The sequence below is a fragment of the Bacillus rossius genome, chromosome 2, assembly GCF_032445375.1.
Source record: "Bacillus rossius redtenbacheri isolate Brsri chromosome 2, Brsri_v3, whole genome shotgun sequence".
NCBI classification, from domain to species: domain Eukaryota; kingdom Metazoa; phylum Arthropoda; class Insecta; order Phasmatodea; family Bacillidae; genus Bacillus; species Bacillus rossius.
The window spans coordinates 89,153,149-89,430,591 of record NC_086331.1 but is presented as its reverse complement, the minus strand read 5'-3'; the positions used below and the strand labels follow the sequence as shown (position 1 = coordinate 89,430,591).

The window sequence follows — 277,443 nt, the reverse complement described above, 5'->3', positions numbered from 1 at the left end:
TCCCCCCTAGTGATTTGTGGTGAGGTTTCAGACAAACCCCCCCCCCCCCCCTCAATAAATCACGTGTATTTTTTGGTGCAAATTATTTTTACAAATTTCGGAATATTATCTTTAAATATAGGTATAATCTAATTTAATTCTGGAAAATTAAGCACAGTGATAAAAATGTCCAGACACACATTTAGGTTGCAGGTTTATTCTCACTGGCAAAAAAAAAATAAAGGAAAGGCTTATATGTGATTTACGCATGTATTCGGCGCCAAAATCACAGTCTTACTAGCGACTGGCAAGCCGAGCCGGGTGGTTCATGTTGCGGCGGGCCGGGATATTGTTGCCTGGCTACGGCGAGTCAAGGTCACGCATCGCTTTTCGGTTTAGTAGAAATCGGACGAAAAAAAAAATACATGTGATATCTCTCTACACCCCCCCCCCCTCGCTACTTGTGATATTTCGTGATTTTTCACGACCCCCTCCCCCCCCCCCTTTCGAGCCTCACGTGATTAATGGACGATCCCTTAACTACCTGTTAATGTGTCCTCCCTCTAAATAAAACATTACGATCCCGATCGTTAGATTGCATTTACTTTCGATTACACTACACATCTCCTTATTTTTGTTACAATGATCACACTTTTAACAAACATAGACACTATCTTGAGTGGCTGATATATTACTAAAACTGAAAACATTTAATTCATTAATTCAAAGTTGTGTCCAATACAAAAAAATTCAGCAATACAGTGTTCATATCCAACATACTCCCACCTTTTGATTACATGACAAACCAATCAAAACACAAATCAAAATTCAATCGTTACATCACTACATTTTTCTTTTTTAGTCTTCAAAAATCTAGATTGAAGTTTTACAACCCTGCCACTCCTAGTTAATATAACCTTATTAATAGGGAGAGTCCCAGACTTTTATTTTTCTATGACAAGGTCTGTTGGGCTAGAGACTTCTAAAGGATACAGATGTTGCACAGGTCGCATCATCTCTCCATTCATAGTCTTCAAATGCACCACTCTGACTTCTCCATATTTTCCAGGGAACACCTTTATCACCTTAGCCATGGGCCAGTCTATTCTTTTACCATCACTGCCAGTTAGAACCACGTCACCTTCTTTAATGCCTCTTATGAAATCTCTTTTTCCTGGGCATTGCACAAGTTGACTTAAGTACTCTGCTCGAAACCTCTCTCTTAAGTCACTGCGAAGTCGCTGCAGATATTTAAATCTGCTTGACAAGTTGATCTCATCAAAATTATCAAGATCGGAAACTCCCACCATTTGCTGGTCTTGTATGAACATTGCCGGTGTTAAAGGTAGAAGGTCTTGAGGATCATCTGACAGGTAGGTTAGTGGCCTCGAGTCTATTGTTGCCTCGCAATCACACAGCAGGCTCAGAACTTCCTCATAGTTCAATGATGCTTTATCTAAATTACGCCGTAACAATCTTTTCACAACCTGCACTAAACATTCCCATCAGCCACCCCACCATGATGTGATGGGTTGGAACAAACTTCCACTGAATCTGTAGCACAGCAGCTTCAGTCTCAATTGTCTTCCAATCAAGAGTTTTGAACAAATTTACTGCTCCTGTGAAATTTGTTCCATTATCACTGTAAATAATTTTCGGCCTGCCACGGCGAAAGATAAATCGTCGAAAACTATGAAGAAAGAAATTTGTACAGAGGGAAGAAACAATTTCCAAATGCACAGCTCTGTACACGGCACAAGTGAAGAGAACGATCCAAACTATACTTCCATCTCTGAGGGTCAATGGTCCTGCGAGATATACCCCAATGATTTAAAATGCAGAAGTGTCTTTGACTCTTTCTTCAGGTAAAGGCACAGGAGAAGTACAAATACTCTTTGCTTCATACCTCCTACATTTAACACACTTGGAGAGAACTTTTCGAACAGTGTGTCTCCCTTTTAGAAATCAGAATCGCTCTCGCTGTTTTGACAGGAGGATGTGAGTTCCAGCATGGGAATTCTTGCAGTGCTTCTCAAGAACCAACAATCTGGTTCATTCGTGGTTATTGGGAAGTACTATTGGACATCGAAAATCCTCAGCATCCTTCCGAGAAGTTATTTAGTTCTGACTCTCGAAATTTTTTCATTGTCTTCAAAAGTGCACAATGTTTTCAGATCATTCAATTTGTTGAACCAGAATGATTCATTTTGGACAATTCTCACGAGAAGCTTCTCTGCCATTAAAAGTTCCTTATTTGACAACTCTTCTTTCTGTCGTTTCTCAGGCTTCGCTTGTTCATTATTTCTGAATCTCAAAATCCACGCTATCATTCTTAACACTCGTCTGTAACTAGAGAAGTACCTTAAGTACCATGCCTCTTCCTGACATTCTGCAAAAAAAAGTCACATTCTTGTTATCCTTTTCGTGACCAATGCTTTCTGTATGAGGAGTGAGTTCAGACTTATGCCAATCTTCTTCTCTCTGTTTAAGCCAGTCTGGTCCCTCCCACCATCTTGACTTCAACAGTGTGTCAACCATACATCCCTGCGAAGGAAGATCAGCTGGGTTAAAACACCCCGGAACATGATACCAGTCCTCAGTCCTCAGTTAGAAATTGATCGTATTTCCTTAACCCTGTTGTTGACAAATGTTCTCCATGATTCACCTCTCGTGATCCAATAAAGAGTAGTAGTTGAATCAGTCCAGAAATAAATTGGTACATCCCATAAATCCAAAATTTCCTTTGTTGTTTTTGCAAGCCGAGCCCCAATGCAATACGCCAGGAGTTCCAGTCTTGGAATTGTTGTTTTCTTCAGTGGAGCCACTCTAGACTTTGCCTGAACCAGTTGAACACAAGTTAAATTGTCAATATCTTGCTCATTTCTCATTTACACCACAACAGCATATGAGGATTGACAAGCATTACAAAATATATGAAGACTTCGTTTCACATGACCACTTGGCAGCGCAACGAATCTTGGTATCTTCACATTCGATAGTCATGGTAACTCTTGGCCCATTTGAGAAATTTGAGTTTGACATCTTCTGACACTTCTGCAACCCTGCTCACCCTGCTTTTCCAGCTATCTTGCAACAACAGTTTAGGTGACAGAGTAGCTGGACATGAGAAACCAATGGGATCGAACACCCTTTGTGCCATTGACAAGATAATTCTCCTAGTAATGGGACCTTCAGGCAGTTTTATTTCACTGACACAGCAATAAGGTAAATCCTTTTGTTTGTTCCATGACAAACCAAGTACTGTTGATGGCTCGTTGACCACTTATTTCTGTTGTATCACTGTGTGCTCCCACCCTCTCAATTCAAACATGGCCGTAGACATTAACTGAGAAGCAACATCAATAAAATCCTTTAGTTCATTTTCATTGCTAACTGATGTCACACAATTGTCAACATAGAATGATCTCTTGAATTTCACTGCTGCTGGCCTAAGCTCAGGTGGACAATTTTCCAAGTGATTGTTTATAACTGCACCAAGAATAAATGGGCTACAGTTCACTCCAAAAACTACACAACAATGTCGGAAAATTTTTTTCACCTCATTGACATCATGTCTGCCCACCAGAAAAATCTCAAATAGTCACGGTCACTTGTACAAAGAGAAACTTGCAAGAAAGCCTTTTTGATGTCAGCTATAACTCCAATTTCATTCTCTCGAAACTTCATCAACACAGAAGGTATCAGTTCTAACAAATTTGGTCCCTTAGCTAAGCAGTCATTAAGTGACAGTGATCATTTGATTTTACACGAAGCATCAAACACAGGCCTGACCTTTGTTGTGGAACTGCTCTTGAACACACCTCTGTGAGGCAAATAATGCCCATGTTTTTCAGGATCATCCTTCGAAACTTCCTCGATGACACTTTCCTTCACTTAAGTTTTGAAAACTTCATCATAATCACGAAACCTGCCATCAGATATAAGCTTAGAAGTCATGCGTGTCAACCTTTTCTCTGCAACTTCTATGTTTTCATTAAGGTCATTCCGATCTTGCAACCATGGAAGGGCTACTTCATACCTGCCCTCACAGTTAACGCTCACAGTCTCTTTGAAATGATCCAACACAGCAGCATCTATTTCTTCTTTTGTTTTCACCTCACAAGGATCCTTTATACCTATGGTTTCAAGACTCCACAAATCAGGTAAGTTCGGAAATTAGGCATTTCGACACGATTTGTTTTAAATTTTTATTATAATTTTAAATTATTTTTGGAAATTTTATTTGCTTTATAATTTGGTTACTAAAGGGCGATTTACACTTTGTTAGTCTGGTGTACTCCCCTAAGTTAAACTTTGTGCCAGTAGTCTGAAGCACCCTTCCCAGAGACCTATAGAATCTTTTGCAGATCTAAGACTTTGTTGGCTGCCAGTTTAAAATTTCCCTCGCTTACAGGCACGCCCCAGGCCTGTAACGTTACTTCACTTCATGACTAAAACCGCATACAGCAGCTCTGTACGAGCTGTTACCATTTCTCAGAGACGATCTGACCATAGCCTTTCTGTCACGAATACGTATTAGGTTCTATCCTCGAAAAGCACGTCATGGATGCTTGTTCCCAGCGTCGTTGCGTTTTCTGCCACCCCTTACTCCAGCCCCCCCCCCCCTTTTCAGTTCTAAGAATTCGTCTAAGGCCAATGACCAGTCAGAAACCCCAGCAGACAGCGACCGTCTCCAAGGACGCCTTGCATAAAAAAATGTGTATGCCAAGATGGACCGCACACGATACCTAGCGGCCAACTCGCTAACTGCCCAGCCAACTTACCCTGTAGGCCGCCAGAGTGTAGCACCTGACTGCCCCTTTAACCCTTCGTTTAAGCAGACGCCTTGGGCGAGTCGAATCTTTTTTTATTCCAGACACCCCTCAACAGGTAGCGCTAAAGTTGGCCAGTGCTACCAACTTCGAGATATCAGTCAGAGTTTTTTTTATGACGCCCTCTCGGGGAACTTCGGGACCTTTCGGTCCGGACTTTCAGCCCCCTCCCCACCACAATGATTCAAGATTTACTTTTAATTACGAGACCCGATTCTTCGAGAGACACTTCGCATCGCGACTGCAGACGGACCATTTTGCGATTATCGGTGAGTCGACGAGACACTGCAAGACTTCCATCCGGCCGCAACCGACTATGTAGTCGCCTAAATAAGGGATGCTATCCCTATAATCTTTTCAAGTAGTTTAGTCCGTCTGCGTAGTACAAAGTGTAATAGTTATTTTTCTTTTAAATTATTTCTTTTGAAATTATGAAAACGACCGCGCCCAGCCTCGTAATCGCGGGATCCAGTTCCTGGCTGGCGATGCATCGGTAAACAGAAACCAACTCCCCTGTCTGGTGAGTGACGATCCGCGACTTTCCTCAACCTCCCCTTAACTTTTCCGGGCATTTTCTGCTCCGTATACTGTCTGTGTACAAGTTCTGATCAGTTTTGATTCAGACTTTTCCAGACAGGGTCCGAGAGCCGGACGCCGAATAGGCATTTTCATCTCCCTTCCACAACAGGACACAAGCGCCCTGTCATCATGTTCCCGCGTGATCTCCGGGAAACGAACCTCCGACCTCCGGTGTTTCTGTATCTTTTGGCCCTTTTTTGAACTTTCTTTAAATTACGCCGTCAAACAAAGTTAATAATACAAACATAATCTCTGAACTTTAAGTATATATACTGGGATAGTTTAAACATATTTGTATTTTTTTTATTGGTTTGTGTATTTTTTTAAATGAAAACCTGATATAATTTAACAACGAGTCGACCCACAATTTTTTTTTCTCTCTTTCTGAATATACCTGAGAGCTGTTTAAGAATGTAATTAATATTGTACCTTAATATTTTCTTGTATCTGTTATAAGTTTCCTCAGTATGGAGTAATTATATTTCAGACGGAATCACACCTTGTTTTTGTTCATTTCTAATAAACTGGTGAAACCTAAAGATCCACCCAGCAAAACAAAAATGGTAATCAGACCGTGGTTTGCTGCTACAAAAATAATAGCAGTTAGCATGGTTTGAATCTTGCTACAATAAATAGAGTAGTTACCATGTTAGCATAGTTAGCACTTACTTTCTTATCAGGCATTATCCCCATGATCACCCATCCAAATAGTGTTTCCATTGCAGTGAGTCCACTTTTCAGTTGGCAGTTATTTCCTGTGAACAGTAGTCCCACATAATCTGCACCAATCAACAACTCAATATCACAATGTCCTTCACCAAAGTCACTTAGCCACATTCCCTTATTTCTAATTTCGCTAAGAATAGGCCCATGTTTAATTCTAGGAATTGATCCACAAATGCTTGTCTGATCCAAGACTTGAATATTGCATGACTTATTCCCCTTTAGACTAGCGAGTGTCAACTTATCGCTGCCTTAGAACCAGACTGTTCTAACTCCACTTTGTTTATTTTTCTGTTTTTACGTCTATTGTTCTAACTCCTATTTCTCTACCCACGTGTAGCAGCCGAGTCAAAATATTTTTATCACAAGAGTCAGAAACAGCACATTCGAACTCCATATAAGATAGCCCACACAGAACCATATTGTTCCAACTCCATTACTGTAGTAACTCAAAAAATAACCATTGTGGCAGCACCGATAATACTGTCCTAACGCCAACCTTATTGTTTACTTATTATTAGTGTAATATCTTTGCCATGCAGAGGTGAATTGTTTGTTGTGATTGTTTTGTTGATGGAAAAGTATTATTGACTGAGTATAAAAATGCAAAGTGTTTGAGTACAATTGTAAGAAACATATTTGTATAATGGCTGATACAGACATTTTGAACGACGATGAAATACACCCAGATGAATATTTTTCTAATAGCTTGCAAAACATTGTATGTTCAGGAAGGTAGGTTTATTGAACAACCATAATCAATCATTTGCATGTGTGTGTTACTTCTACTTTGTATCTTTACTTATTTCGGTTAACCTTCCAGAGGAAAATATTCTGTGGTCTGACAAGTAATCAAAAATGAAAGTAATATAGATGATTTAAGAATCTTAAATACATTATTTTTTACATAGTATATCAGAACATTATGTTAAGAAAAACAATGCAACTACTATTTTAACACAATAATACCATAAAGCTTTGTTAAACATTTAAAATGTGTCATAGGATGAATTGGTTTTAATTTTAGGCTTGATGAGAATGAAATTGCCGTGTTTGAATTCGTGGAAGATGAAATTATATACATTGAATATGCTGTTGAAGTAATTACAACTACAGCAACCTGTTAAACCAACTATGGAAACAATGCACAACTGGCAGAAGTGGAGATAGACGAGGAGAACACGGCTGAAGTAACATACTACCTGAAGAGACCCAAAAGGAAGGTAAATAAGAAAATGTGGAAACAAACAGTTCGGAATACATTAAGACAATCTGGTAAAGCATACACAAATATCTGTGGTTAGGAGGTACCTCTAAGTGAAAGAATGATTGGTTTTAAGGGAGATCACACAAAGTGCATAAATAAGTGTGCATGTGGAATAGACAATGAAACCATTCAAGAAATTTTTATAGAATTTTATTCACTTACTGATAATGAAAAATTCCATTTCTATGATAGTAAGGGTTTGCAAGGACTTTTATCTTGGTGTTTTGAATATCAGTCAGCAATGCATTAACTATTTTCATGACAAAAAGAAGCCTGGGTTGACAGGAACCCCTACAGGTGGTGATCAAAGAGGAAAGAAAACTTCAAAACGTATTGGAGAGGCAGACAGACAAGTAATTAGAGATCACATAGACAGCTTCCACAATGTACTTTGAAAGAACCACACATTGAACCATAAAGTAAATTGTTGTATAATGAAATATTCACAAATGAGAATAACATAGGGTTTCATGTACCAAAAACTGACCAATGTGATACGCGTCAAAAGTTAGAAACCCTAAAGGAAAATACTGAAACCATACCAAATGAAAAACAACAGGTGTTTAATAAGCATCAAGAAGAAAAGTTGTTTGCTAGAAAAGAGAAACTTAATGATAAGGCTGAAATTTTCCATCTCATTAACTATACAGTAGTGAGATTCGAATCCAGTACATCGTCTTTCTACTAAACGTAAACTTTGTGTTTATGACTTAACAGGATATGACATAAGAACCAAACAAGGATACCGTATTGCATTTTATGGCATGAAGGTATTGCTGTAAGAGCAGGAAATGACATTGCATCAGCTGTAACAAAAATCTTGGAAGAGATAGTGAAAGAAACACCTACTCTAGAGCATATCATAATTTGTAGTGATTCGTGTGTACCACAAAACAGGAACTCACTTATGGCGCTAGCTCTGAAAAACTTTGTTGATCGAAATGACAATTCAGTTAAGAAAATTGAACAAAAAATTTCAAGAAACAGGACACAGCTGTGAGCAAGAGGTTGATAGTCTCCATAGCGTAATTGAAAGGAGTAGTATAGTTTGGGGGCTCCGGGGACAAGGGTCCAGGGTCCGGAGCCGGGAGCCGACCGACATCTTGGATTGTGATGTCACGGCGGCCATCTTAGATGGCCGTGACCTTCACCTTTGACCTTGACCTTGACCCCGGCAGCCATTTTGGATCCGCCATCTTGGATCCGACATATTGGATACACCATCTTTAAATCGAGCACCCCACTCATTATGATGAAATTTTCGTCATGGTCACCATATTGAATTTTTTCTGTTCCACTGGAGACCACCATCTTGGATTCCATCTACTTTGTTTCTGTGGTTTGTTCCCAGAGAGTGACAGCATCGCTATTTATTTTTTTCTGTTCTTCTGGAGGCCGCCATCTTGGATACCATTTACTTTGTTTCTGCTGTTTCTTCATAGAGAGTGCCCGCATCGCTCTGATTCATCACATAAGGTCGATGTACCATTACCTAACATAGCTATTATGGTCCTTATCGACATATTAAATTAAAATTTTTATACAAAATACATTGGAAGCGCTGTGATTCGAACTATCGCAGCTCTGATCTCTAGGTTGGAAAACATACGCCTTTAACCACGTGGCAATCGTGACATTTACCAAACCAATAATTAAATAAGGTAATATAAAAATAACATGCATATTCGGACTTGTAAATTTTTTTAATTTGAAGTAATAATAGCACCTCCTGTTCGAGACAGAACCACCACCGTGTATTAAGACATAACTGATGCAATTATCGTTAGGGTCACTATCTTGAAAATCTGTAATTTTTATGCAAGAAATTCCAAAAAAATTCCAAAAAATATTTTAAAAATTGCCTATTTCAAAAGTTTAGTTATTTAAAGGATTTCGGTCCTCGGATCGATTTGCGACGAGAGTAGACCAGTAATTTATTAATATATTTAAAAAATTCTCAATAAAAAGTAATAAAAATGTCTTACACCACACCCGACATTTTGAATTATGTCACCACTGTATCATTATCGTTACGACCGCCATCTTGAACATCTTTATTTTATATCCGAATTTAATGAAAACAATTCCAAAATTCATTAAATAAATCTGTAATATATATACTTATTGATTCAAGCGATTGCCGTCCTTGGTTCGAAACCGGTAAGAGCAAAAAAATTAAAAAAAACAACAGATCCTTCCTCCACAGAAACCACCTACAGACTGACCTCACACCACCAATATCAAGGGATATATATAGCGTCAAACTGATATAACACCATGTCCGCCACATTGTATTCGTCCGCTGGAGGCCACAATCTTGTTTTCGTCTGCTGGAGGACACCATCTTGTGTGTGTACTCGTCTTACTATCATTACCATCATGCTAGTTTTATTCTAACCTGCTAGAGTGCAGTAATCATTTATTACTACTGAGGTGCCCACCATCTTGAAATTTGGTCACCATCTTGGATTCGTGTAATTATTTAGCAAGAAATTCAGGAAAAAATCCAAAATTCATAAATAAATCACTCATTATTAACATATTGAATCGATGGATTCCTGTCCTCGGTTCGATTCTTGACCAGTGACAGGTGTAACTAAATATTAAATATATTTAATATTTTAATTCCCATTACCTTTCGTGGAATTTATTAATCATTCACTCTACGAAAAACAATTCAAGACAATATACTTGACCAACGAATAAAATACAGTACCGCTATGCCTTACATGAAAGTCTAATTTTTCGATAATCTGAATAACTTATAAATCGTTCATGTAGAAAGCCGCACATACAGGCCAAATGTCTCCGGATCATGATGCCGGTTCATAATCAATGTAAGACGTATATGCTAGTCATTTCAGGACCGCAGGACCTTCGTCTTTAGCTAATTACAGTCAATTAGACCATCATGAAATTTTTATACATACTAAAGGACCAAGTGACCTTGAAAAATATTTTAGTAACATCAAGAGGTTTTGAACTAGTAAATATTCAGTCACTACATATTTTACTACACACAATCAAAAAAGGCAGCACATTTGGAAGCACAATCAAAAAAGGCCGCACATTTAGAAGCACCATCAACGAAAAGGCAGCACATTTGGAAGCACCATCAACGAAAAGGAAGATCATTTGGAAGCACCATCAACAAAAATGCAGCACATTTGGAAGCACCATCAACAAAAAGGCAGCACATTTTGGAAGCACAATCAAAAAGGCAGCACATTTTGGAAGCACAATCAAAAAGGCAGCACATTTTGGAAGCACAATCAAAAAAGGCAGCACATTTGGAAGCACCATCAACGAAAAGGCAGCTCATTTGGAAGCACCATCAACGAAAAAGGCAGCACATTTTGGAAGCACCATAATCAAAAAGGCAGCACATTTGAAAGCTCAATCATCAAAAATGAATCACATTTTGGACTCACGGTCAATCAAAAGGAAGTACATTCTACAAAACGAAAGCTCAAGAACGAAAAGGAGGTACATTCTCACGTACATTCAACTCGGTAGGATGCAATCGTCAACGTTAAGTTAGGATATAATTCGCCATCAGTCTATGAATCCATCAGGTTTTTTTAGTTTCATAAATCATTGGCTCCAATAGTCATTGGCTCCACCAGTCATTGGCATCACACCTTTCTTTGATATCTGAAAATAACAGAAATAATTTTAATGAAAATAAATATTAAAAAATTTAAAATTAAAAAAAATTATAAAAACACATAAACAGATTCTGCTAGCTTGTGAACTTCTCATTGATGAGCCAAGAGAGAGTTCTAGTACAAGTCAGAATTTTTTGTATTTTTGTAATTTTTTTTTTCATTTTAAATTTTTTATTATTTTTTTTATTTTTTTTCTTCTTATTTTAAAAGGTTGATGGTTTTCTCCGTGTGCTCCCGATTATTCTTGTCAATACGTTTGCTCCTGATTATTCTTGTTAATATGAAGATGGAATTCTCCGTGTGCTCCCGATTATTCTTGTCAATACGTTTGCTCCTGATTATTCTTGTTAATATGATGGTAGTTTTCTCCGTGTGCTCCTGATTGTTCCTGTGGATTCTTCAAGTGCTTCTGTCTATTCTGAGAAACCGCTCTCTGCATGAAGGATTTTTTTACCGAATGAGACATGACATTTTATTTGGAGTTACATTTAATTCGTGAATTTCTGCTACTAAATCAGCACTTGCAATTTTTTTTTACCAGGTGGAATTCAAAAAAATAAACAACTATTACTCAGTCAAATGATATGCTTTGAGAAAAACTGCATTGAACTTGGTGGCTAAGACAGGTAATTTTATTCAGATACTCAGTCAAATAATATACCATGAGACATCTGTGAAGCACTAACATGCAAGACGAACTTCCTTCTCGTTGGTGTCTAGCGAAGCCATCCTTCTTTTGCGATCGTTAGTGAACATCCCGCATCCTACATAAAAGAACTAAATAATATTTACCTGTAAGCAACATGTGGTGTCATCTGTTGACAATAATCGACACTACTTTAAACAGGTTATTTGGCATGAGATAAATTAACTCTCACCACTGAATGGTGCTATTGTAGTCAGAGTCCTGTAGCCTTGCAGTCTCGTAATCTTGCGCTCTGGAAGCTTCGTAGTCCTGTAGCCTCGTAATCACGTAACCTTATGTTCTGGAAGCTCCGTAGTCTTGTAGCCTCGCGATCACGTAACCATGTACACTTGCAATCGCACAGTCTTGTAACCACATGGTTCGTAGTCACGTAGTCATGATTCATTGGAGCCTCGTAGACTTGTAGCTACGTAACCAAGTAGCCTTGTAATCTTATAACATAATGCTGTTTGAGCAGTTGGAGAAAAAGACAAAATTCCGTCGAAGACAGATACGTCAATTGGAGCCTTGTAGACTTGTAGCTACGTAACCAAGTAGCCTTGTAATGTTATAACATAATGCTGGTGGTGCAGTTGGAGCCGAAGAGAAAATTCAGCCAAAGGCGGATGCGGCAATTGGAGCCTTGTAGACTTGTAGCTACGTAACCAAGTAGCCTTGTAATGTTATAACATAATGCTGGTGGAGCAGATGTAGCCAAAGAGAAAATTCAGCCGAAGACAGATGTTGCAATTGGAGCCATGTAGACTTGTAGCTTCGTGGTCAAGTACTCATGTAGACTTGTAGTCCTGTATCCTCACAGTTTCGTAAACTTGAAGACTCGTAGCCTTGTGGCCTCATAGTCTCTTAGACTCGTAGCATTCTAGCCAAATATCATTGGAGCTCTTGAAGCAAAAAGAAGTTGGATCCAATGACTGTTGGAGCCAATGACTTTTGGTGCCAAAAGACTGTTGAAGTCAATGACTGGTGGAGCCAATGACTATTGGAGCCAAAGACTTATGAAACTAAAAAAAACTGATGGATTCATAGACTGATGGCGATATTATATCCTAACTTAACGTTGACGATTGCATCCTACCGAGTTGAATGTACATGAGAATGTACCTCCTTTTCGTTCTTGAGCTTTCGTTTTGTAGAATGTGCTTCCTTTTGACAGGCGGTGCGTCCAAAATGTGATTCATTTTTGATGATTAAGTTTTCAAATGTACTGCCTTCTTGATTATGGTGCTTCCAAAATGTGCTGCCTTTTTCGTTGATGGTGCTTCCAAATGAGCTTCCTTTTCGTTGATGGTGCTTCCAAATTTGCTGCCTTTTTTGATTGTGCTTCCAAAATGTGCTGCCTTTTTGATTGTGCTTCCAAAAAATGCTGGTTTTGTGTTGATGGTGCTTCCAAATGTGCTGCCTTTTTGTTGATGGTGCTTACAAATGAGCTACCTTTTCGTTGATGGTGCTTCCAAATGTGCTGCCTTTTCGTTGATGGCGATTCCAATTGTGCTGCTTTTTCGTTGATGGTGCTTCCGAATTTGCTGCCTTTTCGTTTATGGTGCTTCCAAATGTGCGGCCTTTTTTGATTGTGCTTCCAAATGTGCTGCCTTTTTTGATTGTGTGTAGTAAAATATGTAGTGATCGAATATTTACTAGTTCAAAACCTCTTGGTATTACTAAAATATTTTTCAAGGTCACTTGGTCCTTTAGTATGTATAAAAATTTCATGATGGTCTAATTGACTGTATTTAGCTAAAGACGAAGAAGGTCCTGCGGTCCTGAAATGACTAGCCATACGTCTTACATTGATTATGAACCGGCCTCATGGTCCGGAGACAATTGGCCTGTATGAGTGGCTTTGTACATGAACGATTTATAGGTTATTCAGATTATCGAAAAATTATACTTTCATGTAAGGCATAGCATTACTGTATTTTATTCGTTGGTCAGGTATATTGTCTTGAGTTGTTTTTCGTAGAGTAAATGATTAATAAATTTCACGAAAGGTAATGGAAAATAAAATATTAAATATATTTAATATTTATTTACACCTGTCACTGGTCAAGAATCGAACCGAGGACAGGAATCCATCTATTCAATATGATAATTAATGAGTGATTTATTTATGAATTGTGGATTTTTTCCTGAATTTCTAGCTAAATCATTACACTAATCCAAGATGGTGACCAAATTTAAAGATGGTGGGCACCTTAGTAATAATAAATTATTACTGCACTCTAGCGGGTTAGAATAAAACTAGCATGATGGTAATGATAGTAAGACGAGTACACACACAAGATGGTGTCCTCCAGCAGACCAAAACAAGATGGTGGCCTCCAGTGGATGAAGACAATGTGGCGGACATGGTGTCATATCAGTTTGACGATATATATATATATATATATATATATATATATATATATATATATATATATATATATATACCTTGGTATTGGTGGTGTGAGGTCAGTCTGTAGGGGATTTCTGTGGAGGAAGGATCTGTTGTTTTTTTTATTTTTTGTTCTTATCGGTTTCGAGCCAAGGACGGGAATTGATTGAATCAATAAGTATATAGATTACAGATTTTTTTAATGAATTTTGGAATTTTTTTCATTAAATTCGGATAATAAATAATGATTTTCAAGATGGCGGTCGTAACGATAATGATAAAGTGGTGACATAATTCAAAATGTCGGGTGTGGTGTAAGACATTTTTATTACTTTTTATTGAGAATTTTACTGGTTTACTCTCGTCGCAAATCGAACCGAGGACCGAAATCCTTTAAATAACTAAACATTTGAAGTAGGCAATTTTTAAAAAAAATTTTGGAATTTATTTTTGGAATTTCTAGCATAAAAATTACAGATTTTCAAGATGGTGACCGTAACGATAATTGCAACAGTTACTTCTTAATACACTGTGGTGGTTCTGTCTCGAACATGTGGTGCTATTATTACTTCAAATTAAAAAAAAATTACAAGTTCAAATATGCATGTTATTTTTATATTACCTTATTTAATTCTTGGTCTGGTAAATTTCTCAATGGCCATGTGGTTAAAGGCGTATGTTTTCCAACCTAGAGATCAGAACTGTCCCAGATGTGCCAGACTCTAGTCTTTCATTCAATTTTAACTTTTGCGCGATACTTAAAGGTTAAAGATACACATTTTCGTTTGGGTGCCATTATAATGTGCAAAAAATTAACTGAACATAAACAAAAAAGATACTGCTAAGTGTCAATTTTTTTTTTTTTTTAACTACCCATTAGTTCCCAAGTGGATCAATAACTGCCGTTGTTACCGCCGGCGTGACGGGCTTGTGACTAATAACAATAGCCACCTCGGCGCACCGCGCACCGTTGCCACGTCTCCCAATCTGCCCACCACGCACTGTTGCCAAGTCTCTCGCACCTCACGCTAGCAAATACCCACGTATGACGCGCACCCCACTTTTTCAGATGTCCGAGTTATCCGATGTCCGGGATATCGAAGTCCGAGATATCGAGAGTTCACTGTAGTTTAAAACCTGTAATGTTATGTAGTTTTACCTTCTCTGTTCTAACACCAATGTTCAGTGAACACACAAATTATAGTGTTTCTTGCATGATTCCTAAAGCTTTGCTGTCCAAGCATTTTTTCTTGAAGATCTTACATTTAAGCCAAGATTTTATGGTGTTGCAAAATCAAAAATGTGTGCTTTGTCATTACAAATGGTCTTCATCATAACAAATTAAGACACTTGTAATAATAATATGAACATACAGAGCAGAATAATTGTGTTTATTAACTTTTCATATATTTTTTGTTATCTCCTGACATGCAAATAAATTGAAACCACATGTTTCAATAAAAAAAACTCTTTACATTGTTTTCCTTCCTCAAAACACATTGTAAGCAAGAATTTATCAATAACGCACAAGCATGCAGCTAAGCTACGCTAAAAAAAAAAACTAAAATTATATTAATTTTATTTAGTCTCTACGAGTTTTCAGAGCATATTCACAGCAACATCATGCTCTGATAGTTCCGAAGAGAGAGAGAAACGAACCCTGGATTGCCCGGGGGGGGGGGGGGGGGGGAGGGAGAGGTTTGCATCAGAGATGTCTTTTAGGTGTGTAAGGGCCTACCCAGGATTTGCTTCAGCAGACTTCCAGAAAGAATAAGAGACCTGCCAAATGTCAAGAGAAAATTTCAAGAAGTCACATTTTCTTCATCTGCAAGACAGCATCAGTTTACTTAAATGAATGTGCAACATGTTCAATTTTCTCATTGACAGCATCAGAGAAGTTAATATTGACACTAATGTTGCTGAAAAGAAAACTTTGAGGAGAAACAACCTGGATTATTTTGAATTTTTTTAATTCAATAGAATTTCATTTAATTACATCACATAGTGTTTTAAATAATACACTTAGAGTACATAGTTATGATGAGGATTAAATCACTGATTGTTAATATCGCCTGTCCAAGGAGTTGATAGAATGCTAATGTTATTTTCTTCATATCCCTGCAGCAAAGAAACAAATGACAAATTACTGACTCTTATTGTGTGTTAGATATGGTACTGGTGATAAAACGGTCTACAACTTGTCACATCACAAGTTGGTTTGGTCACGCAACTCAGAATAGTAACTGCAAAACATTATTGAATATTTTATTCTGTTAATATACAATAAAAATGTTTATTGACATTTTAAAGTAACTTTTTTAGCATTGGTTATTTTCCAGTTATTAATTAAAGAAAAAATGGCTGCATTGTTCTTTTAATTCATTCTTGTTACCAACACTCAAAAACATACATTCCCTTGTATAGTCCTAAACAATTGCAGCACTAGTGATTACACATAGTTATTTTTATAACAATTTGCTGTTCTGACCAATTTTCTAAAGATGAGTAAAATTGAATGTCCCTTCAAATCCCCAACTTTAATTGACGTCGTCCGACCGAAGGCCACCCTAAAGCCCGACCTGCAACCGCCAGTATCCGACCCCGCTAACGGAACGCACCCCTAGCCATGGCCCACCCGAATCAGGCGAGCGCCGCGGAGCAAAGGTAGAATCAAAACCCATGCCCTAATCAACCGGACAACACGATTCCAGTACATTATAAATTCAATTTACCTTAATGTCCACATCACTTTTAATTAACAACCCCGTGCAAAAGAAGTGCGATGTAGGAGTGCCCGGGTCACTCACGTGTGGATTTGTATTAATCTTTGTGAGTGCTCCCCTTGCGGCCTTCAGCCTAATTTCAATAACGTAGTGTGTGACTTAATTAAAACCGCCCCAAATTGTCATGTATCAATCGCCACTGGAGCAGTCATCAAGCGACGAACAGTCTCCAATGTGACTCAAATTATTCAAACTTATTTCATGTAAACTTGTTAAATACAATTTCCAAAACGTATATATGTATTAGGTTAATTGTTAATTTTTAATGTGTGAATTTAGAGCCACTTACATTCTGTTATTAATATAATATTTTAAGAATAACCGAACTTTAGAAACCTTGGCGCGAGAGAATGCTCACCCCTCCCCTCGCGCTAGGGCCAGACACCAGTACCGAGCGACTCACGGACCGGGACGGACGTGCGTTCCACGGGGAGCCTTCAACCATCGTCTACACTGAATTCATTCTGGTGAATATAGTCACGTTCCAAAACCTTTTTTAATTAACTCCCCGTGTGCGCCCGGTCCTTTTACGGTGTAGGGCCTATCCCAGCCGATTAAACGTAAAACTCCCCGCACCACGCTTTACGCGGGGCAGTGCAGCATACGGAGCGGGCCAACTCCCGCCACCACAGACATTTCGTTAATTGCCGAGGTGCCCAGGCACCGGCCACATCTAGTTAAAGACTTTTAACTAATTTTTTTAGCGAGCCGTGGTCCACGCAGGTGGGCCCGAGCGTTACCGTTCACAACTTACGGGATTGGCCGACTCCAATCGGACTCTCCCCCTCGACCTCGACTGGCGTGAAGGCTTAATCTTAGTGACGATGCATCAGAGAACCCGGTGTAGACATAGTGTAAATGTAACTGCAAGTGTAATTGCCAACGTTAATTAAACATCCACTCCGCACACTCCGTGCGCGACGTGTATACGACAGTGCAAACCAGAATCGTGTACAATATTTGTGAACCTCCCCAATCCAGTTAGGGATCAGCGTGCTATGCTGTGTAGGGCCAGTAGTGCATCAGTAATTAGGGATCCCTAACACCACGATCACCGCCTCCGTTCCTAGTGGGCCACGCAGGGGCTTTCGTACCCACCGACCCACCTCGTGGTTAACCACCGAGTTAGCCTGGCGCCCTCCCAGACACATTTCACGTAGTAAACCAGCCTTCCCGCTAGGAACTACGCCGGATCTCGAACCCGAGAACCCAGGCGACGGCAAGATGGTGATTCACCTGGCGCCAAAAGATGGTGCCTGCTGTAGAATGTAAATAAGTGGGATTCATTTTGTCATTACTCAGGGAAGGAGCGGGCTCCCACTCGTGTTGGGAGCATCCTGACAGTCAGAAATTAGCATTTGATCAGGACAGTCAGTGACATATTATAGAACATGCTGCAAAGGCTAAATCTGTAAATATTGACTGTAATGATAATGTAACCGACTTGTATTCTTACTGCCGTCGACTTACTCTTATCTGTGTCGACCGTAAATATGGAAATGAAGGGAATATGTACATGAAATGTTGATAATGAAATGAATCGTGAAGGATGAAGGGGAAAGGGAATGGAAGTGAATCTACCGGGATCGTCTGTGTTCCTGATATCGTGACGGCCCTGTCATGAGTATCAGGTTCTGGGGGCGGTTCCACCACTCGTGTTTTTTCCTTAAGCAGTCCTTAAGGTAGGGTGACGAGTCCCTATTTGCAAAACATTTCAAATAAAGAGGTTAAGGGTGAACGTTTCCACAAGAACATGTTGTTTATTTCTGCAGTTTCAACTAACAGTTTATTCAACACATACATCAAGTCTCTAATTTCTGTCTTTATAATTACAATTTAAAACATTCTACTACTAACACATAATTACTGAGCCATAGTCGTGCCTATCAGGGATACTGTTGTTAATAAATAAACGGTGCTGTCGGCCATTTCCTAGAGCTTATTCTTAACCTCTTTCGTCTCGTTATTCATTTGTTACCAACTGTTGCAGACTAATTTCTCCCAAGTTACATGACGGATTTATATTAATTTATTATTCCTAATGTCTACCGCATGATTGTTAAACAGCGTATTCTTAGTTTTTGAAATGAGAGAGAGAGATACCAACTATTACCAGCTACATGGGCATAAGGCCGCTGTGCTGCTGTCTAGTGTTAAACCATCGTCGCATCGTGGCTGATCACTCACCAATCGTCGTCTCGGCAGCGGAGTAGCGAGGTTTCCAACTGACTCTGTGACTCTGACTTCTCGAATAAAATCTCCCGGTATATGAAGCTCGTCCTGACCCTGTTTGCATCTGTTTGGTAATAACATAAACAGTTCCCCTTTGGCGCCGCTTCTGACGTCATTACACACTCCCCCTCCTTCCCTGTGCCTATGCCCGAGTTTCTCTGCGCTGCGCTGTGACCAAGGTCGCGCCAGCTGTGCGCAAGTGGCAACCCCCCTGTTTGTTTCCGCGGCCGTGTTATGCTTTCGTTCGCAAACATTCCCCAACTCTCGCTTCACCTGTCCTTCAATGTTTCCTGCTGCGTTTGTCATTTCCTCATCGTGTCCTGCTGTTTCTGATCGTCTGGCTAGCTATTAAAAAAACAAAAAAGCTTTCGCTGGTATCCTACAGTATTTTCGGCCATTACAATATCCCCTCCACAACAGCGGTGTGTCCTCACGCCGATAGGTTTACTTTACAATTTACATTATTATACAATTATTTTACGAAACATTTTTTTTTCTTTTGGGTAAGGACATGCAGCTATCTTTACGTAAATTTACTTATGGTAACTCTCCTAGGTTCAACTATGGTTCATTTTTACACTTCCATATTCACACCCTTGATCAGTCTTAATGTTTACAGGCTTTCATTTCCTCTTAGAGTTAAACTAAAACAATTTCACTTTATACAATTTCCGGGTAGGCGTCTGTGTCTCGGGGGTTCTGGTTTGGTTACTGCCCCCACATGTGTGTCTTTACTTATGCTGGACCAGCCCTTCCGATTCCAATTAGAACAGCCTCCCTGCTCCCTACGACAGACATACCTGGTTACATATAACTTTCTTACTTTGGTTTAAAAAAGTCGGAGAGAGAGATAGTTTTCCATTTGAACTGACAAACAATTCGCCCCTTATTCTTATCCTCCTGTGCAAATTATTACTAAGTCTGGGATTTTAAGGATGGGTTGGGAAGAATCTTAGCGTTTTTCACTCTTCTCTGTTCACTGTGTAGCTAACAGTTCTTTTAACAGTTCATGAGTGTCTATCCCTTGTGTATTTCACTGATGTCTTGTGCTTTCGGTTGACTCTGTTGCCCGCAGATTCAGCCCTTTCACCATTTCTGGTCTCATACATGCAATTGAGGATGTACTGAGGCAGAGTTGGATCCGGCATTGCCCTCTTCAGTTAAGGAGGTGCTATGACCAGAGGTTGAGGCTACCCATCCCAACATAGTCACCACGATCCTCCCCCAGCAGCGGTGCCAACATGGAGGCATAGGGTTGCCATTTGGTGTGGAGAGGCTATGTAATCGCATCCAACACCCTTTCCGTGGACCTGTTGGGTCATGTCTCGGATACTAGAACTGGCAACAGTTCCGACACCTCAAAAGAGCAATCGCCTTCCTAATCGAATAATGGTAGCCGCAGAGCAGGCAGAGGAGACCTCGGGGTTGCCTGAGTCACCTCACCGACTGCTGGGCCAAGGGGGCTCCATGTAGAGCAGTTTACAGCCCTTTTTTAGGCCCGGTTGCCTGATCTGCAGACCCGACTTCTGGGGTAATACAGCAAGAATCTAGAATTGGGTGTATTACTTTCTGCTCTCCTCTCCTCCCCTCTCATTCTTACTTTCTATCCTTCCTTCGGAGCGGCCTTCGGGATTACGCTCTGGAATCCCTCGCTGGAGCGGCCCTCGGGATTACACTCTAGTATCCCTCTTCCCCTGGAGCAGCCTTTCGAGGATTACGCTCTATGACCCTCCTCCTGGAGCGGCCTTTCGAGGATTACGCTCTAGGACCCTCCTCCTGGAGCAGCCTTTTGAGGATTACGCTCTAGGACCCTCCTCCTGGAGCGGCCTTCCGAGGATTACACTCTAGGACCCTTCCCCTTCCTTGTTCCCCTGCTCAGCAAGAGGGCAGGACGCAGGCATCTCAGACAAGCGCCACCATCCGTGTAACAAGGAGCAGCTGCCAGCATACCAGCGGGCCTTTCACCCCACCTCAAGCCACTCCAGCACTGGACGCTGTTGCCGGGACACGTCAAACTATGCAATTTTTAGGCTTCCCGTCACAAGATGATGATTCCAATTGGTAAACAGGTAAGGTTAGGTTTCTCTCATGTCCTTTAATATTTTAAAGTAGAAAACTAACACAAAACATCTCGTGACCAAATACATGTACATGCATGATTCAGATTATCTTTATAATATGCCAGATATCTTAAATATCACCATAAACAAAAATGTAAATACAAGTTTCGAACATTACATGTTAACCAAATATTGTCCTGTTTAGCTCCCTTTTAATAATGAGTTCTTGGACTTAATCCTGCCACTTAAAATTAGGGACTATAAAAATGTGGGCTGGCAAAGTTTTAAAAATTATTTACCACAAATATTCAGGATGCTGCCAACATTTATATCGAAAATAGCAAAATTTTAGGAACAGTGATAACGGAATTCATTGCAAAAATCCAGGATGGCATTAACCAGTGCAGTAGTATATAATAGTAACTCCTGTGACAGTATTTGGATCGTTGTTAGAGGATGGGGTCAGTTAAACTGCCAGTTGATGTCATGGTTGCCATCTTGAATAATGATGTCAGAGTTTCCCTTTTTATTTCAGTCAACATTTTGACCTAGACCTTGAACTTGAACTTGGCTTTTTACCTAGACATTTGTCATCAGTCACCATCTTGAATTCTTCCATATTTACATGGATTGCACCACTCATGACCATTGTACTTTTCATTATGCTATATCATTCTGCCATATTAAAACTTTATGTCACATCTTCCATGTTATATCTGACCTCACAGACACTTTTTTCGATTGTGACATAATGTCCGCCAACATAATTTCGTCTGTTGGAGGCCACTTTCTTGAATTAAGTCACAGCTACCATCTTATTTTTTGTTCTGCTGGAGACCGCCATCTTGGCTACTGCCATTTTTGTTTCTGCTGTTTGCACCTAGAGTTCACCAGTATAGCATGGTCTCATGTGTGTAAGATTGATGTTTCATTACCTATCAATGTTGGTATGACCATTATCACCACATTAAATTTTTTTTATACAAATACATTGAAGCAAAGGAATTCGAACCATGGTCGTTTGGACCTCTGGGTTGGAAAACATTCACCCTTGACCACACGGCCATCGAGACTTATACCAGACTGAGAATTATATAAGGTATATAAAAATTTACATATATGTATTCGGAATGAATTTTTTTTTTAATTTGTATGAATAATAACATCACATGTTGAGATTGAACTATATGTTTTTTAGTAATTGCTACTAGGAATGCTATATATCGAACACCCTGACTGCTAGATGGCACAGATGCTATATTATTTTCAATACTCGATATACTATAATGAGTAGTCCATTTGCAAACAGTCCTTGCTAAAAAAGTTGTGGGAAATCACGAAAAACTATGGCAGACAAAGAAATGGTTTTAGATGTGCAAATATTTGTTTATAACTTAATAGTAAATAAAGGAAACAGGATATCCATGCCATACAAATCATATTCAATTATAAAAATTGTAAAATTGAAAAAACCATTGGACAAAGCACATTTTGCATCTGTGGTGTGGACTTTACACATTTTGCATATGTGATGTGGATTTAACACATTTTGTATCAGTCTGTATATTAGGTACTGCAACACATTTTTTTTATTAAAATTATACAAGGGATAAGTTGTATAGTTTTAAAATATATTTATTATTAACGAACATAAAATATTAACCAATATTGACTTTGATTGCTAAAAATATGATGTATCACAAAAAATTAAAGGAAAAAAACGTTTGCAACATTTCACAGCAATCTGCTGCATTAACATACACTCATTTCCTGATGTTTGCTCCTCGTGTACTTTTCATTAACATTTTAAACAGTATTATAAACACTAACTTACACTTTGAACTAACAATGAATAAAAAATAAAACAAACAAAATAATATAATTTGTCACATTTTCCAGCGATCTACTGCATCAATTATGCACAATAATTGTCTGATTCTGTTTGTCAGTATGTTTTATAATTTTGCTAAACAGTCTTGTAAAACACTGACACTTAGGACTAACAATGAAGTATTACAAAAATAGTTATAGCCAACGAACCCAGGCTTAAATCTGAATTGCGACATCATCTTCTGGAAGTACATCAAAGTCGGAATCATTTTCAACTTCTGCAGCATCTTCATTAGCATGTAGAACAGTTTTGTAGTACTTTAGCCTTTCAACACTTTCTCATTGTTCGCCATAATGTGTCGTCAGTAACCTGCATACATCATCCAGTTTAGGTCTTCCAATTTGAATACCCTTCGCTATGGTCGTTGGCTCCAGATTTCTTGCACGTTTTCCCCTCTTCACAATGCTCTTCGGTTCTCCAACCTCTATTCTGAAATGCGGCTCTCCCTGGACTACTACACTCCCGTCTTTGGAGCGTGTGAGAATCATCCTTTTAGACTTTTGGAATTGGAAATGCCATGAGCTTGTTGGTTTTAGAACATCCTCTGCTGCTGATTTCCAGTCATAAACAGAGCAAGTATCTCCTAGATGAATAACAGATCCAAATTTACTAATCACAGTTTCATATTCTATAGGGGCAACAATTTCTGGAATCTTCTTCAAAGCACTCTCAATTTTTCCAAACACGCGATCTGGAGGGATGAAGGAATGTCCAACAATGGGAAACACCAAAATTACTGTCTTCAGTGGCAGAGAAGCTTCTTGAACTAACCACTTACATAACATTCCTACCATATTTTTGTTTTTGTTTTGTCCACCGCACCCGTCTGCAAATAGGCGGATGCTGTGAACATCTGCCAGATCAGTATTCTGTAAACGATGATACAAAGCAGATGCATTCTCGTTTGAGCCTTTTCTGAAGCTGTCTTCAGTCCAAAGATAACAAAATGTGTTCTGAATGCTCTGAGAATCATGGGATGAACCCTGACAAATGGTGTAATTATATAAATATAACTGGCGTGCGCAATATGCAGCTTGGTCTTGAACTTTTGGCAAAACCAAATTCTTCTGGCAGTCATAGCTTAATGTAAGAACACCTTCTTCAATAGTCTTCAATAATCCATAGAATGCACACATTTCATGAACTTTCAGTTCTGTTTTCAGATCACCGATTCTCTGATGGTCTGTACAGTTTTTGATAACTTCCTTCAGTCGCAAACAAGTGGAACAGCAATCAGTTGCAGGTGTCGCAAAACTGATGTTGTAGTCAGTAACAAAAGTAGATCTAAAATATTCATATGTCACATGTAAATCTTCTTCATGAACTTCATTATATTGCTGCCACATTGCAGTAATGCTCAAACTGCTAGGGAGATACTGCTTTGCTACAGTTTTTGACCTGGTGTAGTGACTCTGTATGGGTTTAAATGTCTCAATGAAGTTTTTAACCGATTGTTTCCTTTCACCATACTTCCCACAACTAGTGTCACCGCCTCTTTTTTCTTTAGGCAGAATGTCTTCCACCAAAAATTTCTTACATAAGTTCTGAAGTTGTGGTCTTCCGATTTGGAAAACATCTAGGAACATCTGCTTGCATACATGTACGTTTACTGCTCGGCCCTCACTTTTTTTGGCAGATAATATTTTGTTGTCACTGATTAGTCAAAAGAATCACTGCGGGATCTTTTCTGGGCTGGTGTCTCAACTGTTACATATTTCAAAAGAAACGAATTTTGTACTTGCCTGTCGGGTTCCTGTTAGAAGTTCTGGTTCGTTCTCCTTACATCCTGCATTGTTATTTCGCTGCATTTGAATCGTGACTTATTAGGATGTTGACAATTTCTATGCTTCGGGAAACAATTTGTGGAATATCTTTAATAATAACATTCATTAATATTACATTAGCAAACATCAAGATAAATATTATGATTGTAAATTTGTAACGGGCGGCATGGGCGCCCATGCACAAGGCCTTCCCTCCCTCTCTTTCCCTCCATTTACTTTTGCTTGAAACCCCTCCCCTCCCGCTCCCCTCTTTTGGTTTCTTCGGTTGGCGGTTGACGACGCTAGCGCCACCTGGGTAGTTTTTATAAGGGCTTGTTCCACCTTCCTCTTCCTGTTTCGACACTGGGACTCTGGCCGATCCACACTCTTTTGCTCTCGCTGATAGGTACGGTTGATATTGACTTTGAGTGATTTCTGATGGGGCGTGGTGGCCGCCCCCAATTTTTTAATGTAAATGTTTTTTAATTTTCCTTACTAGTTTTTTTTTTTTAATTATTGTCTCGGCTGCCACCTTCTAAATTCTGTTTGGAGTAATTCTTAGAGTTTTTTTTCTCCTTTAGTCAACCATGACTCGCGAGATGTATTTGTGGTTCGCGCACTGCGATACAATTTTCGGGAGGGCTTTGTAATTTACCCGCTAGGATAGGAATGTTAGTCCCAGCGTTGGCAGCGAAGCTTATCACTTTTTATTCTTTGTGTAATTAATGTGCACACATTCTCTGTTTGTTCTTTACCACGTATTTCCTTTTTAGAGTGCAAATTTAAAATGTACGGCGTGTTAACCTCTTTTGTATGTTTGTGCCTTGAGGATCATTTAAGATGGCTCGCTTTGTGTAATAGGGGGCTTTCTGCCGCGTGTGTCCAATGAGACTGAGTGTGATTCTCAAATTTGTAACCATCAATATTTAGTGTGAATTTCTAATGTGTATTGATAAAGGAACATATTTAATGACGAGGAACAGTAACGTGTTAATAAAATAAAAACAACTTTACACATGACTTGATGTAAGTTTTTGGACATAAGCCATTGCTAAGAACTTTTTCTGTTGAAGAAAAACTAAAAAATAAAATAAATAAAAATACACAAGAAAGACAAAAAACACACAAAATTAAGCAAACAATTGCTGTTGTCAACAAGAATATAAACACCACAAAATATTCCGAAACAGAAATATGGTCAACAAAAAAAAAAAAAAAAAGTACTAAGTGAACAAAAAAAAAACACACAAATGATGACAACACAAAAATAATATTTTTTTTTAATATTTTTGTGTTGTCATCATTTGTGTGTTTTTTTTTGTTCACTTAGTACTTTTTTCTTTGTTTTTTCTTTGTTTGTTGACCATATTTCTGTTTCGGAATATTTTGTGGTGTTTATATTCTTGTTGACAACAGCAATTGTTTGCTTAATTTTGTGTGTTTTTTGTCTTTCTTGTGTATTTTTATTTATTTTAATTTTTAGTTTTTCTTCAACAGAAAAAGTTCTTAGTAATGGCGTATGTCCAAAAACTTACATCAAGTCATGCACTCCCATTGCACAAATCTTTTAAAGATAACTTTACACATACTTGAGATCATGATGGAGTATGCTCATGTCAATAACTTGCTCTTGGAAAGTATATTAATGTGAAATTCCCATGTTTGAACATATGTAATGAATTTTGGCAGTTGTTGATCGCCCGGGATAAACTATTTAATAAATTGTTCTGGTAATAGTCATTTTTTGGAAATCCCTCATTTACTTGCTATAGCACTGTTGTTTATCCCTTTTGTTATGGCAATCAGATTAACCATTCTGAGAGCACCCCTCCCAGAAGGGGCCTATACCCTAGTAGCACACTTTGTTGGGCCAATGTTGGGAAATGGTTGGCACTGTTGGCAAACAGTTGGCTGTGTGGTTTGGTGGATATCCAACCACAATTTTCTGTTGGCCCTACCTTTTTATCGTTGGGCTTACGAAGGTTATTTTATAGTTAAATTTAGCTGTTGGCCCTACAATGCTATCGGTTGGGACGCTGATTGTTATTTTCCATTTAAGTTTTGCTACTGGCACAGCAGTGAATTAGCACCGTCGGCCCTACTATGTTGTGCGCCGCTGGCCCGACAGTAGTGTTTTTTTATAGCACCTACCGTGACATAATTTATTACCGCGTGCTTATTCTTTGGTTTATTCATGCAGATTATGATTTTACTTTTGCATTAATAAAAAAAATTTTTTTGATAAATTTTATTAAAATAGAAATCAAGTACAAAATATTTTTTGTCATAAATTTCATTAAAACTGTTAAATAATAACTCATAACAGTTTTCAGTGTATTGCATGTGTATTTGTCTTCCTTATTATTGCTATTTTACTTGTGCAACTGAACAACTTGAATAACATTATTATTTTGGCCATGTTGGTATCATATATTAAATAAGGTTTGGTAATGGTATCCAGTATGATGGTATATGTTTTTATGGTCGGCAGTAGTGTACGAAGTGGAGGAGTATCGTCGAGACAACGAGAGGATCCTGCGGTCAGCTGATTAATGGAAGACTGACTGGATTATCTTGGAAGTCTAGATCTAATGGAAATGGAGTCGAATATAGTTTGATGAAAAGGAAATTATCAGAAGAAGAATTGATTGAAGTACATCGTCATGCGAAAAATCATAGGACAATCACAGTTTCTCAACCTAATACTGAAAATACCAGGTATGTACATGATTCAAGGCAGCTTTACCCAACTAACCATCCTGGCCCATTTATAGTTTTGGTGGAATCACTAGAACATAATATAGGGAACCTGCATCCCATTTCTCTCGGTAGGAAGTTACACCCGAACCACGACATTCTAGAAATTTCTCGCTCCGGGCCGAATAGGTTAAGAATTTCCTTCAGTACCGCTAGTGGGGCTAATCGCTTCGTGTCCTCGGATATCCTTGATCGACTGCGTATCACATACCACATACCTCAAAGTTTAACCCAAAGAGAAGGTTTGATTTATGGCATTCCTCTCGATATCAACTTGGAGGAAATTATTGAGGGCATCGAATCGTCTCAACCAGTACTTCATTTAGAACGTCTAACCAAATTTGTTCCTAACAGTGCCCGTGTGCCTACAAAACTTATAAAGGTGACTTTCGAAGGGCAGGTTTTACCTGAATATATTGCTATTTTCAAAGAACGCTACAAGGTTAAACCTAGAGTGCAGTCGGTGATCCAATGTCACAAATGTCAACGCTTTGGGCATACTGCTAAACTTTGTAGAGCTAAACTACCTACGTGCGGTATCTGCGCAGAGAATCATACTCAGGATGACTGCCAAAATCAAAACAATCCTAAATGTGCCAACTGTAAAGGCTCCCATTCTTCTCAAGATAAAGTACATTGTCGTATCTGGGAACTCGAACGGGAAGTAAAGCGCATAATGGCTTATCTCAACCTACCATACATGGCAGCTAAACACCACGTGCTACAATCGACAGGACAATCTGTACAGAACACAAGCATTTCCCGACCACAGCTGGAGATTCCTACAGTAATGGATTTTCCCCCGCTCCAAACGGTACCTACTCTACCTCCTAATCATCCTCCATCAGACCATACTTATGCACAAACGCTCCTACAGAAACCTCATGCTTCTCACATCAGGCCGGACGGCTATAATGTTTGCTACAAAGCAATCCCTCCAATTACCATGACCGCTGGTACAGAGCAGTTTAATCTACAACGTTATTACTCACAATTCCGCCCTGACACTCCAGATATTACTAAAGGAAATCTTCATAGGGGACCAGTTCCACAGAGTTTGGACAATGCCCAGGCACAATCACCGGATTTACCACCCCGATCTCCAGAGCCCATTGACAATCCACCTACACCCACCTGCCTGCAGCTGCCCACAATTCCTCGGATTAACATGGACAAACTTCACTCTTTGATTGATACTCTAAATATCATGTTTACTGAGGCACGTCAACAATCCTCCTATTCTTTAGATAAGGAAAGTTTAGTGGCCGCTTTTATTCAAGTTTTGGACTAACTTGGCTCTCAATAGGCAATTTTCTCTTCTCCAATGGAACATTCGCTCCTTCAACGCGAACCGTTTTCCGCTATTACACTTCCTTGCGAACAATCCTTGTGATGCAGTCTTACTTACAGAAACTAGGTTTTTACAAGGTCATACATTTCGTATCCCGGGGTTTCAACTTCATTCGTCATATCGGGGCGACAGGGGAACGGCAATCCTGGTAGCACATAAACACATTAGTTCTGGAATACACATAACCTTTCCTCACAATACTACAGGTATAGATGCGACTGCGGTTAAATTAACTTTTCGAAATTATAATTTGCATATTGTCACGGTTTATGTCCATCCTAATACTGCATACGAGACCCATGAGTGGGAAAAATTTTTTAATCAATTTCCCAGTCCATGTATTATATAGGAGGGGACTTTAATGCTCATAACACCATGTGGGGTAATGCTTACAATGACACAGCCGGTGTGCGCCTATTTGATTTCCTCCATTCCACACCGTTCCTGTTACTTAATGATAAACAACCCACGTGGCTCGGCCCAACCACCACCTCACCCACTGCGATTGATTTAACTTTCATCTCCCCGGACCTAGCAGGTCTACTACGATGGAACGTCTGGTCAGATAATTGGGGTAGTGATCACTTCCCTATTCATATTAGTACACAAACATCTTCTAGTGAGGGTGCCCCCATTCTGGAATATTACTCTTTCCTCACCTCAAAGGCCGACTGGAATAAATTTTCACAGATCAGTGAAGAACTCACCATTACTACGCTCAATGAACATATTGATGATGTTGAAGACCTATATACAAGGTTTTGTACTAATATACTTGCAGCGGCAACAGCAGCTATCCCACTTAAGTTGAAAGGTGTACCTACTAAAGCGTGTAAGGCCCCATGGTGGGACAATCAATGTTCAGACATCAACAATCAGAGAAGAATGGCTCTCCGCGAATATCGTCGATCTTCTACTACAGCGAATTTCATTAAACTCAAAAAGGCCCAAGCCTCAGCAAAATTAATTTGGAAACGACGCAAAAAGACCCACTGGCAACAATTCTGTTCTTCCTTGTCACGTACCACCCCACTGCATTCTATGTGGAAAAAATTTACTTCCTTCAAAAATTGTAGTAGTCCATCCCCTTCATTTAATATACCCCTCCCACTGTTACCTGACTTTATGCAAATGATTGCCCCAGATTATGTTCCTAATGTCAATCCATTTACCCAGGCTGTAACAGTACCCACCGGAGGTTGTACTCCAAATCCTCACGTGCTGTTAGATACATTCTCTCTTTCTGAACTCCATAAGTGCCTTTCTTCTTCCAGAGATTCTGCCCCTGGGCCAGATTTAATAACGAATTCCATGATCAAACGTTTACCGTCCAACGCCATCAGTCTTTTGCTGCGTATATTTAATATGGTATATAATGCTGGGTATATTCCTTCTCCGTGGAAGGAGTTTTATGTTCTTCCCATCCACAAACCTGGTAAACCTCCCCTTTTACCTTCCTCTTACCGCCCTATCGCCTTGCGTTCTAATATAGCAAAACTATTTGAGAAATTGATTAAAAACAGATTGGTTTGGTGGTTAGAACATTATTCTCTTGTACGACAGGAACAATATGGTTTTAGATCTGGTATTGGTACAGTGGATGCCATCAGCTATTTATATTCACGTATTCAACAAGCGTTCCAACGAAAAGAGATCCTAGGCGCACTTTTCATAGACATTTCTTCAGCGTTTGACAGTAGTATACGAATGTATGTTCTGGCACTGGCTTCTGGCTGTGGAGCGGGGAGCCGAGCCACATCTCTGACGTCACGTCCATCTCTGACGTCACGGCGGCCATCTTGGACTCAAAAATTCCTCAAAATTCCTCAAAATTGACTCAAATGACTCAAAAATTCCCGTTTTAAGAAAAAATTTCCCGTTTTCGAGGGAAAAATTCCCGATCCGAGGGAAAATTTCCCATTTTATTCCTCAAAAATCCCAGCGGCTGAAAATTCCTAAAACTGGCTTAAGCATCCTTAACTCAAGCCAGCGTTAAGCCATTTATAGGATTATGACGTCACCGTTGCAATTTTCGTTACGCCCACCATCTTGAAAATCCGCAATTTTTATGTTAGAAAATCGGGAAAAATTTTAAAAATCATTAAAAAAATTATTTGATCGAATTAAATAAAAACCTTAAAAACCACTGTTGCAGTTATCGTTACGGTCTCCATCATGGATTGTGACGTCACGGCGGCCATCTTGGATAAACGTAACGGGACTCAGTGTAACGGGACACAACGTAACGGGACACAACGTAACGGGACATAACGTAACAGGACAAGTAGATCATGGAGGCCATCTTGGATCCGCCATTTTGGATGACATCATTTTGTTTTCTAGAAAATTCCGGCGATGTGTTGTCCGCCATATTGGATGATGACGTCACCGTCGCAATTATCGTTATGGTCGCCATCTTGAAATTTAGACGCCATCTTGTAATTTAGACGTCATCTTGTAATTTAGACGCCATCTTGGAAATCCGTAATTTTTATGTTAGAAAATCGGGAAAAATTCCAAAATTCATCAAAAAAAATTAACTTTTTAGAATTCTGATTTATTATATCGATTCCCGTCCTTGGTTCGAAACCGGTGAGGGCAAAAAAAAATATCACATCAGATCCTTCCTCCACAGAAGCCACCTACAGACTGACCTACCACCACCAATAACAAGGTATTTACCATCAGCTGGTATGACGTCATGTCCGCCATCTTGTCTTTGTCTGCTGGAGGCCGCCATCTTGGTTTCGTCTGCTAGAGTGTGCTGACGACATGTTAGTATAATGTTCTGTTCACCATAACTTTGACCTCTTATATTGATATTGTACTTTGTCATTGACCTTGAAATTTGACCTTGACCTTGAAATTTGACCTTGACCTTTAAATTTGACCTTGACCTTGAAATTCGACTTTGTCCTTGTAATTTGTCTTTGTCCTTGTCGTCCATCATGGATCCGTCATTTTATGTTTAGTACATGCTAGCGGTCATTGCCCTTCATCATGTTTTCGTCTGCTGCTGGACACCATCTTGTGTGTACTTGTATTATAGAGTACATTTCCATCATGATAGTTTTATTCTAACCTGTTACAGTGCAGTAATCATTTATTATTACAGAGGTGCCCGCCATCTTGAAATTTGGCCGCCATCTTGAAATCATGTAATTATTTAGCTAGAAATGCGGGGAAAATACCAAAAGTCTCCGAGGAAATCAATTATTAATTTACATATTGAATCGATGGATCCCTGTCCACGGTTCGATTCTTGACCAGTGACAGTTGTAACTAATTATGAAATAAATTTTAGATTCTGTTTTCCATTATCTTTCACGGAGTTTATTAATCATTCACTCTACGAAAAACAACTCAAGTCAATATACCTGACCAACGAATTAATACAGTGCCGATTAGCCTATTATGAAAGTCTAATTTTTCAATAATCTGAAAAACATATAAGCTGTTCATGTACAAAGCCATACATATAGATCAATTGTCTTCAGTCCATGAGACCGAGTCACGTCATTATCAGACGTATAGGCTAGTCATTTCAGGTCCGCATGAACTTCGTCGTTAGCTAATTATATTAAATTAATCCCTCGTGACATTTTTTATACTTACTAAAGGACCAAGTGACCTTGAAAAATATTTTAGTAACACCAAGAGGTTTTTAAACTAGTAAATATTCAATCACTACATATTGTACTACGCACAATAAAAAAAAAAACAGGAAGCACCATCATCGAAAAGGCAGCACCATCAATGAAAAGCCAGCACATTTGGAAGCACCGACAACGAAAAGGAAGCACCATCAACGAAAAGGCAGCACCGCCAACGAAAAGGAAGCACATTTGGAAGCACCGACAACGAAAAGGCAGCACCGGCATCGAAAAGGAAGCACATTTGGAAGCACCGACAACGAAAAGGCAGCACCGGCAACGAAAAGGAAGCACATTTGGAAGCACCGACAACGAAAAGGCAGCACCGGCATCGAAAAGGAAGCACATTTGGAAGCACCGACAACGAAAAGGCAGCACCGGCATCGAAAAGGAAGCACATTTGGAAGCACCGACAACGTAAAGGCAGCACCGGCATCGAAAAGGAAGCACATTTGGAAGCACCGACAACGTAAAGGCAGCACCGGCATCGAAAAGGAAGCACATTTGGAAGCACCGACAACGTAAAGGCAGCACCGGCATCGAAAAGGAAGCACATTTGGAAGCACCGACAACGAAAAGGCAGCACCGGCATCAAAAAGGAAGCACATTTGGAAGCACCGACAACGAAAAGGCAGCACCGGCATCAAAAAGGAAGCACATTTGGAAGCACCGACAACGAAAAGGCAGCACCGGCATCGAAAAGGAAGCACATTTGGAAGCACCGACAACGAAAAGGCAGCACCGACAACGAAAAGGAAGCACATTTGGAAGCACCGACAACGAAAAGGCAGCACCGCCAACGAAAAGGAAGCACATTTGGATGCACCAACAACGAAAAGGCAGCACCGCCAACGAAAAGGCAGCACCGCCATCGAAAAAGCAGCTCATTTGGAAGCACCGACAACTATAAGGCAGCACCGCCAACGAAAAAGCAGCACATTTGGAAGCACCGACAACGAAAAGGCAGCACCATCGACGAAAAGGAAGCACATTTGGAAGCACAAGTTACGAGAACTTAGTCTTAGTTAGAAATCTGAATACAAGAAATAAAAACATTAAATTTTTATAATTCAAATTTTTTATTTCTGTACATTATACAAATACAAGTAAAACAAGCCATTATTGTATGTAGCCAGCTTTCCTCAGTTCTTTGAGTATGAAGGATATTTCTTTGATGCACGAATAGTTTCCTGCACAAAGCGAGCCATGTAGAAGTCTTAGCCGGTCAACCAATATGTTTGGATCTTTCCATGATGTGTAATCAATCTCTTCTACCACAATTTTACTTGCTTGTTTATTATAAATATTATGATCTCTGGTGTATTCCGTTTTAACACCAACCTCAGGGTAACTTTCATTATCGAGATAGTGAACATCACATGCTTGATCAGATTTATTTAATATATCTCGACGTTTCCATCGTTTCGGTCTCAGGACACCGACACAGTCTTCGATCTTGCCTGCTTTAGCTGCTTCATCAGAGTCTATGTCTTTGTCAACAGCCTCAGAGTCGCTGTAGCAATTACCTTAGAAGGCATCATCTTCACCCAGATTACCGTAAGAATTCGATGCCGATGATGTCGAAGTGTCTTCATCGTCTTCATGCTTCCTTTTTAGGAGTCCATCATTTTTACAGAGTAGGAAAGATCTACTTGAATTCGGCTGGAATGTATTCTCACTTTTCACGTTAAGGATTCTTCCATTGTCTTCATTCTTCCATAAATCATCATCCGTCAATTTAAGTTTTTTGTCGAGATTGGAAGAGCCGCGAACATAATCTCTCCCAAGACAAGGAAAATTATTGTCGTAATGCAAATCGCTCTTCCTTAGCCTAGTAGAGCCATCGTTGTCCTCTAGCTTGTACGCAGGCTTGGCGTTACAAGTTCTGTCATGTCTTTTTAAGCTCTCTCTCCGCGTAAACGACTTGCTACATCTAACACAACTTATCATATTACGTAGTGGATTTTTAACACAGTCATTCTTCTCGTGTTGTCTTCCATTCTTTCTCAAGATAAATTCTTTGCTGCAAAACTTACACCTGTGTCCTTTCAATACAGCAACAGTCACCGAATCAGGATTCATATTAGTTACTGAGACTATTGTCAGATGCAAACTGAGTGAATTAAATTAGATACATTACTTAAATAGAATTTTCTAAATATTTCACCAGCAAGAATTAAGTTACCTCATACAAATGAAATTGTTTCATGTGGTTTCGATTATTAGCATGAGATGTTGCCACGTGTTGTGTTGAGTCATAATTTATCTAGTTCTTTTATGTGGTATGCGGGATGCTCACTAACGTTCGCAAAACAAGGATGGCTTCGCTAGACATCAAGGAGAAGGAAGTTTATCTTTCATGTTAATGCTTCTCAGCTGTCTCAAAGCATATTATTTGTCTGAGTAAAGTTATTATTTTTTAAATCCACCTGATAAAAATATTGTATGTTCTGTTTTATTGACAGAATTTCACTGATTAAATGTAACTCTGAATAAAAATTTCATGACTCAGTAAGTAAAAAATTCTTCATGCAGAGATAGATCTCTCACAAATAATCAGGAGCACTCGGTGAAAACCATCAGATGTCTAGCCAGGAATAATCAGAAACACTTGGAGAAAGCCATAAATATAATATCAAGATTAATCAGAAGCACTCGGAGAAATCCATCAGATGTCTAGTTAGGTATAATCAGAAACACACGGAGTAAACCGCCATAATATTGTCAAGAATAATCGGAAGCTCACGGAGAATACCACCATAATATTGTCAAGAATAATCAGGAGCACACGGATAAAACCACCATAATATTAACAATAATAATCAGAAGCACACGGAGAAAACCACCATAATATTGACAAGAATAATCGGAAGCACACGGAGAAAACCACCACAAGTTTTCTTTGATATCATAAAAATACAGAAAAAAAAATTTAATAAATAACATAAAAAAAATTAATAAAAAAATTTAAATGACAAAATAAAATACAAAAATACATAAAATTCTGGCTTGTACTAGAACTATATCTTTGCTTAACAATGAGAAGTTCACAAGCTAGCAGAATCTGTTTATGTATTTTTGTATTTTATTTTGTCATTTAAATTTTTTTATTAATTTTTTTTTATGTTATTTATTAAATTTTTTTTTTCTGTATTTTTATGATATCAAAGAAAACTTGTGGTGGTTTTCTCCGTGTGCTTCCGATTATTCTTGTCAATATTATGGTGGTTTTCTCCGTGTGCTTCTGATTATTATTGTTAATATTATGGTGGTTTTATCCGTGTGCTCCTGATTATTCTTGCCAATATTATGGTGGTATTCTCCGTGAGCTTCCGATTATTCTTGACAATATTATGGCGGTTTACTCCGTGTGTTTCTGATTATACCTAACTAGACATCTGATGGATTTCTCCGAGTGCTTCTGATTAATCTTGATATTATATTGATGGCTTTCTCCAAGTGTTTCTGATTATTCCTGGCTAGACATCTGATGGTTTTCACCGAGTGCTCCTGATTATTTGTGAGAGATCTATCTCTGCATGAAGAATTTTTTACTTACTGAGTCATGAAATTTTTATTCAGAGTTATATTTAATCAGTGAAATTCTGTCAATAAAACAGAACATACAATATTTTTATCAGGTGGATTTAAAAAATAATAACTTTACTCAGACAAATAATATGCTTTGAGACAGCTGAGAAGCATTAACATGAAAGATAAACTTCCTTCTCCTTGATGTCTAGCGAAGCCATCCTTGTTTTGCGAACGTTAGTGAGCATCCCGCATACCACATAAAAGAACTAGATAAATTATGACTCAACACAACACGTGGCAACATCTCATGCTAATAATCGAAACCACATGAAACAATTTCATTTGTATGAGGTAACTTAATTCTTGCTGGTGAAATATTTAGAAAATTCTATTTAAGTAATGTATCTAATTTAATTCACTCAGTTTGCATCTGACAATAGTCTCAGTAACTAATATGAATCCTGATTCGGTGACTGTTGCTGTATTGAAAGGACACAGGTGTAAGTTTTGCAGCAAAGAATTTATCTTGAGAAAGAATGGAAGACAACACGAGAAGAATGACTGTGTTAAAAATCCACTACGTAATATGATAAGTTGTGTTAGATGTAGCAAGTCGTTTACGCGGAGAGAGAGCTTAAAAAGACATGACAGAACTTGTAACGCCAAGCCTGCGTACAAGCTAGAGGACAACGATGGCTCTACTAGGCTAAGGAAGAGCGATTTGCATTACGACAATAATTTTCCTTGTCTTGGGAGAGATTATGTTCGCGGCTCTTCCAATCTCGACAAAAAACTTAAATTGACGGATGATGATTTATGGAAGAATGAAGACAATGGAAGAATCCTTAACGTGAAAAGTGAGAATACATTCCAGCCGAATTCAAGTAGATCTTTCCTACTCTGTAAAAATGATGGACTCCTAAAAAGGAAGCATGAAGACGATGAAGACACTTCGACATCATCGGCATCGAATTCTTACGGTAATCTGGGTGAAGATGATGCCTTCTAAGGTAATTGCTACAGCGACTCTGAGGCTGTTGACAAAGACATAGACTCTGATGAAGCAGCTAAAGCAGGCAAGATCGAAGACTGTGTCGGTGTCCTGAGACCGAAACGATGGAAACGTCGAGATATATTAAATAAATCTGATCAAGCATGTGATGTTCACTATCTCGATAATGAAAGTTACCCTGAGGTTGGTGTTAAAACGGAATACACCAGAGATCATAATATTTATAATAAACAAGCAAGTAAAATTGTGGTAGAAGAGATTGATTACACATCATGGAAAGATCCAAACATATTGGTTGACCGGCTAAGACTTCTACATGGCTCGCTTTGTGCAGGAAACTATTCGTGCATCAAAGAAATATCCTTCATACTCAAAGAACTGAGGAAAGCTGGCTACATACAATAATGGCTTGTTTTACTTGTATTTGTATAATGTACAGAAATAAAAAATTTGAATTATAAAAATTTAATGTTTTTATTTCTTGTATTCAGATTTCTAACTAAGACTAAGTTCTCGTAACTTGTGCTTCCAAATGTGCTTCCTTTTCGTCGATGGTGCTGCCTTTTCGTTGTCGGTGCTTCCAAATGTGCTGCTTTTTCGTTGGCGGTGCTGCCTTATAGTTGTCGGTGCTTCCAAATGAGCTGCTTTTTCGATGGCGGTGCTGCCTTTTCGTTGGCGGTGCTGCCTTTTCGTTGTTGGTGCATCCAAATGTGCTTCCTTTTCGTTGGCGGTGCTGCCTTTTCGTTGTCGGTGCTTCCAAATGTGCTTCCTTTTCGTTGTCGGTGCTGCCTTTTCGTTGTCGGTGCTTCCAAATGTGCTTCCTTTTCGATGCCGGTGCTGCCTTTTCGTTGTCGGTGCTTCCAAATGTGCTTCCTTTTTGATGCCGGTGCTGCCTTTTCGTTGTCGGTGCTTCCAAATGTGCTTCCTTTTTGATGCCGGTGCTGCCTTTTCGTTGTCGGTGCTTCCAAATGTGCTTCCTTTTCGATGCCGGTGCTGCCTTTACGTTGTCGGTGCTTCCAAATGTGCTTCCTTTTCGATGCCGGTGCTGCCTTTTCGTTGTCGGTGCTTCCAAATGTGCTTCCTTTTCGATGCCGGTGCTGCCTTTTCGTTGTCGGTGCTTCCAAATGTGCTTCCTTTTCGTTGCCGGTGCTGCCTTTTCGTTGCCGGTGCTGCCTTTTCGTTGTCGGTGCTTCCAAATGTGCTTCCTTTTCGATGCCGGTGCTGCCTTTTCGTTGTCGGTGCTTCCAAATGTGCTTCCTTTTCGTTGGCGGTGCTGCCTTTTCGTTGATGGTGCTTCCTTTTCGTTGTCGGTGCTTCCAAATGTGCTGGCTTTTCATTGATGGTGCTGCCTTTTCGATGATGGTGCTTCCTGTTTTTTTTTTTTATTGTGCGTAGTACAATATGTAGTGATTGAATATTTACTAGTTTAAAAACCTCTTGGTGTTACTAAAATATTTTTCAAGGTCACTTGGTCCTTTAGTAAGTATAAAAAATGTCACGAGGGATTAATTTAATATAATTAGCTAACGACGAAGTTCATGCGGACCTGAAATGACTAGCCTATACGTCTGATAATGACGTGACTCGGTCTCATGGACTGAAGACAATTGATCTATATGTATGGCTTTGTACATGAACAGCTTATATGTTTTTCAGATTATTGAAAAATTAGACTTTCATAATAGGCTAATCGGCACTGTATTAATTCGTTGGTCAGGTATATTGACTTGAGTTGTTTTTCGTAGAGTGAATGATTAATAAACTCCGTGAAAGGTAATGGAAAACAGAATCTAAAATTTATTTCATAATTAGTTACAACTGTCACTGGTCAAGAATCGAACCGTGGACAGGGATCCATCGATTCAATATGTAAATTAATAATTGATTTCCTCGGAGACTTTTGGTATTTTCCCCGCATTTCTAGCTAAATAATTACATGATTTCAAGATGGCGGCCAAATTTCAAGATGGCGGGCACCTCTGTAATAATAAATGATTACTGCACTGTAACAGGTTAGAATAAAACTATCATGATGGAAATGTACTCTATAATACAAGTACACACAAGATGGTGTCCAGCAGCAGACGAAAACATGATGAAGGGCAATGACCGCTAGCATGTACTAAACATAAAATGACGGATCCATGATGGACGACAAGGACAAAGACAAATTACAAGGACAAAGTCGAATTTCAAGGTCAAGGTCAAATTTAAAGGTCAAGGTCAAATTTCAAGGTCAAGGTCAAATTTCAAGGTCAAGGTCAAATTTCAAGGTCAAGGTCAAAGTTCAAGGTCAAAGTTTAAGGTCAAGGTCAAAGTTCAAGGTCAATGACAAAGTACAATATCAATATAAGAGGTCAAAGTTATGGTGAACAGAACATTATACTAACATGTCGTCAGCACACTCTAGCAGACGAAACCAAGATGGCGGCCTCCAGCAGACAAAGACAAGATGGCGGACATGACGTCATACCAGCTGATGGTAAATACCTTGTTATTGGTGGTGGTAGGTCAGTCTGTAGGTGGCTTCTGTGGAGGAAGGATCTGATGTGATATTTTTTTTTGCCCTCACCGGTTTCGAACCAAGGACGGGAATCGATATAATAAATCAGAATTCTAAAAAGTTAATTTTTTTTGATGAATTTTGGAATTTTTCCCGATTTTCTAACATAAAAATTACGGATTTCCAAGATGGCGTCTAAATTACAAGATGACGTCTAAATTACAAGATGGCGTCTAAATTTCAAGATGGCGACCATAACGATAATTGCGACGGTGACGTCATCATCCAATATGGCGGACAACACATCGCCGGAATTTTCTAGAAAACAAAATGATGTCATCCAAAATGGCGGATCCAAGATGGCCTCCATGATCTACTTGTCCTGTTACGTTATGTCCCGTTACGTTGTGTCCCGTTACGTTGTGTCCCGTTACACTGAGTCCCGTTACGTTTATCCAAGATGGCCGCCGTGACGTCACAATCCATGATGGAGACCGTAACGATAACTGCAACAGTGGTTTTTAAGGTTTTTATTTAATTCGATCAAATAATTTTTTTAATGATTTTTAAAATTTTTCCCGATTTTCTAACATAAAAATTGCGGATTTTCAAGATGGTGGGCGTAACGAAAATTGCAACGGTGACGTCATAATCCTATAAATGGCTTAACGCTGGCTTGAGTTAAGGATGCTTAAGCCAGTTTTAGGAATTTTCAGCCGCTGGGATTTTTGAGGAATAAAATGGGAAATTTTCCCTCGGATCGGGAATTTTTCCCTCGAAAACGGGAAATTTTTTCTTAAAACGGGAATTTTTGAGTCATTTGAGTCAATTTTGAGGAATTTTGAGGAATTTTTGAGTCCAAGATGGCCGCCGTGACGTCAGAGATGGACGTGACGTCAGAGATGTGGCTCGGCTCCCCGCTCCACAGCCAGAAGCCAGTGCCAGAACATACATTCGTATACTACTTTTGACAATGTCCAATTACATATATTGCAACAGAAATTACACTCCTTAGGCATTCCGCTGAAACTGAACAAAATTCTTCATGAATTATTCGGTCAGCGCTTTTATAAACCTCGAATGATTCATAATGGCCCTTATACTCGGCAAGTGTTCCAAGGTTTAGTTCAAGGAAGCTCACTCAGTCCCATTTTATTTCTTCTTTATACGCAGGACTTAATCTTCCATCTTGGACCCTATGTTCGCCTTATCGCATATGCGGATGACATAGTACTATGGTATCAAGGACCCACTTTCCAGGACGTTAGTGCAAAACTGGCTGTCGCCATTACATCTGCCAATGCATGGTTAACAGCTCATGGAATGTCCTTATCGCTATCGAAGACCCATCTGGTCTATTTCACTAAAAAACGGTACAGTTCACCTCTTCCTACTCCATCATTAGAAGGTCACACTTTTCCGGCCATTTCCCAAGTAAAATATTTAGGTGTTATTTTTGATAGAACGCTCAATGGTATTGGCCATATAAACTATGTGATCAATAAATGCTACCACAGGATACAACTGCTTAAAGCTCTAACTGCCAACAGATGGGGAGCAGATATTCATACCCTGAGGACTATCTTTCTCGCTACCGTCCGAACTAATCTAATATACGGTTGTATTCTCCTACAGCATATATCTAAGACTCAAGCTCATCGGTTGGAAAAAAATACAGAACGAAGCCATGAGGATTATTCTAGCTTTCAAATCTACACCAATTATATATCTGCAAGTTGAGTTAGGTATATTGCCTTTAACATTATACCGACCTCTAACTTACTGTAAACATTGGACTCATCTACATCAGACGAAATTAACCAGCCTCAAAAGGTTGATGGATAAAGTATATGAAATTCCCCTGTCTATAAAACGCAGTTCGGTATCCATGTTACCCGCCCAGATACAATCAAACTTTTCCTATGATTATGCATGTCACCATTATACTCCCACTGTCAGAATTTTCGGAGGCAAAGATAACTCGCCTATTGCTCTCCGTCAGATGGTTCTGGAAATGCTTACACAATACCCGGACAGTACCCATCTCTATACCGATGGTTCCAAAACTTCTGCTGGAACGGGAGCAGCTTGGTTTGATAAGACTAATCACAAAACGGGCCTCTACCAATTACCTACTTACATCACCATTTATCTGGCGGAAGCATTCGCGATTTATCAAGCATTGACATATATACTAAACTGTCAGATAAAAGCTCCTCTCATACTCTCAGACACTGCTAGCGTTTTAACCTCGCTACAATCCTTCCGGACTCCTGCGGAGCTTCTTATCCTTGAAATTAAAAAATTATGCTTAGCCATTCGTCAATACACAAACGAACCTGTATTTCTATGGATTCCCAGTCATACTGGCATACACAACAATGAAATAGTCGATAATCTAGCGAAAATGGCAATTACACAGGGTGTCCCTATGTACCCGCGATCTCCGCAGCTCTTACAACCGCTTATCAAGGCCCATTATCATTCTCTCATGATTTCCCAATTGACACAATTATCTGCTGCCCGCTCTACCTTATATCGTGAGTTACATGGTAATACATTTAAGGTTATATCCCACTACCCCCTGTCATCACATCGCAATCGTGCTATAATATCTTTCCGTCTTCGTTCCGATCACAATAGTTCACCGGCACATCTTTACAAGCTGGGTATTATTGATTCGGCGGGTTGTTCCTGCGGAAACCCTTATGCAGATATGCAACATATACTTCTGGAATGTCCAAATTATCTGGACAGACAAAAAATGTATCAGGACTTGCAAAAGCTAGGATTGCCATTCCCCTTGTCGTATCCTTCGATGTTATACCACCATACACATGAGGTATGTCAGATCTTAATTGATTTCAATCTACGCAATCATATTCATGTATAACCCTGAAGTAGTAATAATCCGAGGTGGCCGGTTTCCGTGCCCATCCTCTTCTTCCTTCATCCATGGCCTTCCGCTCCTGTGGTAGATGGGCCTCTACCAAGAAGACTAGCCTCCCTACCCGTATTTTTCCTTACCGTAGGTCACCCACTAACGTCTAAGTTCAGCTGCTTTAAATCATGGCTGCAGGTTCACACCGTAGGCCACTCACCAAAAAAAAAAAAAAAAATTATGGTAGGTCTTTCAGCTTGGTAAAGTTCTATATGGTATATACCAACAGCAAAACCGGAAACAAGATGGCGAATGTACATGGAGACACCATAATACTAGCAATCACTAAAACATCGTACTTTATTGATGAAAAAAAATCTTAAAAATTAAAAAAACAACATGTATCATAAAAAAAATTAACAAACTATTAATTAATTTACTTATTACAATTAAAGTTCATTAAAATTAAAACATTAATATATACAATGCGACACCCCCATTAACTGAAAATTAAAAAAATTCACTGCACACAAACTAAGTAATGTGCACATATACCAGCTACATCAGTCGATTGCTACAAGCTTTCTCTACAAAATGTACTGTCCACTTTTTCTAAATGGGTCGACAGATTTTCTGTATATGCTTTTAACAACAACTGCGTGGAAGAAAAACTGGAGTTGGGCCGCGCGAAACATGCTACGAATTCAACATTTTATAAAAAATTTTTGGGTTCATTTAGACCAATGAAAGCATAAACATAGTTCACACAATGTCTGTCCTTATCAAAACTTTTATTTATTTACTTTTTAGAGCATAGGTCTTTAAAAATACTACATGAATAATCACCCTTGCAACTCAAAAATTATTATATTTTAAAAAATTCGCTGCTCCCAAACTAAGTAATGTGCACATATACCAGCTACATCAGTCGATTGCTACAAGCTTTCTCTACAAAATGTTCTGTCCACTTTTTCAAAATGGGTCGACAGATTTTCTGTATATGCTTTTCGCAACAACACCGTGCATGAAAAACTGGACTTAGGCCGCGCGAAAAATGCTATGAATTCAAAACTTTATAAAATTTTGTTGGTTTCATTTAGACCAATGAAAGAATAAACGTAGTTTACAAAATTTCTGTCCTTATCAAAAGTTATATTTATTTACTTTTTTAGAGCATAGGTCTATAAAAATACTACATTAATAATCACCCTTGCAACTCAATAATTATTATATTGTAAAAAATTCGCTGCTGCCAAACTAAGTAATGTGCAGATATACCAGCTACATCAGTCGATTGCTACAAGCTTTCTCTACAAAATGTACTGTCCACTTTTTCTAAATGGGTCGACAGATTTTCTGTATATGCTTTTAACAACAACTGCGTGGAAGAAAAACTGGAGTTGGGCCGCGCGAAACATGCTACGAATTCAACATTTTATAAAAAATTTTTGGGTTCATTTAGACCAATGAAAGCATAAACATAGTTCACACAATGTCTGTCCTTATCAAAACTTTTATTTATTTACTTTTTAGAGCATAGGTCTTTAAAAATACTACATGAATAATCACCCTTGCAACTCAAAAATTATTATATTTTAAAAAATTCGCTGCTCCCAAACTAAGTAATGTGCACATATACCAGCTACATCAGTCGATTGCTACAAGCTTTCTCTACAAAATGTTCTGTCCACTTTTTCAAAATGGGTCGACAGATTTTCTGTATATGCTTTTAACAACAACTGCGTGGAAGAAAAACTGGAGTTGGGCCGCGCGAAACATGCTACGAATTCAACATTTTATAAAAACTTTTTGGGTTCATTTAGACCAATGAAAGCATAAACATAGTTCACACAATGTCTGTCCTTATCAAAACTTTTATTTATTTACTTTTTAGAGCATAGGTCTTTAAAAATACTACATGAATAATCACCCTTGCAACTCAAAAATTATTATATTTTAAAAAATTCGCTGCTCCCAAACTAAGTAATGTGCACATATACCAGCTACATCAGTCGATTGCTACAAGCTTTCTCTACAAAATGTTCTGTCCACTTTTTCAAAATGGGTCGACAGATTTTCTGTATATTCTTTTCGCAACAACACCGTGCATGAAAAACTGGACTTAGGCCGCGCGAAAAATGCTATGAATTCAAAACTTTATAAAATTTTGTTGGTTTCATTTAGACCAATGAAAGAATAAACGTAGTTTACAAAATTTCTGTCCTTATCAAAAGTTATATTTATTTACTTTTTTAGAGCATAGGTCTATAAAAATACTACATTAATAATCACCCTTGCAACTCAATAATTATTATATTGTAAAAAATTCGCTGCTGCCAAACTAAGTAATGTGCAGATATACCAGCTACATCAGTCGATTGCTACAAGCTTTCTCTACAAAATGTACTGTCCACTTTTTCTAAATGGGTCGACAGATGTTCTGTATATGCTTTTAACAACAACTGCGTGGAAGAAAAACTGGAGTTGGGCCGCGCGAAACATGCTACGAATTCAACATTTTATAAAAAATTTTTGGGTTCATTTAGACCAATGAAAGCATAAACATAGTTCACACAATGTCTGTCCTTATCAAAACTTTTATTTATTTACTTTTTAGAGCATAGGTCTTTAAAAATACTACATGAATAATCACCCTTGCAACTCAAAAATTATTATATTTTAAAAAATTCGCTGCTCCCAAACTAAGTAATGTGCACATATACCAGCTACATCAGTCGATTGCTACAAGCTTTCTCTACAAAATGTTCTGTCCACTTTTTCAAAATGGGTCGACAGATTTTCTGTATATTCTTTTCGCAACAATTCTGTGCATGAAAAACTGGAGTTAGAGGCCCCGCGAAAAATGCTGTTAATAATACTTTTTTTCTTCAATTTTTATTAGTTTCATTTAATTGAAAGAAGATCTAAAACCGTCTTTGACGCTTTATTATTATTTAACTGAATGAATTGTTGCTAACAGCTTTATCATTCAAAAAAAATTTTTTCCTGGCATATATATATATATATATATATATATATATGGCAGTATGAACACCATCAAATCTTTTAAATTTTGATTTTCTATATGTCATGTAAAACTTTTGTCTAGTACAAGTTTTAATAAGTCCTACCATTATTGCGAGGGGATGAAAAAAAAATTGAAATAGAATAAAAATCATAACTTTGACATTATGTGTATCGTACAATCAAATAACTTCTGTGGTATACCTTTTTATAGATAGTCTTAAATATTTGTTTAATAATATTTATTATACAATTAACTATTACTGATAGGGTGGGTAAAAATTGGTGGGGGTAACATTTTGTAACGCTCTTAGTATGCGTACTATCTAATCCACCTAAAATATACATAAAATGTATAAATATTGACAAATTCAAGTTGTTTGAAATATATTTTGGTAAGACTAACTGTTATTGAAAGTGGTTGAAATAAATGATTATGAAATGTGTGAAAATGTCAGATTAATCCTTTTTGTAAAAATTGATTACATTATAGGATGTTATGTAAATTGTGTTTTCTTGAACTTTCTTATACATGCGAAAAGTTTCTAAATGAAAAAAGAAAATAATTATTTACTTCGAAATATACTTTCACATGTAGCCTGTTCCGAAAGGGAGTTTGAAAATGTGTAAACTAGCCATGAGAGTCCTTTTATTAAGTTCAGATCTCCACATAATATAATGCTTCATTCCATGTAGAAAAGGTATTTCATATTTAGTTTTTACGTAAAACTTTAGACTATTTTACTTCAAACTAATGTCTTGTTGTGAAATATTTTTTTTAAAATCATAATTTGTTTCCTGCATCAAGGAAAAACATGCTTATAGACCTGAGCACGGCCTTAGAACTACAGGTCTGGACACTTGTCTATCTTGCCATGCATTCAACTTGACCCCCTTATTGACTGATTTAGTTCATGAAACGGCCGCTGGCGCCACAAGACAGTGGTCCGGTTTTAGCGTGTTGACAATAGGAATTGTTTTATATAAATCAGAAATACTCGTTTGTCAAGAAGGGTAGTTGTTTTATATTTTTGATGTTTATTATTTATATTAAAAAAGTTATGTATGCGCACCAAACTGAACATTGAAGTGTGCAAGTTTTGAGTAATGTTGATTTTTCTGTTTGGGGCGGGATGGTGGAGAGGTTATTGGAGGCAGTTTTTGAAGTAATGTGAACCTTCTAATTTTTTTAACCAAGTTCAAATAATTCATCGTGCTGTACAATGCCAAATCGCGTTTTTGCTCCAGGTTGTAAAACAAATTGCGACCGTTCATTTGACAAGTGTCGTGTTCAGTGCACCCAAACATGAACAACGCCGATTGTTGTGGCAGGCAGCAATTCCGAGGAAGGACTTTATATTAAAAAGTAGTAATTTCGTAGGCGAGAAACATTTCATTGAAGCTGCATTGCTACATAAGTATTTTGTAATTATTTCTTGCTGATTTGTGTACATGTAATATGTTTATATATCTATACATATTTACCATGTAGGGGTATGAAAATTAAATTCTAGTGAGTTTATTTGTCTATAGTTTCTGTAAACGAGTTATTTTATCTATTAGTTCAGTTTTTCCTTCGCAATATTTTGTTTGGTATATTTATCAAACAACTTGAAAAATGTACATGAAAATGTTGTCTCATGATTATCATAAAAATGAACACTTTAAAAATTGATAATCAGTACACTAGCTAAACTTTACTTTTTATTCAAAATAACATAGTAGCTCAAATAACCCTATTATTTGCAACCAAAGTACTCACAGTTATTAAGTGATAAGTCGACTGTTTCCACAGTTGCATAATACCTTCAGGGCTGTCAAAATAGTGGCAAGTAAGCTATACGTATAGGTTTATTATGTTTTTTCGTAGAAAAGTTACTATGTATAAAGAACTCAATAGAGGGATTGTCTATCATCTGCAATCTCCTGGATCAGGTCTGTGGTGCTTAGATACGTAGAAAGATGTTGGGATGACCCTTTGTTCATTATTAAATGAGAATACTCAGCAATTTAATAGTAATGCACTGTTATAGGTTTTTTTTGTTGTGGATGTTTGTTAGAATTAATTGATGTTTTCGCACAGAAAATATGTCATGTGCAAATATACATTTAAGGCTGTTTTAGTTGTATATTTGCAAATTATGAACTGATGCACTAAAATATCAGTTCAAAAGAAGTTTTTTTTATGAAATTAAAAATCTGTTATCAATAATAATAGTTATTAAACTATCCGAATTTTTAAACCTTTAGGAAGTAGGTAGTGATGTAGTTGAATAAAAAAATGTTTTAAAAATTCATAAACCTGAGTAGGGTTCATGGGTATTGAAGGGTTTATTCTTCCTGTAAATAGTTAATCTGCTTTCTCTTTATTTTAAACTGCACACAAACGATTGAGCATAATATTTTTATAATAATTTTTAAAACAGACTGTGTTTTTGTACTTAAGTTCGGCAGGGAAAATTGGTTTAGTTCATTTCAAATTATTGTTCTAAAATCACTTACATGCTATGGAACTCGTCAATATTGTTCTGAAGATTGGTGATGGTGTTCTCAACAAATGATCGAACATTTTTTTACATAAATTTTATTAAACAAACAATATTTTTGTACCGATGTTCAGGGACAGCAGACTGGTGATTGGTTGATGCAATTTTGGGTTGGAAATAATTTGCTATCACTTAAGGAACTTTTCCTTTCATTCTTAAATACCATTGTGCCATCAGGAACAAATAAGAAAGTGACTAATTTCCCAGCATTAATAACAATAATAATTTAAGGGGGAAAATAATGTTGGACACATAAAAATAGTTATTTTGTTATACCAGATACAGTTTTTTTTATAGACAGTTGGTACTGGGACTTAACATGTATTTCCACCTCCCCTTCCATTATCAAAGTTTTATTACAGTTTCGTTTGTATTTTGGCCTGAAGACTATTAAGTTGTTAAGTATTTTCTATAGATCATAAATTATATATTAACAAAGTAAGTGTGCATGTTTTTCATAAAGATATTGTAACAGCTTGAAGAATAAAAAGCTTAGTAACAATGCTGTTCAGTTATATTTTAACCAAGCAAGATGGTAGGTACTGCATTTGTGTTATTGAAAATAATTGAGAGTTCTAGAAATATAAGAGTATATCTCCCAGTCGTAGGACTAAAAAATGTTTTTTTTGTGTGATTTTTGTACTCGTGCATTTATCTTTGTAATTATGTAGTACATCTCCCTAAATAGTCTTAACATAATTTATTTTCTGTAAATATATAATATTTGTAATAAAATTTTCATTTCATAACATGTTTTTAAATAAGTACCTAAACTCATAAGTTTTTTTTATGCTAATAGCAAGTTAGGGCACATGGCAATAGTTTATAAAATTTTGATGTTATGTTCTGCTGATCTTTGTACTCTGCTCAAAATGTTTCACACCATGTAAACATGTCATCATTTTATTTATATTATAATATACTTATGTAAGTATCTTAAGATTATGTAAAATATTATTTTAATTGATAACATGTATTATTTGATGTATGTTTAATTGTAAAACGTGGCTTCTCCAATACCATTGTGTATATTTCACTATACAGGAATAATCTGGATTTGATGCAAATAAACAAAATAGCAAACCAAAACCTAACTGAATTAGCCCTCATTTCCTGCTCCTAAGACTGTTCAAGCACGTGTTTAATCACACACATTATGTCTCGTGCATGATTACAGCTCACTCTCATTGAATGCATAAAAAAATTATTTAGAAGAATACACAACACATATTCATTCCACAAATGATACATTTGACAGACTGTGTAATAGCATGCCATGAAGGATGATATCTACACAATTTTTCAAGAAGTTTACATATATGGATTTTAAAATATTTATTTGTACTTACTTGCTATTAAGTTACGTAATTCCATTAGTTATATTAAAATCCCTACATTGCAAATTAGAGTTACTGGACATTACATACTGAACATTGACTTGTGAGTAATGCAATACGCTGTGTTTTTGTACCAATGTTCAGCGGGGAAAACTTTTTCAGTTCAGTTAAAATTTATTGTTCAAAAGACCAGTTACCGTTACATGCTATAGAACTGGTCTATTTTTCTGAAATTCGGTGGTGGTGTTCCTGATTTGGTGGTAATGCTAAAGTGCATAACTTAGTATAGTATTATGGGCATGGTCATAATTTCAACCTTTCTCATTATTCAAACAATAGTCGCAAATGATTTAGCATTGTTTGTTAATTTGTTATAAATTTGTTTTACAGACAATATTTTGTACCTATGCGTGGTGACTGTGGACTAGTGATGAGTTGATGTAATTATGGTTCAGAAATTATTTTAAAACACTTTAAGTAACTTTTCCTTTCAGCTTTAAATACCACTCTGACATGAACAAATAAGTTAGTAACAATTTTGCCCTGCATTAATTGTAGAGGGGGAAAATAGTGTTAGGTGCATCAGAATATTTTTTTGCTCCAGATATGGTTTTTTATTACCAGTTAGTACTGCAAAATAACTGCACTTCCTAGGTGTATTTCCACCTTTCCCCTTCCATTTTGTAAAATTTTTACAGTTTCCTTTGTAATTTCGGTTAAAGACCATTAAGATGTTTAATATTTTCTGTAGATCATAAATTATATATTAACCAAGTAGTACGTATAAATGCGTGACAAAGGCCACTAGGAAACTAATTACGTATTAAAAATAAGACAGACATACATATACAGATCGGTACTTGTAGAAACTAAACACACGCACACAGTTTGGTTGACATTTTTGTGCGGAAGCGCGGTCGCAATGGTTTTGCTAGCTTAAGCGAGCTTCATCTGTTGAGTACCTAAATGTGTTGTACAAACTGTGTGTTTTTGCTTTCTACAAGTACCAATCTGTGAGTACTTGTGTGTCTGTCTTATTTTTATTATGAAAGTAGTATGTTTGTTTTTCATGAAGATATTGTGACTGCTTGGAAAAAAGAAATCCTAGGTAACAACATACCTAGTTATTGTTGAAACAAGCAAACTGCATCTGTGTTATTGAAACTATACTGAAGTTCCTTTATTATGTCTTGATTTTCAAAAGTGAAAAGGTTATGAAATGGGAGGAAATGTGTTATCTCAATATATGCAAAATACAATCTAAATATAATGAAATGAAGTACGATGTTAAAAGGTTGCAGTGAATGCCAAATCTAAAACAGTAAGGGAAACTGTTAAGTCCAGGAAAATAGCTGGCGGATTGTAAGAACAATTTATTTGTGTCACTCTGCTTCCCAAAGGGTCACACTGAGTCAATGAACAAAATTTTTAAACCTTGCACCCACATGCTTGCACCTACAAATTTTGAAGAAATCTTAATACTTTTTTTAGAGCTGCATTCTTACTTATAAGTGTTTTAAAAACAAACATCAATGTTGATTATTAATATTATTTTTACATTCTTTATCACATTACTTGGTAAGTTTTATAATTCTACTTTTTCTGATCAACCAGGCATTCTAGGTGGTGGTGGTCTGGAGCTAAACCTGGACCTAATTTGGACAAAAAGTACTTTGGGTGGCAGCTTAGATAAAAACGTAATAAATATTTGGTATAAAAATTACAAGTTCAGAAGAAGAGTGCGGGAAAAGTAGGGCGAATGCTTGCCACCGGGCACTTCTGTACCCAATTGCAGCTATGATAATAATAATAATAATAATAATAATAATAATAATAATAATCATCCACAGCCTGGAACACTCCCCGGCATTCATTTGCTGATCATCCAAAGTACTACAAATAAGAGGAATGGAGGAATGAAATGGCCTGTAGCCACTGTTAAACAATTTTTTACTAGGCAAACTTTTCACTGCAATTTTATTTTGCGACATAGTTTAAGCTCTTGTTATAATTAGTTTCACAGAAATTGGTACTTTTACACAAACTGTTACTTTATTTTCGTAGCGGAAATTTTGTATATAGGAGAGTTATTAGACTACTGTGTCTAATTAAACACTACATATATAACTCCCGGAAAAAAAGCATTAAAATATTAGCATTACGAATCACGATTTTCAATAGCGCGTAGTTGACCGACGTTATAAAGTTATGAAAATAATCTTTCAAAACAATAACAAACATAACCTATCAAACATCAACATTAGCCATTTTCTTGAACTGTGCACATAAATTCTTTATAACGTTGGAAAAATGTTTTATAATACCTACATCTCTCATTGAGTTTTTAAAAAACGCTGCCAAGTATGTGTAATTATCATTTAAATGCAATTAACTAAAAAAAGTTCATAAAGCACAATGTTAAAACCGGACCACTGTCTTGTGGCGCCAACGGCAGTTTTATGAACTAAATCCGTCAATAAGGGGGTCAAGAAAATACGCTTGTGTCCAGACCTGGTTTCTAAGACCGTGGACCTGAGACTGGTTTTCTAATTTCCCTAAGAAATATAAGAGAGCAAGGGCGCAACACACTAACAAGTAAGAAAGGGTCAGTAGTCTATTTTACACGCATGTAACATCACCAATCCTACATGTTGAAACTGTAACTTCCTTTACTGGGGTTATTTTCATTATTAAGGTTTCTCGAACACGTATAAAAACTTAATTATTTTATTTTAAAATGTCACTTGGCTTTCACTGAGTGATAGTTAAATAAGCAAAAACGTAACGAATGTTATAAAAAAATCGTAGCCTTTTTTATACGTAACGTTTACATATTTCAAAGTTTTCTCAACACTTTGTTTCGTTAGTATGTTGGAGGTGGAAACGCAAGCCGAAACACAAGAAGTTGAAAGTTGGCATATGCTTTAATTGAGCATTTGCGTCTTGTGGATTTTGCAAACGAGTGTTGGGAAATATTGTAATTTTACGTTGTTCGTCTTGTGTTTCTGGCGTCTTCGAATTTTTACGTAATGTACCCTACAGTTTCGGTCCTAGATTTGGAGAGTCTGATTTGTGTAGAATCGTCCTCAGATAAAAATGGGGTTCGTAGTCTCTCGCCTTAAAAAATCTAAAAACAGTATTTAAACAATGTCTTCAGCCACGCTTAAATATAAATTTTGAAAATGGTTACAATTCGAATAAATTTCGTCCACGTTCATGCTACATTTAGAACTAACCCATGTAGATACCTACCCGCGCTTCTCTACCGAAGTCTACAGGCATAACACTTTCATAATACTCATTATACACACATAAAAACTCGCTATTTTATTTTTATACACTAACCCAAACGTAACACAGAGAAAAATTAAAAAAATTAGGAATAATTCATTTTTAAATTAATTCGAAATTGAAATGTTAATGCCTATTTCACAGATTTTTATTTTATTTTTCCACTTAAAGGAGTTGTGCATGGACTATTTAAAACTGTAGTATTTTTGTTTTGCTTAAGACGCATAATTTTTAAAATATTTCAATTCAATGTTGATAATTCAGGGTTGTTGTGTACCAATGTTTGTTTTAACTATCCATTTTTTTCCTTAAAGAATTGTATTTGATGTGATTGGTACAATTTGCCCAACAAAATAACTTATAATGAAAGTGATAAATCAATTGCCAAATGTTTTCTGTAATCATTAATGTCGCTTGAATTAGACATTATTATTTTGATAAAAACCACCATTAATCCCCCAATGGAAAAATTTCAGAGTTTGTTAATTGCTAGTTTGAAACTTGATCTGTAAAATAACATCAGTTTTGATTTTTCAAGTAATTTGCAACTTCCAAACAATATCTAGTTTTGCAACACTGTTTTTGTTATATGTCAGTTGCCTACAACACTCTTCTCTTAGACGCCGACCTCCGTAGCGTAGTCGGATGCACACCGGCTTACGGTGCGGGGGGTCCTGGGTTCGAGTCCCGGGTAAGGCATGGGTGTGACATTTACATGCTGATATTTGATTTCCCACGAATTGAAATTGATGATTGCACTACAACGAATTGAACCATTGGCCGTTTGGCGTAATGCTGTAGGTCACGTATAATGTAAAAAAAAAAAAAAAAAAAAAAAAAAAAAATTCTCTTAGACTGTACAGTAGTTGTGCCTGTGTTGCACGCACCCCACTGGCACCCCCTGCCTTTATTCCACTGAACTGTTCCCCCTTCCCACTCGTGATGAAGTAAGCTGCTCTCTGACCTTGAAGGTTAGACACACAAAAAAAAACACTTGTGAAGGTTCAAGGGACAGTGTGAGAATCAGCAGGAAGAAGTATAGTCCAGAAAACAAAGACATAAACAGGCACAAACCTGTGAAAAATGTGTCCAAGCTGAATTTTTGCACACAGGAAGAGTCGACTATGCTCAACAACATACTGAAAGTTTACCGCTGTAGACCTTGTGCGTAACACCGAAAACGAGCGATTAAGTCGTAGATAATAGTGACTTACAGCAATCCATTAAAATGTTTTCCATGTATGCAGTTTTTAATATAAGTATATTTTCTATAAACATACCATAACAATATAGAAACGCTAGTTTACACATTAATGTTGACAAATATTCCGAGCCTTAATATTAAAGACAAGTTTTAAATCAATTAATTTATGAAATACATATTTTTATCTCTGGCACCCAGACAAAAATACAATTCACACAAAAAATAAAGACCCCATGCGAAAACATTCTTCAAAAATGTTTTTGCGTATTCTTTTAGCTTTAAGACAGTAAATTTATAAAGATCCTAGGGTGACACGAGCGTCGCAGGGTGTGTCGAACTGCGGTGGTTCTAAGCACTCACGGTCGGGGCGACATTATAAATATATCTAATTCATATGATAGGTTATATCTAAGTGACATCTAACAAATATTATATTCTATTGATTCTCTTGTATGAAACATTTTTGATACAACATAAAATTTAATACTAAATTATTTCTGTCAGGATTTTTTATGTATAAAACTATTCGAGAACTTTGGTTTACTACTATCTGTGGTTAATTAAATTGTTAAAAAAATTGTATTATTAAAATTTGAAAATTAATTAAATAACTAACATTAATTTTTTATGCATCATTTTACTTTCGATCTGAACAATGCCAAATTTTAACTAAGCATATATTCTATATGCTATGTATATATATATATTTTAAGAAATTTAATTCTTCAAAATAAGTTTACGACTGCATCAAAAATGAAACAAATGCTGCATCGTTAAGTTATAAGTCAGGGATTTTTTTTTTACTTTTATAATATTATTGATAAATATTATTTCCAAAGATAAATAAAACAATAGTGTTAATATTTAGCATAAAAGATTTAGTTCTCTTAAGTTGATGTATTTTGTGTGCCTTCATTGGATCTTTAGAGTGGTAAAGAGCCGGGTGATGTTTTTGCATGCTCTTGGCAATCATGGCGCTAACGGCGAGAGGGTGTCTGTACCAGTAATAATTAAGGAAACTAGCCTTTCTCTTTACTGACGTACGGATCTGCTCCTCGCAGTTTGTCCAAACTTTGGGGGGAATCAGATTGAATATTGTCGGTAGCGAATTCGTGTTCTTATTATCTTAGCAGTATGGTGTGTGAAGAAAAAATTGAAGTAAGTTTGCTGTACATTACACTAATCAAACTGTACTCGTTTCCAACGAATGCTGTACGTTAAAAATGATGTTCAAGGCTCGCTGTGAACGTGCACACGAAAATATTATAAATATTGTCCATAGAAATAGCGCTATTGGTCCCAGTAATAAGTGCATTGTTTGTTTATTTATTTATTTAATATATTACAGATTAAAGAGTGAAACACACTACAACACTATTTGACATAAGCAGGGGCGCAACAACTAAATTTCCAAAGGGGGGGCAATATACATTTTTATAAAGAATCATCGATCCCCCTATTGAAGTGGGGGGTCCGGGGGTCCTCCCCCGGGAAAATTTGTATTTCAAGGTGGAAAATTGTGCTATTTAAGCAGTTTTATTATCTAAAAATTGATTACACAGCACTTTCTTTGCCCCTGTTTACCCCCATTTCAAGGTTTCAGAGGGGGGGCAAAATACCCTTGCCCCCCCCCCCCCCCCTGTTGTTGCACCCTTGGACATAAGCAAATCATATCCTGCAACTTTTATTTTATCTAGGTTTGCGATATACACTTCTGATTTATTCTGCCACTGTACAAAAGTTACAGTTTTGTGATCATTCATGATGCATTAAACGCCTTTGGTTGTTAAGAGCGAAAATATTCCCAGCCCGAGTGAGTTCAGCACCGCCGCAGAGAAGTACTAAACACTACGCAGTTCGGGACACTTTACCGGTCAGATTGATTGTACCAAACACTCGTAAAATGTATTAATTTAAAGCTGAAGAAATATGGAACCACTTTTATTAAGGTAATTTTCACCTTGGGTTCTTCTTGTGTTTGTATTACCATAAATTTTAATAAAATGATTTTTCTTAACCTTAATGATTTACATTGTTTGTTAGATGGTAAGATATTAAAACTGTGTACTTTTTATCACTATTACCATGTAGGGCAAAGTAGTATGTTTTGATTCCTCCGGGGACAAGCTTTAAGGCTGTGGAGCCGATGGCCAACCACCATCTTGGATTGTGACGTCACGGCGGCCATATTTGATGACCTTGAACTTGACCTTAACCTTTTACCTGCAAAATTTGCCCAAAATTCGCCAAAATACCCAATAATTTCCATTTTTTTGGAAAAAAAAACCACCAAAAAATTACAAAAAATTTGAAAAATAATGAATTTCTCTTTTCGAGGAAAAAATTCCCGTTTCGAGGGAAAATTTACTGTTTTTAGTTAGTCCTTAAAATTACCAGCGGCTAGAAATGTTTATATAGAGGCTTAAGCATCCATGTCTACAGCCTCCGATAAGCCTCTGACATTATCATGGAATATGACATCACCGTTGCAATTTCCGTTACGTCCGCCATCTTGAAAATCTTTATTTATTATCCGATTTTAGTGCAAAATAATTTAAAATAAATAAAAAAATCAATTAAAATTTTAATAAATTTTTTTTTTAAAAACATACATTTACGACATGGAGCTTGGTGTCCTTGGTGCAAACTTAGTGAGGGCAAAAGAATTATAAAAATGGTGACCGTTCCTTCCCTCATGGTGGCTGCTGGCAGACTGACCCCCACCACTTATGTCAAGGTGTATATATATTTTTAGCCAGTATGACATCATATATGCCATCTTGAAAAACTATAATTTTAATGCTAGAAAATCGGGAAATTTTTTAATAATTAATAAAAAAATTATTAATTAAATTTTAATAAATAATCTTTAAAAACTCTGTTGCACTTTTCGTTACGGTTTCCATCTTGGAAAACCGTAATATTTATGGTAGAAATATGGAAAAAATTAAAATATTATAAAGAAATTTTATTAAGAACATTTTAATAAAATAATATTTTAAAACGCACTTACGCCTTGATGTCCTTGGTTCGAAACTGGTAAGAGCAAAATTAAATTGTTTTTCGATAGAGTATTTTTCCATGGAAGCCACCTGTCAACTGGCCTCCCACCACCAATACCAAGGTATATATCTCATCAGCTGGTATGATGTCACGTCAGCCATATTGTTTTCGTCTGCTGGAGGCCACATATTGTTTTCAGCTACTGGAGTGTGCTGATGCCATGTTAGTGTAATTCTTACCCACTAGAGTACAGAAATCATGTATTATTACCGAGGCACCCACAATATTGAAATTTGGGCACCATTTTGGAATGGTGTAATTATTTAGCTAGAGATCCGGGGGAAAAATCCAAAATTTATCAAAAAATTCACTCATTAAAGTAATGATTGATTCGATCTATTCCTGTCCTTGGTTCAATCCCTGGGCGATACAAAAAAAATAATTTTATGTAAAAAATAATAACTTCAATAAATCATGTTCTAAATCCTAAAAGAGGCTTAAAATCCTCTACTACCAGCCTCCAGTAAGCCATTAGGACCGCCAACTTTTGCAAATTTGTGTTTATTGACCTATAAATTCGGGGGAAAATTGAAAATTCACCGAAAAATAAGTCATTAATTTACATATTGAATATATGCAGTGGCGTAGCCAGGATTTGTGTATAGGGGGTGTTAAGAAGCCTGCCCCCCCCCCCCCCGTATTAAAGCGGGGGGTCCGGGGGTCCTCCCCCGGGAAAATTTGGATTTTAAGGTGTAAAATAGTGGTATTTTTTAAATATTTTAATGGTAAATTTTTATTAATTTTTAATATGAAATTTGTTTGAGTGATGAATAAGAAATTTAATTAAATATTTGGTGCTAAGGGGGGGGGGGGGGGTTTGAACCTCTGAACCCCCCCCCCCCCCTCCCTGGCTACGCCTCTGAATATATGGGTTCCTGTCCTCGGTTTGGTTCTTGACCTGTGACAAGTGTAAATAAATATTAATTAAATTTTATATTCTGGTTTCCATTACCTTTCGCAGAGTTTATTAATCATTCACTCTATGAAAAACAACTCAAGACAATACACCTGACCAACTAAATAAATACGGTGCCACTATGCCTAACATGAAAGTCTAGTTATTCGATACTTAGAATAACCTCTAAACCGTTCATGTACAAAGCCATCCATACATTTTGACCAAGCACCTTCGGACCGCGAGACCGGGTCATAAACAATATCAGACATAATATAGACCAGTCATTTCCGAACCTCACGACCTTCTTCATCGACAGCTAATTATATTCAATTAGACCAACGTAACATGTTTTACGCATACAAAAGGAGCAAGTGACTTTGATAAATATTTTACCAAAACCAAGTGGTTTTGAACTAGTAAATATTCAGTCACTACAGATTTTACTACGCACAATCATCGAAAAGGCAGCACAATAAGAAGCACAATCAAAAAAAGGAAGCTCAATCATTGAAAAGGAAGCACAATCGGAAGCACCATCAAAGAAAAGGAAGCACAACCAACAAAAAGGAAGCACATTTTGGAAGCACCATCAACAAAAAGGAAACACATTTGGAATCACTATCAAAAAGGCAGCACATTTGGAAGCACAATCAACCAAAGGAAGCACATTTAACGAAAAGGACGCACATTTGGAAGCACAATAAAAAGAGGAAGCTGTGTTACGAGAGCTAAGTCCTAGTTAGAAATCAGAATACAAGAAATGAATCATAAAATTTTTACTTTAAATAGTTAATTTATTTCTCGGCATTATACAAATGCAAGTAAAACAAGCCATTATTGTATGTAGCCAGCTTCCCTCAGTTCTTTGATTATGAAGGATATTTCTTTGATGCACGAATAGTTTCCTGCACAAAGCGAGCCATGTAGAATCTTAGCCGGTCAACCAATATGTTTGGATCTTTCCATGATGTGTAATCAATTTCTTTGCTACAATCTTCCTTGCATGTTTATTATAAATACTTTTAATATCACTATCGTCCCAGTGATCATAATAGGCTTTATCAGATTTATTTATTATAACGCGATGTTCCCATCGTTTCGGTTTCAGGACACCGTCACAGTCTTCGATCTTGTCAGATTTAGGTGCTTCATCACAGTCTATGCCTTTGTCAACAGCCTCAGAGTCACTGTAGCTATCACCGTAGAAGGCATCGTCTTCACCCAGATTACCGTAAGAATTCGATATCGATGATGTCGAAGTTTCTTCATCGTCTTAATGCTTCCTTTTTAGGAGTCCATCATTTTTACAAAGGAGGAAAGATCTACTTGAATTCGGCTTGAATGTATTCTTACTTTTCATATTAAGGATTCTTCCATTGTATTCATTCTTCCATAAATCATCAACGTCCTCCAATTTAAGTCCTTTGTCGAGATCGGAAGAGCCACGAACATAATCTCTCCCAAGACAAGGAAAATAATTGTCGTAAAGCTGATCACTCTTCTTTAGAATAGTAGATCCATCGTTGTACTCTAGCTTGTACGCAGGCTTGGCGTTACAAGTTCTGTCATGTCTTTTTAAGCTCTCTCTTCGCGTAAACGACTTGCTACATCGAACACAACTTATCATATTGCGTAATGGATTTTAAACACAGTCATTCTTCTCATGTTATCTTCCATTCTTTCTCAAAATAAATTCTTTGCTGCAAAACATTCATATTAGTTAATGAGACTAATGCCAGATGCAAACTAAGAGTTTTAAATTAGATCCATTACTTAAATATAATTTTTTTAATATTTCATCAGCGAGAGTTAAGTTATCTCATGCAAAAGAAATTGTTGCAAGTAGGTAGTCCCGATTCTTGTCAACAGATGACGCCACAAGTTGCTTGCAGGTAAATATCATTTAGCCTTTTATGTGGGATGCTCACTATCGATCGTAAAAGATGGAAGGCTTCGCTAGACAACAAGGAGAAGGAAGTTCGTCTTGCTTGTTAGTGCTTCTCAGTTGTTGGGAGGTATATTATTTAACTGAGAAATGGATGTTTCATTTTTATTACAAATTACATGATAAGAAATTGGTTGTCTGTAAAGTCGGTTTACGGACGATAGTTCAACGTGACAACATCATAACAAAAAATTGATGAAATAATTGCATACTTTTATGAATAAAATTGAATCATTTTTATTGAATTATCACTATTTTGTATAGGCAGATACAAATAAGGAGTGAAATAAAATCTACAATTCGATTGATAAATTTACTTTTATTTGCACTCATTAATTAAAATATGTGTATTACTTTAACGAACAGATTATTTTAACTATAACTTTTTTACATGTTTGCTATTTAACTTCTTCCAATCTGTGTTATTCTGTTAAGAATAGGACGATGATAGGAAAAGTAGGAAATGAATGGGAGTGTTTCAAGTTTAATGTGCCTCGAAAAAGTCAAATCGATGGTTGTTCCAATCGAGTGGAAGAGAGATAGATGCGGTGCAAGCGTACAATGAGCGTAACGGGACACATCGTAACGGGACAATGTGCGTTACGGGACACTTTTTCGTGCGTGCAGCCGGCGTTCATCAATTTATTAGATGTCACGTCAAAAAAAAAATGTTGTGAGACACACAACACAAGGGTACGATGCTTCAAGGATACATGGCTCCAACTGGCTACATTAGCTCCAGTCAGCGACGAGAGTTATCTCATACAAAAGAACTTGTTACAAGTAGTCTCGATTATTAGCATAAGATGTCGTCACTTGTTGTGTTGTGTCATAATTTATTTATTTTATGTGGGATGCGAGATGCTCACTATCGATCGCAAAAGAATGATGGTTTCTCTAGACACCAAGGACAAGGAAGTTCGTCCTTCGTGATAGTGTTTCTCATCCGTCTTATCACATATTATCGGACTGAGTAATGATTTTTTTAAATTCCACCTGTTAAAAATATTACAAGTGTTGATTTAGTAGCATAAATTCACAATTTAATTGCAACTCTGGATAAAATGGCATGTCTCATTAGGTAAACAATTATTCATACAGAGATCGGTTTTTCAGAAATAACCAGAAGCACTTGGAGAAAACACGGGAATAATCAGGAGCACACGGAGAAAGTAATAATATTGACAAGAATAATCGGGAGCACGCGGAAAAAACCATCATAATATTAACAAGAATAATCGGGAAAACACGGACCAAACCATTACATGTTTTACATAATAACAGCAAATCACAGAAAAAATTTATAATAAAAATGAAAAAATTGAAAAAAAATACAAAAAATTCTGGCTTGTGCTAGAACTTTATCATTGTTCTGCAAATGAGAAGTTCACAAGCAGGCAGTCAGTCTGCCAGCAGCCACCATGAGGGAAGGAACGGTCACCATTTTTATAATTCTTTTGCCCTCACTAAGTTTGCACCAAGGACACCAAGCTCCATGTCGTAAATGTATGTTTTAAAAAAAATTTTATTAAAATTTTATTAATTGAATTTTTTTATTTATTTTAAATTATTTTTCACTAAAATCGGATAGTAATTAAAGATTTTCAAGATGACGGACGTAACGGAAATTGCCACGGTGACGTCATATTCCATGATGACATCAGAGGCTTATTGGAGGCTGTAGACATGGATGCTTAAGCCTCTATATAAACATTTCTAGCCGCTGGTATTTTTAAGGACTAAAAACAGTAAATTTTCCCTCGAAACGGGAAGAGAAATTCATTTTTTTTCCTTCAAATTAGAATGCGATTGTAGCCAGTAAACACATGATAATCTTTCTTCTCTCTTTTCTTAAATCTTTTTTCTTCCTGGATTTGAAAACTATCTGCGGGATTTCTACCCGATATCCGTGAGAAAACTCATCCAACCTGTCACTATTGTTGTTTCATTTAAAACAGTGACTTCTCCGACTTCGCCAGATCAGGTCAAGCACAGTAGAAAAAACTTGTGTGGTGTGCCTTTAAAATGTTATTATGAATGAGTGCTTCATTTGCAGTGGTCCGTTATTTTAGCGATGGATATGTATGTATGTTTGAATTTTTTAGTTTAGATTAAACAAATATGTATTTCTTAGTTTTCAACTAGTAGGTACTTAACAAAAATATGCACCCGAGAAAATCAATTATATAAAAGTGCAATTAGTTTCATTGTTGTGTCGTGAGAGGATCATTTTAAAAAGTACGAAATAATGCTAGAAAAGAATGTAATTTTCTACCAACCAGGTACATATCATAAAATTTTTTGTAAGTGGTAAGAGAATAAGCCTTCCACCAAGATGCTCCGAGTTCGATTTCCGGCGGAATCACTCCCAGCTTTTCGCACGTGATAGTAATCGCGCTAGGGTGATGCCACAAGTAGGCGTGTTTTCTCGGGGTTCTCCTATCCCTCTCAAAAAATATTTATTTTAGTAGCAAAAACTGAATAGTTGTCAAAACTTAAAACTAAGATGAATCAGACTTCGTTAAAAATGGAAACAGTTTGATTTTTGTGCGTCGTTTTGTTATTACATAGTACATAACAATAGGTAAAACATGACTTAAATTCCACACACCCCCCCCCCTAATTATTTTGTAATCACGTAAGGGACATTCCTAATAATATAGTTCTGTAAATAAGTGTTCGCCTGTAACCTATACCTGTTTATCTGTAACCGGCCCCCATAGTGTAATAGTTTAGGCGCTGGTCTGCGGTGTGAGGGGTCCGGGCTTCAAATCCTAGCTTGGACATAGTGTTCTTCACTTAATATCACACTTATCGGCTCTTAAGATGTTGCTATTAAAGGGCCGTAAAACACTCTCAACTAATACACAATACACAGTTAATTTAAAGGAGAAATGTACATCCTGGAATCTGTAATTATTTATTTTGGCTTTCGTTACGTCTAATAAAACCCCACAGTCACATAATTATCTGATTTTCGATTTCCAAGATATTAGGCTAAGGGAAGGCTAGCCACAACTTTTCCTTATGGCTGGGCGTAAACTTGAGGCGCGGTATGTATTATAACATCATACAAACGTTCGATATGACTGTAAATAAATTTGATATTTTAATGCAGTCTGTAGTTACGTGCTGACTGTGTGTCCAATGACTGCGTATGCGCTATTTTTGTGCTAATTCAATTGTATGTCTGCGCCAGCCTGATCTACAAAGCAGATTAAAGATGATTATATGTGCACATTTTCATGGTCATGAGAGGCCATGGCCATTGAAAATCATATATATATTCAATGCCATGGCTACTAGCTGTGTCCGAATTCTATGCGATGAGCCCTTGTTCAAATAACGGAAATTAATGATTAAGCCACTTTGCATGTAACATTAATGCATAACTTGTACGGTAGTATTTTACTTAAGGGCGCCGTCTGCCTCGCGCGCAAACGGTGTTGCAGAGTGTTTGTCGTACTGTTAGTTACAAAATTTAATTCACGTGCGTCCACCTCGTACGAAAAGAAATCACACATCAGGCTATGTCGGACTATGGTGCTTTCAAGCTCCCGCGTTTTTTTTTTTTGCAAACATTCTTCCAAAGGCCTTCAAAATGGCCAAAAATGGCTTTTTTTCAGACTACTATATCTTGAAATGTTATATGTAAAAACCAGCGAAACCACCAGAGTGACATGCGCACCACTTAAAGTCCCATGGCAAAAGCGTGGGACGAAAACGCTGCACGCAAGTTTGGTGCCTTGTGTGTAGAGGCGCCGCCGGGGCACTTGAAGCGTGTGTGTTGACCCTTATCGCTCCCCGACTTATGTGGCTCAAACGAGCATAATCCTCCAGCCAGACGGCGCCCTTAACATTAAAATATAGATTAGAACATATATTGAGAATAAACATTTAGTATTTACTAACACAACATAGTAAAATTCATTTGATCTCTTGAACAAATCTCCTTAATGAGCGTAAATAGAAAAAAAAATTAACTGTCAGTGTTTGTAATCAATTGAATGCCCTACATACTCTCCATTTAATCTTAAACTCCCAACTTTCAGTAGTATTAATTTAAAGATATCAGAAATTTATTCTTGAGTTGAGTGTCGTCTGTGTCATCTAGAATTTTGATTTAATTTTTTTTTATGATTATGTATGTATTTCAAAGCAAAAAAAAAATATTTTAAGAGGTTTGTTAAAGTTCTGTTGTCTGAATTTCTGTGTTTGCATTCACTAAAAAGAAGTGAATTTCAAGGTAGATCTGGACCAAGTTATTGGAAAATTCGAGGGGGGAAAATGTGTAAGTACCCTTTAAACATTGTCTATGGGGAAAAGAAACATATTTTCAAGATTGTTAAAATTATACGGATATAAATATTAACTAGTAAACATATCTCGTTGTTACTGCACAAAATATAAACAAGTCAATGAGTGAATGTATTAAGGCTATTTAACATTCTAAATTCAGCTTCTGATTTAAAATTTTAGCAGGGCCCTCCCTAATGGAATGTCTGGGCACGCCTATGGACTCGTAATCATACTGAAATACTACTACATAAATTGCATTTGAAAAATCATTTCTGTGGATCGTTGCAAGAAAATGTCATTTTGAACTTAACTGCACGTTTTTAGTGTGACGCACAAGGTTTGTGGCGATAAACTTTTGATATGTTAATCAGAAATGTTGATTCTGCCACTGTACAAAATTTCAGATTTGGGATAATCTCGAGACCACAAATTTTGCTGAGGCATGTCAACGAAATTCGCTAGACAGGTGAGTGTCTAACCCCACATACATTTGTCTTCCCACTTACTTTTTTTTCAGTGCAGTTTTTTCATGTGTAATGTTCTTAAACATGTTTTGCCAGCTTTACTAACACTATCTTAGCTACGCCCATGCTTACAGAGGGTGGTTGTGATTATTCTGCAACCATCTAATATGTGTCTTAAGTATCGAATTGTCCAATTCAATCGAAAAAGCAGCAGTGTTTTGAAAACGTGTTAATACAAATAATATGAGTTATACACCACCATCTGTAATAGCAAATGTTATTTTGATGATAATGTTGCCTCGAGTTCGGTAAGTTGAACACAGCGACCATCTCGAAACTATTTTTCTTGCTGAGAGTTGCAAACAAGCATTTATCAGTCTTCTTTTTAATAGACTAGCTTTTGAGCATTTAATATAAATAAGTAAATGTTAAATTAATGTTAAAACTCAATCGTCGCGCGAATAAAATTATTAATCTCATAACTGAGACTGTATTTATAAGTATAAAACTACTATAGCATCATGTTCCTGCTATGAATACATTCTTTGGGTCATTCCATGTTACCAAGTACTTTTTAACACTTCAAAAAACTACAAAACACTAATTTTAACAACGTAATAAATTCTGTTCTGAAAAGTAAAACATATTATACAGTCTTTGTTCTAAAAAAAAATTATCACTGTGACAGCCTTTAACAATAAGACAGTTCATATTGTATTAATAAAATACAAATTTTTTATACTTACATAATATTAAAGACTGTAATTGTTGACATGAATACTAAAAATATATTGTACATTGTGGTACGAAACAGCACAGTTTTTATTACCAAATTTGGGACTACTTAACATTTCAAACAAGCAATATTGAGATCTCGTGGCCTACAGCTGTAATGAAGTTTTGTTGAAAGGATTTTTAAAGATGAACAGTTTCGGCTGAACAAGATGCTACCAAAGCCAACACAATTCTACTTAAAATGCATTATACCTAAATAATAGATAGCCACATAAAAAATGTAATGAAGAGACCCAAAATATATTTTAGAACATAAAAAAATTGCATGTAAAATAACATTAAAAAGAATTAGGTTTTTATGTAAATACGTGAGCGTAAGGCCTTGCTACCAAAAGTTTATGCTATATTAGGCCTAGTACTTAAAGAAAAGAAAATAATTATTCACAGGCAAGTTTTTATAAATTATTATAGAAAAGAACGGTTTTGTTACAAGTGCTATGAGCTATGGCAAAAATTGTTTGTATTTTTTTCATTTGCCGCCATGAACATTCCAGTTAAATATTTTGGCAAATAGTACATTTTAATTAATGTAATTTATGTTTGCTTGTACATTTACATCTGCTTTAATGAATTATGTTATTCACAGAAAGGGTTTTCATTAACGAAAATTTTCGAAACTAGGTTTTATTTGTTTTTTATTAAATAGCTTATAAATTTGCTTCCTGTTATAACATGTACGAGATGATTATTACAGGAAAGGTTTGACAAAGTGAGCATGATCTGTCTCGGTATAACTATGACGACACTTGTCTCGTTTTAAGATTCATGCTTTGCATGCAGTAAACATGTAAATTAATTAAATTTTTGTGCTAAATTTACAGAAAACATTTTTGTGTCTTAGCAAAACTTAATCGACATTTATTTTATTTTGGGAGCATGACTGTTTAGGCACTTATTTAAATTTTTTTCAAATATGTGCGAAGTTGTAAGGAAAGGTTACCGTTTGCTTACGAGAATATACAGATTAAGTTGAATAGTATTCCTAAGTGTTTATACTTTGTATGCGCATACACAGTAAAAATAATCGTGTGCTTTTACAAAAATGCATGTTAAATGTAGTTCTTAAAAATTATTAAACATTTTATATTTTAGAACACACTTTGGTAGAATATTTAAAATTCATGTTGTAAGTATACAAAATTAATATTATGCTAGAAAAAACTTTTGCTATCTCTAAATATGAAAATCCCATTAATGAGTTGAAAATGAACATAATTATGCTTGTTTATTCAAAAAAATATATTTTTGATGTCTAGTTTCCAAAAAAAGTATAACGTATATAGCTAGCTGTATACATTGCAGTTTACCAAATGTACATATATATATATATATATATATATATATATATATGCAATGTAACAAACTGTTTTTTGTGTTATTTTAAAAAAAATGGAAGATACATAATTTCTTTGAAAAATATATCTATATGGCAATTTTCTGAAGCAAAATTCATAATATACACTGTTACAAGCAAACTTATGATTCTCTATCATTCTTTTGTCTAAATCATCTTTGCAGTTAATCAGTTTTCTGCACCGGTATGTTAAAGTTAATCTTGGACTGAGTTAAAAATTGTATCTCTTTCTTCTTCATCGCTCTTCAGATAAATAAATCTTTTCTCAAATGAAAAACACCCAAGGAAGTTAAGATTGCACACTAACATACTTATTATTATTTTTAAAGTAAATTTCTTTACATTTGTTTATCTTTGCTGTAACATAAAAACCAGGGTGACATATTTTTATTGTTTATTTACGTTACCTTTTTTCTTTAGGTACCTGCTCAATCATTTCATACTGATCGAGATTTTGTGAAAATTTGCCGCGAGTTTGTGAGTGAATAGTGATAAAGTGTAGGTACGTACGCGTGGGACTGCCCAACTCAGAGGATCCAATTTTTCCCTTATCTCTTTTTCTTATGACCACGATCCTTTTCGATATATAGGAGTATTATTTCAAAATTTTAATTAATTGTCATTTAGGATTAAAAAATATATGCATTTTTAATGTTGTTCATTTGAATTGCGTACATTGGTGATTTGATGGCCGATATAAGGTGGCTGCCCTGCGCGGTGCTGTGATTCTCATGAATTTTGCAGTGGAATAGTCAATGCGAGGCTAAGGACAACTTGTCAAGTTGTCATGTGCCCTCAGTTCCAGGAAATTTTGCTGGTAGTACTCGTTTTAAAGAGGGTGTGTAACGGTCCTGTGAAGAAGAAGAAAATAGAAGGGGGGGGGGGAAGAAAGGCATTTGGAAAGTACAGTCGCGCCTAGAACATTGTAGCCGCACATATACCAGACACACTGGCAGGTAATTTGACCCAAACGTATCACACGACTGCAATAAAGAAATAAATGAAATATTAAAGTGAAATATGTTACAAATAAAATATCACAACTGTAACAAGCACGGCGACAAAATCAGCAAACTATCTCAGGTTTACTCTAAAGTTTAATACATTTTTAGCCTCGGCATAACTATTCACAATAGAGCATTGTATCTGTTACACACAAAAGTTGAGGTTGGCAGATAAAAATAAACATATATTTGGGCTCGTGTGATTCTAAATAATTCTATTTTCTACTCAGATGTATTTTCAATTAAGTAAAACAAATTTATTTTGGTTTGTTAAAAAGATTTTTTTTGGAAATACACAGATCGTTTGGGCACGTGGTGACTCGCTAAGGTTGGTTCAAGATCGTTAAAGTGGCACCGTACCTATTTTTTTCAATAAATTATAAAACAAATTTAATAAAATGTTGAATTCATAGCATTTATCGCGCGGCCTAACACCAGTTTAAAATGCACGGAGTTGTTGCAAAAGCATATACAGAAAATCTGTCGACCCATATTGAAAAAGTGGACAGTACATTTTGTAGAGAAAGCTTGTAGCAATCGACTGATGTAGCTGGTATATGTGCACATTACTTAGTTTGTCAGCTGCGAATTTTTTAAAATATAATAATTTTTGAGGTGCAAGGGTGATTATTAATGTAGTATTTTTATTGATCTATGCTCTAAACAAGTAAATAAATATAAGTTTTGATAAAGATAGACATTGTGTGAACTACGTTTATACTTTAATTGGTCTAAATGAAACCAACAAAATGTTATAAAATGTTGAATTCCTAGCATTTTTCGCGCAACCCAACTCCAGTTTTTCTTGCACGCAGTTGTTGCTAAAAGCATATACAGAAAATCGGTCGACCCATTTTGAAAAAGTGAACAATACATTTTGTAGAGAAAGCTTGTAGCAATAGACTGATGTTGGTGGTATATGTGCACATTACTTAGTTTGGCAGCTGCGAATTTTTTAAGATATAATAATTTTTAGGTGCAAGGGTGATTATTAATGTAGTGTTTTTAAAGACCTATGCTCTCAAAAATTAAATAAATATAAGTTTTGATAAGGACAGACATTGTGTGATGTGTGTTTATTCTTTCATTGGTCATAATGAAACCAATAAAATTTTATAATTTTTTGAATTCGTAGCATTTTTCGCGCGGTCTAACTTCAGTTTTTCTTGCACGTAGTTGTTGCGAAAAGCATATACAGAAAATCTGTCGACTCATTTTGAAAAAGTGGACAGTACATTTTGTAGAGAAAGCTTGTAGCAATTGATTGATGAAGCCGGTATATGTGCTCATTACTTAGTTTGTCAGCTGCGAATTTTTTAGAATATAATAATTTTTGCGTTGCAAGGGTGATTACCTATTAATGTAGTGTTTTTATAGACCTATGCTCTCAAAAATTAAATAAATATAAGTTTTGATAAGGACAGACATTGTGTGATGTGTTTTTATTCTTTCATTGGTCATAATGAAACCAATAAAATTTTATAATATTTTGAATTCGTAGCATTTTTCGCGTGGTCTAACTTCAGTTTTTCTTGCACGGAGTTGTTGAGAAAAGCATATACAGAAAATCTGTCGACCCATTTTGAAAATGTGGACAGTACATTTTGTAGAGAAAGATTGTAACAATCGACTGATGTAGCTGGTATATGTGCACATTACTTAGTTTGGAAGCTGCGAATTTTTTAAAATATAATAACTTTTAAGTTGCAAGGGTGATAATTAATGTAGTATTTTTAAAGACCTATGCTCTAAAAAAGTAAATAAATATAAGTATTGATAAGGACAGATATTGTGTGAACTATGTTTATGCTTTCATTGGTCTAAATGAAACCAACAAAATTTTATAAAATGTTGAATTCGTAGCATTATTCGCGCAACCCAACTCCAGTTTTTCTTGCACGCAGTTGTTGCTAAAAGCATATACAGAAAATCGGTCGACCCATTTTGAAAAAGTGAACACTACATTTTGTAGAGAAAGCTTGTAGCAATAGACTGATGTTGGTGGTATATGTGCACATTACCTAGTTTGGCAGCTGCGAATTTTTTAAAATATAATAATTTTTGGGTGCAAGGGTGATTATTAATGTAGTGTTTTTATAGACCTATGCTCTCAAAAATTAAATAAATATAAGTTTTGATAAGGACAGACATTGTGTGATGTGTGTTTATTATTTCATTGGTCATAATGAAACCAATAAAATTTTATAATTTTTTGAATTCGTAGCATTTTTCGCGCGGTCTAACTTCAGTTTTTCTTGCACGGAGTTGTTGCGAAAAGCATATACAGAAAATCTGTCGACCCATTTTGAAAAAAAGGACAGTACATTTTGTAGAGAAAGCTTGTTGCAATCGACTGATGTAGCCAGTATATGTGCACATTACTTAGTTTGGAACCTGCGAATTTTTTAAAAATATAATAACTTTTGAGTTTAAAGGGTGATAATTGTTGTAGTATTTTTAAAGACCTATGTTCTAAAAAAGTAAATAAATATAAGTATTAATAAGGACAGATATTGTGTGAACTATGTTTATGCTTTCATTGGTCTAAATGAAACCAACAAAATTTTATAAAATGTTGAATTCGTAGCATTATTCGCGCAACCCAACTCCAGTTTTTCTTGCACGCAGTTGTTGCTAAAAGCATATACAGAAAATCGGTCGACCCATTTTGAAAAAGTGAACACTACATTTTGTAGAGAAAGCTTGTAACAATAGACTGATGTTGGTGGTATATGTGCACATTACCTAGTTTGGCAGCTGCGAAATTTTTAAAATATAATAATTTTTGGGTGCAAGGGTGATTATTAATGTAGTGTTTTTATAGACCTATGCTCTTAAAAATTAAATAAATATAAGTTTTGATAAGGACAGACATTGTGTGATGTGTTTTTATTCTTTCATTGGTCATAATGAAACCAATAAAATTTTATAATATTTTGAATTCGTAGCATTTTTCGCGTGGTCTAACTTCAGTTTTTCTTGCACGGAGTTGTTGAGAAAAGCATATACAGAAAATCTGTCGACCCATTTTGAAAAAGTGGACAGTACATTTTGTAGAGAAAGCTTGTTGCAATCGACTGATGTAGCCAGTATATGTGCACATTACTTAGTTTGGAACCTGCGAATTTTTTAAAAATATAATAACTTTTGAGTTTAAAGGGTGATAATTGTTGTAGTATTTTTAAAGACCTATGTTCTAAAAAAGTAAATAAATATAAGTATTAATAAGGACAGATATTGTGTGAACTATGTTTATGCTTTCATTGGTCTAAATGAAACCAACAAAATTTTATAAAATGTTGAATTCGTAGCATTATTCGCGCAACCCAACTCCAGTTTTTCTTGCACGCAGTTGTTGCTAAAAGCATATACAGAAAATCGGTCGACCCATTTTGAAAAAGTGAACACTACATTTTGTAGAGAAAGCTTGTAGCAATAGACTGATGTTGGTGGTATATGTGCACATTACCTAGTTTGGCAGCTGCGAAATTTTTAAAATATAATAATTTTTGGGTGCAAGGGTGATTATTAATGTAGTGTTTTTATAGACCTATGCTCTTAAAAATTAAATAAATATAAGTTTTGATAAGGACAGACATTGTGTGATGTGTTTTTATTCTTTCATTGGTCATAATGAAACCAATAAAATTTTATAATATTTTGAATTCGTAGCATTTTTCGCGTGGTCTAACTTCAGTTTTTCTTGCACGGAGTTGTTGAGAAAAGCATATACAGAAAATCTGTCGACCCATTTTGAAAATGTGGACAGTACATTTTGTAGAGAAAGATTGTAACAATCGACTGATGTAGCTGGTATATGTGCACATTACTTAGTTTGGAAGCTGCGAATTTTTTAAAATATAATAACTTTTGAGTTGCAAGGGTGATAATTAATGTAGTATTTTTAAAGACCTATGCTCTAAAAAAGTAAATAAATATAAGTATTGATAAGGACAGATATTGTGTGAACTATGTTTATGCTTTAATTGGTCTAAATGAAACCAACATATTTTTATAAAATGTTGAATTCGTAGCATTTTTCGCGCGGCCCAACTCCAGTTTTTCTTGCACGCAGTTGTTGCTAAAAGCATATACAGAAAATCTGTCGACCCATTTTGAAAAAGTGAACACTACATTTTGTAGAGAAAGCTTGTAGCAATCGACTGATGTTGGTGGTATATGTGCACATTACTTAGTTTGGCAGCTGCGAATTTTTAAAAATATAATAACTTTTGAGTTGCAAGGGTGATAATTAATGTAGTATTTTTAAAGACCTATGCTCTCAAAAATTAAATAAATATAAGTTTTGATAAGGACAGACATTGTGTGATGTGTGTTTATTATTTCATTGGTCATAATGAAACCAATAAAATTTTATAATTTTTTGAATTCGTAGCATTTTTCGCGCGGTCTAACTTCAGTTTTTCTTGCACGGAGTTGTTGCGAAAAGCATATACAGAAAATCTGTCGACCCATTTTGAAAAAGTGGACAGTAAATTTTGTAGAGAAAGCTTGTTGCAATCGACTGATGTAGCCAGTATATGTGCACATTACTTAGTTTGGAACCTGCGAATTTTTTAAAAATATAATAACTTTTGAGTTTTAAGGGTGATAATTGTTGTAGTATTTTTAAAGACCTATGTTCTAAAAAAGTAAATAAATATAAGTATTAATAAGGACAGATATTGTGTGAACTATGTTTATGCTTTCATTGGTCTAAATGAAACCAACAAAATTTTATAAAATGTTGAATTCGTAGCATTATTCGCGCAACCCAACTCCAGTTTTTCTTGCACGCAGTTGTTGCTAAAAGCATATACAGAAAATCGGTCGACCCATTTTGAAAAAGTGAACACTACATTTTGTAGAGAAAGCTTGTAGCAATCGACTGATGTTGGTGGTATATGTGCAGATTACTTAGTTTGGCAGCTGCGAATTTTTTAAAATATAATAACTTTTGAGTTGCAAGGGTGATAATTAATGTAGTATTTTTAAAGACCTATGCTCTCAAAAATTAAATAAATATAAGTTTTGATAAGGACAGACATTGTGTGAAGTATGTTTATTGTTTCATTGGTCTAAATGAATCCAATTAATTTTTATAAAATGTTGAATTCATAGCATTTTTCGCGCGGTCTCACTCCATTTTTCATGCACGGAGTTGTTACAAAAAAAAGTGGACAGTACAATGCATTTCAGATTTTTTTTTATAAATTTATCTGTATTTATAAATATCGTAGTGATAAGACTTTATTTTTTTAATGGTAATCAAGATTTTTGCTTTTAAAGTGTTTAGGGCGAATGTTTTTGTTTAGAGGTTATGTCTTGGATATCAATATGGTAGAATACAGTATGTATTTTGTTGCTGTTTCGCATATTAGGGATGCAACATCGCTCTTAAAAACATCGATATCACGAACATCGATGTTCAAACGAAAAAGCATCGATGTCAAAAAACATCGTTCTGACAACCGATACATCGATGTTTTAACCGATGTTTTTAAATATCAGGAAAAACATGCCAACATGATTTAAATTATAGTATGTAGCCAAAAACCATACCTACTACAGGTTCCTGACCACAATATCCACAACCCATTTACAGTCGTGTCTCATGCAGAACAAAAACATGTATTAAAAGCAATTGAAAAAAAAATTAGGGAAAAAGCATGAAGTGTATGTGCAGGTTTTTAATGTAACATTAATTTTCTCGATAGAGCTAGCGAGACCGTATTGGTACCAATCAAAAGCTTGTATGTACAACAAGCAATGAAATTGTCTATAAAGTCTCGCTGCTTTTTCCCTATATTTATCAAAATTGAAAAGAAAATTCTTATGTAAACCAGTTTTTCAAACGTTATTTATTTTTCCCAAATGATCAGGGCCGGCGCGTCCATATAGGCGAACTAGGCAACCGCCTAGGGCGCCAAGTAGCTGGGGGCGGCGCAGCACGACACATAACAGCTGATATAATATGTTTAACGATTATTGAAACTAGATGAAAATTGTAACAGTTTGGAATATTTATATTGATATAAGTAATTATTTAAAGTCCACGGTGACCTGTTTATGATTTGTAATAAGTAAAAAAATAAAAAAAAAACACAAGCCTGCTTACATTTGATTGTTAACAAAATCTTAGGCTTACGTGATGTATTTTGAGGCAAGGAAAAAATTTTTTGGGGTATCTGGCGAGGTGGAGGGGGGGGGGGGGGTGTGGAAATTAAGGTTTTTCGCCTAGGGCGCCAATTTACCTTGCACCGGCCCTGCAAATGATTTTACACATCTTAAAGTACTGGAAAAAAAATTGATACTGAAATCAACCAAATAGTTCAGTATTTACAACATTTTTGATACCTACTTAAAAATGTAGGTTTTTATAGTAAGTATAGACAGTTTAAAAAATTGTATCTTAAAAACTAAATGTCGTATCGTAATGTTTTTTATATATTCATTAAATATTCATGAAATATAGCCAAAATATTAATAAAAACTAGGGTAATTTTAATGATGAACGATGTCGATGTTTTTGGACTTTTTCATCGATGCATCGGCGATGTATCGCTCTTCAAAACATCGATGCTAACATCGATGTTTCATGAACGATACATCGATGTTTTGAAAACATCGATGTATCGTTTGCATCCCTATCGCATATACATATGGAATTTGACCGAGGTCGGCCTTTCATGTTTCTCGCACGTTTTCGTTTATAATATTTAACACGTAGAAATTATATATTTTGGTATTAATATATATTAGGAATTTCTGTTGTCTTTATACATTATAAGGTAAGATTCAATTATAAAATATATTTTTAATGGGGTACAGCACATAAACCTGATTTCGTAAAATGTTTCAGTTTTTCATTTTAAAACCTCTAAAATCAACGGTATGATTTTGCAGTTGTATTATTGATTTGACATGTTATATAGAATAATGTTTGGTATGGTTTAGTTACGGTTTTTAATAAATTTTTATGAAACACCTTCCTGGTGAGGACGGGGAGGGAGTGGATTGGGCTGGGGGAGGAAATGGTGAAGGTCAGGGATGGGTGGGAGCTGAGGAGAAAGCTGATGGAGGGGGGGGGGGGGAGAGGGGAGTGAGTGGGAGTTCTTGCCACCGGGTGAAAGCCCAATTGCAGGTTAATAAGTAATAATAAACCAGGGGAGTTTTACTAGTTAGCCTACCATAACCTGAAGACGTGGCTGAAGTTGAACGAAATCTACCCTATAGATACCGATATATTTTGCATGCCTATCGCAGGGTATGTGTTATTAAATAGCGAGAATTTAAATTATTTTGCTTGAAAATTCTAACCAAGTGTTTAAGACACATTTTTTGCTGGTGGTCACATAAAAACACTCGGCATGCCCTTATTAATTTCAAAATAGAGATTCGTTGTTAAAAAATGTGCTCCACTGTACAATTAGATAAACTATCAAAGAAATAACCACAAGAACCAAATATAATACAACAAAGATGTTATGCAAATGTATGCACATAGCAAATATGTTACTTTGTCTATTCTGATGAGAGTACTCAGTTACTTGTTACAGAGTCATGTATAACGTATCATGCAAAAGCTATTGGGTTAGATAATGTTTTCGTAACATGTTACATGAACAGATGTTTTTCTTACATAGCCTATGTGAATATGCACTTAACATTATGTGAAACCGTCACAATGATATATCTTATTGAATGACAATAAGTCAGTGTGTAGGTAGCCAACACGAACATATTATTAACGTGATACATAAACGGTACTTTCGTATTAACGCCACCGCAGCTGCTAAATCAGAAGTTTCCAATAAAAACAAACATGTTGTGACTGACCTAACCTAACCCTTCGATTTTTTAAATTTCAATTTTTGACTGTTAACGGGGTTTTGATTTAACATTAACCCTTCAATTTTTTTTTTAATTCCTATTTTTGACTGTTAACGGGGTTTTGATTTAACATTAAATTTTAAACGTTCCAAACAGACCTATGTTCCGAGGCAAAGATTAGGTTGGGTTTGGTCAATTACGTACTATATTATGCTTTGCTGTCCTGTTTGCTGATTTATGATGCCATTTTTGAGTACTACCAAAATGCGTACTTGGAATTTGCCAAAAACAGATCAAGATACAATTTTATGTTTTCAGGAGCGAAATATTTTATCAAAAACAGGAAATGTGAACTTAAACAAGAACCAACCTGGCCGCCGTCACATCTACTGTAAGAGTTCGCATTGGTTAAAAAATCGTTAATATTGAAGGAACTAATAGGGAATTCGTATAAGCGTTTTTAAAAATGAATAGAAGAAGGTCTAAAGTATATTAAGAAAATGTATTTAGATTTTAAAGTTTTTGTTTGTTGAGGAAGGCATCCATGTTGGGTGGGAGCTGCTGCGATGGATCTTGATCAACAGTTGCGGTGGCGTTAATATGAAAGTACCCGTAAACGTGAAATCAACGTCATTCCAGCCTTAAGACATGTTCACGTTGCAATTTCTGGTTAGTGAACTACACCACTACACATTTGTTAGGAATGTATGCCAAATCATTAAACCATGCTGAAATATTAGCACTCATCATTACATGCTTTGTTCGGTTGCTACTTCACAGGTGTCAAGCTTAAATAGTATTTGACCCACAAGTAAATTTTTTTTTAACAAATTATTTCATTTGTGATGGACTACATTACATGGAAACCAAATCTTTTTTTTTTGTTTGAAACATATGTAGGTACCGTAGGTATCTTAACAAAAACTTTTATCAGAAAATTTACAATAGCAACATTGGATTAAGTAGTTATATGTTAATGTTAGCGGAAAATTGATTTCATGTAACTTACAGTTTTTGTTTTCATGCAGGCTAAATTATCTTGGTGAAATCAGGCAGTTTTATTTATCCTTCATGTATCAAGTAGTGGAGTTTGACACTGATAGTGGAGGAGGGGTTGGAATTATCCACTCTAAATGGCTAACACCAAGAAAGAAAGAGTGTTTTTGGCCACCTTTTAAACATTCTCAACAGTACAATAAATGTCTCAGTGGCGGACAGCATCCTTGTGAAAAATGGAGAATTTGTGCTTTGAAGAGAAAATTCTACATTACTGGTAATATTTTATATAAATATACTTAAGTTCCTACTTAAAGCTGTCTTCTACTTTGTAATTTTTGCTTTTATATCATGTTTATTATTTTTTGTATTATTAATTATGCTGGGCTTTAGACATAGATATATTCTTGTAAATCGCAAGATTTGAACATGAGTTGTTAAATGAGTACAAAATTGTTTTAAGTTTAACTGTTTAAGTTAAAGTAAAGGCTGAGGTGTTAAACATATCGCATACCATAGGAATTCTCCACAATTTTTTTTAATAAGTGTGTGACATGCACATCACATAGACATGAATAATTCCCATATTTATTAGCTGTGTAAAAGGGTGGGTATGTGCAGTTTACCTATGTAATATTTTTACACATTCACAAGTGTATATACGTACACATACTTCCAGTGGCGTAGCCAGGATTTTAATTAGGAGGTGGTCAACTAGGTACTCATCCTCCAAATTCATTCATGTTCACTTTAAGAGCGAAGGGTCTGGGGGTGCTCCCCCGGAAAAATTTTGATATTTATTTGCTAAATGGTGCTATTTAAGGGCCCCGCCTCGTCAGGGGTGTATGTGTGTTAGTGAGGCGGGATGATAAGCGCGACGCTCGCTGGTGCTTCCAGCGCGGTATAGCCTCTAAGCGCAAGTCTCTGAACTGGCGCGCATTCGTCTAGTCGTCACAGGATAACTGTGAAATTTGAGCTGTGACCGTAACATTATATGGCGGAGAAATGAAGATAAAGGTGTTATGCAAGCCCCTTAAGTGCTTTCAAGAATTTGTACTGATTGTTTTATGCCTAAAAATTACTCTGAAAACACGCGGTTTAGGCATTTTAACGCTTCTAAAAATACAGTTTAAAAACTTAATCCGAAATTAAAAGTACTTTTCGGGCCTCAGCGAACTCTTAAATGCTATTCGTAAATAGGCCCCACTCGGATATCTTGAGTAGTTTTGAAATCGCGTTGTTTTTCCTCAAGCTCTGCACACCGTATGTGTGCCCAGGTAGGCGGGCCCCTTAAGGCCATTTTTTGTAGTTTTGCAGAGGTTTTGAAACTGTTATTGTATAAGCAGGCTCCAGGCGAATAAGTTTTAGGGCAACCTTTTGTGTCTCTGGGGGTGGGGACATGTTACCCGTGCCCCCCTCCCCCCGTGCCTATACCATTGCATACTTCAGTTGTATATTGATGACTTAATCACAATCATGTAGGTATATGTCATTGAAGTGAACTTGAATTCTCCTAAACTGTTAGTAATAGTGAGGGTTATGAAAATCAGAGATAGGCTACTGAATGTAAAAAAAAATTGCACAAAGTTAGTCTTAGCTTGTGTTTAGAAATAATTGTAGAAACCTTTACGGACTTAATTATTCAACATGTAACCAAACTTAACTTTGTAGATAGTGCCCAAAATATTTATATAATAAACATCCGAGTCCAATAATTTCAAAATATATAATTATAAACTTAATTATGTTCCTTCCTTGCAGTATTGTATGTAAGCCTTAAAATTTTTTTTAGTTAGAACAGTAAATTAGTAGACTTATAACTGAACTGCATACCTAATAAGTAAAGGTGTATTCGTAATAAAGACGGCAACCAGTGTATGTATGTATGTATGTATGTATGTATGTATGTGTGTGTGTGTAGGCTATATATATTTAAATTATCTTCAGTGAATGTGTTAAAATTATGTGACAAACAAAACTGTTTTACAAATGAGTGTTTTATTTTCAGATGACATATTAAAGGCCAGAGAAAAATTGAAAGATGCAGAATTTGAATCTGACATTGCAACTGAATATGAGAATGAATCCTCACAGAAAAGGAAGAAAAGGCCAAACAGAAGAATTTTATACAGCAGTGACGAAAGTAGTAGTGATGAATATGACACAAATAACCAGCTAGCCCACAAGAAGTATCCATCTCCACCAGATGTGGAAGTGGCTGAAGTGCCAGTGGCTGAGTGTCAAAGGTCTGTGAACACACCGTCCAACTCAGCAGATTCTGTGTTCACTAGAGACTCTCGTCCTTCTCGCAGAAGTGTTATTAATTCAGGTGAGTGTAGGCCTACCTACTGCAGTTAAGATGTTAGGAAGAATCTGAGCATTTTGTCTCAATAGAGGAGTATAGAAAAATTGTTTTTAATGTACTGTGCTAAAAAAAATTACGGATAATGGCAGGGGTTGATGGTGTGCCTAAACAAGTAAGGGCAGAAAATAGTTTATTGAGAGCAAAATATGTACTTAATCATGTTGATTGCAATGTTTATTATCATGCACAAAGCATTGCTCAATACATTGGAAATCCCAAATATATAAATCACTCAATTTTTTTATTTCTGCGTACCAAATACTGGAACAGTGCAAAGCACCAGTTCCTTTGCCTTATTTTGCAATAGTTATGTTCAGTCAATTTTTTATTTTAGATATTCATAATATGTTTAGTATGTTCTTCTCTAACACCACCTTTGAAGGTATGAAGCCAGAATATGGTACTTTGGGATTAACGCCACCGGAGCCGTTGCTTACAGTAGATGCGGCAGCGGCCATGTTGGTTATTGTTTACGTTCACATTTCTGGTTTTATGGTAAAATATTTCGCTCCTGCAAATATAAAATTGTATCTTGTTCTGTTTTTGGCAAATCCCAAATACACATTTTCGTAGCATTCAAAAATTTCACCATAAATCAGCAAATTAGTGACTGACCAAACCCAACCTAACCGTTTGTATCGGAACACAGATCTGTTTGAAATGTTCAAAAATTTAATGTTAAATCAAAAGCCCGTTAACAGTCAAAAATTGAAATTAACCCGTCATTGGTCGCATTGTAAAATGTTACACCAGTGGTCGCGCATGAGCATTTTGCTCATAGACTTAATTTTACGATTAGAGTCGTGCTTAACCACTTTTAAAAAGCCAAATATTTTACTTATTGCAAATGAAACTACTTTGCTTTTTTAAATAATATTTAATATTATTATCACATAATTTTTAATTTTTTTTTACATAAATCATCATCAGAATAAACTATTTGGCTGTATACTGAAATTCCTTCATCCGGCCTATGAATACATCAACAATAAATGCAATAGTTTTGGAAGCAAAACAGAAAATCACACATTATTTACTACTTCATCATTTTATAGCAAAAAAAAAAATATTAAATCTACTGAGTCTTTTGAGGACACACTAATTTATGTTATACATTTGAGGCTATGACTAATAGAACACACATTATGCAATAGAGAATTTCTATTTCAAAATTAACTGCTTTCATGGAAATTTACTTTTTATAACATAACTAACTCTATTAGGATTTTTCAACATTTTGATCAAAAATTTTATCAATGGCGGCTGCTTGGTTTACAGGTGGTAAACTCTACGGCAACCATGGTGGAACTTCTGTAAATACAAAGCACAGAATATATATCACATTACTGAAAATTCTAGTAAAAAATATAAAAGATTCATAAAACTATGGAAAGACTATATTACATATCTTCCTCTGGAATTCCTAAGAGTTTTTCCAAAATTATAAAATCTTGTCTAACTTCTATGCAAATTCAGCTTTTCAGCATACGTATTCAAAAGTAATTACTTATTTTGATGCGAAAATCAACAATTTTGTAACAAAATGATAATGTTTACTATGATTGATGTTTTATGTAATTTTTTTTTGTATTTTCAATCAAAATATTGATAATTATAACATAACTTACCTGTTCTGGAACATTCAGCGATTTGTTGAAGAGCCAAAGCCACAATGTTCTTCTCCTGATTCATTTCAATAAGTAATACCAAGAATCATTAAATTTAGTCTCACGAGAATATATTCCAAGACTAAACACAGCACTTTGCAAACCGAACTGTCGTCACAATTGTAGCAACGCGACTGGTCGCACTGTGAGCAAACTGCTCATGCGGCGTGCATGCCTGTAAACGATATCTTATATCAAGACCAAGTATTAGTTACATTCTGTCAGCCACCTAGTGACTTAAAAAGGAAGGTTCAAAACTCAGCTAGAAAAAAGGACACCTCCCCACAGCAATAAAAACAATAACAGTAATACATTATTTCTGAGGGTGAGCAAAATGCTCATAGCGCGACTAATGACGAGTTAAAAAAAATCTAAGGGTTATGTTAGGTTAGGTTAGTCACAACATGCTTGTTTACATTGGAAACTTCTGGTTTAGCAGCTCCAGTGGCATTAATTCCAAAGAACCTAGAATATTTTAAGAAATTATAGAATATTAATGGTTTGTTATGTTCCCCCAGAATCGTCTTCCTCAATTCTTTGTTCTGTGGAAAATGAAAATACTGTTAATACTCAAGATGTTACTGTGTCAGAAGATTCCACCAGAGAGCAAGTTGGTTAGTATTAAAACCCATAAAATAATTTATTATTTATCTAAACATGATAAGTACCTACTGTCACTTTAATGAGTTATTGGTAAACCTATTTTTTTTTTTTTTTTAATTTTTGCTACCTATTCTGAAGCAGTTTCATGCTTTATGTAATCAATGTTTCAAATAATTACAGGTTTACAAGTGATTGCTAGACATTTGGCCAAAATTGAGAAGCATTTGGATGTTATTCAGCAATCTGTATCAGAATTATTAAAGCAGACTTTACCAGACACTGTACAGAACATAAATATTTTACCAGAAGAGTTGACTCTTCCATGCGAGACTGAAGAACAACTCAACAAAGTGGAAGAATGGATATCAATCCCAGAAAATAAGATATGTATGGTAAGCTAATCCAATTTTTTTAGTTTGTAGTGATAACCATAATGACTTGCTTATGCTGTAATATAAATATATGTTACGACAAGTGACGTGATGGTGGCCAAAATTACTGTCTTATACCAAAGTTTCGAAAAGTGGATATTATTTTTCTAGGAAGCAGAGTGTATAATATAGTCTTCTTACTTGTAGCAATAGGTTGAGCGTAACTATAGGTTGCTGATTAGTACCCAGCAATTGACAGAGAATTTGACCACTTGAGCTGTAGGGTGGAGTCACAGCATTTTGGGATTGGATTTTATTTGTGATGAATAGTTTTGCGAAGCTTTAACAAAAATTAATATCTGATTCTTCCTGTAGTCATAAAATTAAGTCTTGTAAACAGTATATAAGTTAAATAATCCACATTCATTCTAAAATAACTATTGCTGTTGCTTTGCACTGATTTCACCTTGTCTTACTGTACCTTTGTGTTGCTGTAACTTTCTGGCACAAAGATCACAAGGAATCACAAATTAATTGAGAATAAGACTTCAGCTTTCAGTATATGTACTGCAAATAAAATGTATTGTGGTAGTATTTGTAAGTGTGCTGTTTCATATTGAGTCTAGAATGGCATCTAAAACATATTGTACCGTTTTCCATACATAGGAAACCACACTTGCTACAGTTGGAGGGAGAAAAGCTGATCATGTTGTGCGCCATATACTAGAGAGACTATTCACAAATAGATCGGCATTAAAATACAATTGGACAGGAAAAAATCAGAAGATAGCATTAAAAAATCTGCAGCTGATGAAGATTATACCTGGTGAGTCAAAACGCATAGAATACTATTTTAGGTACTTTCGTATTAACGTCACCGCAGCTGCTAAATCAGAAGTTTCCAATGAAAACAAGCATGTTGTGACTGACCTAACCTAACCCTTCAATTTTTTATTTTCAATTTTTGACTGTTAACGGGGTTTTGATTTAACATTAAATTTTAAACGTTCCAAACAGACCTATGTTCCGAGACAAAGGGTTACGTTGGGTTTGGTCAGTCACTATATTGCTGATTTATAATGCCATTTTTGAATGCTATGAAAATGTGTATTTGGGATTTGCCAAAAACAGAACAAGATACAATTTTATATTTTTTAGGAGCCAAATATTTGACCAAAAAGGTAATGTGAACGTAAATAAAAACCAACATGGCCGCCACCACATCTACTGTAAGAGTTTGCAGTGCTTTAAAAAATGTTAATATTGAAGTGGGTTTTGCCAAAAACAGAACAAAATACAATTTTATAATTTCTGGAGTTAAATATTTAACCAAAAAACCAGAAATATGAACGTAAATAAGAACCAACATGGCCGCCACCGCATCTACTGTAAACGTTTGCAGTAAATGAATGTAAACAAAACCTATCATGGCAGCCACAGAATCTTAATCAAGGGCTGTGGTGGCTGGCGTTAATACGAAAGTACCCTATCTTACTATGTTTAATTCTACAGAATTGTCAGTTTATACTGTAACAAAGGTATATGTTTGGCATTTTAAGTAATGATTTTACTGTAGAACTGTCTTAGAGTGGTTACCTTTTGTTTGTTTAAAAAAAATTCTATTACCATTTCATACATCCAAATTCAACTGAGTGATTCTATTAGTATTGCTTTAAAGTTTTAATACGAAATAACTGGAACAAATTAACAGCTGTATTATCATGAAATGTGTGTGTTAATGAATTATTTTCGTAGAATTCATTTTAGTGAAAACAAGTACGAGTAAGAGTGATAATACAAAACATACACACACATGTGTGTGTATGTGTATATATATTAAGTACATTATAAGTATAGAACATAAAATCACTACATATTCTATCATTTGATTACCAAAACAGAAAATCGAGACAAAGTGTAGCAGGTGAAATACAAAAAGTAAATAATGTAGAGTTGTATATTATGACTCAAAATTTATTTATTAATTTCTTATTGTATGAAATGTAATGAGAAAATATTTTCATTCTGAAATTGGGATCGTTAACATGTGAATGAGAATATTAGCATTGATTTTAGCATGCAAGTTTCCAAAGCCGATGAGGGCGAACAAGCAGGTCAGTAGAGCAGCACCAGGATATAAGGGTGAGGGAAATGTGTAGATTCAGAGAAAACCCACATGCCAACGGCGGCATCATCCAGCATTATTCCCACAATGCAAAAGTTCTGGTTAACCCTGCCAGTAATTGTAATATATATATATACTAGCTGCCCGATCCGGCTTCGCACGGTTGTATTAATTGGGGGGGGGGGGGGGGGGGAATGAGACCAAATCTCTTATTTACAGTTATAATAAATGAAATAAAATGAAAATTAATTAATTTTGACAAAAATTTAATACAATGCTTTGTAATGTACCGAAGAAAAAACGAATAGCACCGATGGTTTCTTGACTCTCGAGCACGCAACGTTGTCATGGAGACGAAGTGCCCACTGTTTCCCGGGCTTAAACACCAATCAACATTGATGATCAGTTTATTATTAATAATAAATTTTTAAGACCATTGATCGAAATATAAACTACCCTACATCGAAATCAGTTGACTTGGTGAAGGGGACCTTTTTAGAAATCAGATGTAGTTAGTAATTGTCTTCTTAATTTGAATAATTTATATCACTTTCAAATCCCGACCGACTTTGTTCTACCAGTGTATAGTTATTTACCTGTATATATCTAAAAATTGGTGGTCTGTATTTAATGAGTGATGAGGACTACACTAACGATGAAATAGTCGTTGCCATGGAGACGAATGAAGCATCAACAATGCTACATCCGTTGCCGTGGTGATTTTCTGCCAACTCATACATACATCACATTAGAAAACTCTAAAATTATAAGATTAAGACCATTAATTGAAATAAAAACTATCCTATCTCTCAAGTTGGAAAATATTACACCTAAATGCCAATTTTCATCGAAATCGGTTAAGTGGTTTAGGAGTCCATTGAGGACAAACATTGTGACACGAGATTTATATATATTAAGATAATGCATGTTCTGTGTTGCCAGTAAATATTTTTAACATTTCTATTATAGACTAACTTATTTCAAAATTATGTGCATTATTTGAGATTAAAATTATTTGTATTTCCGTACTGTAGTTGTTGACAAAATTAATTGTTAGTTTTATTTCATTACATGTACTGATTGAGCATTAAACCTATCATAGTGCAGAATTGTATTTGCAATGTTAGAATAAAAAAGTTTGTTAAATTCTTAATATTTATTTTCATTTTAGCTGCTGTTAGAAGAAATAAATCCACTAGCAACATCTGTGATGATGATGTGAATACCATTTTACGGAACTGGTTCAGTTTCGCAAAGGACAGGGATGGAGGTCGAGCCAGCAGAAGACAGTCGGCTAAATAGAAAAAGACATTAGAAAAATGTCTACTGTGGAAGTTCAAAGAGAACTAATTCGCGAAAAGTGGCAGTTCGTTCAAAAGAAATTTGTCAAGAATTATGTAATGAAATTCAGCACAATTATGTAAATGTTACTGTAAACACACACACTAACAATCATGGTGCTGATTCAAACAATGCAGGTATTTCTACAAATAATAATGATTACATATGCAGCAGTATTAGTAGTATAAGTAGTACTGATGATGATTCTTCAGTTGAAGAAATTGAAAATTCTGAACTTAGTGCTAACATTGTTCCTGTTGAACAAAAATTAGTTGATTGGATGTACAGTTATAACATACCACATAATGCAGTTATAACATACCACATAATGCAGCAACAGCTTTGTTGCACATTTTAAAACCACATATGTCAGGTCTGCTCCTTGATTCACGCTCTTTGCTTCACACTCCAAGGTGCTCAGTAGTGGATACACATACCTCAGGCCTTTTCAAATACTTTGGTGTAGAAAAAAATCTAGTGAAAAGAGCCCTAACTGGATTAAAACCTTGTCACTATCCATTGCTAAGAAACATTTACAGGGACTATAGTTCAGAAAATATGGTGACAATTTCTGTTAATGTTGATGGACTACCATTATTTTCCAGTTCAAATAAATCATTCTGGGTTTTGTTGGGTATACTTGACCAGGCTGTTGACAGGTGTCCTTTTGTAGTTGCAGTATATTATGGTGCATCAAAGCCTTCAGATGCTACAGAATTTCTTCAGCCATTTGTAAATGAATGTGTGTTCCTTGAAAGAAATGGAATAAATATAACAAACAAGCACTATAAGTTTTGTGTCAGTTGTGTAATTGCTGATGCACCAGCAAGGTCATTTGTGAAATCTGTAGTTGGCCATAATTCACTAAATGGATGTGAGAAGTGTGTTCAAAAAGGGAAATACTATGGTAGAACAACATGGCCGTACAAAATTGATTGTTCACTGAGGTCTGATGAGATTTAAATACATGGAATACCCATACCATCAGAAATCAATATCAGTGTTATCTAGTTTGTGATTAGGACTTGTGTCTCAGGTTCCATTGGACTATTTACATTTCATTTGCTTGGGGGTAATGAAACGATTGATATGCATATGGTGTGATACTGGCCTTAGGAAAGGGAAGTTAAGTTCAAAAAGCATTGATACTCTTTCTAACAGAATGCAGATATTGAGAAAGCATACTCCTAAAGAATTTTCTCGCAAACCAAGACCCGTGAAATTGTTTAAATTTTGGAAAGGTACTGAATTCAGATCTTTTTTGTTGTATTTTGGACCAGTTGTTTTAGTTAAAGTTTTGCCCAGGAGTTTATTTGAGCATTTCATGTTACTTCATACGGCTGTTTATGTTTTGGCAAGTGACATCGGTGAACAAAACTCATGGAGAAAGTATGCAAATGATTTGATGCATGTTTTTGTCAAAGAAATACCTGCATTGTATGGAAAGGAAGTACTTGTTTACAATTTTCATAATTTGTTACACCTAGCATGTAGCCAATTTTGGTAAACTTGATCACTTCTCTGCTTTCCCCTTTGAAAACTTCATGAAAAAAATTAAAAACATGGTTCGTGCACCAAACAATCCATTGCAACAAGTAGTGAAGCGATTAGGTGAAGATGCGTCGTGTTGTTTAAAAACAACAAAACAGTCATCTGTTGTCAAAAATGTTGATGGTTCAATAAGGTATGTTGTGTTTGGAGATCGTAATAAATATGTAATAGGCACAAATTATTCAGATAGTTGTTTCATGACTGTGAACGGTGAAGTAATTGTAGTAAATGGAATTAAAAAGGCACTCTCTCCAGGAATTTACAGTCTTGAATGTAGTCGCTTTGAGAGTAAAACTGATTATAATAAGTATCCTTTAAAAAGCAGTACTTTAAAAATTTACTTAGTGGATAATCTTGTAAAATACAGGAAGTTATACACTACACAGTTATATCGTAAGTGTGTTCTTTTACCGGATTTCAATGATAATGCGTGTTTTTTGTGTATACCATATTGTAATATGGATGTATTTTATTGAAGTTGTCCTGTAAGCAAATATAAATGTACTTCATTGACATCCTGGAAGCATTTGTTTTATCACAAACCCCACAGTTCAATCATGTGTTATTTACTGGCTAGGAAGTTAAAATAAATGTATGTTTTTGTTTTTTCTTACTTGATGTTTTGTATAGTTTATATTACTTCAGCTCCAGTGTTTTTAAAAAATTCTTTATTGCAGTTCCAGGGTCAAAATTACTCTGCGATTACAATTATTATTTTATTTTTTAATACCTATGCAGGAAAGTAGGTAATAATAATGTTCCTTACACACTATTACAGCTGAATCTTGTGCAGCAATAATTTAACCATGCATCTTTTTTTTGTTAGCTTGTAAGTTATGTATTGTAATAAAAGTATTTTTTTCAAAAATGTTTGTTGTTATTTGCATACACATAAACTGCTTGTTTAACTAAATTTATTATAAACTATTATTGTGTTGCTTAGGTTAAAAAATGTAAATCATGGTAACTGACATTTGAAAGTAATTTAATTGTTCCAAATTAATCATATCAATCAATTGGTAATAGGATAAGACTGCTATATTTGAGGTTGTGTATATGTTGAGGCTGCCTTAAGTTTTTGAAGCGACAGGCTAATTTCACTTTATATGACAGTGATAGTTTTCTTAACATTTTGAAATTGTGTATATAATATTATAGGCTCTTTTAATTTACTATGCAGTACAGTATTTTAACAAGCATTATCTATTGAATTTTACTTCATTTAAAAATGTTTGGGTGCAGGGAAAGTTAAAGCCTTTTCAATAGGGGTTAGCTCTGAAATAGTTGACTTTGTGATAGAATAACTGTTATATTGGCTCAGAACATTCAGCCTTTATCTCTCTATTCTTGTTAAGAGCTGGACTACCAGCATTATTCCTGTTTTGTCCCCCTATTAATTTTCTAGAATATATATTGCATGAGCATTCAATATGCAGTTCTAACAATTGAGTGCAATTTTATTACAGCACTTCAAGTGTCTAGTGATGCTTTTATTTCTGAAGCCTTTATTTGTTTTTAAAGTACCTAGTGTGTGTGTTGCATAAAGTAATTCATTATGCAAACGAAAAAAATGGTTTTGCCATTCACATGTAGTTTACTGTAAACCTTTTCATATAAACTGAATTGCTGCCTATTAGAACTTCAATTTGAAGGGAATACAATGTGACACGTTTGCCCTGTAGTTGGGAAAGTGGGAATATTTGGATGGGTCATTTGCAAAAAGACATTGGTAAATCGTAGGCATTGCAGATACATTTGGTTGGGCCACACATAGAAAATTGTTGGCATTGCAAATATATTTGGTAGGGCCATCAGAATAAAATTGTTGGCCAGGTGGTGTTAATGCTTGCTAGAAAACCGTTGGCCCTTCATTTGGGATCAGCCAGTTGGACAACAGTAGGCAAGTGTGCCAATTATACCGTTGTCCAACGGTGGACATTTTCAATATGCCAACATTGGCCCAACTGTATGTGCTACTAGGGTAGTATTATAGAATCACTGTTAAAACACGCGTGGGTGCAAATTTGCGTAAATTGGTTTTAAAACAGGATCAAACAAAAATACTAACCTCATTCTTTTAGCTTTGTTTCTTTTCCACGAACTTTCATTCCTCCTTTTTTTCCGTGACCTTCCTGGCTCAGCAGTCGTAACATTAGTTTCAGTAACGGTCAAACTATTTTCCTCATTCATGTTTTCTACTATGTATTATAACTGCAAAAAGATCACAAACTTTATTTCAAGCAACTAAATAATACGATCTCATTGTCTTGACAGCTGATAGGCCTACACTGTTGACAACATTGGCATGGGCACAATATTATTCTCTTCACAGACATTGTAATCACAAAATGTCTTTTCACATAAATAAAAACATTTCCATTACATTGACAGGGCCATAAAGTGTACACTATATTAATATCCATACAACATGAATGTGAAAAGAACAATTCTGGATATAATCAGGACATAATACTTATTGTACTAATATCAAGAAAAATGCTAAAAGTGGCTTAAATTCGTAATATGCCAACCTCCAGTAAGATATTGATTACATATGGGCCACCATATTGAACATATGTAATTATTATGCTAGAAATTGAGGAATTTGTCCAAATATCATCAAAATAATCACCTATTAGTGTAAAGATTGATTTCAGTCCTTGTTTAGTTTCTTTGTCGATGCAAAAATGTTCATTTCTGGTAAAAAATATTATTTAGCTACTGGACTAATATTATTCTTAAGCGACGACAATTTTGTGGTGGATTCTTGTAATGGCTTGTCAATTCTAAGGATTCAGAAATGTTCCAGTTTTTTTCACTACTCATGGTTTATGATCAGGACCTCGATGGCTATTTTAGACGAATCTACATCCGCCATATTCGAATACACAATTTTTGAAAATATGTTATCATTTAGCTAGAAATTCGAGAAAAATTTTAATTCTCTTATTAAAATGATTATTTATTCTGTTGATTGGTGCCCTTAATTTGATCCTTGCTTGATTTAAAAAAAAATATGTAAAATAAAACTTTAAAAAAATATTCTTGAAAAAACATACATTCCTCATCTAACAGCCTCCATGTCAGCGACAAACTGAATGTCACTGGCCACTGATTATATGCCTGGCTGTTGAATATATATTCCTAGTTGCCAATTGAATGTGCCTTGCCACCTACTGGACATACATTCCTGACCACTACATAAATAGACATGCCTGGCCACCAACTGCACGTACCTTGCACCAACTTGATGTGTCTAACCAACAACTGGTCGTGCCTGGTCGTTGACTGGACATGCCTAGCTGGTAACTTGACATGTCTGCCACAAACCAAATATTCCTGGCTGCTGATTACGTGCTTGTTTACCAACTAAATGTGCTTTGCCAACTACTGGGCATGCATTCCTGGACACTGAATAGATGTGCCTGGATACCGAATGGGCATACCTTGCCACCAACATAATGTATCTAGCCAACAACTAGACATAGGTACCTACTGGCTGACTGGACATGCCTAGCTGATAAGTTGACATGTCGACCACAAACTGAATATACCTGGCCACTGATTGGTTGTGTGAGGTTAACCCTTTAACAGGCAAACATTTATTTCAAATTAATCTTAAAACGTTTTGTGGTTACCTGCGTTGACCACACTTGTTTTACTCCGAAAAATTATAAATTTTTTTGTTTGGTTAGGATTTTCGATTATTTTAGTCGATTTCCTTACATGATTTTATATATGATTCTGAAGTTTGAAAATAATTTGACCTCACGTAGTCTTTGGAAAATAGAATTTTGTGGTGGTTAGCACAGGCAACCACAATACCTTATTGTCGGCGACTTGCATTCTTGAATACGAATGTTGTAATAGATTTGTGGTTGGTCCAGGTAACCACATAGTAGTTCATTGGTACCTAGTAAAAATGCTATAATGATCATTGCGTTATGTTTCTTTTTTTTATTTCAATAATGTATACAAAATGTATTTATGTAAAAGTTATATTTTGTAGTGAGATAGATTTTACAAGTTAAATTTCTTTATAATACTAGCAAGGGCTTAAAAAATGTATTATATAACATTTCTTGACATTAGCACGTCAATACACAATTACATGAAGAATCACAACTAAGCAATATAAATTTTTTCTTAACTATTTAAACAATATATAAGCTATATATAAAGAGAAAAAAAAAACACTAAAAAATCAATATAATGATTTTACAAAATATTTGTGCATATAGATTATTAAAAATAACTATATTTGAAACTTATCAATAAACCTTAAAAAATATCATTGTATGATAAATCTTAAAATTGCATGGTATTTAAGTACTTACATCAAGTAGGTACGGCATTGAAAATACAAAGACACATTAAAAAATACAACTCAGTTAAAACTAATAGTTTATATTAAATGTAATTTTTTTTAAATTTAACAAAACAAAATAAAGGAATTTAATTCAATTTTGAAGCTGTGGCTTTGCCCATGTTTTCGTGGAACTGTTGGAAACATGGGACTTTGCACAATGCAACATCACACATTTTACAAACCAAATTACTTTGAACAGGTTTATTCCTAGTGCTACAATTGGCACATCTTGATGTACCTTTAATTGGCAAATGTCCTTCTGTATTAGGAACTGTTACGATTGGACTTAAATTAAACTTTTTTTTTGTGATGACAACATTTTTCTTTTTTGTAACTCTGCTGCAAAATTCTCCTATTAACTGATCTGCAAGCTGACTCCGAAACATCAAATGTGTTACTGTTTTTTTTTGTAGTTTATTCATCTCTAATTTATAGAGTATGTATGAATTGACAACAGCAGCATCAATCAAGTAATAAAAAACTTTAACCCACCAACATCTTGATTTCCACTGAATATTGTAATATGATGTTAACTGATCAAATAAATCAACACCTCCCATATACTTATTATACAATGCCACAGCCACAGGACAAAGTAATTGATATTTCTGACCATGTATGTTTTTCCTCGAAATAGAACAGGTTTCAGATGGATCGTCCATTGAACTTACTATACAAACTGACTTTGTTCCCCTATCTTTCCATTTTACTAATCCCATATCTCTGGTGCTTACATAATCATATTCTCCCAAAGTTAGGTTTTTGTCATTTTTAAATAAGTCTTTGGGGAAAAACTTTTTTGTTTGCAGAATTGTGGAACAATTGAAACATCCCTTCAATAAAAGTTTCTTCACGAGACTGAAACTAGAAAAGAAACGATCAAAGAAAATACAATATCCTAAATTCTCATATCCTCGCACCAATCCTAGAACTACACTCTCGCCCAAAGGTCCCTCTCTAGTTGCTGTTTTGCCTGCATAAAAGTCATACCCTATCATATATCCAGTAACTGAGCAGAAAATTCCCCAAATTTTAAAACCTCGTTTAATTGGTTTGAGAGGCAGATATTGCTTGAATGACGACCTTCCTTTACATGCAATCATGCTCTCATCTATAGATAAAAATCTACTTGGGCTAAAAACCTGTCTGAAAACTGCATTAAAATGATTTAAGATTGGCCGTACTTTAAAAAGTTTGTCAAAATTCAGACTGGAGCGTTCAGGCATTTTGGTATTATCATTGAGATGAAGCATTCTTAAAATAAACAGGAATCTTTTCAAAGTCATTATTTTTGAAATTCTGTCATTTGTAAAATTTGGATTTGACGACTAATACAAACACAGTGATGGCAGTTTGTTGAAACCCATTATTATGAGAATACCTATAAATGCATTCAATTCAGCCATCGATATGTTTAAAACTTGCCCTTTCTGTGAAGCATACAGAGTTGTTTGTTCCACAATCAATTGTGCAATTTGTAAATTAAAGAATAAGAAAAAAATTTGGGACACAATGCTCGTGCTGAAGTCAACTTTTGCCCCAAAATATGCTTTAAAATTACTTTTTTCAAATTTTTACTTAATGTTTTTACATTGTGCATCTGAACCTTTGATCCAAATTGGTTCAAAGGAACTAGTTTCTTCATCCTCTTGCCCTTCACCCGTGACATCTTCTGTACCACCTTCCTCTGCAATGATACGCGGGACAATGTCTGGTGTGTCATGTACATTGTCAGGCGAACCATCAAGTTCATCGTCGATGTTTGGGGTTCCTGTTGGTGTTCCTGGGCTCGTAACTGTTGACGGCAAATTTTCTCTGTCAGAAGTAAAATTATGATAATCGAAGGCTATATAGTTAACATATTATTGCATTCTTTTCACCTTAGATACATTCTTCATGTTACCTTTTTGGGTGCTTTGCTGCTGGGGCTGGACTAAAAGCTGCTCCAACAGGAATAGCATCGCCAGCATCGCCATCATCGCTGTCCCCACCATCTTCTGAGTTAAGAGCCTGATCTTCAGTTAGAAGATCAAATCTTTGGTATATTTCTTCTACTGTCAGGCCTTCCAGCTCTGACACTGGTATCGTAAACGATGCCATTTCCCTTGAATAATTAATGTCACAGGAAATTAACACCTAAATTATATAAATATAATAACATTTCTAACTGCAACAGATGACAAACCATTTTAGAATATCTTTAGTACTAATTATAATGTATTTAAATAATAAAAGTATTTCTGCGAGAATTGATCTCGCCAGTATTTCTCACAATAACATCTTTGCTAAAAAAAAATATGTTGTAAAATACATTAAAAGTTATTTTTAGATATGCTGTGAATATATTATTAACACAAAGCTATGCCAAAGGTATGTTAATAAGCCATACAAAAAACAAAAAGACTGTTAAGAGCCTGGGGGTTAGCCTGCAAGGCCCAATAAAATGAATTTTTATGATTTTTAAAGAACATGTTTTGCATAATTGACTATATCCTTAAAATTACAAACATTTAATAAGTGTACTAACCAATTTTTCCACAATGTATGTATTTTCTGTTCTTGAAAATCTTTAGTTAAAACTAGCAGCTTGTTACACAAAGCAAAAAACAGTGGTGCGAGTAGGGACTTGTGGTCTTCCCAGCTAACCACAAAGTGAAATTTTTGTATTTCCATCAGTGCTAGTACTGTGATAGCTAGAATTTTTTTACCAGAATGGAAAACACAAAACACTTTCTGCTTGAGTATACACTCTATGGCCCTTAACAAGAAAAAAATACTGATTCTAGGTGTGGTCATCTGAGGTACCCACAAAACCTCTGTGGAATTTCATCTCATAAAATGAAGGTATTACCAGTGTCTCCAGATTGGGTTTTTTTTTCCCATATTGGGGAAAATTATTTTTTGGGGGGAAATTTTGGGGAAACTAGATCCTTGGGGAAATTTTTGGGGAAAAATATTTCGGTAACGGGGAAAAATGGGGAAGTATTTAATCTGCCTGCCTAGTATTACTTCTAATGCCATCTCTAATCCTTTATTCAAACAAAACATGTTTAGTTTTTTAAACACTCACTTTATTGAATGCATTTAAAAAGCAGCTAGATACAGATGGCCTTGATTTGAATAAGTTGATAGGTATTGGTGTTCTCGAATGATAGTGTGGAGAGAGCATTCAATGAATATGGTGAAAAACAAATTGAGAAATAGAATGCATACAAGCACAGCAGATCACATAATTAAAGTGCGGTACAGTTTGAGAAACGAAGGCTGTAAAAAATTTGAGCTAAGCACTAAAAGGCTTGCCAAGTTTAAGTCAGAGGATGTATATAATAATCATAACGATGCCGGTGTCATGTTTCTTTTGGCATAAGTATGGTTGTACTGACATTATTGTTTTATTCCAGTATAAATGATATATAGTGTTTACATTAGTAAAATAGTTATGTATAGTAGATTTCACTTAATTTCATTCGTTAATTGTACTATGTAACACAATCTTTTTACTATAATAGGTCAATCTACTGTAATATTTATGACAGAGAAAATGTATATTTTGTGTTGGTATATAGGTACTCAATATTATCAAAAATTAATAAATAAAATTATGCTGCTGTAATTTTACTTTAGTCAGTCATTAAACCACAAATTAGCTCTCTTGTATACAATAAAAAAAAACCATCGTGATCGGTAAATCAATAGAACGAAAAAAACAAAATCATAAAAAATCAAGTGACGCCCGTGCAGCAGGTTTTATTATTTTTTTTTATTTTTCTGGTTAGACAAATTTTTTTTATTTATATATAAAAAAATTAAATTATATACTTTGATTCTTGATACGTACAATAGTTTTACAGCTCTGAACATATAATACCACACCTTTAAGCGGCCAACACTGATAATAAATAATATTTTAAAGGAATAGGTAGATAAGGTAGATTAAAGATTTTTGGGGAAATCTCTATCATTTTGGGGAAATTTTGAAAACTCAATCTGGAGACCCTGGGTATTACCAAAGCAGTGTTATGTGGTTGTTTGAGGCAACCACAAAGCTATAAAGGTTTAATCAGCTATTGCATCGAATTGTCCTGTAAAACACGTGCCAAGGCATGTAAAGGTCTTGCATCGCCTTCTAATAAAATTGCAGAAATCTAGTTTTTTTGGAGAAGTTACATAATAAATCTTTTATTTGTAATTTTGTTTTTTAATGCTTGAAAATGTAAATTTTTTAGAAGTATCGATTAAATTCACTTTTATTTTTTCTGCATTGGGTAAGGTGGGTAATTTCATTGAATACATTTTTTCTAAAATAAACATTTTGCATTAACCAAGTATCGATTCAAGGACAGGAATCGAGCGAATCGATTGGAGGCTGTTAGATGAGGAATGTATGCCTCTGTTAAGTTTTTTCAAGAATATTTTTAGTAAGTTTTATTTTACATATTTTTTTGTATTAAGCAAGGACACAAATCAATAGAATCAATATTAATTTTAATAAGAGAATTAAAAATTTTTCTCGAATTTCTAGCTAAATGATTACAGATTTTCAAAAATTGTTAATTCCAATATGGCGGATGTAGATTCGTCTAAAATAATCATCGAGATCCTAATCATAAAACGCGAGCAGTGAAATCACCCAAAAATGGCCGATTACTTACGACTGACATGCCACCACAAGATACCACCTCATAATCGTAGTCCCTTAAGAATAAAATTAGGCATATCGTCGGTCTAATTAGCAAACCTCGTAACTCCCTAAAGACAAATTTTACAAGAGAAGCAAAAAACTGAATAACTTTTTTGTTTGTACTTAATATGTGTTTAATTCATCACATAAAAGTTAAAACACCCCCTGACGTTTGTCAATAAACTCTGTGTCAGTTTTTAATTATTAAACCTTTTTTTTAATGGAGTTACGAGGTTTTACAATCATAAATTCAAACTAAATATGGAGATACGAGGTTTGATAAGATATAAATCTTCTTATTGGCGTAAACTTAATATTGATATTAGAACAATTTTGAGATGAATAGTTATAGCACCAAATTTATTCGTGTATTATAAAAAAGTATCTCTAACAATACAAGGGTTATTTCCGATATTGAACAGTAAGGACAGTATACAATACACAACAGCAATATTGTATAGTACATAAAATCAACATTGACTATGAATTCGTTTGAAAGAACATCAAGATAAAACTAGCTTTTAAATACTGATAAATGAGGCAATACATATTACTCCAACAAATTGGAAAAAAAAAAAAAAATACCCCTCAGAAAATAAATGCTTCAGTTTTGAAAAGGAAGGCTATCATAAAATAAGTGATAGTCTGACTCCAGAGTTGTTTTCAGGGACTGCAAATGGTCGTATTTAGTTTTCTTTATGTTCAGCCTCTCAGTGTACAGTGCTGGCAAACTATCAAATGGCTTAGCAGTAATGTTCTTTTTGCGAATAGGCAAGTTCTTCCACTCTTCTGTGAAACCCAACTTGTAGGAAATAACCCCATCTGGAGTGTACTTCAAGGCTCTGATGTCGGTAACACATGGATGAGCATGATCAAATTTTTTATAAAAACTGTGAGTCAAATAATGAACTTCATATGGACGTAGATTTCTATGTGCTTCCCTGCAAGTTGCAATGTAGTCAGCTGGAACATTAATCTTCTTGTTTTTCAGCTTATTTTCTATCTTCGAGTGCATGGAGTCTGCCTCCATTTGTGTGTGTCCGACCTCCAGAAAATTTTGCTCTATCGTTACACACTTTGTCACCGATATCTGTAAGAGTGCATTGGCGAGAGTCACATTTCTGTTCTGATAGCAGCAACCATCACTATACAGTATCAATTTGCCGGCATCGTTCCTCAAAGGTAGTTGCGACAAGATGAAGTTGCAAATTATTGTAGCAAACTCATTTGAACCAAGGCCCCTCTCAGTCTCGTTCCACAGATAACAGAAGCCATCTTTGGCTTTCAAATCGAAAACAGTAAAAGAAAACAATGAAAGTGCCAATATCGTAAAGAATGTATGATGTTCTACAAGGGGTACTCATGAGATCCATGCCGAAATCATTCTTGGCTCTTGACATTCTGAAATGAAGAATGGATAGCTAAATCGTATAAAATAGTTTAGACATTACCTCCAAAACATTTGATATTATGGCCTGTATTACAAAAGTTTGAAAATTATAATTTATTGCAATAAGTGTTTTGTATGCATAAATAACCGATGGACAATAGGTAAAGTGTGAGATAATAATAAAATGTACCTGTCCATACGTACAAACAATATCGAAACAACTAGAATATTATTTTAAAAACAATTAATAGACAGTCCAACAATAACACTGTGTTTGTTAACTAACAAAATGGAGTTACGAGGTATGCTAATATGCAGGAAATCGACAGCTGGAGATAAGAGGTTTTCTGAAAATAGGATTGTAGCCCATAGGGATTGTTTATTGTTATGATCTTTGGAATTGTAATATAACACATAACTGAGTATATAGTAGTACCAAAAACCAATTTTTGACAAAAAGTGGAGTTACGAGGTTTGCTAATTAGACCGACGATATAGCACCTTTTTCTATCTACTGACAGAAATTGTTTTGAAATTATTTTTAATGTAATTATTTTTTTGTGATTCACTGATCTTGAGATATGCAATTGTATTCAGAGTTTTTGTTTGATGGCCGCTTTCCTGTTACCGAATCAGTATTTAAAATATATTATTATTATTTGTTATTCAAACAAAAATTTCATTACTCAGTTTATTACTTAGTCTTAAAACATATCAGAAACACTATCATGCAAGGCGATTTCTCTTCCCCTTGATGCCTAGTGAAGATTTTTTTCTCTTGCGATTGTGAGTGAGCATCCTGCATCCCACATGAAAGTGTGACTGCATGTGCAACAATAAAATAAAAGATTTGTTACTCAGTCGATTACTATGCCTTGAAACCACAGATAAACATTATAATTCAAGACGATTTCACTTCTCATTGAGTTCTATCGAAGCCTTCGTTTTCTTGTGATCGTGAGTGAGCATCCTACACCCCACATGAAAGACTTCCTGACTGTACAACACGGCAAGTGGCGACAACTGTTGGTAAGAAGCGGAACTACTTTTTTTTTTTGCATGAGATAAAGATAAATTAACTCCTTCTGCTGCTGTTGTAGCATTTGTAGCATTGTAAACATGTAGCCTCGTAAACTAGTAGCTTTGTAGCCTCGTAGCCTTGTAGCCTCATTGACTTAGCCTCGTTGCTAAATGTCATTGCAGTCAAAAACTGTTGTAGCCAAATGCAGATAGCACCATTGTAGTTAGATGCAGCTGGATTCTATCATAACCTACCTTATTCTGTAGATTGTATACTACTGATGGAATCTTATCCTATTGTATCCTGTCGATCATGCTCTTCTGATGGGATCGTATTCTACCATATCCTGCCGATTGTATCATATTGATAGGAAAGTTTACTAGAGTCAAATGCAGATGGAGCCAAATGCAAATGGAGCAAAATGCAGATTGAGTCATTGTAGCCTATTATATATTTGATCGTATACTACTGATGTAATTGTATACTACTGAGATGAATGTATGTGTAAATGTGCCGTCGTCCGGGTTCTCGTGTTCGAGACCGGGCTTGAGTCCTAGCGGGAAAACTGGCTCTTAATGAAAATGTGTCCGGGAGGGCGCCAGGCTAGCTCTGTGTCTAACCAAAGTTGGGTTCTGTGGGTGCGTTGCCCCTGCATGGCCCTCTAGGACCGTCGGCGATGGTTGCGGTTGGAGGGATCCCTGGCTATTAACACGTCACAGGCCCTGTGCAGCATAACACACTGATTCCTGGCTGGGTTAGGGAGACTCAACACAATAACACACACAAATTCGGATTTTGTACTGTCAGTGACACGTCGCGCACGGAGTGTGCAGAGTGGACGTTTAATCGGTTCGAACAGTTACAATTACTGTTTACACTTACACGATGTACATTCATACTAGAGTCACAGCAGCTCCTTAAAGTTTGACAAAGTTATTACTAGGTTAGATTGCCACTACATATATTACACCGTCAAAATTAGCTAAATCGAAGACACGTTTATTAAAGAGTTAGTACACCATGACACTAAAAGCTTGCCAGAAGCTCTCATCAGACAAAGATTAACTGGTATCGAAGCCTGGAAATATGCGTGAGGCTCATTCTATTACCCTACGAAATTACATTGAATTAACACCGAGTGCTCTGACGCACTGTCACTAATTTAAACCTTCACGCCAGTCGAGGTTAGGGGAAAGGTTGATTGGAGATGGCCAATCCCGAAAATTGCTAATGTGGCGGTACCCGGGTCCACCTGTGTGGACCACTGCCCGCAGTTAAATTAGATGCAAGTTCTATGTGTAGTTGTGCTCGGTGCCTGTGCACTCGACGTTTAACAAAATGTCACTGGTAGCGGGAGTCAGCCCGTGCTGTATGGTGAACTGCCCCGCATAATGTATAGTGCGGGAGTTTATAGTTAAGCGGCTGGTTTAGGCCCTACACCGTAAAAAGGATCGAGGATGCACAGGGAGGTTATGCAACGAAAAAAGATTTGGTTTAAATGACTATAGTTACCAGCAAGAATGTTCAGAGGAGACAAAGGGTGATGACTCCCTGTGGAACGCACGTCCACCCCGGTCCGCGAGTCGCTCAGTACTGGCGTTTGCCCTTGGCGCGAGGGAAGGTCTCAGTGTTCTCTCACGCCAAAGTTTCGAAAGTTCTGTTATTCGGAAATTATTTTAATAACAAGAAACTGAGAGTGGCTCTAAATTCGTACATTAATTATTAATGATTAATCTAATTGGCAGATACTCTCTAACAAATTTACATAAATTAAGTTTAAATAATAATAGTCACACCAGAGACTGTTCGTCACTTGTTGACTGCTCCAGTGGCAAGTTATACACAAAAAACGAGGAGGTAATATTTACATTACACAATACTCTAATTAATTTAGGCTGAAGGCCGCAAGGGAGACACTCACAAATGTATTAACGTAATTTTACATGTGAGTGACCCGGGCACTCCTGGGTCGCACTTTCCTTGGGCGGGGTTTTTAATAAAAAGTGGCATTACTATTAAATTGTGTTTTATTTCTAATGAACTGGGGTCGAAGTGGTTGATTAATTAAGACATGGCCCTTGGTTCTACCGGGTCCTCAGGGGCTCGCCTGACTCGGGTGGGCCATTGCTAGGGGTGCGTTCCATTAGCGGGGTCGGATACTGGCGGTTGCAGGTCGGGCTTTGGGGTGGCCTTCGGCCGAACGACGTCAAATGTATGCCTTTTTCTATAAATGTGTGTAGTCAATTCTGTAGTATCATACCCTACTGATGGGATTGTATCCTACCGTATCATGCGATTGTATCTTACCAAGTTAAATTTTAGACCAAACATGTATCCTTTTCGTTTTTTAACATGCTTCCAAATGTCCTTTTTTGTCGAATGTGCTACCAAATGTGCCTCCTTTTTATCAAAAATACTTCAAATTATGTTTCCTTTTTTGAATTTGTTTCGAAATTTGCTTCCTTTTGTCGAATGTGGTTCCAAAATACTTTTATTTGTTAGTGTACGGCCATTGTGTTACCTTTTTCGTCGAATGCATGTCCTTTTTGACGAATGTGTGTAGTCTGTAGGTATCCTTTATGACGAGTGTGTGTCCAGTGTGTATTCTTTTTGACAATTTTGTGTCCAGTGTGTGTCTTGTATATTGAACATTTGTCCAGTGTGTGTTTTTTACAAAAATGTTTTCAGTGTATGTCCTTTTTGATGACTGTGTGTGTCCAGTGTGTGACCTTTCTGACGATTGTGTGTCCAGTGTGTGTTCCTTTTGACAGATGTGTCCATTGTGTTTCCTTTTTGATGAATGTGTGTGCAGTGAGTATGTCGTTTTTCATGTGATAACGTCTTATAAATCGATGAACGCCGGCTGCTCGCACGAAAAAGCATGACTCATTGTCATGTTCTGCCTGAGCCGAGCATGCAAGCGAGAGCGTGGAATAAGCGATACAGACGCACTATCAGCTTGTGACGCATCTATCTATCTTACACTCCATCGGCTGATGCGTCCGAGCAGAAGAGAGACAGTGGCAGCAAACCACCTACACATGAACAGTTTTGTCAACTGTTTATAAAGTGAAGTGAAAAGTTAATGTGGTTTCCATTGTTTATTACAACAACAATTGCGGCAAAAAAAGGTAATTAATTCATGCATTATAAGAATTTGATTAGCGATATAATGTCATATTTTTGTTCTTTGATTATTATAAAAAAGTAGCATCGGTCGGCGAGTGCAGTAATAATAGGTTATGTTACAATTTTGACTAAAACATTCATATAAACGATCGTATAAAAAGTCAACTGCTTTTATTTAGTATTCAATTAAAAGAATTGTAATTTTCAATTAACTCATCCTCTTTTGCATTATACAAAATAATGATAATTCAGTGATAATAAATTCAATTCAATTCATAAAAGTATGCAAATTTTCATCAATGTTTTCTTATAATGTTATCACATAAAATTATCGTCCGTAAACCGACTTTACAGACAACACCATTTTGAATTTTCTTCTGAATGTGCTTCCTTTTTTCGAATGTACTTCCAAATTTGCTTCTTTTTTGTCAATCATGCTTCATTTTTGTTGAACATTCTTCCCAATGTGCTTCCTTTTTGTGAATGTGCTTCCAGATGTGATTCGTTTGTGTCAATGTACTTGTATATGTGTTTTTTTTAATTGAATTTCCTTCCAAAATATGCTACCTTGTTTTAGAATGTGCTTTCAAATTTGCTTTCTTCTTTAGAAATTGCATCATTAAGTTTACAACACTTGTTGGGGCTCCCTCCGTTCACTTAGGCCATTACTGCTTATTGCCATGATGTCGAACCCTAGGGGAAAGGCGGACGTGTGCAGTGCAGTGCGCCGACTGGCCTGCGCCGCAACGATATATCGATAGATGTGAGAGGGTGCTATCAATGCAGGATGGGCAAAAGCTCCACCGATTTTATGGGTATAACTTCTGTAACAATTTACGGTAACCATTTTAAAACAGTGGCAGGTTTGTTTTGTCGGGTAACATTGTTTATTGTTCAATTACGCCAAACTAGTTAACCTGTCCGGTCATTCGGTTTTGACATGTGGGAACAGTCCGGGTAATTGCGAGTGGCCCGCGGCCTCGGAGTAGGACCCAGCTCTTCGGGAGGGACGCACATGCTGGGACCCATGGAGCCTTTGCCAGCATTAAGCATTAAAATCGTCTCCCATCCACTCACCAGTAGTTTCAAACGACTTAATCAAAGCCAGTCACTTAGTCTAATCCCCAGCACTTCCATCGAATGCATCTTGTGGTTTATGTGTTTCTTTTGTTTATTGCTAGGGTTTATTGCTTTTGTTCATTGTATTAATCCTTTTTTCAACTCAAGTTGAGTCTTTCGTGTTTTCATCATCGCCCTGTGTGGCACGGGGTGAGTGTGTGCGGCTATTCTGTTTCTGGGTCATCCAGACTATGCGAACCCTTGCGAATTTTCCTCGAGCTAAAACTTCCGAATGTGTTGCAGATATCAACGTACGCCAGACGAGCTTCTCTCATGCATAGGACAGGTCAGCTACTTGGGCAGCACCATGTTCGAGGGTGGTTTGTCAAATAAATCCTGCTAGTGTATTCCATAGTTTATTTCCTTATGTTCTGAGCGTTCCCGTAGTTACTAATTACCGGTACTGTGTGTGTGGCATCTGAGATGGCCAGTAAGGGCATAAGAAGTCAACTCTGCTGACTTACCACTGCCTTCAGCCATGTGGCCAATACCCCTTCCCCCTTTTGAGATAGTCTTATGTATCAGTGCACATTACTGATTGGTGCCAGGCACAACCACTAGCATTCAAAACCAATCCGCGAGGCAGTGGAATAGACGCCAAAGTTTTTACCTACATCCCCTGATATTTACGAAATTGAATATATATGAGTTAATGGCACCAGATGTAGGTCCACCAACTGGATGTTATCAACAAAAAAGTGAGCAATGTGCATGCAAAAAATTTAGGCAACAGATAGGACACCGAAATCTGTCCCTAAAAACAAGAGAATAGACATATCTCATTGTGCACTAGGAATAAGGTTAGGGTACAGGTGTAGCATAGTCTACTCACAAACCCTAATTTTTGTTTCTTTTAACCCTTTAGCCCCTGTTGACTTCTGTAGAAGTCGGTCAAAGTCGGGCCATACAGACGGTGATCTGCTGCAGAAGTCCACTGGATGCAGTGCCTTCCCGCCGGTGGACTGCTCTAGAAGTCCTGACGACTCTACCTATTTCCCGTTTCGCTACAGTGAACTGCCGTGGAAGTCCGACCTTGGTGATAACTAGCGGGCTGTCGGGATACTAGTAGTACATTTTTCTGCAGCTAGATGTCATCAGCATTCACTCGGCGACCTGCGGCGCTGCCGAATATTTTTCGCGCCTAGTTCTCGTGTCTGGCTTCCTTCTGTAGTGGTTTTAGACGTATAAACACGTGAATAAGGTGCTAAATTATTTTATTTACATTACTTATAATGAAAATTTATTTTGTGTTATCACAGTGTTGAAACGTGAGTATGAGTACGTTGTGAGCTGACAAATATTATTTGTAATGGAAATTTATTCGTTTTTTTTTTTTACGAATTTTCCCTGATGGTTTTATTGCATTACTTTTGTGGGTTGGACTTTAAAATGAGCAAACGTTTTTACACAACCGAAGAAGCCTTGCAGCTTCTGTTAGACAGTGACTTTGAGGTCAGTAGTGATGAATCGGAAAATGAATCATTACCACGAAAAAATTCTACTCAACAATCGTGGTCAGGTCCATCGACATCTTCAGGCCCATCGGCGTCTTCCGGCCCCTCAACAACACCTGACCCTGTATTGTCTGATGATTCTTCAGAGGGGGAGGAAGGGGATGAAGAAACAATTACATCTCCAGAAGCAAAGCGGAAACTTTTGTGGTCTTGTAGAAATCTCACCCCACAAAAACATAAGTTTTCCTCCGCAGACTCTGGACTGAAAAGCGATGTTGATACAAACAGTTTTTTCAGTTTGTTTTCCTTGTTTGTAACTGAACAAATTGTGGCTCATATTTGTCATGAAATAAACAAATATTTCACACAAAGGGCTGACGATTTGACGGACAGAACAAAGAAAGAGTGGACAGAATTCACCCCAAATGAATTTTTTATTTTTGTTGCTATGTCTCTCATTATGACCAGAGTAAAAAAAGTTGGCTTTATCGGAGTACTGGTCAAAAAATCCGGTTCTGGAAACTCCGATTTTTTCTCAACTTCTTTCACGGGACAGATACTTGTCAATCCTTAGGTTCCTACACTTCAATGACAATACTGTGGAGACCACAGATTATTTATTCAAACTTCGTTCCATTTAGGGTTTTTTCGCAGGGTTTTCAGAGAACATTTGTACCCATTTGAAAATCTTTGTGTTGACGAATCACTCCTGTTCAAAGGACATTTAAAAATAAAACAGTATATCCCAGCAAAGCGAAGTCGTTTCGGAATCAAAATTTTTGTGATTTGTGATGTTCAAACAAATTATATTTTGGACTTTTTCATTTATTGTGGAACTGACACTGATCTTACAAAACACAATCTCGGTGTGTCTGGAGATGTTATTGCAACACTGGTAGAGCCCTACTTACAGAATGGGCACACATTATTTTGTGATAATTGGTATACAAGTCCTACTCTTTTCTGTTGGCTGTACAATCGCGCAACTAATGCTTGCGGTACAGTGCGACACAACCGGAAGGAAATGCCAAAAATGGCAGAAAAATTACAAAAAGGAGAAATGACATTCAGGTCTGTTTCAGGCCTTATGTTAGCTTTGAAATGGTGTGACAAGCGAGATGTTTATATGCTGTCCACTTTTCACTCAGCAGACATGCAAGAGACTGCTAAAATGGACTACAGAACAGGTGCAAAACATCTCAAACCTTCGGTTGTAATTGACTACAACAAGTCAGTGGGAAGTGTTGACCGAAGTGACATGATCATGAAAACAGTTGAAAGCGTCAGGAAATGCACCAAATGGTGCAGAAAGCTTTTCTTCCACATAATAGACATGTCTCTGTTCAATGCATTTTGCCTATACAAAATGTCTTCCGGCAAAGTGCCATATGCAAATTTTCAATTATGCTAGATCCAATAAGTTCTGGAAAAGTTTAAAGTTGAAAGAAGAGCAAGTGGGGGTGGGAGACGTAGTGATCCTCCACAGAGGCTGACTGCTGGACTTCATCTTCCAGGACAGTTGTCAAAGTATGCGACATGTATTGTTTGCAAGAAGAAACATGGGAAAAGAAAGCAAACGAAATTTTTTTGTAAAGCCTGCAAGCAAACACTTTGTGAATTTCCCTGTTTTGCAATGTACCACGAGGTTAAAAACATTTTCCCTGGTGCCGATGCATAAAAAATTAATATTTTGATCAACTATGTTTGAAAAGTTTTTGAATTTTGGGATCCTTTGCAAAGACTGTGTGAATTTGTTTGTTTTGCTATGCATAAGAAGGCGAAAGACATTTGTGTTGTCCATTCAATAATTGTAATGATTTCAATGTTGACTAATAATTCCAGCAAAAAATACTTTGTTTAATTTTGCAGAGCTGTCCTCAAAGGTTGCAATGTAAATATTTTGTGCGCTGTAAATAATATGCTTAAACTATAAATATTTTGTTTATATGTGTTTGTAATAATATCAGAGCTAAAGAAAGCAAGTGGCAATTACGTTTTTATGTAAGCGATGCGAGTACTATGCAAGTGAGAGTATTATGTAAAGCTTTAAAACAAAGTATCTTTGTTATTCTTATGGTTTGCTAATAAAAAAAAATGAAATATGTATTCCCGTCAGCAGATTCATAAATAACATGAACTATATATACGTGTAAAATGTTTTCAAATATAAAAAAAATAACAACTGCTTTGTTCATTCTGCGGAACAGATTCGTAAGTTAAAAATAAAAATATTTTGTTTTTAATTCTACATAAATATTGACTGTTTGTAATCAAAACTAAAACACTGCAAAGAAAGAGTTTATTTCGTTACAAACCAAGGTTTATTTTGACAAGTAGCCAGGTTTATTTCAAGAAGTACCAAGTTATTATTCTGCAAGTACACCTCAGCTAAGAAACCGCAGTAAATATTCAAAGAAAATCTATGCGAATTCTAATAATGTTTGTGCGCTGCTGCCGATTCACTAAATAATAATGTAATAGTAGCATGTACAATATAATCATGTAAAACGTTTTCTTTGGAAAATCAAAAATTACTCGTAAAAATGTTATTTATTTTAAGAAGAGCGTACAAAACTAGCGAGCGCGCTTATCAGGTGGATTCCAGTCGGAAGAGGCCCGTACAGGGGACCCGGCCGGCCGGCCGCATTCCCGGCCACAAGGTCGCGAACTACGCACTCAGCGTCCGTCGCTAAAGGTTTAATAGCGACCTAGAGCTGTGCATTAAAAAAAAAGTTTCTTCTGACTATTTAACCTATACATTCGCAAGAATTGTAGAAATCGGAAACGAAGAAATTGTACACCAGTAAGTGTCTCTTAGAAGCAATCTAGTTTACGCATATTTCAATAAGACATTGAGGATTTCGTCGAACTAACAGCTGATCATTATTTGAAACAAAACAAATGACAAGTACTGTCTTTTTAAAATAGTATGGTCCTAGAATATGGTCTTATTCGTTTTATCTTTGGCAAGATTGTGTACCATTTTGTTATGGCTCTCAGCTGAGTGTATGAGAATTGGTTTTGTTTTGTTGTGTCAATTGTTTTAAAAGTAGTGTTATGAATTGTAGTGTTTACCAATGTGTTAAAATTTCACTGCATCCATTAGTTGTATAAATCTCAGTTACCAAAAGACAATGTTTATCATAATGGATTTCCACTGGGAGAGTATTTTTGAGAACGTCTGTCAAGCGTAAACAGTTCAAACAATGTTCATGTTTTAGGGTCTAAAATGTGTGAATAATATTTTAATGGCGTTCTTAATTGCAAAATATCAGCACCTTGTAGGAAACCACCACATATATTTTATGTGGGATCGTTTTTTTACATGGTGAGTTCACAGAATGTATAACTGGCCTTTAAAACTTCTTCACAGCTGAATTTGATTTAATTATTCTTTTAAGTTGTATTTTTAATATGCATACTTTAATCCTATTTGATTACGTATAAGTTTCTTCAAGCAATGGAAGTCTGATTTTCTTTCTGAGTCTAATATTATTTTTCAAACAGAAGGAGTACAATTTTATTCATAAAACTTATATATAATGCAGATTTGGGTAAATATGTATTGTACGGATTAGCGCCAAAAAAAATCGTACAAATATGAAATAACTTTCATTATATGCTCTTTTACGTCCTCTTTTCAAAACCGCCTGCGGAGATTAAAAATTCCAATTACTTTTGGAGATATCGCCGTTCTTATTTTGCAATACAAGCCGTATGTAATCATTCAACAGACGCCATTTTATATTTTGCCGTGTGTGCGTGAATGCCTAAATAACAGAAATTTTCCATTAGGTCAGGTCAGTTACAGTATAAATACTTTGAAACTGAACGGACATTAAAAATAATAAAAATTAATTTTAATGGTTGTTTTGTTTTAAAGTATTTATAATGTAGCTGACCTGACCTAACAAACCGGGAAAAAGGAGAACAGTAGGAACTCACGTAATTTTCTTTTTACGTGATGTAGTCATTCAACTACGTCGCGGGAAAAAAAAAAAAACATAATAATACTTGTAAACAAGCAACAATGGTGAACGCGGGAAGCCTACGATTCACTCATCCTTCTGGACATACCCGAATACTCACGTTGGCAAGCCTTCTTTCAACAGACGTGCATCTTCGGTTTTTTTTTTTTTGTTTATTGTTAATAAATATGCAACTCATGAAATCTAATGGTCAATTAGGTTATGTTAGCTACATTATAAATACTTCAAAACGTTGTGGATGGTTGATTTGGTTAGGATAGCAACATTAAAAATACTGTGAAATCATGTAAACGGTTTCCTAGCGCTGGATAGCTACATATTAAAATGTTATTTGCTAAGCAACCATAAAATGATTTTACAGTTTTTTTAATGTAGCTATACTTACCTAATATAACCATCCATCTACAATGTTTCAAATTATTTTTAATTACGTCTTGCTAATTTTAAGAAAAGAAGGCTTGCCAACGTGAGTATTCGGGTATGTCCAGAAGGATGTGTGAATCGTAGGCTTCCCGCTAAAAGGCCGCATCAGTGCACAACATGAAAATTAAAAAATTCCATATCTCCTAAAGTATTTGGAATTTATGATCTCCGCCGGGTTTAATGAAAAGAGGAAGTTAAAGAGCACAGAATAAAGGTATTTTCGGATTTTTAAAATTTTTTTTTAAAAAAATTGCCAAAAAATTAATGTTAAAAAATTCGATATCTCTAAAAGTAATTGGAATTTTTTATCTCCGCAGGCGGTTCTGAAAAGAGGACGTAAGATAGCATATAATGAAAGTTATTTCATATTTGTACGATTTTTTTTGGCGTTAATCCGTACAATACATATTTACCCAGATTTGCTTTTTTTTAAGTGGTAAAATTTCCATATCATGTATCAAAATTTGTCCCTTGATCTTGATGGCATGACCCAATGGTACATGATGCTTACATTTTAAATTTACTACATCGAACGATCCTGGATATAACAAAAACTTGTGATATATAATGAATTATGATTATAAGCTGAATACGAAAGACACTATCCACTAGACCTGACATAATTTGTTTGAATATTGCGATGTTCAAGTTTTTGTTTGGCCTGAATATTTTTATGTATTTAATTAAAATAGCAGCATATTGTATCACAGGCTCAATATTTACAGGATCATGCCATCATGATCAAGGGATAAACGTGAATATGTGATACGGAACCATCACAGGTTTGGAATCTACTGTAAGGCTGGGTCTATAAACTACTCAAGGGATGCAAAATTGCAACAATGTAACATGCAATCAATGCAAGTAAATCACGGTCGTTAATAAAGCATGCAAGGTGCAAGACTTCATTAATCCTACATCTTGAAATTGTAAAACTGTAGAAAACAAATTTCTTTCCCAGGCTTCATTTTATAATATATGTGTTTCATGATATAATATGAAATAGTTACTAATTTAATTTAAAGTTTTTATATTATTTCACTACCGTCAACTGGTCTGACTTTGCACCATATTTTACACTTACAATATTCATTTCTAGTGATACTCCACTAAAAAATAGTATAAAATTTTAAAATTTTAATAGATACAGTGTTAAACAGTGTAAAATCACATGCCGATTGCCAACTTTTTCTACGTTAATTTTTTCGAACGTAATAATTTTTTATATTTCATGGTGCAAAGTCATCCTGATTTACCTGACTTTGCACCATACAGTTTTCATCATTGACAAATGCTAGGAAATGGGTTTAGGTGCAAAGTAACCTAGGTATTGAGGAATTCTATAAAGCAATTTTATGAAGCCCTTAACACATCACACATCAATTACACAAGCACAATTTTTAATCAATGACTATTTTAAGATGTGCCCCAAAAATTTTACTTTAACAATGTAAATAAAACAAAAGAAATTCTAAACTATCATAATATATATATATAAGAATTCAAAAATATTATCTCCAAAATTGGCAAATTTAAAGCTTAAATTTAAAGAACACAGTTATAACACACACAAAAAAAGACAAAACATCTGTTCAATTGTCATACATTGCCAAGTTCTGGCACAGAATAAAATCATCTTTTATTAATAGGTGTGGGAATTTGAATCCCACCTAACACCTCTTCCCACTCATATTCAAGTTCATCTACTGAGGTTGGCCACTTCCATGCATTCGTAGTTTTTACCATGGTTGGAACAGTGACAGTTTTATCTAAAACTGATGTAATTCTTCCAGGTAAGAAGGATCCTTCATACACAACAACATGCTCGCCAACAACTTTTTTGATGTTCTTTAGTGTCAGATTGCTATTCCCTCCACTACTGATGAAAGTGTTGAATTCTTCCTCTTCTTTCTCCTCTTGTTCTAGCTGTGCAGCCATTTGTTCTAAAGTTTCATCTTTAGAGCTGTCACTTGCAAAACCTTGAATTTCGTCCTCATTTTTATTGTCGTCAAAAGATTTCCCCTGATGACTCCTTTTGTTTGCAGAATGTTTTGAAGAACTAAAGCACCATCATTTTCTGTCAAAACCACATCACCATCCACACTTTTTCCAGGGACCACTTTAATTTGCTTTCGTTTCCTAGGCTTTAGCAAACCATTCCACTCTTGTCGTTTTCTTTCTAGTGCTTCAATAAAAGAAGCTTGCAAAGAGTGGTTGTCAACTTCAAGGCTGTCAACAAATCATATTACTTTATCTTGTGCAATAGGCACAATTCCGCAGCTTTCGAAACCTGCTTTTAGGTTTTTTCCAACTTGTGGAGTTATAGCATCCCACAGCTTTTTCAGGAGGTATGGAAAATACTGTTTGTCAATTGTTGTGCCCTTTCCACCTGAGTTTGTTTCCTTCCAGCTCAACAAGATTGCACGCCAACAGCCCTTAACTGGTCTAAACATGGCTTTGTCAAGTGGCTGTGTGATATGTGTGGTGTTTGGTGGCAAACATAAGAATAATTTCATTTTCGGCCAACTGTTCCAGTGCAGTAATCGAGAAATGACTTGCAAGGTTATCCCCAATGAGCACTTTTTTTCCAGACAATTTGCGAAGATGAGGAACCACCAAATCCCTAATCCAAGCAGTAAAGGTTGCTCCGTCGAACCACCCAGATGGTGTGTGATTATATTTGGCACCAGTTGGCCCTCCCTGGCACCAGGTAGTCCACAGTTGTGTAGATTTATACACCACATAGGTAGGAAGAAGTTCTCCAGCTACTCTTCCACAAAACATCAATGATACTGAGGACTTTGAAGAGTTGAGAATTCTGCGTGGATATTTAATTCCAAGTCTTGTGATGATCTTTGACTGACCAGGGTCATCTGTGATGTTTGTTTCATCGAAGTTACAGATGTGAGTTTCAGGAATACCCTCCAACTCTTTCTCCAGATTACTGAAGTACTCCTGCACCATTTCTTTTGTCAAGCCTGCTCTCAGTTTTTTAACGTTTGCAGCAACTCTCATTGACATTTCCTTATGCCTTCCCAGAAAACCGTTCACCCAATGGGAACCAGCATAAATGCCTTCCTTAAATCTGCTTACTTTCCTTCCACATTTGTTCAAAAAGCAAGCTATAACAGCCACTAAGTCAGATGAAGTAACAGGAAATCCAAATGTACTCATTTGTTCCAAACAAGTTACAAAAATCTATTTCTTCATTGATGGAGAAAACCGCTTGTCCACCAACCTTTTTCTGATGTTTGTGCTGAAGTTTATAGTTGATAGTTCTTCTGGGAATTCCATACTTCACCTCTGCCTCACGCTGAGTGATGTTCCCTGCTCTAATTTCTTCAATACAGGTATTCAGTGTATCTTCAGTATAATCTATGTGCTTCCTGGTTTTCATTTATATTTTGATGGCATCTTTATTGATCACCTGAAATTTATAGTGAGCCATAGAAAAAAGGCGGGTAACATTTTTTTAAAGCAAATTAACAGAAAAAGAGGGGAATTAATTTTTGCAAACACAGCTGTGTCAGGGCATTAGTTGAGGTGACTTTGCACCACCAAGTTCGATGGTGCAAAGTCAACCCTATTAACACAAACACCAAGTCACTTTCTCAAAATTGTGAAACACAGCTCTCTACACTTAATATTAAGCAAACCTATAACATTCTTATTGAAAGACAGATAAAAAATGGAAAAGTAGGATGGTATGCTTACTCTGGTTCATGTCAAATACTTCTTGAAATTTAACACTTTTTGCTCAACACAATAACACATACAAAACTAATGTTATCCAATTGAGGTTATGAAGCAAACTAAAACTGAGAAAAAGGTAAGGAAGTCCTCAAAATTATGATCCATTGTTGTCAAAGGTAACAGAAAAAAAATAATTATCCCATTTAACTGCAAATATTATACCTCCTTTTGGTCACTATAACAGTTTACATGTTTTGGTGCAAAGCCAACTCAATGGTGGAAAGTCAGGCCATTTTACGGTATGCAAAATTTAACAAATGAAAATAACATGTATATTATAAAAACAGTTCTGACCTATATACATAATGTCTGGGTCTGTAAAAGTTTTTAGAAGACTTTTCTGTAAAATTCTCGTGTCGCTGCTTTTCCGTGCATAAAATATTAAATTTAAAAAATACGTTTTTCAAACACTAAAGACATATTCCTCTATTTACCCTGTAAACAGCATTTCTTAATTCATACTGGTTTCTGAAAAATTATCGTATGTAGGTGACATTAGATAGCCTATGCAATGAATTGGCTGTCGCATGTTGTGCTTTGATTGCATTGCTGATCCTGTGGTTTTCCATACATAAGAACGTGTATATTTTTGATTTGGATATTGCATCACAATGTAACGTAAATAATAAAAAAAAATAATTTATGGGATTTCTTATTGTGCATCCAAACCCAATTGTCAACCCTTGACAGTATTTTTTTTAGCAGTATGGAGTTGCACCGACTTTTAATGTGCAATAGCACATAACCTTACGTATGAAAGGAATTATTACGTTTAAGACATACAATGACAGTTCCTTTTATACATCAGGTTACGTGCTATAGCACAAGACAAATCGGTGCTTTGTGCTTCCATGCTCCTAAAAAAGTCTCTGTCAAGAGTTGATGCTTGGGTTTGGATGCACAGTAGGGAATCATGTAATTTTTTTAAAAAATTAATATTTATGTTCTATTGCAACACAATATCCAAATGCAGAGTATACACGTTCTTATATTTGGAAAACCACAGGATTGGCAATGCAATTAAATCACAAAAGGCGATGGCCGCTTCACTGCATAGGCTAATGGTAATTTCTCAGAAACCAGTATGAATTTATTATTGTTGTTTATAGAGTAAATAGAGGAATGCCTTTAGTGTTTGAAAAAAGTATTTTCCAAATATTATTATTTTATTTACGGAAGTGCCGCGATGTGAGAAAATTACCCACTTTTCTTCAAATATAGAAGGCTTATGTGCAAGAAGTTGAATATTCGCAGATGCTTGTGTTTAATTTTATAATCTTGCCTAGTTTATAAACAGGTATTTAAAAACATTGTTATTGAACTTTTTGCAGTGTGTGCTTGTTGCATTCTTGCATTTCCTGTTCAGTTTATAACCCAGCCTTAAAGTATAGGTTTCATCAATTTAAGCCTCTGCACATAGTTGTGATGTAAAACACTATTGAGACCTGTACCTCTCATCTGGGTAGTACTATTCAGGGTTATGTTTATACTGGATTGGTGATAACCTTTGTTGAATACTTTTGATTTACTTAACCTTCTTGGTTTAATTGATAGTTTATGGTTTTATCAACTTTGTTATTGAATAGGGTAATTTTAAATGAGGGTAGCTTTTTAAAACAAATAATTAAGCTTATATATTTTATTTGAGTACTATTAATATCGCATGAATATCCTGCAAAGGAGGGTTTTTAGATTCTTTTTGATTTAAAATAATTTGAAATAGGAAAGTTACTTAAAGAAATTCGGGAAATAGTAAGGTAAAAAGCATTGAAGTATAGAAAATACTAAAGTAAAATCATCAAACTCTGTAAAAATTTAAATGACAGAGATTTCAATCAATATTAACGTAGTTACACATTTCTATGACTACCAGTCTTTTCACAACTACAATGTTTTCCAGGATTTAGTCTTAATTACAAAAAAAATTAATTTTGTGAGAATTCGTACATTTTGTTAATTTTAGCATTTTAAAGGTCACTGACTTTACTTAACCAGATAGTTTAACTATTTTAACAACATTTTTCCATGTTTTTATGACCTAACACAATATATTTTAATTAAGATCATCTGGATAGTGAAAACCTGCTTTCCCGGAAAGAAAGATAAAAAAGGACCAATTATTGCGAGAATTATAATATTTTTAACAACCATTTACTTCCTTTTTATTTAATGAATCTTTTACAAAAACATACTCTTTATGGAAAATTTAAATAATCAGCATTAATGTAAACTACTGTAAAAATACACAACACTTTAAAAAACTCACCTTAATTAAAGTGTAGACACTGATGTTTGTTGAAATATTTTTTGCATTATTAATTCAATATAATATTAAAATAAATATGGAACATCACACACATTCATTCTATAACTGCTCTGTAAAATTGTTATAGAATGCTCCACTGCCTACCTACCACAACCTTTCTCACAACCATCAAAAGACAAAAAAGAACTTTTAAATACTTACCTATAATAATATAATTTTGATTGTCTACACTTTAATAGTTCTAACTCAAACATTTCACTTTTAAAAAATAAACAAACTAAAAAATCTATATATTTATTACATGATATTAGTCTCAACATATAGGAATATTTAAAATGCCAAACATATCACACATCAAAACATGCAGGCAAGGAAACACATAATGATTTACAAGAACTATTTTATTATTTCAATTCTATGAAAAATTATTTCAGTCCAGTTGGTCCGATTGGCAATATTTTCATTGTTTCCGTGAGACAAATAACATTGCAGTGTATTTTACCTTATTCATCATGATGCCAATGGTATACTAATATAAAAAAACTACTGAATCATCTTTCTCAGGTAAAAAAACTTCTTGCAATTATGCAATGCTCTTTTACAAAATCATCACGTATAATAAATTAATAGTATTTTCAGAATTATATATAATTTATATATATGTGTGTATATGTATATAGTCAAAAAAACATTCTTTGTTCAAGAATTACCTCAAACAGGTAGTCTTAAGACCAAGAATATGATGTAATCAACATCTAATTAACTGTGAATATACAGTTTCCTACAAGAGGTACCTTCACAGTGTGTAGATATACATTTACCAGCTTGTAATGATTCTGTGTTGACAATTAGTTCATTGTTTTAACATCTGGTTGTTTTAGTTAGTGTGTAAGTGTTTGTGGTCTCAAATGCTAAATAGAGGAATGGAGCAGGTGGTGGAGGCGTACACCAGGCAGGGTAGAGGGGAGCCAGAAAATGGTAATATACTAGATGGGGTGCTGGCAAGACCAGTGGAGGCAGTGGTAAGCAAAATGGTGATAGAGGGGTTTGGCTACCATTGGGTCCTAGTGGTGGAAATAGAAATGGGGCGGAGGGCTGAGAAGGAAACTCAGGAGAATGTGGTGAAAGTGTGGGGTAGGGCGGATAAAGTTGGGCTGTGGCATATGATCGCAGAGTGTGGTAGGTGGGCAGGGATTGAGGGACTAGATGATAAAAACTTAACCTTGAGAAGCATTCTGGAGTAGGTGGAGGAGTGTTTTGTTCCTGAAAGAAGGGTAGGAAAAGGGGAGAACCTTACAATGAGAGAGAGTTAAGGTTTATGAAGCATAAGTGCCACAGGCTTCATGTTGAGGCCAGGAAGCTAGCAGGAGAGAGGATAAAAGGAGTGATGAAGAAGCTGTGAGAGAAAATGAGGGAGGCAAGGGATGCATAAATTGGGCAGCAGACTTCCTTAACGGATAGGAATCAGCGGTTGAGAGTGGGAAAGGAAAGATTGGGGAGGGGGAAGTGATGTGATGGGTTCTAATCTAATGGTTTTGTCTTTCTTTGTTTGAGCAGGTATGGTGAGTGTGGCACAGTAATGTGTTTTTTTTTTTAATTTTTTAGTTTTTGATAAGGTTTGAGTTTTTTTTTGTCGAGCTATGCAAGATATTGTGCATAAATGTTAATATTAGTAGGATATAGATGAAAACTGTAGACCATTAAAATTCATGACTACTGTTTTTGGTGGTTAATTAAAAATTCCTGTTGAATTACATTAGATTAAGGTTATTTTTATAGTCATAAAAAGCTTGTCATAATATGTGTATGGTTTCAGGTGCTAGCAAAGCAAGGGGCAGGCACAGCAATGGTCACGCCATCGGAGTATCAATGGTGAGTAACAAGAACACAAGTAATAGTGAAGAACTGCTGTTTTATAGGATGATTAGGATTAGTGTTTTAGATAATACATAACAATACTGATGATGCCATCAAGATGCCAGTGCTTATGTCATTACCATCCCTACAATTGTTACTAATGCAAAGCTGGAAGAATCGGAAGCTTTGAGCTGTGTATATTAAAAATGCAAACTAAAAATTTTTCATATGGAAAATATTTATTTAGCACTATAAACACTAGAATTTATGAGATTCTCCTTCACTCTACAATGTACCATAAAACTTATAAATTCATATTTATTGTTAAGAGTGGTTAGTATGCTATTTTACTTCATGATACATATTACATATATTATACATTTAGGTACTTATTGTTGACTAAAATAATTGGTTTCTAGTTTACTTTTTAATACTCAAAATATGTATTTCATTATTGCATAGTAAACTAAAATTGTTGGCTCTATAATTTACTTTATAATACCAAAAATATTAATTCTGTTTCATATATATATGTAATACAATAGAATGGTTATTATTCTATGTTTTATGTTTTAACAATACAAAATATATAGCGAAAACAAAGTACATATATGAGATTGGTTGGGATTGTAGTGTAGTTTACGATACAAAACATTTCCATATTGTAAAGTACACTAGATTAGTTGGTATTCTGGTGTTGTTTACAGTAAAAACTGTAATAGTTATTTCCCTCTGAACTAATTTTTTGTCATGCTTAATTTTGTCAATCCAAAACTCTTCTTTTTATCTGATGTCTTATAAGTATTAAGGGAAACCTAACCTAACCTAACACCTATTTACAATCTCATTGATCTACTAATGTTTTTGGAAATCTTTTTGCTAATATATATATATATATGTTAAAACTTCTGAAAATTTTAATCAAATCCAAGACATTACACATCTCGCTAAAGAAAACGACACCAATGCTTTAAATATTTTAATTCCTACAATAACTGAGAGTCTATAGTAATATGGGCAGTAAAAAAAACTGGTCAAGCAACGTAACTGGGTATGATGTATCTCTAATTTTATGTGAAAGGGATGTTTTAACATCTTTACTTCATTAATGACTTGTAGTTTCAATGTTAGTCCAAAAAATACTATTCTTCCTTCTTTGTGGAAAAATTAATATTTTATGATACCTGTCTTTAAATAAGGAAATAAAAATTAGTCACTATCGACTAATATGTTTATGTTCAAAAGTTATATATATGTGTATATATACATATCATGAAGTTTTATCTAAAAAAATACATTTCTCTAAAACAACATGGTTTCCAATCTGGAAGATAAAATTTAACAGATCTTTTTATTTATGTGTAGGCTACCAATTTAACATTCAGATATCAAACTGATGCTATTTATTTTGACATTAGTAAAGCCTTTGCTGCTTGCCAACACAAATATTATTTATTAAACAATTATAAATTTTAGGCCTCTTTGAGGTCGGCACAAAATAAAATAGTCAACAAACTACAAAACACATACAAACAATTACACAAATGACAAAGCAGGCAGGCACTACCGGTAGGTAGACACCACAAGCAGGGAAAGCCCCACATGCAGGTAGGGACTACATGCAAGAAAAGCTCAGCTCGCAGGTAGGCACCATACTGCAAGCAGGCACCACCCACAAGCAGGCACTACAACCCTGCTGACATTGTCCCGGGCTGCGCCCTACTGAGCCCGATGTGCCACCACCTCCCCCCTTACATGCTGTGAGCCCCCTCCTTCCACCCTCTACGACCCTGGCGTTGAACCGCCAGACAAAGTGTGTGTATGTGTGTGCGTGTGTCGGCCCGCGCCCACTGATGTGACGTCAGTGCTCCGTTCCCGAAAGTTGCCGAGCGAGGATGAACGGGCAGTGAGTCGTGAGCGCTGCGAGAGGACCTGTCATCGTTTTCGGAGCTTGTGAGTGATACAGGGGGAAACGGGCCTCACCACACACGGGTTACGTCACGGCCCTGAGAACAGAGTAGCCGGGTCCACATGCCCGTTATAATGTGGTGGGGCCCTAAACTTCGACAAACACTTCAACCCCCATTGCGGTAGCACTGCAAGGACTACACCATACAGGACATTTACTACAGGACAAGAACAGATAAAGAACAAGAACAGATAAAACATAAAAAAACCTAATTAACACAATTGCAATATATGCTAGGACTACATGTGAAATTAGAATAAAACCCAAACAATTATAACAGATCAAGGATAATATGTATGTATGAAATAGAGAATAAAGTAAGTTTATATAACTAATAATAATACAAAGTTTTTTTAGTACTAATATGACTATCAAAGTAATACAAAATTTTATCAAATGTTAAAACTAGAAATTAATCTGTAAATAATGTCTTTTAAAAACTGAACAAAGTATATGCTGTAGACGACTATTAAATTAAGGTACTCAAAGACCAGTATTATCAAGGAAGTTTTTGCAGTTGAGTTTCGAATTGTAGCAGTTAGGAACATACCTAAAGGTTTTCTGCGTTCAAACAAGAGAAACTAGATTTGGCAGGGTGTCTACTGACCCTGGAAAACCTGGAAATATCAGGGAATTTTGTAATCAGGGAATAATCAGGGAAAAATCAGGGAATTTTTGTTTGGTAGGTTGTAGTTGGCAATACGGTTTTTGTTTATTGATCAGCTTGCATTGACGTGGCATCATGTGTATCCCCTCCCATTTTTATTTTTGAATGGCAAATAACGAACAGTTCCCACCTCCATTTTCTTTTATTTACCATCAGATTTGGAAGTGGCATCAAATCACGTGATACAAACTGGTTCAAGCTGGTCTGTTATCCTGCTGACGTGACATGCTGCAGCATTGCTTCCCACGTTCGGATTATACCAACAGGTGCATTTAATTTTAAGTATCTATGGATGCCCTCAACGTAAACTGGACATTTTTGTTAGCTTTGAAAATATGTACATACCACAGACACTTTTGGTGAAGATTCGCCATCGTTGCTAGAAATTGGTAGCTGTGGGCTTCATACGGTCCATGGTGCTTTCGAAACCTGGAATTTCTGCTACACAATAGGACGTTGTTAGTTTTTTGAGGCACAGTTACTATTTGTTTAAGCACGTACCTGCAAGGAGGGCAGATTACATTAGAATAACTGGATCAGAGCTTTTTCCCAAGAAATTTTGTGCAATCAGATGGAATACTGCAGTTGCTAAGCGTGCCATGAAAACGTTACCCCACCTAAAGAAATTTGTTAGTGAAGTTTCTATTTCATCTCTCTCTTTCAGTGTAGTGAAAAGTGCTCTTGAGGATAATCTTCTAAAAGTAAAATTGACATTCTTCCACTTTTTGGCATCAGAGCTGGAATTGTTTCTCACAATGTTACAAAGTGAAGCACCCATGGCACCTTTTCTCTATGATTAACTGGTAGACATTTTATTAGCTTTGGCAGTTAAGTTTTTGAAACCGGAAGTACTGAAGAGCTTTAGGGAGAAACGCAATGTATCTCGATTGGATGTAGATAACCAGGAAAATCTATTGACTGCTAACAATATCAAGTTGGGTTATGCAGTACGCCATGCCATCAAGAAAGAGAAAGTACCAGAAAAGTATGTCCTGTTACTGAAAAATGATGTTAGGACTTGTCCAAAGATTATGGTAAAAAAACTTCAGGACAAAAGTCCCCTGAAGTACAATCTTACCAAGGGAATTTCCTGCTTATGTCCATCTGTGGCTTTAAATTCGGGTGTGAGGAAACAGCGTGTGAAGTACAGTTTAGAATGTTGTCTTCAAAACAGGTGATTATCAGGACAAGAAGCTGATAACATTGAGTGATCATATCATTGGTATGTTCCTCGCAAGATTCTGCAGCACTGTTCTCGTCTTTTTCTCGAGAAGACGGGCGCCTTGATCACTTGTGGATGCTCATTCTTAAGGCACATACAGTAGCTTCCAAAACAGGCCTTCTAAAGTTTGTGAGGATGGTGTTGGTACTTTCCCATGGAAATGCATCATTGGAAATAGGATTTTCAATGAATTCTAATCTGCTGACTGAAAACTTGCAGGAAGAAATACTGATCGCACAAAGACAGATGTATGACTTTGTTCAACGTTGTGGAGGTGTAGAGCATGTTGATATCACCAAGTCCATGTTACAGTATGTAAGAAATGATAGTTGTAGGCGTAAGGAAGCCCTGCAAACAAAACAAAAAGAAAAGGAAGCTACAGACAAGAAGAAGGCAGAAAAAAGAAGAGTTGAAGAGGTGATCAAGGCATTGCAGTTGAAGAAGGCTCGAATGTTGGATTTGGCTCGTTCTGAAGTAAGTGCAATAGATGCAAAAGTTGAGTCACTGCGAAATTGATGGGAGCTTCCTTTTACTAATGTTTTTTTACAAAAGGAAGTGTGTGAAATATTTGTAGCAGCATGTTTTATTTGCCATCAATTGAGTCACTTTGGCCACGTTTGGAAGAAGGTAATTTTTTTACTAATTTAAGTAAGTTGAAATACTTTGAAACCCGTCAATGTAATATAATGCAGTTTTTTTCAGTTTCTTGGTATGTCGTAATTGTGTTAAAGAAAACCTGGAAAACCTGGAAAAATCAGGGAATTTAATTTACTAGATCTGGTAGACACCCTGATTTGGGTTTGGAAAATTTTTATAATCATTAGGTAATTTTAAAGAATTTGGTTTGAATGAAGCGGCTGGGAGTTCAAAGCCGTCGGGCGTGTTTGCGTGTGCTCCTCGGTCTCAATGTTTATGCTGTTTATTTTCAACATTAGTACTGTGAATTAATATTCTTTAAATCTCCGTTAATCTGTCAACTTGATTTTTTGGGGTTTTGACTACCCTATAATGATGCTACTACTCCAGAAATAGTGTAAGATGCTCACTTGAACATGTTCCTATTGTGAAAAAGTTGACCTGAAAAGCGAGAATATGGTAGGTACTTACAACATTACTTACGGATTCAAGAGCTGAAACTGCCAGGATTAAGCAAGAGCTGCTCCATATTAAACAAATTCTGAACATCAATAGAGACAATGAAAACTTGTAATGTATAGTGCTGAAAAAACCTTACAACAGTAAGATAGCAGATCATGTGAAATCTCTGGGCGACTCTGGACACTGCAGTCCGTCCATTGACCCACTTCCAAAGCAGCATGAATCATGCAATGTCATGAGTAAGGCTACGGCCACACGAGCGTGTTTTCACGCAGAGATTCTGCGTGAAAACACGCCAGAAATATGAACCGCAGCAAGTAGAATGAGACCGGCCAGACGCAGCGTGAATTCCCGCCGGGGAGAGGACAGAAAGGCGCGTCTTCAAGGTCGCCCGCAAGAAAATGCACCGCGGCCAATTCGTTGGCGTGATTTCACGCAGCGTTTCAGTCGATGCCCGGCCACACGTGCGGGAATTCTCGCCGCGTTCTGTTCTGAAATACTACCCATTGTAGTCGATATGTTACGACTTCCGGAAAATGTTCATGTAGTTTTTCTTTTCATACCCCAAGACCTTAAAACCATGGTCAACTCAAAAACGCGCGCGCGTGTATATGTGTGTGTGTGTGTGTGTGTGTGTATATATATATATATGTATATATGTGTATATATATATATATATATATATATATATATATATATATATATATATATATATATATATATATATTTAGTTATTTCATGAACATATTTCGGCACATTCTTCAGCACTAACACATTCTCTCATTTCTGTGTTACTTTTTGATATATTTAATTTCACCATAGACAAAAGTATTTCAAATGAGTTAACGGACATTCTGAAGTACTCAAAAAACTTGTCTGGATTTTCTTTTAGTTTATTATGAAAGAGCACAAATTTTCCTTTCGTTGATGTTTCACTCAATATGGGATGGACTCAGTATTTTCTTGAATGCTTCCGCCGACGACGACGCCTACGAAACAACAGCACATCACTTAAAATCACAGCAGCGTTCTTGCTTAATGAATTCATAATCAAGCCTGCATAGCATAGATGGGTGCCAGTTCACAATACAACGCTCATGTGGCCGGGTAGCGGATTCATTCTGCGTGAAATCACGCGCTAGGCTTCAGCGTGAAAACACGCACGTGTGGCCATTGGTCGCTCAGGATCTCACGCTGAGTGAAAACACGCTGTAACAGCAGCGTGAAAACACGCACGTGTGGCCGTAGCCTTAAGACAGCATCTAGCAGCATATCAACCAAGAAGGCTTTAATACGGTGCAACATGTGTTTACGTCCTAATCGAATGGGAAATCAGATAATAAACGCAAACATGAATGCAAAAAAAGGCAATGAAAGTGTGCATTAAAAATATGTCTACTCTCAAAACAATCTTTAAACTTACCTTTAAAAATACAAAAGCTCTGTTTGTTACGCGGTTTGAACCAACCGCCCAAGAACAAGAAATTATTGACTACATTAATGAATTCATTTTGACTCAAGTCAAAGTGACTAAACTTCGAACAAAATTCAATTCATATGCCTCTTTCCATGTGTCTGTACTGGAAGAAGACTGTAACAGAATTAACAACATAGTATTCTGGCCGAATGGATGTCTATTAAGACCCGTCTTTGGGAAATGTCACCCAGAGCAAATTGCCAGCAATGCTGGTATAGTAGGGCCGCGACGTCTTGGCGGGTCGACTCCCTAGAGCTCAGCGACCTTGTAATCGACACGTCCCGCCTTGTCTGCTCCGCTGATAGCAACGGCCTGGAAGTCTCCATGCCGTTCCGAAAACATTGGTCGAAAACAATCTCACGTACGGTGCAACACAGCGCAGATCTTAATGATACAGAGATGCGATAATGCTTTACGGTAATTTATTATTTAAAGGTAGTGCACCATTTGCTCGACTGGGCAGCTTAGTTAAACATAGTTAAACATAGCTATACAATTCTTTAAAGTTAAGAACTAAATTTGTAATTGTGGGTTGCTGTAGGAAACACAATTAATTAAGACTTGCATGTAACTCCCTCGCTGATGCTTACTTTTCCATTTGGTTTGGCTGAAATGTGAAGACGATCGACATGACACTTTCACGCACTTCAAGAACCTTAACACGGGTTGGTATTTTTTCCATAACAGCACTCTGAAAGAACCATTTTAGTAATTTCGAGGGGTCCGAAAACCATATTTATAACAAACCATCCTCGCGTATTTTATAGTCTCCTGTTGTTGTGCTTGCTTTATAAACAAGAGAGGCTCCAGGAAGGAAACCCTGCCTAGAACCAACGCTTAAAACTATCAGCCTGTGCGCTGCATTTCCTGTTGCCATTACCTACACCTTCAACGTCACCTTTCTTTTGCCAACATTTCTGAAAGGTTAAATTAGTGTCAACCCAGGATTCATCCATGTCAAATATATTCTTCCCAGTCTCCCTGCACTGTTTCATCTGAGTCAGCTACCGTTATCGCCAAGCAACAACGTCAGATCTTTCGAGAAGAAGCATTCGCTTATTTTGGCTTCTTCTCCACACAAAACCCATTTCTTTGAGTATTTTACGCAGCGATGTCTTTCCCTAACTCCATCCGAATTTTTTCTTTCAAAACTGGCAGTAGTTTCCTTGTCGTTTTTTTACTGCATAAAATTCGTGGCTAGTGTCTCTGATCACTCTTCTATCAAAGTCATCAACTGACAACAAACGTTTCCCAGTTTTTTTTTTTGGCTTGAAATGAATAATTAAACATGAGAGGCTGTTTAACGGTCAAATAAAGGAGTGATATATATATGTAAATATAAACATATAAATTGTAAATAAATAATGTATTAATATAATATACATTAATATATATCATAAAATCATATATATCATAAAATATATAATGCAATATATAAAGTATATAATGTAATATAATATTATGTAATATAATGCAATATAATGTGTAGCAATATCGGCTACACTTGTAGATAAAAAATATTCTAACAAGCGGTGCAGAAAGTTTGGAAAATTGCCAAATGCAAAACAAACAAACCGCGGGTGAAATTACGGGGAATGCGTTGAAAAACTTATAATGTTGTTGTTTGTTTTTTATTTGGCGTCTCTCTGTTGTGTTTTCGGATGCGCGAAACTGATCTTTGGCTTATACCTGTGTATCGCGCAGCTCTTTCGGTTGCATTTGTTAGAGGTACTAGCAGACATATGTTGGCAGCTTCTTCATCACAACACTGGATTACACTACTTCTAATTTCCCTCTCCCCACTATGTATTACTTTATTGTATCTTGAACGTCCTGCGTCGGGCTCCATTGTTCACTTCAGACTGAGAGCGTGGCGCCTGATGTTTTTGCTATGAACCGCATAGCGGCTGATGTGCGCGCGCAGCTGCTTCCCCTCTCATTTACTCTTCCCCGCTTCCCCGCAAAACGACACGCCAAGACGTCGCGGCCCTACTATACCACTGAGGAGCCTGTAAATGCTAGTAGGCCTAAATCTGAACCTCCCATTGCCAGCATGTTTGCATCTACTTCAACCCAAGTGCCTGGAGGAGCACCGTAATCGTCTTATCTTGTAGCTCAACCCTAAGGGGTGAGAAATTTCATATCAAAATGTCGGAGAACTGAGAACAAAATTCATTTTATTTTTCAAAAATCTTGTCAGTTCCCAATATTATATAATCTACCTCACTGAAATATGGTTCACGAAAGCAGTATAAATTCTCATTATTTCATGGACCAATATATTATCTTAAAAAATTACAAATGTGCAGCTGAAAATGAAGAAAAGAGGTGGTAGTGTTTTAACTGCTGTTAATAAAAACATATTTATATCAGTTCAAACAATAAATAATTATGACTTTCCTGGAATTGAAGCTGTCTGGCTAAAATTCAAAACTTCACCTACTAATTTTCTAACACTCTGTAATATCTCGTTACTCACAATGCATACTTTGACTACTTTGAGACCTTACAAGACCAACTCATCACCTGTCTAGAAGACTTAGTGATACTTAATGATTTTAACATTCCTGGTGTTGATTGGATTAACAATCACCCTGCTGACATTTTGCTTACGCACATTAAAACCAAGGCTCAGCACTTAACTCCATTTGACCTCTAGCCTCGGGCTTACCCACTGCATTAATACCCAACTATCTAAAAATCTTTTAGATCTCTGTTTTATCTAATATTTTTCATGCGGATGATGTGCTTATTAATGCTGCTTTAAATGTTAGTATTATAATAGACAGTTTGTTGTACAATAATAATTTATATCCTATGTTTAAAAATTAAAAACTGTAATTTTCTTGGTGTTTTCAATTCTATTAAAAAAGATGATTGTTGAGATTTCTACAAATTATCCAATGTCAATGATCCTGTTGGTCAGTTAAATAATTTTATATGTGAAATAATCAATATCTCCATTCCAACATATACAAAAAGGCCTCTAAAAATCCTCTTTGTTTTTCAAATCAATAAATCCAAGCCCCGAAATCCAAGATATATTTTCATAAAGTATACGAAAGAAATAACATGTTTTATTGTATATAATTTTCTCATTACTGGAAACAAGTGAAAATTTTAATGAAACATGATAAAATTCATTGGACCAGAATGATTAATAACAATGTCAAGAGCACACCTAAATTTTTTTGGCAATATGTCAAAATTATGAAGGACAACATCAACACTCACTTAAAGTTAATGGTGTTATATCCAATGATCCTGTTGTGTTATCAAATATATTTGCCCAGTATTTTTCAAGTATTTATGTGTCATCAAGATGTAATCCACAAGTAGCTGTCACCGACATTCTGAAAGGCTGCTCTTATTATTAGTACCTTTATTATAACATATATTTAATACTACAACATCAAAGTCAATAAAGTTCGTTCAAGTAAGAAATAGCTTGAAATGAGGAAAGTGAGAAAAACAACGAAACGTAAATGCTAAAGAAACATGTTATTAACATTTGATATATTGAATACAACCTTGTAACAGCATTTGTGTTATTTGCAGCAAACGGATAGTTATGATAAATGATGCAAATGTATTCCCTTGCACAACGAAAGTCAAAAATATTTGTTCAGTTCGATTACCAAGAGGTGACATCAACGTTTTGGCGGATAACCGCAGCAAGACTTTTAGGCATGAATGACACTAAACTGCTCAATGTGCCTGTAGAAATTTTGCCCCATCCCTGCCGCAGATAATCCTGTAATTGTTGTATATTGCGGGGACAACGGTGGGTCTCTTCCTCTTAATAATTATACAAATATTCTCTATAGGAGATAGATCCGGATTTGCTGCTGGTCACACTGAAACTGGGACTTGTTTCATACATGGCCATATTTGTGGCCATGCATTATCGTGTTGGAGAAGATATAATTTTCTGCCAAACAATTGCTTCACGTCAAGAACGCGTTTATGGTTGAGAGCCTTGATCGTACCCGTACAAAAATGCAAATTGCCAACTCCATTCACTGCCATGCAACCTCACACCATCACAGAGCTTGGTTTAAGAACCTCGTGCTTGTAACAGGATTAGGTAGGTAATCATTTGCTTCATCTGTCTTTCTAGTAACCTATTGACCAATACTTCCATGTTTTAACCCCTGGTTACAATGACATTGGACTTTCTTAAAAACTTGGTATATGCAGATAATTTTTTAAGTTTGTTTTGGGCAAAGTTACTATGTTGGTATGGTAAATCGGTGTTGAAGTTGACAGCACTTTCTTCTAGATCTGTGGAGACCTTTCTTGTAATATTTTATCATTTATTGTATTTAAATATTCTAATATTTATGGTATGTATTTTAATGTAGCCAAGTACGCAAACGGGATGTGTGAAGTGTGTGTAATTTTTGAGGCCATGTTTTGGAGAGCCAAATTTAAGTGCATGGCGAGGAAAAAGTGTGCAAGCCTTGTTGCGCGAATGAAATCTGCGCGGCCATGTAATTTCGGTGTATGGTGACTTGGAGCACACTCATCAAGTGGCGTGCACGACAGAGGTTTCTTCCAGATCCACAATTGTAGGCCCATGTCCTTGTGTAGGCCCCCTGCCAGAAGCTTTAAACCACAGCTGTGGGACATCCACTGATTTAAATTTTGCAAAAGCTGTGTGTAATTAGCAGAAACTGGCTTCTGTGTTTGAAAGATTGCTACTGTAAAATGCAAATGAATTTAAGGGGTGTTACACACTTTATATGCGCATTTAAAAAGAGATTTCCATTACGTTTGACCAGACATTGAACTTGAATTTTCTGTGGTCTGTAACAAGCTAGCTAATGCACTCTGTCCCCACTGGACTAGAAATTTTTTTTTAATGTTGCAAAAATAATTAAAGGCTTTAAATGTAATTTAAATTTTTTTGCTAGGGATATGGCAATATGTTGTTAGGTGATGTTAACGTAAAACTATTTTATATAGCCACATTTTAGATTGCACTTTTTTATGTAGTGTGTTTAATTATTGGCCCACGCAAAATGCCGACATTTATTTGATGAAGTGAGAAATGTTATACATCTCTCTTAGTAGAATGCATAGCCACAAATTTTAATATATTGACGCGTAGATGCTTCGGAAATAGTCTTTCAAAACTTTGTCTTGCCCATATGACTGGGTCTGCGACTGCCAAGTGCCTATTGTTAATGAATGTTACGACAAAATAACCGTACTTCCCAATCCGTCAATGTTCGCATTCGACTAGGAGCCTTTCCCGAACAGCTATTTCCAGTTTTAGTGAAAATTTTATAATTCACTGTGGATTTTGTCAAGCAGAATGTTCAGCCAATTTGGTGCTCAGAAATACCAGTTTGGTGCTGTTGTATGAGTTGATTGCATACTGCAAGATCCGTAGCTCGTCCCGTTGTCATGCTTCCGCTTAGCACAGACAACGATCGTGAATTGCTTGCCCTTATATACTGTTTGCTTCCTCATCCATCACTGCCTCAGAATTGTGTGAGATACAGGCTGCATAATTCTCATTCTGTCTACTGAACGAGCTTTATTGCAAAGCGTTGGGATTCAGAATGCAACTTTTAGACCAACCTTTCTTTCTTTCTTTCTTTTTTTTTTTTTTTTTCAGTTGTGACACTTGAACATTGTCCACAACTGCATATAAGTATGCATTTTAAAAGTTTCAACAGTCAGGAATGTTTTTAATTACAGAAACCTTAGGGAATGAACTTCATTGACATTAACTTATTTTGAAATCGATAGTTTTTCCTAATAAATGGAAAATACCCATGGTAATACCTATTCACAAAAATGGTACTAAAACGTGTCTTTTTACCATCCAATATCTTTACTTAATGGTTTTTCTAAAATTTTTGAAAAAAAAAATATTCCATATTTTAAATTTCCACCTCAGTAACAGATTAATTGCAATCAACATGGGTTCAGATCAGGGATGTATACATCTACAAATCTAATTACTTTCCTCAATCCTATCTATAATTAAATAATGAACAGGGTACAGGCAGATGCCTGCTGTTTCTACATAGCTAAGGCCTTTGTTACTGTTAATCATACTTTACTACGTGGTAAGTTATTGAATTTTGGTTTAAGTGATAATTATGTTAATTGGTTTTCCAGCTATCTTAAAAATACGTATAAGTTTTTTTATCCATTAACAATCACAACTCCTCTTCATTCAATGTCAGTTCTGGTGTTCTGCATGGGGTACACTATTACCTCTACTCTTCAATATCTTTATCAATGATATTACTCAGGTCCTTAATCACTCTACTGGTGTACTCTTTTCTGATCTTAAAATTTATGGGAAAATTATCACAATTTATGATTGCTTATTAATTGAAAACAATATTAATGAAGTCAATAACTGGTGCAAACTAAATTTGATTATACTTAATAATAGAAAAATTAACATAATATATTTTACCATGAAATATCACCCAGTTAAATATGACTATAAAATAGAAATCACTTCAATCTCTAATACCTCCTTTACAAAAGATCATGGTATCATTTTAGATTACAAATTATTTTAAGCATGTAGATTATTTATACTCTAATTCTGGAAGAACCCTTGGTCTTATCAAATATATCACTTTTAATGCACCTAAATCATATCCTATTATTTAACTCTATTTGGCTTTGATCAGATCTAATTTAGAATACTGCTCAATTATTTGGAATAGCATCTCATCGAGTAGTCTGTTCTTTTAGTTATATATTATAATTTAAATATATACACTTTCGTATATTATTTTCAAAGTAAATTTTTTATTTTTCTCTTAGTTATTCATATATGTTCTATTTTTCTTTCGTTCACTTATATCTTAACTATTTTGGTTATTTTAGTGTTTGTATTGTAGTGTTTTAGTGTTTGTCTGTATTTGCTGTGATCACTGCAAGTATTTTATATGTTGGCTTTCCTGAGTTGGCCAATTGTGGATGTGCCCACCTGCTGTGTACTTTCCCTCCGATTGTGCTTGCCTGTTCTTGGTGCTGACTGGGAGTTTGTCCACATACTTGCAGTGATAACTTATTCTCTTGTCTGTAGGTGTTGTGCCCACCGTAAATTTCCATTTTACTGTTGGTGGGCATGTGACAAATATAAATAAATAATATAAAAATTAAATGTTTTCAAGTTTGTTATTGTAAGTTTTATTGATGTTTTTCCAGATGGCCAAATCATATTGTAATTTAAGTCTTACCAGGGCTAAATAAAGAGAAATAATTGAATAAATGATGAAGTAATGAATTTAATTAAAGCTAATATTCTATGCAATTAGGAAATCAACTGGTCAGTATGATGATGGATTATAGTTTAGTGTCAAGTGTGACATTTATAAATTTAATGAAGGGAGTGATAAAGTGGAGAGTTATTTAACTTATAGTCATATCTGATGGGGTGAAATTTCCTAGTGAACATGATGATATTTGTTTGTTTTTTCTGTATTGAGAGCGATAAGATTGAAGTTACACCAATTTGAAATTCCAGGAATGTCAGATTGGAGTAGCAGGCAATCATGAAGTGAAGTTATTTTTCTGCAGATTTTTAAATTATTTGCAAATAAGTCAGGAGGAGTAATTTATAACCGTAGTGATTTCATTAATAAAAATGGTCCAGTGCGTACATGAGTCCATAAATTTGCAAAAAAAAAATTCTCTGCCTGTCATTACAGACCTAATCCGGGTGGTTTGCAGTAGCTTCTAAAATGTCCTACATGCATATTGATTGAAACATGCAAAATTTTTTCAGACAGTTCTTTCTCGGCTACATGCAAACAAATTGAAACTGAGATTCAAAAGGGACTAAGTGCCAAAAATCATATATTCATACTTATTCCATCAAAATGTACTATGTACCATGCCAAGTGATAATCAAAATGGAACTAATACCAAACCTTTGTATCTGTTGTAATTTCATCAAAATATATTAAGTGCCATGCTTACTGATATTCAAGAGGGAATTTCCTCAGGTTTTAGGCACTTAGAGCCTTTGGAATTTCTATTCACAATTTATGTTTAACATTGTGTGATCTGACCTTTATACAAAAGTAGAAAACAAAATCTTGCCAAGGAAGTCTGTATCATTAATATCAATCTAATTACAAAGTATAATCAGTTAATTTTAATATTAATGAGTTTTTTTAACATTTATGTTTGAGGTCTTTGCATCACACATTCATTTTATTTAAACTTAACTTTAAACACTCATAGCAGAAAAATAAATAACTGGCACCTGTATGTTCAACATTTTTTGAATAGTAATTGGGGACAGTGATGATTGAGTGATCGGATCACTCGCTTCTCACAAAGGCAATCCAAGTTTGATTTTCAGCTGAGTGAAACCTGGAATTTTAGCAAGCGGAAACATGGTGGACGTTGCTTTGAGCTGAATGGTTTTCTTGGGGTACTTTCATTCCTCCCATCTGTCCATTCTGTTGCAGCTCCAATTATATTACTTCACACCTTGTCTTTAACGACCTAGGGTGTCAACAAGACACCAAACTTTTATTCATTCATGTTCAATTTTGTATTTATATATATTATATTTTATTTTTATTATAGTTTTATATTTATATATATTTTAACATTTTGTATGTTCTTTTTTGCAGGGCATATTCCATCATGGATTCTTCCCGTGTCTCCACCTTCCTCATCTCCATTCTGCTAATTGTGTATGGCAGTTTCAGGTGAGGCATTACTTAAGGTGGTACAGCTAATCCTATATTTGTTTCATCAATATTACGATAGCTCTCGGTTCACATGTGTTGGCTCAAGAAAAAATAGCTTCAAAGTTTTGATAGATTCTATAATATAGTGTTTTTTTTTTAAATTACGGTATAAGTCCTACATAACAAGGTTTGATGTACTGTTGATTCAGATGTACAGAAAATAATATTTTAGGCAGTCTTGGCAGCAGTCAGGAGAATCACATAGCAATGCCATCCTGTTGCCAAGTACTCCAGACCTTCCACGGTATCAACCTTGATTATTTACATCCTCAGGAGAATTCAAACCCTCTGTATTATAGTCTTAAGTGTACACAAACAATATTTGACAGATATGCAGTCACTTACACAGATGTTAAAATTTATAGTTAATTATGGTAAGCATCTATTTTTTCCTTGCTAGTCAGAATAATACAAATGTACATAAATATTACCTTTTACATTTCATTTACTTGGTAATATAAACATTTTACAACAAAATATATGTGGGTGCATATTTTTACAGTAACTCTATAATCATGATCACTATTCTGCTGGGCTCACTAACAAGCAGGTTAATTGACTACGGAAAAGAATTTATCTCTGCACTTGTGATGTTATATTTCTTAAGTCTAGGCTTAAAACCATTATGCTGGAAGCTAAGTCTGTCATTCCAGCTCTGAAAGCAGTTGTGTCTAATGGTTGACAAGCTACACTTTAGCATCAACACATTAGTATTACAGATATTCTTTATGAGAGTGCAACTACCAACAACATACATCAACCACAATGCTTAAGGCGATTGGTGCACAGTAAAAATGATCACCCCTCCGAAAACAATAAATTTTAGAGCAGTTGATCACTAAAGTGTCTAGATGCTTCTATAAGTCGCTGTTATTGTGTAAGGAGGTCAGGAGCGTAGTTCCAGTGCCTCAGTGGCGAGATGGCCTTCGTATGTGGATGTGTCGCGCTTGCTCTACGGTCTGCCATCTATGAGGAACTAGCAGAAGCTTGACGATAATATCTCGGTCTCACTCCACACAGCCGATACAGTTTGGTCGTGGGCAAAGGAGAGGAAGGTTTATCAACTTTCTTTTTCACCAGTCCTTCGCTTCCCACTAAAGACTGGAGGAGGAAGGGGGGGAGGCGGCGGGTTGTGGCAGTGGGAAGGTCGGTTTTGGTTGCACACGGCTAGGATTAAATTACCTTTGCGAGTATAGTTCGAGGAGTTGGATCGTTGTTTAGGTGGTCAATTCTACTTGCTACTGTATTATTATACCACATTGTGTAACATTATTAAAACTGTAAGCTTTCCCATGCCTAAATCTACAATAAATACATTATATAAAATTGTAAATACAGAGTAGTGGCCAGCAGCGGTTTTCTGTTCGAGTTCCGGCGCCGCGACCGGGCAAGTCCGTTTGCACTGACAATAGGTTGTGGTATTGAGAGAATATCTTAAAATTAATCTAAAGAGATCATTACTGTGTGGTTTGAGCAGGGATTCACTCCGGAGATACCGGCCCATTTCCAGCCCCGAAATGTTCGGGATATAAATTTCTTAAACCCGGGATTTTCGAGATTGAAAAAAAAAAGATAACATTTGTTTGAAACATATAATCACTCACTTGAAAATAAATAACTTTTACCTAGATAATTTTATAAGCCACTTTCACTTCTCAAAGCAAAAAAATTCCCCTAGCCACACTTACTACTAGATAAATATTAAGTTATATGTATAGCTATAAGATTTATATATTGTAACAATAGTAATGCAGTTTTTATCATTTTTAAAGGTATTCTTTTTTGACTGTATAAAAGAAAAACTTTACATGGCGCATAGTGTAATTTTCTAAAGAAACTTATTTTGTAAAGCATAAACAGTTGAAGATGCATCAGCAGTGTGGAGCCATTTCATGGTCGCTAAAGATGGTAAAAACATAGTCCAGCTATACCGAAAACCTTGGGAGGAATCACTAAAGGATTACACACTCATCTATCATAAAAACATGACACAAAAGAAATTACTCCAATGCTGTCCTTATTTGCTGGTCATAATGGTGATGAACCGCCTTTGAAACAAAAATTTAGTTCATTTTCTAACTCTTTTGTGAAAACTGATTCTCTTGACGATGTTTTAGCCCGAATGATAGCTATAGACGGCCTATGTTTTAGTGGGTTTGGAATTTCAAAAGATTTGAGATCGTTGTTGATATATCAAATGTTTTTTTTGTTATCTGACTGCCGTCGCATAGTTGAATGCACACCAGCTTACGGTACAAGGGGTCGTGGGTTCGAGTCCAAGGTAAGGCATGGGTGTAAAATTTACATACGGTTATTTGATTGCTTATGGAATTATGTAGAGATGGCATATAATGAAAATTGACCTATGGCTGTAGGCTTTGAGCCGTAGGCCACCCCTCATTAAAAAAAAAAGTTTTTGTTACTATGCACCTTGTTGTTATGTAGAAGTCAAATGCTTACTCAAATTTATAGAAATGTTAATTTTTTTATGTGAAATTTGTTGTTTGGCTCATTAATTATATATAATCTGCGGCTGAAAAGGTAGGCCATGTTGGAAAATTGTTACAACAGATTCTATTGATGCCGATGTGATTTAAGGTGTTTATCACATCCAGATACATGTTAAATAGTATAATAACTTTTCCTAAAACACCATTTTACTATTTTATATTCAAGTTAATGAATATTCAGGTTATTTATTTTTGACTTTACACACAGTCTCCTATATTCGGTTGTAATCTATCCTGCTAGTTTGCTCTCATTGGCAAGCACGTTTCCACCTTACCACTAGATGGTTGTTAGTGGGCTTTCTAGGCGTCCCACATGCCTTGAGACTCGGTACAGCAAGGAGCACGTTGTCACACTATAGATCACTCACAATTGCAGTTAAGATGGTTTTTATTCACACAGCTTGTTACGTGTGGAACTCAAGTAGATCTCTAACTGTAAAACTGTAAAAGTGCCAACGGCAACGAAATTGGTTTACGGTGGACCAGGGTACCCCGTGACCTAGACTAGAAGTTAATCTCGTCGGTAGATTTTAAATATCTGGCTACGAACTTTGTTACAGTTTGTTGTATACAAAAATAAAAAGATGTTGCGCCAATTTTAGTTTTGTTTTATTTTTCAAATAGAATGCACAGACAAATCCAATCACTTTCAAAATAGGTTGCTCACTCATTCAACACATATATTCGCCTGTCGAAAAATGTTCTTGCAATGTTACAACTTAAATTATTAATTAAATCATTTTACCACCCGGAACAGGCCTCTAGGATTAATAAATAGGTTTAGAAAGTGAATTATGATGACGGATATTAATAGATCAGTTGCAGCAAAAAGTTGAAGTCCTTCCAGCGTTGAACGGAAACGACTGCCAATGTTCGGTGTGTCATGTCGGCCGGAAGCCTCAGCATTACCATTAGACGACAGTTACTTAATATAAATGAACACGGAACAAACAAAACACTTCAAACTCTTAACAATAATGTGCATATATTCATGGCTGATTAATAATGTTTATAGTAATACTTAATTAAGTACTATTTTGGTGCGAAATGCAACAGCTTGCGGGGTGCTTTATTTAGGTGGCGCATTGTGCTGCTCCGTCCTTACAGACTACCTGAAAACATGATTGCACTCGTGGGACTGGACAATGATACAAGAAATAGCACTTTATTGCTTTATATAAAAATAGGGCTATGCAGCACAGGCTCTATGCGCTTCTCTTGTGGGACGTCCAAACACACGCACACATACACTGGTTTCTGGTGGCGGGAGGTTTGAAATAGAGGGTTCTGGTGGGTGGAGAGAGTGCGGGAGCCTGAAGCGGGGCGAGGCACATTGGGCTTAGGGAGGGCATAGTCATGGTCAACGTCACAGTGAGTTTACAAGAAAAAACTGTAATTAAAAGGTTAAATGTGAATTTTTTTATTAATTTTTCATATTTTAAAACATTTTTCTCTAATGTGTAAACAATTTGTACTTACAAGATCTTTGGAAAAAAACAGGAAATTTTATTACTCAAATTCTATGGCCACCATGAAGAAACTTAGGCTGTGCAGAACTGAGTTGATCATGCATAATTCAGTGTAGATACAGATAAGGAAAAGTCAGGGATTTTAAAATTTCAATGGGAATACACGGGATTCTCAGGGAATTTAGTAAGTGAACATATTTGATATTTAATTTTTAATGGGAAATCGTGATACCTAAAACTAAGGTAATGACATCATAATGCAGAAAAATTGACATTTTGAACTATCTGCAGAAATTTTTTTGATTGGAGACCAACAGAGTGTTGAGTTTGATAGACAAATTCCAAACACAGATATTCATTCAGTTACTGGACATAAATATTTACAATTGTTTTTATGATTTTCTTTTTTTATTGTAGTTTGTTGTTTATGCTTACTTTAATAGTTAACCAATGCCTCTGAAACACTTATGATATGTGGCCTGTTGTTTGTTTATGGCACACAAACTAAGACCTATAGTTTACATAGAGAGACTGTAATTGAGTGTTTTTACTTGAGCTTGCACAAATTGTTTGTAATTTTTTTTTGTAATTTATTAACTTTAAAAATTATTTTAAGGCATATAAAATTGTTGAATTTCTCAGGAAAACATGGTAATTCTATCATCAAAATTATGTAGTCTCCATGAAACTTTGATTTTCAGGCAGTAGGAACATGTAGACTGGGCACAGCGGCCGTAGTCAAACGTTGTTACTAGTGATAATTACACTTTTTTAGCACTTGGGTGATAGTCGTGTGTGTGTTTTAATGGGAGATGGAAATGTGGAGTGTTTGTTTATAGGTGATTAAATTAGCAGTGTTTACCGTAACTCATTTGTCATTTTGAAGAAATGTGTTACTAGTTCTGTACATAATCTTTCATGTGTAAAAGAGGTAATTAAAGCAAATGTTAGTGTTGTATCTCCTAAAGGTAAAATTATAGGGTGGATGAATGAAAGAATATACTTTGATAAGTTATTTTAATTCATGTGTGCTTGTGGAAAGGGCAAGTTGGCAACCTTATTTTTCTTCCTGCGGCATGAAGGTCAAAATTTTCTTTTGAAGCCATGGAAGAGAAGATTTTGTCTGTAGTTGCCATTGCCAGCAAGTCACATGGAAATGGTGAGGGGAAGAATGAATTTGTTTGCAGTAAAACACATGGCATAGTGTGTTCCAGCTTATCTAAACACTTGGATTCAACTTCAGACAATTCATGCCCTGTCTACAGCTGCAAAATTTTTTTTTAAAGTAGCATTTTATATTTTACATTGTACTAGCTGAAAGAAATCACTTAATGATGACTTTCAAGTGTTCAGATTGGCTGGGCTGTTCTATAGTTTGCACCAAATTTTTCTTCATAACACGTTCTATAAAGTTAGATTACGATTACGTATTCACTGGGAACTTACAGAAGTTTACATACCATGATGCTAATGTAACAACTGTTAAATAAATCTAACAAGAGAAATTGAAGTATAGAGATAAAGTATGTATAAAAATAAAAATTAAATTATAAGAGTGTTTATGTGCTGTTTTACATTTTAATCTACTGTTAATTACTGGTTCTCTTTCTAGAATGACACTCAGGACAACTTTTTTAAGTTGAATTTCTACTATATTAATTTTTGTAATAAAAATTATAATTTATGTACCTACATGTTTTTTATTTATTACATTTGTTGATTTTTTTATTTTATTGACATATATCATGGTTGTTTCTCTTTATGCTTACATCCCCAGGTCCCTGAACATGGAGCAGGAGGCACGGGAAAGGGAGAAAGAGAAGGAGCGAGCCCAAAGCTTGTCCGGGTTGTTGGCTACACCAACTTCATCTGAAAATAGTTGGTTACTTTCTTATATTAATGTTAAGGGAAGTCTAGTTGTAGATTGTTTTGTCTTAAATAATATTTGGCTATAATATTAGTATTGCCTTTTACTATCTGAGGATATGTTAATGAAAGACCGAAGAATCTACAATCTAGTCAAATAGCCATTGTGAAAATGGCAGAAACAAGCACACTAACACAAAAACCATATACATTTATGGCAAACATTGATTAGGATAATAAATTATAGTCTTTAAAAGATCAACGAAGAAAAACATAAAATTTCACGTAAAAATAATAAACACGAGAAGACCCTAATCTGAACACAACAACCGTTAATAATCACTTGTGACAGCAATCACAGTGACAATACCTGTAGTAGAATTAGTGCTGGTAAATATAAACTTAATAGCACAACTGGTGTGATGTTTTTAAGGGGCAGCAAAGTTGAGCAACAAGTGGTAGCTTACCTGCCATTAAATGGTTAACCATAAAGCTATCATCACTACTGATACACCTTTGCAGAATTTTCTTGCTGGCCATTTCATCGCAAAGGTTGAGGCATTTCTTAGGCTGTGCTGTCAGCTCTTCCACTGCTTTCTTGAGCTTTTCCTTCAGTGACTTTTTCCAGCATAGTCCCTGTCTGGGCACCATATTGGCTTGGTATTTTTTCACCCATTAAATGTTTAAGCACAAAAAAATAATAATTCAACAAATGTTTATAATTAAACATTTATCAAAAACCAACCAAATCAGAAAATATAAAAACAATCACCACACAATGAAAATCCAGACACAGAGGACACAAAGAAAATAAAAAAAAATGTGAACAAGTCTTTCAGTACTTGCCAGTGATGTGTAAACATCTATCCTCGGTAACGAGCAAACTCATGTGTTCTCATTTTGTTCGTATTGCAAATTATTAATATAAATACACTCATCACTGACTCAGGAACATTGTATGAATTCTGTTTTCATGTGCTTACCGTATAACATTTTCATTGCTCTTTGCTAACCTGTTCCTCCTAGCATCGCTGCCGAGTACATTGCGTAAAGATAATATGCGTGGAGGCGTAGTTTCATATTTTGACGAGGTCGATAGTTTCAGCATTTTTCAGTGATAAAGTAGGGAGCCATGGTTTAGTTTGCTATGTTTTGGCAGCATATATCTGTTTAATATAATTCAAGTTGTTGGCCTCCACTTGCAAATGTGAATCTACCAACCACCGTTGTGTCAATTTGTTACCTCTGCCCATAGTTCCAAACAGAGATAACAACTTGCCCGCTCCCTACTGGGTCCTATGCGTCGTGATGCAAAATCCACAAACTCCCCAAGTAAATACAAATTTAAATGGGTCACATAAAGAAGTTACATCTATACCCTTGTTTACCACTGGAGCAGGCAATAAAATTATATACGTACTTAAATTTGCAGCATTACCAAAAATGAAGAAGTCAAATGCATTTTGTGATAACTCTATAATTAAATAGAAACCTTCAACGCTATACGCAGCTACATTCAATATCGCGTATAAAAAAATTAACAACTTACAAAATTCCACTTTAACAGTTACCAAATTCATGTGCGGTAATTCATAGTTCAAGTCCCCGCACTTTCTTGCAATAATAATTATTACAAAATATTGATAATATTTAAATACACTTCTTTACAGCTTTGCTATAACTAATTACCTATAGTTTTGAGGGCGTACCGGTGTTGAGGTGAGAATATCGGTGGAAATTAATGGGCGCCACCATGTGAGTGGGCACGTGGACCCGGCTGAAAGACTCTAACTCAGGGCGTTACGTGGCCCGTGTGCGGCGAGATATTAGCCCTCCAGATGTTATACGCAGCTCCTGTCCCTAACTAAGCCCGCTCTCAGCGTCTGGCACGCTTCTAATTACCGCAGTGGGCTCTCAGGGCGTCCCACACGCTGCTGACCAGGTTAGGGACCCACGTGGCCCCCCGAACACAAAACACGTAACACAGTTAATTGGCTTTTATTCTACTCACGGTACACGTCCTTACACGATCCTCCACTGATACAACTATAAAACGCCCGAGGCACGAATCAGATTAGGTGAGGAGGCGAACCACGCACGTGGTCGCCTCAAGGCAGAGACTTGTCCGCCCTCGGCCGGCGGGAGAGAGAGACTGAGCTGAGCTCATCGCTTGCAGGTGGCAACATGGCGCCCCTTCGCGCCGAACACAATTACCATTACACTTTGCTGTAGCGTGCCCCGGGTTACTATTATAAAATACATAAATCCTTTTACAATAATTATTAAATTACTTCCATGTCCAGACCGTCTGTAATAATTACTTATAAACATAAAACAGGGTTCAAATGAGTTTCATGCTAGTTCCTCCGTTGCCCGCTAGGGAGCGTCCTTGTTCGTGCTTGGACTTATAAAATAACCAAAGATCATGAAGTTATTAATTAAAAACACATACAGTAGAGCACCCCTCAACCGGAATCATTGGAGGGAGGTCTATTCCGGTTATGGGAAAATTCCGGGTGAGGGGAGTTGCGGTAGGGCCGGCCTCCCGGCCTCCGAGCCGGATGAATGACCTTCATTGTTCATTCTAGCAAGCTGGCAAGCTGGTGTTTCTTATCTCTGTGGGAGGGTGCCTGCGTGAGCGAAGAGGATGTGAAGAAGATTCGGGGGAGGTAGTAGGACTACAGCTGCAGTGTTGTGTTACTTCTGTGTTGACGTGCTAGTGATTCACACTTCCTGGAGAGTGTATAGTCACTGCCACGCACAGTTTACATTTCACATACACAAGAATAACACTTCAAGCATCTCGTTTAAAAACACAGAGATAGAGAAATACAGGTAAATGTAGACTGTTTAACCATATATTAACGTATAAATATGTAAATAATACATATTTGTACAGTAAATTATTGTCTACAAACTGAAAGCATCACACGTTGGAAGTAAATGTTACTGGCTATCACGTGTGTCAGCGTGTGTACTCTCGGGCCGGCCGGAATTTTCCGTTTACTTGACATAGTGAAACAATAAAACTACTTATAGCATAAACATCTTTATAGTAATTCACGTCCGACGCGAAAACCAGCGGTGTATTTACGCAATGCGCGGGAAAGACTGGCTATAATTAGCTCTCTGACAGACGTGCGCGCGCGCGCCTTCAAGACATGTACAGTCAGGCAAAAGCAAAAACGCCTCGTTCCAGTGCGGAAATGTTTTAATTTTTTTTGGAAAATTAGTTCCGGATATCGGGAGTTCCGTTTGTGGGAATTACGGTTGAGGGGTGCTCTACTGTACATGCATAGCCATCGTTACACTGTTTTGGGGCGGAAAGAAAAAGGATTACAATATTAATTAACATATTTAGGGGTGCGGCGCACTGCATCTAAGCGCCCTCTTGCCGGGCTAGAAACACACGCACACAGGCACGCACGAGCGGGAGGTTTGAACAGAGATGGTGGTTGGGCGGTGTCATATTGGGCTCAAAGGGGCCGCAGGTCCGGACGACGTCAGTTTCTACCATAATACTGCAATGGTTAATACATTATAAAATATATCTATACGCCCCAACCTATATAAAAAAATATAAGATAATTACTGAGTTGCCTTATGAGTATTATACATGAAATCATCAACAAAACAAACTTACATAAAATACAATTACATCTGATCTCAAATTTTGTAACACTTATACATTAAATGGGAGCTCCCTATGCGCATTACGTTAAAAAGTTTTTTTATTAAAGTCATATTTAACGCCGTTGTGTGTTATTGTTTCTTTAGGGCCACAGCTTCATTAATTAAAAAAAAGGACACACTGTTTCTGAACGTGTTCGAACGGGTTGCAAAAAAATCACGCGACAGTTTCTCGCCCAGACAGTTTACTCAAATTTTCCCTGCTAGTAGATAAATCATTCTCGCCCGCACACAATCTTGCGCGCTCGCAGTATCGTAGAATTTGTGCTAACATCTTAACGCGCAGGCAGTATCGTAAAAATTATGTCCATTTCTAGCACATATTTAGCGGTTCCTCTTGCAAGCTATAAATACGGAAAATATACGACTCACATTAAATTCTTCTCTTCAGTGCAGACAAGGCCAAACCACCAGGGCTCGAGGCCTGGCCGACATTTTGCCCTCGCGCAGCCCAGCACGAGGCACTGCAGAATGGGTGCAGAATGGGCCCATACCAGGCGCAGTGCCGCCAACAGCCGAGGAAATGCAGACCATGATTCACCAGTAAAGTCCAGCACATTTCTTCCAATACATCTTCGTTCCTTCGATTTTCACATGCGTGCCAAAAAGGTCAAAGCCTGCGGCACTCCCCGCGCACACCTGTCGCCTGTCGCTCCCAGCTCGCAACTCCCAGCTAATCGGCACTGCCCTCAGCGCCAGTTCATCACGCGGCCATCCGCGGAACTACAGCTTTAAGTTCAGAACTCTTCAGTAAAAATAATTACACACTTGTTTTTTGTTCAATACATTTAACGTCCTTTTTAAAGTCTATATTTACATCAAAAAATTATCTTTTCAATCCCAAAAAAAAATATACTTATTAAAATATTCTTTCTCCTATAATCTTTATAGCTCTTGGAGCTTCTCGAATATTAGCGGCCTTCGGCATGCCTCTGACGGCCAATATTGATATGCATAAACTAAACTCAATTAAAAAGGCAAACAACTATAAACGGCTAAAATAAATGAAATAAGTGAGTTAACAAAATAATTTCTAAAAAGTAAATAAATCTATGGGCGTATAGACTATATAAAAATAAGAGCACGAACAAAAATGACTAAAGAAAAAACGGGATAAAAGTGGCACATGCCACAAATTTTCCATAAAACTAATGTTAAGGCATGTTTGAATTGTAGCATGCTAATGTTGTTCCGAACTCTTTAATTGATTACCTTCATATAAACTGCACTAAGGTCATTCCTTGCCAGATCATCCAGCCAAGATACACATTGTTCACCCCACCCTCTCGATTTGGATGAAATTTGGTACATGGTATCTTTAGAGAAATATAAGAACCCATATTTTTCATTTTTGGAATATTGGCTCTAGTTAGAAATTTAAAGCCCTTCAAAGTTTCTTTTTGTTTGGTGGAATTTTTTTAATCCGTAACCAAAGTTGAGTGACACATCTTGGTTCAACTTACATTTGTAATAACAATTATTAATATAGAATCATGAAATTCACCATACTTATTCAGAATTTTATGTAGATTTCAAATATTACTTGTAAAATGTAATTAAATGCTAAGAAGAAGTTCGTCAATTTATGTTAGAAGTGTAAAAAAATGAATTACCAAAAATTGTAAACTTCAGTTCAGAAATCCTATTATAACTTTTTCCTATAAAGCTGTAAAATCTTGAGCTTGGTACCATTAGAAAGAGCACAAAATTTGCTGAATATTAAATTAAAATGAATTTTTACTGAATATTTTGTGTATATTTAATTAAGGGTTTGTTAAATGCATCGTTATTTTAATGGGTGCCTCAGGCACCTTAACACTTACTAGTAAACTTATGATACGAAACTTGGACACAATATTTAACGTAGAATGCTTTAAAACATTGCAGAGCATGAGAAATAAACTGCTAAATATAATAGTTGCTTTTCAAAAACCAAAATTTCTGAATGCAAATCACATACATACTTTCTGCGCCTGCCGCTAGAATTCGCTGCCTTAATCGTAAAGATTGTTTGCCACCATAAAATGCAGATAGGAATCAGCAACACAAAACAAACAGAAATTTTGAACTATTAGAAATGGCTGAGATAAAACCTGGGCTTTGAACCTGATTTTCTATAAGGATTTTATTAAAATACTGCCAATCTTTTTAAAAATTCTCTAAAACCTTAATACTGTAAAGTTTCTGCAAATTTTAGACTTATACTTTTATAACATTACTAAAATATCAACCTAAAACAGTTTTAAACACATATCCTAACACCAAGTATATGTTTCATACTTGCCAACTTTTACGGTTTTTTCGTAAAATGTACGAAAAACGAAAAATTTTACGATTTTACGATTTTAATAAATATTTTACGGATTTATTCCCGGAACTCGCAGAATGGATTATTAAAATATAGATTATATCGATATACCTCATAGTATCGATTAGGTATTGCATTTTACAACTATCGATTAATTGAGCGTATGGCTTTAGCTACACTATCGTTATCCTTGCCAGTTTTACCGCCATATTGTTTGTTAGTAAACCTTTGTGCTTCGTGGTGGATTTTAGTTACGAGTTTTTCTTTCTTTGTGAAATGCGTATTTAGCTAACTTACGGAATGAGTGGCGTTAAAAAAACTCTGTTACTGGCAGTGTTTCCGTAAAGAGTACTCTAAAGAATTTCCTTTTATTTTAAAGTCGGACAAAATATTGGAATATGCTTTCTGCACTGTTTGCAGGTGTGATCTAAATATTTCTCATGGCGGTAGAAGTGACATATTAGTTCATATGAAATAGGATAAACATGCGAGCAATATTCAAATCAAAGAGGACAGCAAGAAAATCAATACGTTTTTCACAAGCAGTGCAAGTGAATATAGCGTCACACGAGCCGAATGTCTGTTCACTTTTTTTTTAATTGAACACAATATTCCGTTAAGTGCAGCTGACCACGCAGGCCCTTTATTTCGGAAGATGTTTCCTAAGTCAGAAGAGGCACAAAAATATGCATGTGGCCGGACGAAAACAACGGCAATCGTTGAAGAAATGGCTAACGGTACTAGGGATGTACTTGTTAAGAATTTGCAAGCGGGTCCATTCTCTCTCGCAACTGATGGTACAAACGATACTGACTCAAAGTTGTACCCGATGGTCGTGATGTATTTTGATAGGGATGTGGAAAATATAGTGTCTTGTGTTCTGTCTCTACCAGACTTGCATAGAGAATCTACTGGCCAAAACATTGGAAATCTAATATTAAATGAACTGGAAAGTTTCAACATTCCTGTGAAAAATATGATTGCGTTTTCAGCTGATAATGCAGCAGTCATGATGGGTCACAAAAATTGTGTTGTTGCTGTCTTAAAAACAAACAAGAAAATATTTTTGTAATGGGTTGTCTTTGCCACCTCATTAATTTAGCTGCCGAGAAGGGGACTGCCTGTCTGCCAATGAAGATTGAAGATGCTTTGATGGACATTTTTTACTATCTTGAAAAAGGTAGTAAATGTAAAGATAATCTTAAAAAATTCCAAGACTTGCATGGATGTGAAACTAGAAAAATTCTGAAGCATGTCTGTACTAAATGGTTGTCCCTAGGAAAAAAGTTTATCCCGGTTAGTTGAGCAATGGTATCCATTGTTAAGCTTTTTCAAATATCAGGTCAATCATCAGAAACCAGCATGTTCAGTGGGTTTAAATCCATTCAAAATACCGAAAGTTTCAGATCAGATAGCTCATACTTCACTAATGTCAAAATCACCTGTATCCACAGAGCCTGTTTTTCCTCTGAAAAGGAAATGGACAGAAAGTGATGACCAAATTATTACAAAGAAGAAATTTATTCCACATAAGGTAAATAAGGTTATGTTGCCTTCAGTTAGTTCTGAGAAACAAAAGTCTGTGGTAAATGTAAGTCGTGAAGAAAAGTTGTTTATGTTTTTATCATCATCTGTGAACAAAGCATTTTGCTTGTTTTTACTTAATGTAATTCCTACATTTGATAAGTTCAACACTATTTTGCAGTCATCGCATCTACAAATTCATGTTTTGGGGGAGTTGCTTTGGGATTTGTTTAAAGATTTGTTGCTCTGATTTGTCAAGCCAGGTTTTTCAAAAGTTCAGCATTATTTGACTTAAAATATCATTTAGCTGATAATCAAAGGCAAGACAGTGATTTGATAGTTGGTACGGCAACATCAGAATTTGTCAACTCATTAAGTGATAAAGATAAGAAACTGTTTTTCTCGTCTGTCAGAAGTTTTTTTGTAGCCTCGTGTGATTATATTGTGAACAAATTTCCCATCAAAAATGAACTTGTTATCAAAGCACAAGTTGCAAATGTAGAGAACATAGAAAATGCCAGCTTTTCTGATGTGAGATTCTCCATTGACATATTTCCCTTCTTGCTACGTGTTCATGAAAATGAAACCAGAGAACAAGCAATGGATGTACTTCACAACCAGTTTACCAGTCTTCAGCTTGAAACAGTAGACTCACTAGTCAACAAAGAAGACACCATAGTACAGAAATGGTTTTGGGCAGTTGAAGTTTGACAGGCTCAGCTCTGTGATGTTTGCTGTTTTGACTTTACCACACAGCAATGCAGTGTGCGAGCGTGTGTGTAGTGTAGTGAAAAAGAACAGATCCCAGTTTAGGTCTTTGTTGTCAACCAGAGTACTGGAGAACATTTTCGTTATAAAAAGTAAACAATTAGGCAAGTGTTTTGAACACACCTTCAGTGAACAATTTCTAAAAAAAGGTATAGAAAGCCACAGTTGCATACCTAAAAAATTAGCTGCAAAAAGTAATTTATTAGTATTAGGCTTTTCTATTGTGAACTTAATTTTCAACAGTTTTTAAAAATATATTTGACATAATAAACTGCAAGAGTTTTTTTTTTAATATGCTTGTTCTTGGTTGAGTACAGTGCTACAAGTTTTTGAACTACTACACAACATGTAAGTAATTAATTTTAATAATGAGTTTTTTTTGTAGATGTGTGTGTTGTACCTTTGTCTCTGTAAAAGTGCAGTACTTTCAGTTTATTTTAATTTTTAAGGAAAACATATTTACTGTTTGAACCACGGCCATTACATTGTATGGTAGGCATTTTTTAAACACTGTTTCTGAAATACACTTCCAGAGATTTCACCTACTATTAAAAGGCTTAAAAAGTATTTTTCTAAATGCTGTAACTTGTAAATTTATTATGATTTTGAGGCACCAATTACTTTGGCCTATTGTTACAACCAAATACGTATACCTACTACGTAAAGTAATATTTAAAATTTCCGCGTGCTGTTTACGCAACAAAATAATTTTTTTTAATGTTTTACTATTTAGAAATGTTAAAAGCTGGCAAGTATGATGTTTGTATATTTGTTTTGCTAGAACGACTGAAATCAGTCTGTAAATACTTCCTACGAACAAACCTTAACATTATGGAGCTGATTCAACATTATTATTACAGTATTTTATTATAATGTTATTAAAAATGGTAAAAAAAAAATTCCAGTGGCAAGATTTGAACCATGTCCCTTGAGGTTACCAAGCACGTGCTCTACCACCCTGCTACTAATCCTCTTGTAAATATAGAAGGATAATATGTATTATAATATTATAATCAATTCAATGCCAGTTTTAGTAGGTATTTCAAAACTTGTGATTACTTTTTACTATGACAATTTTAGTTTACCAAATATATTCCAGGGTAGTTTCTACTATCATGAAGTTGCATTTGGCACATCGATACTTTTGGTATGTCCCCTAATGTTTATGAAAGTGACTATATATGGTTTTATGTTGCTACACGTGGGTCCGCCATCTTTGTGACACATTTCCGTTTATTGACTCTCGTTCCATTTTCGCGAAAAAACTCCTACCATTTGCAATATACCGAGAGATAAAATGTTTACACACCAATAATTTTTAAGATGTTAAGGAAGACAACATAAGATGACTAATGCAAATGTTTCAAGAAGAAGGGGACATATTACAGGCCCCAAACATAACTGTAGTTATAAACTGAAAGTATCCAAATTGCTTGGATGAATAAGTAAAGATTATCCAAATAGGATGTGATTCCAGAGATGTGTAAAAACTTGCACAAGTTGTTTGAAGTGGAAAATAGCCATGGTTCATCTCTGGAATTCAAGGTCCTAAAACCCTTAAAGTATAATGTGTGAAATATTATGAATAGTGCATGTGCTAGAGCTACAAATTTTTCTTTTCTAATGTATAATGATTTATGTAATAAAATTTACGTAAAATTATTAATTACATGAAAAAATATTTTATTTGGTAACCATTTCACTAGTGTAAAAGATAGGGTTAGGCACTTTTGTTATAAAATTGGTTTTACAAAGTATTTTATACAGGAAACAAATCAATAAAAAAATTTTCTCTTTTAATTTTTCAAACTCATCATTGTGAATGTAAAGACACATCTTGTAAGTAGTAATGGTTTATGTTGGAATGAAGACATGCAACACACATTGAAAATCTTTTATTATCCAAAATTATAATTTATTCAGCCATGTGTAATTTATTCAGCTATTAACTATGCATGTTGCTGTGAAACAAAATAATTACCTGCCATTTTTTTCATGGTGTCATAATCCTCCTCTTTCAGGTGCAAGTGACTGTAAAGCAAGCTTGTGATTGTATTAAAGCCATGCTGGTCAGCCTTGAAATATTGGACATCCATTCTGGCTAGACTTATATTTTGCAGGTTCACCAGCCTTTGTTCATTAAAATTGTTAAAGCACCTCTTATATGCTAATTAACCTTAATAGCAGCTATGAGTTCATGTTCTAGTGAGCAATTGATTGTCATTACACCATACCACCACAGTCTGCAAGACATTGACATGGAGTGTACAACAGAGTTTTAGACAGTTGCACAAAATATAAAAAAAATATATAAGGTATATGTTGAATTTTACGAAGAGAAATAATTCTGATTTGTTTAATTGTTTAATTTTTATTATTTGCTATGCATAGCCTGATTCACAGAATATTTGGTACAAATTTTTGTATGTATAATAAACTAAAAAGTGCTATACAAGCATGATTCATATGAATACATCTTGATGTTATGGTTCACACTAAGACTTTATATGACCATTTTTGACTAGTAATTGCTTGGAAATGGTTTTACTGTTGTATGTTTTATGTACTTCTACAAATTCCCTTCACAAGCTGTGGCCCTTCACAAGCTGTGAAGCTCTTACTTCTGCGCTGTTGCTTTCAGGTGTGACCACATTGGACACAATGCAAGCACTTTGTTTGCCACTTGGTGCCTCAATCTCATTGCTTGTCATGTTCTTCTTCTTTGATTCAATGCAGATGTTATTTGCTATCTGCACAGCAAGTAAGTAAACAGCAAATATATTTTACAGTGTTTTATAGGTTTGAAAAATCCAAACCTTATGTTATATTTATGTTTGTAAGTTACTAAATCATAAAAAATTAAGTGCTTTTATTCATTTTACTCAAATATGTGAATTTTTTTAATGGGTGATTCTATGAGATGAAGGGTATTTTTATGCCAATTTCTGGTTAAGGAATGTCTAATTCTCTGATATGGTGCATAATAATAGTTATTTACTGTATTCAAGAAAGTTATTTTATTACACTTCTAGGCAATTCTTGCATAGTTTGCTTGGTTACATAATTTTTGGATACCTTTCTTCTATATGGTAATACATTTTGTATGTAACATTTGACAAGTTTAAAAATAAGGCAATGAAAATGTAAATATTATGAATTTGTTATTGGAAAATGTGTATAAGAAGCCGGGATCTTAGGCTAATGATCGCTCATTTATATTTGAATTAGAACATCTAAAACACCAAAATGAAACTTAAATAAAAATTATTTTATAAAAAAGGTACCTAATTTGCTCTGTGAAAACATGTTTTGATTTGTTGCTATATAGATTTGAGGTAATTAGGTCTAAACTTATAGCAGTTCAGAGGTTTGGCTAGCTTAATGGTCTAACTGTTATGTACATGAATGCACTTGAAATAATTCACTGGGCTCCGAAAATACTTTTCAATTCAACTGGTATCATTAATAATATTTGTATGAAATAAAGTCTCTTGGAAAACTTAACTGATTTTAACTGTTTTTAGTATCTTACCACACTGTTTCAGATTATTCACAAAAACATTACATGACCCATGTGTTATAAAACTTGGAACAGTACATATTATGTTTATTAATAAACAGTGCAATGAAATATATCTAATGTAAATATTCTTTCAGCAAACTCCAGTATTTGGCTGATCATCTAAAAGTTATAATAAAAAAATATATATATTTCTGCAAAATGTAAACAAACTCATATTATTATTAAAATCTTTTGTACCATTATTGATAATTCTTCAAAATTATAGTCAAAAATTATCATATATACACGTATCCATATTGTGTAATAAAAAATCTTAAAAAAACTCTAAATGTTCTTATCACAGAAACACTTTAAAATGCAGGTAATTTAGAGTAATAAAAATTATGATTATGTTAAAATATGAAAATTTAAAACTTTAATTGGAAAATATTTAACAGTACATGTTGATGGCGTTCAAATAAGCCATTAGTGCATGCTTCGAATAACCTAGCCAACCGCTCCAACTAACATATGAACGACCTCCACAAAGAAATTCAAACAAACACCAAAATCTTAAAAAAAAAATTAGAATTAAAAAAAATTATGTACTTAATGGGCTTAAAAACAAAACATAACTAGTGATGGGTCAAACCCTAATTTTCTTGAATCCGAATCTCCAATTTGAATCCTAAAGAGTGTTTCGAATATACCCTTTGAATCCAAATCTAGGTGTCTAGGGTCTAAAACACACAACAGCTTTTTTTTTTAAAAACAAAAAAAATACAAACATGTTTCTTTTTGCATGTTTGTAGGCCAGTGTAGGCCTGCAGCCTTTTGAACCTTGTTAAGTGCCTTTGGTTACTTTTGACACTTACAACACACTGTTCACGATTATTTACCAGAGTAGTCTGCCTGTCAACTCATTTATCTATTGACACCTCACTGGCTGCACCTGTCACTGCACAATAATCTATCACCACTTTTTTACTGACTACCTTTTCACTGTGAGACACAGTAGGAATAACCTTGTGCACCTAATTTCTTTACCCTCATACATACTTTCACGACATATATTTCCATTTTTTTTGTAACCCATCCATCATTTGGATTATTTAGTTTGACTGCAGATTGGACTGCATTTTGTTTACGAACCTCTGAGACTAATAATTGTTAATACATTTATGTTTACTTTACTGCTCATTACCACTTATGGAAAATTCTACTGAATTATTCTGATTTTTAGAATCATCACACTGAAACAGACTAGTTTTGTCATCATAAGTCACAATTTCATTACCAATTAATTACCTGTATGACTGGACTACCTGACAGGTAATTTTCCAAACTAAAAAAAAACAGCCCATAAGTTTCTACCCTGCCTTCTACTTGAACCTCACTATTATTCACTTTGTTTATCTGTGTGATCTTTACATCAGTACATGTTTTGTACTTGACAGGCAGCTCAGATATTATTCCTTGTCCCATCCTTAATATACTGAACTTATGAAGTTCCTGCATGACTCATTTGATCAATGTTATGTGAATTTTGTGCAATTTGGTTTCCTAGAGTCTGCCGTAATTCCTGTGAAACTGTTTTAAATTCCTGTATAAATTCTGTTTACAGTTGCATTATTACTTTTGTTACCTCTGCACTTAGTATATCATTATTGCCTTAGGCCTATTTATGTTTGCCATGTTTACATTCATGTTGTCCACAAAAGAAAATTAACTAAATTTACTGTTAACAGCCCCTTACAAATTTACTTTAATCTCATCTTGACAGTCATCTATAATGAAGAACACTGGTCTTAATTCAATGTTTTTGAAACCAAATTAATTTTAGTTGTTGTTTATCGGCAACGTTATGATTCCAGTGCACAGTGCCAGCAATCTGTGCTGCCAATTACATACCTTTTTGACTATGTCATTGTTAAAATTTTGTTTACCTGGGTCTCGTTGCTGGCAATGTTATTATATCTCACAGCTCCTTGAAGCATATATTCTTGTTGACTCCTGTACACCATATGACAAAACTTCCGCATACAGCTAGGCAGTTAACTCCATGATTTTGCCAAAAATTTCTCAAAGATATTTCTCAATGTGTGTAGAAAACCATCGTTTATGCCCCTAGCGGCGAGAGAGTGCCTGTCCCAGAGATACTAATGGTTAAGTAAACTCTCTGTAGTCACGTATGGGTCTACTACTCACGCAATAACATCTTGTCAGTTTTTTTAAAACTTTGCTGGGAATTCGATCATTTCTGTGTTAGCTCTGTTTCACCATAGTAACGGAACAAGTATGGTCGTAGTGATTTCATGTTCTTATTACCGTAGCAGTGTGGCATGTGAAGAAAAAATTAAACTATGTTTGCTGTACATTACATGAAAAAAGTGCACTCGTTTCAAATAAAATCTGGAATTCATTAAAATTGTACGTCAAAATGTTGTCCCTAGAAATAACGCCATTATTCCCAGTGATAATTGCATTATTTGTGATTTTAATTTATTAATATTACAGAAATTAAAGAGTAATTCGTACTAAAACACCATTTTACCTGAGCAAATTATGTCCAGCAAGTTTAATTTTTATCTAGGTTTAAGGTAATACACTTTTGATATGGAACTAGGAAAAGTTTATTCTGCTGCTGTACAAAAGTTACAGCTTTGTGATAATTTTTGATACATTAAAAATCTTTGTTTCCTATGAGTGAAAACCATCACGGCCCAAGCAATTTCAGCTACCACCGCAGTATAGTACACTCTACATATCTTGGAACGGCCAGATCTCTTGTACCAGGCTCTCAAACATTATACCAATTTAAAGTTTAAGAAATATACAACTATGCATGTTGAAATGATTTTAAAATTGGGTTCTTCATGTTTCTGTAATATGTATTTATTCTTTGTAAATTTGAGAGAAAAAAAACTTTTGTCCTAATAGTATTGAATATTATGCATATTTAGTAAAACATTAATTTTTTTAATTTTATCACCTATAAAGGTTTTTGTAGTTAATTATGGCTTGGTTTACTGAAGGTGTACTATAATAATGTGAGAGCGTACCGGTGTTGAGGTTGGAATATTGGTGGAAACTAATGGGCGCCACCACGTGAGTGGGCACGTGGACCCGGCTGGAAAACTCTAACTCAGGGCGTTACGTGGCCTGTGTGCGGCGAGATATTAGCCCTCCTGACTTTTAACGTAACGCCTGTCCCTAACTAAGCCCGCTCTCAGCGTCGGGCACGCTTCTAATTACCGCAGTGGGCTCTCAGGGCGTCCCACACGCCGCTGACCAGGTTAAGGACCCACGTGCCCCCCCCCCCCCCCCCCTCCCCCCCCCCCCGAACACAAACACACGTGACTCAATTAAGTTGGTTTTTATTACTCACGTTACACGCCCTTACACAATCCTCCCTTGATACTGCTATAAAACGCCCGAGGCACGACTCAAATTAGGTGAGGAGGCGAACCACGCGCGTGGTCGCCTCAAGCCGTTACTTAATACACAGATGATAGAAAACTCTGGAGAGTAAATAATTATTAATTAAGCAGTCTCTCCGACCGAGAGAGGCCCCAAGGATAAAAAGAAAACGATTTGAATAAATTAATTAACAGAACTACTTCTCGGTGAAACAACGGTGATGTCCTCGGGGTGTCTGCAGAGACGTCCGCTCTCGGCCGGCTGTAGAAAGAGACTGGGAAGAGACCCGGGCTTGCGGAAGGCAACATGGCGCCCTTCGCACCAAACACAATTACCGTTACAACTTAGCTATGGCGTGCCCCGGGTTATTATTGAAAAATAACATAAATCCTTTTACAAACATAAGTACATCACATCCATACCCAGACCGTCTGTAATAATTACTTATGTGATAGAAAACAGTTTAAATCCAGTTACGTGCTAGTTCCTCCGCCGCCCGCTAGGGAGCGTCCTTGTTCGTGCTTGCACTTATTAAATAACAAAACATCCTGATTTAGTTAAATTAAAGACACTCACATGCATAGCCGTCGTGACACTATTTTGGGGCGAAAAGAAAAGGATTACAATAATTATTAACACTTATAGGGGTGCGGCGCACTGCAGCTAAGCGCCCTCTTGCTGTAGTTCGTGGCGCGCAGTTTGAATCTCACACGGCTACGTACGTCACGACACAAATGCCGGGTAGGAAAGGTGGTGGGAAAGGGAACGGAGGGTGATCAGGCTCGTGGGGCGAAGCCCCGGCTGACGTCAAATGTTTAAGGAAGTAATATTGTGGAACGTTCAAGATGCTATTATATTTAGGACTTAACTGCATTTTTTTTTATTGTGATGCACAATGTTTATGGAGGCAATCTTTTCACATGTTACTATAAAACATTGATAGTACCACTGTACTAAAATTCAGTTGAGAGTAAATTTTCCAGATATTAAAAAATCTCTTCTTTTTTTTGTGGGAGCGAAAGTCGTCCCAACGCTTGCTGCTGTAGCACTGTTGCAGTATGTACACAACACTTCTATGCTCGGAATGCCCTAGCAACCCCGTCAAAGAAGTTAGCTTCTTGAAAAATATGTCATATCTAAGCTTACGAAACATTTAACAACTTTTGTTAAAGTAATTCTTACTTCGGACCCTTTATTTTTATGTCCTTTATTTAGATAAAAAAACTTATTTAATTAATTTATTGACTTTAATATTAATAATTGGAACATTTTTCAATGTTAATATAAATAATAGTGTTTCTAGATTATTTCATTAAGTTTATGGAGAGTCTACAATAAAGCAGCATAAATGGGAAGTATTCTAGTAGACTGCTGTAAGTCATTGTCATCTAGGACTTAACTGCATTTTTTTCGGTGATATGCACAAGGTCTACAATGGTAAACTTTTGGTATGTTATTAAGCTTAGTTAACTACCACTGTGCAAAAATTCAACTTTGGACAAATTTTTCACTTGTTGTAACCTTTGTTTCCTGGGCTACACAGGCAGCAGTGTTGGCCCAGGTGGAGTCTTTTGGTAGCCATGTACCGTGAGTTCAAGCAACCACAGGATTTTAATGTCAAACTTTTCCCTAATTGGTTTATTTGAGCAATGAACTACTATGTTGTTTGTGCCATTGAAGTAGTTTTCTGTGTTTTTTTATAGTTTTTTTTTGTAAAGATTCATGGCCGCCATTGTGACTCGTGAATTTTCTTGAAAGAGAAATAAAAAGTAGTAAAAATCAGTAAATGTAGTTGAGAGACTTTATTTCATTCAGAATATCATCCATAATCACACTTAATGGAATCAAACAGTATTTTCGGTGGATAGCAAAAATTACTTCACGTGTTCTATGTGTGTAACAGTCAAACCACTTGGAGCTAGTCAGGAGATCTGACTTGTTACATGTTCATTTGTTGCATCGTGTTTAATGTTCCGCAAGTGATGTTGCAATTATTCTCACAGAAATTAAAAATTTATGTAAATGAAAAAGAGTCGTACTTAATATCAATGACCATGCAACTTAAATTTTACCGTACTTCATTGGTGTCATTAGGGCCTACTTCAAAATAGTGTGAATCAAAAAGCATTATGTTAGGGGGCAGGTATAATTTATAGTCATTCTTTTTATCATTTCCATGTGTAGAAACTAGGGATGGGTCGTATACCAAAAAATGCCGGTTCCGATTTCGGTGCCGGTTCCAAACTTTAAACTTCGGTTCCAGTACTCTTGTTTTATGATTTGGTTTCAACTATTGAAGTACTTTTGTGTAACAGCTAAATTAAAACAGTATGGTAGGTAATCTAAAATAATAATTTTACTAATGCTCCTTAAAAACAAACAAGGTGAGCAATGTGTAGGCATTGTTTAAACAGTTTAGATAAGGAATGCTAAATATAACATTTCAGTATTTCACACTAGATTTATTAAAATTTTTATTAAAAACAAATGAGCATCTTCACTCTCTCCGGATCTAAACGATTCCTTTTGGAGTCACAAATAAATCCTGCAATGCTGAAGAGTCTCTCACTGCATACTGTCGCAGGTGGCACACACACAAAAAAATGTACCGCACCTTAATGAAAAAATAGCTATTCCCAAATAATAAAGTTAGTTGGGCCTTCTGCACAAATAAATGTAATCGTAAATTGTCACAATTCGAACAGTAGGTAGCTTTTGAGTTTTGACTTTAAACTGCGTATAAAATAGATAGGTCATTTCCGCTATTTATATTTACTTTTTTTTTATCATAACCTCAAATAGCGACAAAACACGGAAATGTTCGCCGCCACAGATATGTACCAAAACATGCCAATCTCACTACTCACTTTCCGACGTTTCGTTAATTTTCCGCTGTAAGCGCTTCATTTTTACACTAGACTATATAAAATCATAGGTGATGTCTTTGTATGTGATGCACACGACTGTATAGATATCTATGGACATATTTCTCTTGTTTACATCACGATCGCGCACATGAATACGTTTGATGTTAATTTTTAATGTCTGAAAACTGAAAAGGTTATCAAAAATACTGTTTTGTGTTTCTAAAATTTCAAGATGTTAATTAAAAATTATGTCGATGGCAGATAATTCATTTTGCGCAACAATTAATGCTGTAATTTGTAACCTGCAAGAGTGTTCACGACCAAGTAAATTACCGGACTCAAGGTTTCAACAACACTGGTTCCGGTTCCGGGTCATTAACGCTGAGAACCGCTGAAAACTAGAACAGAGAACCGGGACCGACCCATCCCTAGTAGAAACCAATTTAGATTTTAGATCTATTCCTCTATAGGCACATAATTTGTTCTTTTACTAAGACTTTCAAAGAATAATACCAAAATTTAGTTGTAAGAAAATAATGTTTTTAAAACCTAATTAAGATTTAAAATTGTTAGTAAGTTATTAAATCAATTATTTCTTTTTTCCAGTCATTGCAACAGTGGCGCTTGCATTCCTGCTGCTTCCTATGTGCCAATATGTAATTAGGCCATGTTCAGATGGAAACAAGTAGGTACAATAGATGCATCATGTAATCTTGGCCATGTCTTTTCACTAAATATTGACAGAGGTTGTGACCAATAAAACAATATGCAAACATGTACATCTTCCCATCGAAAGGTATTGTATCAGCTGATGAATTGCTACTATATTTACCACTTGAAAAGGGTAATACAGTGAAACCCTCATTAATAAATTTTCCCACAATTTACACAGTTTTCTTTACATATGAATTAATGTTATACATTCTATAAAATTATACTGTCCGGAAAATGTATATCCAGCTTTTTATGTTTTAAAACATAGGAAATCGCCATTTTGGAATGAAAACTGGCTTGTAGTACATCTTAGATGTACAAAACCGCTTACAGATTTTTAAAAATAAAGTAAATTTAAATATTGTGAATGTACATTTTTTTCTGCTACAGCACCAATCAATAGTATGTTTTACTGCTCTTTGTGATGTGCGTAGCTACATGAAAATGATACATTTTTATATTCATGCCTTTGACTATCTATTTTTTTGTTTACAAATAAATTTTACATCTGGTTAAGTGCCACTTTGAAAATATCTAAGTATTGTCATTTTTTAAGTTAAGAAAATAGTTGCTAAACAGAAAATGGAGAAAGAAAAGGTAAAAATTATACTGAGATAACTTTTTCCCAGTTGTTTAGACTTAGCATTTTGGTAATTTTATAGTATATGTGGAGTTTTTATATACTTGCATTGAATATAATTTAAAAAAATAGTAAATATACTATAAATGTTAAAATATTGAATAGTTTATTGTATAAATACATAAAATACTGAATTCAGAACATTAATTTGCAATTCATTTTTTTTAAGTGGTCCCTTTAAAAGTGTAAATGTGATTTTTCACTGTAAATAATTCAAAAGGATGAGCTATGCTATTTCTGTTAATAATAGTGTTTATCATTTACCCCCTACATTTTTGTTCATCTGAGTAATATATAGAGATTAATTATTTGAATCACTGACTTATTATTTGTACATATGTCTGTCTTTTATTTCTTCTTGTATATGTACATTTACTTTATCAAGTTTCCTCATAAAGTTTGGTAATTACAGTCAAACTGTTTATGCAAAGTCCTTTCACACTCCTGGAAAATGAAGTATGCTTTCCTATGTTATTCAGTACCTTTAATACGAAATACGGTTAATATAAAGTACAAAATTGTTTTGATCCCTGAACTTGCTTTTTAAATGTATTAGTTGATGGTTATTAAGAATTTCACTGCTGAAGTTTAAAAACAATCACATTTTTGTCACAATCAAGTAAACAAACATTTCTCCAAAAATGTATGTATGTATCCTACAGTGCAAAATGTTTGAAATACAGGATGAAAAATGTAACTCTAGTGGCAATGTTAGTAACTAAACTAGAAAAGACGCCATTTTGTAAACTGGAAACAAAATGGAAAGTACTCTACCTTATTTATATTAGTTGTCGGAAGTGTTCTTAACAAGAAGTTTAGATAAAACATGGTAAAAAGTTTTGGTATATTCTTTTGTTCATGCACTTGTCCCATAACCTGAATTTTGAGTGTGTGTTGAATTGTAAAATGACTGCAAAACATAAACATAATGACCTTACATCGCAAGTTAAACTTAAAATTATCAAAGAAGTTGACAATGGAGAAAAAACAAAAACTGAAATCACTAGCGAGTTCAATATCACCTTAACCAACTCCAATCAGATATAAACATGATGTCCCGGAACTCAACGTCAAACTGAGAAAAGTTTATAGGCCAACATAATAAAACAGCCAAAATTCAAAAAGTGTATTTTTTTCGAGTAAATGGGCATTCTTTCAAAAGTTTGAACGTCCCCATCCTGCACCAAATTATTAGACACTGTATTTTCTGCTACGCAATAATAAATGACCGTACTATTCATTGTACACTTTTGGGAAAAAATAATTCCTTTCGCAACTTACGCGGCAAAATGTTTTTATTGGGTAACTGATTATTACCACTGTAAAATCTACTTTGTAATTTAGCTAGTTATTTGCTTCAGTTAGCCATATTTTTCCAATACATGCAAAGTTAGCACCGTAATTAATTTACAGTATTACTGGAAAAGTTTACCCAATAATTTGCTGCATAAGTCTTCCTAATAATTTTTCCCTAAAAGAATGGAATGTTTGAATTTATATTGTATGGTTATTTATAATAAGATTATTTCTTATTTTTAACATACAGGGTGCAGGGTGGGGATTTAAAAACTTTTGGAAAAAAAGGTCTGTAAATTTAAAAACTGCGACACTATTTAAATTTAAATTTTTTGATTCACAAGTTAATGCAGGTTAACAATAAAAAGAATGTGAGGGATAAAACATGGTATCAAGAAATATGTTCAGCAAACATGTTGACTTCTGGACATATGATACAGAAAAAGGGAGATTATTTTGCATTGAGGTTATGGATTCCTAACTTTAAGTTCAGCAGTGGTTGGATACAACGGTTCAAGGATCACAACAATGTTGGCAAAACAATATGTGGGGAGTCATCAGCGGTAGATAGTTGAAGATTGGTTACAGTCTGTTCAGCCAATACTAGATCAGTACCATCAAGTTGACATGTTCAACACGGATCAGACAGGTATTTTCTACAACTTGTTACCGCAAGACATTGGCTGTTAAGGGTGAAAAGTGTCATGGAGGGAAACAAAGCAAAGAACATGTAACTGCTTTGTTGTGCTGTAACCAAAGTGGCAAAACTAAACTTCCTCCCCTTGTTGTTGGAAATTCCAAAATCCAAGATGTTTTAAGAAAATCAGGAATCTCCCATGTGACTATGAAGCCAACTCAGCTTCTTGGGTAACCATCTCAATTTTCCAGAAATGGTTAAGTAAACTTGAAAGATGATTGGTTTGTAAAAACAGAAAAATTTTACTGCTGCTAGACAGGTGTGCCGCTCACTCTTCTATAGGACTTAAGCTGTTGCATGTGACATTGATGTAAATCCCAGCCAGCACAACAAGATTCCTGCAACCTTTAGATTGGGTTATTATCCAGAATGTTAAGAAAAAATACAGGACTCGTCTCACTTCTTACTTAATTTGTCAGATCGAGTTAAAAAATTAGTCAGACTTGAAGTGTAATCTTTTAGATGCAATGAAAAATACCATTTCAATACCATTTCATACCATTTCAAATTGCTTCAGGAAAGCTGGTATTGGTTCCATTGAAGTTCAGGCTCAAAAAGAAGAAAGAGAGGATTGCAGTGTGGAAGAATGGGACCTACTTGAGGATCATCTACAATTATGAGTCATTTAGTGAGTTTGTGCGAGTTGATGACAGTGTGACAACAAGTGCAGCACCACTGGATGATGATCTGATGTGTCTCGACAAGGCTCAGTCTTGTGCTGTGCAGGCAAGTGTTGAAGAAACTGGAAGTGAGAAAAATGAAGATGATGATGAAGTGTTTGTGTGTGCATCATTATCAAGTAAGAAGAATGCCAACAGTGTTTTAGCCACATTGGAAAATTTACCCTCAAATATTGATGTTGGCACTGAAACACTTCTGGCTGTTGATAAACTTTGTTTTGCAGTAAACAATGCCTATAAATAAAATAGTGCAATTCATAATTTACACTTTTTTAAACCGAAAGCTTGAAAAGAAAATGTGTTTCTCATTAAGTACTGTGTAACTTTGTGTGCAAGTTTTTTTAAATTTTTTGTTTTTATTATGGGTCCTTCCGTAGGTACGGCATTGAGTTTGATTTCTGTACTGTTTATGAAGTGTTACACATCTATTGAAGTCAGCTTATATTAGCAACAATGTATATAATCTTCTTTATGGTTGTAATTATAGGAATTAGAAGTGAAATCAATTTTTTTGTTGTGATGATTTCCCAATAGGTTGTTAATACAAACCCCGTTATTACGAAGTGCTAAAATTATGGTCCCTTCAGGTTTGTAATAATGAGAATTGACTGTAGTCATTATATTAGGCTAAAAATTTTTAGCAACTGCATGAGAGACCACAGGTAAGGGCCGGTAAGAAATATTTTCTAAAATTATTTGGCCATTTTAAAACTGATGTTCTGTTTTGCCTGCTGAATTTGTGCACATTATTTCAAAATAATTTTTTCATTATATACTATAATATTATGACCATATGAATTGTGTTTTATAGATATTTTGTGTTTTCTGTGATAAATAATTTTTGTTTAGGTAACGTTGTGGCTTTAAATGTTGTTGTTATTTTTCGGTGTATATATCAATCAAATCTCCAGTCCATTCAAAACCGCAGTTTGTATTGATGTGTAACCAAAGCAAGCATTTAGAAATCTCAAAGTAACTGTAGGACATCAAACCTACTAAGTCTGTTTTGACACATTTAGAGGCACATGAAGTGTGATAAGAGTGCATGCTTGCTTCTGCCGGCTATGTTCAGCTGTCTGCTTATTATTTTGTCTCGCTTGGTGCTTCTAGTCATGCACCTGTCATTGTTTTATTATTTGTTTACCATAAAATGTTTATACAGAAAAACACTGTCAAGAAATTTCTCAAGGTAATTAGAAATTCAGACTTACTAACAGGGAAAACTTATCAAAAGTGTAAAATTGTATTTATTAATAGGTCCAGTGCTGAATTTTTTAAACCAGTTATGCAGGAAATTTTCTTAAGTGGGATTTTCTTACAAGGGATTTACTGTATTTTAAAGTATTGTAGTTTTATTTTTGTTTTATAGCAAGTAGTGAAATACTCTTTGAGGTGAGATATGTAGGTTGATTCATGATCATGTTTTTGCTCATTTTTGTGTGTATTCATAAGCACATAAAATCTTTGAAAATCCCAAAATAACATTACATATTAATAATGTAAGATCCTAGCAATTTTATTCTATCCACAAAATTTTATAAAAATAATTATACTCACAATATAATGGCAAAATAAGTTCATTTAAACACTTAACACCTAAACTATATGCCTGTTATTTTTTTTTATCACAGCCATTGTATCTGTATTTTAGTCGTGACTAATTCTGAGCATCGCCAACATTCATAGAGCAAAATATTTTTGGATACTGCGATTTTTAATTTATCTTTATTTGTTTTGCTTTTAAGGTTCAACGTATTGTGTCACTAGTTAAAGTGGGTATGCTTATTGAATGGGCATTATGATGCACTACTGATATTCTATAAAAAAAAAATTTTCTTAAATTATTTGTTGTGCATGTATAATGCTGAAAATAATGAGTGTTTTGGACCAAATCTTAAAAACAAGATAATAAACATATTGTAATTATTTTTGTTTTAATTTTTAAACTACTAAAAGTAGTACATTTTCAATAGCACTGACAGATGAACTAACTTTACCAAATATTATCTTAATAATTTTGCATTCTTGAAATTGAATGTGTTGTAACAGTTTAGTGCTTAAATAAAATAAAGCTGCTGTTTTCCATGAAAAATCTGTATAAAAATATTTCATGTCACAAAGGTTTTTATATGGTCCAGAAAATCAACTGGCTCCTGGCTCATCTATAGTGCTAGCATTGTTAAAGGGCAAAAATAAATGTTTTATTATTTATTGTTTTGAAAAAGAATGTTGAAGGATACTTTGAAGTGACTGTATTAATAATGTGCTGTAACAGTTCTAAGGCTTCTTGATGCAGTGAATTTTGTTTTATATAATCGTAGCCATATTTGAAGTTTTAAGTATGTATAATGCTTGCATTTATTTTGCAGCCTTAGAAAAAAAAGTGAAACATACATTTTTTTTTTTTTCAGTCAGACTAAATGTTAAGTTTGTGTTTAAAAACTTCACCAAACCACAACTGCTTTTCCTGTTCAGAAAAAAAATTCATGTTAAATTTTTACTCCCCTGTAAGGTCCTGGGTAGTAAAAGGTGTTGCAAGAAGCTTTAGTACCCAGAGTGCTGACTAGAAAGAAGTTTGAATACAGCTTCTTTCATGCATGCTTTAATGGTTTATGTTTTCTAAAATATGGAAATTCTTGAAGTGTAGAAAATAAGTATTTTGGTTGTTTGAGGCTACATGGCAAAATTATTTGTGCAGGATCTCTTTCGGTGTATGTGGTCGATTTACTGGTGCAGAGCTCCTTTCAATTTCACTGGCTGTGTGCATTGTGTGCATCTGGGTACTCACAGGTCATTGGTTACTCATGGATGGTAAGACCTTTAAAACTCATAGTTTTTTTTAAGTGTAGGAATAGTAAATACAGCTATTTAAAATGTGCATGTTAGTGTTTATGATGTTCCAAATAATCTTTGTTGTTTCATACATATTTCAGCAAAGGAAGACATTTAAGAGCATCACAATGGTAATGCTGTTTAGTGGTTTTATCACCTTAAAAATCTAATACCTAAGCAGTCTGTTCAACCACAACAGTACTTCCAGAGATTTTGGTGAAAAACAATCATTGAAAATCAAATAATTTTATGAGAGAGAGAGTACATAAATTCAGTTTTCTCCTTACTTGGGATCAATTCATTATAAAAGTATCTATTTCTTGTGTATTGACAGGTACAATCAACTTGAACTTCCAATTAGTTATGCTAAGGAAAGCCCACAGTGGTCTTGTGGTTCGATCACTTGCCTAACAATAAGGTGATTCAGATTTTATTCCTGGCAGTTAAACCCAGATTGGCAAGTAGGAAACTCGGTGGACGTTGGCATGAGTCACTGATTCCCATTTCTCCACTCATACATTCCGCCAATGCCCCTCAACAAGAGGTTAAGTGCCATAGCCAGGGTTTTGTGAAGGAGGGGGTCCAGTATAACCTTTATATTATTTTTATGAAAAAGTTTTCTTTATAATGGGTTTTTTAAATGAAATTGATTATTACACTAAAATATCGGGTAATGGTAGACTTTTAGAATGTCAACATTTAGGCCTACACATGGAAATTTAAGTAATGATTTTGCTTGAAAAAAGGAAATCGAAAGTTTTATATTTAGGTTTTTATTTGATTGTTTACTTTGTTTGTAAGTAAATTGTTGATGATTTTGTTGAAAAATTCAAACACACACACGCGCGCGCATACGCGACACCTGGCTCTCTGATTCCTGTAACGAATGTTTCGATATGGTGACGTGGGCGCCGGCTAGCATCAAAACTTAGAGATTAAAAGGGTCCTCACCATGTAGCTTACTACAGGGGGCCAGGACAACAGCGACCCCTCGAGACGCCATTTGGAAGTAAAAGTGGTGCTATTAGCGAGCTGACCCGTACCGGGTGGCGCCAGTGCGTCCGTTGCGTAGGGGAGACGAGTCAAGACTGCCTCCCGTGCACCGGCGCGAGACGAGCGGGAAGCAGGGGAGGTGGCCCACGAGGTGTACGGGAAACAAAACTGGATCCGGGTCAACTCGCTGATGTAACCGCACTTAGAATACAGGGAATATGACAAATGAGTCAGTAAATTATATTTACACTTGAAGCACTCGGGCCAGGACAAGACGGTGATGGGCAACACCGGGCCTAGGGATCGGGAGGGACAGGACAGATGTCGTCAATATATAAGTTATTAAATACATGGAACACAAATGTCAATTTTGTATCAAATACCTGCTTACAGTAACACATGTGCAAACCGGCATTAAATATAAACTACACTACTTGGAAACACAATTCCTGCTGCATCTGGGTGTGAGGCATGTCTGGCTATTATGGGAGGAAATACATACATTAATTGTAGCCCACTAAGGCTTACAGTAATCCTAAAATAATCTCTCTGTAATCTTATGTAGCTAAGTTGCTATAATTTTTTTTTTCTGTCTTCGCTTGTGTTATTTTTTCTTTTAAATTCTGAAAGGGAGGGGGTCTAGATCCTACGGACCTTCCTGATGGCTACGTCTTCGAGACATTAACTCCAATTAATTCATTATTTTGGTGTTTAGGGCTACTCGGCTGTGGATCCCGACAGTCTCTGATGGAACTGGGCGCCACCACGTGTAAGGGCACGTGGACCCCGGCTAAACCTCTCTCTCAGGGTGTGACGTGACCCGAGCGAGGCGAGTTACCAGCCCTATTTCTGTTGCTTGGAGTATTGACTGACCCTGCCTAGCCCGATCTTAAGGCGCCGGGTACGCCTCACACCTAGCTATAGTAAGGAAGTACCACGTGGTCAGTAAAGAATACTCACAGTACTAGATTTTATACCTTTTATTCCTTCCGTCCGATCTCACATACATGATTACGTTACACTGTTAAAATGCCGAGGCACGGACCAGATTAGATGAAGTTAGCTCACTCTCGTGGCTACACACAAAGTCTCTACGTAGGAAGATTAGTGAAAGTCTCTAAGCGAGAAATACAATTAGTTAAACAGCCCGCCGGTTGAGAGACGCCCCGGGGATAAAATGAAAAGGTTTTTGGAGATTACTTTACATGCCTGAATTACTCGATCAAAGTTTAGCAAGAGATGAAGTCCCCGGGTTGCAGACGCGTGCGCTCCCGACCGGTGGTGATGACGGACTGACTCGAGCGCAGCGTCGCTCGCGCTAATATCGTGCGCCAGCGATTGCGCCACGCCCGGGCAGGGTTACTCAGCGGCCTCGTGCCTCGACGGTGGAAGAACACAGCAGAAAGTTCTTATACACTAAGGTGGCTCTTTCGAGACCTTTCTAGCCTTGTCCAAGTCTGTGCCTGTTCGGGTTCGCCCGGGCAGCGTCCCTAACTCCGAACAACAGCGACACAAGTGACACTGATGACACACCCAGCACTGGGACTAGAGAATAAGAATTATAAAGGAGTGTATATAAAATAAATTCAGAAAAGGGGTGTCGCACTGACTCGAAATGCCTCCTTGCAGTCTGGCACGCAGTTTTAACACACACTTCCACACACGCCCATGTCCGTCGGTGGTGGACAAAAAGGGGGGGGGGGGGGAACGAAAAGAGAGGAAGGGAACGACGTCTGGCCAGGCTCAAGGGGGCGGAGCCCCGGTTGACGTCAATTGCCCCCCTCCGAAACAGCCTGGCATGGCGACGCTTCCCTCCGCTTGCACCGGCTTTGGTCACCCTCATTCCGTGCGCCGTCACCCCCTCCCCTGACTGGCGGGGGGCGTGGCCGGAGATTGTACCGTGGTGCGGGTGTGGGCACTTCCGTCGCGGCGTCCGCCGACTCGCCCGCTTCTCTTTCGTCATCAGTCGGCTCTTCCACCCTCACGCTGAACGTGGAGTCCGCTAGAGAATAGTGGAGGGGCCATAGCGGTTCTTCCGGTGATCCGGGTCTACTCTCTGCCTCATCCGGTTCCCATATGAGTGGTTGCGGCCCAGCTTGGCCTCCTAACCCTCCGCCCATGTCATTGAGGAACCCCCTAAATGGATAGACCTCGCCTTCCGAGTCCTCTAACATCTGTCGCGGCCGGGTCACCGCCGCCACAACAGGTGCCTCCAGCCTTGCCTCTACTTCCGGGAAACCTCTAAACCCGCCCCCTTCAGTGTCCGTCGGGGTTGACGTAATCGGCCATGCGGCTTCTCCGCTCTCCGTCTCTCCTGTTTCCTCTACCCCCTCCGCCCCCTCTCGAAGCGCCGCCACTCACCTCGCCGTCTCTTTCCCCTCCTCCGCCTCCTCTGGCCGCGCCACCCCTCCGCTCGCCGTCTCTTCCCCCTCTTCCGCCTCCTCTGGCCGCGCCTCCCCTCCGTCCTTCGGCCCCTCCGTCCCTTCAGCCCCCTCTGCAGCCAATGGCCGCGCCGCTACCCCGCTCTCCGTCTTCCCCGTCTTATCAGTCTCTTCCGCCTCATGCGCTATTCTGATATCGTCCCTATGGTATTTGGCGGCCCGCTCTGAGGGCAGTTTGATGGTGACCATCGTAGGGCCCGCCCTTATGACAGGTACGGGGCCTATCCATTTGGGCGCTAGCCCGGCACAGTAGTTCCGGTGCCCGGCGGAAAGCGGGTGCAGCCTTGCATACACCATTTGCCCTGGGTTCAGGTCGAGGGGTGGGTGTGGGGTTTCCGGCGTGCGTTGCGTCTGATATGCTGTCTGGTGCCGCCGCGCCACGTCATGCGCCTCTGACAGCCGCTCCAGCCTGCGCTCGTGCGTTTCTACTTCCTGCCCCGCCTCCCGCTGCTGCCTCACGTGATATTCCCCGGGGAGGGGAAGGTTCCGCCCCTGCACCATGTTGGCGGGTGTCTCTCCCGTTGCCGCGTTCACACGCCGCCGGAGGCAGTAAAGTATCTGGGGAATGTGGGTATCCCATTGCGAGTGGTCGTCAGCGAGACGGAGGCGTAGCTGCGCCTTGATCTCTTGGTTTCTCCGTTCTGTCGGGTTGGCGCGGGGGTGGTATACGGGGGTGGTGTGTAAAATCACCCTCCACTTCTTCCCCAGCTGGGTCCACGTCCGACCAGTGAATTGTGTGGCATTGTCGGTTAGAATCACCCTAGGGTAGCCCCACCTAGGAAAAAATTCCGTCTCTAGGACTCGCGCGATGGTGCCGGCGCGGGCATTGGAGAGCGGGTACGCCTCTACCCAGCGGGTAAAGCAGTCGGTGACGACTAGAAGGAACTTTTTCCCCTTGGCTGAGCGCGGGTAGGGCCCCATCAGGTCCAGTGCGACCGTGTGAAACGGCTCCGTCGGCTGCCTCGGTACTTGCTGGGCTGTCCCGTCTGACCGGCGCGTGTTACGGCGCTGACAATGCCGACATCTGCGCACGCTGTCTCTCACAAACTTCGCCACCCCGGGCCAGTGGAACAGTCCTCGGACGTCACGAAGTGTCTGGTCCGCCCCTGGGTGTCCGGCTAGCCGGTTGACATGCATCATATCAAAGATTTCCCTCCGCGTGGGTCCCGGTGCGAACGTCCGCCATGGATCCTCTGTCCCTTTCGGGCGTGCCAGCAGCTGTCCGTCAACCACTCGGTATCCCTCGCAGTTAGCCTCTCCGCATCGTCGTACGAGCTCCTGCGTCTCCGCGTCCGTCAGCTGCACCGCCCGTACGTATGCGTCAAGGTCATCCAGTTCGGCGCCCGGTGGCAGTGTCGGCGTGGTGTCGGGGATAACCGCGCAAACGGCCGCATATGGCGTGGGTGTTTGAGCCTGGTTAGTCTGGCGGGCGCTAGTGGGCGGCAACAGCTCCTCCCAATCTGCATCATCTCGGGCGATGGCAGTGCTGTCCGGGTCGCGTGACAGCTCGTCCGCTAGCTCATTCTGTCTCCCGGGCACATGCTCTACCTCAAAGTCTAGCGACTGCAGCAACATGGCCCACCGCGTCAGCTTGGATCGTCTGCCCTGCATCGTAGCCAACCACTTCAAACACTGGCTGTCCGTGCGCAACGTAAACTTCTGTCCTTCCAAGTGCGGCCGATAGCGTCTAAGGGCCCAGACTACCCCCAGACATTCCCTCTCGTTGACGCTGTATCGTCTCTCCACGTCACCGAACTTTGCGCTGGAGTATTCTATGACTCGTGGCGCCCCTTCTTCATCGAGTTGTAAAAGTATTGCCCCTATCCCTTCCTCACTTGCGTCCGTCTGCACGATCAAGGGCTTGGCCGGGTCGAGGCGCGCTAGTAAGTGACAGTTGGCAAACCTGCGTTTCAGCTCGTCGAAAGCCTTCTGGGTCTCGGCGGTCCACCTGAACGGCCGCTTGGGTGACAGTTGATCCGTCAGGGGGGCGGCTACAATGGAAAACTCCGGGATGAAAGCTCGAAGCCAATTGGCTAGGCCGAGGAATTTTTGAAGCTGTTTGCCTGTGCGCGGGGGCTCTTTGTCTAGGATGACGCGCAGTTGTTCCTCCGTCGGTCTGTTACCCTCCGCGTTGACAACTAACCCCAGAAAGCCCAGCTCGGTAGTTCCTAGATGACATTTCTCTCTGTTGCAAGTTAGGCCGTGGGTGGCTAGTCGTTCTAATACTAGCGCTAAATGGTGTGCGTGTTCCTCCCACGTTTGTGACCATGTGATTATATCATCTAAGTATGCCGCAGCGAACTTGCCGGAGTAGTTATCCAGGACTTTCGTCATCATTCCTTGGAAAGTAGCGGGGGCGTCTTGTAGGCCGAATGGCATCGCACAGAATTGGAATCGGCGTCCGTTTGGTGAGGTGAAAGCTGTTTTAGGCCTGTCTTCCGGTTTTATAGGCACTTGCCAATAGCCCAATTTTAGATCCAGAGATGAAAAGATTTTTGCGTTACCCAGCCCTGCTAGGGTGTCAGCTATGCTCAAGAGGGGTGGTGGTGCGTTTATAGTGATTTTGTTGATGGGTTTAAAGTTAATGCAAAAGCGTAACTTCCCGTCCTTCTTCTCCGCCAAAACTATTTGGAAGTTATAGGGACTCTCGCTGGGCTCGATTATCCCGTCTTGGAGCATTTCTTGGATCTGTTCAAGGATGGCCTGCTTACCTACGTGTCCGTAACTGCCAGGTGGGATGAACATGGGTTCATGAGGATAAGTCGGGATGGCATGTTCAGCTAGGGTGGTACGTGTTAACGGGTCCGCGGCCACGAACACACTGCACTGCTGATCTAGGGTGTTTTGAATGCGGTCACGGACTTCCAGGGGGACCCCGTGGCGGAACTCGTCGAGACTGACCTTGGTTACTTTGGGTGGTATGGGCTGCCCCAGTCCGTAGACGCTCCGTCGTCCCCGGGTGCCGACGTGCACGCACCCGGCCCGGACGTCGATGTAGGCGTGCTGTTCGGAGAGCCATGGGAGCCCCAGGATGACATCCTCCCGCAGCTGCTCCACCACCACGGCTGTCGTTGCTGACAGCTGGTCCCGCACGTACACCTCCAACGTCGTGACGCCCTGGGTGTGACAGGCGTCCCCTGTCGTGGCCAGGTGCAGGCGCCCTTCCCTGGGTTCGAACTTGGCGGGGTCAACCACCCGCGTCGTGACGCAGTTATAGCTGGCGGCGGTGTCAACGAGCGCGTGAACAGCGTGCCCGTTGACGACCACCGGGATTCGCAGCAGGTTGGCTTCCGCCGTGCCCACGTGGCCCAGGAGTGGCCCTGTCGTTGTTGTTGTTGGTGGTGCGGGGGAGGAGAACTGCTTTAGCTCGCCGCCCCCTGTCGCCCGTTTCCCGCCTGCTGACGCGCTGCGAAGTCCGGCCGGTATTTGTTGCGCACCGGGCAGTCTTCGTGCCAATGAAACGTGCCTGCCGGGCACGTGTGGCACTGTGGTGGTGGGCCGGCGCCGATGGCGCGCGTCCGCCACGCTGGTGGAGGTTGGCTGCCCTGGCCGGCCCCGCCGCGTCTTGTGTTGCCGTCAGGGTCGGGCGTGACGTAGGGCACCAGCGCCCTAGCGTCTGCTGTGGTCATGGTCTCGGCCTTAGCGGTAGCTGACGTAGTTATTTTTGTCGGTCTCGCGGCTTTCAAGTCCAGCTCCACGGCGCGGGCGTACTGGATGAACTCTTCCGCCGTCAGTTGCGTCACCGCGCGTAAGTGGGGGCGGATCTCCGGGCGCATCAGCTCAACCACATGTTCCAACATCTCCGTGGGTTCGCTGTCAGGGAACAACCGCTTGTACAGCCGCACCTTCTTCACGACGAAAGCTTCCGCCGTCTCCGTCTGGTGTTGTTCGAGACAGTAAAGTTCAGCGCGCGCCCTCATATCCGCCTTCACGTCTGCGAATCGCGCTTTGAAACGTCTCGTGAAGTCTGGCCACGGCATATCGTACTCATGCACGATCTGCCACCACGTCTTCGCGTCCCCTCTGAGTGCGTTCCCCACGTGGTCCGCCCACTCGTTTTCCGGCACTCCATACCGGTCCAGCCGCCCCCGGCACGTGGTTAAGAACTTCCGCGGGTCGTCACTGGTCCTGCCGGCGAACTCGGGGAGCTCCACGTGGCCTACTAGCGTGAGTCTAGCCCGTGGTTGGTCCGGGATGCGGTCCGTCGGTCCGCTGGTGTCTTGCGCCGTCTGTCTCACGTGTTGGCACCACTGACACGTGTACCACTCGTCTCGTAGTGATGTCACCTCGGGCTTAGTCAGACACTTGGTGTGTTTAAATGCTCGACAGTTCCTACACCATCCTCCCTCCCGCGCCTCCCCGTCACATTCCATACTCGTGCATTTCCTGTATTCCAGTCCGTGATGTTTCGCCCGCACTGTTAGTCCCTGCACACGTGGCCCTTCATACTGTCCCAAGCATACACACGTGTCCGTCCACGTGACCCCTGCTGCCCCGCCCATCTGACGTGGTCGTGCGCAAACGGCACAGTACATGGCATTTAGTTGAAACAGTTCGCTTACCTGGATAGGGTCCGGTCCGGGGTTCTGTCCGTGGTTGTCCGACATGGTGGTGTGTGGTGGTGAGACAGGTGGGCGTCTCTCTTCTCCTCGCTACGCGCGCGACGCGGTTGGCGGTACTCACACACACACTCACCGTCTGGGCAGCTGTTTTCGCCCGGGATGCGATCACGCGGCCGCTCGCTGGGAGTTCCGTGGGCTGTCCGCGCTCTTGACCTGGTCACGTGCCACGTGGCCGGCCGGTCCGTTATCTTCCAGGCTCCCGTGTTTCGGTGCACAACCGCGTAACTCACACGCTCTGGTCTCCGCGGAAGAGGTAACTAACTCGCCCCACGTTGGGCGCCAATTGAGGGCTACTCGGCTGTGGATCCCGACAGTCTCTGATGGAACTGGGCGCCACCACGTGTAAGGGCACGTGGACCCCGGCTAAACCTCTCTCTCAGGGTGTGACGTGACCCGAGCGAGGCGAGTTACCAACCCTATTTCTGTTGCTTGGAGTATTGACTGACCCTGCCTAGCCCGATCTTAAGGCCCCGGGTACGCCTCACACCTAGCTATAGTAAGGAAGTACCACGTGGTCAGTAAAGAATACTCACAGTACTAGATTTTATGCCTTTTATTCCTTCCGTCCGATCTCACATACATGATTACGTTACACTGTTAAAATGCCGAGGCACGGACCAGATTAGATGAAGTTAGCTCACTCTCGTGGCTACACACAAAGTCTCTACGTAGGAAGATTAGTGAAAGTCTCTAAGCGAGAAATACGATTAGTTAAACAGCCCGCCGGTTGAGAGACGCCCCGGGGATAAAATGAAAAGGTTTTTGGAGATTACTTTACATGCCATAATTACTCGATCAAAGTTTAGCAAAAGATGAAGTCCCCGGGTTGCAGACGCGTGCGCTCCCGACCGGTGGTGATGACGGACTGACTCGAGCGCAGCGTCGCTCGCGCTAATATCGTGTGCCAGCGATTGCGCCACGCCCGGGCAGGGTTACTCAGCGGCCTCGTGCCTCGACGGTGGAAGAACACAGCAGAAAGTTCTTATACACTAAGGTGGCTCTTTCGAGACCTTTCTAGCCTTGTCCAAGTCTGTGCCTGTTCGGGTTCGCCCGGGCAGCGTCCCTAACTCCGAACAACAGCGACACAAGTGACACTGATGACACACCCAGCACTGGGACTAGAGAATAAGAATTATAAAGGAGTGTATATAAAATAAATTCAGAAAAGGGGTGTCGCACTGACTCGAAATGCCTCCTTGCAGTCTGGCACGCAGTTTTAACACACACTTCCACACACGCCCATGTCCGTCGGTGGTGGACAAAAAGGGGGGGGGGGGGGAACGAAAAGAGAGGAAGGGAACGACGTCTGGCCAGGCTCAAGGGGGCGGAGCCCCGGTTGACGTCAGTGTTAAAAGAAGAGACAGCCTTTGGTACCCTAAAACTGTAGAATACCAACATGCACATCTAATAAAACATACAATTTTTCTAACATTTATTTTGTTTTGAGTACATTACAAACCATTATATTTTTGTTTAGAATCTAGTCTCAGTGTAGCATTGTTACAACTATAAGGACTAATAGCTATACACAATTTTCTTACATAAACCAACATTCATCCGTAGTCTGTCTAAAATTTGTGTGGTGGCACTGCTGCTACACTTTTCTTGTTTCCTTCAAGAATCTCACAACTCACTATGCTTTTGAAACTGCACCGTTTTCCTTTACTGATCTCATGGAGGACATACATTTTGAAGTGTTAAATTTGATCATTATCCAGTCAAAAAAAAAAAATCTAGGTCATTTCTTTTTTCTACCACAACATTTTAACAAACATAAAACAGAAATAAACTTTTTACTTTGACAGTAACTGGTACTAAGTTTTGGATGAATTTTTATGAATTTTTCTAAAAAGACATATCAAAAACAAAATTAATCATGTACTCTCAAAGTGCTAGTAATAGTAAAGCACATGATACTACAATACCTTTCTTGAAATTAAACTACTCATCTCTTTTGGTAGTGTCAGTTAAAGTTTACACTGACATGTTACTTCAAAATACTTGATGTTTTCTACATTATTGTGAAAGATTTTTGATATTACATGTAAATAAATTAGTGGTAATTATTTAAATCCTCAATTAATGTTCTAGGTTGTTATTACAAAGGATCAAAATTTGAAACTTTTTTGTTTGATAATTTGTTTGATTGAATTCATATTTTTTTTTAGATAGAGGTATGCACTGAGTTATGAAAAACAATGATAAATAAGAGTTTAAATGTTTCTTGCAGGTTTGTTAATGACAGTTTGAGCATCTTGTATTTGTTCATGTGTACGTCTGCCAGCTGCGTGCAGCTGTTCGCTTATTGTTATTTACGCCAAGCACTTGGCCATGAACATGCAATTATTTGTTATTAAGTTACTTGCTAATACATTAATTTTTTTATTTTTAATATTCCTATTTAACAATGGAATACTGTCCTGTTTGACGCGGTATGCTAGAGCATGTTATTGCTCATTTTTAAAGTAATCAGTTCTTACATCTTCACAGACATAACAATTTTTTTTTTGCTGCATTGCAGTTTTTTTTTTTTTTCATTTATTTTTATGCTGATTATTGCCCTTCTGGGATATCATTTTAACTGTTGCAACATTAACCGTGAAAATACTACTGTAGTATAGTTACAAATAAAAGTTTATTTTTTTCAAACGGTTGAATATTGCTTCATTGGGTGCCGATATTAATTAGGTCATGTCACTGTGCTGTTTTGAAGCAATTTTAACTCATTTAATGGCCTTCTAATTTTTGCGTAGGGAACTTACATTCAGGAATTTGCACTACCTTATATTTAAAATGAACAAAAAGCATTCCTTCCATGAGTTGGTGGTTAACGGTATTCCTGATTAGGTATCTTGTTTATGGCTTAAAGTAAAATGTTAGTGATCTTTAAACCTCTTTTCTTTTGGGAAATTGGTTAATTTTAGTAGTGACACTAATAATATGTGAATAGTTACATGTATTTCAATTATCAAAATAATAACACAAAAGAACAGATACAATTAACAACTAACATAAAAATTAATAAGAACATGATTGCAACTGCACAAAAATATTGCTTCTAAAAATATTTTCTTTTTACAAGTTAATGTGATATTATTTGACATTGAAATATTAATATTGTAACCAAGCAGTTATTTTGTTAGAAAGGAGGAGGGAGGGCTGGGAACTTAGTTATTATAATAGCTCAAAACCATCAAAAAATTAATTGACATAATTAAACAACACAGATGAATATGGGGAGGAGAATGTGACTGAACATAGTGAGACAATGGGAGCAAAACATAAAAAAAGATTTTATTCTATCCAGAGAATTAATAATAATAGAAAACTTATACCAGGAAAATCACAACAAGCTTGGCTTGTGAAGAAAATTGAGAAAATTATAATTTTGTTATTTTTAGCATAGTACAATAAATTTAAATATAAATACTAATAAGTCTGAAGGAAATTATTTTTTAAACTCTTCCTTTTGCATGAAATGTCAGACTATGAAAGAACTTCATTATATTATCGAGGAAAGCGGTTAACCATGCAATGTTTTATAACCTAATACTGCATAATAAATAAGTTAAATAATTTTCGGCACTAATGGCTTGCACAACTTATTTTAAATTGGCGTTTACCCGTTTACCTTGTGCCATCATCTCTATCGCTTACAGACTTAATTTTGCAGTCAGGTAAGAAAAATCTTAACAAAAACTTTGTACGCAAAGGTTATTCAAAAGGAGTGACTAACTGACTCACTCTCTCACACACTCCCTCACTCATACTGTCTCACTCACACTCTTACATCCTCTCACTCACACACTTACTCTCTCTTACTCACTCTGTTACACACACTCTCATTCAACTCTCTCACACTCACTCACACTCACTTTCATTCACACTCTCTCACATACTTTCAGTCACACTTCTCACACTCTCACTCATACTCACTCCCTTTCTCACTTGCATTCCCTCACTTGCACACACTTAATTTGTCTCTCTCACTCACTCACGTTTTCTCTGTCTCATGTATTCCCTCTCACAATCTCGCTTACTCTAACTCATTTTCACTTCTTTGTAAACTTATCGTGCTTACTGTAATACACCAGAACTTACAGTCCAGAATTTTTTTTTTTATGTTTGGCCTTCACACACTGCATGGTCAGCAGCCATCCCTTCCTCTGGCACAGTCGGCAGTTGCTGATAGTTGGGAACATCTGAATTCATTCTATGAGCACATGATATCTTGGCATTTAAAGCAAAGAATTTCTGAATTGTTAACTGGACTGATTTTAAAGTTTCTGCCAACAAACTTTGATCCTAAATTGTTTTCTATCAGAACCAAATCCTGCATAAATAACAAGAAAAATACAATAATTGTGAAAATAATTCATTGTGACAATATTCTAACAGTGAGGCATGTTCTTGTTAAATTTATATGCAAGATGTGGGTTAGGGTGTTGTTGGGAGACCTGGCTCGACTATTTCAGGGCTCGACGTCACCAACCTGGCTGACGAGTGTGTTTCCTTCATCTTCATGGACGTGATATCAAAACCTGCCCCGCTCTTAGCGATGGGGACGCTATGAATTTAATTGCTTATACTGATTCCTCCTATCCCATGAGCTTTCAATGGTTTCCATACACCTTGTATCAACTCTCTTGTTAAATCAATAAGACATACTCTGGTTAAGTTCATGCATAATGTTTATTAATTATGCTAAAAAAAAACCGAAACCTATTAAAAACTGTTAAAACTGCCCATCTGCATGCAACCGGTGTAGGTTAGGTGACTCTACCATGCCATGTACTCTCTCTAACGAGCAGAAGGTAGTTGGGGTAGAGGGCAGTGGTTTTACACTTCAAGGGTACACGCTGGTGCTAGTGTCATCCTGGTTACGAAATACTCAAATATTAAAAAATCTTAATGACACTAATTCTACATAAATACAAGCACTAATAGTATTATATTTAATGAAAAACTCTGCATTATAAAACAATACATAACTCAATAATCAAATAAATATGTAATAAATTTATACTAAGTAAATTTTGATGGTGCTATCCAAAATTTATAAATTTATATCAGTTGTATACAGGATATTCACTAATTGCAGTGATAAGAAATGCCAAAAGAAGCAACTTTTTTAAGGCCATATGTTCGGAAACAAAACCCTGCAAAGTTACAAGAACGAACAGTTGCACACAAATTTGAATTTGGCTGGCTTCAGGGGACTACTCCACTGGCTGAGAGGACACGCGATCACAGCACAGTTTGGTACACATCAATATTTGTGGTATGAAACTCCCATTTTCCAGTTGTCGTGGTTAAGCCATACGTAGGTCTTCCTATTCAGTACACGTCTATTGTGAAAGTAGCCTTAGTAAATATGCAATGCTCCTGCTGCATTTTTTCTTCACCTGGCCATACACCATTGACATATCCGCCAATTTTGCAAACGATAAGTCTGCCATACTATTGCTGTTTGTCAAATCTGAAATCACAACACTGTGCTCACTAACAGTCAACATTGCACTAATTGCCCAAAATCAGAATGTGTAAATGTACCACAACCAACCATTCATTGTGCCACTCGCCAAAATGCTGCTGCTAATGAACTTTACTAACTCTAAATGCCTGCACATATTTGTGTGCTACTATTCGCGCCTCTAACTTTGCTGGGTTTATTTTTTTGACAAATGTTCCTCAACAAAAGTTGCATGGTTTAGCATTTCTTGCTATTCATTAAATTTATGCTATGCAATTTGTGAACAAACTTTATAGTATACTTAGAAGCCTATTATGGTTACACAGAATTCCTACGAAGATATAATAAAACAATTGCACACTAAAAAATGCTGCAGATGCCCGTGCACTGCCTGCCCGTGTGGGGTTGCCTGCCTGCTGTTTAAACAGCCACCTGTGCACACATACACACACATATACACACATGCACACACACATACACACATACACACATACACACACAGTGGTCAACACAACAATCTGGAGACACAGTGTATCGGGCTTGAGGAAGGGTGTGGACAATGTCAACGTGAAGGTACGAGCTATTAAGCTACATGTAAAATTTAGCAAAAACTGGGCTGTTTTTCTGTGCTTAGGCCTAATGGGTTGTACAAAACAAAGTTTATCTGTTTACGAGAAAACATTTAGTAAAACAACTGTTTTAATTGCATAAGTGTTACGTAACTTGGTGCATACCTGTAGTAGGTTTATTTTAATTATGCCAACCAAGTAGGTCTCCCATATCTGTTTAATTTAGAATGTTATAAATCACATATCTTCCTATCTGGTAATTGTCAATGGTCTGCTTGACTATGTCTATGGTATACAACATATTTTTTGAGCTATGAAGTCTTTTGCTAGTTGTTTATCATTGGTGGTAAGAAGCTATAGTCTTACTTCGAACAGAGTGATGGTTACTTTTATTTGTTCTTCCAAATATGGCAACAAATGAGGTTCATGCACAGGGAATATGTACGGATGTGGACTAACTACTTAACTCAAATCAGTTACATTTTGTGTAAGTGGTCCTCTTTTTAGCATTATTTGCTGATAAGGCTGTTATAGCTTACAAGGATTATTAGTCCAAATTGGGTGCTCATATAAAATCATACATTGAAAATGTTTGAGGTTGCCACAAAATGTTTTGTGCTTTGAATTGTATTTGGTTATAGTCTTCTATTGGTTGATATTAAAAAAAAAACTTAGTATTTAAATTTTATGCTTTCATTTAAATTAAATACATTTGTATGCTTCTATTGCTTTCTGATAGTGATGATTTAAATATTTATAAAACTTTTTAATGATAAGCTAATTTTATGATTACTGTTTTTATATTGTTTTTTGTTTTCAATTTATTAATTTAATTCCAAAGAATGAATTCGTTGTTATAACTTACACTAGTTTAGTTATTTATTAATGAATTTATTTATTTTATTTATTTTTCGGTAAAACTGACCAGGCTAGTGGCAAAATGAGGCCGGCCTGTGTTTTCTTTCTATCCCTTACATGAGCCAGACGTGTGCGGGCATGCAGTCCGTGGGTGGCTGAGTGAGAGAAAACCAACAGAAACACAGGTCTGCCTTATCCGGTGACTGGCCAAGTCGATTCTACCACCAAAATAAAATAAATAAAACTATTGTAAATTTATAAAATGTGAGAATATTCCTTTTTATGTCTTTTCCTTAACATAGTTAATTTTTTTGTTTCAGCTATGGGAATGGGGCTCTGCGTAGCTTTCATTGCATTTGTTCGTCTACCAAGTCTCAAAGTTTCAACTCTCCTGCTAACTGGCCTCCTCATCTATGATGTTTTCTGGGTTTTTTTTTCCTCCTACATTTTCAGCACAAATGTAATGGTCAAGGTAAGTTATATGTGACTTATATTTGTATATTTTCCTTGCAAACTAAAGTAGGCCATGAAATGAATTATTTTTTCTGTGTATTTAGAGTGCATGTACATTCAACTCTCTATTCTACCAACCTTTACGATACTGTGCCGTAAATTAGAGATTTAGGCACGTTTATTTAAAATTTTGTAATATTAAATATTTTTGAAAATATATATATATTTTTTCCTTTTCTCTCATCTTATTTTCTTTACGGCCAGGCCCTCAGCCTCTGTTCTCAGAGGCGAGCTGATTTTCTTTCCCAGCCTTATGCTAGGCTAGCATTCTGGCTAATATTTCTCCCGCCTCCAGGCACGTCGGGGCCGGTAACTTTATTTCTTCGCGTGACTACCTTTTGCTAAGAGCAGCTTGTGAAGCAGTGCTGAGCCCTGCTAACTCTGTCACGAATCGGTATAAGGTTCACTAGCAGCAAGACACGACAGGAGGATCCCGTGGGCCTTGTGTCCCACAGACCATGCGTTTTTTGAAGCCACCCCCCGCCTGCTCACCCACCCTCTCTTCTCAGAAGTGGCTAGGAGCGACGACCGCTCGGGTACGTTAACCGAAGTCAAGGCCATCTCAGGCTTGACAGCCGCAGTTACGATTCTGCACCGTAACGACACCTAGCGACGGCTGTGGTAACTAATGCCACTTGTGAGGCGTCGGCAGCGCCGACACTACCGCGCTCGCGCGGAGGTAACGACAACCTCTCTCCCCTCCTTATGTCTCAGGCCGCTAGGTGGCACCACTGGTTACTCCATTACCCCCTAGCTTGACACTCTCGTCGGTCACAAGTCGATTTATTAGTACTTCCTCTCGCCACCAAAAGATAGCACCTCAGTCGCGCAGTCACTCCAGTAAGATCTAATTTTTTTATGCCGGACACCTTCGGGTGGACTCGGTAATTTTCGGCTCAGAGCCTAACCCCCCTCCCATTCTCTAGAGACCCCGCGCTTATGATATTCTGGTGATATCCCGCTCTGAACTTACTTCGGTGCGCGCCTCCTGACTGACTGGTACCGTTTGTATCTGCGATCTTCTGCGAATCATCGACATCGTATATTATGTAGTCTTCTCAGACTAAAGGGATGGAGTCCCTAGCTAAAATTATTAACCAGTCAGTAGTTTAGTTGAAAGTAGAGAAACTTAGTATTTTTATATAAATTATTTTTTTAATTAATCATGATGACTTCCGTGGCTACCGCGAATCGTGGTTCGAGTTTGCGGAGACGAGACGCCCTCTCCTGAGCGCCAGGACCAACACCCTGTTTTGGTAAGTCTTGACGTCATCCCCCCCCCTTTAATTTCCCTCTATTGGCCTTTTGCGCCATTTAAGTATACTGTCTGGAAACAGGTCTAATTCTTTGGAATTTGGACTTTTGTTTCAGACAGGGTTCCAAGTTTGGGGCAACCAAAATCCTCTGCCAGAACCTCTGGAGTCGGTTCCTGCGCAGAATCCAACATCATTAGGCCTACTACCTTGATCACCGTCTACCTACAGCCCCGGGTGATACCCGCATAATTCTATCTTTTTATTCACGAACCCAAGATTAGTGTAACCCAGTTAAGACAGCGGACAGTAAAAAGCAGTTCGAGGAGAAGAAATTTATATTATGTTTTGGAAGGACTATATGTACAACCTTTAAAGTTACCAATGTTAATTTCATTCTCGTTTTTAAATATTTTAATTTTTGTTATTCATTCAGGGCCGGCCCTATCGTAAATAACGTTAAGGAATATCATATAATAAGTGTAATTGTGAGTTATGTAAATAAGATCACTTATCAATGAAAAACAGACTTTACTAAGGAAAATTTAATCTATAAAAAAAAAAAAGGAACAGTGATTAATAAAATAAGGAAGTCTATAGACGTAACAGTTGTTTTTACTTATTTAATATATAATAACGATCCTTTTACTCCCAAGTATTTGTAGGGAGTCTCTAAATTTTCTTTGTTTACTCCTAGTGTCGCCTCTGTTGTTGACTTTTATGGTTATTAATTGAGGGCCCCAGTTATCAAAGCTTCCAAATCTTTTAACCTTATTATTCAATTATTCTTTAAGACACTTGGGGTATTACAATACCCAAGCAGATATTCACTATTTCGGAGGGATATTTTTTGAAATGTTGACAGATTTTGACCTATAACAACTTCTAAACTCAATCACATTGCATTTTTTTGCATTAAGTTCGTGAGTTAAAAATTCTCTAGCAGGAAAATGATCCCTTGTTTTACCAACTCTTACTATGTGACATTGTGACTGTACTCTTATGATATACTTTTTTGTCCCTTATTACATGGTGAAATGTTGTAACATCCAAAGAATGTATTTCTTTACCATTCCCGCTTGAGAAACCTGTCACTATGTGAGATGACAACTTAAAAAAAAAATACCTGGAACTGAAATCGAAGATTTCAAAAGTCGGTTCTGGGTCAATAATTTTAAAGGAACCAAAACCGGAACCAAAATATCGGAGAACTGCACAGGTATAATTTTAGTACACTGATGATTTATGTTATAGCAATGTTTTTAGTTATTGCAGTTTGCAGGCTAAGACTTATTTCTAACATATCTTTTATGAAAATCAAACACATAACAGTGTGATTTCAGGTATCTAAATGCTGTTTTGTCACAATTAAATTGCAGTATTACAAATATGACATGCAGCATACTGCATTGATCTTGAGTGTTTTGAAACATTTGAATGAAGGGTAATATTTTGGACATTGTAATCATAGAGAATGTTTAACATTCATTTAAATTTAAGAAACTGTCCTTAAGAAAATGATATTAATTTTAAGAAAACAGAAAACATAGGTAAGAGGTTTCACTGCACAACTTAAAATCACTGGAAATATTTACTAATATATAGAATATGAAAATATGTTACATTATCATATGTTAGGAATCATTTAGTTTCATTCATAGAGCTACCCTTTCACAGCTATCTGTATGTTCTGTATGGGGCATGGGCTGGACGACTTATGCAGAATGATATCACTGGGTTTTTTGCGAACAGCATAATTCTAAAACTATTAGATTGACACTTTACAGTGTTTTTAAAACTTTAATTCATTTAATTGCTTGCCATAAAATTGAGTGTGCACTTGCTACTATGATGGCATTCTACACAAAAATAACCTAGCCCACACACCACGGGTCGGAAAACAGTTGTGGAATTAAAACGCAGAAGTGTTTCCAATCCTATGGTATTCTAACATTATGAATAGGCCTAAATAATGTTTCCCTGAAGTTTGATTCTTATTTGTATTAAATATTTTATAATTTATATGCCACATGATATGTGTGTGTGTATATATAGCTCTCAACCTTTGTTATTTTATGTTTTCTAGAAAATTTACTAAGTGTTAAACATTTTTCTTGATAAATCATTTGGTTATCATTTATGTTATTCCAGGTAGCAACACGTCCTGCAGAGAATCCAGTTGGTCTTGTAGCCAGAAAACTGCATTTAGGAGGTGTTGTTAAAGAAGCTCCAAAGTTGTCACTGCCTGGAAAGCTGGTTTTCCCAAGTCTTCATAATGCTGGTCATTTTTCCATGCTTGGACTTGGTGACATTGTCATGCCTGGACTCCTCTTGTGTTTTGTTTTACGCTATGATGCGTACAAAAAGTCCCAGCTGGTTCATCTTGGAGAAACGGGTCTCCCACCGCCAAAACACTTGAACAAAATCAGGTGATACAACTGACATATTGTAGTAATTTTACTTTATTTTTACATTTAACACTAGCATAACAAAATGTGTGAAGCTTAGTAGTCATAATCACTGCAGTCAATACCACACATAATTTTTTTGCTTCATCTTCAGCTTTAAAATTTATTGAGAAATTGCTTGAAGTGTTAAAATTAATATAATGGTTTCCTACCATTATTTGTATTTGCTATTCTAATTTTTAAAGAACATTTGATTTAATTATTAATATTATAAGTGGGATTTATGGTGTGCAGGTAGACTTATAGCTAGCTCACCATCCTCTCGCAAAAATGGTCCGAATTTAATCTGAATCTGATTTCCATAAGTGGAAAACCATGGCAGACATAGTTGGGTTTTGATAATGTTATGTTTACAATTTTTATTAAATAATTCTGTATTTATGGGCATGATGATTTATAGATTGGAAGAGTCAGTAAATTGACATTGGTAATTTTATATAAAAACAGACTGTAACAAGCTAAACACTTACAGTTAATCTTTGACTTTAATTGCAAAGAGAGCATCATTAATATAAATAACTTGTAGCAGATATGAATCTTGAGTTCCCTGCTTCTCTGTCTGCTTTACCATGATAGTGTACTTACGGTCTGAATCTGGCGACAGCTGAGAGACAATACCTTGACCGACAGTCACATGTCTCCCTCCTGGGTTCGACATTGGCCTCTTGCCACTAGCACCATGGTCCAGCCTCGTAAGAGCCTGGCTCTGCGGCAGCCTGCTCGCTCTGTGTCGTGACCACGACAAAGATGTGTATACTGAATGTTTCATGATACCAATTTCTCCAAAACAGTGTCTTTTTGATTGATAGATGATGCACTTATTCAATAAATGATTTATAATTAGCATATCTGTGTTTGAAAAATGTTATAAGCTCGTAATGTAAAAATGAGTAACGAAAAACAGTTGCAAGATTAAAAAAAGTAAATTTTTTCCTATCTTTTTTTTTAATTTGTGGTACAGACATCATGATAAATAAAATTTTTTCATTAAATTTAATATTTAAAAAACTGCGTATTTCTCATTAGTGTTAATTTTTGAATGAAAATGTTGATAATTTTAATTGCATTTCGGTGCTCTGTGGTGCCCTGTACGGGTAGCAACATAACCAAACATGAATGATGCCAACTAGCGCTGGCTACATTTTTATAAGCGGTACACTGCGGCGACGTAGACAAGCAGGTAAAGGTTATAATGTTTGAAAACGTCATTAAAAGAAAATTTACCTATCAGACAACTTCGTATTTCCGTTAATAAAATAAGTAAGGGGTAATGTCCGAATAAATATTAGATTTCTACTTTAAAATACATTGTTTTATACTGAAAAAATACCCACACAAAGCTCTCGAAATCTAATAGCGGGACCAAAATCATCATGCAACGTTTATGCGAGAGGTTTTTTTTATCCAAATTTTGACGCCCTAAAATATAGGTGCGATGATTATGCGCGTGCGACGATTATGCGATAAATGTGGGTAATTTATGTTAATTTGTTTGTACTTATGACTGTTCAGTTTATTAGCACAAGTGTTTAGAAATTATGATGGAAAAACTTTCTTATTTGAATTAGAATGCATATTTGAATAATAAATCAATTTTTTTTACCAGTATATAATGTAATTTTATTTACTGGTAAAATAAAGTGAAGTGATGATTATTTGGAGCAGAAAAATATGTTTTTTTATACTAGTACAAACATGGATTTTAACACAATTCTTATTCTCTCTCTCTCTCTCTCTCTCTCTCTCTATATATATATATATATATATATATATATATTTATATATACAGTAAGTCCTCTATTTACGTCGTACCGATTTACGTCATTTCGGATTAACGTCGCTAATGTTTGAGTACTCATGTTTCAATTTAAGTTGTCGCCGATTCACAATAACGTCGTTTACAATGACCGTAAATCTTTATTTTAACCAAAACACCGTATATAATTTGTTTATAATTCTTTGTTTCCTTCGGTAGTTAATTTATGCTATGTAGCGTAAGCTACACGTTCACCGCCTTATCTTATCATACATCATGAGGGACGCTTCCTGCTCTCCGCTGCTCTCCGCGCGGTGATGCAATACTACCAGCCCGCCCGCTCGGTCACCCACGTATCTCGCACGTAGAAGTGTTATCTACTTCCCGCAACGACACAGCATTTTCTCCTACCCCTTGTAACCCTTCTTCCTCCTTAATTGGAAGAGGGGTTGCGTCCCCGACTCACTCTGGGCGCGAAGGGAAAAAATAAATATTAAAACCAGGCATAAAAAGCTAAACAATATAAATTCCCCACACCACTGCCCAGGGGTCAGGCCAAAAAATTTAAAGGATATAATAGCAGAGTAACCATTAAACAAACAAGAGGCAAGACTTTGGACGTATGTTATTAAAAAATAGAAATTTGCAAAAATAATTTTTACTATACATAACCATACAAGCTTAGTTACAAAAGCTGACGTTAATAATGGCAGCATCTTATCCCCATTTGCGATACTAACAATAACCTTTAAAAAATCGTAAAAATATAAATACTGATAACAACAAGTATAAAAATATATAAGGGCGTGAGGCGTGGCCACTATAAAATATCAAAATTTACTGACTGCCCTAATACCAAAAATCAAACAAGACAATCAATACAAATATATAAAAAATCTACAAAAATAATACTGAAGTACAAACAAATTATTTAAATAAAGTTCTTAAACTCTCAATCAACGGTTTAGTCTTTCTTCAGATGTTCGTTGCTAAAGACTTGCCAAAAAAACAAAGTTAATATCCTAGGCGTGCGCTGGCTTCCTGACCTTCCTCACCAACTCCAGAGTCTAATGCCACGCCGGGCCATAGGTACGAATTCACAAAGGCGTGAACGATGACCAAAAAAAAATTATCTTATTTTTAAGGGAAATGTAGCAAAAACTCTTCACGTAACATAACCATGTTACCACAGAAGTATTTATCATCTACTTCAAACAAAGTCTTACTTCTTTATTAACTTGCCAATGATTTCATAAAAACGTAGAATGGCCGCACCAACGAAAATCAGACTGCGGATGTAGTGCAATATCGATCGCATACTTTTAATAATACTGCACAAGCTGATATATTAGCTAAAGCCAACTTTAAGTATGCAAATTCCGAAGACAAAGTCTCAAAAACAAATTGCAAAATGTTCGTTTCTTCCAAACTTATACTTTTATGGCAACTACAGGCAAACGGGCGACCTTTTTTTAAAAAAAAATCCCACACTGGAACAACGTGTGAAAACAAATGGGCCTCTTCACCAAACTGGCTAATAAAAGTTCCGTCCAAATAAAATTTAGTATGGGAAAATACACAGTTCACTAGGTTTGCCAAAAACCACTGCAGCACCACGAGGGTAAAAATCAAAATTGCGGCCTCTCTTTACCTTGATAAGTTCAGTATCACAGGGCAATCCATTGCCCTGTCACCCAGCGTGGAGCCTCCATCCCAATACTCTTCGTCGCCCGTTGCCGTCCGGCACACCAGTCCGCGCCGTCACATGGCTCTGTCCTCGACGGTCGCTCGGCACCCTCTCCACTTCGGCCCCAGCTGATTTTTTTTTTTTCTTCCCGGCAAGCCGAATGTCTGACGTCATCAGCCAACCGCCGGGCGCTCGCCAAGTGGTATTTACGTGAAACACAATCGATGTTCTTAAACTCATAATCGATAGCTACCAAACGACGTATAACTAATTAACAGAAACAAATATAATTAAAAAAATTTACAGATAAATTAACATTAATTAAAAAAGGCGTAAAAATACGTGAAATAAAAAACCATATAAAACTAGAGACCAGCAACAAAAATAAATTACAAGTAAAAATGTGGCCCTGCCGGCCACAACCTCCGCCTTGAACAAAAAAAAATTTAAACAGCAAAGAAAATTTTAAAAATAACCACAACTACAAATTATAAAAAAAAAAAAACATACCAGAGTAAGTTCCAAATAAAATAAAAATAAAAATATTTAGCCATATTCACCCTAAAAGGGTCATCCACATTCATTTTAGGAACTCCGCCTTACAAACATTTTCAAATGACTAACATGGGCCTTTTTTACCTTATTATTTCTTTCAACTTCTTCCAACAAGACAGTAACCGGCCCTAAAATCTTAACAATCTTATACGGTCCATCATACTTATTCTCTAACTTAGAGCTCTGATACCCTACTTTGTCACTCAAAACAAATTGCCTGCATAGCACTTCATCACCAATTTTAAATACATTATCCACTCGCCCCTTATTATAAAACTTACTCATTTTCATTCTAACCTTTTGCAGATTTTCGGCTGCTTCTTCCCACATTTTTTCCAACAAACGGGGGCTTCGGGTTTCCAAAAGGGCTGGACGCAAACCCCAACAATTTAGTAAAGGATGGGGTACATTTCTTCCCAAAAAAATTTCCGATGGTGTGAATTTAGTACCACTGTGTATGGTCATGTTAAAAGCTAAATTTAATACGTGGATAACACTGTCCCACTTCCGTTGGTTACGTTGATGAAAAATCGTGAGGGCCACTTTGATATTTTTATTCACCCTTTCAACCAAATTAGGGTTGGGATAATAGGGGCTGGTAGTAATATGTTTTATACCCCAATCTAAACACATCACTTCAAAACACTTACTCTTAAAATATGTAGCATTATCTGATACTACTTGCTCCGGGCTACCAAACAAACCCCACACTTTAGTTTCTAAAGCCTTAATAATATTCTCGCTTTTCATATTACGCAAAGGCAAAAAAAAACAAAATTTAGAAAAACCATCTACCGCTATAAGTAAGCAATTATTCCCCCCTAATGATCTAGGTAGGGGCCCAAAAATGTCCAAATAAACCCTTTCCCAAGGTCTAGTCAGAGCTTCAACAGAGTATTTACCTATCTTACTATGTCTAGATTGCTTAGCGCGCTGGCAATCTTCACAGCTTAAAACATGATCTTTTACGTCTTTTTTCAAACCTGGCCAAAAAAATTCTTTAGAGATTTTATCTATAGTTTTTTCGATTCCGCCATGCGCGCCTATATTAGAATCATGGTAATACCGCATTATCATTTTCCTTACCCCCTTAGGAACAAAAACTTTATGTTCTCCATCTTTCATCCAACACAAAAGCCCGTCTTTCATTCCTAAGTCTATAGTAGTATCCTGTCCCAAACGCGTTATTAAATCTTTAGTCTCAGGATCCTCTTTTTGTATTTCGCGCAAATCAATAAATCCTTGAGGGAATTCCCTCAGGATGTTACATTCTTCCTTGTCTTCAGTTCTCATTTCGTCTTTACACTGAAACTCATGTTCATCAAACATGCGCGATAAGGCATCGGCCACTACATTATCCTGTCCTTTCATATGTTTGAGGTCAAAACGAAAACGCGTCAACCGCATGATCCACCGCCCTATTTTCCCTAGTTGCCGCGGGTGGGAAAAAAGCCATGTCAAAGCCTGGTTGTCAGTCCATAATTCAAATTTCTCATGTTCAAGAAAACTCTCAAATCTCTCCAACGCAAATATGCACGCTAATGCTTCCTTCTCATATACACTGTATTTTAACTCGTGCTTATTTAGGGATTTACTAGCATACATAACCGGTTTTAAACCTCCCTCACGTTCTTGCAACAAAACCGCCCCCAGACCTACTCCCGAAGCGTCCACTTGCACAATAAATTTTTGCTCAAAATCCGGAAGTATTAAAATGGGGGGTTGAGCTATGGCTTTCTTTAAATTCCTAAAGGCCTGTTCTTCCTCTTCCCCCCATACAAACTTAACATCTTTCCTTTTCAAATTATTTAAAGGCGCGCATAGGTTAGCGTAATTCGGTATAAAACGGGAAAAATAACCAAGCATTCCTAAAAAGCGCATCACTCCCTTAACATTACGGGGGGCCGGGAAATTAACTATGGGGTTTATCTTATCTTGGTCCATGACCAATTCACCTTCTCGGATTATGTATCCTAAAAATTTTATCTCGCTACGGGCCCAAACTATTTTTTCCGGATTTACGGTAAAGCCGGCTCCCTTTAGTTTCTCAAGTACTTTTCTTATATGTTCTATATGTTCTTCAAAACTATTTGAAAAAACACAAATATCATCCAAGAAACTTATTACAAATTTATACTGATATTCTTGTAATATGTGCCCTAAAATTCGTGACAAACATTGGGCCCCAAAATTCACCCCAAAAGGCACTCTAGTCCATTCAAAGTGCCCCCAAGGAGTGACAAACCCGGTAAATTTCTGACTACTTGCTTCTAATTCACATTGATGAAACGCCGAGTTCAAATCAAGCACCGTAAAAAACTTGGCTTTTCCCAAATATTGCAAAACAATTTCAACTTTAGGCATGGGAAACGGATCTAGTTTTACCCTGTCATTAAGGAGGCGATAGTCAAGGACCAAATGATATTTGCCCTTATTTTTCTTATCTACTAAAAAGGCAGGTGAGGCAAAATTGGATTTAGAAGGGACTATTACCTTATTATCAAGTAAATCATTAATAATTTCTCGAAAGGCTTTCATTTTAGGCGGGGCACATTGATACGGCACACATTTAATAGGGGTTTCATCTACCAGCACGATCTTGTATGGCATTAGCGTACATTTGCCAATTTTAGTAGTGATAACATCCTTATATTCCTCGCTTAATTGCTGTATCTGCAATTTTTCCTTCTCACCCAACCTTTGCTCTAACCCTTCGATACCACCACAAACCACCTTTCTTTTTTTTTTATTCTCCCACAATTTTATCTTAATTTTATCATTAAAATCGAACCTCATTACTTTCTCGCCGCACACTATTATAGCCTTACTATCATTTAAAAAATCCATTCCCAAAACTACTTCATGGATCAAATCGGGCATTACCCAGAATTCACGTGTCCAAGATAAATGTTCCAATTTAAAATGTAAAAATACTTTTACCTTTACCTGAACCTTTTGCCCGTCCGCCATGGCCACATTAATGCCTTGACTACTTACGATCTTAGTTTTCAAAAATTTATGATCGCGCACCAAATTACTCAAAAATTTCTGCTGGATGAAACTACAACTAGCCCCCGTATCAAGTAAAGCTTCTATCTCACGATCATACAACCAAACTTTGACACATAAACCTCTTTTTGCCTGAATGACCGCCAAACTATGCTTATTGTTAAATCGATATTTCTTAACTTCCTTACGGAAATTACATTTCCCGCTATTATGACCATCTTTATTACAAAAACCACAAACTAATTTTTTCTTGCGATTACATTTTTTTATCAAATGGTCCATGCTGCCACACCTAAAACATGTCTTGTGTCTTTCCTGCTCCGGTTTCTTTTTAAAGCAAAATTTTTCTAAATGACCATATTTGCCACAAAAACCACAAACAAATTTATTAACCTCCGAAACCGAGCAATCCTTAGCAAAATGCCCTACCTTATTACACTTAAAACAAGTCTTATCAATTTTTTCATTACCCGGCGTTTTAAAACAAACCGGTTTAAAATTGATTTTGCCTTTACACTTATCGAATTCACATTTAGCGTAAAAAATATTATCTACCTGGATAGCCCAAGTGTTGAGTTCCTCCACACTATTAGGTCTGCCAATAAATGCGCATTCGTGTCTGATGGCAGGATTTAGATTTTCCAAAATAATAGCTACAAAACGGTGATCATCTAACTGCAGACCAAATACATTAACGTGGTTTCTAATATCCTGTATAAATTCTAAGGTGCTTTCATTTTCCCGTTGAAAACGGAAAATCAATTCCTTAATTAGATCGTCCTTCACCCTCTTAGGGCACAAATATTCCCACAAATTCTCTTTCACTACCGACCATCCAACAGACTTATTTATACCTGACGTAATCACGTCTCTAGCGATCCCGCTACATTTAGTCGAAATACACCTTAACAATTCTTGCTCATTTTGTAAACAACAATTAGTTTTCAAACTATCTACCCCCAAGCAAAACTTTATTAAATCTCTTGGCCCACCGGAGCATAAAGATGGCAACCTATCCAGTTCCTTAAAAAGCAATTTACTTTGCATAGCAGTATTCAATGAATTTACTTGGCTGATCTCCGAATTCTTCGCATTTTCCTCAACAGGTTTTTTCCTCCCTTCTTTAATGTGGGTACTTAATTTCCTGCGTAAGATATCAATGTCATCCTCCAGACCACTCTCTACTCCCGCTGCTTGCAAATTAGCGTAAACCTGTTCTTTGGGAAGTTTATAAATCCAAGAAACTGCCATTATTAAAAAAATCAAAAAAGTCAGCAAAATCGCAAAAGTCCAAAGTCTCTGCCTAGCAGAGTTGCGCAGGTTGTAACCCTTCTTCCTCCTTAATTGGAAGAGGGGTTGCGTCCCCGACTCACTCTGGGCGCGAAGGAAAAAAATAAATATTAAAACCAGGCATAAAAAGCTAAACAATATAAATTCCCCACACCACTGCCCAGGGGTCAGGCCAAAAAATTTAAAGGATATAATAGCAGAGTAACCATTAAACAAACAAGAGGCAAGACTTTGGACGTATGTTATTAAAAAATAGAAATTTGCAAAAATAATTTTTACTATACATAACCATACAAGCTTAGTTACAAAAGCTGACGTTAATAATGGCAGCATCTTATCCCCATTTGCGATACTAACAATAACCTTTAAAAAATCGTAAAAATATAAATACTGATAACAACAAGTATAAAAATATATAAGGGCGTGAGGCGTGGCCACTATAAAATATCAAAATTTACTGACTGCCCTAATACCAAAAATCAAACAAGACAATCAATACAAATATATAAAAAATCTACAAAAATAATACTGAAGTACAAACAAATTATTTAAATAAAGTTCTTAAACTCTCAATCAACGGTTTAGTCTTTCTTCAGATGTTCGTTGCTAAAGACTTGCCAAAAAAACAAAGTTAATATCCTAGGCGTGCGCTGGTTCCTGACCTTCCTCACCAACTCCAGAGTCTAATGCCACGCCGGGCCATAGGTACGAATTCACAAAGGCGTGAACGATGACCAAAAAAAAATTATCTTATTTTTAAGGGAAATGTAGCAAAAACTCTTCACGTAACATAACCATGTTACAACAGAAGTATTTATCATCTACTTCAAACAAAGTCTTACTTCTTTATTAACTTGCCAATGATTTCATAAAAACGTAGAATGGCCGCACCAACGAAAATCAGACTGCGGATGTAGTGCAATATCGATCACATACTTTTAATAATACTGCACAAGCTGATATATTAGCTAAAGCCAACTTTAAGTATGCAAATTCCGAAGACAAAGTCTCAAAAACAAATTGCAAAATGTTCGTTTCTTCCAAACTTATACTTTTATGGCAACTACAGGCAAACGGGCGACCTTTTTTTAAAAAAAAATCCCACACTGGAACAACGTGTGAAAACAAATGGGCCTCTTCACCAAACTGGCTAATAAAAGTTCCGTCCAAATAAAATTTAGTATGGGAAAATACACAGTTCACTAGGTTTGCCAAAAACCACTGCAGCACCACGAGGGTAAAAATCAAAATTGCGGCCTCTCTTTACCTTGATAAGTTCAGTATCACAGGGCAATCCATTGCCCTGTCACCCAGCGTGGAGCCTCCATCCCAATACTCTTCGTCGCCCGTTGCCGTCCGGCACACCAGTCCGCGCCGTCACATGGCTCTGTCCTCGACGGTCGCTCGGCACCCTCTCCACTTCGGCCCCAGCTGATTTTTTTTTTTTCTTCCCGGCAAGCCGAATGTCTGACGTCATCAGCCAACCGCCGGGCGCTCGCCAAGTGGTATTTACGTGAAACACAATCGATGTTCTTAAACTCATAATCGATAGCTACCAAACGACGTATAACTAATTAACAGAAACAAATATAATTAAAAAAATTTACAGATAAATTAACATTAATTAAAAAAGGCGTAAAAATACGTGAAATAAAAAACCATATAAAACTAGAGACCAGCAACAAAAATAAATTACAAGTAAAAATGTGGCCCTGCCGGCCACAACCTCCGCCTTGAACAAAAAAAAATTTAAACAGCAAAGAAAATTTTAAAAATAACCACAACTACAAATTATAAAAAAAAAAAAACATACCAGAGTAAGTTCCAAATAAAATAAAAATAAAAATATTTAGCCATATTCACCCTAAAAGGGTCATCCACATTCATTTTAGGAACTCCGCCTTACAAACATTTTCAAATGACTAACATGGGCCTTTTTTACCTTATTATTTCTTTCAACTTCTTCCAACAAGACAGTAACCGGCCCTAAAATCTTAACAATCTTATACGGTCCATCATACTTATTCTCTAACTTAGAGCTCTGATACCCTACTTTGTCACTCAAAACAAATTGCCTGCATAGCACTTCATCACCAATTTTAAATACATTATCCACTCGCCCCTTATTATAAAACTTACTCATTTTCATTCTAACCTTTTGCAGATTTTCGGCTGCTTCTTCCCACATTTTTTCCAACAAACGGGGGCTTCGGGTTTCCAAAAGGGCTGGACGCAAACCCCAACAATTTAGTAAAGGATGGGGTACATTTCTTCCCAAAAAAATTTCCGATGGTGTGAATTTAGTACCACTGTGTATGGTCATGTTAAAAGCTAAATTTAATACGTGGATAACACTGTCCCACTTCCGTTGGTTACGTTGATGAAAAATCGTGAGGGCCACTTTGATATTTTTATTCACCCTTTCAACCAAATTAGGGTTGGGATAATAGGGGCTGGTAGTAATATGTTTTATACCCCAATCTAAACACATCACTTCAAAACACTTACTCTTAAAATATGTAGCATTATCTGATACTACTTGCTCCGGGCTACCAAACAAACCCCACACTTTAGTTTCTAAAGCCTTAATAATATTCTCGCTTTTCATATTACGCAAAGGCAAAAAAAAACAAAATTTAGAAAAACCATCTACCGCTATAAGTAAGCAATTATTCCCCCCTAATGATCTAGGTAGGGGCCCAAAAATGTCCAAATAAACCCTTTCCCAAGGTCTAGTCAGAGCTTCAACAGAGTATTTACCTATCTTACTATGTCTAGATTGCTTAGCGCGCTGGCAATCTTCACAGCTTAAAACATGATCTTTTACGTCTTTTTTCAAACCTGGCCAAAAAAATTCTTTAGAGATTTTATCTATAGTTTTTTCGATTCCGCCATGCGCGCCTATATTAGAATCATGGTAATACCGCATTATCATTTTCCTTACCCCCTTAGGAACAAAAACTTTATGTTCTCCATCTTTCATCCAACACAAAAGCCCGTCTTTCATTCCTAAGTCTATAGTAGTATCCTGTCCCAAACGCGTTATTAAATCTTTAGTCTCAGGATCCTCTTTTTGTATTTCGCGCAAATCAATAAATCCTTGAGGGAATTCCCTCAGGATGTTACATTCTTCCTTGTCTTCAGTTCTCATTTCGTCTTTACACTGAAACTCATGTTCATCAAACATGCGCGATAAGGCATCGGCCACTACATTATCCTGTCCTTTCATATGTTTGAGGTCAAAACGAAAACGCGTCAACCGCATGATCCACCGCCCTATTTTCCCTAGTTGCCGCGGGTGGGAAAAAAGCCATGTCAAAGCCTGGTTGTCAGTCCATAATTCAAATTTCTCATGTTCAAGAAAACTCTCAAATCTCTCCAACGCAAATATGCACGCTAATGCTTCCTTCTCATATACACTGTATTTTAACTCGTGCTTATTTAGGGATTTACTAGCATACATAACCGGTTTTAAACCTCCCTCACGTTCTTGCAACAAAACCGCCCCCAGACCTACTCCCGAAGCGTCCACTTGCACAATAAATTTTTGCTCAAAATCCGGAAGTATTAAAATGGGGGGTTGAGCTATGGCTTTCTTTAAATTCCTAAAGGCCTGTTCTTCCTCTTCCCCCCATACAAACTTAACATCTTTCCTTTTCAAATTATTTAAAGGCGCGCATAGGTTAGCGTAATTCGGTATAAAACGGGAAAAATAACCAAGCATTCCTAAAAAGCGCATCACTCCCTTAACATTACGGGGGGCCGGGAAATTAACTATGGGGTTTATCTTATCTTGGTCCATGACCAATTCACCTTCTCGGATTATGTATCCTAAAAATTTTATCTCGCTACGGGCCCAAACTATTTTTTCCGGATTTACGGTAAAGCCGGCTCCCTTTAGTTTCTCAAGTACTTTTCTTATATGTTCTATATGTTCTTCAAAACTATTTGAAAAAACACAAATATCATCCAAGAAACTTATTACAAATTTATACTGATATTCTTGTAATATGTGCCCTAAAATTCGTGACAAACATTGGGCCCCAAAATTCACCCCAAAAGGCACTCTAGTCCATTCAAAGTGCCCCCAAGGAGTGACAAACCCGGTAAATTTCTGACTACTTGCTTCTAATTCACATTGATGAAACGCCGAGTTCAAATCAAGCACCGTAAAAAACTTGGCTTTTCCCAAATATTGCAAAACAATTTCAACTTTAGGCATGGGAAACGGATCTAGTTTTACCCTGTCATTAAGGAGGCGATAGTCAAGGACCAAACGATATTTGCCCTTATTTTTCTTATCTACTAAAAAGGCAGGTGAGGCAAAATTGGATTTAGAAGGGACTATTACCTTATTATCAAGTAAATCATTAATAATTTCTCGAAAGGCTTTCATTTTAGGCGGGGCACATTGATACGGCACACATTTAATAGGGGTTTCATCTACCAGCACGATCTTGTATGGCATTAGCGTACATTTGCCAATTTTAGTAGTGATAACATCCTTATATTCCTCGCTTAATTGCTGTATCTGCAATTTTTCCTTCTCACCCAACCTTTGCTCTAACCCTTCGATACCACCACAAACCACCTTTCTTTTTTTTTTATTCTCCCACAATTTTATCTTAATTTTATCATTAAAATCGAACCTCATTACTTTCTCGCCGCACACTATTATAGCCTTACTATCATTTAAAAAATCCATTCCCAAAACTACTTCATGGATCAAATCGGGCATTACCCAGAATTCACGTGTCCAAGATAAATGTTCCAATTTAAAATGTAAAAATACTTTTACCTTTACCTGAACCTTTTGCCCGTCCGCCATGGCCACATTAATGCCTTGACTACTTACGATCTTAGTTTTCAAAAATTTATGATCGCGCACCAAATTACTCAAAAATTTCTGCTGGATGAAACTACAACTAGCCCCCGTATCAAGTAAAGCTTCTATCTCACGATCATACAACCAAACTTTGACACATAAACCTCTTTTTGCCTGAATGACCGCCAAACTATGCTTATTGTTAAATCGATATTTCTTAACTTCCTTACGGAAATTACATTTCCCGCTATTATGACCATCTTTATTACAAAAACCACAAACTAATTTTTTCTTGCGATTACATTTTTTTATCAAATGGTCCATGCTGCCACACCTAAAACATGTCTTGTGTCTTTCCTGCTCCGGTTTCTTTTTAAAGCAAAATTTTTCTAAATGACCATATTTGCCACAAAAACCACAAACAAATTTATTAACCTCCGAAACCGAGCAATCCTTAGCAAAATGCCCTACCTTATTACACTTAAAACAAGTCTTATCAATTTTTTCATTACCCGGCGTTTTAAAACAAACCGGTTTAAAATTGATTTTGCCTTTACACTTATCGAATTCACATTTAGCGTAAAAAATATTATCTACCTGGATAGCCCAAGTGTTGAGTTCCTCCACACTATTAGGTCTGCCAATAAATGCGCATTCGTGTCTGATGGCAGGATTTAGATTTTCCAAAATAATAGCTACAAAACGGTGATCATCTAACTGCAGACCAAATACATTAACGTGGTTTCTAATATCCTGTATAAATTCTAAGGTGCTTTCATTTTCCCGTTGAAAACGGAAAATCAATTCCTTAATTAGATCGTCCTTCACCCTCTTAGGGCACAAATATTCCCACAAATTCTCTTTCACTACCGACCATCCAACAGACTTATTTATACCTGACGTAATCACGTCTCTAGCGATCCCGCTACATTTAGTCGAAATACACCTTAACAATTCTTGCTCATTTTGTAAACAACAATTAGTTTTCAAACTATCTACCCCCAAGCAAAACTTTATTAAATCTCTTGGCCCACCGGAGCATAAAGATGGCAACCTATCCAGTTCCTTAAAAAGCAATTTACTTTGCATAGCAGTATTCAATGAATTTACTTGGCTGATCTCCGAATTCTTCACATTTTCCTCAACAGGTTTTTTCCTCCCTTCTTTAATGTGGGTACTTAATTTCCTGCGTAAGGTATCAATGTCATCCTCCAGACCACTCTCTACTCCCGCTGCTTGCAAATTAGCGTAAACCTGTTCTTTGGGAAGTTTATAAATCCAAGAAACTGCCATTATTAAAAAAATCAAAAAAGTCAGCAAAATCGCAAAAGTCCAAAGTCTCTGCCTAGCAGAGTTGCGCAGGTTGTAACCCTTCTTCCTCCTTAATTGGAAGAGGGGTTGCGTCCCCGACTCACTCTGGGCGCGAAGGAAAAAAATAAATATTAAAACCAGGCATAAAAAGCTAAACAATATAAATTCCCCACACCACTGCCCAGGGGTCAGGCCAAAAAATTTAAAGGATATAATAGCAGAGTAACCATTAAACAAACAAGAGGCAAGACTTTGGACGTATGTTATTAAAAAATAGAAATTTGCAAAAATAATTTTTACTATACATAACCATACAAGCTTAGTTACAAAAGCTGACGTTAATAATGGCAGCATCTTATCCCCATTTGCGATACTAACAATAACCTTTAAAAAATCGTAAAAATATAAATACTGATAACAACAAGTATAAAAATATATAAGGGCGTGAGGCGTGGCCACTATAAAATATCAAAATTTACTGACTGCCCTAATACCAAAAATCAAACAAGACAATCAATACAAATATATAAAAAATCTACAAAAATAATACTGAAGTACAAACAAATTATTTAAATAAAGTTCTTAAACTCTCAATCAACGGTTTAGTCTTTCTTCAGATGTTCGTTGCTAAAGACTTGCCAAAAAAACAAAGTTAATATCCTAGGCGTGCGCTGGCTTCCTGACCTTCCTCACCAACTCCAGAGTCTAATGCCACGCCGGGCCATAGGTACGAATTCACAAAGGCGTGAACGATGACCAAAAAAAAATTATCTTATTTTTAAGGGAAATGTAGCAAAAACTCTTCACGTAACATAACCATGTTACCACAGAAGTATTTATCATCTACTTCAAACAAAGTCTTACTTCTTTATTAACTTGCCAATGATTTCATAAAAACTTAGAATGGCCGCACCAACGAAAATCAGACTGCGGATGTAGTGCAATATCGATCGCATACTTTTAATAATACTGCACAAGCTGATATATTAGCTAAAGCCAACTTTAAGTATGCAAATTCCGAAGACAAAGTCTCAAAAACAAATTGCAAAATGTTCGTTTCTTCCAAACTTATACTTTTATGGCAACTACAGGCAAACGGGCGACCTTTTTTTAAAAAAAAATCCCACACTGGAACAACGTGTGAAAACAAATGGGCCTCTTCACCAAACTGGCTAATAAAAGTTCCGTCCAAATAAAATTTAGTATGGGAAAATACACAGTTCACTAGGTTTGCCAAAAACCACTGCAGCACCACGAGGGTAAAAATCAAAATTGCGGCCTCTCTTTACCTTGATAAGTTCAGTATCACAGGGCAATCCATTGCCCTGTCACCCAGCGTGGAGCCTCCATCCCAATACTCTTCGTCGCCCGTTGCCGTCCGGCACACCAGTCCGCGCCGTCACATGGCTCTGTCCTCGACGGTCGCTCGGCACCCTCTCCACTTCGGCCCCAGCTGATTTTTTTTTTTTCTTCCCGGCAAGCCGAATGTCTGACGTCATCAGCCAACCGCCGGGCGCTCGCCAAGTGGTATTTACGTGAAACACAATCGATGTTCTTAAACTCATAATCGATAGCTACCAAACGACGTATAACTAATTAACAGAAACAAATATAATTAAAAAAATTTACAGATAAATTAACATTAATTAAAAAAGGCGTAAAAATACGTGAAATAAAAAACCATATAAAACTAGAGACCAGCAACAAAAATAAATTACAAGTAAAAATGTGGCCCTGCCGGCCACACCCTTCCGGCCGACCTTGGGCCGTGGCCGGCCGGTGGCATGAAACATGGCTCATTTTGCGTCATTTCTATTTACGTCGCGGTTTTCAGGAACGTAACCCCGACGTAAACCGAGGACTTACTGTATAAATGTGTGTTTGAGTGTGTGCGTGTTAGACAAAGATTTACGTCATATTTATGTTGTGCACTATGACTTTCTTTATATGTAATGCATAGGTACTAGTGACACAAGTTCTATTATTACAGTAAAACTCGCTTAAGACGTTCCCGCATTAAACGTTTTCCTGTTTATGACTTTTAAATAATTATTCTCTTGATCACTTTCATATATCCCTATGTTAATTTTTCCAGTTAAAAATGTTTTCGTTTATAGATGCTTCGCGCTTAAACGTTCATTTTAGGAATATAAATAATGTTATAAAGTTTATCTTTACACTCTTAAATTTTATTTATAGTTAAACATTTAGACAATTGTTTCAAAACAATAACATGATGCACGCAGCATGCTGTTACAATATATTTTTAGACCAATCATCTGCTTGCATTCGTATCCTTTGCGAGGCCGTTTTATCTGTATACCATTTCCCTCATTTGAGGCATAACATATGACGAAAAATAAACCATAGCCATTCATTGTCCTAATCGCGTGATATGTGATGCAACTGGTACAGCCATATGAGGAGCTAATTAGTTACATTGTTTGTTGAACACTGTGGTAAAAATTTTATATGGTGAACATAATGATGAACATTTCTGTTTACTTGTCTTGCTATTTTTTTCAGTTTTTTACCGGACTTATACCGTATTTACCTGTAAATTGTGCACAATTTTTTGTAAAACTTGTGTTGAAAAATCATGGTACGAAGCTTATTCAAAACTTGACAACGCCACATGGCAACGCTGCATAATGCATTTGGATTGTGCCTAGTGATTTTTTTTTCTGTAAGAAGATAATGCAAATATTGCTGAAGGTTTGTGGTAGCGATCATCTATGCCTGCTGAAAAAAAAAACCTAAATGATTTAAAAAAGTACAGGATATGAAAACTCGTGCCTTGGGTAGAAAAAGTCACGGAAAATCGTATACGTGATTGGTAGGGGCGATAAATTTGTTTTGAGTGATGGTGTTATTGCAATAAAAAGTTTACTAGAAGGTGAGAATTTGTAGGGTGTGCTTCCTCAGCAATTTTCAGTATATTTTGTTTAAAATCTTTCTAACATGCTCTTGATTTTGGTCATCCGTGACCGAGATGTTTATGGTGCTTCACTGCTGTAAACAAAACAGCTGCAGTCAGTAGCCATTACATTCATGATGATTTTTTTTGGCCCATCGTGGTAAACATGTTATTATTCAGAGTTAATCCACAAGTAAAATATTTAAATATTTATTACCCGGTATATGTAGATACGTGTATTTAAGACAAAGAACTATACTGAAAATATTTATAAATTTTGTAATACCTTTAAAGCAAAATTAAAGAATGCTGCAAAAAAATAACTGCAGAGGTGAACACAAATATAAAGAATGCTAATTGTGCTGGAGTTAGCTCTATCCGCTGTATCTATTCACCGCCTGGTTGCGTCATTGTACAGAGAGCTTGGGACAACAGCCTACGCGATTACACTCGGATAAGGCAAATTCTGTTCCGGTTTTTATTTTTTTACATCAAAATGTGCAATGATATCCATAGACCTAAGGGCCTTCCTACAGGCGTCTACTACCATTAAAAAATAAAATTCAAGAGGCAACCACCGTACAGGTAGTATCAGTCTCTGAGAGCCTCCAATGTGTGGTTTTCAAGGTATCTATCATAAACATTAATTTTTCCCCACCTACTTTGGCCATTGATAATGATAGAGCTAATACATTAAGGCCTTCTTAAAGTGTCTACTACCAATAAAAATTAAATTAGGGAGGTAAATACAGTACAGGTTGCACCAGGGCCTATGAGGGTCTCCAATGTGTGGTTTTCATGGTAACTTAAAGTTAATTCAATATTTTTAATAATTACTTAATTCCATAATAAACATTTAAAAGTAGTGCTAGGCTTTTAACCAACAACAAATATGTGTGGTAATAATTCCCCCCCCCCCCCCCTCCTCAAATGGTCAAATTTTAAAAGAGAAAGCTGAAAAACAGCACATAACCTAAGTATGTCATTTTAATGATTTTTTTATGCAGCAACTGATCTCTACTATTTCCCTTTTAATAAGTTTTCCCTGTTAATAAGTTTTTATAATCCAGTCCCTTGAAAAACGTCTTAACTGGGTTTTATTGTACATACAAAAATTGTATGTCTTTAACTATATATTACATAAAATGTTAAAATTATATGAATGCTCATTTTAATGTACTTAAAATTGAGGATTATGATTTGGTATAAGAAAATAGCATTATGTGACCATCATTCAAAATATTCTTAAAGGTATTTAATGTTTTAAATTAATTTTGTTGTGTCTTTTTTGTTATTCTTTTTAGCTACTTTCACTGCTCGTTGATTGGCTACTTCCTAGGACTTTTGACTGCAACAGTATCATCTGAAGTCTTCAAGGCAGCGCAGCCAGCTCTTCTTTATTTAGTTCCATTCACTCTTCTGCCTTTACTTACAATGGCCTATGTGAAGGTAATATAACTTGGAAAGAAGCTTTGTGTTTTAATGATAACTTTGTGCAATAAGACTATGGTGTTCTGTAGAGTTTTAGTAAGTTACACACATAAATGTTCAACTTTTAACTCTTTGTAATATGTTGAAAGGTGTGTTCAATTTATTTCATAGTAGCATATTTTCCTCTGGCTTGATTTAAAAATATTTATAATTGTTTGATTTTTTATTTTTAATTTTATTATGTAAGTGGTATAGTTTAAGTGAATGGTGGCAAATATTTATTATATTTTCAATATGTAAACAAATCTAAATTAATATTAACAAAACCAATGGTTTATTTTGTTATATTTACAAATATTTTGATAAAATTTGTGGTACCTTTGAGCCATGCATAGCAGCATATCCTTTTTTCCTTCATTGAGTAACAAAGCTTTTTGTTCTGCTTTAAAACCTTGTTATCTCCTTAATCTTGATGTACCTTCCCTTCTTGAAGATGTCGTTCTTTTCCCAATCTTCCGCCTCGTTGAAACTCTGTTTTGTTTTTTTCTGTGATAGATCTGTCTCTGACACTTTTTTCAAGTATCTGATTGATATTTTCAACAAACTTATGTTGATAAACATGTCACGTACTTGTACAAAATCTAAAAAATCACATTTTTCCATTGGAACCACAATATATGCATTTTGAAGTCTTGTTTTTTGCTATCTGATGCTTTTCTCCCAACACCATACACTTTGCAGTTGCAAGGCAGTAAGACACCAAAAATATTAATTCTTTCGTTTGAAAATGCTCTTTCACTACAAGAAAAATAAGAGCAATCAAAATTATTCTTTTTTTTTCCTGCCATTTAAAGTTGTTACACCAATTTTCAAGATGTTTAGAGTGAACTATGATCTGAGCACTTTGAGCAAACAGGTTGCAACTTTTTTTCCTCCTTGTTCTCCATAATGAAGCTTCTTGAAGTGTTCCCAACATACAGTAAACTCCCGGTATACCGCGCCCCGATAGATCGCGGAATCGGGTATATCGCGGGTCAAACCATGTCCCCCAATCAAAAATGAATAATAATAATAATAACAACACAGTAGAACCTCGTTAATTCGTGATGGTCGGGACCGAGATAATCACGGATTACCGATTAAAGCCCGGAAGGTCTCGTCAAGCTTCTCAGACACCGGCGTGCAGCTGGGTTAAGGCCAAGGTCATGTGACGTAACATCTCCCGAGGCTTACTGCGCCTTGGCAGCAGATGGATAAAAATAGTAAACTCCCCATTATTCGTGTTCATTGGGACCCGCCAATGCCCGGATAATTGAAATTCTGTAAAAAAATAATAATAATAAAACCGGATAATCAGTTAACGGTAAGGGCCGCCTTCGAATTGTTGTCTCGGCTTAAAAAAATACGGCACTGCCTAGCCATTAGTTCACGGTCATTTACAACAGCCGAAGAGAGAAAGATAAGATCGTGCTGAACTTGCACACATAAATTTTGGGTAGCCCCCCCCCCCCCCCCCTTCTCAATCATCCCACTTCGCCGAATGCCAGCCAGACACGTCACTCGCCAGGCGCCTGCCGTGCGTTGGCGGGTGGAAACAAACAAAGGGAGACGGGAAGCAGAAGTCAAGACATCCCCCTCAAGTTTAAAGAGTGACAAATGTGACAGGTGAAAGGGGGACGACACAAAGGGTCGGTACAAACAGCGTTGCAGAGTTTGGCGGCCCATGCGAAGGCTTGCAGTGTTTGCCGGCCGCCGGCCCGCGTGACGTTAATTTTAAGCGCTGACAATTTTTACTTCTCTTTTTTTTCTGCACTTTTAAATCGTCCCGGATTATCCGATTCCCGAATTAGCGCGTCACGGATTAACGAGTTTCTACTGTAATAATAATGGAATAAATGATTGACAGCCGATTAGGATAATTTTGCGTTGTAACTCACAAACTAAGCATCGGGCAGAAAAAAGCGTAGGCGTAGAAAATGTCCGCAGTGAAATTCTAAACAAGATATCTCCGTACATTATTCCTCTATCTTGTAGTGTTTTCAAATTATGATCCAATCCAGACCAGTGTTATTTTCTGAAACATTAGTTCTTAACATTTTTTTTTAACCCACAAATAAAGCATCGGACAGGGGACCCGATAAAGCCTACCGTCCAGCGACATTATCCAGCGTGACTCGGCTGGGGATTGATTTTGGATAGGTTTGGTTGACGGCAAGCGCTGGGAGAGGAGAGGCGAGCCGAGAATATGCGACCAAGACACCCGGGTAGATGGGAGGAGTGGAATATAAGCGCCAGTGATGAGAGGGGCGATTAAGCCTAAAGGGAGGAAGTCTGGTGACCTTGAGTAGTTCACTCATTTCCGTCTGCACACTTCTCGTGGTCACGTGTGTTGACAAGCGGAGACATATAAATGTTTTGTTACAACTTGAACCTACAGACGTAATATTATTCGTTGTATTATACACGTTCATCTTTTTACTTTGGTATAATGTTTTAACATTAAATAATAAAGTAAATCAGCTAGCGTAATTTTAATCTTTGCCGAGGAATTCCCAGTGGTCCAATACTTACGTGAACCATACTGTACCACTTTTGCCGTGAGGTAGTAAACAAGCCCCGGAAATGTTTGTGTAGCGGCCTCCCGACCTTTAACTAGAGGCTGGGGAATATAACACTTGCCGATTCGAGCCACACACACTCAGCAACTCGACAAAGCGTTTGATGGAATAAGTAAAGACAACGTTTAACAGACTTTTTAATACGGCGCCATTGATTGCGCTAAAATTATTTTGGCGCAATTTTTGTATCCCACATGTGACCATTTATAATTTACTGTAAGCATGGATAACAAAGTTTAACCACTTTACACGATAGACGATTCTTTATTTTATATTGTACGAATGCTAGAATAGTTTTTCACGTATCTGCTGCATACTTCTGCAAAAGACACGCTATTTGTAAGTACGTAAATCTAGAATTTTTATTTTGTCAATCAAACTCGGTACTTTGCGATTCATATTCGGTTTGAAGTATTACTATGGCCTTTCTATTTAGAAGACTTTGACCACAAAATCGTGTGTAACCGCACACACTGCACTTACTTTGTTACGGACACTCAGACGAAGCAGATACTGTGGCTGACACCACGAGACTGGCAGCAGCTTGTGTGCCGCACGTGTGTATGGCGGCGTGTGGCGCGCTCGTAGGCCGTGCGACAAACTGTGCGCGGCATGCGGAAAAATAAAAAATAAAATTCAACATTTAATATTTATATTTACAATTTATTATTTTTATTTTTTCACCCGCGTTTAGTGAAAACTGCGGATGCAAAGTCCGCACAAAGGCGGGCCGTCTATACTGTGCGTGCTTGCCGACCTATTAGAACACAGGCGGTGTTTTATGCCTTTTGACCTTGGTCACATCGAAACATCGCGGTTATGCAACAACGCGGGTAAAAGTTATGTCCCCCGACAACCGAGTTAAATAGGGAGTGTACTGTATATACATATGTTGTAATTGGACAATTCTAAAATAAAACAGATCACTGTGTGTCAGAGCAGGGGTGAACGTAACTTGTGCATGTTGATGGATATAATTGTCACTGAACTTGAAAGATATTGACACTGGAGTTGAGGAAGAAAGAATTTTCAATGCTTTTCTTGCTTTCCTTTGGTGAAGTTCTAGACTAGCAGTTAAGGGGAAACTCGCTACCCCAACTGCAGACTTTTTTTCTGTCGTTAACTTGTGACAAGTTCTGCAAGTAACCGTCATTGACATTTTAAAACCCAACTTGGGGAATGCCCGTTTGAATACATTGTGAGTAAACCTTTCATCAGTACCTGAATTTGGATATTTTTCTTTAATTATTTATGTAGTAAAACACCGTTTTAATGAACTTCATTAGAGCGAACAATTCATTACTACGAACTATGACTTTGGTCCCGTCAGACGTCCATACAACATAACGTAAAAAAATTTCACTAGTACAAATTTTCTCGCTGAAATTTTTAAAATATTCTATAAATCTTCATTTGAACGAACACTTTTCTGCCCGGCACGGTAAACGACAAATGGATAAAATCGTCGCCATTCACCCACAAACTGCCATCTTATTTATTTTGATATGCGCCATAGATGACTGCAATGGACTAGTGTTGAAATTAATGCACAAAACTGGTGTAGCGACTAAAGCGCTGCATTGTGGTGTTCCCTGACATTACTCTTTGTTGTATGCTCGCACGACGTGTTTAACCGATGCGAAGTTCCACATCGTACAGTATTGCTACACACACATCTCTGGTCATTTCCTAGTTTTTTGTTTGAGAAACGTGGCTATACTACTAGTATAACTTATTTTTACATGTTTCGGGTCCATTTGTTTTTATAGTTTAAAAAACAGTACTATTGAACATATCTTCTAGGAAACGAAAGGCGATTGATGTGAAAATGAAACTTGAAATGTTAAAAGCAGTATATGAAGGATTTTTTCTCAGTAATTTAAAAATGTAAAAAATTTTTCCTAACTTTTAAATTCTATATTTTTGATTTATTACAGCATTTTTGCAAACAGCTTGTCTTGATTCCAAAGGTAGGCTTACTGTTTTGGCAAACAACTTACGTATTTCTGTATAGTACATATACATACTAGTATGTATGTACTGTATGTAGTATGTATCTTGATCCTAAAGTATAGCTGTTAAAGTAAATGATGCTTGTACCACTCATATTGGTATTAGATTTTCTACTTTGTTAATTTAACACTGAACCAGGTGGGGCAAGAGTCACCCACCTGACTGCCTCAGGCGTCACAAGACACAATTAATACAAGACAAAGGAGATAAATAAATAAATAAATATAGCATAAATCTCTTTGTATAATCTGAACAAAATCATTAATTAGTATATTCGTTAATACTGAAAAATACTGAATACATCATTAATACTGAAATGGCACATTCCTATAAGAAAAGAGTGCTTTACAAAACATAAAACACGCAAGTATAACAGATTGTAAAGTCAATAATAATTTAACATTTAAAAAAAAAATAAAAGACAAATTATAATTACGAGTCGCCCCTGTGTACCTGGTAAGGCGTGGTAGCAAGCAAATAAAAACACGAGAAGATGAATCAAAAAGGGCAGAAGGCCTGAATCATGCTGCCAAACAAGTGGCCAGACATCAAAATTAATCAACGCACATTCGGCCACAGGGCGAAAGGCGCAAAACAAATGGGCATGACGAGCAAATACGCCTTACCAGACACAGGGGCGACGAGAACCAGGACCGCTGCCGGCCGACGAACGAGTGAAGTGGCCTGCTAACTCACGGTAAACTAGAGGTGGGTCGAAAAGTATCAACCTGATACTTTAGCACTGATACGCGCCTGTATCAGGAACGGCAAACGAGTACACTTGAAAAGTATCAGAGACTTTAGTATCAGTTCAGAATTCAGCTGGAACAACACCACGGCCAATGAATACAGTACCCGATCGCAGATGACGGTCACTTGGGCGGAGCTTGTGAAAGGGGAGGGAGCAGGAACGACGAATAAGGGATAAAGAAGGGAAAGAATGTAGGGGAGGAAGCGCAGGGGAAGGCGTTGAAGCCTTGAAGGAGAGGTGCAAAGCGATATTGTTACAAGCAGGGCTGCCACTCATGGGTTTTTCCACCCAGATCTGGGTTTTTCCAATGGTGTTTGGGTTTCTGGGTTTTTAAATAATGAATTCCAACAATTATAGGTTTTTTATAATTTTAATTATTTTTATACCTAAAACAATAATAAAGGTAGTAGCTACTGTATCTGTTGCAATATCTGTTTGATAAATGCAAACAAGTCTGTGTGTTTCACACACAAAAATACATATAAACACAAAACTAGTTTTCAAGAAGCTAAGTCGAATATTAAATTAGACACAATTCTTCAAAGAGGCTTGCAGAACACAAAACCAATGCAACAATTAACCTTCAAACCAATCTTGTAGAATCAGACTCTGAATAAAGACTAACGTACATGATGCAGTTTTATAAAAACAATTACCGGTTTAAAGGATGCAGTGATGGTGTTTGTTTTGTCATGTATATATTTGTAGGTTTTTTTATGATATGTACTGGTCCAAGAATTACTTATACAGCCATTTTGCTGCAGTGTAATTTTCTTGTATTGGTTGTATTTAACCGTTTTCAGTCTTGTAAGGTAATTAATTGTTTTATATTAAAACCAGTTATGTTTATATTTTTGAATTAGTACGCAAACATTTTCAACGATAGCATTTTAGACGCATCTGGGTTGTTTACCCATGTGTCTGGGTTTTTTTGTAGTTTATCTAGGTTTTTCATGAATATCAGAGTGGCAGCCCTGGTTACAAGTCGTTTTGTTTATTGTCCTACTTCAAAGTACGCTCAGTGCGCAGTGCGTGCACCGTCTCGTTCAATAATAAAACTAATGAAATTTTAATATTAAAAAGTACATTAATACAAGATATAATATTTATATTTGTGCACCTAACAGCTATGAAAATGCAAATAAATTCTCAGTTGACACTAATAACAGATGTAATCAACATATGGACTTTCTTTTTTCGAAAACAATTAGTAACTAGTGTTTTTATACATTAAAAATTCACGATTTTATCAAAAATAAAAAATAAAAAAACAGATAGGTACATTAGTGAGCGTACTATATCAATGTTTACGTTTCAAATGTTTCTTCAGATTAGTCGATGATTTATAACTCAGTTTTTGTTTACACAAATTACAATTAGCAAACTCATTATTTTCCGTGAAAAAATTCCACACAAATGAAGTCTTTTTCGTGCACTTATCCATTCCTTATTTCACTATAAAGATACTAACTACAAAGCATGACAGCCCGCAAAATGGTGATACACGGCCAGGACGAACTGCAGTGAATGTTGAACTGATTGATACTGGCTGTATCAGGCGGGCATGAGAGTAACAGAGGTAGAGAATTACCGGGCGTGATAAATAATGTATCAGATTCTCCTTCCGGTCGCACGGTCTGCGTACGCGGAGCTTTGTTGCCTCCTGGGACCGTCTGATACAGAAGTATCAGAGACTTGTACCTAGGTTCATTACTGTATCAGTATCAGGTTGGGACTGATACCGAAAATTGCTGTCCCAACCCACCTCTACGGTAAACAAGTGGGCGGGACGAGGGGAAGAGAGGAGGCTGGGAAGGGGAGGCAAGGAAGGTTTAGAAGGCCGGAAGAATCTGGAAGGTCGGAGGAGGAGGAGGAAGGAGTGAGGGGAAGGGGAGAGGAAGGAAAGGAGGGGGGGGGGCGAGTGAAGGGAGGGGAAGGTAGGGAGGAGGAATAAGAACGGACTAGAAGGATGTGGCCATTCTTCAACACGATGGAGTTAATGTTAAAAACCCCAAATCAGGCAATCATTGTGATTTCGGTATAAAGAACTTCATTATAACAAACTGCCGTAATTTTGGTCCCTTCATGTTCTTTATAATGAAGCTCTACTGTACTCTGCAATGTATATTTAAGTAAGGGCTGAAGTATTCCTTTGAGGAGTTGTGGCGAGTGTAATAGCTTTCTTCTCTTGGAAACGAAAGCATGTGGTTTTTAATGAGCTGTTTATCATCAAGTGTATATTTTGTTCTTCGTGAGGCAAGATTCTTCCTACGTTCATCTTCAAATACCACATACCATTTATTCACATATGTCAACAGGTTTTCATTCTTCTTTTTAGAATTCAGAATATGTCTCTAAATGTTATGTTGCACACCTGTATACTTCCACTTTTTTTGGAAAGTTATATGTTTCAGATGTTTGTCTTCTGCATTGCGAAGAATCATCATATGTTCGTCAAATTAATATGACTCATTAAATATGTACCTTGTGCTTCTGGTGTTAAACTGTAAAACTCAGAATAAAGAATCTGGATATTGTTCATCGTAAGAGAATGGCACTTATAGTGACATTTACCGTGGTTTGAAAAAAAAAACGTGACAATTGGTACATTTAAATGTTACATATGTTTCAATACAGTAGAGAGACATATACGTTCAATGAATAATAGCATATTTCTGGTATACTTAACCTAATCTGGTAAAATGTATTCAGTTTTATTTTGCTACATCTTTATGTGGAAGGAAACACATGCGCACTATTATACAGTATTAATATCATAGATAATGTAACAAGGAGATTGACACCGGACATTAACTTATAGAATAGAAGTAGATAATTTAAAAAACAGGTAAACATGTGGACATAAATACTGCCCATAACTAGAGACCTGGAAATTTCTTGAGTAGCAGGTCTTAAAATTTTTGGGTAAAATTGGAAATATTCTTGAGGTAAAAAAAAAAATATCAGCATTTAAAACTTGTACCATATTATCATAGTTATTTCACTACCATCGTGAAATGGTAGTGGAACGAATCTCATTCATGATTGAAAATATAAATTTTAAACATATTAAACACACAATAGCTAAATAAACAGTTATTAGCCTAATTCATATCATGTACCTACCAGTAGCAAAAAAAAATTGGTCTCTGACCATAGACTACATATACAAAAACTGGAGAACTGTTGTGCTATGGACAAAATGTGAACAAGGTAGTTGAAACAATGTTTTAATCTATAGTTACGATCGATCTTTCACCATGTTCACATACTTGTTGCATTTATCGAAGACACTGGATATTGCAAATTTTGCTTTGAAAGCAACATAAACAAACAAAAATGTAAATAAAACTGCCAGAATCGAGTGGAAATTCACTGTAAATGTGTTTAATATTGCAGAATGGGTATGTGGACATTGTAAATAACTAAAATGATTGAATAACTTGAGTTAAAAGTGCAATTATAAGCTAATTTCGTCACTATTTCACGAATTAGACTTTTGTTTTAAATTTGCGGTTTTTGAAAATTAGTTACCTCAATAAATGTATGATTACTAATCTCAGGCCTAAACTATAGCGACTGCGCTGCGCTTTTTTTTTTTACTGCTGTGTCAGAAAGCTATTTACCTGACCCTTCAGACCCTCGTTCCCCCTTCACCCGTCAATTTGTCACACTTTAAACCAAAAAGGAATGCCTTGACTGCTGCTTCCGGCTCAACTCTCCCCCCCCCCCCCCCCCCCCTTTTCATTTTCTTTTCAAGCGTTCTTTTCACAGCGCCCCGCCACACTAAAAAAAAGGTCCCTCTACCTCTTTTATCTTCCCACACTCCTGACGGCTGGAAGAGGCATTTTTCACGCAGTTATTTACATCACTTCTCCCAGAAACATTTGTTTCTGTAATCATGTCTGGTAAAAGGAAACATAAAGTGCTGACAATAGCATGGAAGTTAGAAGTTGTGGACAGGTTAAAGAAAGGAGAAACTGCCGCGAAATTAGCACAGGAATATGAAATTGGAATCCAAACCGTGCGAGACATTAATAAAAGTGAAGAAAAACTTTTGCAGTTTGCTAGTAGATCAGACAGTGTGGCAGGGCCTTCTAAACGTAAAAGCATGAAAACGTCTACCCACGCAGATGTTGACAATGCTTTGTATGTTTGGTTTAGGTCGTTAAAAGGGTGGAGGGAGATGCTGAGTTGGGACTGCTGTCGCTGTCCCTCCCGTAGCAATAAAGGGGACAGGAGAAGGATGGCGGCAACACAGTGCCAGTATTGTTTACGGTTCAATAAGCTGGGACACGGTATACAAAGCCTTTGCTTGTACTCATAGAATTCTACTGAAGAGACACTCTTTTACCAGTAAATACACCATTTTTAAGTGGTGAAACGGATTATCCAGGTTTTTTTATGGGCATTCAATTATCCGGGCATCGGAAGGTCCCAATTAACACGGATAATCGAGAGTTTACTGTATTTCCTTCTAAACAATATGGAAATTTTTAAAATTTCTTTTGTTAATTCTCGATTCCGTCTTGTTTCCAGCTGGAAATATTTTCCCTCGCAAAATTTTCCCATACAAAAATGTCCTTTTCTACCCAGATCTTCTTTAAAACTTAAATTAATCCTAGCCCATTCTTGAGTTATCAATTAAATAATACCTTAATCTGATTTTTTTTAATGATTCTTCTGATTACACAGGTGTCTGCTTGAATTTTTTATAGTGTTAAGAAACATTATTATGCTCAAATGTATTTGTTTCATGCAACAGGAAACAGAAAGCTCATCTTGCTGTGAAAAAATTAGATTTATTAATTCTGTGAATCTTCAGAACAAAAACTTTGACTAATTGTGCGTGAAATTCTTAAATACTCAACATATAACAAGAAAATTAAAATTATTAGTGAATTGATTCTGGTAAAACAAAGTTATGAAAGCTATGTGGCTATTGTCTGCCCTACCAAATACTTGTGTGGCTAATTACCAAATATATTATTTAGTACGTATAAGGACCTGAAAAAATCACAATCGCGATAAACTCAAAAAATAATGTGAATTGTGTTGTTTTGAAGTCAAAACGAAATTTTCTGATTTTTTCTGTGTTTTTCGCGAATTTATACACGCATAAACAAATTTTACTGTGCTCGTGTTTTGTACTTCGTTTCCCCAACACTGAGAGCCATCACAATAACGTCACATGCAAGAACGAGGGCTAGAACAGCTTAGTTGAAAAAGTACACACACTCTGCCTTAAACTGCGGTATGTATGCCTGTTTTTTTTTTTTTTTACTGTGAAATGTCGTCTTTGGTGACAGATGACATGGGATAACTTTTTGGAATTTGAAATTTTGTGGAAAAAGGAAGAGGGGGGGGGGGGGGGGGGAGCTGGAAGAGATTTGGCAGGATCCTTCTCCCTTCCTCACCGCTCTTTGTTTTTCCCTTCTCTTTCGACTACACATGCCACCCCTGTCTATTCCTCGCACTTTTAACTACTGTTTATACATTTGCTTTCTGAGTGATGTCTTTTATGCTGCAGTGACCAAACTATTTTTTTTATTACTGCTTCTTATGGTTTTAACATAGGCCGTGTAAATAACAACGGTTATCAATATCTCCAGTAATTTCTCCACATAAAAAATGCCAAAATATATGGTTACTGCAAGGCAACAAGCTGACAAGATTAAAGTGACGGTGTTTATGCTTCCGTTGCTGTTGCTCTAATGTATAAATATTGCAACTGCCAAGTTACAATCAAAATTCTATTGCAAAGCATGTAAATAATGACAAACATGTAAACGCCAGGCAAAAATATTCTACTGCACCAGTATTCAGTTCTTTAGATAAGTGTGTCAACCCAAAGAACATCTTCCCTAACAAGTCAGTAGATGTTATTTCACTAATTAAAACTATTCCCAAACTCCACATCATTTTGAGAACCCGCACTTTTCAAGGGTTACAAAGCTCTAAAAGAAGATGTGCAAGAGAATTGCAAGACAGAAAAGCACGTAGATATGTTGGAAGTGCTTTAAGTATAAATTAGAATCCGTTTGCACTAGCAGTTCTGCATGCTGTTTATGAACGGTTACTTAGTCACTACATTTTATCATCACAGACAGAACGGCAAAACCTGAAAGAAAGCAATGATGAAGTGTTCACTATGCTATCTTTTGATGACTAAATTCAACACTTACAGTTCAAATTTTTATGTACCTTTAGTTTTAAATAAGATGAATGAAACAATCACGAAATAGAATTTCTGTTATGTTATGATTTAATTTTTTTTAATGAAATGCCATCAGATAAAAGTGCACATAAAAATAAAATAACTTTGCATTTTGTTGCAAATTTTGTGAAAAAATAACCTCCCTTTTTTCAGGTCTCTAAGTATGTAGCAAAACCTGCTTCCTTGATATGTTTGTATTATTTTGTTATTAAGTTGTACATATTCTACCTCTTAAATAAACTTACCATTTAGGAAGTTTCAAAGGTATTTTTTTCTTCCCACTTACTAGAAATTTACATTAATGATTATTGAGAACCATCATTGATAATGTGTCTTGTCAGTCTAATGCAGCTTCTTATGTAATTTTATTTTTTTCAATAACTTGCTATACAGTCATCAGTAATGTAGTTTTTTATTATACTTACAATCTTTCATGGAGCAGCAAACTATGGTATACCGTGGGTGGAATCATGTCCCCTGCCAGTGGAAATAAGGATTTTGAAATCATTTGTAGTACCTGCACTTTTACTTTTGTCCCTGGAAATATGAATTTAAAACTACTGTAGATAAAAAAAGTTTTATAAAATCATATACTACTTGATTGAGTGTGCTGTCTTATTGGATAAGGTAATTTTTATATTTTTATATACATATATATATATATATCTGTGAAATTATAACAATTGGTGTATTAATAATTTTTTTGTGGCTGCACAAAACAAATATAAAAATAGTAGACAGTTAACGTTCACAATATTTACACAGTTAACATTCACAATAATTATACAGTTCAATGGTTTGGCTGCAGAAGTGCATAAATAGTTTGTGATGGCAGAAGCATGTCCAGTTATTTTGTTTACTTTATTTATTTATTATTATTTTTTTTATATTTCTAACATGCCCACCGATAATTTGAGAATATTTGAGGTGGAAATTATGTACAAACAGCCAAGCAAATGCATATAGTACATAAAGAGAACATAAACACTCAGTGGACAATGTAGGCACTACAAGCAGGCAGGCACTGCATACAGATAGACACTACACGCAGGTAGGCACTACTAATATGGAAAGCTCCACTTGCAGGTAATGTATCATAATGTAGGGACCACCTACAAGTAGGCACTACATATTTGCAGGAGCTACAATAGACAGGACACTCACTACAGGACAAAATACATCAAAAACAAGCACATACAAATATATATGATAAACAAAGAATATTACTATGAAAGACTCAAAACCATAAACAAAGAACATAAAATAAACAATATTTATGGCACTAGACATGTGCACCATGGACCATGTTTTCAAAAACAAGTGATTATATTGAAGTTAAAAACAATACTTTAGGATTTTTTTTTATAATAATTAACTCTACACTGAGCTTATTATGTAATAATGGTAGAATATTATCATATTTATTAAAGTGTGTCTATAAATAATATAATAGTTGTGGTTTAAAGTACATATTGGTGGTTTTTACGGCTATTAAAGGTGGATTTTTCAACCAAGTATATTCTAGTAAATAATTACAGCTCAGTTTATATTTATATCAGTCACAAAATAATATTGCATATAATATTTGGCTTCTGTTTCAAATGGAACCAAGAATGCAATGTAAATCTACAACATTATCCTTGAAGGTGGTTTTAATTAATTATTTTGAGTAGTTTATCAACTTTATAAGTTTTTCGCTATCAGTTTTAAGAGGCTGATCATAATAATATAGCCATATTCAAGTTTATATCTAACCAAAGCCAAATAGGTACAAATAATGAAATGTATATAATGCATTAATTAAGTGTAGTATTTTTAATGAGACCAAGTGTTCTGTAAGCGTTATAAAAAAGTGATTCAATACGTATATGAAAATATAAGTAGGTATAGCTTCATATGTAATGTCCACTATTTCTTTCTCTTGCACAGATGGGTTGAAACGTGTAACAAACAGTGCTTTTGTTCTCCTAAGAATTTGTTTAGCGACTTTTTTAAAAATTAAGTATTCTTGATTTTAACTTGCATTGGTGTTCTTTTATTTTCTTTCATCATAGTTTTCGGGGGGAGGGGGCGGGGGATGATGACACAAAATTTGAAACTTGTGATTCTCAGACTTGTATTTCAAGAGGAATGTAATATTTGGCAGAGAAGACCACCTAACATACTGAATGCCTTTAATATTATTAATTAGATTTATTCATAAAATTTTTATCATAGTCTAGCTTCATCCACTTTTATGACTACTGTGTAAAAACAAAAGTTAGTTTCATACATTTTGCATTTGCACTATGATACAATTTATTGATAGGTATTTGTAAATCTGTAGCAAATGAAAAGCTAGTTAGATAGCAGTTAAAAAATTTTAGTGTGGGCATTTTTGAAGCAGAATATATTTAATTGTTTAAGTCTTATTTTAAATGCTATGATGTATCTATTAGTTAAAAAAAATAATTGTTACTTTTGTTTGCATCAACATGTGTGTGAATCTTGAAGTATGAAGCTTTTTTTTAAATACAAAATACTTAATAATTTTTTATCATGGTGATTAATTTAAAAAAAAAATCATTATTTTTTTTTTGCAGGGGGACTTAAGGCGAATGTGGAGTGAACCATTTATAACCCACCCACCATCAAAGCATTTGGAAGTCTGACATTCATCTTTCACCTCCAAGAGAATTTTATCAAGCAAGTCAAATTTTTATTTGATATAATGAATGTTGTGTCTGGTTTCATTTTAAAATACTCTATTCTTTGTAAAGACTTTTTATTTTATCTATAGCCAGTGCAGGCTAAGCTCACGGATGGTAAATGGTAGCACACAGGTCCACCACTTGAGATTTCATTAAAAACTGTTCTAGCCATGGGAATCATACATTTTGAATATTGAGAGAGACAGTTAAACAAAAAATGAAGCGAAATGTACTTTGTTTTTATGTTCTAAGGGTTGTGATGTCAATTACTACATGATGGATTCATCTTTATAAAACATATTGTTACATGTGAAATAATGAATAATTGTGATGAGTTACAAGGTTACTCATCCTCTGTGGCATCATAGAGTACTCGAGTACGACGTAAAACCTCGATAAGGGCTGCACTGTTTCATCAGTTACATAGCTGAGGTACCAGCGGTGAAGGAAGTCTAGTCTTCTAATTAATTTTCTTTGTGTAATGATATTTATGCTGAAATGCCAATGGTGAATTTTCACTAAATGAGTGAAGTACAGCTAAAAATAAACATGAAATAAAACTAAATATCTGTGCATTTCGACTAAGTATATGTATTTATTATTTATTCATAAAAAATTATTCTTTTAATATGAGTTATTAGCAAAGGAATTTAAATTAATGGATTTGAATTCTTTGAATTAATAAAATAGTCTTTATGAAATATCGGTCTATGTCACAATAATACATGCATTAAAACTTGAACTTTTAATTAGCTTGTGAGAATTTTATTAGAAATTTGAAACATAATTACTAAAATTCTACATACATTATTTGTGAAAAGATTCTAATGGTTTGAGCTTACTAAACAAAAAAAAATTCTTTATATCATTACATTAGTCATTAATTTTTTAGTCCAGATATATAATTATTGTAATTTGGTTGGCAAAAGCCATTAAAACAGAGAGAATATTTGAGTTATTTTACTGTACAGTATTTATATACAGTTTTAATTTTTGTTAGTGGAACCCTTTTATAACATTTCTGTTTGTTCAATTTTCTTGTTAATGAAATTACCTTCACTTGATCCCTATACATGATTTTCAATGGACTATTTATTATCCTGTCTTTTTAGACTGTCAAGTATTGTCTCAATTGAGAAATGTTATAACAAGATGCCACTGTATTTAGTTATGTGCAGATTCGACTGTTATTTTTATTTATATACTATATTATACATAATTTGTATACATAATATGTCACTTTTGTATGCATTTCTTTTCGGTGTTATTTATTTGAATTGTTTATTATATAAATGGCCAGTTATCATATTTTGTGTTCATAAATTTCCATTTTATTGTTTTTATTGTGTATTCATTGTGTCAATATTTTTTGAATGATATAAATTAGTTTTGAAAAGAGATATTTAAATGGATGTTCAATACATCATAGTGTATTCACCAACTACAAGGGCCTATGGAACTAAGGGGTGTTCAGAGCTGGAGAAATTGAACTTTTATTAGAAAACTATGAACGATTCGGCTGTTGGGTGTAGTTTCAAATAGCAACTAAGAAATTTAACTGGTACCTTTATGTGTGTCTGTTTAATGAATTGCCATTATTAAATGGTAATTATTTCAGAGTAATGGAAATGGGTGTTGTCAGAATGTGTTTTGGGTAAGATAATTTACATTTTATAGCATCAAATGGTTAAAGTTACGTAAAAAGAAAACATTTTTGTAAAATAATTTTAGGGTAAACACTTAAATTTCCATAGTTGCATGCAGCATGACAAAAATATTACACCAGCATTATAGACAAAACCATGGAACAAAACTTTTATAGATAAGTGCTGCCCTTACCTCTTCTTAGTTCTTGGGCTTAAACAGGCAAACTAGTATCAGGTAGGTGGACTCTTAAATGAGTATGAGGAAGGAAAAAGGGCTTATAGTATGAATGATGTTTGAACAGTGGGCATTGGTGCAGACTGAAGAAGAGGGAACTATGTTTTGGAGAAATTATATTTTAAACTTAGTTGAAAAGAAGAAAGAATAACAGAAGGAGAGCTGAAAATAAATCAATTAATTAGCAGCTAGAGAGATCAATTTAAACACTTACAGCAGGCACTTAAAAAAAATCAAAGCAGGAGTAGACAAAATAACTTTAAATTAGTGATGGGTAGGTCGCGGTTCTGGGTTCTCGGTTCTCAGTTCTACCGATTATCAGCAAATTAACCGGCACCGAGAACCATAAATATAATTTTGGTTCTGGTACCATGGAAAGCATTAAAGTGAAAATACAATTGACTCCCAATAAAACGCAGCAGTATATCGCCGGCAACCGTTACGCACATGTCTTACTTCACTTAAAGCCCCATGTGAAAAGTAAATGGTTGGTAAATCTTTTAAAAATGCAGGCGACACGACAAAGGACAATATTCTCTTCCCTTCCTTCGCCGCCTCGCGTTAGCCCGCCCCGATGGAAAGATGACGCCAACGGCAGGAAGTGTTGGAACGTTAACAGAGTTCTAGATGCAGAGATCCCAATCCTTATTTTCCCCTCTATTCACTAGCAGACATTAATTATTATTTAAACAAAAATTACACGTATAGAAAAATAACACAGGCTCAATAGTCTTTTAAAAATTATCAGAAAAATTAATTCCCATGATTTAAAGTTGTCTAATACTAATTAACTGTAGGTAATACCTACAAAATTTGCAGCTTTACATCGTTTATAACTAGGGACCCGAAAATATTGTGACTCATGAATTTTTGAAAAATCACCAAACACTATTAAATAGTAGGAAATGTTATTTTAATGATAGTTAAATATGATTTAAAAGGTATTTTTACTTTGGTTTCACTTATGAACTTACGTGTAAACAATTTTAATCCTGAATTTTTGTATCTATTCATGAATATCCACAAATCTTTGGTTATTTAATTTTTTCTTTAATCATAAAACAAATAGTCACGGATGTACGATAACAGTGGTACGCTGAACCATATTTATACGTAGTACATTTCATTAGATAATATGATACCTTATACATGATTACATTTTATAAATCATTGTATGCTATACCCTAATTATGGTACTTGATGGCTGATTATTACTGTGGCGCTGGAGCGGTAGTGGGATGTAGATATGATATCTTTATCTTGGTTTCAAACAACTAGCATTTGAAAAATTATTTAGCTTTCTTGTTCACTGTGTGTACGGCAGAAGCTGCTTTCAAGCAGGAAGAAAACAGATAACCAAATCTTGGAGGCCCCATGCTGATTCAGTATTCAAAACATAAACTTCCCTTTTTTCTGTCCACTTGCCCTCCCTCTAAAAGCGTTCAAGGCCACAAGACTGGTACTTAACACGTCATTCTCATTCCTCCAGCACTTACTGGCAAGGTTTGTTCGTCACTCCAATAGGTTTTTTTTCTTTTCATATGCCTTTCTGATATGCCTGGTCATGCCAGGCTCAGCACTTCCACCACAGTCAACCAAATTTTTGCCATTTCAAGCCAAACGACTCAATGACAATAAATAATAAATAATAAATAATTCCAGTATTCTGAGGGGTTGGGTTTTTGGAAAACAAGGGATCATTTCATTACTTCTTAGATATAAATATCTACTCAATTTTATCAAATATTTATTAAATAAGTATTAAAATTAACTTCTCTGAAAATAGTTTGTTGTAAGTAGGTTATGAGTGGGATTCATTTTTTTTATATAATTGCATCTAGTGACACGATAAACAGCTACTGTGCTACTTGGGGGGCTGGTCTGTGTTCTGATTTTGGTTAAGTGGGGTGCTGATGAATCATGTTAAACAAACGTACCATTTATTAGGTCATACTTTATCTTTGGTGTGACTTTAAATTGTGTGGAGGTTAACCTAAAACTGAGAACCAAGAACTGGGAACCGATTTTTAAGAACCAGAACAGAACCGAGAACCGGGAAAAAAGTAGAACTGACACGTCACTACTTTAAATTTAAAAAAAAATGCACTGGTTATATTGAGGGTTGAGATGTGCCTCGAATAAAAGTAGATATCTGAGGACTGATTGGAGGAAAATAAATGAAGGAGTATATTCTGTTTGGTAATTGTTCTAAGGTAATGTGAGAAAGTCTTAAGAAAGTAAAATGGAGTGAATAACGTTAAAAGTAATGGAATAATTTTACATTGCACATTTAATGACAGGAAGGCAGGACTTTGAAATTATAATTTGTTGTGATTCCCTCAGGTACTGCCTAGTGCTCATAAGTTAATGAGTCATTTCAAGGGGCAGGCAAAATCTGTGTCTCTGACCTCATCATGTGCAAAATAACTCGGTGGGACGTTTAAAGTGAAGGACATATATGTGCATAAGAAACAGAAGCCGTGTTACAGCATGATACAGAATAACAAAATGGCTTCAGTTAGAAACTAGATAAATGCAAGGAAGTGCATTTCATGCAGCATGGGGAATTAGGGACAGGCTATTGGGGTGGGATTCAGGATGGAATGGCTGGAGACATTGATATGAAAGCAATTATAGATGATGAGTAGTGAAGTGATGTGGATGGAGTAGTGATGGCATGAATGGGTTGGGGACAAGAACACCCAGAGAAAAACCCATCATTTTGCGGCAAGGTCTGCGGTTTTTTCCACGTGCGACTAGTAAATGAACTAATAGGTGTGTGAGGAATCCATTGTGGAAGAATGCAGTTTTATTGAAAAGGAAACATGCGGTTGGGTAGGTAAGGTAAGAGGGAATGAAGTTATAGTATGTAAGATTAATTTTGTCATTTATCAGCAGAAATCTTAAGAACAAAATCTGGTAAAAGTAATGGTTAGAGTGAATGATTGCAGGAAGTTCACAACACTTAACGCAAGTAAGGGTAAAATAAAAGTTAATGGCCTACTATGCACCAAGGGCTGTTAGTGTTTTTGGTTTGTAATAAATACAGCTGTAACTAAACAACCATGATGTTACCGTGCTCGTCTAGTGATGCAATTTTACCCATGGATCCACTGCTGACATGCTTTGCTATTTCTTTACAACAGCAGTTAAGGGGCCTCCCTAGTAAAAATTTTTAGCGCGGTGGGCCACTGGCCACGTACTACGGCCAGTGGTTGGGCGGGGCGATATACCTGAGCCTGTCGCCTGCGCCCTGGTGGAGGGGGGAGAGGGCGTTTCAGCGAGGGGGGCGGAAAAATGGGAGGGTTGTCATTGTGTGGAGTCCATTTACTACTTATACCTGCGTTATCTGCGAACAAGATCGTGGCAAGAAAGGTGACTGTTTTTCCCTTTCGCTACATTCAATCAAAAGGATAATGTTCTCGCATTGCCTTGCTTGCTTCCTGACAGAGTTTATTAACTTGAAACATTAAATTAGTGTTGCGATCCAGTCCATATCCATGAAATGCAAACAATCGTCAATTCTGTTTAAAACATGTATTTTTATTTTTTAATTAACGTTCTACATAATTAAGAGATTTACATACATTACAAAAAATGCTGTCACCAACAATCGATGTGTTAGCTTGTGTTTTCAGGGGGGGAAAAATGCAAAAATTATATCATTAAAAAAATTTCCAACATTATACTTTCGAACTGACATTTGTGTGAAGAATGGTTTTGCACGGACAGTTATGCTTTCGTTCATAAAAGTATTCCGCACCGCGACGAGAAATCACGTCCTACTAATAATTGAGTAATAAAACTGGGAATAAAATGATGAAAATAATATTAATTATTTTTACTCTTAGACACAAATAACGACAAATAAATTTTTAACTTACTTCCTGAATAAAAAGTGCATGTCAAACTTACTTTTAAATTCTGTAAAGAAAAAAAATGTCAGGAACAAACAAGTGTTCCCACCAACGACACATCGTCAACTTTGTATTCTAGGGTTCACGTCGTATTTAGTTACACTAAATATTACTGCATATTATTATTTTCTGGCTATTATTATTTTATTTTTGCATATTTTTTTAATGACTTTAACGTTGCATAATATGATGAATAAGTATACACGAATGAACTGGAATCCCGTTTCGAGTTACATACAGACTGTTCACTACGAGCAGTGTAAATTTCTTAGCTGTTGCAACAGCGGCCTACAGGTGGATTCAGACTGCAGGCTTAGTCAGTCACGCTGAATCCACCTGAGTTCAGATTTTATCGAAGACAAGTGCGGGTGGTATGGAAGAACTCAGTGTGCACTGACTGTTGTGCTCAAGGTGTCAGTGAAATGTATAGCTGGAATCACGGGCGAAAATTTGTAGGATTCCCATGAGGCCCACGGGATAACGTGAAGATTTTGCAAATGCAAGCGGGCTCCCTCAGACGGACTTTTTTATTTCAGGGAGGTTCGGGCCACCCTGAGATTCTCCCCTCCTCCCGGAATCTACGCATGCAGCTGGAATTAATTTTTAGCCAAGTACGTCATTTGGGGCTGTATTTAGCCTGCCAAAGAAGATACGAAATATGGCTGCTTTGATAATTGACGATAACTCCTTTTTATTGTGGAATAGTACCCATCTACAAAGAAATCCCTAAATATACCACCACTATTGTTGGGGATTTTCTATACAAACTATCAAAATAATTTTGGTTTCGTCACTGTCACTAGCTATTATTGTATCATACGAAAACATGCATGTTTTGTGTATTAATTTACGGTATTCATCTCTGTCAAAAAAAAAATATTTTTCAATAATATAGTGTAAGCAAGGTAGAATACAATGGCTAATTTTAAAATTAAAATGGAATAAAGTATTTTTTGCTTGCAGTAGTTCAAATTTTTGAATTAATTTAGTTGTTTGTTTAAAAAACCCTTCTAAAATCAAAGAAACTACCTACTTCCTAAATAGATAAATAGTGCTTTAAGATCACACGCTTTGATAAATATTTAAACGCCAACATTTAAAATGTAGATTTCACATAATGATAAAATCTTATCTATTTTCATGGTCACGCCTAATGGAAATAATACACAACAATTCGTCATATATGTTTTTTATGCTTTTAATAACTACTCTACACATGAGTAAATTTCAATATACATAAAACTGAGGAACTCTGCATTACATTTTTAATCTGTGTACGACACTAACAGAAATTGAAGCATAAAACAACATTTTAATTTTTTAATTAATAAGTATTTCATCAACGTGAGCTTTGCTTTCATCTCAAGGAAGCCACTCTACAAAGAGGAAGTGCACATGTATTCAGTCTTAATATTAGACCCTCCGGATCACAGAGTAAACGAATGAATGGAATTCATAACATTACGCAGGGTTTTAAGACATATTTTCCCTTCTACTCAATCGCAACATCTCACTTAGCGCGTAAAATGGTTTCAGTAAACATAACATAAAAAATATTCGCCCCATGTACAGTAGAGGAAACTAAAATGTTTGGAACACTGTAAACTAATTGTATTGTCATTTCTGTAGTCGCTCGAAGTGGCAAACTATGTATCTTTGTTCAGTAAAACGAAATATTAAAACAAACAAACAATAACATTACGTTCAGACAATTCGTTACGTGAAGTGAATGTAATAAAATACACAAGACAGTTACACACACCATTACCAAAACACAATCCCATAAAAATCATAATATTACATGTCGACTTAAAATTATTATTATTCACCATGATAATTTCTTGCGGGTAGCCAGCAACAAAGGGACACAATTTTTATTCATTTAATTAACTTTGACAAAACTTGTAAAACCTGGCATGAGCAAAGTAAGCTGATTCACAATTTTATTTTGCGTCAAAATATTAAACATCAACTAGTAATGAATTAAGAGTATGCTTCGCTTGGTAGAACACCGAATATAGTCATCTCCAGGTATTAAACTGAATTTTGAAAGAGGGACTCAAGTTTCTGAAGAAGTTGTTAACTTTCCTGATGATCCATCAACAGTTCGTAAACGGTCTCATCGTCGGGATGTCGAGCTTGGGACCTTTTTCCTCACCATAGTCCCGTGGTCTGTTCTACCATTCGCACAGCTATCCCAACCTATACAAATAGCCGAGTGATACTACTCCCGTTGCTTCTATCATGGAGCTCGCCCGCAGTCGTACTTCCCTATCCAGCCTGCGTAATACACGCGTCCTACCTGCTAGCCGCCAAGAACGCGTCCATTTGTGAAAAAGCCTCACCCGCCAACAATACTAACTCATTAATTATAATATGCAAAACATAAAAACATTACATATGCGATAAAACAAAATTTGCTGCTGTCATAAGCCGAAGAAAAAGAATCAATTTGAAATATAACATAGACAGATAAATCTAAAATAGAGTTATCGATAGTAATGTTTTAATAAACAGAATAATATATGTCGTATTACACTAAATACGTGTTCTTACTGACAACCGAATTTAAAAATAAATTAAATTACTTTTTTTTTTAAACCATAACCGCATAGAAGAAACAATACTTTTGATACAATTTTTTGCATAACTATACGACAGGACTAAAAGTACATTGTACGTAATAAGGATTTGCTTATAGGAATTAACGCTGCAGAATATACGAATAGATTTAAATGCATATAATTTAATATATTGTCAAATTTATTTGGAAATATGCATGTAACAAAAGATTGAATTTGAAATGAATTATCTGTTTTTAACTACAAATATAATTTTATCATATCTCACTTTCATTCAAACTTAAGAGTGTCATTTTCAACAACAAAATAGCCACAACTACACTTAAAAATATTTTAACTTGATACTTATATTGTATAACTTTTGATGAAATTAAATGTTAATAGGTTAATTTAAGTTTGTAAGGAAACATAAATACAACGTTCAAAATAAATAACAAAAATTTTGTGTAGTTAGGAGCTCCGCGTCATGCAAATAAAGGAAAGTTAAACTTTTCAGTATACGGCTGCAATAATTATAGAGGAAAATGTTATTTATTGTTTACTTTTAATTCCCGTTTGGAGAAAATAAATCGAAAAGTGCTATACCGAAAGTATAAAGTTGAAGTTCAATATCGCTTGTCAAGTAAGTTCAAGAACAAAATAAAAAAAAAAAGAAAATTAGTTTTCTTGAATCTACTTTTTTCAGAAAAGTATACATACATACAATATTATTATATTATAAAAATAAAATTTTTTAGTCCTTAAGTATAAATTACTGAAATATTTTTTTAGTTAATTAATTTTTTCATGCGAAGAAATATTTAATTGTTGAAATCACGAGAACATAATTTATTATATTTATGTATTCCAAAAGCTTATGTTAAAGATCGACTATATGCTATTCAATTTGACCAAAAATTTTACTGAAATAGGAGAGCATTACAAAAACACAATTTAACTAATGAAGGTATTATAACAATAAGTTATGTTCATAAACTATATTAATGGGAAACAAATATTTATAATTTAATGATATGCAACTATTTTCCTTTGAGGTAAAATTGAGGTATATTTAATGTAATAAGTAAATCCTCTCATAAAATTTACTGAAACTAATATTCTTCATTGTCCGTCATATTATGATTCCAAACAGTTTAAATCAACTGAAACATGAAATAAAATAGTAAGGTTAACCATGAGGTGTGGAAGAAATTAGAGATTGCTTTGTAAAATGTTTTAAAAATTTCTCATGAAATATTGTGATTATTATGTTCGTACATAATGTAAAAAAAATTTCAATACATGAAATTCAACACATACTTTGTATTGCAAGTTATTAAACATATATTTTAAAAACACATGTGCGTATCTAAGTCGAATTGTTATGTAATACATGATGAACATTACCGATACAACTTCCCTTACAAATAACTTTCACCCAAAGATAAGGCCGCGGACAAATTATACACACTGGTCGCACGAGGAGCTGAAATAATTCATATAAGAAAGCCGGCCGGAGTAATTCTTTTCAAGCCAAAGCTAAAAGTAATGGATGTTGTTTGTCTAAAGCAGGCAGTGAAATGACATACAAGTTTACAGAATAGCCATATAAGATCTTTGACGCTTCTTATCCCGTCAGTGGACTGTACGCGAAGAACCAACTGCATCATGGCCCGCCGCCAGTTTTATACTTACGTATGAATACACTTGTAAACATTGGTTTGTATACTTATGTATGTTGCCGACATCGATAGGTATTCTTTGGCAGCTCGATGTGGATTCATTCGAACACGTTTGCGCTAAACACGATATATTTTTACATGAGAGTGACATCGCGCACTGAAAAAAGTTGCAGGTCTGTAACGCAACAGTGATACAAATATTACATAGTTCAAACATTTTCTGGAGCACGACATTCACTTTGGGTAATGCTAAGCTACTTGATAGGTACCCTTTACCCGCTTTAAAAGTGATAACTTAAAAAAAAATTGTACATGAAAGCAGACTCAGCCATATGTTTATTGCTGTTGTATTTGTCATAAACCTACCCTACGTTCAATACGGCCTGTAAGTAGAACCATGTTTTTTTTACTTGTGTACAAGCTGTGGTTGTAAAGCGAATTTATATTCTTAGTTAACTAACGTCTATCATAACATATTTGGAATAAGGCTACCTTAATTTTTTTTCTAGATTGCTATATTGTTGTATATATAAGTATTACTTAAACGGAAATATCTGGTAATAAAAAAATGAAAAAAAGCATGAAAGGTTAAGGATTTTTTTTTTCAACAACAAATAATTTATGGTTTAACTGCTTTGTGTACTATATAAAAACAGAACAAGCCTTCAAAATTTCAAAATTTCTTTGATTATCCGTTATAGTTATGTTTGGTTTTAACTCATAAATATTTAAGTTGATTGCCAACGTCACGAATGCACAATAATTTATTTCACACCGCTCCGGGTTGCAGGTAAAGTAACAGGCGTGCAATTTGATCAGAAACGCGTTCTACTTATTCAGGCCCTTTAATTGGGCGTGACGGACCATGTGCCAAATATGTAATAATTATAAGTAGGTGAAGTATAAAAAAATAAAGAACTTGAATGCAAAATAATGCATCTAACAAAAATAATTTGCAATGTTCTTTCGTGGATGTTGTAATGTGTGGGCAATATTTACTTAATTTTGGTTTTTGGATAAATTAATTGTGGTTTAAATTTTTTTAATAATTTTGTATAATTGCTGTAAAAAATTTATTTCCTACCCTTATTAATTAATTGAGCTGTAGAAATAAGTTTATCTGAAATTTTACGTCATCTTTATTAAACATTGCCACTAATTATACTTTTTAACTTCAAAATGGTTTTTGAATTTTGTAATTAATAACGTACCATCCATAACTACATATGTGAGCGATCGGTCACTGACCATCTTCAATCCTCCTCGTGATTCCTGCGCCAGGAGGAACATTTACATAATTCTGACTAGCTTATTTAATATAGAACTTCCCTAGTTTTTAATTTTTATTTATCATTCCATGAACATTTTTAAAACAGTGCAGACAATCAGATATCTATCTAACCAAAAAGCATAGCAAAATGACATTTAGTTTTCAAAATACGATTTTTCTTTTAATTTAAGATACATTTTATATAAAACCTACATTTTTAAGTATCAAAACTTTTGTAAATAGTTAACCATTTGGTTAATACCAGTATAAAATTTTTCCCCGGAGTTTTAAGATGTGTAAAATCATTTTGGAAAACTAAAATAATTTAAAAAAATATTGGGTAGTATAATAATTGTTTCTTGAATTTTTATTAAAAATAAAAGGAAAAACAATGAAGTGTATTTTCATGTTAAAAATTAAATATAAATTTTGTCGAATTAGCTAGCGAGACTGTAAAGCCACCAATAAATAGTTTGTAGGACAACTTTCAATGTGTTGATTGATTAGTTTCAATACTTTATTTCGTAATACATGATCTAGTATGGTAAGCTTTAGGATATTTGTAGTTTAAACAAAAGCAATGTTTTAGAGATACACGAATATAGTCACAGAGTAAGTCGAGCACATGGTACTGTGGCGAGGCACACTAAAAGCAATTCTGAGAATTTCTTTCGGTCACGGGATTATCTTTTACCGGTGCCGGTTGTGGGTTGTCTCCCTCTCACGCACGCACGCACACACGGGTAGCCTGACTCCCCTCCGGGAACGGGTTCCTCCACCACGCTACCTGAGCTGTGGCCTGCGAGCTGGCTTCGCCGAGCGGCAGCACGAGACGGTGGAAAACTTTCAGGATTTGCAGAAATTGTGGAAAAGATATCTCGGAATTCAAAGCGATGACTATATGTTTTAAATACATGAATTTATTCAGAAAAAAATTATCTTTTTTTCTAGACTTGTACTTTTTTTCTGTCATTCTCCTAAGCAGTATAAAATGGCCCCAAAGTTGGACAAGTTGGTGATTTTTTATTTCATATTTTGATAGAAAAAAACAAAAATGTAAAAGTATACAGACAATTCGTGTATTATTTTCTCGTGGGTGAAAAATTTTCAGATTCGTAGTGTCGATTAATAAAGTCCCATCATTATTTTAAAAACATAGTGTTCCGCTAACTTCTGATGCTACTAGGGAGGCCCCTTAAGTGACTTTTGTGAGCAGTAAGCTTATATGGGCTATCCAGGAACTAACTTACGTTTTAAAGTGACCTGGCAAGAGGAGGGGCTACCGTTACCATCTTGGTGTTCGGATGTTCTTTCATTCAGTGCGCAGTGTGAGGATTGTGTTGCTTCGGATTAGTGAGTATTTTTTTTTTTTTTTAAATATGTGCTGCAATAGAAAATTGTGCCAGCTATGAAGTGTTTTTCAGTGATCAGGTTTTTGTTAGCAGAAAACAAGCCAGTTTAAATTCATTGGAAACTTTATAAAGTGTACAATAACAATATAATACCGTATTTACTCGCATATAGGTCGCGGCAATTTTACCAGATTTGATGGGGGGAAAATGAAGTGCGACCTATATGTGAAGAAAATTTTTTTTAAAATTTTTGAGGAATTTTTTTTGCAATATTTCTCTTTAAAATGCGAAAAAGAAGTTTATATAGGTATAGGCAAATTTATTTACAATGTACACATACAGCGAAACCCCTTATTTACGTTACCGTTATTTACGTTTTCCCGTTATTTGCACTATATTCTTCAGGTCCCGTTTAGTTCCCATTTAGTCCAATACAATACTTTCACGCAAATTACGACTCAAAAATCGAATCCATCCCGCTATTTACGTCACGTAACAACCATAAACAACCAGAAAATACCGTGGGTACTTTAAGAGTAGATAATATTAGCTAGTAGGCCTAAAAACATCGTGAAAAACGTAACGTTTATTGTCGGCAATGAACATTTTAAATCGCAAAATATACATATTTTATAACATGAAAAGTTGCTTTTATTTCTAAACATGTAATAATTTCAGCGTAGGCGTGTAAAAGTCCGAGTAATTATAGCAGGAGACAATCTAAAATGCACGAGGGAAAAACGTAAACTCACGAATGTATGAACGTGGCTGATTGTTAATTTCTGATACTGTATTTATGTCACAACTTAGCCAGAATACTGGTACGAGACAAACTTCACAAGATAAAATGAGCGGAGTCTTGGTAACTGTTTTATACGTATTTTATAATTTCGGAAGTATTGTACAGTGACACATATTTTTTAAACTAACAATTTATTTCTGGGGATCGTAATTAATTAATTATTGGTATCAAGACATTAAGATGGACGTAAACTTGAACATGTCACGGCAGCGAGAAAACTGGTGCGTATACCAATAAACTGGTATTATAACTGGACAAAATTGGTACACGGGAGGTGGAGCTTATATTTTTTTCCGCTAAGCTCGCATGTATTGGCTGGCTGCTGATGCAAGGTCACGAGTCTGGGCGGAGCGTTGAGTGAGTTATACTGCGCATGCGCAGCTCAGTGAACAAAGAGAGCCAGCAGGCGCGCCGTAACAGCAGCTGATCGAGTACAATGACCTTTCTCCGCGCACGGCGCACAGCGCGGTAATGAATTACCGGTGCGACCTATATGGGGGGAATCTTAAATACCAAATTCAAGACCTCAAATTATGGGTGCGACCTATCTGCGATGGCGACTTATATGCGAGTAAATACGTTAATTGAAGGTGGAGTGAGACAGTGGTGCATTATGTTTAAAAATGGCCGTACTAATGTTCACAACGAAGAGCGAAGCGGTCAACTAAGCATTATTAATGATGAAGTGGTGTCAAAAGTGAATGAGAAAATTTATGAAAACTGCCCCTATATGAATTTGGAGTTATACTTACAGTTTCCTCAAATTTTATGAAATTTGTTACATGCAGTCATTAAAGACAAGTTAGGCTAACATAAATTTTGTGCCAAATGGGTACCAAAATTCTTTCGGAAGACCACAAAAAACAGCATATGGTGGCATCGTTGACATTTTTTAGAGGCCTAAACCAAAGATGGTGACTCACTTCTTGATCTTGTTGTAACTGGGGATGAGACTTGGTTACAACATGTCACTTTGTGAGAGCAAAAAAACAGTCTATGGAGTGGGGATGCACAAGTTCGCTCAAAATACCAAGGAAGTGTTTGCAGACATTGTCATCAAGAAAAATTATGGCAACTGTTTTTAGGGATAGGAAAGGTGTGCTGCTTGTCAATTTCCTCAAACGTGGTCCAATAATAAATTCAGAAAGGTATTGTGAAACATTACAAAAATTGAGAATAGCAATCCAAAACAACCATGGGGGAATGCGGAGTTCAAAGGTTATGTGTTTACATGACAATGTGTGCCTGCACTCTGCCAATCAAACTCTGGATCTTTTGGATGGTTTTGGTTGGGAAGTGTTCAACCCTCCTCCTTATAGCCCCGATCTGGCGCCAAGCAACTACCACTTGTTTCTGCATCTGGCTAGCAACCCGGTTCTTTGACGATAATGTGGAACTGCAGGAACACATCAACTGGGGGTTAAAGTCTCGGGCAGATTGAACCTATGATGATGGCATCAAAAACTGGTTTGCCGCATAATAAGTGCCTTGAATTGAACGGGGCTTACATTGAAAAGTAGCTTATGAGTTAGGCTATCAAATGTGAATAAAAATATTTTTGGTCACTTTCTTTTAGTAAACTTCTTGCAACCTGAAAGTATAGAGGATAGGGAACAGTTTAATATTTTTTTTTGCAGATAATTTAAGACAGGTTTTTCCTATATAGAATAATTCTTAATAAAAAAATTTATTCTTGGAAGAAATAATACAGTATTATGATCTCAGCATTTTTTTAAAACTTATATTTATAAAACACTGGGAAGTAATTAAAAAATATATGTTAATGTCTTGAGTGTAAAGTCTAGTGCTATACTTTCTGTGAGGAAATTTAGCTCAACTGAACAAAGAGTAAATCCCAATTTACTAGGGTGTAACCACTACGAATATAAGGGGTTCATAATGAATACAAATTAAATAAAATGTTAGAAGAAATGTTAGCTGTTACTTTGGAGTGTTTGTTTTGAAAGATGAACACGTTTCAGAGTTATAATTACTAATCAATAACCAATAACTTTCATTTCAGTTTAATATTCTTTAAATCTCTTTTCGTATCAAACAACTGATGGTGACTGGGCTTTGCCCCTTTAAGCCTAGTCGGACTACGCTCCCTTTGATGTCCCATGGCATCCCTAACCACTCCTTTCTGGCATTTACACCACCAACAGTACATGTGCGTGTGCTGCATGATGTGTGTTTGAATGGCCCGCCCCAGTCTCCCGTGAGAGTGCACCATAGCTTCAGTGCTCCGCCCCCTTACATAATTATAAATTAACTTGTAAACCTTTATTTTTCATCCTAAGCATTTTGTAGCACAGCAGATCGACTGGGAGGGTTTTGTTTAATAAATCTTATATTTAATTTTGCATAAAATAAAGACGGCACCGGACATTTCAGAGGTGGACATGAGTCCGGCCGAAGGTAGACTTTGTTTGATTATTAATTTTTATATTACTTTATATTTTAATCATTCTAACCACAAGAAAGTGCGTAGTAATTGTATAAGTGTTTTGTGCGTCTAGTTTTTAATAACCCTTGGCACGCAAAAATAAAAACATAATGGTAGTTTGGTTCTATGCAAGAGACGCCATGTGGCCCATACAGAGCATTCGCTCGCCCGAGTCCTTTGTCATCACCAGCCGAGAGCAGACGCACCAGCACCCCGGAGACCTCACCACTTGTATTCACTGATAAGTAATTTTCCGTTCATGTTCTTAGTCTTTAAATATCTTTAAGTCTCTCCTCTGGGCTACTCTCAGCCGGCGGGCTGTTAAAAAATTATTCTTATTACTTTCCGCGAGTATTTAACCACCCTTACGTAATTCTTGTGTGGACATGTGTGTGGACCACACCGCAACATAAACTGATTCGTGCATCTGGCTTTTTAATTGTTTAAATAACAATGTATATGGAAGCATGTAACTTCTTAATAAACCTAGACATGTGGTTTAAATGGTGTTCCTTTCTTCTTGTGCCCATTGCATGATGGCATGTGGGATGCCCTTAGAGCCCATTGCGTTAATCCTTAAAAGTGTGCCTGACGCTGAGAGCGGGCTAGGTCTTGGCAGTTGGTGTGTGAAATTTAGAGGGTCAGAATCTCACTCCCACATGAGCAACGTCACGCCCCGAGAGGAGTCTCCGCCAGGTCCGTGTGCCCTTTCATATGGTGGTGCCCATACAGTAGTTCTTGTATCAAAGTAAATCAAGTCCTTTAGCCCAGACCTCAATTGGTGCCCAAGAGGGTAGGGAGAGATATAACAGCTACCATTACTGCCAGACCTGTACGAACGAGCGGGTGAGATATGAGGTTCTGCGCCGGAATGCGGAAAACAGCAGATGAGTAGCGTGTATAACAGTACGAAGCAGACCACATGACCGGCTAGCGTGTATGCTTTCGAAAATTCGCCACGAGTGATCACTTGATACACTTTCAGGCACGGTGGACAGCTTTGCGCAGAGCAGTGTGTGTGTCAGACGGCTTGCAGTATCATGCGGGGAAGTATAGACAGGCAATCGACTGGCCTTGCCATGAGACCTAGCCATGTCAGACAGCGACGGACTGAACATCAATCCCAGTGTGGTTAATAATAGAGCCTTGTTTCGAACTGAACACTATGTATTGTGTACTGTGTGCGTGCTCCTGCCAGGTCGACGGGACAGCCGAAAGCCTTGTGGGCAGACACGTGGGTGCGTGTGGTTAGGACAGAACGGGGAACCACGTGGTCACAATGGCGTTGTCAGGACTGAGACTGTCGGATTGGAGCACGTGAAATGCACCATTGTGGGATGCGACGGGAAAATCTGTGAGGGGGGGCTGGTGATGAAATTGCCACGCATTTAAACACGTGTGTTTTGAGATGGTAGAGATAACATCTTTCAGAGATGGTTGGTACACCTGCCGGTGGTGCCATGATGCAAGACGAAGGGCATGTGATTCTCTGTAGTCAAGCTCAATACACAGCCGACCAACCACGTACCAGACTGACTGCCATGGGCTATGTAGAACTACCGGAGTTCGCCGGAAGGACCAGTAACGACCCACGGAAGTTTTCAAACACATTCGGGAGTGGCTGAATCGCTACGGAGTGCCAGACAGTGAGTGGTCAGACCATGTAGGAAACACTCTCAAGGGCGACGCCAGGACATGTACACCCCTCAGCTCGCCGATAACTACACTGGACGCAACTCTATGCCCGATCATACCAGATGCCATGCCCACTCTCCCACCGGTTGCAGAGCTGGACGACTTGGATGCAACGTTCAGGCAGTACAATTGACGGACGCACTCACCCAGAAGTTGGTACGCCGCTGTAGTGAAAGAAAGAAAGAAAGAAAGAAAGAGAAGAAAGACCAGGACCCCTCATAGCGTTAGCCTTCCGGGGTATTTACGTTAAATTTTATTTAGTGCTGTAGTGAGGGGGATTGCAAGGGATATCGGACAGTAGACGGCATCCTGCAAGTGCGACCTAGGGGAACTGATGGACCATGGCAAAAGTTTGCGCCGACAGCCACGCGATGCGAAGTGTTCAACATGCCGCATGTCATTAAGCTTGCCGGACACCCAGGGGCAGACCAGATGCTGCATGACTTCCACGAGCTTTTCTATTGGCCTGAGGTTCAGAAGTATGTGCAGGTCAATGTATGCAGCTGTAGACATTGCCAGAGGCAGAAGATTCGCCAGTCCGACAGGAATGCCCAACAGCTACTGAGGCAGCCGACCGAGCAATTCCATACAGTCGCTCTAGACTTGATGGGCCTGTGTCTTAAATTATCGAGGGGAAGCAATTCCCTTAAGGAATTCCTGTGTCTTTACTATCTCACCCATGTTAGAAGTGGAATTTTTGCTGAGATGGGGCTACCCACGGGTCATTTTGAAGGATAACACCACCCAGTGTTCTGGGCACAGATGGACCCAGATAGGTGTGAAATGGCAAGTTCTGCTACACACCACACCCGTATACCATCCACGCACAAACCCACGGAAAGACGACATCAGGAGATAAAAGTTCAGTTATCGTTGCTTCTCACGGACGACCACACACAGTTGGACACCCACATTATCAGCATACTGTAGGGTGAACGCCATGACAGGGGAGACACCAGCTACCATGGTGCAGGGCCAGAATCTCACTCCACCAGGGCAGTACCGTGTAAAGCAACAGCGGACGGAGGCAGAGCGGGAAGAGACTGGGGACCAACCGACAACTAGCCAAGATGCGTGATGCGGCATGACATAGACAGGAGACATATCAGATGCAGCATACGCCCGAAACGACGTGACCACCGCCGACGCTGTATCCCGGACAGCTAGTCTACGCCCGACTCCACCCTCTCTCTGCTGGTAATCTCAAATTTGCCAAAGTGGATAGGGCCTTTGTCCGTGATCCGTGCCGGGACCACTGCGATTGTGCACACACCATCTCCCCTGCCATCTGCAAATTGCTTCCCTTCTCCCTGACATCACACGCCAGAGAGGTCGTAGTCCATAAAGTTCACTTTCACAATTCCAAAGAGCCTATTTCACAGGTAGCTAGGCATATTATTTGTTACGTTATTAATATTTCTATAATTACTTATAATGTAAAATACATAGTAATAATATTAATAAATACATTAGCAACATATTACATTCTCATACACACTTAAATGACTAATTACATTACTGCACATCTCACCTCTAAGAAAACAAATTTCAACATAATGTTCACAAATTAATCTTTAAGTAAATTTTAACTTTCTCCATACTACCTATTTTGTTTTACATTCCTTTTTATGATTATTTCCCACGAACACTAAATTCTTTGCACTTGAATAAAAAAATAATGAGTTAAATCCTGCTGTCACTATTTAAAACTTCATGAGAGAGATCACTGGTAAAGTTAACATGACCTAATGAGTAAAAACAACATATACTTCATAAGTTTTGTGTTGTCATAATAAGACATATTGTTTAAAGTTACTAACTTGAAACTAATGTGTAGGGGCATGCATATTTCGCGAAAAGATTTTGGGACTAGATGAAAGTTAAAACACTGAAGCATCTTCTGTGTTTTCGTGATTGGGAGAGTTTCTCCCAAAACAACACCAATCACAGTGATTCAGTGTGAAAGTAAACGCGTCCTGAGTGGCTCGGTCAAATAAGGCAACGACTTCTCTCCCAGACGGCCGCCAATCACAAGGAAGAAACAACAGGTGCGGGTATACCTTGTTGCAGTCTAATAAGTGTTCAGATCTTTTCGTGAAAAATGCCTGCCCCTACAAATGAGTAAACAATGTACTCAGCAATGAACTCAAATTTTTTGTATTCAAGCTTAACTTCTGGTCCACAGCGAGGTCATTAGTGGACACGATATTGGGGAAGAAACTGGCCGTGGCCAATGGTTAGGAACCATCCCAGCATCTGCCTGAGCGTGATTTTGGCAAACAATGGGAAACCAAAATCAGGATGGCTGGACAAGGATTTGAACCCGGGTCCTCTATGAAGTGATTCCAGGTTCTTACCATGGCACCACTTATCTCCATAAAATAAATATTACATTGCTATTGAAACATATAGTACAGTAGGCTAACACAGGATTATAGAGCCAGTGATAACTTGTTTTATTAAGTATCTTGGTTAGGTGTATGTGTGCTTTGGCTTGACAGTAATCTAGATACTTGCACCAATGCCTTTACTTGTTACTCTAAATATTTGCTTCACTATGCCTTTGCTGTCTTTTAGTTAATACTACATACTAAAATGTTAGTTTTCTTTGAACAATTCTTTTTTTTTTTCACTTTTAATTAATCAACAGCAAATTTGTAACACATTTCCAATGACAGCACTTAGAACACATTGGTCTTTTGATTGAATACATCTGTGAATAAGTAGTCCAAGAAAATATAACATGCAGTAGTTTATATAGAATGAAGCAGAGTGGAAACCTCTTTCTTGAAATAGTTGATGCTTAGCATAGAGTACAAAATGAAGAGCTCACTATTAAAAACTAGAAGAGTATGTAGACGTGACAAGCATATTGATAAGAGAATGTATTTAGGCATTCTTTTGCACGTAACTGCAATGTATAATTTCTAACATGTGATTAAAATTTTACATTTACCAGAAAGTAATGATTAATTTTTAAATTTTGTAAGTTGATTACTGGTAAAAAATTACAGTGTTTAAAAAGTATTTGTTTGAGGTAAATGCTGTACTGTAATCTACAATAAATTATAGCTAAATATTATGTTGTATAAATTGCAGCAAGTGATACTACAGTGTTTGAATTTCATGTGTGAGAGTCACTTGAACTAAATTTCTCCTAAAGTTTGATGACATACTCCCTTTTATATTTTTAAGACTTGCTACAGTTTTCTGTTTTTGAAGTGACAATGACATTACATAGTATGCCTTGCCGTATGCTTTTTGTGTCAGGAAATTATTTTCTGGTCTTAACACAAATTTTAAATGTTAATGCACCAGTTTATCAGCAGTTCATGGACCGAGGTGGCGCAGTGATAAGAACTGGAATTTAATTACAAATGTTTACGTCCGGGATAATTCATTCCCCAATATTCCTGATTCAGTTTGTTCTGGTTTTCTGTTTATAGTGACCTAGATGTGGACCAAATATTTAGCCAAATGAAAACAATTTAAAAAATCTACAGTTCAATATCAAAATGAATGCAGAATACTTTAGCTTGTTATTTTATAATTATAAGGTGCTTGTTACTTATTTTGTTAAAAGTATCTGACTTCAAGAGTGCTTTATCAAATTTGGTATCGAAACATAATGTTACATACTGGGGAAAATAGGATTCAAAATGATAGTCTAATTAATGAACTGTTAATTTATTAACAACACTAATATTTACAGCTATCTTTTAGTTTTCTTACAGTCTTATATTTATCTGAAATATTAAAAACCCTATTTAACCAAATAAATTGACATCTCTTGTGATTTGAGATTGCTCACCAATGTCCACACACTTATCTGTCACTACTTTCACGTCCCATAATACTTCTTCACCTAGCCGATATCACCTGAGGTCCTCAAAGTCATTTGTCATCTATGAACTCTCCAGTTCACTGTTATCGCTCCAGTGGTTGGAACTCTTCCAGATGTCTCGGCACCAGGCCAGGTCAGGTGGTGGCATAGTGACATTAAAGCTTACACACGTGCTGGGAGGAGGGACCGGCTATGGACATGCACAGCGTTTCTCTGGCAAGAGTAGAGGGAGGGACAGGGTCTTCCAAGTAGTTGTGCCAGGTAGGCTGGCTGTGCATTTACAATAAATTGTACCTTTAATTACATTGCATAGTTCATGTTGTGAGGTTGATGTTTATGTGTACCAATATTTCAATATATATGTTGAGACTAAACCATTATTTCTAACAATAAATGTAAAAGTAAGGGTAGACAACCTTAATGTAAAAAAGGGTTTTGGTCACTCTTACTTATATTGCATAACTTAATAGAACAAATTTGTTTTTGTTTTACATTAAACTGATTTTATCTTTAGGATTTTAAAACTTACAACAGCAAAGTAAAATTGGTAATAATTTATATTTTTTTCTAGCATTTTGTCTGATGGTATTTTTGACTTGGGTTGATTAAAATTACGTAGTCTACATTACTGAGTGTACACTTCAACATACAGAAACAGATGTGAAAAGTCAAGGGGAGGGATAGGCTTGCACCTTGATTATATTTGTGTAGGTCCTATGCGATTGAGCAGGTCCCATTCGGCAGTTAACTCGCATAGCAGTGAGACCTTGCCCATTACCAAGAAAGAATAGTGTACAAATAGTGTACGTGCAAATTCTTTGAACATTACAAAATTTCCATGGTGACTCCCGATTATTTGACTACTGCGGATGATGATTTCATGAACATTCAATGCATAATGCAGTTGCAAATTGAAGGTTCAAATATGTGTTCGTGTATTGTGGTAGTCTTCTTCAAGAAGCAGACCTTAAGATACTGAATCATCAGCAACGATTTCTGCAGGTGTAATGGCAATTGGAGAACAACTATATCAGTCTATAGTCAAAATGTTAGGAGAAAAAATACTTTTTACTGACCAGAGCCTCATTCATTTTGACGAAGTAGACGAAGAAGGTCTATTCCATGAAGTTAAAGGAGATTTTTTCGACGAGGATTATAATCCAGCTGAAAAGAAGGCCAAACCGCATATGTTCCATTGGAGACAAAAATAAAAGTATTGAGACTGTCAAAAAAACACCCCACGTGGAATCTACAAACTCACCAGATAAAAATTTTTCTAAGTTTAAAAAGGGAGGACAGTTTGAAGATATTGGAAAAGAAAACAAAAACTTGGGAAACAACAATCAATAAATATTCCATAATTGATTTGTGGATCTATGACAGTTTCGAGGAGGCTCTCTAAAATTTTCAGCAAGTACATTTTTATCGACTTTACATCAAAATTTTTTTTTTATCTTCAGTAACCCTATTTCAAGAACAAATTATGATAGTGACATGACACTTCGATTTTACTTTTCAGGTGACAACAAGGAACCTCTACAGCAGTGGGCATTGGCTGCTGCAGGCAAGGTTCATTGTCAATCGAATGAATTTATCTTTAAAAAGTCACTTTCATGGGTGAAAAAATTCAAACAACGGCATAGAATTCAGCAGAGGAAGATCACGCGATATGTGAGTAACAGGGAATCTATGACTTTGGAAGAAACACTCAAATCCGCAAGTAAGTTTCAACTGCAGGCGAAGACAATCATTGCAAATTTTGACAAAACATTTGTGATTAATACCGACCAGACAGGTTGCCAGTACCAGTCAACTTATGACAGAACTATCGCAGAAAAATAATTCAAAACCATGTTTGTTTAAGGTACGATATGAACCAGGTAACGCACTCATACACGACACAATACATGATGATGCTGTTTGGTGAATTATAACCGAAAGTATTTTTGTGTTTGCAAGAAGCTACGAGAAAGTTTGGTTCAAGGGTTCAAAAAACTGTTGGGAATTTAACGAAAGACGTTTCAAATGTCATTGTAACATGTTCGAAATCTGGGAAACTTACAACACAACACTATAATTAGTTTTTAACCAGCGTCATGCTTCCTTATGTGGAAAAAGAAAAATTCTTGCTGATAATAGATTCTTGGAGGGGTCAAACAAATCCTGGTTTGTGGGATGAAATCTTTACCAATGATGACGGTCTTGGAACTTGAATGTTTATAGTCATACCCCCGAAATGTACTTAGATTTTTAACCGTGCGACATTTATTTCTTTAGGCAGGTTAAAAACTTTATCAAGCTCATTTCAAAATTGTACATATTTGATTGAAAACGAACTAGAAATTGCTTCTCGTGAAGATGCTATTAAAATACATTCCATCGTACTTCACCAATTATCAGCACCGATATTCATGGAAATATTGGATCTCGCATGGTTTGCATCCAAATTGTCGGAGGAAAAAGATATTTTTCAAAATGTCAACGAGGTTTGTTTTATGATGGAAACTCTGATAATTCTTTGTGTATGTGGGAAAACTGCATTCATTCAATGTAGCAGATGCCATTTTAATTTATGTTTTCCCTGTCTGTACAACAAATATCAGCCTGGAACTTGTAATGTCAAAAGCACATCCGCAGATTAATTATACATTACCCTTATATTCTGACAAATGGTATCTCATTGTATTATTGAATAACGTTATTTATGTTAGATCTTTATTTATAAATGTTTGACTTCGGATTACCAAGCCTGTCCCTCCCCTTGTCCTTCCACATCAGATGTGTTTCTGCAGGTCAAAGCATCCAGGTACAAAGCAATTTCGGGTACCTTACTCGATCACAGGTATAAGGAATGTCGCAAATTACGACAGGCATTCATTTTCAGAAAAAAGTTATGTGTTTATGTTAGTTGTTTACTTGTCGATAACTATAAAAATATTTCTTGTAATAATAAACATTAGTGAACAGACAAAAAAAATTGGAAATTCAATAAAAGTTCATGCAAATACAGGTATTTCTTAATTACATTACCCTTGAATTGTAATATATGTGAAAAAAAAATTAATTAAAAGAAAAACCATGAGTAGGTCTTGATTCAGAGATCCAATGATTACAGAGCTTGAATGCTAACCATTCGACCACTGCCATCTCGCTCTCATGGTCACAACGCACTGGTACATATTTTACATGTAAAACTTCTCTTGCGGTTTTCTCAAAAACGGCTTAGTAGCCTTACTACTTGCACATTTTATTTTCCTAATGGACTACTAAAAGTGTACAAAGTTTGAATATAATCCGTTATACAAATGTCGTAGCTTCCCCTTGTAAGTTTTAATAAAGTTAAACTATTTTGTGGGCCTACTCTATTTCAGTTTATTTTTATCACAAACATATATATATTTCTTGTGTTAGTTAACTTGACATAGTAATAAAAACTTGAGAGTCACATCTGGCTTTGATCTCACACCATCACTGTTGAGTCACCAAAGAGCAGACACAACATTAAAATAAATGTAATTGTAATCTGCAGAATACAAATTGGATTTATTTAGCAACTTAGGATGCTAATCTCAACAGTGTGTGTTGGTCTGAACTATGAATTATTGGTAGACTTAGTTTTCTGTTGCCATTCAAAAGGTTTTCACTTTCATTATGTTCTGTGCACACTACTTTGGCATTGTTTTGTTATGATTCTCATTTTCACTTAGGTATATTTTTCTATGCTACTCAACTTCAAGTATGTTTTTGTAAATAGTGTTTACAATTAACCTGCTGAATCAAAACTAGACTAGAAATTATACTGTCCAATTTTTTACATTTGCAGTGTTCTGAACCAATTGAATGCCTTGCCATTTTTGTCAAGGTACTAGGAGATTATATGTACTGTAGTTGTACATTTTTACGACCATGCATCTGACTCACAAATTTGACTATAAATGCCTGCTTGGTATTTCAAAAGATAGTAATTTATTCTAATAAATATTAATCATTTGAAGGGTTTAAACTTGTTTGAATTATTTGATATGGGTTTTTGACTTTGAACTAATGTGCTTTCCTTGTTTCAGGTGGTAAAGTAAGAAGCCTCTTCAACCGACTGACAGTGCATGAAAGTTTGCAGTCACGTTAAAGACATTATACGGTACGGATAGAAGGCATACATGTGAATAGTTGTAAGCGTGTTTTGTGTTTGCAATTTAAAACAAACATTTAGTTTCATATTGTATGAAACTTGTCTATTTGCAGTATGACATTATTGTGATGTAAGACTGTTTTCTTTAGCACCTCTTTGTTCAACTTAAATGAGAAATTAAATGGCGGCTGTGGATATCCAAACACATAAATATGTTGTACAGTCTCATGTATTTTTCTCGTTTGTTTTAATTTATGTGTGATATTGATTGCTTGACAGTATGTAGGCAGCACATTTTTGTCAACCTCCACAAAAAAGTTGATCCAAATTGACAAGTTCCTATTGTGAGGAGGCAATTTTATGTTAATTTTTTTATATGTGTTTATAATTTGCAATGTTATTTATACGTACATTTACACATTCATCAACATATTTAGAAAGGTTTTAATTGAGTTGGAAAGTTTGAATGTCACCTTGTTAGATGCTCTTACAACAAGTCATGACATTTAATTTATAAATTTTGAATGTACAAATTCAACATAAGTTGCAGAGTTTTTATTAACTTTAGCAAAGGATGCTAGTTAATAACTATTTCTGAGTTTTTAAAGTTCTTAATTATCCTTTAAAAATTGTTGAGCTACTGGGAATGGAATAAGAATTTCTTAATACTAATCATACACAAAGATTGTGTCACAATTTTTTGTTATTATTAAGGTACATTTTGTAAATTTGTTATGGTTTGTGTTAAGTGTAAAAAAAAATTCTAAGTATTATTTTGAGAACCATTTATCTTGTACATATAAGCACATCACTTAATTTATTATTATGTACTAATAACTGGGCTTACTGCCAGCTGCTATCAAAGAAGTGGTTTGTTACAAGTTTAAGTAAAGTTAATCTGTATTCAAAAATGCATTGCATTACCTGAGAACATGACCTGTGTGTTTTGCACCTTAGGCTTACATGCACTTCCTGAAACTGATAAACGTACTCATCAACCAAAGTACTTACAAATTTGTTTTTAAGAAAATTTAAGCTAAAATTTTTTTTGTTTATATGAGTTGATAATAATGTTATGTTTTGTACTAATTTTTATTTATCCTTGAAGTACTCAAAAACATGGACTATTTTTTTGTAGAGAAAGCATAAAAAACTTTTCTTTATAACCATATCTGCCATTGGCACCACTACTATTGATATGTATAGTTATGATAGCTGTCTGTGCATGGGTGAGAAAGGCTAACTGATAGGGCTGTGCGAACGTTCGAAATTTCAAATTCGAACCGAACTTTAAAATAGTTCGGTTCAAGTTCGTGTCAACAAATTTGGGTTCGGGTTCATTTTTTATGACACTAGAGCTTGTTAGTTTCCACATTTTAAAAATACCCACAATCCACATGTATGGTTTTATTATGTAAAATGGACACTCATACATACATGTAAAACACGGTAATTTCGGGCAACAAAAAAATAGCGGATATAAAAAAATTACTACGCACGTTAACCATTTCATTAGCTAAAGCTGTTTGCATGATTAAGTAAAGTCATTGAACATTTGCAATAATACTAAAAATTCACTTGCAGAATAAACTTGTTTAAGTCTTCGAAAGATTTTAATAAAAACGGAGTTCAATTTATATGTGTAAGCTACATTTTCTAAGCACAGAGCACTAAAGACGTAGAAGTAGCAACACTAGGATAGTGGGATGCCATATTGTTTACGTTGAGGCTATGTTCCAACGGTAGAACTTCCTTTCGCCGACGCTTCAACTGGTCAATACCTATACTGTGTTTTATCGTATAATCGTCGCACATTTTATACTACAATTAAATTTTAAAAATAGAGGTGCAATTTTTCTGTGGAAAAATAAATCACGTAAAGTTATTCATAAAAAGAAAACCTATTCATGGAAAGTACGTTTATTTAAAAAGTAGAGTATACAAAAGCATGACAAATTATTTAAATTAATAAGTTATGCCAAAAAAAATTTTTTATGCTTAACTTTAAATAGAAAAACAATACAAAAATCACGTAAAGTTATTCATAAAAACAGAACCTATTCATGGAAAGTACATTTATTTAAAAAGTAGAGTATATAAAAGCACGACAAACTATTTAAATTAATAAGTTATTATAAGAAAATTTTTTTCCTTAACTTTAAATAGAAAAACGAAACCCGTGACCCGAATGTCAGTGGGAACTAACGATAACTATCGTTCCAGTACTCACCACGAAAGAGTGCGGGCTATCAAATGTAATTAACTCTGGAAAATACAGAGCGCGCGCATGCCATGCGATCTGCGAGCTATCGATATCGACATCCGACGATATGCGCGCGCTCAACATAGTAATCAACATAACCAAACATGAACTAACGCTGGCTATGGTTTTATACTCGATACATAGCGGTGACGAAAACGAATAGATAAAAGTTAAAATGTATGCAAACGTCTTTAAAATAACATCCACACGTGACACAATTTTGTATTTCTGCAAGTTAAATTAGTAACAGGTAAAATCTAAATTAATACTAAATTACAACTTTAAAATACATTGTTTTATTTGGGAAAACTACCTACACAAAGCCCTCAGAATCTAACAGCGGGACCAAAAACATAATGTGACTTTTCTGCGATAATTATTTTTTCTTAAAATTTTGACGCCCTAAAATAATGGTGCAACGATTATGCCCACGCGACGATTACGTGATAAAATACTATATTTGACGTTCCGGGTTACGGACGACCAGTATAATCGGTAGTAAGGGAACACAACCTGCTTTTGCTTACGTTTGTTTGTGTTCATTCCAGATGTATGTGTACATAATATTATCATATTGGATTAAAGTTCGGTATTAAATTCACATTATTCATACACTGCACCCGAGATTAAAGCATTTTTGTTTTATAAGAAATATATATGGTGCATTAACGTTAATTTTGGGACACACAGTGCAAGTCGACTATTGTTAGGACTGCCCACATGTCAGTAGAATATTTATGTGAATTGTTTCTTTAGGTAATAAACTTTATTAAATGAATTATTAAATAAAGCAATGGAAAAAAACCAGGAGCCACAATCTTTTGCAAGTATCTGGCGGCATTTTGAAAAAAAATAAAAGTGAACAAACAACTAAATGTCATTATTGTCATCAAAAGTTAAAAGCACCAACTGGTGCAACCTCTACCTTGGCCAGACATCTAAAATATGCCCACCCGGCAAAATACTCGTCATTTGAAACAGAAAGGGAACTGTCATGTACTCAGAAATTAGCAGCACATAAGAGAAAAGATGCAAGACAACCTAATTTAGATATATTTCTCCAAAAGAAACCTAAATTGCCAGCAGATCATCCAAAAACAAAAATGTTTGACAATAAAGTAGCCAACCTTGTCTGTGGGAATTTTTTGCCATACAGTTTTGTTGACTCTCCTCAGTTTAGAGATTTAATGACTGAAGTGATTCCAGAATATCAGGTACCATCCTGGACAACACTTACAAGAAGAATCATTCTAGAAATGGTGGAAAAGGCTACAAAAACCATAAGTTTAGAGTTGGATGAGGCTCTACCTGAACTGCAGTCAATGTCTGTAACAACAAATTTATGGACATCAAGAGCACAAGACAGCTATTTGTCCCTCACATGTCATTACTTGACAAGTGACTTCACATTGAAGAATCAATTACACCTTGGCCACTAACCATTTCCCAGGACGTCACACCAGTGAAGCTATCCAGCAAAAACTCTCTGAAATTATGGAAAAGTAGAACATCTCGCAAGGAGGCAACACCATTTCCATTTACGTAGTTTCTGATAATGCAAGAAACCTGGCTGCAGCTGTTGCCATGTCATCATGGGAACACATTTTGTGTTTTGCCCATTCTTTACAGCTTGCAGTGAATGATGCAAAGAACAGTGTAGTTGGGATGAAGAATGTGTGTGCTAAAGGTCGTTCTATTGTCAGCTGCTACCATAGGAGTATTCAGGTACCAAAGTGTTTCCATATACATTATTTATTTTATCTTCATATTAGCGTTATCCTTGATTACTTTGGTTGCTGGCATTACAATACTAGGTATTTGTATGTTATATGTGCAATTGTGCAGGCATCAAGTAACTTAGAATGACTTCAAAAACAAATTAACAAGCCAATTCACGAACTAATACAGGCTGTTGAAACACGCTGGAACAGTGAATATTTGATGCTTGAACGTCTGATTGAGCAAAGAGAGCCTGTTTATGCAGAACTGTCTTCATCAGGCAAAGTAGATGGCTTTACTAACTCTGAGTGGAAATTAGCATCAGGTAAGTATAATTTACAATAGGTAACTTAATATTTTCATACATTTTCATGCACTTTATTTCTGCCTTTACCTTAAATGTCATTCTTCTTATTAGGCTTATACGCAGCATACCAAGTTTACACTTAAGCTTATAACCTTACATAAAAAATTATTTGATGAAAAATTTCTTAAAAAATGATTATTACATGTAATTTTTTTTTATTTACAGGGTATGTTCTCTTTCTGAAACCAGTATATGATGCAACAATAGAGATGAGCTCAGAACGCTACCCTACGATAAGTATGGTGATACCCATACTTCATGGCATTATATCTGTACTCAGAAGCCTTGTGAATCAGTCACAGTCAGGCATCATGTTCGGCAAGGAACTTTTGAAGGCTATCAAATTTAGATTTCCTAACTCAAAGGGAATCAATGAATACACATTTTCAATGATTTTAGATCCTCGCTTCAAGGAAGTACTGTTGGAATGTCATAAAAAATCCCTAATGATTACAAAAATGAAGCAAGAGATTTTAAAACTAATGTCAGCTGATTCTGAAAATAGATCTCCAAAGCCATCATCATCATCATCATCATCATCATTATCATCATCATCATCATCATCATCATCATCCATCCATCCATCCATCCATCCATCATCCATACATCATCCATCCATCCATCCATCCATCATCCATCACCCATCACCCATCATCATCATCAATCACCCATCATCAATCACCCATCATCACCCATCATCCATCATACATCATCCATCATCTCCAATCATCAATCATCATCATCATCATCATCCATGATGAGTACTGACAACACACCCCAGACATTGTCTATTTGGGAAAGTTTTGACAATCTCTCTGAAAGTAAATCAAGCACGAGTGATGGAATTTCTGTTGTTTTTCAAAGAGAAAGCTCATCGCTCTCTTGATCCTTTGACGTGGTGGCAAGGTAATAAAACAATATACCCACGACTTGCACTGCTTGCACTCAAGTATTTAGGTATTCCTGCTACACAAGTCAGCAGTGAACGTGTCTTCTCTGCAGCTGGAAATGTAGTTTCGAATAGACGGGAATCACTGACCCAGTTCCATGTTGAAGAACTTACATTCTTGCACGATTTTATAATAAAGAAGTAAAGAAAACTAATGAACTTATGTTGAGTACTCATGTTATGCCTGAATTTTTTTTTCTATTTTAAAGTGTAAACTATTATTACTTGAAAAAATAACTTTAAAAACAATTCAAATAAATGTTACTTTTATTACTCAAAGTTCGGTTCGAGTTCGATTTCGGCGAACTTCAAGACCAATAGTTCTAGTTCAGTTCGAACTTGAAAATTGCAGGTTCGCACAACCCTACTAACTGACCATGTAGTGTGCTGTCCATTCATATTAGTCTTTGTTATTATTTCAGTGATATTGTTTTCTCAATCTATTCTAGGTACAGTAAAACCCTGTTGTTACATATGACCTCTCAGATAAGAGTAAAAATATAAGGGATGTCAGAAAAACATTTTGGACTGACTTTCACACACACACACTCACACACACACACACACATGTGCACGCATGTGCACACACACACACACACACACACATGCGCACGCATGTGCACACACAAAAACACACAAATGCATGTACACACACACACACACTCATTTTTTTTTCATTTCAAACATGTCTCATTCATCACAGCCTTGATTCAGGAGGCAGTCAGAAGTGGCATGAGTAATGCAGTCTAGAGGCCGAGCATGTAGTTTTTTTAACCAAGCTCTTCCGTAGCTGTCAGCAGTCGTAAGGGCTTGAAGTTACAGCGGATGTAGTACAAAACAGCCGATCAACAGGGCTTATAGAGATTTACCAATTAAAGATACAAAAAATTTAGCACATACTTTTTTCTTCATAGTTAAATTTGCAAGTTTTATTCTATGCATTTGTTCTCTAGGTGCGCCATTTCAAAAATAATTTAGCTGAGAAAGTTGTAAAATCATAATTCTTACAATTATAGCCTATTTTTGTAGGAATTTCTATTAAAAATAAAAATAAAAAATTCATGTATTAACTTCAAATTGTTACAAATGGCATTATTTTTTGAGTTTATCGTGATCAAGAAATTTTCAGATGTCTAGTAACAACAGAAGTAAACAGTGAGGGTAGTGCATCCAAGAGCAAGCAATATCAAAATGGTTCACTACCAGGTGCTGGTTGGTGGAAAAACATGCTTGCACCATGGAACCGTTATCTGGGGGTTATTCTAAATTTCTCGTTTATTCTATTGTATGCTTTCTATGCCGATTCCAATGTACTGCTCGCTTGCTGGTCAGAATAAATCATTTTTACCAACAAGTGTTTAAAATGTTATTCTAAGTGTTCTATCGGTATGAGGGTCCGCTGGCTCTGCAATGTTTTGATCTAAAGATTCTCTTCGGCCTCCCCATCTCGGACATTCCAGACAAACAACATGGTGACACTAAACAGCCGTTAAATCTTCATAATTTATCACTAAAACATAGCTATTTATGTAAACTCTATGCTTGAAAATTGATAATATATTGTAAAAATGTGGAACACCGTATGCTATTTATAATACCGTGTTTTAAATGAAAGAAACATCTAGTGTTTGTTTAGCACGAAAGGAGGGAAATTCAGAGTGAAGTTTTCCGCTGAATGACAATAAATTATTCTATGTATCTACACGTGTGCATTCGGGTTTGAGTAAAATGGCATTGGTCTTAGGAAAAATATTGTGCAGTTTACACAATGAACATCTTGCTTAATTAAATAATACACAATAGCTCAATTTTTTTTAATGTCTGAATGGTATTAAAGTACAACAGTGTCTTCATGGCTACTAGGAAAATTTGTACATTAAACATTGAATCACTTAAAGAATTAGTTTTCAAAGTTAAAATAGAATACCAATAACCATAAATAATTACACGATTATTCCAAAGCATACTATGCATTTTACATTTGATTTTGTATTGAAGTAATGACAAATTAACATAGGTTGATTCACTGCTGCATGAGACTTTTGGGCTTGGCTCTCCAACAAATTGAATTTTCTTTAGTCTTCAAAGTGATTTAGTATTCATTATCATTCATAAAAATAAAAAGGGGAAAAAATTATGTGGCTTTTTACTATATTCGACTACAGACTAGACTAAAGAGTTTAGTTTATCACGCTTTACTTTATCAGTGCTATCTACGGTAATCTTGCATGGCAAAATAAACCCTTTTAACTAAATTGTTTGAGTAATTATGAAGTAATTTGAGCATAGTTTATAACAAAAATAATGTTAAAAAGTTAAATCTTGAAAATATTAATTATAATGATAAAAATAAAAATAATATCACTAAACAATGTCTGAGTATACTGATAAAGCTAGGCCAGACAAGGTTAACAATTAATATTCTAAGTACATACTTTAAAAAATTTTGAAGTCTTAAATTGTTTGCACAAAAATTAATCTACTTAATTAAAAAAAAAATTATTAGGAGAGATTACAACAAAAATTTTGGCTTTGGGTCACAACGCCATGACATAACCCACTTCACCACTTCTACCTTAGAGGAGTGGGGCGAGAAAACAGTATGTGTTATAATTATTTGTGTATACTGGAATAGGTAAACAGAAATTTGTAAATGTATTTAAATTTACTTTAAGAATGATGTAAGAATTGTATAAACAGTGAATGAGTGTATATCCAGTTTACAGTTAACTATTGGCACCACGCTTCCAATTCCCCATGTTTTAAAGCGAGTGGTTGATCATAAAGTCAGGCTCTCCGATGGGTGGCCAAAGAGAATCGAAACACTTCATGTAACTAAGAATACCAAACACGTGAAATCTTCCGATAATCAATATTTTAAGATCGGGAACTCCTTTCCGAGTAACTTAGAATAAACCCCCTGGGAAAGTAGAGAGGAGAGTATCAAACAGGGGTAGGGGGTTTCTACTGTGCCACATTCACTACAGTGTTAGCCAAGAGAAACATCCAAACATGCTTCCAATGAATTTTTGGCTGTTTTCCTTCATATTTTTTTACTTGTTAACATAAATTTTTCCACGGAATCTTGCAAAGGGGTCATAATAAATGGGGTCGTAGCAACAGGATTTTACTGTGTGTAACTTTAACTTCTACAGGAAGGTGGCTGCAAACTAGATACTAGCAACCCAAAAAATTCAAATTAATTGGTGAAAATTTTCACCCCAATTTTGGTGCCTGCATGTTTGTATTCTTCTTAGAGTTCAACTTCTTATTTAAGGGATTTTTCCATAAAACATCTGCTGGTAAAAGAACAAACACATTTCCATTTCATCAACCTTTCCTAAAATCACCATTGTTAGAGATGTGAGTTTATAAAATGTTCAGTCAGTGTATTTTCTTTTTTGCATTAACTTTTAACTATAGGATAATGAGATTTGCATACAATAATCACATACTTGCAAAATAAGAACCATCTGTGTTCAAGTTAATTACATACTGTATTACAGTGGCTTCCACTTGTAAAATATAGCAGTTGTATCTATTGATAACTGCATTTTTTGTATAATTTTTTTTTTTTTTTTTAATTTTTGGAGAAGTCAAGTTAAGGTATTTGTGTACCTGCCATGCAATGTTTTAGTTTTAATGTTTTAAAGTTGGAGAGATACATCAGGTCACACATAAGGGACTCAAATGTGGCCCAGCCCATTGGCCAAATGTTTGAGATGGCCTACCAGTCAAACTAGCCCATATGGTGATGACTGATGAAGAACTTGGGTTGGATTTCCTTCAGGAGCAGGAAATTTTCATAATCTGATTTGGTTGGGTTTGGTTTGAGTAAATAAGTTAGTATATACAATATCCTGCCAAACCTTTTAAGTGTTAAGATGCATTTGGAATCATGTACTTTCTAAATTATATTGTATTTACTATGTGATCCATCACCACATCAGACACGTGACATTCAACTTGATGGGAAGCAGATAGCAGCATGGTCAGCACTACTAGTGCTTCAACATAGATAACACAGTACAAATTTGGATCCTACAGAATTATTATTTTTTCTGTGTTCAAGATAAGTTTTGTGGTTTGGAGCTTTGTAGCAGGGCTTTGACGTTTTATAGTGGTACACATGAAAAACATTGAAAATGGCAAGCATTGGAACAAAGCCGTTTTGAATCTGATGAGATTTCCTTAGTGGTTCAAGTGATAATACGTGCCTCCATAACCAGAAAACGGTTCAGAAATGGACGGCAGTTTTCTATGAGTAATGATTTACCAAGCGCTACCATCATTACTGTAAATAAAAAAAAGCCAATATAACTAGACAAAAATCCAAAGGCACTCACTACTCAAGAATTCTTTAACTGGCAACCTCAGAGCATGAGCTTCTGTTCTCAGAAGTTTAGGACCTTATCCACGTATGCAGAATGTCTTGCAAAAATTTTATACTTTCAATTTTTTAGTATTTTTCCCAGGAAATAGGCTACATTTTAAAAGCCCCATTTTAATATGATGCTCAGAAAATATTGGTTGGAAACATAAGTTTATGAATGCCAAGCTTATTTTACTTTGTGTATTGTCATGTGTAGAATGCAGAAACCATCATCTAATGGTCAAAATGTATTGTTAGTACTCAAAATGTTTTATGAAACGATGCTAAAATTCTACATAATAAATAGCCTCCTAAAATTTGAAGGCACATTGTATCTACAACTGGTACACATCACCATTATGATTCACAAAATTGTTGTTCTGAAATTTTTATGAAGTTGCTATAGTAAACAAAAAAACATGCCTCACGATTTTTTTGTTTGAAAACTAAACCAAGCGATGTATAGGTATTCTCTGTTAAGCAGCAATAGTTTTTCAATAAAGTAATACTAATTATTTCAAATGTTCATTAAGAATAAAATTCATACAGACAAAATTAGAATGGAAATTGGCAGAAAAGGAGATGGAATACCTATCAAAATACCAAAATGTGAATTGTATTATAATGATGTAATGAGGGGATTTAGGCATTGGCCAGCTTTACAGTTATTCAGATGTGTATAAATGGCTACGAAAAACTTTATCATCATTTTAGGTGTTTTCTGTACAAATAAAATATTTCACTCTAATGTGATCAAGAAAAATATTGTGTATCTCCAATTTTTTCTTGGATGTTACTGAGCAAATGTTCGGAAATGGAGAAATGACAGACAACTGTAGAAGAGAGGAATAATTGCCAGGGAAAACACCATCCACACTCCGTGCAAATCTTGTGCGCATGTGTCTAAGACAATCCCCTTCATTTATACGTTTTAATAGCAGCCAGTAGCAAGTTGTTAAGCATCATAAGCTGAAAGTAAATGTAGTGAATCTGATTACTACTTCAAACAATTCAGAGTTTTACTCTTTAATCTCAAGTGTTTAAAAAATTTCCATGTGTAGAAAATTTATTTTTAATATTTGGTACAACATTATATAGTATAATGAACTATAACAAGCAGATACAATTAATGTGAAATGTATTAATTTTTTCAATTGGCAATTGCATAATTATTACTATAATGAGTCTAAATGGTGATTTAAATAGCATTAATGTACACATAATTGAAATAGGGTATTTTATTGACATACATGAAGGTTGTAAATGCTAACACGTTGAAGCTAAAAAGAAAGGAATGCTAGCATCAGAAAAGCTTGGACAAGTGTGGCCAGCTATCAAGACGTATTTGTCATTTCATCACAAAACTACTTAACTATAGTTTATCCCACAAACAAGTGCACTTTTCTGACAGCTGCAATGCTAGCTTTGATTTACAAAACCCTGTATCCGCTGACTTCACAAGTGAGTGACAGTAGAACAATATTGGCAGTACTGCCAACCCTAGCCATTACTGGTACCGCACAGTGAACCATGGAGAAATATGTGAGTGAAAAACTGTTTTTGATGAAAGTTAAAAGTGTCTGTGAATGTTAAAAGTGTTGGTGCATTTAAGTGGTAATGAAACAGCTATTACTGTGTGCGAGACGTTTATTTTTGCTAAAAATTTAACTTTGTTGGTTTCGAATGAAATTCAGTATATGTGGATTGTTTATTTTTCACTTCATTTTTCACTTCTACCTTCTAGCAGGCTTTGCGGCCCCCGTGCAAGTGGAGTATCTATTGCAATGTTGTAGGGTGTTTACATAATAAGCTAAGGTTGTGTTTTGTTAGAATAAACAAAACTATTATTTATGAATGACCAAAATAGTATTTGTTTTTTAACTGTACTTGTTGGAGTAATCGTGGGATAGAAATATATGTTTGCTGAAGCATGTTTATATGATGAGAAAACAAAAAAGCCTTTTGTGGCGGGAATGTGACTTGGCAACAAAACAATGCAACTTTAAAGGTGTATAATTTGGATAAAAAATTTATATTGGTGCACATTTAAATATATGTAAAGAGTTACTGGGCCTATAAACTAAGTAGGAATGCGTGTTTATTGTCTCAAGGTTAAAAAACTTTTTCTGTTGTTTTTTTTATTATTATTAAAATGTTAATCTGTACACTTGCTCCTTGAAGTAATGTTGTTCAATTTGGGTGGTTTTGAAGTAATGACGCCAATAAATTGCTGCATGATTTGAAGTAGCGCTTTTTTCTTTTACTTGAATTTTTATTTCCGTGCGCACACAATGGCGACAGCACTTGTGTAGCATTAAATACAACACAATACAATACAATAATGTGAAGAATCAACAAACAATATTTGGCTCTTTCCTTAGTAGCTGTTCACTTCCTTCATTGTAATTTATCTCTGACGGTGGCCCAAATTTTCAGCCAGTGTTTATATTACACCATCCCGTATGTCAGCAGCAGCTCTGAAGAGAAAAGCCAGAAGCTTTCAGGGCTAGTTTACCTCGTGCTTCAAGATGCACTAGTGGCAAATCATGGCAGACACACATTTAGTAAACAACAGAGTGGGGAATTATGTTAACAGGTTAAATAATCTCTCTAATAATAGAAAACATTTAGTTTAAGATTTTTTAAATATATCTCCTATATTAATAAAATTATTTTTTTTTCTACTCAGAAACGTTGTTAGAGCCTCTTAGAAATGTTATGCCCAAGCCCTATTATGTAAATACAGTAAGTCCTCTATTTACGTCGTACCGATTTACGTAGTTTCGGATTAACATCGCTAATGTTTGAGTACTCATGTTTCAATTTAAGTTGTCGCCGATTCACAATAACGTCGTTTACAATGACCGTAAATCTTTATTTTAACCAAAACACCGTATATAATTCGTTTATAATTCTTTGTTTCCTTCGGTAGTTAATTTATGCTATGTAGCGTAAGCTACACGTTCACCGCCTTATCTTATCATACATCATGAGGGACGCTTCCTGCTCTTACGTACAGTATGTACTATATATCTGTTTTTATATTTCAATCAATAAAGGTAATAAAGCAGCTGGTTAAATAACCATTCTATAAAGCTGAGAAGTACTAGTTGAACTTGTTTCCCACGCTGTCGGTTGTCATTTGCTGATAAAATTGCCCGTTGTCACGTCTGTATGCCAGCGCTTCCAGCCGACCTTGGGCCGTGGCCGGCCGGTGGCATGAAACATGGCTCATTTTGCGTCGTTTCTATTTACGTTGCGGTTTTCAGGAACGTAACCCCGACGTAAACCGAGGACTTACTGTAATGCAGTCCGTGAATTTTTTAAATTTAATTTTAGGTTGTTTATTCTCAAAATATTGCTCAACATTTTTTCAATGTATTTAGATATTTATTTGTAATGTAAATTGATTTTAGTGGGAATAGTTTCTTGATTAAAGTGTTTGTCAGCAAGCACACTTACCTGAACTAAAAACGAATTATTTTAATCAGCATACACTCATCTTATGGGGAAAAAAAAGTATTTGATTTGCACAGTTTTAATTATTGTTCTGTTTTCCTGAAACAAATTTGGGCGTTACTTCGAGGGACGGGTGTATTTATTTTACAAAAAATTAAGTCATATTAATATAAAAATTTTCTTTCCGAGCAGTTACATTTTGTAACAATGTCGTATCAACTTATTCTTGAACAATTGTTTCTTAATAAAAGTTCTATGGGAACATGTGGTTTTTGCATATGCTGCTGCCTTTCCTGAGAACATTTACTGACAGTAAATAAATGCATTCTTTAGAATTATGTCCTTCCCCAAAATCCCTAATATCTGTTGTGAGTTCCCTTCTCTAACGACCTTGCTGACAATTAGGTGGAGAGCTTAATTAAAGGAAAGGATGTTATTTTGGTTGGACATGAATTTTTACTCACTCAATTTTAGTACAGAATTACAGTTAACGCTAAAAACTGTTTAAAATACATAAAATAATGGAAATATCATCTCTTCCTTGTTAACTAAGTCAGCCTTCTGAAATTAAAAAAAAAAGTCTTCAATTTATTTTAACCAAAACTATATTAAATCAAAAACTAAACAAGGGTACTGAAAGTCGTATATTGTATTGAAAGCTTAACAAATTCCTATTTCCCATTTACATCTGTGGAGAAAGTAATTAACTATAAAACTGAAGAGTGTTCTTTGTATTATGTCAGAAAAGGCACTTATTTGAGGGCTAGACCATATATATTTTCTCATAAAGCTCAGCCAATATTTGAAATAAAATGTATTTGACTAATTGCTACACATTTCATTGAGCATCATGATTTTAAATTGCATTTACAAGTATTTTTTGTTTTAAAAAAGGTAATCAAACTTTCAGCTGGTCATAAATTTTGTGTGCAACCGAACATCAAAGTACAATGTTTGAAAGTGCCTACTGCCAATAGTAAAGAAAGAGGATACTTATAAGCAAGAGAATATAAAAATTTGTAAATTGAAAATTGAGGTTCCACCAGATACAGAAAAATTTACAAATGTAAATGTAACAAGAAAAAATCCTACAGCAAGTAGAAGGATTCGTATCTAGGCTATTAATACTTTTAAAGCCTAATATTTTGTTTGTTAAAAATGAAAATAGCTAAAAATTTGCTTTGTAGGCAACATTATTCAAATATAAAAAGGCACAGTAAAAAAATTTCTCAGAGTCACTATTTAAGGAAATTAGTGTTCAAAATTTTTTGTCACCGGTAGACTGACCTCCCACCACTAATGCCAAGGCCATCTTGTTTTTGTCTGCTCGAGGCCGTCATATTGAATCCAGCAATATTCTTTTCATCTGCTACAGGGTGCTGCCGCCATTAGTTTAAATATTATCTGCTAGAGTGCCTTGCACTTGGAATATTTGCTAATGCTTTGCCACAGGCTATACAGTTTAATTCTGGTTAATGCACAACCAGTCTGTCACAATTCCTGATGTGTCTTTTCAATCTTCCATACCGTAGATAGAGGTATCTTTGCACCACTTTTTGGCATTTCCACAAAATAATTCCAAACATAATAACTCTAGAGGCATGGAAAAATCAACGAGCATACTTCCTCAGAAGTATTATAAGTACATGGGTTAAAGTTTTTTTATTTTAATAAAAAGCAGCTAAAAAAATTTATGAAAACGGTGCAAAGTAACACTGAAAGTGGGCCAACATTGCACCAGGGACACTTTTCCATAAAAACTGCATACATTTACCAAATTGGTGCAAAGAAGAACAGCTCTACTTTATATAATTACATAAAATGTACATTACGAATAAAAAAATTGCAAAATGCAACAATGTATTACTCATATTAGATGGAACATGGCATTTTCGTGCTCATGAAAGTTCTGGAACAACAAAAATTCCACGGGCAGATATTTGCTTTGGTTTTCTTATAACTTCTAAAATATCGTCCATATCATACCAGAGTTCATATTTTCTTTCAGGCCACTTCCAATTGTTTTTAGACTTGCACATTACACTCACTTCAGCGCCATTAGTGCCAATGCGCGTCACCACTCCTGGATACATTATATTCATATAACTTACAACAACATAGTCGCCAACAGTCATGTTTTCAATGCTGGTTGAAATATGCTGGCTTCCAACAGATGAATCGCTGCCGTTCTCATGATTTAAAAGAACACAACTCTCTTCTGAATCACTGTCAGCACTGGAAACAACTTCTTCCGTCTGTATTTTTTTCCTCTTCTGTCGTTGCTGAATTGTTGGTTGGGAATTCTTTTGACGGGCTAGCTGAACTTCTTCATACGACACACTTTTCCCCACTTCAACAGGCAACTTTTTCTTTCTTGGGGTACGGGCAATACCATCTGCAGAATTTTCACCACCCCTAGAATTTGTAGCAGCATGTCTTTTCTCTTCCAGGTAATCAACAAAGCACTGAATAATATTAGGTGACACTTCAGCATATGACTTTGCCTCAGGAATTCGAGCAAAAACATTTTCTGGCCCAAATGGAAATATTCCTGCTTTTCTGAAACAAGACTTCAATTTGGCTGGGAGTGTTTCAGCTAGATGATCCATAAGCTTATGAAGGAGACGTGTAAATTTATTTTTTGTAACTGTGGTGCAGTGTCTGCCAGAGGGAGTTTTTTTCCAGTTGTCAAGAATGTGTCGCCATGCAATTTTCATAGGTCGGAAAACACTGACATCAAGTGGCTCAGTGAGGTGTGTAGAATTTGGTGGCAAACAAATGAAAGAGATGTTCTCTCTGCACAACTGCAACACACATAGGTTCAAATGACTGCTTAAAAATTCTCCAATTAGCAATTTTCTTCCTTCTTGTTTTTTAATTATAGGCAGCATTAAGGTCTCGAACCATTCGTGAAACGATTCGGTGTCAAACCATCTACTTTTGGTTCTATTGTATCTTGCATTTGAAGGCCCACCAATCGTCCATAGATCCCACATTTTTTCAGCTTTGTAGTTTACATAGGGGGGTGCCATTTCACCAGATGCATTCCCACAAAACATGATTTACGTGTTTGCTTTTAAAGAGTTACACAGCCTTTCTGGATATTTAATTCCACGTTTAGTCAACACTTTTTTTGCATCCGGATCATCGACCAAACACGTCTAATCGTAATTCCAAATATTCACTGCTGGAATACCCTCCAACTGTTTTTCCAGATTATTGAAATATGGTTGAATTACATCTCTGCTGACAGATGCCAGCACAAGTTTTATATTGCTGCTGACTCTGAGTTAATTCAGCATGCCTTCGTAGAAATGCTGAAGCTCAGTCAACCCCAGGAAAGTTGTTCTTAAATTCTTTCACTTTTCGCCCTTGTTGATCCAGGTAGCTTTTAGCAATGCACCTGAGGTCAAACTTATCCACCGGAAAACCAAATTCACTAACAGCTTTAATGTGTTCAACAAAAGCAAGTTCTTCATTGATAGAGAAAACTTCTGGCTGTCCCGGATTCTTCATATGTAAATCCTTCAATTTATAATTCAATGTTCGCCGTGGAATGTTACCTATATTGAGCAGCTGCTTGTCGCTGCGAAATCCTGCCAGTCCGAATACTGTTAAGTGCTTCTTCCAGTTTTTCATTTGTATAATTGGCATAAGACCTTGCACCAACTTTTCTTTTGGGGTTTCTCCCCATTTTCCCGTTGTAATTAAACCTGGAAACAACAATTAAGTGGATTACTTAATAACAGCATGTTGCTGTTACTGAAAAAACAAATAAATAACTTGTTTGGTTATGTTCAGTTAAATTAATTTCTTAAAATAAATTTTTTATGAATCATACATGAATTTAGTAACTTTTAGACAATTTCCAATTTATTAAATTGTTTTATTTTATAATATGTTTATCACAACAGTTAAAATTGGTCTGTGACAAATTTAAAAAGTTTGAAATACTGTCCTTCGGTATAATTATTATCTTATATTTATAGGCCAGAATGGTTGGTGCCATCTACAATAAAACATTACAAAATGGCTACCTACGAAAAACATGTAATGTAAAAACAACCCAGCCAATCGTTCCAAATTCTTCTGTTTGTTACTCTAGGTTGCCTCTATGGAATTTACTAACTTTTATTTTTAAATCTATGATAATGTCAGTGGTGCAAAGATAACCTGTAAACTAATCAATATTTGTTTTAATTGTTGCAAAAAATGTCCATACTGCCAGATTATAAAAGTAATACATGTGATTGTTTAGCAGACACTATAATATTAGACAGCACATTAATTTTTTAATTTATATTTACCGTGATATCAGCCAAACAGAAAAGTTTGCAGGTTTAACAAAACAACTGTATTCCTACATTTGAGGATTAAAAAATCTAAATGGCGGGAAACTTCCATGGATATGTTTAACTCTCCATAAAATAGTAGTTTGTTCACTAGGACAATGGGAAAAAATTATTTGGTACCGATGGATAGCTCTCTAAAGGAATTTAAAACTGAAATTATTTTGATGTAAAATGTAGGTGGTGCAAAGTTGTACTTAATATGCAAAGATACCCAGTTTACGGTAGTGTATGAACTGGCTACAACACATGTTGCACTGATATTTAATGCGTTCTGAGTTATTATTACAACTGTGTACCTATAACGTAATCACGAATTTTAAGTTTTTGATGTCACAGTACATACAGTTGTGTGATAGAACAATGTAATTTGCTGCTTCCTTTATCGTTGTCACCGGGATCGGCGTTGTTTTCGACGTTACTGCAGTCAGAGTTCCCAAAGTTGATGGAATTATTATTACTGTTGTTGTAGGTGATAGGTCAGAATGGATCGACAACCCACCAATTGATGATGGTACAGATGTCATCGAGTTCTGCACTAAATATGGTAAAAATGCCATTGAGGTTTTCAAACTTTTAAGTCCGAGTACCTACTGATAAATACTGTTCAGTAAATCCTCACTCTTTCACAAAACAAACACGAACTACTGAGAGTATCAACCAAAGCAAGCTAGTTATATATTCATATACAACATTAATGTGACATTGTGGAGCCAATCAAAATTCAGTTTCTTCTTTCAGAGTATTTGGAATGATTTACCAAATAGTTGTAGGGGAAAGGCGTACAAAATGACATAGGCAGGTAAAATGTCACACTCGCTTTTCTCCGAAACCAAAGACAAATTAGTTCCGAAAATGAGTTATAGATGGCCTTTTAGTTATTTGTCGCAACCTGTGGCGTCGCCCGTTCGGCCGCTTGAGGTGGACACTTGTTTGTTTGATTTATGCAGTCACGAGTTTTACTCAGATGGATTTTGTTTCTCCGTAAAAGTAAGTATTTTATTCACTTTCATTTGTTTTTATTGACTTGAGATAATCGTAAACTTATTTGGTAAATAACTCCAATAATGAGTTGAAATCTCAAAATCCATATAATATTTTGAGTTATTATTTTCTAATGTTTGAGGTTATAAGACGGACAAAATGGCATAGGTACCTCTTGTTCGGGTAAAATGGCAAGGTATGTCGTTTGACCCATTTTTTTTTTTCTTTTTCCGGATAATAGAACAACATGCCTTGCAACTATTCTAGAAAGACAGACCGAAAGGGTTGGGATAAAACCTCCATGGAAAAGGCTAGTTAAGCTGTGAAAAAAAAAAGATATATGCTGGTTGATGGATTCCAAAGTGTTTAAAGTCCCACAATCGACTCTTAGAAGACATGCACTGGAACAAAATAAACTCTTAGCTCCAACAAAAAAAGGTATGGGTATCTACCTACTTAATATTTTCTAGACTTTTGTGACTTGTTAGCATGATAAAAGCGCATTTCATCGTGTAGCTTATTGTCTGAGGCATGAGTATGCCGTCGCCCGGGTTCTCGTGTTCGAGACTCGGGGGTTCCTAGCGGGAAGGCTGTTTTCTTGCGAAGAGACGTGTCCGGGAGGGCGCCAGGCTAACGCGGTGGTTAGACACAAGGTGGGTCGTGAGGTCCGAAGGCCCCTGCGTGGCCCACTAGGAACGGCGGCGGTGGTCGTGATGTTAGGGGTCCCTAATGCCTGCTGTATCACTGGCCCTACATAGCATAGGATGCTGATCCCTAACTGGATTGGGGAGGTTTGCAAATAACGTGCACGGTTTTGCATTATCGTTTACACGTTGTGCACAGTGTGTGCGGAGTGGACGTTTAATAACGTAGTAGTTACACCTGCAATTACATTCACACGATTTCCCTACATAATGTACACTGTCATTATACACTGGGCACTCTGATGCACCGTCACTAAAGTTATGTCCTCACGCCAGTCGAGGTTGAGGGGGAGAGTTTGATTTGAGTCGCCATATGCTGCACTGCCCCGCGTATGCGTTGTGCGGGGAGTGTTATGTTGATGCGGCTAAGATAGGCCCTACACCGGAAAAGGACCGGGTGCACACGGGGAGTAATTAAAAAAGGTTTCGAAGTTTGACTATAGTTACCAGATGGAAGTTCAGTGAAGACAAAGGATGATGTCTCCCCTTGGGACATGCGTCCGTCCCGGTCCGCGAGTCGCGCTGTACTGGCGTCTGGCCCCGGGTGCGAGGGGAGGGGTGAGCATCCTGTCGCGCCAGAGTTTCTAAAGTTCCGTTATTAGTAAAAAATTATATTAATAACAAAATGTAAGTGGCTCTAAATTCACACAATAAAACTTAATAATTAACTCAATACCTATATATGTATGTTTTAGAAATTAGATGTAACAAGTTTATATGAAATATGTTTGAATAAACAAGAGTCACACTGGAGACTGTTCGTCGCTTGATGACTGCTCCAGTGGCGAATGATAAATGATAATTTGGGGCAGTTTTAATTAAGTTACATCCTATGTTACTGAAATCAGGCTGAAGGCCGCAAGGGGAGCACTCACAACTGTATTATTAAAAAAACACACGTGAGTGACCCAGGCACTCCTACATCGCATTTGTGTTGCACAGTGTTGTTAACTTAAAGTGGCGTATTCTTTAATGTGTATTGAATTTACCATGTATATGACTCGGTTTGTCTTGCCGATTAAGTCAAGGGCGTTGATTATACTGACGTCGTCCGACCGAAGGCCACCCTAAAGCCCGACCTGCAACCGCCAGTACTCAACCCCGCTAACGGAACGCACCCCTAGCCATGGCCCACCCGAGTCAGGCGAGCCACCAGCAGACAAGGTAGAACCCGGCCTCATAATAAACAGACCGACATTACAGTCGACCACGTTGATAAAACACCCACGGAATATAAACAATATTACATATAAATTAAACGTTCGCTTAATGAAAGTGCGACGTAGGAGTGCCCGGGCACTCACGTGTGTAAATGTGTCGATATGTGTGTGAGTGTTCCCCTGGCGGCCTTCTGCCTAGATTAGTTAAGTAATTCACGTGACATAATTATTAACCCCTTGTGTTTCGTTATTACCCCCCACCGGAGCAGTCCGGCAAGAGACGAACAGTCTCTGGTGTGACGTATAATTTAAAGAACATAATTCGTAAACATACTAACTCTAAATTGTAGAAGGGATGAGTAATGTTAATTTAGCCTTAATAATTAATGTAGGAATTTAGCGCCCTTAAAATCTCTTATTAACGTGTTAAATTAGAAAATAACGTAATGAGGTCAACCCTGGCGCGTGGGACACCGAGCCTCGGCCGGACGCCATGACATCACGTCAGTATAGCGCGACTCGTGGACCGGGGCGGACGCACGTCCCACGGAGAGACATCATCCATTGTCTGCATTGAACTCACTTCTGGTAATTATAGTCACTTCCTCGAAACCTATTTTTACTAATCTCTCCGTGCGTACCCAGTCCAATTTTCGGTCCAGGACTTAATCCGGCCGCATAAATTTTAAAAACCCCTGCACCACACTTGGTCTGCGGGGTAGTTTTCAGTATACGGCACGGGCCGCCTCCCGAACCACAGAACTTGAACTAAAACCAGTCGCCCCGGCGCTGACACCACCCCGTAAGGGAACTTGGACGAATTTAGCTGCGGTCCAGGCGCCACCACAGTGGACACGAACACCGCCTCGAGACATTGATATACGGGATTGGCCGCCTCCAATCGCCCTCACCCCTCTTTTGGGTAACCAGGCTCAGAACCACCTAGTTCCACGCTAATACGTAACATTTAGTAATTTTGTGCGATGCCTTGAACCTGGAACATTCTTGAGTAAACTTGTGCGACGCGCCACCACGTAACATTCAGTAAACTTGTGCAACGCACCATCACGTAACATTTTTTGTAAACTTGTGCCACGCCTTTATTACGTAACTTTTCAGACTAACTTGGTGTAATTGTGTAACTTCTGTATTGTGTGACGTCACCCTCTGTACGACGTGGTGTGTAATCAACGGTATTATACCAAACCCACAGTCGCATGAATAAACGACGCATGTCATTTGTTGCATTACTTCAGCGCCTAATCAATTAACCATACGACTCCCAACCACCACCAAGTAGGGAATTCCTCATATCCCATGCAACACCGCCGACGGTCCTAGTGGGCCACGCAGGGCAACCGACCCCACGACCCACCTATCGACTAGAAACAGAGCTAGTCTGGCGCCCACCCGGAAACACTACATCGACAACAGCCATTCCCACTAGGAGCCGCACCGGGACTCGAGCCCGAGACCCCGGACGACGGCAATACCTATGTTCCGCGGTGCTCGCCTGACTCGGGTGGGCCATGGCTAGGGGCGCGTTCTGTTAGCTGGGTCGGTTACTGGCGGTTGCAGGTCGGGCTTTAGGGTGGCCTTCGGTCGGACGACATCAAGTAGATACAAGAGTATTTTCACATATGAGATAGAACGAGAGCTGGTTGAACATATTAATCTACTGAAAATGAGGTTGTTTGGATCTACATGGAAGTTCTGGAATTAGCCTACCAATTTGCAGATGTAAATAATATTCCTAATAATTTTAATGAAGAAAATCAAATGGCAGGCAAAGAATGGTTGGCTGGATTTCGGCGCAGACACCCAGACATATATTTAAGAAAACCAGAGCCCAAGCCTTCAACAAGCCGCAAGTGGCACTGTTTTTTATCACCTACCAAGCCATAATTCAAAGCGATAACATTTCTTCGCATAGGCTCTACAACGTCGATATGTCTGCTTTATCAACAGTTCAGAGACCCCAAAAAGTGTTTGCTACTACTGGGCGTAAGCAGGTTGGGGATTTAACTAGTGCTGAAAAGGGATCTCATGTGACAGTTGTTTGTTGCATCAGTGCAAATTGCCATTTTATCCCGCCGTGCTTAATTCACCCAAGAAAAATCATGAAACAGGAGTTGATAGATGAAGCTCCAACCGATAGTTTCGGCATTGCACAGGAATCAGGTTGGATGACAACAGCTGTATTTCATAAATGGTTGGTGCACTTTAAGACGCATGTGAAGATGTACCAAAACAGGCGAAGAAATTTATTTGTGAACTCTGCATAGCGAAATTATTCCACACTTATTTCCAGCACTATTATGGTATGCAATTTTGTCCGCACCACGTACGTCATTTTACCCGCCTAGGGCGGACAAAATGGTTTCTATCCAAGTTTTTAAAAATTACTCATAATTCTTTTGCTATTGATATAAGTTGATTGATCTCTATAATTTTAATTAAGCATGAACCAAATACTATAAAGCCACATAAAGTGTTTAAATTTAATAGTAAATAAAAATTGTATGACTGATTTTACAACTAGTTGTATGTCATTTTGTACGCCCTTCCCCATCATTCATACACAACAGTAATGTGACATTGTGGAGGCAATAAAATTTAATTTTCTATCTTCACAGTGTTTGGAATGATCTACCAAATAGTCAGAGCGTCGGTATAACACATCACACTTTTCGCATTGTGACTGATGTAATAATGTGTTTAGTGGACAGTTCCAGTTCATGGTGTCTAGCATGCTGTGCTAGCATAAAGGTTTTGCCACAGTATTTGCAAACATTTTCTTGCTTGCTCTTAACTTACCTAGTGCAGATTTCATATTGTCGAGTTACACTATCTAGTCGTGAAATTATTTTACTACTTTTAATACACTGAAACGGCGTTCTTTGCAGTAAATTATTTTGACATCCGCTTCTTTCATGCCTGCGAGCATTTGATGGTTTATTGAATGATGTACCACAGTAATTGCACTGATGCAAATAACGTCCATCATTCGCTGAAGTCTCCGAGGTTGCTGGCAAACCTTCAAGCGATGGAGCAGCACCTGCCGATGCCTCCTCTGAAGCTGATATCACACATGCCTCTGGAAGTGATGAGACAGTAGGTACAGCTGCCAACGGGACCACTGCAGTTGGCGGCACCAATGATGTTGGGATCTCCGCGGCTGCCGGCGTCGCTGCCATCAGGGTCTGCACTGCTGATGGTAGGCTTTCCATTAAGGTCGACATTCAAAAACCAACTAAATATAAGGAAACTTACTGAAGAGAGCCGATTCGCACTGCACTACGGCCATAGGAGGGCAGAGGGTCCTGTCGTCTGGACTTACTTATGTACCCGCAGATGTTGGTATATTACGTAAGTCAAAGCAATGTTTGTTCAATTAATTTTTTTAATATGTTAAAATGCAGATAACTTAAAGATATAGAAAAAAACACAAAGTTTAAATTTCACAAATTTATTTTAAAAAATATGCAAATACATTTTAGGTTAAGACATTAAACATTTTTATAAGCAAAGTCTTAAAACCTGCATGGACTACCTCGTATACTCTGGGTACTGTCTCATCGATTCCAACTTGTTCGCTGGTCTCAGGCTCAGTAACACAGGTATCACACTGGTCATATTCTTTGGCGACGATATGGGCGATTATGTCTGCGATCACGGCTGCATCTAGGCTTTGACTCGTTGCTTGTTGGGACAGGATCGCTGACTGAACTACGACGAGACGCATGTCGTTTGGACGTCTGCGTAGATGCATCGCAGGTCGTGACAGGTTGCAACAAGTCCAACTTCGGTGTTACACGTACAAACGAAGTGTCTACTTCTTTGCTGCTGGCTGGAAGGATTGTGTGGGATCTTATGCGATAGACGGCACAGTTTCCATGTTTGCAGTAATCTAACAGCTTCTGAGTCGGTTCGTAGGACACAGGAAAGTGCGAAAATTGTCAGTTCTGAGCATCTCCGTCACAGGTTTATGTATATGTACGAAGATATACATCTATCCAGTAACTGTATTCAACAATTCTGAAGCTAGGTCTTATGCTCACATACAAATTGGAAGGCTGGAACGAAAACATCTTCTTGCAGGTTGGACGACAACTGAAGGCACGAACCATTGCAAAACCTTTTATATATGCTGGCTCTACTCACACTGTTAGTGCCATTTCCGCATTAGCTGCGAGTTTTTACACTCGTTCAAACTTGTCGTGTGGCTGCTCACCATACATTGAACTAAGCCAGCGCAGGGAAGACAGCCATAGCCGGTCTGCAGGTCTACAATTTGGTGGCTCCATCGAAAAACTTGCTCAGCCATTTCTTCTGCTCAGGTTCAGAGACATAAATGATGCCGTGCGGATTCTGCAGTAACAGATCATCTAGAGTGTATTTTAATTGGTGGTACGAAATTTTAACTTGTCCCACTCCAGGACATTGTAGTATTTGCATAGACAATCATTCGAGTGTTTACTTTTTCATCCAGCAGTTTCCAAGAGTACGGTGGTCGGAATGCGCGTTTCGAGTCCTACTGTCGTCCTCGTAGGTGACGGCCATCTATTTGAGCACGAATCTGTTTTGGCTCTTAAAAACCTTGCAGGTGGTAATACATCTTGACCCTAACAATGCTTGGTCATAACTAAATTAATCTCGCAAAATGCAACAATATTGTGAGAGAATTTTCACAAGCTTGTTTCTGAAGTTGTACTATGGTAGTGTATCGGGAAGTATAGACAAAAAGCATATGTGTTTGGTGGAATATTTCCACATGTCAATCTCGATCCTGCAGTTGATGATGCTTGAATTTATTCGCTCGTCCTTTTTGGAAATGTCAAAAACCATTAATGAGGCTTGTTCTTGAAACTGCCAGGACTAAGTATCGGTGATTGTCAACGGCCATAGTACACCTGCTGAAACTTGGCATACATTTGATATCCGAGAAGAAACCTTCTTTTTTTTCAGAGTCCATGTTCATGTCGACATACGGCAGCTTTCGCTGTTCAAAAAAATGTTATGTTATATATTTGAAAGTTAACGAACAAGGAGCGACTCACTCCTGCATTGAGCTATCTTCCAGTCTGAAGCTCAACGATGATGTATCTTGGTTTTTACTTTGCGAAGCTGGACTTAACTATCCAGTTTATATGTTGGCTTTGAGGTAAGCCAGGATACGTTTTCAGGCTCCATGATAGGAATTGTGCATCAATTTTCTTGGAATTTTCTACATTCTTCAGCATATTTATATGTTCCGCCATGCTGACTTGGGCTTGAGGTAGCATCCACTCGATAGACTGTAGTGTTAGCGAGACATACTGTGGATTTTCTGCAGAAGCGACAATTGCATTAATGTTGGTGTTGGCTAGAATCAGTACTAGCTCTTGTTTCGAATTAATGATTAGATGCTTGTAGTTTTAATTGAATCCAAGAAGCATGGACAGAGGAACACAAACTTTGAATTTTCCGTTGGCATAAACAGGTAGTTTGTATTCATACTCAAGGCCCCAGCAAGCCATCTTTGCAGCAGACAGTTTATTCTAGTAGTATGTAAATGGGACTCCTGCCGCCGGGTTCAGGGTGTGGAGCCAGGAATCGACTGCCATCTTGGATTTTGATATCACGGCAGCCATCTTGAATGACCTTGACCTTTGACCTTAAAAATTTGCCAAAATTTGCCATAATTTCAATTTTTTTTAAAAAATACCGCCAATAATTCTCAAAAAATTCCACAATTCAAAAATTGGGATTTCGAAAACTTCAAAATACTTTTTGCCTTAGAAAGAACACAATATCCTAAAAGAGGCTTAAGCATCCAAGTCTAAAGCCTCTGATAAGCCTCTGACAAAATCAAGGATTATGACCACCATTTTGAATGATGACGTCACCGTTGCAATTTCCGTTACGGCTGCCATCTTGAAAACCCGTAATTTTTATGTTAGAAAATCGGGAAAAATTTAAAAAATTTTAAAAAATTAAATAATCTAATTTAATAAAAAAAATTTAATAAAAAATCAATTTAAAAAAATTTATAAAAAATTCCACACTTACACCATGGAGCTCGGAGTCCTCGGTTCAAACCCGACGAGGTCAAAAAAAAGACCACTGATCCTTCTCCACGGAAGCTGCAGGCAGACTAACCTCCCACCACTAATACCAAGGTATATATGCCACCAGCTGGTATGACATCATGTCCGCCATCTTGTCTTCGTCTGCTGGAAACCACCATATTGTTTTCGTCTGCTAGAGTGTGCTGATGTCATGTTAGTTTAATTCTTACCCACAAGAGTGAATTAATCATTTATTATTATTACTGTGACACCCACCATCTTGTCATTTGGGCGCCATCTTGGAATTGTGTAATTATTTAGCTAGAAATTCGGGAAAAATTCCAAAAAAACACCAACAAAATTTATAATCAATTTACAAATTGATTCGATCAGTTCCTGTCCTTTGTTCGATACTTGATAGATGCAATAATGTTTAATTTTATGTAAAAATAATAATTTCAATAAATCATGTTCAAAATCTTAAAAAAAGACTTAAAATCCTCTACTACCAGCCTTCAGTAAGCTGTTATGACCACCATCTTGGAAATTTGTATATGCTGACTCATAAATTTGGAAACAATTCTAATATTCATCGAAAAAATCATTCACTAATTAACTGATTGAATCGATGGTTGGGCAATGCACAAAATGAAGTAATTTAATTAAAAATACCACATAAGTGACAGGTTCGAGAAATAAATTACCTCAAGTTGTTTTACAAACATAAATTTTATTACATAAAATTCTACACTACTGCAAGTACAAAAAAAACAGGTTAATTACTAAAGTCTGAGATAACCTAAACAAATTCTGTTCAAGATTTATTTTCATGCTTTATTTTGTGTCGTTCAAGATACTGCATAGCTGTTAGTCCCGATTTTCGAGGTTTATTAGCGAAATACTTAAAGCACATCTTACACACATAAATCTTACGTCCATGTTTTGTAACCTGAGGTCTTACAAGTCGGGATAAGTTTTTGATGTAGCAGTACAGCATCGCTTTCATTTGTTACAAGCAACAAATCGAAATGATCTTTTCGTTCTTGTTTAGTTACCCGAATCGGACACACCTTATTATCCGTATTTAGCACGTACACATTAACTGAAACTTCAGGGTTATTTTTCTCGAAAATTTTTATCTGATTTAATGGTGGTGGATAATACAGAGCATCAAAGTTGTACTTATTCTCCAAAACATAATACCTCTTATCAACTTGGTTTTGATGACTTCCCTCCTCAAATCGTGCCAAAATACTCCATTTAAAACAAAACTGATCCTTCAAGTTTAGGCAATTGACTACCGCTCTTTTGTTGACTATTGCCTCAGGTAAAGCAATAAATGATGATGTCTGATGGTATGGAAGCATACTAGCACTTGTTTATTTTCCTATGTACATAATCTTGTGGCTATCCAGACTGTTACAATGCGAATAAACCTTTTCGCATTTGTCTTTCAAGCGATTGTCAGACACCTACTGCAGGTTATAAGATGTATTTTCAAGTTGCCATGTCGTACAAATTGTTTATTACACTTGATACATTGAAACTCTGTTCTTTTCAGTAAACTATTTTGACACCCACTCTTTCATGTCTGCGCGCACTTGAAGTTCTAGTGAATGATGCGCCACAGTATTTGCACTGACGCGATGAACGCTCTTCATTCATTGAAGTCTGCAATGTTGCCGGCGGAACTTCAGCTTATGATGGAACAGCACATAATCGTTCTCTCCTCTGCAGTCGATGGTTCTGAAGTCGTCAAGATCTCCGCGGCTGTCGACACCGCTGTCATTGAGCTCTCCGCTGTCGCTGTCACATATGTTGTTGACGTTGGTGCCACCAGGGTCCACGATGTTGATCGTAGATCATCCATCCATGTCGACATTGTAACAGTAACTAAACTCGCGAAACTAACTGAAGAGAGCCGGTCCGTTCTGCACCGCGGCCAGAGGTAAACTGAGTGTCTGGTCGTCTGAACCTCGCTTATTTACCCGAAGTCTACTGGTATACTACATGATTCACAATATTGACTGTATTTAAAATTAACTTTTTATTAGGTACGTACCTTTAAATTATAGAAATAAAAACACACAAGCTAAGGTTTTACACATTTATTTAAAAAATTACACAAATGCATATTAGGTTAAGGAATTAAGCATTTTTGCAAGCAAAGTCTTTAATGCTGCACGAACTGCCTCGTCGACTCTGGTTCCAACTGGTTCGCCGACTACGGTTCCAACTGGCTCGTCGACTCCAGTTCCAACTGGCTCGTCGACTCCGGTTCCAACTGGTTCGCAGGTCATGGACACAGGAACACAGGTTTCCAGCTGGCCATCTTCTGCGCCGTCAACAACTCCGGCGAGAAATGGTCGATGACGTCCATGACCACGTCTGCGCCTGGGCTTTGCCTCAGTGCTTAGTGGAACAGATTCACTGCCTGAACTTCGACGACGAGACGCATGACGTTTGGACGTCTGCGTAGAAGCATCACAGGTCGCAACAGTTTGCAACACGAACATGTTTGGTGTTACACGTGCAGACGAGGCGACTACCTCAGCGATGCTAGCAGGAAGGATTGCGTGCGGTCTCCTATGTTAGACGGCACAGTTTCCAGGTTCACAACAATCTAATAGCTGCTGAGTCGGTTCGTAGGACACAGGAAAGTGCGCAAACCGCCAATGCTGAGCGCCTCCATCACAGGTTTCCGTATATGTACGTAGAAACACCGACATTCCAGTAGCTGTACTCGAAACTGCTGAAGCTAGGTCAACACTCACGTACACGTTAACAGGATGAAATGCAAACATCTTCTTGCAGGTCGAACGACCACTGAAGACACGAACCAATGCACATTTTTTATATCTGCAGGCTCCTACTAACACTGTGTGTGCCATTTCTGCATTAGCTGCGAGTTTGTACAGGCACATACTCGTTCAAACTTGTCACGTGGCTGCACATCATAAATTGTACTAAGCTTACGCAGGGAAGGACAACCATAGTCTATTTGTAGGTCTACGATTTCAACTGGCGCATCACACAACTTGCTCAGCCATTTCTTCTGCTCAGGTCCAGCAACGTAAATTATTTCGTTTTGAAATAATAAATCTTCAATAGTGTTTTCAACTTGGTGGTACGGAATTTTACCTTCGTCCCACTCCAGGCCATGGTAGTATTTACATAGCCATTCATTCGTGCGTTTACTTTTTCCGTCTAATAATTTCCAGGCATACGGAGGTCGGAACGTGCGGGTTAGAGTCTTGTATCCGGAGGTGTCGCTAATTTCCTTGAGCACGAATCCATTTTGGCTCTGGAAACCTAGCAGGTTACAGTACATCTTGTCGCTAGCAATGCTCGGTCGTAACTGAATTATTATCAAAAACGAAACAGTATTTATGTCAGAATTTTCACAAGTTTGTCACGACAATTGTACGATGCAAGCCGATCGTGAAGTATCAGACAAAAATCATAGGTGTTTGGTGGAATATTTCCGCTAGTCGATATCTCGATTCTACAGTCGATGATGTTTGAATTTATTCGATCATCCTGTTTGGAAACATCAAACACCATTAACGAAGTCTTGTTCATGAAACTGTCGGGACTCAGTATCGGTGACTGTCTCCGCCCATAGTATGCTTGCTGAAACTTGGCGTACATTTGATATGCGAGAAAAAATCTTCCACTTTCAAAGTCCTTGTTCATATCAACATATGGGTAGCTTTCGCTGTTTAAAAATTTTTTTACATTACGTATTTGACAGTTATCGAATACGGAGCGACTTACTCCTGCATTGAGCTGTCTTCCGGTCTGAAGCCTGACGATGATGTTGACGCCAACCATTAGTGCTCCTCGAATCCGCACAGACCGCTTTGGCGCATCGCCGCCTCGCCCCGAGCGTGTGCGACGTGAACGCACCTGGGTGCAGGGTGGTGCAATGCCTCGAACATAAGCTGCCCTGCCTAATCGACTGTCGCCCGCGCGAAAGTCGACCACGGGGGTACTGTTAGGTGACCTGATTATCTGGACTTTGAAATTAACTTTCAGCACTCTTAAAAACAATATTAATTGAGTAATGGCTATGTTTAAATATTATTTGTAATTCTGGACTTTAGCGCGATCAGGCGGCGTGCATGGCGCGGGATTACTTTTGCACACGTCACGTTTTCGCGGGAGCGAGGCTGTGGAGTCGTGCGGACGTCACAGCCATCGCCAGTTGATCACCGTCCTCCAAGGAGACTAGTCGCGAGTCACCCGCGGAGCCTCTCGACCTCCGCCCTTGCCATCTCTACCGGAATTGCGTGAGTTTTCAACCCGTCAGTTCCGAGCCTCACGGACAGTAATGCTAGTCGATCCGAGTTCACCCCTTACTTAATTCGTGCTCATCACCGGAACCCCCCCCCCCCCCCCCCCCGTGTTACTTAAATACTGTTTCAGGTTAGTGGAGTGCGAAGTGTGCACGGAACATTAGGGTAGCGCGGCACAAGCCCATCAGAAACGTGTCCTGTAAAACGCGGCTCCCAGTAAGCGGGTCATGCACGACGCAGCGCATGTATAGCGTGCCTGACAATAAATCACTTTAAATTGAGTCTCCGCGTATTTGTTACAACGCCCGTAGCATAGCGTCCCTGGTGGCTAAAACAGCCGGGGGTAACTCTGACGGAACGACCCTTACTGCCTGCCGGCCACGTGGCGATGTCACGCCCTGAGTCAAGAGTCTCGGCTACGCATTAGCACGTAGTTAATATTGCTAGTTGGCGCCCAAAAGCAACTCCACACCCTCAACATCACCTCGGCAGAAGGCAGAAGGCGTCAATGTATCTTTGTTTTTCCGTAGCGAAGCTGGACTTTACTATCTAATTGATACGCTGACTATGAGGCAAGCCAGGATAAGTTTCCAGGCTCCAGGATCGGAATGGCACATCGAAGTTCTTGCCATTTTCTATGTTCTTCAGCATCTTTACTCGTTCAACCGTGCTCACTATGATGTGGGGCAGCATCCACTCGATAGACTGTAGTGTTAGCGAGACATCTTGAGGGTTTTCTGCAGCGGCGACAATTCCATTGATGTGCGTGTTGGCTAGAAGCAGTAAGAGCTCTTGTTTCGAATTAATGATTATATGCTTGTAGTCCTCAGTAAATCCAAGAAGCATGGACAGAGGAACACAAACTTCGAATTTTCCTTCGGCATAAAAAGGAAGCATATAGTTCATTTGGCGTGAGCGAAAGGTAATTCTTCATAGCGGATGTTATGACTACATCTCTCGTCGGATCTACCTCGACGCCATTGAGTGCATATGTAATGCGTTCGATTAGGTGAAAAATACCATTGCAGGATATTGACATCGTTGTCGGATGCGTACCATCTGCTTTTGTCAGCGAGCCTCTTATACGTAGAAATAACTGCGAAGGTAAAGTACAGATATCTTGGTGCTGTACAGCAATACGTACTTTTGAAGGTAGTGCATACGGTCTGAGCAGGAAAGGCTGGTACTCGTGCAATTCCATTTTCGTAATGCTGTCATCAAAAATGACCGGATCTTCCACGTTGAGGATTTCGTCTTCTATATTTATTCGGCACTTGTCCAATACTAAGAAGATACTTTATGCTGCCAGGTGTTAATGCACCGATGTCTGGTAGAGAACTGATCTTATTCACGCAAATGCGATTTCTTTTATAGCTGTTCGGTGTCCCAAACTTTATGCCCATCGCTTTAAGTGCAGACGTAATGTAATTTCTTCGTCTTAAAAATTCACCAAGCGTCCTCGCTGGTCAACGATTCTGACGACGACTTCGTGTGCGCACTTCACGACGACTGGAACGTAAATGATGCTCTGCATTTTTTTCCTATCCTAACTAATTACTATGTGTATTTGGAAGGGGTCTGGGTAGGGAAGACTCTAAGTGCGTCTCAGGCCGAAGCCTATACGCTCTAAGCATGCAGGTTATGAACCATGCAGGAGAGGTAGCATGCATCATGTGCTAGGAGGGGATTGGCCAGCCATGGCAACGTTTTAGCCATGACTAACTCCCCTCACTGACTATTCTAAGTTAAAACTAGATAAGTTGGGCCCAGGTAAAATCTGCATAGACACAGGGAAAACCCTGGGCACTGACATGCGGGATGCAAAATCTCATGCATTAATTACAAGCAGGTTGGTTACAGAAAAAAAAAGGATGGTTCTGGAAGAAGAGTTGGACAGAGTAGAAAGACTACTATGCAAATGGGCGGGAGCTTGGACATTTTGTCCGCATTTCGTTTGGTGGCACTGGTTGTTTTGGGGGCGACTTTGTCGTTTCCCACCAGGCTGCCAGCCAGCCTAGACTAATTTAAGAAGGGGAAAAAAATTGTGTACGCTGTTGAATTTAAACTAATGTAAAGAAACATTAAATTAACATAAAATAAACATTACAAAATATGTTTAGTCGGTAGCTTTAATTAAATCATGCTTTTTCGTAAGCTGGTGCATCAGACCTACACTAAGGAGTGGATATAGCCTCAGTTTGACCGAAGTCGGTTAGGGAAATTATCCAGTCCTTCATTGCGAGGCCCTAGCCTCAGCATCTACGCATTCGTAGGCTACGGAGTGTGTATAAGTGTACTGCCACGAACTGGTGCATCAGACCTACACTTAGGAGTGGATATAGCCTCAGGTTGACCGAAGTCGATTAGGGAAATTATCCAGTCCCTCATTGCGAGGCCCTAGCCTCAGCATCTACGCATTCGGAGGCTACGAGTGTGTATAAGTGTACTGTCACGAACTGGTGCATCAGACCAACACTCAGGAGTGGATATAGCCTCAGGTTGACCGAAGTCGATTAGGGAAATTATCCAGTCCTTCATTGCGAGGCCCTAGCCTCAGCATCTACGCAATCGTAGTCTACGGTTGTGTAAAAATATTAGGGTCGCTGCGGGTGAGAGAGGGGGGCCTTAAATTAAATATATATAAATATAAGTTTAATATAAATAAGCTTAAATTAATTGAGCTGCCAGCATACATGTGTTCGGTGCGCATGTTATTTTGTAATGCAATTGGACGCACACTGCCTTTCCTTGTGAGAAGCACATGGACAGATTTGTTTCCACCAGTCCGTAACGATTCTTTTGCGGACTGGCGTGGGGCTGGCGCGGCGGCGGAACTAGTTTTGTTGTAGTGATGCTCTGCGGTTCTTCGACCAGTTTATATCCTGGCGGGACCATTTGCGAAAACTCGTGCAGCATGTTGCTTAGTCTCCTGTTGAGATACGTTCCACTTGCCAAATTACAGTTTATTATTATGACATTCACAGGCGAAATGTTTACTGCACGTGTAGATTCGTACGTTCTTCCTGTACCATACATCTTTGGTTCAAATCTGAGCATCGTACCTATGGTCCCAGGTTTCGTAAAGTCAACATTTTCACTGCATGTTAGAATGCTTTTTTGAGTGTTTGGATTTCCACGCAGTTGAAAGTCTTCATCATGTGGTAACATTTCTCTGATGTAATTTGCAATGTCTTCAATTTCGTAAGAGCCAACAGGTAACTGTATTTCATGAGCGGTCCCATCATTTTTTAGGAAGACGATCTTGCAATTTTCTTCGTCAATATTCGGTATGGCATTATACGTTTGAAAATCTACGAGTCCGATACACCATTCGCTGTCTAAATCCAGGGGCGGGAAATGAACCACCCGCAGCTCTGATGCGTGACCTGTCAAGGTAAGTGTTATCGACATGACTAATAAATTATCAACACTGCACAACCTTTAATTACAAAAAAAATGTGATTTTTTTTAGTTAAAAAGCAAAGGCACAAGTGTCCGCAGTTTATTTTTTTAGGTGACTGTTCGGTTTCGTAATTGTAGAACAATGTATAGTTGTCCGGCCCAGGTACCGCCTAAGTTCTGGCGGAGGTCGTAAATTTACAAAACTATCGTAGTACTCAGTAATTTTTCCGGACTTTATGTAGGCCACCCAGTGAGTGCCACGACCTGACGATGTATCTAAATTAATTATGGCGCACTCGCGTGTCTTTGGCTTGCTAGGTAAAGTGTCTCGCATAAACACACCTTGGAAATTTGGTATTTTCAGTTTTCGAGCGTACTTGATTAAATCTATATTGGTGAGCAGACGTTTCGGCAAAGAACTTAGGATTTTTTCTTTCGTTTCTTTCTCATGCCTCGTCCTGATTTGTGAGGTTGCAAGTAGAGTCCCGCGCCGTTTTTTTACCCATGGCAATGGCTTCCATGCAGGCATTGTGTCGTTGTGCTTCTTTTAAATGCTTGCGCTCATTCTTCGAAGTGTTGACTGCTCGCACTTTACCACTCGTCACACCGATAAGGCCACCGAGAGCACCCAATGCAGGTAAAAGCAACGGAAGAAAACCTCCAATAATCTTCTTGTCGAGAGTCTGTAATTTTCTTGGCTTTTTGTACGCCTGCACCGGTCTTGAGTTTGATCTTGCGTGAATTAAGTCTTTGACTTGATGGAGCTAGCTCGCCGAGCACCCATTCCTAATTTCTTCTTGACCTTAATGATTTTGGAAACGCCCCAAGCCGCGATTTTCTCTCCTAGTCCCGCGTTCGATAATTTACTTATATATTCGGCTTCCTGTGCCAATATCTCGTCGGCATGGTGCCTGGATTCTAGATCCTCAGGGACGTAACTAGACATTTTTCCACCCGGGGCAACATCTCATCTTGGCGCCCCCCCCCCCCTCCCCCTCCCCTTTAATTTTTCCCCAAACCAACAAAGAAAAATTTACCGACAACACGTCATCATACCACCACTACATATGAATTCCACAATTCCAAATATGTTTTATTAATTAGATAACAAACAAATGTATTTATTTACAGCAATTTAATTTTTACTACAAGATAAATTACCCACTTACTTAATTGACATGTAATCTAAGAGTAGCATGTTTGATATACCTATACTTTCACAATATTTACATAAATTCTGCAAATGAAATGAAAAGTTTATCATCAAATGACAGAACAATAGGTGTGGACTGAATCGACAAAAAGAACAGGATATTTGATTATGATAAATAGAGTTAATATTATGAATAAAAGATTTCATTCAAGTTGTTATCTTGAGAATCATAATTATACCTTATACACAATATCTTAATCTACTGGCTAATTGTGATAAAAAAATTCACACACAGAAAGCTTGAACTAAAACTTAAATTTACGGGCTCTTTTGGCTGCAAATGTTTTTACAATGCCCTCAAAAGACAGCTTTGAAACTAAAGCTGGACTCCCAATCATCCGTTTCATCAGTCCGTCAATTTCGGTCCGTTATATCTCTCGGCAATTTCTACCGACTCTCAACCATCCGCCATCCGTCGGTCCGTCACTATTCTAAAATATCAGTGCTACAATTTTCTGCCACATACTTTCTCAATTGTAGTTAACTTTTGGTGAAAATAATTTACTTGGGATAATTAACTTTTGTTTTTATGAATGTGATAATAAGTTGACAGGCGGGAACCGTGCTTTGACAAGTGGATTAAATGGGTGCCATCTTAAAAATAACATTAGTCATGCCAGCAATAAATAAAATTATGCTTCTTTTATTACTGCGTCAAAGGAAACAGAAAGAAGCTATTTCTAACCAGGCTTTTTCCCTCAGTTTCTTATCCCGATAGTCTTTGCTATATATATTATACAAATGCTCCCTTTCCCAGACTTAATTCATCAGCATTTCTTCCGAAAAGCTCATTCTCATAAGCAATCTTTACCGTTATTATGACAATAATAATCGGTCAATACGACACAGCCTTCTATATATTGCAAATTAAAAAAATCGAACACTGTTTTCGGAAAGTCGTATTGAAGACGATTGACTTAACAAGGCGGTGGACCATCCGTTGGTCCGTCAAAAGCTAAAGCTTGGCAAGGTTTTGACGGACGGACGGATGGAATTTTTTGGGCCATCTGATTGGCTGCAGGCCACGTGATTGACGGACGGACGGGTGACGGACGGATGAAACGGATGATTGGGAGTCCATAGCTTAACTTGTGCTCTATTGATATGATGCTCAGGTTGGTTAGTCGTTGCTGACCTGTTAAATTTCTAAGGTAATTTTTTATGATTTTTAGTTTGCTAAAACTCGTTTCATTAGAGGCGGTTGAGACTGGTATGTGCAAAAAATTCTCAATGCTGTCGTTATGTTGGGGTATGCGTCTTCAAGCACATTCTTATATATTAATGGCAGAAGATCTGCTGGTGAAACTGTTTTCATATTAGGGCTTAAATCCATGGCATGATACTTAAAACTTTCAACTTCTATCGCCAGCTCGTCCCTGTTTAAGTCTTCTTTATATGTGGTAGCTAAATCAAGTGCCTGTTTCTTCAATTCTTCTCCATTTAGTGTTTCAAAGAGAGCTCCATTGAGGAAACCAAATAAACTATTCATGTTTTGAATAGCTTGAAACCTTTGTCTCAGTTAACTCAGAATCCGATCTATTATTTGTATAATCAACAGTCTGAACTTTTTTTCTTCTGAGAATTCATTGCTTTCATATTCACCCTTTTCATCAACCATCCGATATTTCTTTCTTCCCCTTGTTTGAAATGAGGATCTAGGTTAAGATTTTCTGCTATTTCTTTCGCTTCTCTGATTGCGTTTGTGGAACTATTTAACCTTTCTGATCCTAATTATGATATCAGACGGTTAATATGTTTTGCTGATAGATCTATAGTGATGTCATCTCTTTGTAATAATTTGTTGACGATATCAATGCGGCTTAGTTCCCTATACCAAAAACAGAAAAAGACAACGAATTCAAACTTTCTGACATTTCTTAGAAAAGAGGTTGCTTCTGTTTTTGTTTCAGCTGTTGTTATTAGGCTGGTCACGAGATCATTCAAAGCATCTATAATCTTTTCTAGATGCTTATATATTACAGCTACAGCTTCTCTCTTAGTCGACCATCTGGTATTGCTTTGCAGTTTGAGAGATAAGGGAACATGTTGCACTAGAACTTCCCATCTATTGGTGGATGAAGCAAAGAAATTGTAGAGACAATTAAGTTGGCCAAAGTAGGACTCTGCCTCTGGTGATAAGCTAGCAGCATTCACCCCAACTAAATTTAGCGAATGTGCTGCACATGGCACAAAATATGCCAAACTATTTACTTCTTTGATTCGAGATTGAACTCCTTTGTACATACCAGCCATGTTAGCCCATTATCATATGACTTCCCT

General features: G+C 36.7%; 3 protein-coding genes across 12 annotated transcripts; 2 read left to right on the top strand and 1 right to left on the bottom strand.

The window, feature by feature from the left end:
* The first annotated feature begins 74,437 nt into the window (after nucleotides 1-74,437).
* Nucleotides 74,438-87,484, top strand: LOC134529446 (uncharacterized). 3 transcript variants are annotated; one of them, XM_063363554.1, is made up of 7 exons: nucleotides 74,438-74,560; nucleotides 76,631-76,875; nucleotides 78,607-78,927; nucleotides 81,149-81,244; nucleotides 81,414-81,625; nucleotides 82,271-82,430; nucleotides 84,901-87,484. In XM_063363554.1, the coding sequence occupies exons 2-7, from the start codon at nucleotides 76,674-76,676 to the stop codon at nucleotides 85,029-85,031; spliced, it is 1,122 nt and encodes a 373-aa protein (XP_063219624.1). In that variant the 5' UTR covers nucleotides 74,438-74,560; nucleotides 76,631-76,673; the 3' UTR covers nucleotides 85,032-87,484. The 3 variants fall into 3 exon arrangements, 2 of the variants coding, with proteins under 2 accessions (XP_063219624.1, XP_063219623.1); XR_010074602.1 differs by lacking the exon at nucleotides 76,631-76,875; XM_063363553.1 differs by lacking the exon at nucleotides 74,438-74,560 and having other exon boundaries at nucleotides 75,834-76,875.
* A 3,298-nt stretch (nucleotides 87,485-90,782) lies between these two features.
* Nucleotides 90,783-99,895, bottom strand: LOC134529445 (piggyBac transposable element-derived protein 4-like). 7 transcript variants are annotated; one of them, XM_063363548.1, is made up of 3 exons: nucleotides 93,518-99,895; nucleotides 92,894-93,094; nucleotides 90,783-92,805 (listed from the first exon to the last, which is right to left on the bottom strand). In XM_063363548.1, the coding sequence occupies exon 3, from the start codon at nucleotides 92,274-92,276 to the stop codon at nucleotides 91,077-91,079; it is 1,200 nt and encodes a 399-aa protein (XP_063219618.1). In that variant the 5' UTR covers nucleotides 92,277-92,805; nucleotides 92,894-93,094; nucleotides 93,518-99,895; the 3' UTR covers nucleotides 90,783-91,076. The 7 variants fall into 7 exon arrangements, with proteins under 7 accessions (XP_063219618.1, XP_063219617.1, XP_063219619.1 ...); XM_063363547.1 differs by having other exon boundaries at nucleotides 92,894-97,072; nucleotides 99,595-99,777; XM_063363549.1 differs by having other exon boundaries at nucleotides 99,595-99,777.
* Nucleotides 99,896-106,743: 6,848 nt separating this feature from the next.
* On the top strand, nucleotides 106,744-257,843 carry LOC134529443 (signal peptide peptidase-like 3). Of its 2 annotated transcripts, none has more exons than XM_063363543.1 (12): nucleotides 106,744-107,112; nucleotides 116,032-116,087; nucleotides 131,133-131,210; nucleotides 137,009-137,109; nucleotides 148,029-148,148; nucleotides 155,783-155,861; nucleotides 161,902-162,014; nucleotides 177,312-177,463; nucleotides 180,909-181,186; nucleotides 199,880-200,024; nucleotides 214,188-214,290; nucleotides 239,810-257,840. In XM_063363543.1, the coding sequence occupies exons 1-11, from the start codon at nucleotides 107,110-107,112 to the stop codon at nucleotides 214,254-214,256; spliced, it is 1,194 nt and encodes a 397-aa protein (XP_063219613.1). In that variant the 5' UTR covers nucleotides 106,744-107,109; the 3' UTR covers nucleotides 214,257-214,290; nucleotides 239,810-257,840. The 2 variants fall into 2 exon arrangements, with proteins under 2 accessions (XP_063219613.1, XP_063219614.1); XM_063363544.1 differs by having other exon boundaries at nucleotides 107,036-107,112; nucleotides 148,002-148,148; nucleotides 239,810-257,843.
* Nucleotides 257,844-277,443: the final 19,600 nt, after the last annotated feature.

Excerpts from the sequence above, each read along its gene's own strand:
- LOC134529446 (XM_063363554.1), top strand. The coding sequence starts at position 76,674 with ATGTATCAAGTAGTGGAGTTTGACACTGATAGTGGAGGAGGGGTTGGA. Across the intron at positions 76,876-78,606 it reads GAGAAAATTCTACATTACTG|ATGACATATTAAAGGCCAGA; the intron begins GTAATATTTTAT and ends TTTTATTTTCAG. Across the intron at positions 81,626-82,270 it reads CAGAAAATAAGATATGTATG|GAAACCACACTTGCTACAGT; the intron begins GTAAGCTAATCC and ends TTCCATACATAG.
- LOC134529443 (XM_063363544.1), top strand. Across the intron at positions 137,110-148,001 it reads ACCAACTTCATCTGAAAATA|CTCTTACTTCTGCGCTGTTG; the intron begins GTTGGTTACTTT and ends CAAGCTGTGAAG. Across the intron at positions 155,862-161,901 it reads CCATGTTCAGATGGAAACAA|GATCTCTTTCGGTGTATGTG; the intron begins GTAGGTACAATA and ends TTATTTGTGCAG.
- LOC134529445 (XM_063363546.1), bottom strand. The coding sequence starts at position 92,276 with ATGACTTTGAAAAGATTCCTGTTTATTTTAAGAATGCTTCATCTCAAT.